Source organism: Arachis ipaensis, chromosome B6 (assembly GCF_059453495.1).
Source record: "Arachis ipaensis isolate K30076 ecotype BB chromosome B6, ASM5945349v1, whole genome shotgun sequence".
NCBI lineage: Eukaryota > Viridiplantae > Streptophyta > Magnoliopsida > Fabales > Fabaceae > Arachis > Arachis ipaensis.
In genome coordinates this window covers 250,186-531,918 of record NC_142441.1, presented here as the reverse complement: position 1 = coordinate 531,918, position 281,733 = coordinate 250,186, and the positions used below count along the sequence as shown (strand labels likewise).

The 281,733-nt window shown below is 31.2% G+C and overlaps 38 protein-coding genes, 1 non-coding gene and 1 pseudogene across 58 annotated transcripts; 25 read left to right on the top strand and 15 right to left on the bottom strand.

Moving 5' to 3' along the window:
- Positions 1 to 202: 202 nt before the first annotated feature.
- LOC107645309 (cytokinin riboside 5'-monophosphate phosphoribohydrolase LOG1) lies at positions 203 to 3,785 on the top strand. Its single transcript, XM_021103625.2, has 6 exons — positions 203 to 724; positions 1,048 to 1,145; positions 1,736 to 1,766; positions 1,843 to 1,942; positions 2,779 to 2,849; positions 3,398 to 3,785. Exons 1-6 carry the CDS (start codon positions 584 to 586, stop codon positions 3,614 to 3,616), a joined length of 660 nt encoding a protein of 219 aa, XP_020959284.2. The 5' UTR covers positions 203 to 583; the 3' UTR covers positions 3,617 to 3,785.
- A 1,549-nt stretch (positions 3,786 to 5,334) lies between these two features.
- Positions 5,335 to 7,197, bottom strand: LQY1 (DnaJ/Hsp40 cysteine-rich domain superfamily protein). Its single transcript, XM_016349305.3, has 5 exons — positions 6,918 to 7,197; positions 6,746 to 6,829; positions 6,410 to 6,461; positions 5,783 to 5,939; positions 5,335 to 5,527 (listed from the first exon to the last, which is right to left on the bottom strand). Exons 1-5 carry the CDS (start codon positions 7,074 to 7,076, stop codon positions 5,506 to 5,508), a joined length of 474 nt encoding a protein of 157 aa, XP_016204791.1. The 5' UTR covers positions 7,077 to 7,197; the 3' UTR covers positions 5,335 to 5,505.
- A 4,868-nt stretch (positions 7,198 to 12,065) lies between these two features.
- On the top strand, positions 12,066 to 15,022 carry HVA22G (HVA22-like protein G). Of its 2 annotated transcripts, none has more exons than XM_016349303.3 (7): positions 12,066 to 12,317; positions 12,975 to 13,015; positions 13,121 to 13,219; positions 13,316 to 13,372; positions 13,500 to 13,563; positions 13,646 to 13,858; positions 14,426 to 15,022. In XM_016349303.3, the coding sequence occupies exons 2-7, from the start codon at positions 12,984 to 12,986 to the stop codon at positions 14,903 to 14,905; spliced, it is 945 nt and encodes a 314-aa protein (XP_016204789.1). In that variant the 5' UTR covers positions 12,066 to 12,317; positions 12,975 to 12,983; the 3' UTR covers positions 14,906 to 15,022. The 2 variants fall into 2 exon arrangements, with proteins under 2 accessions (XP_016204789.1, XP_016204788.1); XM_016349302.3 differs by having other exon boundaries at positions 14,423 to 15,022.
- Positions 15,023 to 16,630: 1,608 nt separating this feature from the next.
- Positions 16,631 to 20,878, bottom strand: LOC107645306 (eukaryotic initiation factor 3 gamma subunit family protein). Its single transcript, XM_016349301.3, has 13 exons — positions 20,621 to 20,878; positions 20,423 to 20,538; positions 20,164 to 20,293; positions 19,714 to 19,795; positions 19,565 to 19,635; positions 19,273 to 19,314; positions 18,766 to 18,890; positions 18,574 to 18,667; positions 17,940 to 18,048; positions 17,683 to 17,861; positions 17,502 to 17,607; positions 17,113 to 17,199; positions 16,631 to 16,899 (listed from the first exon to the last, which is right to left on the bottom strand). The coding sequence occupies exons 1-13, from the start codon at positions 20,767 to 20,769 to the stop codon at positions 16,807 to 16,809; spliced, it is 1,383 nt and encodes a 460-aa protein (XP_016204787.1). The 5' UTR covers positions 20,770 to 20,878; the 3' UTR covers positions 16,631 to 16,806.
- A 4,206-nt stretch (positions 20,879 to 25,084) lies between these two features.
- LOC107645310 (C2H2-like zinc finger protein) lies at positions 25,085 to 28,875 on the top strand. Its single transcript, XM_088489252.1, has 4 exons — positions 25,085 to 25,784; positions 26,164 to 26,264; positions 27,513 to 27,840; positions 28,303 to 28,875. The coding sequence occupies exons 1-4, from the start codon at positions 25,261 to 25,263 to the stop codon at positions 28,604 to 28,606; spliced, it is 1,257 nt and encodes a 418-aa protein (XP_088345378.1). The 5' UTR covers positions 25,085 to 25,260; the 3' UTR covers positions 28,607 to 28,875.
- A 14,540-nt stretch (positions 28,876 to 43,415) lies between these two features.
- Positions 43,416 to 44,038, top strand: LOC107648133 (uncharacterized). The gene has a single exon (XM_016352124.3). It carries the CDS (start codon positions 43,446 to 43,448, stop codon positions 43,923 to 43,925), a length of 480 nt encoding a protein of 159 aa, XP_016207610.1. The 5' UTR covers positions 43,416 to 43,445; the 3' UTR covers positions 43,926 to 44,038.
- A 631-nt stretch (positions 44,039 to 44,669) lies between these two features.
- LOC107647886 (WEB family protein (DUF827)) lies at positions 44,670 to 47,149 on the bottom strand. The gene is made up of 2 exons (XM_016351934.3): positions 46,913 to 47,149; positions 44,670 to 45,321 (listed from the first exon to the last, which is right to left on the bottom strand). The coding sequence occupies exons 1-2, from the start codon at positions 47,147 to 47,149 to the stop codon at positions 44,779 to 44,781; spliced, it is 780 nt and encodes a 259-aa protein (XP_016207420.2). The 3' UTR covers positions 44,670 to 44,778.
- A 332-nt stretch (positions 47,150 to 47,481) lies between these two features.
- HXK3 (hexokinase 3) lies at positions 47,482 to 51,020 on the top strand. Of its 2 annotated transcripts, XM_088491615.1 has the most exons (10): positions 47,482 to 47,519; positions 47,682 to 47,980; positions 48,153 to 48,303; positions 48,544 to 48,726; positions 49,095 to 49,169; positions 49,264 to 49,419; positions 49,663 to 49,758; positions 49,859 to 49,989; positions 50,337 to 50,418; positions 50,637 to 51,020. In XM_088491615.1, exons 2-10 carry the CDS (start codon positions 47,709 to 47,711, stop codon positions 50,973 to 50,975), a joined length of 1,485 nt encoding a protein of 494 aa, XP_088347741.1. In that variant the 5' UTR covers positions 47,482 to 47,519; positions 47,682 to 47,708; the 3' UTR covers positions 50,976 to 51,020. The 2 variants fall into 2 exon arrangements, with proteins under 2 accessions (XP_088347741.1, XP_088347740.1); XM_088491614.1 differs by lacking the exon at positions 47,482 to 47,519 and having other exon boundaries at positions 47,573 to 47,980.
- Positions 51,021 to 52,249: 1,229 nt separating this feature from the next.
- On the top strand, positions 52,250 to 54,552 carry LOC107645313 (SNARE-like superfamily protein). 4 transcript variants are annotated; one of them, XM_021103624.2, is made up of 6 exons: positions 52,250 to 52,398; positions 52,523 to 52,587; positions 52,713 to 52,862; positions 53,126 to 53,299; positions 54,087 to 54,146; positions 54,319 to 54,552. In XM_021103624.2, exons 2-6 carry the CDS (start codon positions 52,585 to 52,587, stop codon positions 54,358 to 54,360), a joined length of 429 nt encoding a protein of 142 aa, XP_020959283.1. In that variant the 5' UTR covers positions 52,250 to 52,398; positions 52,523 to 52,584; the 3' UTR covers positions 54,361 to 54,552. The 4 variants fall into 4 exon arrangements, with proteins under 4 accessions (XP_020959283.1, XP_088345705.1, XP_016204798.1 ...); XM_088489579.1 differs by having other exon boundaries at positions 52,289 to 52,398; positions 53,131 to 53,299; XM_016349312.3 differs by lacking the exon at positions 52,250 to 52,398 and having other exon boundaries at positions 52,448 to 52,587; positions 53,131 to 53,299.
- A 29-nt stretch (positions 54,553 to 54,581) lies between these two features.
- On the bottom strand, positions 54,582 to 59,741 carry LOC107645312 (uncharacterized). 7 transcript variants are annotated; one of them, XM_088489572.1, is made up of 12 exons: positions 58,900 to 59,741; positions 58,386 to 58,612; positions 58,231 to 58,279; positions 57,717 to 57,835; positions 57,253 to 57,472; positions 56,932 to 57,169; positions 56,768 to 56,834; positions 56,640 to 56,697; positions 56,431 to 56,552; positions 55,874 to 56,245; positions 55,441 to 55,662; positions 54,582 to 55,142 (listed from the first exon to the last, which is right to left on the bottom strand). In XM_088489572.1, exons 1-12 carry the CDS (start codon positions 59,003 to 59,005, stop codon positions 54,789 to 54,791), a joined length of 2,154 nt encoding a protein of 717 aa, XP_088345698.1. In that variant the 5' UTR covers positions 59,006 to 59,741; the 3' UTR covers positions 54,582 to 54,788. The 7 variants fall into 7 exon arrangements, with proteins under 7 accessions (XP_088345698.1, XP_016204795.2, XP_088345700.1 ...); XM_016349309.2 differs by having other exon boundaries at positions 56,431 to 56,555; positions 58,900 to 59,578; XM_088489574.1 differs by having other exon boundaries at positions 57,726 to 57,835; positions 58,900 to 59,484.
- Positions 59,742 to 63,167: 3,426 nt separating this feature from the next.
- Positions 63,168 to 64,137, bottom strand: LOC107647887 (gibberellin-regulated protein 11). Its single transcript, XM_016351935.3, has 2 exons — positions 63,807 to 64,137; positions 63,168 to 63,445 (listed from the first exon to the last, which is right to left on the bottom strand). Exons 1-2 carry the CDS (start codon positions 63,883 to 63,885, stop codon positions 63,264 to 63,266), a joined length of 261 nt encoding a protein of 86 aa, XP_016207421.1. The 5' UTR covers positions 63,886 to 64,137; the 3' UTR covers positions 63,168 to 63,263.
- Positions 64,138 to 67,569: 3,432 nt separating this feature from the next.
- Positions 67,570 to 68,531, bottom strand: LOC107645314 (gibberellin-regulated protein 1). The gene is made up of 3 exons (XM_016349313.3): positions 68,377 to 68,531; positions 68,248 to 68,284; positions 67,570 to 68,159 (listed from the first exon to the last, which is right to left on the bottom strand). The coding sequence occupies exons 1-3, from the start codon at positions 68,452 to 68,454 to the stop codon at positions 67,978 to 67,980; spliced, it is 297 nt and encodes a 98-aa protein (XP_016204799.1). The 5' UTR covers positions 68,455 to 68,531; the 3' UTR covers positions 67,570 to 67,977.
- A 4,179-nt stretch (positions 68,532 to 72,710) lies between these two features.
- On the bottom strand, positions 72,711 to 74,028 carry LOC107647888 (ER lumen protein retaining receptor family protein). Of its 2 annotated transcripts, none has more exons than XM_016351936.3 (4): positions 73,753 to 74,028; positions 73,292 to 73,632; positions 72,999 to 73,204; positions 72,711 to 72,906 (listed from the first exon to the last, which is right to left on the bottom strand). In XM_016351936.3, exons 1-4 carry the CDS (start codon positions 73,973 to 73,975, stop codon positions 72,858 to 72,860), a joined length of 819 nt encoding a protein of 272 aa, XP_016207422.1. In that variant the 5' UTR covers positions 73,976 to 74,028; the 3' UTR covers positions 72,711 to 72,857. The 2 variants fall into 2 exon arrangements, with proteins under 2 accessions (XP_016207422.1, XP_088347405.1); XM_088491279.1 differs by having other exon boundaries at positions 72,999 to 73,123.
- Positions 74,029 to 84,157: 10,129 nt separating this feature from the next.
- Positions 84,158 to 84,988, top strand: LOC148554390 (uncharacterized). The gene has a single exon (XM_088489716.1). It carries the CDS (start codon positions 84,158 to 84,160, stop codon positions 84,986 to 84,988), a length of 831 nt encoding a protein of 276 aa, XP_088345842.1.
- Positions 84,989 to 86,910: 1,922 nt separating this feature from the next.
- LOC107645316 (uncharacterized) lies at positions 86,911 to 89,144 on the top strand. The gene is made up of 4 exons (XM_016349317.3): positions 86,911 to 87,493; positions 87,927 to 87,989; positions 88,121 to 88,195; positions 88,497 to 89,144. Exons 1-4 carry the CDS (start codon positions 87,125 to 87,127, stop codon positions 89,025 to 89,027), a joined length of 1,038 nt encoding a protein of 345 aa, XP_016204803.1. The 5' UTR covers positions 86,911 to 87,124; the 3' UTR covers positions 89,028 to 89,144.
- A 948-nt stretch (positions 89,145 to 90,092) lies between these two features.
- Positions 90,093 to 93,853, bottom strand: TUB1 (tubulin beta-1 chain). The gene is made up of 3 exons (XM_016349318.3): positions 93,208 to 93,853; positions 91,248 to 91,517; positions 90,093 to 91,034 (listed from the first exon to the last, which is right to left on the bottom strand). Exons 1-3 carry the CDS (start codon positions 93,623 to 93,625, stop codon positions 90,349 to 90,351), a joined length of 1,374 nt encoding a protein of 457 aa, XP_016204804.1. The 5' UTR covers positions 93,626 to 93,853; the 3' UTR covers positions 90,093 to 90,348.
- Positions 93,854 to 103,266: 9,413 nt separating this feature from the next.
- Positions 103,267 to 108,226, top strand: LOC107645315 (protein PSK SIMULATOR 2). Of its 2 annotated transcripts, none has more exons than XM_016349315.3 (12): positions 103,267 to 103,886; positions 104,250 to 104,566; positions 104,656 to 104,748; positions 104,884 to 104,974; positions 105,116 to 105,209; positions 105,369 to 105,466; positions 105,966 to 106,035; positions 106,321 to 106,424; positions 106,512 to 106,628; positions 106,731 to 106,807; positions 107,332 to 107,376; positions 107,468 to 108,226. In XM_016349315.3, exons 1-12 carry the CDS (start codon positions 103,641 to 103,643, stop codon positions 107,988 to 107,990), a joined length of 1,875 nt encoding a protein of 624 aa, XP_016204801.1. In that variant the 5' UTR covers positions 103,267 to 103,640; the 3' UTR covers positions 107,991 to 108,226. The 2 variants fall into 2 exon arrangements, with proteins under 2 accessions (XP_016204801.1, XP_016204802.1); XM_016349316.3 differs by having other exon boundaries at positions 103,404 to 103,886; positions 106,324 to 106,424.
- Positions 108,227 to 119,036: 10,810 nt separating this feature from the next.
- LOC107645318 (pathogenesis-related thaumatin-like protein 3.5) lies at positions 119,037 to 121,604 on the top strand. The gene is made up of 3 exons (XM_016349319.3): positions 119,037 to 119,232; positions 119,706 to 120,402; positions 120,923 to 121,604. Exons 1-3 carry the CDS (start codon positions 119,169 to 119,171, stop codon positions 121,107 to 121,109), a joined length of 948 nt encoding a protein of 315 aa, XP_016204805.1. The 5' UTR covers positions 119,037 to 119,168; the 3' UTR covers positions 121,110 to 121,604.
- A 4,203-nt stretch (positions 121,605 to 125,807) lies between these two features.
- Positions 125,808 to 125,891, bottom strand: TRNAL-CAA (transfer RNA leucine (anticodon CAA)). The gene has a single exon. It is a non-coding gene; the product is annotated as a tRNA-Leu (tRNA).
- Positions 125,892 to 125,948: 57 nt separating this feature from the next.
- LOC107647889 (thaumatin-like protein 1) lies at positions 125,949 to 128,393 on the top strand. Its single transcript, XM_016351937.3, has 4 exons — positions 125,949 to 126,855; positions 127,162 to 127,487; positions 127,556 to 127,914; positions 128,097 to 128,393. Exons 1-4 carry the CDS (start codon positions 126,729 to 126,731, stop codon positions 128,272 to 128,274), a joined length of 990 nt encoding a protein of 329 aa, XP_016207423.1. The 5' UTR covers positions 125,949 to 126,728; the 3' UTR covers positions 128,275 to 128,393.
- Positions 128,394 to 146,313: 17,920 nt separating this feature from the next.
- Positions 146,314 to 147,000, top strand: LOC110263368 (uncharacterized). The gene has a single exon (XM_021104544.2). The coding sequence runs from the start codon at positions 146,345 to 146,347 to the stop codon at positions 146,696 to 146,698; it is 354 nt and encodes a 117-aa protein (XP_020960203.2). The 5' UTR covers positions 146,314 to 146,344; the 3' UTR covers positions 146,699 to 147,000.
- Positions 147,001 to 151,111: 4,111 nt separating this feature from the next.
- Positions 151,112 to 151,774, top strand: LOC110263367 (uncharacterized). The gene has a single exon (XM_021104543.2). The coding sequence runs from the start codon at positions 151,164 to 151,166 to the stop codon at positions 151,512 to 151,514; it is 351 nt and encodes a 116-aa protein (XP_020960202.2). The 5' UTR covers positions 151,112 to 151,163; the 3' UTR covers positions 151,515 to 151,774.
- A 1,422-nt stretch (positions 151,775 to 153,196) lies between these two features.
- Positions 153,197 to 157,056, bottom strand: LOC107645319 (synaptotagmin-2). 4 transcript variants are annotated; one of them, XM_021103617.2, is made up of 13 exons: positions 156,690 to 157,056; positions 156,470 to 156,558; positions 155,904 to 156,002; positions 155,776 to 155,826; positions 155,562 to 155,685; positions 155,013 to 155,131; positions 154,844 to 154,945; positions 154,610 to 154,684; positions 154,448 to 154,524; positions 154,113 to 154,359; positions 153,692 to 154,042; positions 153,494 to 153,625; positions 153,197 to 153,423 (listed from the first exon to the last, which is right to left on the bottom strand). In XM_021103617.2, the coding sequence occupies exons 3-13, from the start codon at positions 155,949 to 155,951 to the stop codon at positions 153,295 to 153,297; spliced, it is 1,455 nt and encodes a 484-aa protein (XP_020959276.1). In that variant the 5' UTR covers positions 155,952 to 156,002; positions 156,470 to 156,558; positions 156,690 to 157,056; the 3' UTR covers positions 153,197 to 153,294. The 4 variants fall into 4 exon arrangements, with proteins under 4 accessions (XP_020959276.1, XP_016204808.1, XP_016204806.1 ...); XM_016349322.3 differs by having other exon boundaries at positions 156,676 to 156,942; XM_016349320.3 differs by having other exon boundaries at positions 156,470 to 156,598; positions 156,690 to 156,803.
- A 10,960-nt stretch (positions 157,057 to 168,016) lies between these two features.
- LOC107645320 (ABC transporter B family member 13-like) lies at positions 168,017 to 173,941 on the top strand. Its single transcript, XM_016349323.3, has 10 exons — positions 168,017 to 168,594; positions 169,153 to 169,207; positions 169,321 to 169,496; positions 169,600 to 169,800; positions 169,894 to 170,153; positions 170,246 to 170,559; positions 170,834 to 171,057; positions 171,190 to 171,961; positions 172,046 to 172,287; positions 172,515 to 173,941. The coding sequence occupies exons 1-10, from the start codon at positions 168,298 to 168,300 to the stop codon at positions 173,733 to 173,735; spliced, it is 3,762 nt and encodes a 1,253-aa protein (XP_016204809.1). The 5' UTR covers positions 168,017 to 168,297; the 3' UTR covers positions 173,736 to 173,941.
- Positions 173,942 to 174,184: 243 nt separating this feature from the next.
- Positions 174,185 to 179,924, bottom strand: LOC107645321 (vacuolar protein sorting-associated protein 35B). 2 transcript variants are annotated; one of them, XM_016349324.3, is made up of 22 exons: positions 179,711 to 179,924; positions 179,537 to 179,633; positions 179,311 to 179,434; positions 179,033 to 179,224; positions 178,656 to 178,743; positions 178,397 to 178,453; positions 178,206 to 178,295; positions 177,986 to 178,108; positions 177,686 to 177,760; positions 177,559 to 177,618; positions 177,330 to 177,446; positions 176,990 to 177,226; positions 176,826 to 176,891; positions 176,529 to 176,618; positions 176,346 to 176,435; positions 176,076 to 176,165; positions 175,938 to 176,006; positions 175,649 to 175,729; positions 175,458 to 175,565; positions 175,143 to 175,246; positions 174,716 to 174,829; positions 174,185 to 174,631 (listed from the first exon to the last, which is right to left on the bottom strand). In XM_016349324.3, exons 1-22 carry the CDS (start codon positions 179,804 to 179,806, stop codon positions 174,421 to 174,423), a joined length of 2,379 nt encoding a protein of 792 aa, XP_016204810.2. In that variant the 5' UTR covers positions 179,807 to 179,924; the 3' UTR covers positions 174,185 to 174,420. The 2 variants fall into 2 exon arrangements, with proteins under 2 accessions (XP_016204810.2, XP_088347397.1); XM_088491271.1 differs by having other exon boundaries at positions 178,397 to 178,532; positions 179,711 to 179,850.
- An 11-nt stretch (positions 179,925 to 179,935) lies between these two features.
- On the top strand, positions 179,936 to 185,419 carry LOC107646229 (protein FREE1). Its single transcript, XM_016350428.3, has 10 exons — positions 179,936 to 181,207; positions 182,102 to 182,188; positions 182,286 to 182,417; positions 182,639 to 182,770; positions 183,188 to 183,253; positions 183,338 to 183,448; positions 184,408 to 184,497; positions 184,660 to 184,690; positions 184,871 to 184,941; positions 185,045 to 185,419. The coding sequence occupies exons 1-10, from the start codon at positions 180,254 to 180,256 to the stop codon at positions 185,120 to 185,122; spliced, it is 1,752 nt and encodes a 583-aa protein (XP_016205914.3). The 5' UTR covers positions 179,936 to 180,253; the 3' UTR covers positions 185,123 to 185,419.
- A 4,509-nt stretch (positions 185,420 to 189,928) lies between these two features.
- Positions 189,929 to 193,969, top strand: LOC107645323 (GDSL esterase/lipase EXL3). Its single transcript, XM_016349326.3, has 4 exons — positions 189,929 to 190,553; positions 192,508 to 192,638; positions 192,717 to 193,206; positions 193,667 to 193,969. Exons 1-4 carry the CDS (start codon positions 190,268 to 190,270, stop codon positions 193,855 to 193,857), a joined length of 1,098 nt encoding a protein of 365 aa, XP_016204812.1. The 5' UTR covers positions 189,929 to 190,267; the 3' UTR covers positions 193,858 to 193,969.
- A 5,317-nt stretch (positions 193,970 to 199,286) lies between these two features.
- LOC107645322 (GDSL esterase/lipase EXL3-like) lies at positions 199,287 to 202,157 on the top strand. Its single transcript, XM_016349325.3, has 5 exons — positions 199,287 to 199,851; positions 200,538 to 200,668; positions 200,757 to 200,990; positions 201,366 to 201,621; positions 201,694 to 202,157. Exons 1-5 carry the CDS (start codon positions 199,554 to 199,556, stop codon positions 201,885 to 201,887), a joined length of 1,113 nt encoding a protein of 370 aa, XP_016204811.1. The 5' UTR covers positions 199,287 to 199,553; the 3' UTR covers positions 201,888 to 202,157.
- Positions 202,158 to 206,613: 4,456 nt separating this feature from the next.
- LOC148554389 (uncharacterized) lies at positions 206,614 to 207,366 on the top strand. The gene has a single exon (XM_088489709.1). It carries the CDS (start codon positions 206,614 to 206,616, stop codon positions 207,364 to 207,366), a length of 753 nt encoding a protein of 250 aa, XP_088345835.1.
- Positions 207,367 to 218,542: 11,176 nt separating this feature from the next.
- LOC107647890 (GDSL esterase/lipase EXL3) lies at positions 218,543 to 221,767 on the top strand. Its single transcript, XM_016351938.3, has 5 exons — positions 218,543 to 219,000; positions 219,969 to 220,099; positions 220,189 to 220,422; positions 220,936 to 221,191; positions 221,264 to 221,767. The coding sequence occupies exons 1-5, from the start codon at positions 218,718 to 218,720 to the stop codon at positions 221,455 to 221,457; spliced, it is 1,098 nt and encodes a 365-aa protein (XP_016207424.1). The 5' UTR covers positions 218,543 to 218,717; the 3' UTR covers positions 221,458 to 221,767.
- Positions 221,768 to 225,420: 3,653 nt separating this feature from the next.
- Positions 225,421 to 228,267, top strand: LOC107646230 (GDSL esterase/lipase At1g73610-like). The gene is made up of 2 exons (XM_016350430.3): positions 225,421 to 225,676; positions 227,441 to 228,267. The coding sequence occupies exons 1-2, from the start codon at positions 225,421 to 225,423 to the stop codon at positions 228,265 to 228,267; spliced, it is 1,083 nt and encodes a 360-aa protein (XP_016205916.1).
- Positions 228,268 to 230,244: 1,977 nt separating this feature from the next.
- Positions 230,245 to 231,933, top strand: LOC107646231 (GDSL esterase/lipase At1g73610-like). 2 transcript variants are annotated; one of them, XM_021103614.2, is made up of 5 exons: positions 230,245 to 230,528; positions 230,648 to 230,778; positions 230,861 to 231,088; positions 231,331 to 231,586; positions 231,662 to 231,933. In XM_021103614.2, the coding sequence occupies exons 1-5, from the start codon at positions 230,261 to 230,263 to the stop codon at positions 231,832 to 231,834; spliced, it is 1,056 nt and encodes a 351-aa protein (XP_020959273.1). In that variant the 5' UTR covers positions 230,245 to 230,260; the 3' UTR covers positions 231,835 to 231,933. The 2 variants fall into 2 exon arrangements, with proteins under 2 accessions (XP_020959273.1, XP_088348146.1); XM_088492020.1 differs by having other exon boundaries at positions 230,858 to 231,088.
- A 3,561-nt stretch (positions 231,934 to 235,494) lies between these two features.
- On the bottom strand, positions 235,495 to 239,754 carry LOC107645324 (la-related protein 1C). The gene is made up of 6 exons (XM_016349327.3): positions 238,763 to 239,754; positions 237,759 to 238,323; positions 237,515 to 237,683; positions 237,328 to 237,418; positions 236,160 to 236,231; positions 235,495 to 236,059 (listed from the first exon to the last, which is right to left on the bottom strand). Exons 1-6 carry the CDS (start codon positions 239,288 to 239,290, stop codon positions 235,829 to 235,831), a joined length of 1,656 nt encoding a protein of 551 aa, XP_016204813.1. The 5' UTR covers positions 239,291 to 239,754; the 3' UTR covers positions 235,495 to 235,828.
- A 5,313-nt stretch (positions 239,755 to 245,067) lies between these two features.
- Positions 245,068 to 246,927, top strand: LOC107645326 (putative cinnamyl alcohol dehydrogenase 6). Its single transcript, XM_016349330.3, has 4 exons — positions 245,068 to 245,305; positions 245,376 to 245,717; positions 246,018 to 246,460; positions 246,544 to 246,927. The coding sequence occupies exons 1-4, from the start codon at positions 245,211 to 245,213 to the stop codon at positions 246,744 to 246,746; spliced, it is 1,083 nt and encodes a 360-aa protein (XP_016204816.1). The 5' UTR covers positions 245,068 to 245,210; the 3' UTR covers positions 246,747 to 246,927.
- Positions 246,928 to 248,973: 2,046 nt separating this feature from the next.
- Positions 248,974 to 251,041, top strand: LOC107645325 (UPF0496 protein At1g20180). Of its 2 annotated transcripts, none has more exons than XM_016349329.3 (3): positions 248,974 to 249,219; positions 249,333 to 249,888; positions 250,151 to 251,041. In XM_016349329.3, the coding sequence occupies exons 1-3, from the start codon at positions 249,159 to 249,161 to the stop codon at positions 250,725 to 250,727; spliced, it is 1,194 nt and encodes a 397-aa protein (XP_016204815.1). In that variant the 5' UTR covers positions 248,974 to 249,158; the 3' UTR covers positions 250,728 to 251,041. The 2 variants fall into 2 exon arrangements, with proteins under 2 accessions (XP_016204815.1, XP_016204814.1); XM_016349328.3 differs by having other exon boundaries at positions 249,022 to 249,219; positions 249,330 to 249,888.
- LOC107646232 (uncharacterized) lies at positions 250,981 to 252,367 on the top strand (annotated as a pseudogene).
- A 382-nt stretch (positions 252,368 to 252,749) lies between these two features.
- Positions 252,750 to 257,700, top strand: LOC107645328 (uncharacterized). Its single transcript, XM_088491689.1, has 7 exons — positions 252,750 to 253,562; positions 254,314 to 254,407; positions 254,529 to 254,617; positions 254,716 to 254,886; positions 256,085 to 256,195; positions 256,973 to 257,039; positions 257,129 to 257,700. Exons 2-7 carry the CDS (start codon positions 254,332 to 254,334, stop codon positions 257,407 to 257,409), a joined length of 795 nt encoding a protein of 264 aa, XP_088347815.1. The 5' UTR covers positions 252,750 to 253,562; positions 254,314 to 254,331; the 3' UTR covers positions 257,410 to 257,700.
- A 284-nt stretch (positions 257,701 to 257,984) lies between these two features.
- Positions 257,985 to 259,264, bottom strand: PER64 (Peroxidase superfamily protein). Its single transcript, XM_016349331.3, has 3 exons — positions 259,002 to 259,264; positions 258,726 to 258,914; positions 257,985 to 258,646 (listed from the first exon to the last, which is right to left on the bottom strand). Exons 1-3 carry the CDS (start codon positions 259,203 to 259,205, stop codon positions 258,086 to 258,088), a joined length of 954 nt encoding a protein of 317 aa, XP_016204817.1. The 5' UTR covers positions 259,206 to 259,264; the 3' UTR covers positions 257,985 to 258,085.
- An 883-nt stretch (positions 259,265 to 260,147) lies between these two features.
- LOC107645329 (expansin-A11) lies at positions 260,148 to 261,318 on the bottom strand. Its single transcript, XM_016349334.3, has 3 exons — positions 261,123 to 261,318; positions 260,737 to 261,058; positions 260,148 to 260,655 (listed from the first exon to the last, which is right to left on the bottom strand). The coding sequence occupies exons 1-3, from the start codon at positions 261,283 to 261,285 to the stop codon at positions 260,346 to 260,348; spliced, it is 795 nt and encodes a 264-aa protein (XP_016204820.1). The 5' UTR covers positions 261,286 to 261,318; the 3' UTR covers positions 260,148 to 260,345.
- Positions 261,319 to 264,192: 2,874 nt separating this feature from the next.
- LOC107645330 (Alba DNA/RNA-binding protein) lies at positions 264,193 to 267,992 on the bottom strand. Its single transcript, XM_016349335.3, has 9 exons — positions 267,854 to 267,992; positions 267,598 to 267,720; positions 266,841 to 266,921; positions 266,605 to 266,693; positions 266,409 to 266,483; positions 265,979 to 266,040; positions 265,843 to 265,902; positions 265,193 to 265,387; positions 264,193 to 264,578 (listed from the first exon to the last, which is right to left on the bottom strand). Exons 2-9 carry the CDS (start codon positions 267,718 to 267,720, stop codon positions 264,499 to 264,501), a joined length of 765 nt encoding a protein of 254 aa, XP_016204821.1. The 5' UTR covers positions 267,854 to 267,992; the 3' UTR covers positions 264,193 to 264,498.
- Positions 267,993 to 281,733: the final 13,741 nt, after the last annotated feature.

The following is a 281,733-nucleotide window of genomic DNA, read 5'->3' as shown; positions in this document are numbered from 1 at the left end:
AATAACTGAAACACCGGTATGATGGTACACTTGAAAATTTTCCTATACTAATAACTAAAAGTACTAAAAAAATAATATATTCTCTTGTACTTAAGTTTTTCTTAAATAATGGAAATGTGAACAAGATTCTTGGGGCTAAGCTAGGAGGAAAATGTCATGAGAGGAGAGACGATAAATTGAGATGTGTGATGCATACATTGGAGACATTGATATGAGATATTATATACATGTGTGTGTTTTTTGAGGATGGAACTGATTCTCATGTTATATATATTTAAGGGAACCAACCAACATTTCCCTTAACTCACTTTTTTTTTGGGGGCATTTCAATTTATTTTTGCTTTCAAAAAAGATTGTTAATTGCATCGTCCTTATTCCTTAATTTAACTATATTTGCTTACTTATGAGTTAGCACTTAGCACAACATACACGTTTTGTTAATATTCTATTGAATCTATTCTCTTTTCTGCCCCTCTCTCAACCCTTCTTTCATTTATACCAATTCAATTCACTCTTCACTTTGCTATATAGGGAAATATACATACATACATAAAAATTATTCATTAATTTTTGCATTATTATTATGGAGATTATAGAAGATCAACAAGAAGAAGCACCAATGAAATCATCAACAAGGTTCAAGCGTATCTGTGTGTTCTGTGGCACAAGCCCTGGCAAGAACCCAAGCTACCAAATTGCTGCTATTCAACTTGGAAAACAATTGGTAATTTTTTTTTTTAATTCTTTTTGTAAAGTGGTTAATCTCAATTTCAATGATATGTTATATGTATATATAAAGTGATTCAACTCTACTTCTTTCTCAATCTTGTGTCTCACAATTATGAGAAATTATAAAGGGAGTTCATGAAGAATTTTACATAATATTTCAATCCATGCATATATATACCAAACCTATGGTAGTTTTAATTTGTTCTTGAATTGTTATATTCTTAGAGCTTGACTTATTTATTAATTAATATATTAAGCCAAACAAAGCCTAAAAGAAACCAAAGTATAAAAAAGAATGAGAATAAAATTTGAATGCAGGTGGAGAGGAATATAGACTTGGTATATGGAGGAGGAAGCATAGGGTTAATGGGTCTCATCTCACAAGTTGTCTTTGATGGTGGACGCCACGTGTTAGGGTAATAACTACATCACATTCATTAATTTCTTCTTTTTGTAATAATCTTTTGGAGAAAATACTGGGTTTGGTTCTGAAGTTACACTCGAGTCTCAATTTAGTCCATGAACTTTTTAAATTTTAATCACGTTAGTCTCTACAGTGGTTTCCGTCACAGAGTTAATTAAAAAATTTGGAGACTAAACTGAGGCAATTAAAACTTTAAGGACTAAATTGAAACTCGAGTGTAATTTTAGGGACCAAATTATCTCAATCTTTTGTTAGTGAAAACTAGTGTTACATATAAGAATTTAGTATTTTAGTTTATTATAAATTATATACTGAATATCTTATAATTCAATCTTTAAAGAGATTAGCAATATATATTTTTATAAATAATTTTTTTTTATAATATTACTTAGTAACATGAAAGTTGAGAATAATTTATTATTATTATTATTATTATTATTATTATTATTATTATTAAAGATGGATGTGTTTTTTCTCCATCGTGAATCACACAACCTTACTTATATATTTATGTCAATGAAACATTAATATATACTAAAAAATAATATTACCTAATCAAGGATTATTCCTTATTGTTTGTAGGGTCATCCCTAAGACTCTAATGCCGAGAGAGGTATTTAGGTTTATTTCTTATTGTTTTAAAATATTTATTATTGAAAAGGACAATGGTAGTGAATCATGTGTTTCAGATCACAGGAGAGACTGTGGGAGAAGTGAGGGCAGTTTCGGGAATGCACCAACGTAAGGCTGAAATGGTTCGACAAGCTGATGCATTTATTGCTTTGCCAGGTTTTATTTTTATACCATCAAGTTTTAAATATAGTTTCATAATTAGTTTAAAAATAAAACCTTATTTACTTATATCTTCTAATTTTCATTGTATGTTAGTATATATTGATGAAATTATGGTCTAAATCTGATTTTAATAAAAAAAAAATAAAATTGAGGTGGAAAAAGAAAACTCAAAGAGAGAATAAATTTATCATATGAACAAATACAAAATTTAAAATTAAAAACTAATAACTAATAACTGAGTACTGCAGAATACATATTGTTATCCATTTATTTTCTATATATATGTACAAATTTTTTTTTATCATTCTAACTAAAATTATAAAAATAAAATACTATAAAAAAATTATTCAACCAAAATTAATTACAACTTATTTTTATAACTCATTGAGCTTAATATCATCTCCAACATATATTCATTTATTTCCTATATATGTACCATATTTGTGAGACGTCAACTTCTTTCAATCAATGTTTTACTTAGGGAGTCAGGGATAATAAAATTTTAGGAAGAGTTTTAAGTGTACTAAAAATACCAGTGTTCCAGTTATTTTAACCGTTGATCTGAATTATAAAAAAATATATAATATATATTAATTAAAATTAAAGATTAAAACAATTGAAACACCAGTATTTTTGATACACTTATAATTTTTTCAAAACTTTATATGTGTAGCTATAGTTTCAATAAAGAGTATATTCCTGTGAGGTACCCAAAAAGGAAAGATTCTTGTAGTGGCTGTAAAATTCTATTAAAAAATCTATTCATATATATTATTAGGAACCAGTAATCCACTAATTGATTTGTTGATGATTTATATTTATATATATAGGTGGTTATGGAACCTTGGAAGAACTGTTGGAGGTCATCACCTGGGCTCAATTAGGAATTCATGATAAACCTGTAAGATATATATATATATATATATAATATTTTTATTGGAATTTTTTTTCTTATTGTTCAGATATTTTTTTTTTTTTTAGCAAATTGAATATTCCAAAATGAAGGTAGACAAAAAGTGACCGAATTAATTAATATATAGTGTGTTTACCCTATTCATCCTATCTAAGACACACAAATAATGCTACTTTTGTGTCAACTGTGGGCGAGAGAACATAAGATGAGAAGACACTACATCGAACTCAAAAATCTAAGGTGTCAAGTTAATGGGTCTCTCATCTTATTAACTCCTTACTCTTCCTTGCTTTCTTTGATGTGAGACTAATTTCAACACTCCTCACACTCGTAACACTAACAGCTACGAACACTAAAATGTATTTATTTGAATTGGCATATTCATTTTATTTATATGAACAATTTTTTATGAGGATAAATTTTGTTTTAAAAAAAGAAAAAGACTAGAATGTAGCATATATTAGAAAAGTTGAATGAAAAAGAGGTAATGAGGGTCCTAATCAATGAAAAGTGAATAAAAATGGTTGAAATTGCAGGTAGGGTTGTTGAACGTGGATGGATACTATAACTCATTGTTGTCATTCATGGACAAAGCTGTTGATGAAGGTTTCATAACACCAGCTGCCCGTCACATTATTGTGGCTGCCCAAACTGCCCAAGAACTTATGTGTAAGCTTGAAGAATACGTTCCAAAGCACTGTGGCGTGGCCCCAAAGCAAAGCTGGGAGATGGACCAACACTTACTAAATACTTAACATTCTAAAATTGAATCTTCAATGCTTTAATTTCTCTTTCTCAATCGATACATAATGAAGCCTTTTTCGCTCACAATGTGTATCTTGTTAATCATGAACTACATTTGTGTCTTGTAGGTCTATTATATTGTGTGTCATCAAATATGTGCCATTACTATTTCTTTCTCAATAATTCTTACCAAAAACAATTCACGTAAATCAATTCAATTGACTCAAAAAATAAACGAAATAAGTAGTAAAAACATCACTTATTTAAAAGTAGGTCAATTTAGTCACTAGGCCAAAAAAAAAGCATGTATCAATATTGCGGCGGTATCAAAAAATTGTTTATGAAAAATTATAAATAAATGATTCACAATTTGAAGTTGAGGGTGAAAAATACTTTAATTTGATCATGGATTCTTTATATTTTGGCGGTTTCTAACAGATAAAAGATAGAAAACCGCCAAAAGCATGAATAATAATGGGTGGAAACTTAGGTGCAGTCGACTTTACGTGAAGTTGATATCTGAGAGCCGTTAGATAAAAATTTAGTCAAATCAGTCAAATCATCTAACGGCTCTGAGGTATTAACTTCACGTGAAGTCGACTTCACCTGAGTTTTCACCATAATAATGTCCAAGATTTTGAGGTGATTATTTCGTACGGTCACTCAAAATTAATTTAACCCTAGTAGTTAGAAAAAAGAAGAAACATGAAACTATTTATGCAGGAAAAGGAAAACCCTTGTCTGGTGGCTTTTGATTCAACTTCAAATTGTTCAAGTATTTTTCTTTTTTTTTTTTTTCTACCTATGGACAAGTATCACCATCACCATGCATCCATTAATCTTATTATTATTGTTATTTTTTTTTTTGTGAATGAGCCTTTTCTGATCCCGGTCAAAAGATTAAAAAGATGGGCCAAAATAAAGATATTAAGAACTGATAATGCTTTTTAAGATTTGATTAACAAGACCTTAATGACGTACGTAATTGGGAATCATGATGTCCCACTTAAATGTTTGTTTGCAAATGAATCATTTAGAAGCCTTTTAATTCATGCCTTATTATCTTCACAATTGCTAAAGAACTTTGCTTCCATCTTATTAGTTTCATATACATCAATTTCCTTTTATAAAAGTTTCAAATCAATTTCTCATACTCTCTAAATATGTTTTATCATTATTATAGGATCACACGAGTCAAGCGATCTTTTCAGATGATTCAATATTATTTACATAAGCTCCAATATATTATATAATAATAGTCGAAGATGCACGAACTTGATTGCGCATCTTGTATATTTATTTAATTTCCACAGGCCCACTAACAATATTTATTTTTCTTAATCATAGGATCGCATCATCATGCAGAGCATAGCTGATAATCATTGCAAATGATAATGGAACCAATCTTGTGATTAGTTTAATTATGTGGCCAAAATATATAATGGGGTAATGAAGTACTGAATCTGAATGATTTGATTTGATATATATTGTAGTTTTGGAAGTCACTGGAGTTTATTTAGCAAAATAAATTTAAAAATTTATATTATAAACAATTAAACTTGAAGAAAGCAAGGAATGGGTGACATGTTTGCTTTCTCAATTTCATATCATGACTTTGGAATTTGGATTCAATCATCCATTAACATTATATTCCTACTTGCACCCTTTCTTTCACTCAACAGAGTCTAATTTTTAAACCTATCTAGGACAATGAATAATTGAATTAAACAATGTTCAAAAGTGGGAAAATTATAGAGAGATAGAAGAAGAGGTGTATTATTGAAAGGCAAATGAAGTGAATTGTTTAACATGATTTTGATAGTTGTATTAGTTGTGTATACAGATCAAACAAATTAAATGCGAACATTAACCTCACGAGTAAAATCCAAATTAATATGGTTCAGTCATCATCTTTGAATTCCCTGTTGGAAATGAAACATGAAAATGGCAATCAACCATACAAGAGCAAATCCTAATATATCTAACAACTATTTAAGAATTGAGGGATTCCTAACTATGTTAATCTAGGAAGTCCTCAACCTTTGATTCTCTTAATTAGCCTTTTATAGTTTTATATAGTTTGTAGCTCCTAATATGCATATGAAAATCAACTTGTTGATCAGTAAACTACCAATGCAAGGGAGGAAAAAAGATAAGCAGAGAGGCGAACAGCATACCTCCGGTCAAGGTAACGAGGTTGGATTCCGGATCCTTGACAAGTGGTGCATGTGAGTGAACCAGCACCGTCGCAATTTATGCAGCGCGAGACCTCCTTCTGATCGCCACCAAGTTCAACTGTAACATTTCCTGTTCCCAAACAAAATCTACATTTCTCTGGCAGAGGAGTAACAATTTCAAATGTCAGAATGCTAAAAGACTATAATCAAATTGAATTGGAATTCTGAAGTTTCCCCTTGTACAATCTCGCATTGTATCATCAATGATTGTAAAATGTCACAAACAAATTCACCAATAAAATCTTAAGAAACAATGATATGCCCTGAGGCCACAATTATCACCCTAGATTGCTAAGAAATAATAATCAACTTCATTTATAACCAAAAGTCATGCTCAAATTAAACAAAGTGTACTCTAACCAGAAGGTGGATTGCAACACCCTATATTACACACCTACATTGCTGCATTAGCCAAAGTAGTTATCTCTTGAAAATGCTATTAGAATTGAGAATGAATTAGCCTAATAATAAATACTGCATGAGATTAAATGATAGTACACACTACAAACTTGCATTTTAAAAGATACAACAGTTGGTTGGGAATTACAAAGTGTTGGGTATACTTACGAGCACCAGAGCCATTGCATGGGAAGCAGGCTTGCGTGTTTTCTCTCTTAGCCTGCAAGAAATGATAACGATAAGAATAGTAATAATAATAAGAGAGAAATCCAAAACAGTCCCTCATAATTATCTTGAAATACAACGAAGTTCTTGACAAAAAAAATCCAACTCGAGGGACAAAAAGGCCTCTGTGACAAAAAAAAAAGTTAATGTTATTTGACCAAAAGGAGTATTTTTTTTTAGAATCTCGTTGTGCTTTCGAGATAATTATAATTATAAGGGATGGGTATTCACTCTAATAATAATTTGATAAAGTAAATGAGAGAGGAGAAAGGTGTTGACAGCATTATCAATTTGAGACTCATAGAAGACCGGAATACCAATCCCCACTGCAACACTCACAACACCAACCGTTATAGCCACTACCTGAAGAATTTCCAATAATTATATTCATTATCAACTAATAATAATTGTAATAATAAAGGAAGGTTAATGACAAGTATGAATTATGAACCGTGTTTTGATCAAGTTCAGCTCTAATGGGTTTTGCTTGAATTCTTATTGAAGCTGCTGAGGGAGAGAAGGAGTTGAGAGGGTAAGAGAGGAAAGAAGAATGCAAATGCAAGCGGCACCCAGGGACACAAACAGAAGAAGGAGAAGGAGCTAGTGCCATTTCTTCTTCTTCTTCTTCTTCAATCAAATTCTTCAAGCTACCATCATCATCATCCAAACAACTTCAATTGACAACCACATAGTCTTTGGAGTTGGTCCCATGCTATACACGTGCCTCCATTGCCACTCAACACTTGCAACTTATCCTAAACTATACCACTCTTTTTTTTGGTCATAGTAGGGGCCAAAGGCCCAACCACTTTTCTTTTTTGGTCATATTAAGGGCCAAAGGCCCAACTACTCTTTTTACTATTCCAAGGATTATAGCATTCAACCATGCTTATCAAATGATCGGCCTAGAGCCCATACCGTTTTTTCTACAGGCCCAATGTCCATGTCAAGTTAGGCTCCTCCTTCTTTATTAGGTTTCAAGAAGATCCAAAGTATTAAGAATCTCAATGACCCAAGAACAGTATCAGTTCCAATTTTTCAATATGTAAGGAATATTTAGAAAGAGTTTAATTAATATGTATTAGCATATAAATATATTACATATTTTTATTATTATTACGTGGTTAACCTGAAATTGGTGAATTGGGCTTAGAGTACTGGCCCAAGCGTCAAGAGGAGGTGGTCTCCGACTTAGTTTGCGTTCGGAGCCGTCGTCCGACTTGTGTATGTGAAAGAATGGGGGTGGTACCTGCAAAGACACTCCGATGCCTAAGTCAGTAAAGGAATAAGCAGGTTTAGAGAGTATTGGAACTTAGAGATATCTGAGGAGTGTCAGCGTATTTATAGAGGTGATCTAATAACCACCGTTGGAGTAGTTCCACCTTTTAAGGTGGATAACCGTCCCTTTATCTTGAAATATGGTTTCAGGGAGTGAGTTGAGAGATTTTATGAACAGTTACTTATTTGAATAAGTGTTATTTGTCAGCTATTCCTTGAGTCCGACCTCTTCCAGAGAGGTCGGTAAGTAACAAAAGCCAATATTTAGATTGTGCCTTTTAGTTTATTTGAGCTTAAACCCTAGTGTTAAAACAGGGCATGAACCATTATTATTTTCGTGAATATCAAGATGTACTTACGTAGTATACTACATATTACATATAGTTCATTTTTATCATAAATTCTTGTACCTTTAATCTCATCATTGCTAGGGAGGAGAAAAGTTTTTGAATTATTATAACTAATAATGAGTATACATAAAGAAACAAATTAAGGTGGGATGCGATGAAAATGCAAGGGAACAAAAATAATTAGGTGAAATTATTTTCCTTTTCATAGATGTCATAGAAGAGAAATAATGGAGTAAATGGATAAAAGTAAGGATGGGCATATATATGTATGTGGACATGAGAGTGACAACCCAACAAACATATAATTAAATTAAGGAGGCACATACATGTGGGAAAGACCCAAAACATTGACCATGGATGCTTCAACTTTGGTAATTTGGCATCATGGTACATGATATCTTATATGTCTTGGACATTCCCATGTCCCATGGCATGTGTAATGGAATATGGATCATAGATACTTTGAGAAACGTAGAATCCAAGGCTATTCATCTTTTCTTTTTTGCCCTTAATTTTTCTCTTTTTCAACATGAAACATCAACTTCTCCAACCACATCCACATAGCTCCCTTTTTGCTGCTTTTCTTTATCTTATATTATATGCATTATACTATCAATTATCTAACTCCTAATAAGATCACTCACCTTTTGCTTTGGAAGTAAAAAAAATGTACCATGTTTGTTCCCCTCAGGTAGCTATCTTGTGTTTGACATAAGAAGCTCCCAAGAAAGCGTGACATCCACTCCAATTGCTTCTCTTTGCAACCCTTTTTCTTCTCAAGGGGCAATAATGGCAATTCATGCCCATTAAAGAACATATATATAGATGGATGACGATGTAATATATAACTAGACTAGATGCATGTCAACGCATTTGCAATTTTTGTTAATGGGATCAAAATTGTGGCTTAAAGAAAGTGGTTGATGATGATCGAGTGTGCTTGATATTATTTAGTGTCCCATTTGTGTAAATAGTGTAACACACTAACACTTGACATGCCCGAACTCAATAGAGTTTTGACTAATAACATTCATACGGTTCCTTTTCAAACGAAAATTTTCACAATGTTTATTATTCGGTCACCGATTTGGACATCATTTTTCAAATATTTTTGTGCCCCACATTTGTATTTTAACATATATTATGTGATACGTCATAATGGCTTTCGTTATTTTCATGATTTAAGATCCATCATGCAAGGTGGAGGCTCCTATATCTAGGGGTGTTCAAATCCAAACCGATTCAAATTAAACCGTTCATCCAATTCAATTTAAACTAAAACCGTACTAATTCGGATTTGATTGGATTCTATTTTTTACAAACCGCTAAATCGGATCAGATTTCGGATCTACTTTTCATAATCGATCCAATCCAATCCAAACCGTACAATGTGTTATAATATTATTATTTTATTATTATATTTACAATTATACTTATAACATGTTCAATTTATTATACATTTTTATATTATTCATGTATTATTATTATTTAATAAATATTTTATGTTCAAAATGTTATTTATTTATTTATTTTAACTAACCTAGAATTTTATTTCCATTGTTATGTTATCGTTGGTTTTTTAAAATATTGTTGAGATTTGTTATGTCATTGTTGATTATTTAAAATTTGATGTTGAGACTTGTTATATGTATTTAATTTTTTTAATTTACAAAATCGCAAATCTAATACAATCCAAATCGCTTGAAATCAGATCGGATTGGATCGAATTAAAAAAAAAAAAACATTAAATCCAAACCGCACCGTAAATAAAACTAGTATTAACATCGGATGAAATTTTGACTCAAAATCGATCCAAACCGTCTTACCTATATCCATGTAAATATTACATGAGAATCGTCTCAAATAAAACATTTAAAAAAAATAATAATTTGTGTGAAAAAGAAGAAAACAACGCACGTGGTTTTCAGGGGAGAAAAGAAAAAAAAAAAAAAAAAGATAAAACTGGACGCACACATTTGATTATTACTTATTAGTTTACGTTAGCTGACCCCAGAGAATATAATAAAGATAAGATTATTAATTAGCTAATTAATTAAGACAGGATAGCCCAATTTGCGTTCCTATCTTTCCTAGTCCTTGTTAAGATTTTGAAGTGGTTGTGGTTACTTAGTCATTTCTCATTGACTAATGCAACCACATACACACTTATGATTTAAAATCTTTATGTACTATATATTATATAATTAATTAATTGTTAACAGAAATACGAAATATGGTTATTTCAAAAGAGAACATTCCATTTCAAATTCATTTCCATCATTATCACGAAAGTTCTTTTTATTTTTGTTTTTTGTTGAGGTATCACTTCTGTCAGATCCCTGTATCTTACTTGGTTAAAACAACCATTATTCTTGATATCAAGGCAAAAAGAAACGCAGTTGATTGTTCTGCATATTTAAGGAAAATTTGTCCTTTTTTGTTTGTTTAATTTTTCGGTTTACCATGTGGAATCATCGTTGATTATTTACGGATAAAATCTCTTAAATTTAATAACAATATAATATTGATTATTGAATGAGCTACTAAGCGGGAGGGGAAAAAAAATCAAACATTTGCCTTAAATAACAATTTTTTATTCTATTTAGTATATAAACGTTTTCTTTATTGCAAATATATACATGAGTTAATAAAAATTTTAAATACCTTTACGATTTCTTTTTTCTTAAGTGATATATCTATAGGAGTTTCAAATCAAAATTTAAGTTGACCACTATATGAAATAGAGTGAAGTAATACAAAAGTACAAAACCTTTATCCAATCAAACTAATATATAATTCTTCTTTTAGTATATTTTTAAATAAATCTAAACACAGTAATTTATTAAAAAAATGATAGTAATAGGAGAGGGGAGAAAATAGAAGTAGTATATATTAATCATATAATAATGTATAATTTCTAATCTAAAACTAAAAGATTTGAATTTAATAAACTATTTTTTAACTTATTTTTAAATTTTAAAAATTTAAATTTTGTCTTAAAAATATAATAATTTATTAATTAATAATAAATCATTAAATAAAACTCAAATTTACAATGAATTAGCCATTGAATTAAGAAATATTGTAGATAAAAAAATTTTATGTTTGACCTTAAGTCAAAGAGCTATAAGAGTATCTTAGTGATAGAAACCATAAAAATATTATTCATATATTAAAATTATCTATTAAAATTAATCATTAATATATTTATATCTAAATATATCTGTAATTTAATTTATTTTAAATATATATTTATATTTTAATATATATTTTATACTAATTAATGATTTTGATGTACACGTAATATTAGGAGTGTAAGTTATCGAACCGAACTGAAAATTATCGCAAATCGAACCGAAAATTACAACAACTAATTTAAAAACCGAAAAAATCGGTTTTTTTAAACTAATCGGTTCGATTCGTTTTTCGATTGGCTCAATAAAAACTGAACCGAACCAAATCGAACCCAAGATATGCATCCATTTCAATGTTTTAACTATTTTAACTTTTAACCTAACAACAAAAATCTCCAACCCCTAACCATTTCAATGTTTTACTCTTATTATTTCAATTTATTGACTATTTTAAACCTCTAATTATTGTGATTCATATTTTGCTCATTAAAAATTAAAAATAAAAAAAACCGACCGAATCAAACCGCTATTGATTCGATTTGGTTCGATTCAGTTGTTGTAAAAATAACAAACCGAACGATTGTGTATTTATAGAAACCGATCATATCGGTTCGGTTGGTTTTTAGTCCAAAACCGAACCAAACCGAACCGATAACACCCCTACGTAGTATAGTCTAGAAGGAACTATTGGAAAGCGATGAAGGGCGATTGATCAAGAAAAGTGAAGGAACAGCGTAGGTGATGTAACACGGAAACATTACCCGTTAGAACGAGAGTGAGAGAGTCTAATGCTACAGTGTTGAGCACTTTAGTTTATGTTATAGCTGATTAGCTGATAATAATACAAGTTAGCAGTAATTTGCATAAACCAACAATTTAAGCAAACGGCTACTCCAATCTCATCTATTCCACTCTAATCTCTTCTCTCTCTTTCACTCTCTCACACACACACTCTCTCTCGCCGACAACCGTAACCGTTGACGGCGCCGTTTCTCCGCCCATCCTTATCAGCTTTGCTTCTTCCTCCGCCGTAACGGTTAACGGATTTACACTTTGCTTCTCTCTCCTCCGCGACGCAAACATCTTCAGGTCTCTCTTCATTTCTCTCCTTATTTCAAAGAAGAAATGCTAGCTTTCTATTTGATTTTGCAATTTGCGATGAGTTGAATCCAGTGGTTTTAGTATCTTACTGCATTTGAATGTTACTGATATGTGTAACTGTGTTGTTCAGTTTGATCTTGCTTTTGCTTCGCCCTAATTCACAATGCCGATAGTTACTTCCATGAGCATTACTTGATGTTGTTCATCTAGATATTAGAATCATCTTCTTCTTTTTTTTTTGTATATCAGTATATTATGTAGTTCTAAATTTTTCAAGTTCAGAGAGAAAACTGAAAATGACTCGTGGAATTTTGAAGAACAATAAGATGCGGATTCTTTTCTTTTGTGTTTTCCCTTTACGAGAATGGAATTTGAACCTTTTTTGTTATAATTTATATTTTTATCCAAGTTGACGGTGAAAACTCGTTTTTTTCAATTGAGTTTTGATTTCAATGTGTAGTGTACATTTGCCTAAGAAGCCTGGTTTTCTTCTCATTTTCTAATATTAGAGTGATCTGAGACTAAAATTCTTGAATATGCAATCGAATCGTAGATAATATGAAGTAGGGACCATATTTATCCTGCTGTTTTGGTTGCTCGGTTTCTGTTTAGCTTAATCGATTCTCTTTTCTTCTTCGATGTCAGGGAAGCGAAATGATTGGATCCTTTCTTACCAGGGGGCTTGTGTAAGTTTTACAGCATTTCAAATTCCCGATCTATCTTATCAATGGTTTGCATTGTAATATTTGAAAGAAATATAACAAATTTTCTGTGCTTTGATGCATTGGCAGGATGGTTTTTGGCTATGCTTATCCAGCATACGAATGCTATAAACAGGTTGAAAAGAATAAGCCAGAAATCGAGCAGCTTCGCTTTTGGTGCCAGTATTGGTACATATTATTTTGATTGATAAGCTATGAACATGAATTGATAATTTCTGGTGACAAACACCTATACCAACTTTTGTTTTTCCCTCTATATCACAGGATTTTGGTGGCTGTTTTGACAGTTTTTGAGAGAATCGGTGATACTTTCATATCATGGTAGTGGATTCTATCTTATCAATGTGCTCAATGCTATCTATTCTTCTTTTCTTTTTCTTTCTTCTCTCCTAGAAGAATATTGATTTTGATGTCTTGTTTATTATTTGATTTTTTTTTCTTCGTGAAGGGTCCCAATGTATAGTGAAGCTAAGCTGGCATTCTTCATATTTCTGTGGTATCCTAAAACCAGGGTATTAAATTGATTACTGAAATATGGAATTCATTATTTTCTTCTCTTCAACATGATAGTAAAATTCCTGATATTTGTGATAGGGAACAACATATGTGTATGACTCCTTCTTTAGACCGTATGTTGCAAAGCATGAGACAGAGATTGATCGCAACTTGCTGGAAATGAGGACAAGAGCAGGAGATATGGCTGTTTTGTATTGGCAAAGAGCTGCTAGTTATGGCCAGACTAGAATATTTGACATTTTGCAGTTTGTTGCTGCACAATCAACACCAACTCCTCGTCCTGCTGCTCAGGTAGTTGATTTTGATTATGTATTGTTGTTTGCTGTTATGTTTGAATGTGGCCTAACTTTGCTAGAATTTCAGTGAAATAAAATATAAAAATAACATGACATTTCCATGATGAAGTTTTTATGTTTGGAATTGTATTGTGCTTCTCATTCTTCTCTACTATGTAATTTAATGTCAAGATATATTTTTCCAATTAGGTATAGGCAAATGACATGCTTGTCATATCAATTAAACTCAAAACAACATATTAATGAGTCCATGTTAAACAGTTAAACGATTAATCTAGGAAGGACATATGTTTTCCCAAGTTATTAAGCTAGTACCATCTTCCTAAACAAATAAACCAATATCTTGATAACTCTCATTTAAAATAACTCTCATTTAAATCTACAGAAAGAGGAGAAAAAATATGGATGACAAATATTTCTCTTTTCATGATACCTTAATAAATATTTCTCTTGATGGGTATCATTCTATTCTTTGTGGCATTAGATGATATCTTTGAGGGCTTTATCTTAATTCTTCTTTATGCATATTCTAACATAATAAACAAATTGTCTGTTAAAGCAGCAGCAGAGGCCAGGAGTGAGGGTTCGTCAACCTGCAACTCCTAATCGCCAACCAAATTCTCCGGCAGAACTACAAGTTGAGGAACCTCCATCTCCTGCCTCTAGCACAACTTCAAGTCAGCTCCAGAAGGAGGTAACAGAAGAGGTGGGTTCAGCCCAGGTGCCAAAAGCAGTTGCTCCTGGCGCAGTTTTAAGTAGCCAGAAGTCTCTTCCGGCAGGTTCAAGTATTCCACCCAAGTCTCCTGTGGCAGGTTCAGGTATGCCTCCCAAGTCTGCTTTAACCCAGAGGTCTATTTCTCTTCCTGAAACCACCAACAAAGTTGCACCAGCTGAGGCAGAGCCAAAGCAGAGTGAAGCAGCAGAGTCTTCATCTTCTGGTGCAAATGAAAATGGGAACCCTCCTCCAAAGGAGACCCTAATGGAAGAAAGCATTCGTGTTACACGGGGCAGACTAAGAAAAACCCGATCAACAACTCGTTAGTGTGCTAATAATGTCAACTTTAGCTTCATATAGTGGTAGGTGAACGATGACAGCCATTTAATTGTTGTAGAACTTTATGTAAATCTATTCCAAGTTTTCATTCCATTTGTTGCTTCATTATGTGTTTGTTTGAAGTTCTGTCTGCTCTAGCATGTTTGGTTTAATTTTTAGAACCTTAAAACGGCAAAAGCTAGAAGATATCCTCCCTCCATTCCCCATATCCTGTAAGTGTCACTTCTTGAAACGTCACGAGATAGATATATCTAAATCAAATTATATTTAGATACATTGGTTCAAAGAAGTACCAAAGGGTGAGAGTGTATAAGTTGGCAGATCAATAGTCATAAACTTTACAAAACCTAAACCAAATATGCTATAGTAGCTACCAAATGCCACATGAAATGGGATTTTTGTATTAGCTTTGTGTAGTTTGTTTCTTCATGTTAGTGACATAGTGTAATGGTGTCAACTAGCTTTAACGAGCAAGACAGAAATTCATTAAGAAAGCTTCCCTTTTTGCATGCACTAGGTGACCAGGATTGTTATGCACGAGATCAACTAAGATAGTAGGTATGGCATTTTGGACTTGGATGCTACTACGTGGCTAAACTGACGGTTGTCATCAACATAGAAACAGTGTCTTCAAATAACAAAAATTCGAGAACATGTAAATCAAATAAATTTTGAAAATGGGGTAACCGCACTCGTATAGTAAAAGAAAATCCCTCAGATTCTGTGATGGGTTTTTCTTCCCACCATAAATAATTATAATATGATATAATACTTTCCAATACTTTAATAAGCTTGAAGTCGCAGGAACCAGGAAGTTAAAGTGTGCGGTGTGGGGTTCAGCATAGTAGTAACGTGGGGTTCTACCCTTTTCAAACGGGAAGATATCTAGTGTTTGGAAGTTGACATTTGAAAAATAAATAAATAAATAACTAACTCGGGTTAGTCTAGTCTTAAGCAAGTGTTTAGGGTTCAAATATCACCTGGTGTATACAAGTATACAACAATTCATTGGTTAATGACAAACTCTTAAATAAAATTCTGATTCGCGACAAATTAATCATTCGTCTGTCGGATTGAAGGATACCATAGGCAACCAAAAATAAATAAATAAAAATAAAAAATAAAATAATGGAAATTGTTTAAGTTTGACTATGGGTTTTGAAGAAATTGTACCGTTACTTCAAAGACATAGTTGGTTTTGGAATTATTAACTAGTAGTGTATTAACAGACAAGGTACCACGATATTTAATTAATTTTAAAAAATTTCTTAAGAGTGTATTTGGATTGTAAAAGAGATGGAAATTAGAGCTCAAGTTGAAATAAGATGATTTGATTTGAATCATAATAAAATATTATGCTTGAAATAAATTATAAGCTAAATTTGAATGGATTTGCCAATGAATTATGTTCACAAAATATACCCAAATAAAATTTGATTTGATTTGTTCACCAAAAAAAAATTTTTTTGATTTGATTTGATAGGGTTTTAATTGCAGTTTTAACTAAATCTTTTAAAAACATTATGAAAAGAAAGAACATTGATTTTTTTATTATTGACAAGATACGAGTGATAATACAAAGTTAAGAAAAAAAAAAAGTGATAATACATATAAAATATAAAATGCATATCTCTATTTTATAACACTCGCCTGTGCAATTTTAGTAGCAGTAACTTCGTGTTTGTTTCTTTATTTATGTATATACAAGACAACGAATAATTTCAAATTGACTATTATTGAAAATTTTATATGAAAAATAACAAGTATAAAATACAAAACCATTAAGTACATATATCATATTACAGTTCTCAATAAAAATAAAGTAATGCAAAAAAAAAAAAAAAAATCATGCACCAGTTAGAAGCTAGTAAACATGTGAGGAGATAGAATTAGTTGCTACTGCTGCAAATCCTAGTCCCTGTGAGAATGTAGCCACCAAATGCACTCATTTGCATTGATGGATGAGTTCTCGATGTAAGAACCTGCAAACATATGATTATATTGTTAACAATCAAAAAATAAAAACTTATGAAATATGTTAAGCCAGAAATTTGTACATAAAAATAGAAAAGAGATCAAAACAACACTTGACCGTCATTCCCCTTTTCACTTCTGTAACCAAAGGGCTTAACGATCGTTCTGTAATTTATAATATGGTAATAATGATGATGATGAATTGCATAAATAAATCTAACCTGGTATTCACGTAACCAAGGCTCTGATAACTGCAACCCAATGGCCATTTTTGCAAGCTGTAGATTGTGCATGCAAGTTGCAAGAGGCTGCAATTTAATAAGTGGGCAAGTAAGAGAATAATCCCACCCTCAAAACAATTTAATTTCTACATAATAGAAGAGAACATGATTTTATATTTGCAATTTGTAAATCAATGACCAAAACAATGGACTGTGCTAGTAGCGAAAGTATTTGAAATGTTCCTAAAGTTAACCAACGTAGTGGGAACAAATGATATTTAATCCCCAAAATAAAGTGAAACTAAAAGCGTTTGAGATTTAAAAAAAAAAAAAGGAACATCTTTAAAATACGCTGCAATTTATTAAGACTGAGGTGTAAAATAAGTTACCTGAAGATATTGGTGATAAATAGCAAATGGAGCAGAATTCGATAAAAGGGGCAAGACATCTCGAACCAGTGGCCAAATATCCATCTCTGGAGCAGCAATAAGTAGGCTGTAAAATAATGAAGAAAAATGATCAGCCTCCACCTTACCTAAATAGTTAGTGAAATGTTAAAACTTTAGATACCTTGAAAACCCATTTTCCTTCCATGAATCAATGGTTTCTTGTGGTGCTTTTTCTCCGGCTTTTGTAGCTTTGCAAGCTCTTATAACAGGAATGTTCTCATTCTCAGCACCAAGATCAGAAATGTCATTTCCTGATGAATGGCTGATTTCATCTGTGTTGGCCGTCACACCCATCGGATCCTGCACAAAGCGCATACCCTGATGAAGTTTTTTACTACAAGATTGAACAAATCAGGAGACCAAGGAAGTGCTACTTACATTTGACTGGGTTTCAACATTGCAGACATCATTCACATCAGCAACTTGCAGAATTTGCTCGGGTGACTCTTTTGATGATAGCAGGTCCGAAATGGGACAACGGAGGATTCTGCCACAAGAAAAAAAATGATAATGATGCCAGGAATAATAAATAAATAATTAAAAAAATTGAAGTCATTTGCTTTGGTTCTCAATAAAATTAACTATGTAATAATAAAGGAGGAGTGAGGAGTTAAGACTAAAGACACGTCAATTTCATATAGAGAACAAGCATGCAACACTATCTACATTTTTAATAATTTAACAGTTATATCACAAGAAACTTTCATGAACTCTTCCCCTTATCTTTCCTAGGATTCAAAAGTCTTTTAATTCCTGAGAGAAACAAAATAGTGTCCACGATACTTGTTTGAAGGAAAATTTTAGTTGCAATGATAATGTTAAAAGTATCCATGATATTCAACAACCACAAAAAAAAGAGACATTAAGCTAAAAAAGTAAAGTAAGAAACTACCAAAAATCATTTTCTTTTCAAGGCATATCTATGAATTGCCCTATCAAGGTGAAAATATCTGATGATTATAACTAATAATTTTTTGACAACTTGCAAACAAATTGCATCACATCACCTCACCTCTTGCAAATTTCATCACTGAAGTTAAATATCCTAACAATATCCATGGAATAAGGTGATTGCCCAAGATATGAGTTGCATACAAAGCCGGTACCTATGAAATAGACAATAACAGCAAACGGTTGTTTCTCTTATATCATCATAAAATATGCAGTATCTAAGGTGGCAACAACGTTAAAATTTATACCACACCTCCTAAACGTTCTGCCACAGCACCAGTAAGAAGGCCACTGATCATATCAACTACAAGAATGTCAGAATTTGCAGAAACATTCGCCATGGAAAGTAGAAGAGACAATGTATCCACCCGCAAGAATCTGAATCATTAACCGTTAAAATTTTAGAAATAATACCAAGGATATGAACTTCATTTCATGTAGAAAAAAGTGAATAATGACAACTAAGTTTTGTAAATAGTCAGCACACACACACACACACACATACACACACACACACTCGCGTGTATGTATGACATAAATATAGCTCGAGATACACAAGTCCATAGTGTAAGGAAGAGTTAATTCAAAATCAAACAAAAATTGATATCTTCTTTTTCCTCTTTTCTTTGGACCAAACACACACATTAAAGACTTTGCATTCAGAAGTTCCAAAACCTAATTATGCATGCTCAACGTCTCAACTCTAATAGAAAGTACATGAAAATATTATGCAATTCTGAGCAAATGATAAAAAACTCACCCAATTTTTGATGGATACTTCTTAAAATAGGCCTCACATATACTGAAAAATCAAATAGAAGCAACCATAAGGCTAAGTAGAGACTTAAAAAAATCATTGAAACTGATAAAAATATATAAACATATAGATAAAAAAGATATCGAAGATGAAACATAAATCATAAACAACTTAATGAGAAAGCTAACAAATAGTCCCAGAATAAAAATGAATATAAGCCAGTATGTATATGTTAACTAAAAATAATAATTATGATAGAAGTTTGAAATCAATAGTGAAAAACAATTTAGGTCACCTTCTAGCAACAGGACGCCTCATAAGTACTTTTGGTGCATATTTCTTCTGCTTCTTGCGTCTATATTTCTCCTGCATAGAACAAATGCATTGGTTTCAGTTTCATTCTCAAAGCAGACTGCATAATCTCTTTATGCTTCTTCAATATACCTGTGAAAATGCTGTTTTCTTCTCATATGTTGCACTATTGGCAATGAGAGCTTCAATAATCTCATTACCTCCTGCACCCTGCCTGCATAAGAAGGCAAGGATTTTTCAGAACCCGAATCTCTTAAGCTTGGTAGAGAAACAATAACCTAACAACTTTTTCACAAAACCCAGGCAGTGCACTTTTGGTAATGGTATAAGTTAGCTACTGATTAATAAACATTCTTGTAACTGAAAATAAGCTTATCCAAACACATTAAGAGGATGTTAGGCACATTACATAACAAGAAAAGTAGTAGATTACTAGTAATCCATATTAGCGCCCAAGAAAAGATTCACTACCCTTTACATTAATTCATGGATGGTAGAATTCCCAATAACTAAGAATGGTGCTACACAGAAGCGAAGCTGTCTAACAAAATACAGATGAATAAGGATTGCATAAAATGTTACCTTCGCATGGCTTCAATATCTTCACCAGTGAGGGTTTGTGCAGTGTTATTGTCAACCAATTCGCGATTATCCCTCGATTCAACATTCGGTTGACCATCATCTTTTATTTCCTCATTGTTAGTAGCATCAGCTGTAAGTTTATTTCATCCATGTGATTAATAAAACTACTTCTAGAGGTTATTATAAATTAGGAATAGTTTCTGAATAGAAACTAGAAACTAGAACTAATATGCAATGATGCATAAGCATAGATAGATACCTTGAGGGGAAGGTATAAAAGGAGAGAGGGAAGTGCCATCGAGCTGAAAGAGAGAACCGAAGGGAGTGCCGATTAACGGTTGGAGAGAGCAGTTCTTATTCCCAATCTTCAATTTCCTGCGTAACGAAAACATTAATGTTATTATTATTATTATTATTAAGTTAGTTAATTAATTAAAGAAGAAGAAGAAGAACATACGCAGCGGGGGAGAGGCGAGCGAAGACGAGACGGTCACCGTCGTTGATGTCAAGCAAGACGCTGCATCCTTCCCACGTCACTCTTCCGTTATTACTTTTATTGCCATTCGGCTCAGAACAACAACATTCTGCTGCTGCTGAACAAGACATTCTTCTTCTTCTTATTCTTACTCGCAATGAATGAATGAATCGGGACGAACAAGCAGTGGCAGTTCGGCACCTTCACGCACGTACACTCTATGCATCCCCACTCCTCTGCCGCTATCGTTCCTAAACCCTCTTAACATTATTGGGCTCCACTTTTCTCATTGGGCCCAATACTCTTATGGACCTTTACTGTTATTGGGCCCAATACTCTTATGGACCTTGAAGCTAGTATTACCCCCAACCTAATTGTTCGGTGTAGTGACCAGAAAAAAAAAACTGATTGTTGGGCCCAAAACTATTGAAACATTGAATAAAGAATAGAATAAGTTTAGTAGTTAATTTCCTAAGCGATATATTAATTTCCTGTAGGTGACCGAACTAGTACTTGGCAGTAAGATATCTTGCTTTTGTTGCAGTTGTTGAATTAATTCTTAATTAAAGAATCTTGATAACATAGCAAATAATATTCTAGTTTATTGCTTACTATTCTTTATGTTAATGCTGGTAATTGGATGGTTGGCCAAATCTGACTTTATAACTACTTTCCATATGATTTGTCCCCTTTTACTGATTATTAAAATGGATTTCTCATCCTTTTCTGTATTGTAAGATGAATCTCACAGAAACTCATGGAATATGACATATGTAATAAGACGAACATCATGCTGTTTCCACCTAAAATTTTATAATCAATGTACTTATGTCTGTATATAAGAATGAAAAGATTTGCCCCTAAAGTAAATAATCATCTTCAATTGGTTGAATTATATATGCATGTAAAAAGCAGAATTGCAACAGCATAAAATAAAAAAAAATAAAAAATGTCCTAAGATATTACATAAGCTAAAAACTCTTACGTGAAGTTGATAGATGAGAGCCGTTAAATGATTTAAATGATTTTATTAAATTTTCATCTAATAGCTCTCAACTATCAACTTCGCATGAAGTTAACTGCACTTGAGTTTTCACTATTACATAATCAGTACTAATTTCGTAGTGCAATACCTATTTCCTATTTAAACTAATTTTAGTAATATTTATTATCTTCTATCTCTAATAATCGAACCCAACCCAATTATACCTCATTAACATCAATATTTATTTCTATTTACATTATTATTTTCTACACTCCTTAATTAATGTCTTCGCTCTCTTGATAATTTCTCTTAGAAATTGATACGAAGAAGCTAGGCTTATGATTCATCTAGGTTTTTTATACACTTGGACCCAAGTGTAGTAATGCTACTGTCCATAACATTTCACCCTCATAAACACCATAGCAAAATTATTTATCATGTGTATGTTGTTTACATTTAATTCATAGTTAACATTCATATATAATAATGTAGACGATGAAAAAATAAATAAAACCATTTCACATATATTATATATACGAAGGATAAAATATGCTCTAAAAATGTGTAACAGAAGTACAAGTTTATGCATATAAAGCGGGAATATGTATTTGGAAACAACTAAGAAGGCAAAGAGAAAAAAGGGAAACGAAGATGGGAAAGATATTATTAGTAGGATTATTGGAAGGCACAAATTGGGCTCATACTTGTTTCTCCATGTTTTACATGGTGTCTTCTTCTTGGCTCATATGCTTTTTTAGCTTTTTGCTTTTAGAATCTCGCCTACTACATAATAATATCTTATAGGATGCGATCCATTTATTTGACCGTACTAAATTAAATAATTAAAGTGCTCAACTAAATCACATTATGGTTCCTCCTTCCTATACATAGATACACCCATCCTCTTCCTCTTTCTCCTATCTATTTGACCCTATCCAAGTAGGTTTTATTCTAACAGTGTCGTCTACTTTTGCCAACATTAATTTCTAAAAGGGAAAGTTTGAGGAATCAATGGAATATTTATATAATGTGTACAATGAAGGTTTATGGAGTATTAGAATATAATTATTAGTGTTATATTTTTTCATCAGCTGAAGTTTTTGAGATGAGTGGTATCATGACATGGTATTAGAGTATTAGATCCGAAAGGTCAAGAGTTCAATCTTTAGTGAATCCAAAAATCAGTTTAAGTTTTTAGGAAGATGTTTATTATCTATAGTACTTACGGATTTATAATATGAGTGGATATTACTTAAAAGTTGAAACAAATATTATGAGAAGTAGATATCAAAGATATAGTTAATTATTTGTATTTTTCTATTTAACAATTTAAATTTTTAAAATAAATAATTTTATGACTGTAATATATATTATGCTAATTTTTTGTATATTAAATTTTATAAAGTCTAATGATTTTATATTTTATAAAGCATGATACTAAAATTCATTTAGAAGTTAGTATTCACTTATTTTTAGCAGAGTGATTCAAACATGCTAAATAAGAAAACACCATGTATAATATTAAAAAAAAAATCATTTGGTGAAATATGTGTACGTAATAAAAATAATGCTAGGGAATCAAGAACAGCAAAAAATCAGCCAAATGTCTCTGGATGAATTTAAAATTTCTACGTAAATAGTGCTTATGTTAGGCATTAGGATATTTCTTTTTTTGTAAATTGGATGGTTCTAAATCTGTTATCTGATCTATTATGTTTTAGATATTTAGAGAGAGAAGGAGGGTGAAGAGACAGAAACTAATTGAATCAATTTTTGTGATTAACGTATCTCCTCCTAATTTAAATATAATAAAATATTTAATATTTAATATTTTAAATCATAAATAAATAAACCTAATTACTATATTTATAATTAATTAAATTATTCTATTCATCGCTGATTTGGAGTTGATTCCATATACTTTTTCAATAAAAATACACTGAAGTTACATGCAGTTGTTACTATGCATTGTTAGATGAGGAGGTAGAGCTTCTTAGAAGCTACGAATCCTGGTCAAGTGCCTACTTCTACGCTTTTATTCATCAAGTCTAATTAATGAGGATTCAATGATTCACCGTCAAAATGAAAAAATAAATGAGGATTCACATCTTTCAAAGGTTTATGGATATTATGCAATTCACGTTGGGATTCATAAGCTTCTCTGTCATTTTCTATAATATATACATTTCACAAATATATCTATTTTTTATTTTTTATTTTTTTGAAAGGAAGGTCAACCATCTAAACAACAACCATTCTTCATATAAAATCCATGTAACTTAACTACTTAAGTCACCAAGCAATGTTGTTTTCATCCATAATAATTTTCACACTATTACAGTGAAATAATAGAAATAATCATTTTTATATAAATATGATCTTGCTAATAAATACTTTAAAAAATACTTGATAAGGATTACTATATAAATAACAATAATTTTTAATAGAATATATAAAGTATTGGAAAAATTTTAAGTATACGAAAAAATATCATTTAATATATATTATATATATTTTTTATAATTCAAATCAACGATTAAAACAACTGAAATATCAGTATTTTTGGTACACTTGACTCTTCCGTAAATATAATTCGAATTGAAAGTTAATGTGTTTGAAGGAGTAGGCCACACTTTCCTAACTAAGAGGCCAGAAAGAAAGTGCGTTTCACTGACAAATACAGTACTAATTACTAATACTCCACATTAATTCTACTTAAAACTTATTAAAACCCAAAGCAGATGGGTAAGTGGCAATAATATAGGACTAATAATGAAGTGGTTGTACTCAGTAGCAGTACCCCATCCAAATTTAAGTTACTTACTCTATACCATTTACATTTTCAATTATGAATGTATATAATCAGATCTATAATAACATCGGAGAATTGATCATTATGATAGATTAATAGGTGTTGTACCCTTTCATTAATTATTATAGGTCCTAAGTTTTATTAGTCTTATGAATTGAACAAAATTTTAGTAAAAAAGATTTTTATTCTTTTTCTGAAAATTTTAATTATTTAAACTAAATTAGTCGAATTCTTAATAATAATATTGTAAAAAGAAAAATATTAAAAATATATACCAAAATTAGTGAGATTCATGTGATATTATAATTAAGACTCACATCAGATCTACTTAATCAAAATTCAAAGTAGATAGATAAGAGAGATCATAAAAAACATACTTCTATGATACACATTAAAATTTAGTTATTAAATTAGTTATTATATATTTAAATATAAATATATTTTATACTATAATTAATTTGGTGAGTGATTTTTGGTATTTGTATTTTCAATTATTATGCAATACATACATAATCTTATAATAATTTCACGTGTTGGTAGGTCACTATAATAGCAAGTATGCAAATAAAAGTATAATATAATAATAACACAATAAGTTGTGAATTTGTGATGCTATATATTATAAACAATAATAATGAATGAATTCATTAATTAAGGTCCCTCTCCTCTGTCCCACCATCACCACATTCCACAGAACCCTCTGCATCCTCCTCCAATTTATGACTCTCTTTCATTCTCTCTGCTCAATTCACATAAACAACATAGAATTTTGTAAACTCTGTTGTATGAAAAAGAGAGGAGTAGTTTTGCTTAACCTCCACTCTAATGGCCCTCCTAGCACTCTTGCCTGAACACTCCCTTCCCAACAACAACAATGGTAAGACTAAGATTAATAATAATAAGCAGAAGCAGAAACACAAGCAGAATCAAAAGCAGAAGCAGAAAGAAAAACAAGCTTCTTCTTCTTCTTCTTCATCTTCATGGGAGCAAATCAAGAACTTGATATCTTGCAAACAAGTTGAAGGGTCAAGAGTGCATGATCCTTCAGCGTCAAAGAGCACGATGGGTTCATCTTGCAGCTCCATATGCAGCTTCAGAGATGTTGTTCATGGAAACACTAGAGTTGTTCATAGAGCTGATAACTCTTCACCTGAGAGTAGCTCACTTGGCCAGCAAGAAACTGGTTTGTTGAGTAGAAAACCTGCCGCAAAATCATCAAGAAGGTCATCATCATCTTCATCTGGGAAATCCAATGGTGGAGCAACCTACACGCCATCATCTTCTAGAGGGATGCAGTTTAGGAAGCTGTCTGGGTGTTATGAATGTCACATGATCATTGACCCTAGCAGGTATCATATCAATCTTTTTTTTTTTTTTTTTTTTACTAAAGATAAGAGACTCGAACTCGCAACCTCTTAATTGTGTATAAGGAGACTATACCATTTGAGTTATAACTCATTCACATATCAATTTTTTCTGTTACTATACTAATGGAACATTACACCGACATCTCATCTATTATTACTATTTAAGTAAAAAATCAATTAATAATGTTTTCTTTATAAATTAAACTACATCTAAGTAATTACAGTATATATATATATATATATTAGTTAATTAATGTACATGAAAAAATTATTAGTGGCTTATTAGTTTTTTAATTACAGTAGAATTTAAGAGATTAATTAATATAGTATTAATACGATTGGAAAATTAAATACAATTCAGGCTACCAATTCCAAGGAGCAGCGTGTGTGCTTGTTCACAGTGTGGAGAGGTGTTCCCTAAGATGGAAAGCTTAGAGCTTCATCAAGCTGTTCGTCATGCTGGTACTCTTCAATTTTGTCCTTACATATCTTACTACTCTTTTTCTCTTTAATTGCTTCCCCTCTTTTCACGTTTTCTTCTTAATGACCAGAAAAGATTGATTCCTTTTTCAAGTGTATTTACTATGCGAATTGATTTCTCCCTTCAAGCACGCACCGCTACCTAGCTAGCTAAGTTGATTGACAAATTCTTAATTAATTTGCTTTCAAAGTGTGTAAAATGTAGACACATGTCTCATTCATTATTTGACCCCTTAATAATCATTTTATTAAAAATTTTTATATCACAAGTCACAACAACAACAAGGTATATTATTTGTAAGGGCAAGCAACTTTTTTAAATTTTGACCAACATGTAACCAGCAAAAAAAAGTAAGTTATTGGATAAAATCTTACACCATTAAAATCATCATTGATGACTATTTAATGACTATTTGACGACTACAAATCACAAAAATTACTGGTCTCCTCTTATTTCCATAAAGCTAAGACACACCCTTTAACTTTTCATCATGCAAATTTTCACTTTACTGAGCAAAATGAAAACTCTTATTCCAATGAACTTAACTGTAGTTGGATGATTAGATCTGGTGGCAATTGTTGAAGCACGCCAGCAAATTTTTGTATTATCTCAATAGTTTGAGTGAATAATTGCGTGTCTGTGGGGTTAATTAAAAAGTTAAAAACACAAAAGTATGCTTCGAAATTTGGAAGATGGTGCTAAATGGTTGACCATTCCATGCATGTCATCATGTTAATGAGTTGCTTTAAACAACACTTTGCCGATCATCTTGCACTCAATTTTAATTTTATATAGATTATTGCATAATGCATACTATTCATGAATCATATCTTAGAAGAAAAAAAAAAAGAAAAATAAATTATTATTATTATTATTATTGCTGTGCCTCTCACACCAATTGAGAGCATTAAAAGCGTTGAATGAGTGATTTAACGTGCACACACACACATACAGATACATACACTAATATGATACATATATCACAGCTGTCTTCTGTAACACAATTAAATGATCTGCTTCCATTCAAATGCCATATCTTCATTGCGAACCTGACAAATGTCATACATTGCTAATTCAAGTAACTATCTAGTACTACTCTGTTTATAATCATATCATTTTGTCTTCTTATCTTAACTCTATCTAACTATGTAACATTTTGAATGCAGTAAAAAATTCAAATTATTTTGGGCATGTGAATGTGATTCATAAAATTGAATTTGATTGAACAGTTTGGGAGCTGGGTCCAGAGGATTCAGGTCGGAACATAGTGGAAATAATCTTCAAATCAAGCTGGCTAAAGAAGGACAACTCGATATGCAAGATCGAACGGATACTGAAGGTTCAGAACAGTCAACGCACCATCCAACGGTTTGAGGAGTGCAGGGACAGCGTGAAGTCGCGTGCACAGAATAGTAGCAAGAAAAACCCCAGGTGCGCAGCCGATGGCAACGAACTCTTGAGGTTCCATTGCACCACATTGACCTGCCCACTTGGGGCACAGGGATCCACTGCCCTTTGCACTGCCATTCCTGGTTGTGGCGTATGCACTGTCATAAGGTATAACTCAATCTCCTTTGCTAAATAACTTTAGGCTTTATCAATCTTTGCATAGTCAAGTTTATTATAATATCATAATTAGAGAATAAAACGAGGAAAATATCAAAGAAAATTAAAAAAAAATTAATGTAATTTATTAAGATATTATTCTATAACGAGCATACTCTTAGTATATTTTTTATCTATATATTAACAAAAATTTTATAATTACAGATGAAAAATATAAATAAAAATTATACTTTTTAAAATAATTTTTATTTTTTTCTAAATGCTTTGTACTATGATAACAAATTTTACGTGAAATTAATAATTAAAAATTATTAAATAAAAATTTAATCAAATTATTTAATAATCTCTCATTTATCAATTTTATTATGAGTTTTTATTTAAATAAAAATATTAAAAAATTTTCAGTAATATCATAAATCTATAACTTTATAACTAACCAACTTTAATGATTAGGCACGGGTTTCAAGGCGGTGGAAAGGGGGTGAAGACCACGGCCAGTAGCGGTAGGGCACATGACTCGCTGGCAGGGCATTGTGGCGCCCCAAGGGCAATGTTGGTTTGCCGTGTCATTGCTGGCAGGGTCAGGCGCGTGCCAGAGGACGCGCCGCCAGAGGACGACGGAGTCTCGGCTAGTGGGGGCTATGATTCTTTTGCAGGCAGTGCCGGGATCTACTCTAACCTTGAAGAGTTGGTTGTTTTCAACCCACGCGCCATCCTACCCTGTTTTGTGGTTGTTTACAAGGTGCTTTCTTGTTGAAATTTGGAAGGAGAGAAATGCAGGATTCTCTTGCTCGTACATCACTTGATCCTGTATCTTTATTACTGTTTTAGCTTTTACATTATATTAAGATTAGATGGTGAAAAATTAACTATGTGAGAAATTTGTAGTAACAATGTGTATAAAAGAATCTTACAAGTCTTGATCAAAGTCATATTGTCTCTTATTACTATAACTATGTATGTAACATCATGTATAAACTAAAAAGTGTTTTGGCTAAGGAGATAGATAATGGTTTTTGTGAATAATGTGAATAATGGGTTTTAAAATTGGTTCAATAAAGTAAAAATATACTATATTTCTAAATTATCCACCTAAATCTTAATATTAAGATAACAATCTGCACACCTAGTGAATTGAACATCTAATATATCTATTGTTCACATTATTTAATATTTTCATTGTCTACTTATACTTTTTCTTTAACTATATATCTTTCATTGGGGTCCTAATTAGGTTATAAGTGTTATTAGATGCAAAAATATTAGTGAATCACTAATTAAATACTATGAATCTCTAGAGACAAAATCTTATACTTTAGATTTTTCTATGGTAATAGTTAATTTTTTGTGGTAATAGTTTTTCTAAAATTTTATAATTCATTATATTAAGGACTTGTTTGGGTGAGTTTTTAAAAAAGATCTTTTTTTTAGTTATCTTTTTGTAAAATATCTTACGAAGAAGTAAAAGTAATTTTATGTTTGGATATCTCATACAAAAAGATCTTTTTATCTATCAATTATGTTTGGGTATAACAATATAAAAGTACTTATTTATTTATTTATTACATGAAAAACATCTTTTTTCTAAGAAAAAAAGATCTTTTAAAAAAAGATGTAAATTACAGCTTCTCAAAAAATATGTTTTTTTTTTATTTTTCTAGTGCTTTTACTTTTACTACTAGAAATTTGCCAAACACACTAAAAAATAAAAAAAAGATCTTTTTTCATTGAAAAAATATCTTTTTTTAACAAAATAATGGCGCCCAAACAAGCACAAAAACAATAATGTTCCACATCCATATAAAATACTTATCCAAGTCATCCAAGTAGTTTTTCATTAACGCGCCTCCCCCCTCCCCCAAGTTAGGTGAAATATATGCGCGCCCCTCTCTTCCTACTATCAACGTAATAGATAAACCTCTTCTTCAACGTAAACATTCTTCTTCATCTTCTCTTCTTCAACATTAACGATTTGCATTGTAATTTTCGGATCTGCAATCCCTACTGCTCATCGTTCTTCTTTTTTCTTTTCTTCTGCTTGTTGTTTTTCTCTGCTGCTCGTTCTTCTTCTTCTTATTCTTCTTTGTTTTCCTCTTTGATTTTGTGGATTTATCTTCTTCCTTTTCAGATTTCAATATTCCATCAAAACAATGAATGATTCAACTTCAAATCAATTGAATGAGAGCGTTTTGGATTATTCTTCTGAAACGAATCAAGCGAACGAGGTTTGGATTTTTTTTTTAATCGAATTGAATGGAATGCAATTGTTAAATTGAATTGAATGTACGCATATGTTATGAATTGAATTGAATTGATAATCTCTCAATTGTAGACACATGTGTTTTGAATTTATATAATGAATAATGTTTCGTTCATTTAGTACTATACAATTGTTTCACCATAATAACGTGTTCGGTTCATTCTACAGAAAGCTGTTTGAATTTAATTTTATATAATGGATAATGTTCCGTTCATTTAGTACTATACAATTGTTTCACCATGATAACGTGTTCAGTTCATTATGCATAAAGCTGTTTGAATTTGATTTTATATAATGGATAATGTTACATTCATTTAGTACTATACATTTATTTTACCATAATGACGTGTTCAGTTTATTATGGAGAAAGCTGTTTATTGCAAATATATATCTTTTCTCCCAAGTCTCAATTCCAAGTGATCCACTAGTTTATTGCAAATAATCTCTGTTATATGCACACAAGGAGCAAGCGCGTCAAAGTAATTAGTTTCTATGAGTTGCGCTACGTTATTCTCATTGAATTTTGTTGTGTTGCTATCCTTTTCCAAGCTTCCCAATAAGTAAAGTCTTTTGTATTAGATTCATAAATTTATTTCTCTCAAATTCCATCCAAGCACTCTTTTGGATTATTTTTTGAATCGAATTGAATAGAATGCAATTGCTAAATTGAATTGAATTAAATTGAATGTACGCATGTGTTCTTAATTGAATTAAATTGATAATCTCTAAATTGTAGACGTATGTATTTTGAATTTGATTTTATATAATGGATAATGTTCTGTTCATTTAGTACTATACAGTTGATTCAACTTAATAACGTCTTCGATTCATTATGCAGAAAGCCGTTTTGAATTTGATTTTATATAATGGATAATGTTCCGTTCATTTAGTACTATACAGTTGATTCACCTTAATAACGTGTTTGGTTCATTATGCAGAAAACTGTTTTGAATTTGATTTTATATAATGTATAATGTTCCATTCATTTAGTACTATACAGTTGATTCACCTTAATAACGTGTTCGATTCATTATGCAGAAAGTTGTTTTAAAACTGAATACTGATAGAAATATTTTTTTAACAGTGATATATGCACTTTTTTTTTGTCCATCCAGTGTATTAATTTCAGTTTATTTGGATTTTTAGGGCTATTAATGTTTGATAAATACCCTAATTTCCATTCACTGTGAACCTGGAATAAAACAGCAGTCAGACAGTTCCAACAGATATATACATTAACATCTCAGACAGTTCCATCTTAAATCAGATATATACATTAACATTAGATTTTCAATAACATTTACATTAATATTCATATATATATATATTTAAAGAAGCAGTATTTATTTTTTTTAAACAAGTTAAACAAAAATAGTACTGTTAATTACAACCAGTCAAACAAAATATATTCTATTTACTATCTAAATTCCCAGGTGTGAATTTACAATAAGGGCTGGAGAGGGTAGCAAATGGATTCGGGAGTCTTATTGCTTCAAATGCCCGAATCACTTGGTCTCTCATTTTGTATATATGCTTATGTTATAGCGCGACTTCCCCTTTTTTGTCACTGTTGTCTTCTTCATTTTTGCTTAAAGGACAAAACAATTTGGTCAATAATTCACTCAATACACTGACAAGCACAAACATGCACATTTTAATCAAGTGAATTAAAATGAGCAACTCCATTGAATCGAACAACATTCATGTGCTGAATAAAATGTGATAAACATTCATTCATCAAGAAAAATGTTTCTGCAAGCACAAGAACTCAACTGAACACACTAACAATCAAGTGAATCAAAATGAGCAACTCCATTGAATCGAACAACATTCGTGTGCTGAATAAAACGTGACAAACATTCAATCATCAAGAAAAATATTTCTGCATGCACAAAAACTCAACTGAACACACTAACAATCAAGTGAATCAAAATGAGCAACTCTACTAAACCGAACAATATTCATGTGCTGAATAAAACGTGATAAACATTTAATCATCAAGAAAAATATTTCTGCATGCACAAAGACTCAACTGAACACACTAACAATCAAGTGAATCAAAATGACCAAGATCAATGAACCGATCAATATATCACAGGAAGAAAATAACAACACATTTTCTATTCGTATGCCCTAGTTACGCAATAAAAATAGATTTAGAATAAGCCGGTCTACTAAACGAAGCAACTCAATCCACTAAACCTTAAATCGAAATAGGAGAAACGCGAGTTTTGAGAGAAATTAAATGAACATAATAACGACATTTTTTCTCATACCTTGCGGAGTCTCTGTTCTTATTTTTGTTTGTTTTTTCTTCTTCCTTTCGAAAGCTTGATGCGATTCTGGAGTAGGAGCAATTTCCGCAGAGAACATAATGGAGGTTTGAGAGATTTTGAGAGAGGTTTGAACTTCTCCAGTGGCGGTTTTGAGGTTGAAAAAGAAACGTTGTTTCATAATAAAGGCGCAAATGAATGTTAAATGTTTTGGGGTTTGGGCGCGTGAATACACACTCATATAATGGAATTGAGTTTTTTTTTGTGTTGGATCAGCTTGGATAAATTTGGATGGAAAATTACACGGATGTGTAGTATGACCGATATTAAAATGTACAATAAATAAGATAATAATAAATACATTTTGATGTTTTAAGTTAATATGTTATTAATTGCTATGTTGTAGTCGATTATAAAAACTAATTAATTAGACAATAATATTAAGAAGATAAAAAATTAATAGAATTTATTTTATTTAATATTTATTAATAATGATAAAATAAATTCTATTAATTTTTTATTAATTTTTTTATTACTAAATATTTTGGTTAACTAGAGATGCATTTTGGTTGTTGCTCGGCCATGCAAAATAAATTATTTAAAAGATGTAAAAGATTAACTACTAAATTACAAAGTAAATTATTCGAGTTTGAAGGAGTTGACTATTCATGTGACGTAGACAATATCCATAAATTAAAAAAGTAGGTGTACATGCACCTAACATTGACCCTCATCCTTCCATCACACTATGACGCAACCATGCCCGGGAATTTTTTTCCATAATTTCTATAAACAATGTAAGGGGTAATTTTTTTGCAAGACATGAGAACATTATTAGTAGCATTGTGCATATATAATAGCTTAATTAACCCAATTAATAACAGTCATAGCATAAAATAAATAAGGTAAATAAATATATTAGTAGTAGAAATAGATAATAGATAAAATATGAAATGCAAAGTTATATTATATCAGCATAAAATTTTAAGGACACATTTAATTTGAACACATATATATATCATCTAATCAACTATTTATAATGCGTTTAACAATTTCCCTCAGACACATAAAAAACCTTCAAGTTTTAAGAAAAAATATATTCTAATAATTAACATAATTTATCTTAAAAGGTATTTTTAAAGAAGACCACTTCGATAAAGACACAAAAAATATCTTTTTTTTAAAGGTTTACGTATGTTATGATATTATTGGACATTTTTATTAAATCGGTTAATAATTTTATTTTTTAATAAACCAGAATAAAATTTATTTATTATAGCAACAATAATAAACCTAATTATTCGCATTATAATTATTAGACCCGATTTGATTAGATCGATTTACACAATTTAAACTGAATCATGTTTAAATTTTTTATAAAAAGACAAATATATCTCTGATTTTTATTTAAAAAAAAACAAAAAAAAATCTATGATCCAATAGGTTATGTAAATTAGTCGGTTCGACCAAATCTGATAACAATTGAGTTTATTGTTATTAAAAATCGGTTTTATTCTAATTTGTTAAGAAATTCAAAAATAATCGGTTCATTATACATCTAATAATAATGCGACACATTACAAAAAGACCTTTTACGCGTCTTATTGGGAGTATCTCAATTTTTAAAACATCGTATTAGCAAAACTCTTCTCTTTATTTGTTTCATCTATAACATTTCTACCCGATAAATAAACTTAGTTAGATTCGTTCTCATTATTGTTCAAATCAAATTCTTCCTCTTCTTCTGTTTGTTCTACATATACTATGTTAATTTAGTTTATAGCTAGGTAAACATGTTTTAGAGAGTTAGAGACATAATCATATATGGTGGTCAAAGTAAGGAGAATTTTCTGCAATAATTGGAAGGGGGGAAAAAACACGTTAGGCTGTAGGATAGCCTGATAGAGTGATAGGTATTTTGTTTGGATTGTCATTGACCAAACAACGAACACTTTTCGAAGAAAGGGGACACGATGAAGAAGCTTAGCATTGCATTATTATTATTATTATTGGAGAACACATGTATATATGAATATGATGATGATTATGTGCGTTAGCACTTAGCACATACATGGTCATATTCATTGCTTTTCTTACTGTCCCTTTGCCTTTGGAATTTAGGAAATTCCAACTTGCCACCGAATCTAACATCGCACTATGCCACTATGTTATGTAATTAGCTTAGATGCTTATATATAAGTAATTGCTAATTTAGGTTAGTTGGGCTGCTAGTTCTTCTGTTAACGTTGTATGAACAATTTGGTCTCATAATTTTGTAGTAGTCTGGTCAAATAATGCTTTGAAAAGGCTACATTTATACCTAAGAATTTAAAGATAATCACCCCTATATATATATATATATTATATGCTTATAAAATGTGCCTTGTTTTTATGCATGTTATTTGTATATTTCAATTTAATATCTATTTGAAACACTAATTTAAATCTAATAGATGGGAAATATTGAAATAAAAATGGAAGGTTTTTTTTTTTTTTTTTACCAAAGATAAGAGACTCGAACCCGCAATCTTTTAATTGAGTATGAAGAGACTATGCCATTTGAACTATAACTCATTGGCAATAAAAATGAAAGGTTGGAATATTGGAATGAAATAAATTTCATGGATCAAAGAAAATGGAATATTGGAATGGCGGAAGAAGTGGGTCTATATATTCCATATATGGCCCAATACTAATACGAATATTGAAAAAAGAGAACTGAATGTATGAAGAGACGGCCCAGAATATACATCCCAAAATTCAAGCCCAATTACCATTTTATGACCCTCCCAAAAAATACAGATAACAATTAGAAAATGGCAACCAAGCTAGGTGGATTAAGTAGTTTGTTTATTAACAAAGTTGGTGGTTGTTCAGATCCGCGATGGATTAGTCTTTAACCTGTCGGGTTAAGGGATATCGTTTAGGTAAACAAAAAAAAAAATTAACAAAGTTGGTGGTTGAAAATCCGCCTTGTGCAATTTTAGTATATACAATAATTTATTAGTCAAAAGCAAATTCTTTTAAATAAAGAAGTCCTCATCATTGATTTATTCAATAAATATATGATATTACTGATGAGTAGAATATTTAAAATTTAGAATCACATTAAAAATTATATTCTTAAAAGATATAATAAAATTTGTAATACTTCTCTTTCGTAATTAAAAATGTTCATTTATGAGGTGATCAACTAAAATCTTATATCCAATTATATTATTAGAAAATTAAAAATGTTATTTATATACTAAAATTAACTATCAATATATTTATATATAAATTTATGTGTAATTTAATTTATTTTTAATGTATATTTATATTCTAATATATATATTTTATATTGGTAGCTAATTTTAATGTACACATAGCATAATCGATAAAAAATTTATCAATTCAATTTAGTTCGGCCGAAATGAGAGCCTATATAAAGAGAATGGTCTTCCAACAAAATTCTTTTCTAGTTTGAGAGATCAAACTAATAAGATCACAAATTAAAAAACTGCGAGTAATAAGAAAAGAAAAATTATAATAATTTATAATCATCAACTTTGGTTTATGAATCATTATATACGCAGTTAATTTTGTAGTTTACTTTGTTTATGAAAAAGGACAAATGCATGTAAAATTGAAGGGATTCATCAGCAGGGTGTTCTCTTTAATCATTGAGAAACTCAGTTTATTTAAATTACATGTGTTTTCAGCTCAAGAAATGACTTCATATAAATATCTTAAAGTTGTTTAGTTTAAAGGAAACAAGCATAAGACACTATCATCATGCTTTTGGAATCAATAATGATTATCCCAAAGCTTCCTTCACTAATGATAATAAAATTCTCTAGGAATTGAAGACCGCTGATATATTATTCAAATATCTAATATATATTCTCATGAATATTACTAATTGCAACCCCCTACAATTTACCGATGCAATCACAAGTATCTTTAATAGGAGGTTTTTGGTGGCCAATATTATATAATGATTAAGAGTGGTTAAATTTTGACTGACCAATAAACACATAATATGTAGAGAGTTAGATAAAAGTTGTTAATTAAAGTGATAGGCCTTATTGTTAATGAGTAACAGAACAAAAAAAATAAATAAATTGACCAAAATGATGTGTATATTATATGGACCTTTGTTTTGAAGAAAAAAAATCTGTTAGTATTTTTTAAGTAGATAATTCTAAAATTTTAATGGTTGGGCTTTAGTGTGAAAATCTGTTATAATGCTAGATCAATAAGGCTGCGTTTGTTTACAGAGATAGGGATACTAAGTCACAAAATTATGTTTGGCAGGGGAGACATGAACAGAGATAATGTGTCCAGAGACACTGAATTAGTGTATTCTGTGTCTATCCTGACAGAAATGACATGGAGACACTAACAATGGACACAACTTATTTTTTATTTATTTTTTTATTATTCTTGTTAATTTTTTATAATTATATTTTTTATTGTTATATTTTTCATCTCAAATTTTTTGAATGAAAAAAATGAGAATAAATTGAATTTTCATAATTTGTTCTAGTTTATCACCAAACAGAATACAAGAACGCAAAATTTTGTGTCTTTGTCCATCAATGTCTTGTCCTGTTCTATTTTTAGTGGCTTGTCCTGTCCTATTCTTAGAAACAAACGCAGCCTAAAAGGTCATGAATTATTAATAATGAGAGAAATCTAAAAAAAACAAGAACTAAATCATGTAATATTTATGTGAGTTCTTACTATTAATGTATTTGTGACATGGATTATATGAGAGTATAAATTTATAAAGTGTTAAAATTTTGTAAGAAAATATTTTTATTTTGAATAAAAATAACTATTAATAATTATTTTTTGATATTATCATAGTTATTATTATTTTTGTTCTTGTTATTATTGATATTATTATTATTATTAAAAGAGAAATTTTGAAAATTAGTAATTTTTAGCAGTTTTGTTTATTTTTTGTAAATATAAATACTAAATTATTTTTAACAGATAAATTTTATTAATTTATGTATTCAAACTTTGAAAATTTTGAGTGTAAATGGTAATGATTCATGCATGTGCAAAACTTTAATAAACATAAGTGTAAACTGTATGTTTATTGTGTACAAAATTTCTATAAATATGGATACAAATTAGTACCGACTAAGTGCGGAAAAAAAAATGATAATACTTGTTAGTCATATAGCATTCTTCTTATTAAAAATCTTTATAATAGATTTATTAATAAGATTTACTTTTTTACTTTGTGAATCCACTAAAACTGGGCATCCGTAAATCTTAAATTCATAATGTCATACCTTCTATAATTTACTTAAATAAACTAATTGAAAATTAATCATAGTAGATTGTTTTTCCTCTCAATATTTATATACAACGTGGTCCTTGTATAAAATTATAAAGAAACAAATATAAAATTTGCAAAACCACCACGATTTGTAAAGTAAATTTATTAATTTTTATCAACGTTTATGCTTTCTTAAGATATTAATTTGTTAATTTTTATTTAACTAAAAATTCTTTGTTTTTTAATTTGATTATACATATTATTTGTTAATTCCATGATATAAGTTTTAAAACTAAAGAAGAAATGGATATTGACAAGTACGAAACGTAAAACTATAAAACAAAAAGAGTCACTCGTATTTTTTTAGGATATTTATATAAAATTACAGTAAAAGATATTTTAATCATAATAGAGTATAAAATATTTTTGTATTTAGATTATCAGGGACGGATCTAAAATTTTTAATATGAAGGGCTCGAATTATAGACAAATTTTTTAACTTTTTTTTTAGATTTTTTCATTATATAAAAGCACTTTAGGAATAATATATAGTTATTGAATTGGTTTTATTCAAATATAAAGAAAAAATCTTATAAATTATTTTTTGTAATATCATTTTTGATATGACAATTACATAAAAGAGACAACAATATCAATAATATATTATAAAATTATAATGGATCAAAAATTTATAGTGTATTTAGTTACAAAAATTATTAATTAAAATTACTTGAAAAAAATCATAAATTATTAATTACTTGAAAGTTATAATACGTGTTATCAAATATAAGATACAAATATCAAAATAAAATGATAGTTGGAATTAAATAAGTTAAGATAAAAAAAAGTTAGGTAAATTTTTTTTTTAAGAATGTAAAATTAAACGAAAAACTGAGTATTTTTTTACAAGAAAATAATATTTAAAATACACAATATAATCACTCGAACATAATTATGTAAGTCATTACTAATATTTTATATCATAATATTATAAAGGGCAATCTACCTAATTAAATAAATTCGGTGAATTGTTTACCTGAATACACAAAAGAGAAACCTCTTACGTACATGTGCAATTTCAATTTTATGTAAACTGTGGGAGCTAACCACGGTTTCTAATTTGTATGTAAACCGTTGGAGGCTACAAGGTTTTATGGTTGGAAAAGGTTGGACATAATCGGTAGCTACCTACCAAGGATTATGAAGGAAAAAGCTAAGGCATAAACCGTGGTTGCTTCCTACGGTTTATGAAGAGGAGGACTTGAACGAAAACTCCCATAGGATCCCACGGTTTACATGCAAAGTAAAAATTATATGATCAAATTTTTTAAAAACCAAAATTTTTTATTTTTTATTCTTAAATTATATGATCAAATTTTTTTTATTTAAATTAAAAAAATAAAATAATTAAAGTCCAGCTATATCTAGTAGAGAATAGATCTGTAAATTTATTATTTTTTTACTTTTTAAACTAAAAAAATATTTTTTTTTCTAATATTAAAAAAATAAAAAATTCTAACAATATACAAAAAATAAAAAAATTGAAAAATTTAAAATTTTTAAATTAATTTATTCTTAATTTGTGAACAAGTGCAGCTAAAAAAATCAATTGTCGGCGTGTAGATCTATTATTTACTAGATATTGATGGACTAGATTTTATATTTTTAATTTAAATAAAAAATTTAAACATATAATTAAAAATTTAAAAATAAAAAATTTAGTTTTTTAACATTTTTAATTTTTTTAATAATATTTTTTTATTTTATTATTCACCGGATAATGTTACACCCAAACAGTTGACTTTTTTTAGCTGCACCTGGTTAAAATTAAGAATAAATTGATTTAAAAAATTTAAAAATTTAAAATTTTTCAATTTTTTTATTTTTTGGATATTGTTAGAATTTTTTATTTTTTTAATATTAGAAAAAAATTTATTTTTTTAGTTTAAAAATAAAAAAAAAAAATAAATTTATAGATATGTTGTTTACTAGATATTGGTGGACTTTATTTTATTTTTTTAATTTAAATAAAAAAATTTAATCATATAATTTAAAAATTCAAAAATAAGAAATTTAGTTTTTTAAAATTTTTAATTTTTTAATAATATATTTTTTAATTTTTTTATTCACCGGATAATGCTACACCCGGACAATTGATTTTTTTAGCTGCACTTGTTCATAAATTAAGAATAAATTAATTTAAAATTTTTAAATTTTTAAATTTTTTTATTTTTTGTATATTGTTAGAATTTTTTATTTTTTTAATATTAGAAAAAAAATTACTTTTTTAGTTTAAAAATTAAAAAAATAATAAATTTACAGATCCGTTGTTTACTAGATATTGGTGGACTTTATTTTATTTTTTTAATTTAAATAAAAAAATTTATCATATAATTTAAGAATAAAAAATAAAAAATTTTGATTTTAAAAAATTTTGATCATATAATTTATATTTTGCATGTAAACCATGGGAACCTACGTGGGTTTTCGTTCAAGTCCTCCTCTTTATAAACCGTGGGAAGCAACCACGGTTTATGTCTTAACTTTTTCCTTCATAATCTGAGGTAGCCACGGATTATGTCCAACCTTTTCCAACCATAAAACATTGTAGCCTCCAACGATTTACATACAAACTAGAAACCGTGGTTAGCTTACACGGTTTACATAAAATTGAAATTGCACATGTACATAAGAGATTTTTTTTTTTGTGTATTCAGGTAAACAATTCACAAAATTTATTTAATTAGGTAGATTGCCCTAATATAAATGTTAAATATATTATTATTAAAAGAATAAACAATTTTTTTAAAAAATAGATATAGAGATAAATATATAAAAACTAATTTGATAAGTACAAAAATTTGAGTTATAATAATAAATTGGTTAAGTAAAAATATTAGAGAGCTAAATAATTAAGATATAAATCTATTACATAATAAAAAAATTAATACATATAACGCTACTAAATTACATAATATTTTTTATTTCCTTAGACATATATCCCATATGTAGATATAGTTCTTTAAAATTTTTGAATGGCCGAGGTCACTACTGTCTCTTACATATTACAATAAAAGATAAAAATAGAATAAAAATTAATAAAAACTAAAATTCACATTTTGTATTTAATTGGAACTTAAATAAAATTGCATATCTACAAACATATAAATTTAAACTATAAATTTTGTTTTTGAAAAAAGTAACCTCTATATAACCTTTTAATATGGCATTTTAGTATAAATTTTTTACATTTTAAATTTTAAAATAACAAATAATTATAATAAAAAATGTATAAAAGTCATACAGTGTGATTCTAAAAATATTAGGACATAGCATTAGTAAAATTATTATTTCTTTTTTAATAATAATAATAATAATATAAATAATAACAAGAACAAAAATAATAATAACTATGATAATATCAACAATACTGTTTAATAGTTATTTTTATTTAAAATAAAAATATTTTTTATAAAATTTTAACACTTTATAAATTTATACTCTTATATAATTCATATCACAAATACATTAATAGTAAGAACTCACATAAATATTACATAATTTAGTTTTTGTTTTTTTTTTTAATTTCTCTCATTATTAATAATTCATGACCTTTTATTGTTCTAGCATTATAATAGGTTTTCACACTAAAGCTCAATCATTAAACCTTTGGAATTATCCACTTAAAAAATACTAACATATTTTTTTCTTTAAAAAAAAAAAGCCCACATGATATACACATAATTTTAGTCAGTTTATTTACTGTTTTGTCCTACAGTAATCACTAACAATAAGAGCCTATTACTCTAATTAATAACTTTCACCCAACTCTTCACATGTTATGTGTTTATTGGTCAGTCAAAACCTAATCATTCTTAACTACTATAATCTTGACCGCCACAAAGATCTACCCATCTTTAATTTCTAGTAGTGAAGATTATATTTTAGGCACACTTCAACCAACTCAAAACCATTTGATTTTGGAGAAGATACACTGAGTTTTAAAATGCTGCTATCTATTAATGTTCGTTGATGAATTTCATTCTTAACGCTAAAACTTGTCCGTCTCACAAAAAAATTAAACTACAAATTGGCAATAATCATTGTAGCTTGGCTTTTGATCTCCAACTATAAATCATATTACTTTAACAAAAAAAAAAAAGGACAAAAAATCCCTTAAGGATAAGGGAATTGCATATAAAATGAAAACCTAGAGAAAAAGACTTGCAACAAAATCATTCGCTCTAATGTTAGGCATGTTAAAGATGGGTTCCACATAGCTCGCAAATGATTATTGTTGGAGATTCGTCAAGGTTTTATATATATATGTACAATGTAGATTCATCATCATTTTACACACTCTTATACTAATAAACTCGAAATGATTACCAATTTTTATTTTCCGTAATAAGCTCTAGTTATGTTATGTCATATGGATTTAATTAATCATATTAATAATGATACTAATTAATTATTGTACATAAGTGAGATTAATTGAATGTAATGAACAAACCATAAAAAAAAATATTTTGAGGAGGACAAGAGAAAGCCATGCCAATGATTTGGCCACATGGGACTTCCTTGGCTAACATCTCATTTGGCCTTCCAATAAGGAATATAATCCTTAAATTTGATACATTATACCTTTTTCATACAAAGAAATCTTACTTTTTACGTCACATATCATTTTTGACACATGGAGAATAATAGATTTATTATTAAATATTTCAAACCTTAAAATGTTGGTTGGTTAGAGTTCAAGTGGAGCGTAACGTCAAACCAATTTTATCGATCTATGTAATAATATAAAAAACTTTAATCCTTATATATTGCCTAATTATCTAATATTTCAACATCATTATATGGGCGATTCTTAAAAATACAAATTAGCTAGCCACGTCTTGTATTATTATCACTTTAAATGAAAATTATTTATTTATTTTTATCTACGATTCTCGTAAATCATTAAATTTATTAATAGAATGTTAAATTTATTCTATTAGAGTTAGATATAACTATTTATGTGTTTTTTCTATAAATCTAAATTAAAAAAAAAGAAGTAATTTTATGACATAATATCATAATTCTTTTTATAATTTAAAAATTTAGAATTCAACATTTATTTACTATATATATAAAAAAGAATTTAAGCATAAGAAAAAAAACTATACAAATTCATACAAATTTAAAAAAAAATTCTTACTTAAAATAATGTATTAAAATGAGATATAATTATTTATGTGACTCTTTATTTCTATTAACTTAAGTTATTTAAAAAAATAGTTTTATGATATATATAATGATAAAATTTAGAGGCCAATAATTTTGATGTTTTGTGGCTAGCACTTAACCATCAAAAGAAAAGTAAGTGATCTCTCACTATTAGATGTAATCTCACACCATTAAAAATACTATTAATGATCAATTGATGATTACAAAACACAAAAGTTACTGTCCCTAACACTTCTCATATATAGTTTCACCTAGTTAGTTACTTGTAAATAAGGGTAAAATGATGAATGCATAATATATAGTATACCCTAAAGTAGTTAAGAGAAGGCTAGCTATTTCAAATATTTTATAGTAAATTAGTAATATATTAGATATAGATATTATTATTAATTAGCTTATACAACCGTATTGCATAAAAAATAGTGTCCCTAAATCTTACACGTAGACAAGAAATTAAGAAAGAAGTATTGATTTTATATATACCTTGAAGAACCAAACGACATCCATCATAGCATTACACTTCCCGGTGGCTTCAAAGGAAGAGAAAAGCAAAAAAATGCACAACCAACAACAAAGAGGAAGACTAGGTCTACCTTCTTCAAATCAAAGCTTTGTTATACAAATATGTGGCAACACTAATACTAATTGTGTTGTTAATAACAATAATCAACGTTCCCTTATTCATCTACTTCCTCAACAAAACACAAACAATAGTAATATCTCTTCTTCTTCTTCTTCTCCTTCTATCAAGTTCAACTTCTCAGCCATGAAGCTCTTCCATCGATTCCGCAAGATTCTAATGCGGTTCGTGTTCTCCTCGGTGCCTTCTGGTCGCGGTCGAGGCGAGTCGACCGCGGAAACAAGGCACCATAGGAGCTCGGAGCGGTTCGAGCCGCCGAAGACATCATGCAGCTCATATTACTCTTCTTATTCTCATTACAATGAGGCCATTGCCGATTGCATCGAGTTCTTCAACAAGTCAGCTCAAGATGGCAACATGGATGGTCGAAAATCAGATGTTACTAATGTTGTCTAAAGTCTAAACATATACGTATACCCTTTTATGTCCTTTAATATAAGGTTGCCATATATATATATACCTATATGTTTGATTATTATTATGTCTATATTTTAATTTTTTCTTTTCCCTTCCGGCACATGATATGTTAAGTAAATAGGTATAAAGTTAAAATGAGTTTGAGTTTGAGTCTTCTTGCCCAATGCAATAATGCAAATGTGGTATATACACTAAAATTTTTTCATTTAACCCTTCATGCTCCATAAAGCCAGCGCATATGCAGATTTAATTACCAATTTAATATATAATAAGTACAAGCTAAGCTTGATTATATATGATTTGAAGTGGCATGAAAGTCACTCAAAGTAATGATATTCTGAAAGGGTGCAGTTGTATAAACAAGACCAAGTTGAAAAAGTATAGAAAAGTTATTAGGTATACCGGAAATACCGGTGTTCCAGTTGTTTTAACCGTTGATTTTAATTAATATATATTATATATATTTTTTATAATTCAGATCAACGATTAAAATAACTGAAATACCAGTATTCCTGCTATACCTGAAACTCTTCCAAAAGTATATTCATATCATATGCCATATATATTCAATTTCACTCTCACTCAATATTATTAGTTTAATTTTGCTTCTACTATATAAAATACAATACAAAGCACATGAGAGAATGAAAAAAAAAAAACTACTTAATGTAGACCGTCAATTTTTTTTTTTTTTTTACTTTTTTCCTATAATTTTGACATGAGTGATATTACATTATTATTATCTGAATTTTAATTGGCAGGTGACACAATTTGCAATACACAAATGAAAGCTATAAAATTCAAGGTGTCTATGAAAAGCATTATTTTTCTCTTAATAATTGTTTCTCTTTTTCTTTGAAAAGACACCTCCAAAACCAATGAGTGGAATAAGTGACTTGATCTTATTCTTCTTCTTCTCACTCCCAAATGAATGGTGCCTCTTCAATTTTTCAACTTCAAGTGTAAGCGGTTGTGGTGACGGTGAAATAATATGAGTTAATGAGGGTGTATTTGCAAAAGTCACATACCTTTTCTTTTGCAATTCATCATCATCAAACTTTGTTACATTATTTTTATTTTTATTATTCTCCATGTCCTTCACATCTTCAATAATAACCGCTTCTTCTTCTTCTTCTTGCATTATGGGATGATGCTTCTTATTATTGCCCATGGATTCTTGCTTCAATTGTTGAAGCTCTTGCCTTGTGAGTTCAAGCTCTTCTTGCAATGAAGAAAGACAATGCGCCATTGACATGGTTTCTTCTTTAGCTTTTTGAAGGTTTTGCTTTGTCTCTTCAAGCTCAGCTTCAATGGCTTCATGTCTCAGGCTCAAAGGCTCATCAATAATAACCCTATTTTCCATTATTGCTTCACTCTGCATCAATACGTTTTGCATACACAAAATCACAATATTTAGTGGGTAATGTTAGGTAAACAAAAAAAACAGCCATAACTTACCTTATTTAGCATTAATTAACGAAAATATTTGGTAACCAAAGAAAATCAGCCAAAAACAGTCATAACTTACCTTATTTAGCATTCATTAATTGTTACGACAATTAATAAATACTAAATAAGGCAAGTTTTGGCTGTTTTTTTTTTGTCTCCCTAGCATTATCCTTAATTAATTGTAGCAACAATTAATGAATGCTAAATAAAACAAATTATGATTGTTTTTGGCTGATTTTTTTTTTGTTACCAAACATTTCCGTTAGTGTTTTGGGAAAAAAATGATAGATATACATACCAACCAAAATTTATATAATCCATGATGAGAATCTATTTTTAGAAAATTAAGATATATTTACTAATTCTTTGCTTACACCACCATAGTGAGTCATTGGCTTTAGGCTTGTATTTGGTTATTTAATTAATGACATTCGGTGGTAACTAACTAGTTGTTTGGAGGCTAAATTCGGCTATAGTAGTTAGATTTAGTCTCAAAAATTCTTATAAATCACTAGATTGATAAATGGTTAGACTTATTATTTTTTTTAGTGTTTTTAGTATGATAGATTAAGAATTAATTTAGCATAAATTTAAATTTTATTTAAAGATTTGTCGTTGTCTAAAATTATTATATATATATAAAATGAGATTCAAATTTTAGATATTTATTTAATTACAGATGAATAAATTAATTATTAGATTATCCTAAATTAGTTAACATAATAATGATCCGAAATTTTTAGACTTACTAATTAATACTACAAGATTTCTAGCTAATTATTAATATCCAAAAATAAATTATCTTAAAACTAAATCTGATATAAATTAAGTCTCACGTAATCAAGTGTTTATATACAAAATATAATTATATAAAGAAATAGCGATAATATAATTATATAAATTAACCTGCATCTTGTTTGTTAAAATAAATATATGCGTTATTACTGTCTAATGATATATTTAAATATACATGATACATTATAAAAGTAGTAAATTAAAAGGTAAGAGAGACCTCCTATACAATTATTATTATGAGCGAGTCTGAATCATCGAAAATGCATGTGAGGCTATAACAAGAATAAAGTTAAAGTTGGAGGTGTAATTTATAAGCATGAGCATAAGAAGTTTTGTTCCCAAAAATGTTACAAAGTGAAGCCAAATTAAAGAGCGAGGTTTCATAATTTCTGCACATTATATTATTTATTAGCACACATACAAATTTTAATTATTACAAAGTGTAGTGGTTATTGTTTGTTAGTTACTTGTTGTTTACAAAGGTATAGCTGCATACGGAAATATTTGGTAACAAAAAAAAATCAGCCAAAAACAACCATAACTTGTCTTATTTAACATTCATTAATTGTTGCGACAATTAATTAATGCTAAATAAGGCAAGTTCTAGCTGTTTTTTTTGCCTACCTATCATTACCCGCTGTATATAACAAATTCTTAACTAGTGTGTAGTTCTTAATTATTAGTAGAAAATTAAGAAAGCAAATAGATGATGGTGGAATGACCTGTTTGAATTGAGATGCATAGAGAAGTTTGTCAGCGAATAAAGAGACAGCTTCTTTGACAGAGCGAAAGGGAGGCTTTGTATCTATCTCTCCCTTTCTTGTAGCCACCATCATCACACCACCATTTTCCATGCTCATTGCTGCGATGCGAAAGAAAGGGATGGCAATCAAAATATATAATGCGGTTGGTTTGTTAGTTACAAATTGGGAGAGAGAGAGGTGGGAAAATAGTGACATTATTATTTACTTAAATTCTAGAGAAATATACTTAGAGGAATTATGTTAATTTGTACTATTTTTTAGCGCATGATTAAGTATAAATGTATATGATTTGTTAAGTATTACTTTTAATATTAAAAATAAAAAATAGTCCTGCAAGATTAGGAAAAAGAAAAGAAGAGAGAAAGAATGGTTGGTTAATTACTTGACGTGAACTTGAATAGAATTCTGTTATTGTTCGAGAGTGAGGGCGGTGGGTGGATTTGTGGGCCAATATATGAATGAAGAGGACTGTTGAGCAATATAGGAATTCTTCTTGATGACTAGGCCTTCTCTATTAAGAAGCTTTCGTAAGCACAGGCCCATGTGGCCCAAAATGGACTCAAGTGTCACTCACTCATACCAAACACTTTAAACTCTCGTTGCTCCTTGCTTACTTCTCTAATTCTCTTCTTCTTTCGGAACTCTCGTTACATTAACTACCTAACATTTATTATTTATTATTTATTATTTATTATTTACTAATAATATATTATAATTTCAAAAACAGACAACATAGTCATCGTCGCCGGGAAACATGTCAGTTATTGCCGTTGGATCATTCCTCCCGCCACCGCCGCCGTACCGGAGGATCAAGCCTCGCTTCACGACCATGGTGTCTCTCCGATCCGACGCTGTATCGGTTGCAGAAACAAGCAGCATATTGAGGAAGCTGAAGGAAGAGTGCGCCACGCCTCTTCCTGTACTTCGTCAAGTGGCGGATGCCATGTCAGCTGACATGAGAGCTGGCCTCGCCGCCGCACACGGCCTTCCCATGATACCCTCCTTCGTTGAGGATCTTCCCACTGGGTAACTAATAACTATTTTCTAAGTTACCATACTTAGCTTTGCATTGGTGCATTCTATTGTAATTTTTTTAATTGAACCATAATTACTTAATTTAACAATGCACTAGTTGAGGTTATTAACTTATTTTTACTGTTTTCTTATGGTTACTTGTTTTAATTTGAGAGAATGAAAGGAATGAGAAGGGATTGTTCTATGCTTTGGACCTTGGTGGAACCAACTTCCGTGTGCTGAGGGTGCAGTTGGGCGGAAAGGATGAGCGTGTCGTCGCCACCGACTTCGACCAAGTGTCCATACCTCCTCAGCTTATGTCTGCTACATGTGAGGTATCTTTCTTTTGCTTGTTGCATAAAATCCTTCATCAAGGTTTCTAACTGCAATGCCGTCAACAAGGAAATATTGATGGTAGATCAATTAGATTAGATCAAGTGTTATTTTGATAAGTTTCTCATCATGATTATCAAGTTAGCTTTGTTCTTTTATTTTTTTTAATTCAGAGACATGTTATTTAATTTTAACATGCATTATGGTAATTGACATCTTTGGCCAACTTACATTCTCTGCAGGAGCTTTTTGATTTCATTGCTTTAGGACTAGCAAAACTCGCGGCAAAAGATGATGATAGATTGAATTTGTCGCCTGGAAAGAAGGGAGAAATCGGGTTCACTTTTTCATTTCCAGTGAGGCAGACATCTATTGACTCCGGCATACTAGTCAAGTGGACCAAAGGTTTTGCAGTCAGTGGAGCAGTATGTATTTCTCTAGCTTCTGTGTATCATAATATTGGTAATGACCATTTGAAATTTAGTGGTGCTTTGTTTACCCGATCAATTTAATGTTATCATGAAATTATACTAGTGTGGCTTAATTAAACAGTGTTAAAATGTAGGATATGTTAATTGTTCTACGTGACCTAACATAACACAGCTCCATTTAACATCCAGTAACTGATGGATTATCTCACCTGCTGCTGTGATGCTATAACTTGATCAATGCATGCTGTTTTTAATTTTTGAGTCTGAGGTTTTATCAATGCATTTAGCGTATTTGCCTTGGTATAATTAATCATTATGTTAATGTTTTACTCATGATGAGGAAAATCAAATTCTTTATGCAGGCAGGAAGAGATGTGGTTGCTTGTTTGAATGAGGCTATGGAGAGGCAAGGACTAGATATGCGAGTCTCTGCGCTGGTATGTTACTTTAATAATTCTGGTAAAACTGGTAAAGTTTGAATCAATGCAATGGTAGTATGGTTGAAGTAAATGCCTATTTCCTAATATATAGGTGAATGATGCTGTGGCAACATTAGCTGGAGCAGAATATTGGGACAATGATGTTGCGGTTGCTATCATTTTAGGTACCGGAACCAATGCCTGCTATGTTGAGCAAATTGATGCCATTCCTAAGTTACAAGGTCATGTCTCCTCTTCTGGGAAAATGGTTAGTAAGGGTACCATTCTTTCTTCATTACTTTTAAGAGAAATGATTTATCTTCTTAATAGATCCTCCTAATTACTACACATGGCAAGAATGTGTTGTCTTTTAAGATTTCGATTAGTATTTATAAGTTTGGGAAGAATGTTGAGATGCTGTATTACTACTCTATTTTATTTTCATGTCTTGCCGAAATGCTGGGAATAAATTTGCTTGTCTTAATCTGAGGAAAAACACTCTTTCATTCAGATTATTAGTACTGAGTGGGGAGCATTCTCAAAACGTCTCCCTTTAACTGAGTTTGATAGAGCGATGGATGCTGCTAGTATCAACCCTGGTGAGCAGGTATGCCTTTTTTGTACCGTTTCCATTGTAAAGTTCTTTTCCTAACAAATAAAATTAGCAATCAAAACAAAAAGGTAAATCCCTTTATATTACTCTGCAGATCTTTGAAAAGACAATCTCAGGAATGTATCTAGGGGAAATTGTGAGACTAGTGCTTTTGGAAATGGCTGCAACTGGTGAATTGTTTGGGAAATCAATCCCAGAAAATCTATATACGCCTTTCATACTTGGGTACCCTATTAACTCATTTAATATTTATAAGCTCTAATCATATTTTCCCTCCATTCTCTGTCATCATTCACTATCACTTTTCGATACATTTTTGGATCAATATATCAGATACATTGATGGAAAAAAAAATGTTTCAAAATGTGATAGTGACAGACAAAAGGGAAGAGAAGGAGTATATCAGATGGAGTGTTAAGAATTCCAAATACTACATGGGAACTGGTATATAACAAGTATTCTATACATGCAATTCTTCAACTTTAAGCATATTTCATCTTATCATTTTATCTCGAATTGAAATCTTTTGAGATTTACTCAGAATAAACTGCCTCTTCATAAATTTTTTATAGGACCCCAGATCTATGTGCCATGCAGCAGGACAATTCAGGTGATTTACAAGGCGTTGGGTCCCTCCTCTATGATAAAGCAAGGGTATGATTCTTCTCCCAAATAGTATAAACATAGATTGGAGAAAACAATTCTTCCAAATATGTTTTATTCAGAATCTTGATAAAATAATACAATGCTGTAATAGTAGCAGGAAGAATTGTAGATTGTGATTTTGAAAATGATAATGTATTATGTAATTATTGTAAATGCATATGCTACATGATTATGATACTATATAAATATTTTTTACGTTTCTTCAGGTTGAGTCCACTTTTAGTGCAAGGAAAACCGTTTTAGAGGTTTGTGACACAATTGTGAAGCGGGGTGGAAGCTTAGCAGGTGCAGGAATTGTGGGGATTCTGCAAAAAATGGAGGAGGATTCAAAAGGAGTGATCTTTGGGAAGAGAACAGTTGTGGCCATTGATGGAGGCTTATATGAAAATTACCCTCAATACAGGACATATATGCAAGATTCGGTCAAAGAGCTCATAGGATCAGAGAAGTCAAACAATTTGGTAATTGAACATTCAAAAGATGGATCTGGCATAGGTGCTGCTCTTTTGGCAGCTTCAAACTCCATGTACAAGCATGACTTCTAGAACCATTTGTCTTTTACAACAATAATCAAACCTTGTTTCACTTGATAAGTTCGACTACGTAGATTAAACGAATCCAAAATATTCTCACAAATCATATTTGTTGAATGTACACCTCAACAAATTTTATGGTAGGAGCATGTATCAGAAAAATAAAAATATGTGTAGTTCAAGTAAAATATTATTTGTTTAACTGTTGGAACTGTTTGAATAAGCATTGAGCTAAGAGTGAGAAATTGAAAAAAGAGTGCAATCAATATACAACACTTACCCATCTTTTTGGCGAGGATAAAGAGCCTAGAGTGACTGAACGAAAAAGGATGAAAGTTGAAACTAAAATTTTTTGGAGGATGCTCCCATAAAGACACCCAAAACGTCTTTTTGTAAAGATATTTAGTCGCATTATTATTAGACGTATTAATGAATTAGTTATTTTTTAATTTCTTAACAAACTAGAATAAAACCAATTTTTTTATAACAATAACAATAAATTCAATTGTTATCAGATTCGGTCGAACCGACTAATTTACATAACCTACTGGATCATGGTTTTTTTTTTTTTATTTTTTTTAAAACAAAAATCAGGGATATATTTATCTTTTTATAAAAAAATTTAAACATGATTCGGTTTAAATTGTGTAAATCGGTCGGATCAAATCGGGTCTAATAATTATAGTGCGGACAATTAGGTTTATTATTTTTGCTATAATAAACCGATTTTGTTTTGGTTTATTAAAAAATAAATTATAACCGGTTTAATAAAAATGTCCAATAATATCATGACACATGTAAAAAGGCAGTTGAATTGAAAGTGTTCATCACCTGTTGGTTGCTTGTGAGTTCTCTTGACAGGTGTGGTGTGTATGGATCACGGAATTTGGTCTCGTGTGGACAGCCCCTGACACCTTGAAAGATCACTTTCAGAGTTGGAGATCCACGCCTATGAGAAAAGAGGTACGCAAGTACTAGTTAGTTGGGTTCTTTTCAATTATATAGAATATTTGGCTACAAAGAAACGGTATAATCTTCCAGAACAAAACAGCAGGAGTTGTGGAGTGTGCGATACAATCGATGCTTTGTGCTACTGAATGGTGTAAAACTAGCTCATGTTGTTGATGGCTATGTCGGATATGACATAAAAGTGGGTAGTTGTTCATTTTTATCTTTTCTATGTATGCTCCACTTTGAGTGTTGAGCTCCTTCTTTCTTTCAAAAAAAAAATAAAAGGGGAGAATTTTCTCTTTTTATATAAACATAAGGAACAAAAAAATTGAGCCTAAAACCTGTGCTTCAATATGAAAAGTTTCTCGTGAGTTACTACTAATATTCAATTAGAGAAATCCTAAAAAAAGAGGGTAGTTTTCATTTCAAGTCAATAAACGGCAACGGCGTAGCCACGGTCCAGGGTCGTCTCCGTCATTACACGGTTCGGTAGCTGCACTCAATTAATTAATTGATTTACCAAAAAATTTAAAATTAAAAAGGAGAAAAGAAAAAAGAAAAAACGAGCTGGAAAGTAAAGTGAGTTTCATTTCATTCATCAATTGCAGTTTCTCATCGTAGATTTTGAGTTTCTACTGCTTCCTCTCTCAAATTCCTTACATCGCTCAACATGGTAATCATTCTATTCATCAATCTCATCCCATCTCTTTCACTTCATAACTTTGTGTTCTTAATTTCGATATTAATTTGCTATTCTTTTGTTCCTCATTTTCATATGTTCATGGGAAAATTGTGCAGATCCGATTCATTCTGCTGCAGAACAGGCAGGGGAAAACCCGTTTGGCGAAATACTATGTCCCTCTCGAGGATTCCGAGAAGCACAAGGTCGAATACGAGGTTCATCGCCTCGTTGTTAATCGAGACCCCAAATACACTAACTTCGTTGAGGTTCGCAGAGTTCAATTCTTTTTTGTCTTTCAATTGCATATAATTCATTAATTTCACAAGTTTATTGTTAATGTTCTCATATTTGTTGCTGTTGCAATTTGAATAGCAAACTAAACTTGTAAACTCGATTTTGGGAACTAAACTGGTAGTTGTAAGAGTTTACAAGCTAATTCGAGAGTTTGATAACCTTGCTCTTTGGTTAGTTTTTGTCAGCATTTTTTTTTTTTTTGTGGTTTTGGTTGTAACTGTTTTGTTTGATGCAGTTTAGGACTCACAAGGTAATATATAGGAGATATGCTGGCTTGTTCTTCTCTCTATGTGTTGACATTACTGATAATGAGCTTGCTTACTTGGAGTGCATCCATCTATTTGTGGAGATTTTGGATCACTTCTTTAGCAATGTGTGTGAGCTTGACTTGGTCTTCAACTTCCATAAGGTTAGTTTGTTAATGGTTTTTTTTATCACTTATCTTTCTTGTTGTACTTGGATTTCAGCTCAACTTTTCATGAATGTGTTCTATGTTGGTCTTTGATTGTCGATTTAGCTGTAAAGCATATTTCCTATACTTGAGAAAACGAAACAAAGTAAATGTATTTGTTTTGTTTCTTGTGTGTTTGGTTATGCTTTTGTAGAATTGATTTTAGGTAGAATGAATTCTAAACATGATTGATTTAGTTAGAAACTGATGTTGATTCAAGTTATGTATGTTTCGTGGTTCCTCTAAAACTGATATTGATTTTGGAAGACTAGAATTGTTTATAGCATAGCACGGGCTTGAATTTTAACCAAATAAGATATAAGCAGTCCAAACTCTATTATGAGGTGATACAATTTTACCAGGTCGACAACACAATTACATTTCGATATGGATCAGTTTCTGGTTAAAGGGCGGTTCTCCAGATTTTGGTTTCTTATGCATTGTTCTTGAGCTTATATTAGAGAATCGTCAAATCATAGCTTGCAATGATCAATGTGCTACATTAATTATTTTGCTTGAAAATTTCAGTTTTTTCCTCCCTCCTACTTTTCTACATGACCCGTTATTCATTTTCTGTGATTGAGCATGCCTCAAACGTAACTTCATCACTGTTATACATTAGTATCCACCAGTAAAAAATTTGTTATGTATTTAACATGAACTTTGCCACACTCTGATATGTTTTGTCCTTAAGATTCAGCTTTTGTTATTTCTTGACTGATGAATTTACCTATCCGTGTTTAAGGTATATCTTATACTTGATGAATTCATTCTAGCGGGTGAATTGCAAGAAACTAGTAAAAAGGTATGTTTTTTTTTAAGATGTTATGTTCTTGACATGTAGTTGCTACCATCCGATTTCCATTTCTGTAATTTTCAACTCCTTATAGTGCCATAAGATTTTAGACTTATAATTACCATATGACAATTGTGGCTATTTCTTGATTCCATCTCAAACCTATTCTTGTGCTTTGCAGGCTATCATAGAGAGAATGGGGGAACTAGAAAAACTTGAGTAAAATATTACAATACATTGGCAGTTTGGAGATTTTGATGATTTGCGCATGTATCTCAGCATAATTCTTGTAATTCAATTGTGATACAGAATTCCGAAAATATTTTTCCTTGAGTAATGTGTTTAGTAAATCAGTACCCTACCTTCAACCTAGGCTTTGTTGGCTTGTGTTTATATAAAGAAGTCATTTCACAAATATCATGTTCTTTAATAACCTTTCTATCATTGAATAATAACTAAAGAATTATAACATAAGCATCTGAAAAGTTAGTGAGATCCTTTTAGTTCTTGCTACAATTTGTGTTATCATTGATCAAAATCCGCAAGTGTGTAGTACATAAACCTGGAGGTTGTAGGCTATAATCGGATTGGTTTGATTTTTCCAAATCGCACCATAAACATCCCCTACTTGGGAGTTTCTCTCAAATTTCTTCACTTACAGAAGGGAGATGAAGAAGGTCTAGCCCATTTTTCCTGTATAGAAGCAATGAGCTGTTGTTGTTGGGCAGAGATTGAAGTAATCTTGGATCCAAGTGCTTCAAGTGATGCAGGGGAACGAGGAAGAATGGCTTGTGCACATTGACTCAATGCATATTCATGTCTTCCACTTTGCGAATTAGGATATTGAGTCCTCATAATGTTGCTATTTGCCGCCGACCCACCTTGTGCTGCTAATTGCACTGCCCAAAAGTTTTGTTGGTACTGTTGTTTATTTGATACCGTTGAAGAACCATAATGAGTTCCACATAACGGGTTACCATAATAATGAGGTTGCTGCAGCCGAACCTGCAGTCAATTGAACCATTATGGAACAATAATTAGTACGGCTAGTTGTAATTGCAATTTATTCCTTGAACTTTATATTCTAAAAATATTCAAATCAACCACTTATACGTCATTACTTTGGGAGTAGTTTATTCATGGATAGCATTAATTTTTTGCCACTATCAATTTTAGTACATGGTTGAAAAATGATCACATTAAGCTATCTTTTCAAACTAAGGCCCCCCAAGATTTTGGGGTCCATATTTATTGGATTGATTGTGTTGCTTGTTCAACAAAGGAAAAAGGTAAACAGTGATACCTGTGGTCCTGAGACAGGAAGCTGATCAAGGTAAGAAGCTGATGCATATTGACTTTGAGGTGTTGTAGGAATTGACATGAACCCATTCTGCTGTGATAGTGTCTGAAAATAAGGCACTTGTTGCAACTTTGACAATGCTTCCAACCTAGTTCCAATCTTATCATAACTATTGTCCACCTTTAACCCATTACTTCCACTTGACAAGGACAAGAAGTTGAAACTCTGCAAAATAAAGACAGTAGTTATTCGGGTTAGCCGATTCTGCTGATAGGGAGACTCAGAGAGTAGAAATATTTGCACGTTCCAACATTTGTAGCCACATCTCAGTTTTTTATAGTGGTTGTGAATGTCTTGGTTCATGGATTAAATGTACTTTAGGAGCATGCAAGTATTTCTCGGGTGGTTTTCCTGGAAATAATAATGTTACACTTACTTGTTTCTGAGGGCCATATGCCGCAAATGGCGTTGGAATGGCATGTTGTATGTCGCGGTAATGGCATTGTTGTTGAAGAAAACCATTCTTACTTTGATGGGGGTTCCTCAAATTTTCAACTTGACATGTCACAGGTGCAGAAGAAGAAGTAACTCCATTATTTCTCATCCCATTGAAGTTGGGTACTTCCATAAGAACTCCATTCTTTGACCCTTCATCATGTGATCTCATTTGATGATGAAATTCATGAAGCTTAGGTTGTTGTTCAACAATAACTCCTCTTTTCAAAACCTCCAACTTGTGGATGATATGGCTGATGTGAACATGAACTGCACACCTCTTCCATGTTTTTTGAGTTGCAACTTCTGAACTCTGCATGGAATAAGAAATTTTGACATAATAGATATGGAATTAGCAAAACTCATCATTAGTACAGAAAATTTTGGTGAAAATCTGAGGTGTTTTTTTTTTTTTTACTTTTTGTCAGAAATCACTTTAAGAGATTAATTCTACCAATCAATTTTACAAAAACAGAATCAAACACACAAGCCCCTTACCTTTCCACTAGAAGAAGTTTCCATGAAACTGTGTTTGGAGGAACATATGGCAGCTTCCAACCAATTTGGGCCCTTGTTAGCTGCTGGTACTCTTGATAAATTTGGCCAGAATGCAAGACCTTCTTCTAGAACAACCAAAAGTATCCAAATATAATGTAAAATATACTTTGGTCATTTAAACAAAAATTCATCATATATGATATATGTACCTGTTTCTTTTCTGTCCTTCAGTTTATGTTGTTCTTGCTTACAATCAACATCTTTGGCCTGAAATATAAGCCAATAAGAAGTATTATTAAACAACCATACAAAATTGTAAGAAACTTGAAATTCCTACCATCTCAAATTCCATGTCTGGCTTCCTCTCCATGTGTGCAATTTGTGATTGTTTGTACATATTTAATCTGCAACATTGTAAGAAAACATGTAAATACACCATAGGAACTTGAAATGAATGGAGATTCAACCGAAACATTGAAACAAAAAGAAAAGGCTACTCACCCCATTGCTAGACATAACTCAGGACCATGTGTTGAATTTGTGTGCCTATTTTCCATTACAGGCAAGGAATGAAAATCTATCATTGGAGAAGTGCTATGAGATGCCATCAATACCTCTTCCTTTTTAGGAAAATCAAGGTGATGCTTCTGATGAACAGTTTCATGTGAGGGACTGATTTTTGTAACTTCTCTAGCAGATATTTCAGTACAAGGACTTTCCTGCTGAGCAATTCCTGAGGCTACAATATATAACAAAACAAATAAAATAAATAAATGAATGAACAAATGAACTATTAATAGCTGAAGATGAAAATATTATAACCTTCAGAAGAAGCATTAGCATTCTCCTTCAAGTCCTCCAAAACAGAAGTGTTCTTTAACAAAGATTCTTCATGTAGCTGCTTACTATTTTCATTCATGCCATTGTCAGGGAACATTCCAGCCAAGGCATAGAGAGTTTCTGCAACCTCTTCCTCATCTTTTGTGATTATGGGGCCACATACACCTTCCCTTTGGGACCATTCTTCCCCATTTTCTTCTTTCTAAAGGCGAAAATTCGAAGCAAAAGGAGTTAGATAGAAATACTCAAAAGAGATTCGACCGAATGCCCGAGTCATGTTCATATCTTTACCATTGATCTTTTATTATCATTTTAACATTTTATCTTATTTTATTTTCTAAACCAAATAAATCAATGGTGGAGAAGTGAACATGAGAAAGGATCCGAATCCATTTAGAAGAACCAAGCAAAAAAAAGTTCCAAAATTTGAAACTTGCATAACTCACCACACTCACTTTGGATTTCTTTATTCCATCCTTTTTTGGAGATTCTAATATTCCATTGATCTTATGGTTCACCTTTTCTGAATCAAATAACATGGATTCACGGCTGCGCTTCTTCATGGCTACATACAATTTAACAAAGAGGAAAAATATAAAGTTACTTAAACTTTATTTCAACCAAAGAGAAAAAAGGAAAAAGATAATAAAAGAAAAAAAAAAACACCTTTTCCCTTCCCCTACAAGAACCAACACATGAGAAGACACAGCTTTATGATAATTCATAAAAACAAAACTACACAAACTTATTGTTTTTCAGAAAGTACATAACACTAGAGAGACTGCAAAATAGAGAGAGTAAATGAAAAAGGGGACCGAATCTAAAGTCCACCAATTAACATTTATAAAAATAATAAAAAGAAAGTTGAATTCGTGATAATAAGGTAGCAACCCAAATCCAGTTGGAGATATAAACAATTATGAAAACTTTTAAGAGAAAAAAAAATTCACAGAAACTCACCTGAACGTAGCTTCCTTGGGACTGAGGCATGTTGAACACCATTCAAAAACTGTCCAAACAAATCATTTCACCAAAGCCATGGCCATTAGTTTAAGAACTAAATAAATTCAAAAGGGTATCATAATTCATAATAATAACAACATATAGTAACTTACATTTTTAGGAACCTTAAGTCTCTTGCTAGTGGCAATAATGGTGGTGGTAGAAGAAGAAGGGTCGTCATGTGTTAGTGTTTGTGCTTGTTCTTCTTTTTCTGAAACGTGGCAACCCATTTGGCAGTTGGATAATGCTTTTCCAACAGCACTCAAGCTTCTCACTTTTCCTTTCTTCGATTTCTCAGAGAATTTCAGGTCCCCACCACCACCAATAGCAGCTTTCAAAACTGTCACTCACAAAATCATAGAAGAAGAAAAAAAGGAAGAAAAGAAGAGAGATATTTATTGAACGAAAAATATGAAGATAACAAGGGAATGAAGAAGGGAGAAAGTGAGAGAAGCATTATCTGCAAATTAAAAGTCTTAGATATATGAAGAGAGAAAAAAAAAAAAAAAAGGGAACAAAGAAACAAACACAGAAAAAGACAATTCTTTAAAAATGGGTTTTGTTTCTTTGTGAAGAAGAAATTAAGAAAAGGATGACTTTTTGGAAGCAAAATTGTAATACACTCACCGAAGAGTTTGTGTCCTTTAGATTGCTTATGATTCATGTGTGGTCTCTTGTTGTTGGGTTTTGAGAATCTGATAGCTCCACGCCTCAAGTTTCGAGCTTTGTCCATTTCTGCATTTCTAGAATTATAGATAGATCATATATTGTTGTAGCTGAAAAACCAGCACCACCACCACCCCAGATGAAAAAAAACAATTTTTTTTTTTGGGTTATTGTTATTCTTGTGTGCATTCAATGAAGATAGTTAAACAGCCAACCCTTTTAGGTGTGTGCATCATTGCATGAAAAAGCAAATATCAGATCAAAAACTTTGTGAAATAAGGAAGAAGAGTAAGTGATAAATATATAGGTGAAGGTGAATTGAATGTGATGAAACTATGAAATAAATCTCTCTGAGCTTGGTTTTGTTGTGTTGTGTTGTGTTGTGTTGATCTTCTACTGAAACAGAAAACCAGCGATTTGTGTGTGAAGAGAGAGAGAGTTTAAAGAGAGACAAAAAGCAACATGAGAATTAGAGTGTAGTGTGTATTGTGGTGGTGCTGTTGTACTATGTCTTCTGTGTTTGTTGTGAGTGTCTTTTTTTTTTTTTTTACAATAAAAAAATAATGATTCATTTATTTATTTTTGTATAGAAAAAAACTAAAAATGTTTCAAATCAAAGTGAAGTGAGACTGCGTGCCTCGTGTTCAGAGAATCAGGTTCTTTGTTGAAATAAAGTAAAGGGGATGGATGGAGCCAAAAAGAGGAAAATGAAAATGAAAATGGTTAAGAAAAATGAAAAATCTAACTCACAAGAAAGGAAAAGGAAAAGGGTAACAAGAAAAATTAAAGACACACTCTGAAATAGCCCGTGAGAATTTTTGGTATCAGCATTTATTATCATCCCAGTGAGAAACAATTTTGGGACATCCAATTTTCAAGCTTTCATGTGTCAAAAATGTTAGGTATTCATTCATATTCTATTTTAATTTTAGTTAAATTGACTTTATATTTCATCCAACAAATGAGATGAAAATTGATTAACTGATATGCTGCTTATATAGTATTTTGATATGATCATTTTTGTCTAAATATTTCTAGTTTAAAAGTTCTACTTAGAATAGCATAAATTGTAAGTTACATAACATTTAAGGGCAACTCAATAAGAGGATTGAAAATTTGAATTAAAAAGAATGTCAAGCACATCAATTAAGAGAATTTATACCTATAGACTATAGTACAACTATTAGATGCACTGAATTAATGTAAGGGAGATCATTATTCTTATTACAGTTGTTGGCCATTGGTTAAGTTTCTTACTTTCTTATGGTACTTTGATTAATTAATCTAATTGAGTGATCATGTATTTTTCAAATGTGATATGTGCTAAACATACATGCTACGTTTCCTTATTTTGAAAAGAAACAAATATCATGAATTTGATATTTCTGGATTTTATTTTGATTTGAAACAAATATCCTTAGACATGATATGTATAAATCAAATGTAAAAGGATCTTCTTCCATAGACTGAGGGCCTTATATTACAAAAAAAAAAAGGCATCTCATTCATCATTATTGAATACAAATTTTGAGTGGAGAAAAAATAATTTATGACTATTTTGTTATAAACCAAGATAATTAGCTATCATAATTTTATTCCACAAAAAAGATGGTCCTAGAGCATAATACATGGTGATATATATAAGAGAATTTTACCTTCCAAAAAAGTAAAAAAGAAAAGAAATAGAGAATGGGTTTGGAGTGAACATGAAGTAGAAGAGGTAGTGGCAGAGATCATATCTGTGTAATGGAAAGTAAGGTCTGTATTTGAATTCAGGCACTTCATTTCTTTCCAATTTGCCATATCTCTGTTCTGTTCTGTTCTGTTCTGTTCTGTGCTCTCTGTCTCCTAACCTGCAAACCTCTGAGTTTATTTCTTCCTCTTTTTGTATTCACTCCCATTCATATTCAGTTACTCACCCAATCATCATTCACCATGATGTCACTAATTCTTTTCTTTTCTTTTCTTTTTTAAAAAATAAATAAATTATCAATAGAGTCTAACTTTCTTTTTTTAGGATAGTCTACCTCAAATTATAGGAAGATTTTCAAGTGTACCGTTATATCGATATATCAGTAATTTTTAACCATTGATCTTAATTATATATATTATATATATTTTTTATAATTAAGATCAACGGTTAAAAATCACTGAAATACCGGTACGACGGCACACTTGAAAATTTTTCCAAATTATATATGTAAGATTTAAGATTTACCATTAATAATTTAATTACTTACTATATGCTAAATTTGTTTCAATAATTTTGTTGGTCAAATATAAATTTGACTCAAATATTGATTTTAATTCAATTGTTCGTATAAAGTGAAATTTTATAAATTAAACACCGTAAATTTATATGTTATAATTGTACATAATAAAGCAAACACATTATATATACTAGTCTAGTTAAGATGATAAATATTTTATGCTTAAACTAAAAAGTCATAAGTTAAAATCTTAGACATTGTAAAATATTTTTTTATAAATTATATACAATGAAGAATATCTTAGTAAAAAAAGTATACATCAAGTTTCTTTCATACCTCCATTATATATAATAGATATAGATATATAAAATCTTATTTATTTGCAAATTTAAATAAGAATTTAAGACTCTCAATGACAACTATTATTGTATATAAAATTAAATAAAAAATATTGTGAGACATAACAGAGATTGACATTGTCCCAATATATATTGGGGTAGGTGTTTGACAGGAGAAAAGATCCGTTAAAATAATAATATTAGTAAAATGTTAAAGTGATACTTTAATCACCTTTGAATTTGTAATATTTATTAGATGTGAGTCCCACTATCGTAATTCGATGGTGATTACCGGTGTACTTTTATCTTTAAAATGACAATACAATTTTAGAGGATCCAAATCCGACAGGCAGCTATTCACAGATGAATCCTACGCAAGTGTCACAATTGCATGTTTTTATGTGTGGCTATTCAATTCAACAACTACATTTTTCATCTTTTCATTCTTTCACAATTTCGTAGTGTTTAATAACACTCAAGTCCTAGTCAACTCAACTACAATCATATGTCAAAAAACGCATAAAATTTTTCTTGTTCTGGTTAATTATTAGTAGCCTTATGCTCTTTTGTTCTATGTTGTTTGAATGAATGAACATCAATTCGTTCGAATAATGATAGTTTCCTTGCTTTGGTTTGTATAAAAAGAAAATAAAAAATGGATATAGAAAACAAAATTCTTGATTGCAGCTTTTCTCTCCTTTTGTACTTGCATTTCGATCACGAGTAACACCCTCATGCTATCAATGGGGTTGTAAATTTTGTCAAGCTTTAATTTCACTTCATTTCATACTTTATTTAAGAACAGTTTCTTTGGTAGGTATAGTCAATAACCATGAACTATGAGCTTGAATTCAGCCTTTTTTCAAATATTTAGAAAAAACCAAATATATTGGGCATCTCAATTAGGCCATGCACAAGCCCAGTCCAATATAAGTTTTTGGTGCTGGCTTCAAATAGCCCAATATAAATTTCACAAAGTTTGGGCTTTGGTTTCTTTTTCACTTTGGACTACTTGCCCGTATACTTTTCTTTCAGTTCACAAATAAACATGGATATATAACTAAATTGGGTTAATCTAGTGGTTAGTTCATTAGTTTACTTAAATAATTGTCGGGGTTTTGAATTCTTGCATGCAGTAATCCATTGGGCAAAGACAAACCCTTAAATGGAGTTCGATGCCGTAACGAATTAGTCATTGATTTGCCAGATTTAAGAATACCGTGAGAAACCAAAAACAATTTAGATAAATAAATAAAATAAACGTGGATATATACCTATTGCTTTTTCATTAGTTAACTTTTTTTTAAAACTAATTTAAATGGGTCTAGCGATTAACTCGCTAAATAATTATTACTGATTACTTTGAAATTAAATGCAAGCAACACTTTAACTTTAATGTGGTACGTCATCATCTAACTAACGGAAAGACTAATTTAACTTACGTTTTATCTTTTAAGGATAAATATGACTAAAAAAATAATTTAAGGACTAATTTAAAAAATTGGTAACGATGATCTTTCAAGGACAAATTTAGCTATCAACCCAAATATCATACTATAGCATATTTCTCATATTCATGTAAGAACACTTAGAAGATAGTATTCTTAACCATAAGAGATAAGAGTTCATGATAATACAATCGGCATTTGTGTATCGAAATTTAAGGACATTGCCTACCAAATTATTGAAAGTAAGACTTTATTTGGAAGGGATTAAGCCCGAATTTTATTATACATAAAATAATATTATTGAATAATACAATTAATTTATTTATAATTTAAGGACATTTGTGTACGCCGCCATGGGTGGTTTGATTGGCATAACAAGGGCACTCCTCGTAGTGGCCGGAAGTGCCCGACGGCACACAATTGCAGCGGTTACAGCAAGTGCCGCAAGCTCTCTCACATAGGTTCGGCCTTGATGATAATGCACACCTCCTCTTGCATTCACTATCACAATCTACATTCACGAACACATAAATTTAAATTACTTTCAATTCCAAATTCTCTGAATAACCATTTTTTTTGTTTGAATTTATATGAAATAGAATTATGTGTCATGCATAATGTTAAACACTTTCTCTACTACTTTAATTTTATTTTATTAGGGAAGATTTTGGGGAGAAATCAAACGAGAGAACATAAGATGAAAAGACACCACATCCAACTCAAAACCTTAAGGTGTCAAGTTAATGGGTCTCTCATTTTATGAACTCCTCACTCTTCCTTGTTTTCTTTGATGTGCGACTAACTTCAACTATCCTCACACTTAAAACACTAACAATTTCAAATGATACATTAATTAAGATAGGAATTCTTACCGATTGTTGCTGACTCAACTATCTGAAGAATGAGGATAGAAATAAGGATTGCGGCAAGAAGAGTTCTGGAGATGGCCATGGTAGTTGGCTCAAGGTATTGTACACAAATATATGCTCTTGTATTTATAGCACAAATAAATTAGTCTCAAGCCTTTAGAAAACGCTCTAAATAGGGTGTTAATTAATGAAAAATGCAAATGTGCAACAATAAATTCAATGGGCTTAGAAATGTAAATATGCATAAAATTGCACTATGGAAATATTAAAATGATTGTGCATAAGATCAGAACTTTGATTATTCTTTCACGCACAAGAATTCTGTTGAATGGAATTGCTTGTTGGGTATGCACTCTTTTCTTTCCTTCAGAGCATTGCATTGCGTTGCCTTACGTTAATTTATTTGAGAAATGTTCAATTTTCTCAATTACGGGAAAAATACAGTCCAATTAAACTAATCCATGTTAAGTTGAGTTAAGTCAGCTAAATACTCTTGTGAATATTATTAAAGTTCATGAGAATAAATTAAAAAATTATATATATATTACGAGGGACATTTTCAGTTTTTTCAGTAATATGTAAAAATAAAGATTTAATTACTCTGTTGGTCTCTATAATTTCGTAAAATTTTCAATTAGCTCTCTATACTTTTTTTCCTTTTAATTGGGTCTCTGTACTAATTTTTTTTTTTCAATTAAGTCCTTTTTAATAGTAATTGACTTAATTGTATAGGGACCCAACTAAAAAAAATAGGTACAAGGACTCAAATAAAAGAAAAAAAAAAGTATAAGGACTCAATTAAAAAAAATGGTACATAAACCCAATTAAAAGGAAAAAAAATATAGAGACCTGATTGAAAATTTCATGAAACTATAAGAACTAACAGAATAATTAAATCAATAATAAATTATATAAATATGAAAATATACAATTTTTTAAAATATCTCATGCCCGGGAGGCGGGTATAATTTGTTATTTTTAAAAAAGATAGTATATGTATTTTTAACAAAAATATTATTCTATACTAAAATCAGTCACTAATATATTTGTGTATAAATATATATGTAATTTAATTTATTTTTAATATATATTTAAATTTTAATATATATTTTATATTAGTGACTGACATATAGTCGTATTTTTAATAAGTTATTGTTCCCAAAAAATGAGCTTAATTATAAATATCCTTAAGAAAAATACCACGAGCACGAGTGACTTAGATTATTAAACAAGTAATTAATTAAGTAGAGTATCCATTGGTCTTTTGAATTACTTATTATAAGGTGCCTGAAACTAATGAAACTTGGTGATGGATAGGGTAAAATAATGGAGAAGTTTACATTACTGTCCTTGATTTTGAAGGAAAGAAACAATGCAAGTTCGAAAACAGCTGGCATATTCTGATAGCAACATGAACATACACATATCATGTTTGAATGAGGTTAAGATTGAAGTAACCATCATGGAATTCTTGTGTATGTGGGCCTATATATGAATCAATGTTATTGATGAGAACCATAACTTGCTTAGGTTATTATAGTCTTATCTCGAAGGTAGTACTTGTTTTGAGATTTTGAAACGAAAATTGGAAATTGAGATTTAGTAGTTAGTATTATATTTGTTAGTATGAAAATTAGTACTAAAATTTTAATTTTTATTTCTGAAATTTTAATATTTTAGTATTTTTAAAAAATAAAAATACAAGAAATTACAATTTTTAAGGATAGAAATTGAAATTTTAATAACATTTTATACTTAAAATATTTATATTTTAAATAATTAATTCTAATTTTATTTTTGTACAAATTAAATTAAAGTTTTATTTTTATTTCAGTCTCTAAAAATGAGCACGGATAGCAGGTACCTGATTATCTGTCTAAATCCGAACCAAACCAATTAAATTGGTTTTAGAACCAACGGATAATCGAGTCCGACTTGAACCAAACCAATACCTCTCTCTGGTAATTGGTTCGAGTAACGGTTTTGGAAGTGCAGAACCCGAACCAACCCATAAACCCGACAATATAATAATTAAATAAAAAAATAATAATTTAAAAAATATATATGCCTTTTAATGATTTTGAGTTTCTCACCCACTAACCCTAACACTAGCATCGGTTTTTTCACTCCATGGAATAAATCCCAACAGAGTTTTCTCAAACCTCACCTTACCTGTAAGTGATACTGTTGTTGGAAGCACTTCTTCTCTAAGTGCAGCTACTCTCATATATTTAATGTGTTTAGATAATATATTTGGTGTTTAACACGTTTGAACTTTGAATTATTTCTATTAATTTTACATGTTTATTGTACTTAACAATTTTTAAAATAACAATTTTGTTTTTTTAACTTTTTTTTATGAATTTCTATTTCATCGGATACCTAATTATTTGAACCGAACTAATCCGTTTTTAATCGGTTTAGTTTGGTTCGAATACATACACAAAAAACATAAATCGAATCAAACCGAACCAATTATAATTCAATTGCTTTGGTTCTAATTTCACCCTAAACCCGAACCAATCCGACCCGTGTTCACTTCTATTAGTCTCTGTCTTATATTTTACACAAAATACAATATTAAAACTTATTTTAGTCTTTATTTCTCTGTCTAAATCTCTCGGTCTCAATCTCTCCGCCAACGCTACACTTGAGTTTCAATAAATAAATAAATAATACCAACTTTGTCTTGTTTTGACAGTTCAAATTAAAGAAATTGTTCATGTAGGTTACCTTTATATTGAATTTTTCTAGAAGAATAATGATAGGAGTTCAAATGATATGATTAACAACATATTGAATCGAACTTATTTAATTTTGTTTAATTTGTTGCTTTGTTAAAAATTTAAATTGAATTTTAATTTCAAATTGAAATTCTTATCTTACAGATGCTTTAAATATTTGTATTTGCCGAACTTATAATACACATCACTGTTGTTTTATATATTTAATGTTAAAGAAGTGAATTATATTTTAAACTAAAAAGAATATTATAGTAGTGGATTTTTATTTTTGGTATAGGAAGTGGACCACTTTAAACATGTTATTGTTATGTGCATAAAAACCAAAGCGGCATACAAATCAAAAGAGGAAGTACAAATATGGTTTGTTGGCGTGTGTTGACAGAGACATCTGTTTTGTCACCTATGCCAAGTACCTTACCTATATTATCCGAGTATAAGAGGGGGAAAAATATTATTTTCTATTTATTAGTTTAATTATTGCATTAGAAACATAGGGGAAAAAATTACTAAGTAATGAGATTTTCTCATAGTATAACATAATTTACTAATGTTCTAAAATTAATGAGATTTTAATATGTTTGTTGACCTATAAACTATAAAGCCTCTTCTAAATTTGAAGATGGTATGGAAACCAAAAAATTTGAAGATGGTATTTAAAAGAGAAATTGAAATTGGTATTGAAAAATATAAATTAAGAAATTGAAATTAAATTAAATTTTTGTAGTATATTTAGAATAAAATATATTAGACTGAATTATATTTTAATATTATATTTAATTTAAAATAAATATAAAAATTAAATAATTAAATAATTTTTTTTTAAAATATTATTAAAATTATAGTTTTTAATTTTAAAAATTTTAGTTCTATATATCTATTTCAACTATTTTTTGAAAGTATTAAAAAATTACAATTTTATATTTTAAGACTAAAACTTAGTTCTAATAATTATTGTTAACCATCAAACACAATAGATCAAGTAAATGTAGATATATATCAATAATGTCTATAAGATAATATAATTATAAAACATGAAATAGTAAACTCTTTTATTAATAACATAATTGATACAACCGTACAGCAAATTAAGGTACATATATAAACAAAATAAAAAGAAAACGAAACCACCAAATTCGCACAATAATGATTATTGATTCAACAAGGATTGAACAAAAAAAACGAGTAAATAATTATTATTCTTCCATAAGTTTATTGAGAGCGTGGTGATGGAGTAATATACACATGCATGGATTTAAGTAAGGTGAAAACTTAGATACAGTCAACTTTACGTGAAATATGTGAAATTGATAACTGAGAGTCGTTAGATAATTTGATTGATTGGACTAAATTTTCATCTAACGATTCTTAGCTATCAACTTCACGTGAAGTCAACTGCACCTGAGTTTTTACCTTTAAGTAATTGGTTGGAATTAAGGGCACTTGCGCCTGCCACCGTGAGTGGTCAAGCTAGCATAGCAAGGACACACTTCCTGGTTGCCGGCGGTGCCCGGCGGCACGCAGTTACAACGCTGGCAGCAAGTTCCACAGGCTCTGCGGCAGAGGTTTGGACGAGATGATAACCGACACCTTGCAGCACATGCTCCGCTACAGTCTGTAATTAATCCAAATCAATTACATCATATATATATATATATTTATGTGTAAAATATTATATGTTTAGTTTTAATTTGTTTGTATACCTATCTGCTGAAGAGAACCCTGCGTTTGTTGGTATGCCTGCAGTTTCAGAATAAACAAGTGCATGAATTAGTTAAACCATAAATTAAAGAAGTAGATAGAGGATGATGAATGTTGAAAGCAATTAAGACCTGGTGATCGGCATGAACAAGTTGAATGATGAGAAGAGAAGCAAGAAGGGAAGCAAGTAGAAGCTTAGAGAGAGCCATTTTTATTTGAAGAAGTATGTATGTGTTGAATGAGAAGCAGAGGATCGGAGTTGGTATTTATAGTTGATGAGGCAGGGGCTCTAGCTATGAAGTTGTTAGCATCATGATGAGTATATATTAATTAATTAATTATTGTATGGGAATATATGTATTTGTAGATGTAAACATACAACAAGTGGGGACATCAATTTTTGTGATGTGATATATACGCGCAAATAGAGACCTCAATTTTGATACAAAGTTTGGTGTCTTAGTTACCCCTCCACCAAATATAATTTCACATAATTCGAAGAAAACTTTTAAAGCAGATGAGCATTAGAAGCATCTGGAGGCAGAGGTTGCTTGGTTGGCTAAGGAGGATCCAAGTGCCTTTCATGCGCATAGATAAGCAAAGCACATAGACAAGCCTTTTTCTTTTTATTAATCTCTTAAACAAGCCTCCTTCCCAACCCCACGTGTCTTATCTCTATTTGCCTAACCCAAACTCACGTATGATTAAGTTAAAAAAGTGGTGGAAACTCAGCTTCAGATATCAACTTTACGTAAAATTGACTGCATCTGAATTTTCATCTAAAAAAATATAGGAGAATAATATTTTTTTTAAACATAAATAATAAACTAAAAAAATAAATTTTAATTTTAATATATTTTGCTCTATATAATATGTTTGTATTATGACTCACTTTATAATTAAGAATTAATTTATTTATTAAAGCACTTTTATTTAACAATAATTAATTGATTATTTTTTAACAATTATATATAGGATAGATTGAATATTAATATCACGCATTTTGTGATTAAGCTTACATGCTAGTAATCATTTTTTGTATATTTTATTTAAGAGGAAGTATGAGGAGCCAATGAAATATTTGTACAATATGTACAATAGAGGTTTAGGGGGTATTAGAGATATAATCATTAGTGTTACATTTTTCTATCAGTTGAAATTTTTGGGATAAGTGGTATCATGACATAGTATTAGAGTTAGTTATTATTCTAAATAGTATAAAAAATGTTCATTTTATAACTCAATAACCCATTGTACATATTGTACAAATAGTCCATTATCTCTCTAGCGAGACTTTTTATTTAACTATGGGGTGTGAGACGATAATTATAGTCCCTTTTTCAGTTGGAGAATAATCCTCCTTAATATATCCAGTAGAAAATAACGAGTCAATTGTGGATAACTTCGAGAATAGTAGTATTTGATTACTCAAACAACACAGAGTTGGGCGTGAAACAAAGAAACATTTATGGCAATCAAAGACTGAAGAGGTTGCTTTACGTGTATGACATTTGACCGTGTTATATGAGCAGCTATTATCTTGGCTTTTACTGGTGCGGGTCATGAGAGAGATTATCATGCATTATTATGCTCTATATATCCCATGTCTATCTAAGCCATCGCCACCTACTGCACTATAACACTATTACCATATCATTATATTACAGGGTCATATTATTATTATTAGGTCTAAGGGTGAAAAAATAACTATAGCCTTATATTCTTTTTTGTACATTTATAATAATGAAGTTAGAGTATGACTTAATTATTAAATACCGAGTTGACTATATATATGTATACATATGTGGAACCAAATAGAAATCAAATCAAATACGACAATATCTGAAGTGTTACATTTAGAGTATTATTTGATTTGAGAATCTGAGTTGCATTATTGATGAGGAGGGAAATTAAAGAGAGTGAATGCATGAATGTAAGGTTAGCAAAGTGGCTTGCCGCCAAGTTTGGCTTTGGAGAGATGGTGATATATGAAATTGGATGCAATATAAGGATGTGGAATAATAGGATGAACTATGTAACAAGTATTATTAGCCTACCTTTGACAGCTGTATGCAGTTGCCACCACCCCCCAGCTGTGATATGCTAATCACTAATAATACAAAAAACGTTCCGCCTTTGTTTTCTATCTTATATCAAACTAGCTCATAATTTTGTACTATATATTAATTGTGGTGTTTGTTATTAGTACCGGATAGTGGTAAAAGTATGAATTAGCTATAATAGTGCAATAATGTAGCATTGTTAACTGTTATTCTAAAAATAACTAATATTGAAATGGATTGAAATTATCGTATGTACACCTAGAGTTGGAAGTGAGTCAAGTCAATTTATGAGTCAATTTGAATTCGACTCGTTAATAGTTTGATAAGCTAAATTCGTGAGTTATTGATGAGCTAAGCTTGAACTTGAAATTGAGCTCATAAATTAAATGAGCCAAACTTAAGTTTAGATAAGCTCGGTTCATTAGCTCATGAGCTGGCTCGATTATATATATATATATATATTAATGATCTTAATTGTTTAAAATTTTATATTTATTTTTTATATATAATTTATTGATAGATAAATAATATATAAAATTGATCTTTTTAAAATATATAAGTTATAATTTATTGATATAAAATTATAGATTATATTCTTATTATTTGAGTCAGTTCATGAACTCGAACTAACTCGTGAGTTTTTGGTGAGTCGAGCTTGAACTTAAGAAATAGACTCGATTATTAATAAATCAAGCCGTGAGCCAAGCTTAATTTTAGTGAGTCAAACTTGAACTTGGTCCAATTCGACTCAACTCGACTCACTTCCAGTCCTATATGCACCTCGCAATATTCATCACAAATTATTTGCTATACATCTTTTATGGCTAGCAGTTTTATAATTATGAAGAATAAACAAATTAAATATCCCTGTTTGGGTATATAAAATTGTTCATTTATTTTTAACCAAAAGTTTATGGTTTATCCTCTTAAAAAATTCCAAATATAGCTTTAGGGTTTTTGTGCTAACTCAACAAGCAAGTGTCAATGCATGTTAGAGTAACAAACTCTTCTTTAGTTAGTGGAATGTTTGGTATATTATTAGATAGATTAATTATTTCTTGTTGAGAGAATTATATCTCATAAAAGAGTTTTATAACTTATATAGACATTTAACACATCATTAAAAGATATTTAATATATTCATTAATTTGTTTAAATAAGTGTTGAAATTTTGAATTTCAGTTTGTACATATAACAATCTATTATTTTTAAATTTGTAACGAATTAATTCTTGACTTCTCAAACAAATAAAAAACCAAAAAAATTATGTAAAACTATTTATACTTATAATGAATCAAAATTAAACTCATTATTTGGCTAGTCACAAAAAAAAAAAAAAAAAAAAAAAACTCAAATAAACAAATTAGAAGAGTGAACTAGATTACCATATATATGCATGTCATGTAATTATTTTTTATTTTTAAATCTGATGGTGTTAGTCATGATAAAGGAAAAGATAACATATATTTAAAATTTTATTCATTTAAATATTGAAAAGGATAATTAAGATGATGAATTAGTTCTAATAATGATTACTCTTTTGTTAATTTATCGAAAATGCACGAGGATTATATTGCGTTTCTCAATTAGAGTATATATTTCACATTAATGAGAAAGAGAATGATTGCTTGTATATATATATATATATATATATATATATATATGTATGTGTGTGTGTGTGGAAAGCCATTTGAATAAGGGAAAGGCGGCTATGGGAATTCGAAAAGCAATGAAAGCTTATTAGCTTGTGCATTGGAAAGGCAATTCCAGTTCACAATTCCTCATTCGAGGTGCGGGGCAATTTATAACAATAATAAGAGGACAAAATGTGCAAAATAATAATGCAAAAGCACATAATTAATTTAATATTCATAACCAATCATTAGTAGAACTGTTTAAGGTTAGGTAGAGTGGGATAAGCATCAAATTTATATATAATTAAAGAGAAAACCAGCTATATATACCAATAGGATTCCTCTGTATTAAAGTCATATCACCTTCTAGATTTTACCAACAACTAGTTGTAATGTGGTTAATTATCTATACGAAATGAAGTTTTAAAAAGAAACAAATTATTGCGGTTAGCTATTGAGTATTGACACGGATGAAGTACACACCACCTTTTTGTGAGAACTTGTAGTTCCTGAAAATCCTGCTGTTGTGTGTGTTGTGTTTATTTGCTCTCTATTATATCAGAAATATGAATGCATGATGTATGTTTAATGTTTGTTTTCGATGAGACATAAATTTTAGAAGTACACACTAATACACAAAATATATGTATTTAATATCTTGCTATAAAGTTAGGATGCAACAATACACTGATGTAAATGTATACTACCCTTCTATTTGTTACATATATTAGCTAGGTTGGAAGAAAAAATATATGAGGTGTCAACTAATTTGATTAACTTGCACTTTATATATATGGATTAATTAAAAGTTTGTTGAAGGTACATATACGAAATTTGTGATCTATAATGGTTAAAGTCCTAGATACATCCTGAATAGTGTTGATTGATGTTGAATCCATGAAAGATTTAATTAATTTACACGACTCCTGAAGGAAGGCGAAGAACAAGCTGTCCACCAAAAAGGCTGCATAGAAAATAGTAATATAATGAATATGGAAAAGAAGTTGCTGTGAAAGATGAGGAATAATGAAAGAATGAATGAATGAATGAATTAACCTCTTGACATAATAGTAGCAAAAATCAGCGAGGATGAAAGTCTGAATAATTTCGGATAGGAGGACCATAGAAGGCCACAATCCATATCCTAGAGCTGTTAGAAGACGGCCTCTGGTATCTATAACCTGTAGAACCCAATGTGCACAACTCAAGAACCTTGCTATTCCAAGGGCAAATACATAGTGTGCCGTGAATGGTTCAACAATCTGAAATTAATTAAACATGATGATGAATAGAATGCAATAGATGTGTGAAGGAGAGAAGCAGCATGGAATATGAATGAAAGAATGGACCTTAGTGTTCTGCATGACCCTTAACTGAGGAAGAACAGAAACAGCTTCAAGATAAACACAAAAGGCCCAAAGAATCCTATTAACAATGTGATGTGTTGTTGCAGGATGAATGAGGAAGGAAAGGGCAGCACAGGGTATTATTACATAATGAATTGCAAAGTTGTCCTTATCATCCATGTAAGTGGAATTTAGTGTGATGCGCATCATATAAATAACCCAAAGGGTTGTTCCTAATGTTGCTAAATCCAGTAATGTATGGATATCATATTCCATCACAAAACTGCAATACAGTCTAACTCCTAGAAACATTGCTGTTAGTTCCTGACATTTTAGAGAAAGTCCTGCACCCAACACAAAATCCAAAATCAAATCTAAGGATATTAATTTCTATATGCATTCTTCAATTAAAACTAATTAACATCATCAATTCAATTAAATCACAAGAAATTAATTATACGAACCGGCACAAGAATTTTCTTTGGTGAGCTTGTAAATGAGTAAGGAGATTCCTAATGCATGAACGGCTTCGGCAGCCACAAAGAGATTGTCATGATTGTGAACCACCATGCGGAGGAACATTAAGGCCATGACACCGCAAGCCACGGCCAGAAAAGCCTTCATTTGTGGCGGTTGCCGCCGAAACCATGTGGATGCGGTGTGGATCGGTCTCTTTGTCGCCTTCATGATCTTATTCTCTTGCCTTTGATTAATTTCTTCTTCTATTCTATTCTATTCTATTTCTATGTTATCTCCTTCTTTCTCTATCTCAATTAAGAAGCCTTGTATGGTAATTAACACGATTTACAAAAATTAATTAAGTGGGGGTTTCAAGTGCATGCATGGCGGGACACGTGCTCTTGGATTGGATTTCATTAGTTCCTTGCTCAACTAATTTTGCACCATTCTTCATGTTTTAGGTTACGTATAATTTGCACTTGACAGGTTTGTAATTTAATATGTTGGGTTATACAAAATGTTACTTGTACACTAAAGTCACTAAAATCAGCTACTAATACATTTATCTATAAATATATATGTACTTTAATTTATTTTCAATATGTATTTATATTTGAGCATATATTTTATATTAATGACTAATTTTAGTGGCTGATTTTAATGTACACGTAATATAACTCTAGTTATAATATACTAACAGTTCAATAAGTACAATAGCTTTTAATAAATAGTGTCTGTTCAGCTTTTTTTTTATTATTATTTTTAAGAGATTAGTTTTTATATTTTTATTTTTAAAATTATAAATTTGATAAAATAATTTAAAAATTAAAAATAAATATAAAAATTTTATAAATTATTTAAATTTTAGAACGTATAAAATTTATAAATTTAAATTAAATAAAATATTAAAAATTTTATTATAATATTATTACGTATAACAAAATCAAGATAAACATTTATAAAGTAATTATTTATAAACATTATATAAGTTTATTTATTTATTTTTTCAACCGATGAGATTGAAATTCGAATATGAGATTTTTAGGTAAAGATAAAGAGACTATGTTATTTGAGTTATGAAGCAAAGATAAAACATTATATTTAATAAATTCTTTATCTTCATGAATAATTCTAAATTTTATATTCAATTTATTAAATTATCTTCAATTTTATTATTTTTTCAAAATTATTGATTTATATTTTTATTATATTCCTTCACTGTATCGAACACTATTATTTTCTTTTACTATTATTCTCTATACACATATCTGTCATTGTACCGCAACTTTCATATTACCATGTTCTCTTTTTTCGTTTTTTTCCTCCCACCTTCTCTTCACCCAATCGTAATTAATTATCATCAAGTACTATTATTATAATTTTCAATATTGTCTATCACTTTGATCTATAACCATCCATTATGTTAATTTTTATGAGTTGTTAAAGTGTTATTAAAAGAATTCGTTTTTGTCTTTTGAATATCTAAATGTATAAAAAATAGGACTATGCTAAGTGTACACCAAAAGTAGCCACCAAAGTTGGCCACCATTATAAAATACATATTAGAATATAAATACACGTTGAAAATAAATTAAATCATATATGTATTTATACACAAATACATTAGTGGCTGATTTTAGTGGTTGATTTTAGTGTACAAATAACATTTTTTATAAGAATAATAGTTTTTTTTATGTAACTGTTAAGTAACTTTATTGTTCCATTAAGAAAAAATTTAATACATAAAACATTAAAAAATTTTGTTCAAATTATCAAAATTTAATTTTAATAATCTTAAAAAATAATATTAAAATATATTATTTTTAACTAATATAATAAAAATAGTATATTATTGTAAGTTTTTAATTAATAATTATAAACTTAAGTTACAAGTTAATATAATATCTTAGAACAGAAGATTATCATTGTTTTTTATATTGGACTGTTATTATATAAGTTTTACGTATGAACACAATAATTAAACTACACTTTATTATTTCATTTTGTATGTTTTGAAATAATGCAATCATACTATAAGGATAACATTAATTTTTATAACTAATGCGAATTTTTTTACTATTTTGTTTGTCATTTAAATACTATCCATAAAAAATAATTACTTAAAATAAAACACTATATAAAGAGAGATAGAAAACTTTTAAATTTATCATTCTGATTTGTTTCTTAATTTTCACTTGATATTACTCAAATTTAATAAGTTGATGGTAGTGATTTTTTTTATTAGTTACAAAATTTCAACTCTCTCTCTTTCTCTACCTTAATTTTATTAAATAGTTTTTTTTATGTCAGAATATTTTTAACTTTCTCTAAAATGAATATTTTTTAAATTATCTAAAACATAAAATGTGACATCTTTTCATTTTATCTTAAAAATTTCATGCCTTTTTTTTATATCAAAATATTACAATTTATTATATTATTATATATTATTTTTGTACCACAAAACAAAAGGTGAAATTTTATATTTTTTTGTTATTTATTTTTTTATTTTGACTATCTAAATTAGCATATATGATCAACATATTTTTTAATATTTATACAATATTTTTATAATATTTTTTCTAGTTTCAAACAATATTCATTTAAAAAATTATATTTGAATCTTAAACCATATAATTTAAAGGTCATTGCATCCAAATTTTTTAAAATTTCAGCAAAATAAAAACTTTTCGTATTATTATAATTAGTTGAATGAACAAACAATAACGATCATAATTTTAATTAATAAAATAAAATAATTTATCAATTTGTATTAAATTATTAATTTCAGTTACATTTAAAAGTGAATAACATTCTAAAAATAATTAAAAGAAATTCAAAAGTCTTATGTGAATTAACATGTACATAAAATATTATGTAAATAGAAGTATAAATATTAGAATAGTTAATAAAGAATTACAAAAAAATAAAAAAAGAGTAAAAAATAATTATAAATTTTAAGAGTTGAAATAGTAAAAAAAAGGAGAAAAAAATTTAAATATTTATTGGGTTATTCCTCTTGAATAGTATAGAATTTAGCAAAAATATAGAAATTGTAATTTAAAAATATATGTAAAGATATTTTTATAACATAATTTGAATACTAAATTGATAGTTTTTGAAGAGAATCTTCGAATAAATAAATAAATAATATTAAAGATAATTAAATAAAAATTAAAGAGATGAAATACAAAGTAAGTAATAAAATATCATTCTTTAAAATTGAAGCTATTTATTCATCAGGCTTGCTACACATACAAGCTTTTTTGGCGTACAAGCTATACAAGTTGCTCCAAATCTAAACATGCGCACCACGCTTTTAGAATCAAGTGTCCAACACACGCGCCTTAATCACCCTTCCACAACACGTTCACTCTTTCTCTTCTTCCTCAATCAAAACGCAAACCGTCAAGATTCAAGGGACATTCAAAACAAACTACGATTTTGCAGAAACGTTCCAACTCCTCGCGAAGAGTAGAAGAAATCAAGAAGAAAAGATACAAATCTCCATAAAAAATCACCCGAAAAACGAAGAAACATTATTCAAGGTACTGTTTTACTGTTCTTCTAGGTTTTTCTTTTAAATTGTCTCTGCCATGTGCATCCTTAACCAGCAAAACATTAAAAGATTTCAAGAAGAAATATACTGTCTCTCCCTGTTTTGGGTGTATTTCTTAAATTCTTTGGGTGTATTTCTGTAATCCTTTGGGTGTATTCTGTAATCCTTTATGTAACCGTTTGGATGTATTTCTATAATCGTTTGGGTGTATTTATTTAATCGTTTGGGTATATTTCTGAAGTTCCATTATCTTCAAAACGATTTCAAAGCTTGATTTCAGAAACCATGAAAATCGAAAAAAAAAAAAAACGAAGTAAAGAGAGAACGCACGAAGGAGATCCAACAAATTTGGCAAGAAACTCAAAAAAAGAAACGAAATCTTTTGAAAAATGGAAGTTATATATTTGCGCGTTAATTAATTTGAATTGATTTAAAAGTCTGTTAAAGAGGCACGTAACATAAGCAGCGTGTTTAGTGGGTTTCGTTCTCTTCAGACTTGTAAAGCTTGTAAACACAAAACACTTGTATGTAGAGATTTTCTCTTTATTCATAAGTACATTATCTGATCAAGAAGAAATAAATTATTATTTTCAAACATTTGCTGAATTATAGACATAATAATAAAATTATAATTTGAATACGTAAAGAACCTAAAATAAAAATAATTTTGCACATGAATAATGAAGTAATATGATTTGTTATTTTAAATTTAGAAAAATAACAAATTAAGTATTGATAGAAAAACTTTAAAATAATTTTAGTAAAACAATCAAATATTACAATGTCTTGATTTACGATCTACATAAAACCAATTAATAATAATTTTTTAAAAATAAATATAAATATATCTGTACAGTTTCACTTTATAAATGTTGTGGTTTGGTTGTATTTAAAAAAAAGTACAAAAGTAGGTTAAAAAAAATACAAGTAAAAGCAAATTCTTAGTTGAAATATTAGACTTAGTTACTCATTTAAAAGTTTAAATTAAATTTTTACCGTTTTTAACTGTTATTTATGCAAGGAAAAAAAAAGATATATTAAAAAAAACAAAACTTTGATTGTAATTACAACTTGATCTTTAATATTGGATTTTTTTACTACAACTCCTTCTCTCCTTCTCCTTGCTACAATTTTATTTTCAAACATTAGTGCGATAATTCTACCACAAAAATCAACTACATACAAGAATTTTTAAAAATATAATAACAAGACTTTAGAATAAATAAATAAATCAAATTCTATTAAAAATAAACTAAACAAAAATTACAAATTAAAACAAAATTAAGAATTGTAAACTAACAGTTAAAACAAAATTTAAAAATGATTAATTTATTTGTGGTCAAATAGTAGAATCAAGAATAATATAAAATACAATGTGATCTAATAAAATAAAAGATGTTATGAATAAAAAAATAATTCATTAAAATAAAAGCGCTATAGTATAATTAGTACTAATGTTAACCAATTAATATTGTATGGGATAATTTTAATTTATCTTTAAATATATGATATATAAAAATTAGTCGTAAAATTAATATATTAATCTAAAAAAACTACAAAACAAATGATTAATAGTATATATCAATTAAATAATATTATAAATCAAAAACTGAATTTATCATTTTATAATATCATTCTTTAAAAAATACATATATACATACAATAAATTCTCTATTTATATTTGTTAAAAATTAAAGCCAAATTATAAGTCAGAGTAAAGTGTATCACAAAGTATATAATAAGTACTAAATCATATAAATTAAAACTATTTTTTTTTGTACTCATCCCTTCTAAATCCCACAAGTAATAAAATAATTTATTTTCAGTCAAAGATTCACTAAAATATATTTTCTTCCTTAAAAATTGCTTCATTCTTAATTATTCATGTAAATCATATTATCGTAAAAAATATATATTCTTTGTTGATTGATAATAACTTTTTTAACCTTTTTTAAAATGGAAGATATATCAATTACTCTTCATTAATAAGATTAAAATAGAAAAATTAAAATTGGACACTAAATTTTTGATATCCACTTTATATATTGTTCATAAACATCACCCATAAATTATTAAACAGTTATAACCACTTTTTTTTTATAATTATCATAAAAATAAAATTTTTAATGATAACTTGTAATGGAGTTTTTGGTATGCTTAATTATGAGCCATTTTTCTTTGTATTTTTTGGAGACAAAAAAATAAAATTATTTTAATACATAATTAATTTAATAAATGAAAAAAAAAAGATATAGAGAGATAAAAAAAGAATTAATAAAAGTAGATGAAGATCTGAAACAAAAAAATAGAATAAGAAAGAGAACGATATGGATAGAAACTATGCGTGAAATAAAAAAGTTACGGCAACATAAATAAAGAAAAGTTAATTAATAATTACTTTTTTAAAATAAAATTTATATCCATTACTCTTTATTAATAGAATTAAAATGAAAAAATTAAAATTGAACACCAAACTTTTCATATCTTTTTTATATATTTGCATTTCACAAGTTTTTTTTTTTTTCATAGGATTAAAATGAAAAAATTAAAATTGGACACCAAACTTTTCATATCCTTTTTATATATTTGCATTTCACGAGGTTTTTTTTTTTTCATTTTGGGCCTCTGATGAATGCATAATACTTGCATCATTTTATTGACTTTTTTTAAGGTGAACCACTCTTTTTTTTTTTTTTTGTAATTTATGTTGGTTATACCACATACACAATTGAACATTTTTGTATCTTATGTGCTTCCTAGCATTTTCATGAAAAGGCTAACCGCGGAAGGCCCAATTATATTCTAAACGAATGGGCCGTTGGCCCCGATATTCACCGAAAAAAAAAATATTCTAAACGCATTACCTTGATCGAAGAAGAGACTTCCGCAAAATTCATTTAATAACAAAAATAGAACTACAGAAGTGAGCCCATCAAGTCTTCTGAATTTTCTCATGCCTAGAGGGTAATTTAAATGAATTTGATTCTTTCCCAAAAATATGAATTTGATTAAGACCAAAAAAACAAATAAATTTGATTATTCTATTAGTTAACCAACTTAAGTTGGACTAATGAATACTTTGTATATGCAAATACAATAATTTATTAGTAAGCGATAAATTCTTAAATAGAGTTCAAACAATAAATTAATCTTTGATTTATTAAGCTACAAGATATTATAAAAAATTTTAAAAAATTATTCTATTAATTTATGTAATTTTACCAAATTTTTAATTATATATCTATATTTTTAAAATTTATAATTGAATTTTGATATTATATAAAAATTTATAATTAGTCCTTATTAATTATTATTTTTTAGCAAAAAAACGCAAATATTTATTTTTAGAATATCTCATAATTTATTTCACATTAAATATAAAACCCTAGCATAGAAAGAGTACGTACTCCGTACTCAAAGAGAATGAGAGAAAAAGAGAACGGGAGTGAACGTTTGAGGAAGATGACCATGCCGTAGGAAGAGATAAGGAGGAGAGCGTGGGAAAGTTTGCATCAAGTGTGAAGGAGAGATCAGGTAAGCACTGTATTAATTTTAGGGTGACTTCTAAGATTTTTTTTGTGATAAGGTGATTGGTTTTTCGATAACCTCAGGAATAGACCGGGCTAAGGCTCTAGATGAGGATTCCAATGGCAGTGGTCATCAAAAAACAAAGAGATCCTATGCCTTCGAGAGTTTGCTTCTCTGAAGAGGCTACAAACATCCTTTCTAAACCATACAAGGAGGCAATTGTGATTAAGGTTCTTGAAAAAAACCTTAGTTACACAATCTTGATTCACAAACGGAAGGGTTATGGAGGATCGAGAGAAGGTTTTACTAAGAGGCCATAGATAATCTTCCGTCACTATATTGCAGTTAAGCCGTGGTCACCCGATTTTAAACCTTGTGAGAACATTTTTAGGAGACTATGGTTTGGATTTAAATTTGAGCATATGGTATTACTGGGATAAAGCCATGATGAGAATTGCTTCTGCTGTTGGGAAGACCAATTGGATCTGGCTACTAAATTGGCAGGGACAATTTGCTCGAGTTTGCGTAAAAATTAATCTTGGTTTGCCGATGGTTCAAAGTGTGATTGTCGATGAGTTTGAATATAAGGTGGAGTATGAATTTTTACATCTTATTTGTGACAAGTGCAATTGTTTCGGACATCCAAAGACTCCGATATTGTCAAGAGAGGTGGATGGAAAGGGAACCTTAGTGACCGAGACGGCAGTGCGGGTGGTGCAGCCACATGAAGATTCGAAAGAGAAAATTTTTGAATTTGGATATAATCCCGAAGATTCAGTGATAGTTGCGGATATTAGGGAGGAATTGGCTGGTACGTTGCATGGGAAGGAAGTAGGGTCCAGCATTTGGCTGGCTGGACCAAAGTCAGCGGTAAAAGGAGAGGAAAATTTGGCCAATCAAACAAAGCCCAACAAATCTCTAAAGGCAAAGTGTCGTTACACTTAAATAAAAAATTGGCCCAAAATCGTGACTTTACACCGAGTATGAGAGGAGTCAGATCAGAGGTGAAGACCGGGTCGGTTGGCGGATCTCTTTTTTTCTCTCAAGCTTGCACAGCGTCTTCCAAACAACAAGGGGTAAAGGACAAAGTTGTCTCCGTTCCGGTTCCAACTTTTACTGGCCTTATCAAAAACGGGCACAAGAGGTTGCGCCCTTCTTCTTTGCGAAATTCGCTGTTGACTGCCTTGGTGACACCAGCAAGCAGCAAATCAACGAATTGGAATGGTTGCCTGTGGAGGGATACAGACAAACCGAGCAACAACCGGGTAAGGACAAACAAGTCTTTGGGGATATGATGGTAGATTTTCATCATCTCCTTATGGCACTTCGGTTGAGGTTGGTCCTTTTAACAGTACAAGTATTTTATGAATTATTCAGATTTAAGCTTTTTTATTTTGGAATATTAGAGAAACTTCTAATGAATTGGCTCGGGTTCATAGTAAAGAATTAGTGAATAAAATTCACCATACTTTTTTTATTTTGTTTGAAACCCAAATTCTTTTCAAGAGGAGGACATCTTTTTGGAATAATCTAGGTTATCGACGTGTTAGTGTTGTTGAGGCTAATGGTCATAGTAGGGGTATTTAGGTTTTATATTCTAATTCAAATATTTCTGTGAGAGTGTTGGATGTAGTTGATCAATGTACCAGTTTTGAAATCACTATAGATAATACTTCTAGTTACTACAGTGTGGTGTATGCTAACCGCATATACATCGGTGTAAAGATATGTGGGTTGACTTGACAAGGATTGCTAATATGATCCACAGACTTTGAATCGTGTTAGGGAACTTTAATAATGTTCTGTTGCAGAGAGAAGTTAGAGGGGGCAGTTCAGTCTTGCCAGAGCTGAACAATATTCGAAAACATTAGAGGATTGTGGGTTGTTTAATATGGGTGCTATTGGGAGAAGATTACTTGGTACAGGAATGTGAGACGTAGGTTCAGGTGGCTAAGAAGCTTGACAGAGCAATCATCAACCAGAACTAGCAACTAATATTTTTGGAGGCTTATACTGAGGTGTTGGTGTGCATTCACTCTGATCATTGCCCATTGTTCACTAGGTGCAAGATGGCAGAGAGGACTACCAAGGGCCATCGTCCGTTCAGATTCAAAGTTACATGGATGACTCATCCTCTTTTTAGGAATGTTATTTATACAACTTGGAATAAAGAAGCTCTGGATGTGGTCAAATATTTGTTGGAGGTTCAGAAAGATGCAATTAGCTTCAATAAAAAGATTTTTGGCAACATTTTTGTTAAGAAAAGGGAGCTTGAGAGGCTTTTGAATGACGTTTAGATTACTCTGAAGAGTCGGAAGGATCAACGGCTTAGGATCAAAGAGCAATTTTTGCATTAGAAACTGAATTATGTTCGTATTCGAGAAGAGCTGTTATGGTACCAAGAATCTAGAGAACAGTGGGTGAGATATGGAGACAGAAATACAAATTTTTTCATCTGCAGACGGTTATCAAGTGAAAGAGGAACAAGATTCATGGGTTATTTTTGGAGGATGGGTCTTGGGTCACGGAGACTTCGACTTTAGAAACGTCGGCAAATTCTTTCTTTCAAAAACTCTTTTCTACAAGGGAGGATATTGACCTGGATGTCACGGGGCCTTTTTCCTGTCTGTCTCTTAGTATTGTGGTTTGTCAAAAGCTAGTGTAATCAATGATGTCGGAACAGGTTAAACGAGCTGTGATGACCATGAGTTTATTTAAAGTCCCAGGACCAGATGGATTTCGAACAATTTTCTACAAAAATTTTGGGACTCTCTTGGCAATGATGTGTGTGAACTGGTCAAACGAGCCTTTGAGAGTGAGCCAATGAATGAGACTATTTTTTATACTCTCATTGTTCTAATTCCTAAAGTGAAAGTTCCTTCTTTCTTACGAGAGTTTTGGCCTATTAGCTTATGTAATGTAATTTATAAAATTGTTACAAAGATTCTAGTTAGCAGGCTCAGACCTTTTCTGTCGGAGATCATTTGTCTTTAGCAAGGCGGGTTCATTCCAATGAAAGGAACCATAGAGAATATTATCATTGCTTAGGAGTTATACACTTCATGAGGAACACCAAGTCTCGAAAAGGGACCATGCCATTCAAGATTGACTTGAAAAAAGATTATGGTAAGGTAGATTGGCATTTTTTGGAGGCTATTTTGGACCGATTTAAATTTTCAAAGGCTACCATTAATCTTATATTAAATTGTGTGACTTCCTCTTCGCTGACAGTTTTGTGAAATGGGAACAGGCTCTAAAATTTCAATCCAAAGAGAAGGTTGAGGCTAGAAGATCTTATGTCTCTATATCTATTTGTACTATGTATGGAAATGCTTGCTTGCTTTATCTCTCATAGAGTTTCTCAAGGTTCGTGGAACCCAATAGCGGTTTCTAGAAATGGACCTCGACTCTTTCATTTGATGTTTGCAGATGACCTCTTACTTTTCTGTAAGATATCGAAAGCTCAAGTAATAGAGGTTATGCATTGCCTGGACTTGTTTTCTAGAGAGTTAGGTCTAAAGGTAAATCTTCATAAGTCGAAGGCCCAGTGTTCCAAGAAGGTGTCAGAGAGGAGGAAAGAGGTTTTCTCTGGGGTCTTTAACATCCGGTTCTGCAATGATTTGGGTAAATACCTAGAAATTAACATCGGCCATGCCAAAGCTTCCAGGAGGACGACTCAAGAGGTTATTGAAAAAATTTCGAGGAAGCTCTCCAGTTGGCAAAGATGCCCGCTGAATAAGGTAGGGAGGCTTTATCTTGTTAAGTCAGTTATGGCCTTTATCTCGGTTTATGACATGCAAATTTTTCTTCTCCCGAAATATGCATGTAATAAAATTGATTTCTTGATGAGACAGTTCTTGTGGAAAGGCCAAGCGATCGGGAAAGGGCTGCCTCTGGTCACATGGGAGGTTGCCATAACTCCTAGAAGGGCAGGAGGATTGGGTATTAGGGATACTTCCTGTGCTAACATGGCGTTTCTTGAAAAGCTGGTATGGAATTATCTAAATAATAGCAAAAAGTTGTGGGAGCAAGTTCTGAAGCATAAATATCTCAGAAATCAGTCTGATATGAACAAAAACAGTAGAAATTCTTCATCAGCTACCTGGAAGAACATTGTTAATGCCTATGAGCATCTCAAGGAAGGGTTTCGCTAGAATGTTGGAAATGTCCACAAATTAGTTTGGTATGATGAGTGGACTCATTTTGGTAAGCTTTGCAACCTTTTTCCTTATATGCATATTTGCGAATCAGATTTTATAGTGGCTAACTTGTGGATAGGAGTATCTTGGGGAGGTTGATAGTCTTACCATGCCTATTCTGCATGAGATTAAGCAGTTTATTCATGGTCTGAGATATCCTAGTTCGAATGAGTTGGAGCCACAGTAGGAGTGGTGACCTGCAACAACAAAAAAGTATAGTGCAAGGGAGTGTTATAGATGGTTATTAGAGAAAACCTTGAATTGGAAAGCCAATAGCAACTGAAACTGGTTTTAAAATGCTAACATTTCGGAGAAGTTCAAATTCATTATATGGCTTGGCTTACATAATGCTGTACTGACTGAGACTTTTCGATTCAAGCGGCATTTAGCTTCTTTAGATATGTGTAAGAGATGTAACAAGGGCAGAAACCAATGGAGCATTGCCTTAGAGACTGGGAACGATCAAAGACAATTTGGTTTGGCATATGTTGGATCTTAGTATCTTGGACTCGACGACTGGTACTACTCTTGAAGAGTGGTTTTGGGAGGCCTTGGCTAACAATGAGGCGTCTTTTAGTGCAGGACTTTGGTGGGTATAGAGACATAGGTGCAATGACATATTCAATGCTAACGACCCTTGGACAGACCACAAGGTTGTTGACTTGGCCAAAATTACTGTCAAGGTCTTACAGGTTTACAGGAATCGAAACAATGCCTTTAAGTCTCTCCAAAATTGCTTGTGTTGGGAACCACTGGTAAGCAGCTGTTTAAAGTTAATTGTGATGCAAGCTTGTATCCGGATTTAAATTTAGCAGGGTTCAGGTGTATTATTAGAGATTCTATGGGAGGTTTGATCTCGGGCGGCTCTAGAAGCATTCCCACTAACTTATTATCAGATGTGAATTATTTGCTGTTTGGAGGGGGTTGGTTTTAGCTTAGAATTGCGGTTTGAGAGATATTATATGTGAAACGAATTTCTTGACATTCTGCCCATCATGTATGACCTTACAAGTGGGTATTCATTTAAAGTAACAAATTTAGTTCACAATATTCAGGAGTTTTTATCTCATATTTGACTTATTCACATTGAGTGGGTGTTCTGAGAAATAAATATAGCTGCAGATTGGATGACTAAATATGGTGTTAAGAGTAACTCTAATAATGTTATTTGATTTGAGCCTTGTGTTGATCTCCAACAAATAATTCACTCGGATACAAGATAATGTTTGCTATGTTTCTTTGTATGTTTAGACATAAAAAAAATGATTAATCAATAAAAAATTAAATTAATTTGATTGGTTCACTAAATTGTTCAATTTTAACCTATTTGTCTGTAATTAATTTTGTTCGGAATCAAATTGGTGCGATAGTCAATTTCTGTTTGACCTAATTGAGCTAACCAATTCAATCTAGTTATCAAAACCATGGAAAAAACAATAGAGCTTAACAAATGTAGTCACTTGTTTGGGCAATAGTATCTCCTACATGCATGTCTAGTTAGTTGTATGGTCTATTTTGTTGTGCATTGTTGTAATGTGGTGTTTATTGGCTCTTGTACTCCAAATTATGTTTCAAATATTTGTTCGTATTTAATATATTTTATAAGTATGAAATAATATTTAAATTTCAATATGTTGTTCCTTTAAATATTTTATTAATAAAAATGAATTATTTTAGAAGAGAAAATATTAATTCGTGTTTTGTTTTCCTTTTAAAAATGTGTAAGCTAAACAATTTCAGCATGCTGAGGGTATATAAACCCTAGCAGAGAAGGTAGCCAACCCCAATCTCTGCAAAGATGACACGTGTCAGAAGCCAGAACCTAGCCACTGATTTTCCAATTCCTTTTTTTTTTTTTTAATTCTTATTATCAGAGAGAAATAAAATCGAAGCAACAACACAACAACGCAGCACACTCTCTTCTTTTCTCTTTTCTCTCTCTAATCCTCTCTATCTTCCTCCTCAATCCATTCCCATACCTCACTCCTTTGCCGCTACGCTCATAAAAAATCTTCTCTTTTCTAAAACCCCAATGCAAATTTTCACTTACGTCCCCAAACCACGAAACTGAAACAGAGAAAGAAGATAGAGATGGAACAGAGCAATGGTGAAAACGGTTCAGGTGGTCGTGTGAGGTCAACGCAGTTGACCGAAGATGAGAGAGAGGTTTTTGACATCCTTGTGAGATTGCATGACATGGTGTTGGAATTTGAATCAGAGGTACGAATACCGTTCCAATGGGGACGAAAGAAGAAGAGATCTGCAATTCAACCTAGCTTTTTCCGCCGTTTCTCTTCTTCTCCGCCGCCGGTGAGTAACGGTGGTGGTGACGGCGGTGTTGTGGCGGCGGCGGCGGTGAAAGGAGAAGCTCCAAGCCCAGCAACTCCTTTGTCCTTATCGCTAACTGAATCTGACGAAAAGCCCAATAACATATTAAGAGCCAAAGCCTCTCTCAAAAGGGTATATGTTTATCTTCTCTCTTCTCATTTTTCTTTTCTAATTTTTTTAATAGTGTTTTTTGACCCCTTTGATGAAGAGCTCTTGTTGGAGTTAAATTGAAATAATAAAAAAATAATTGTTTTAATTTAATATTAGTATTTAATTTTTCTTCATTCATCAAATTTTGTTAGTTCTTGTTTGATCCATAATGTGTTCTTCTGATCGATTCTGTTAATGTTATGTTACTGTTGTCATTTTTACTGGGTCTAAGTTATCTTCCATATTTTTTTTTGGCTAATAATGAATTATTGGTCTGGAATTTTTTTTAACAAAATTACTGTAGACAAATTTTTAAAAAATACACGTGGTTTATTCATTTATTTATTTTTCCTGGTTTATCTTCCCATCTTCTGATTTCCGGGTTTTTGCTGGGTTATTCTATCAAAACTTGTAGAAGAGAGAACATTATCTAAAACTTATAGAAGATTTGACTAAGAGCCAAGCTTCGCTGAATAAGGTAAGATTCTCTATTTACCCTTTTTTTCGCTCCTCATTAAATGGTTCGTTTTTGGGCATTTGTTGATTTTATATTTCCTTTTTTTGTTTTAAAAATCTCTCTCTTCTCACTCATTTTTGGAATTCAAACAGGAGATAGAAAATGTGAAGAATTTCCGTGACCGATTGAGGGCCTTCAATTCGAAGTTGAAAGAAAGAAAACTAGAGGTACTTTTATATTAATCTCGCTTCATCCTTTTTTTTTTTATTTTCCTCTAAAAAATATTATATCTATCTATTAAAGAGTTAGAATCCAATGAGTTATATCAGTTGGTTCATACTTCATACTACCATTATTGGGTTTTTGTTTTAATGTAGCATATAGTAATAGTACCAAAAAAATAAAAAGAGAGGATTGTAGAATAGTATTAGCATTTAGTTATGACTCTATCTCTTGTCTAATGGTGGGTCCAAAACTTTATTTAGCTTTTGATTGATGGAATTTCTATTTTTTTTTTCCAATTTACAGCTAAATAATGGCCCCAAAAGTGAATGCAAAAATAGCAGCATGGAAATTGGGTGTGAAATGCAACAAAAATTGGGCCATGATGCACCAAGGAACTCATCAAATTCCATGGGCGAATATCAAGAAAACAATAAGCCTCATGAATTGCATAATCTACAAGCGCCAAACGCACCACATCACATAAGACTGAGGGTCAATAACCATTCTGAGGCACCCCAATTGTGTAGCAGGGAGGGAATTAATCAATTACCAAAAAAATTGATGCAAATGGAAGCACCTTCTTCATCTTCACCAAATTCATCATTGGCTATTGTCAACAATAATGGTAATAGTAACATAGTGCAACCAGTGATTCCTGATCTCAACGCCTTTCCTGAAGATTTCGTTCAGGTGGACTCTTACCAGCCGTTGGATACGACTGCTGCAAACAAGGATTTGAGCAGAGTTATGGCAGCTCAAGCTAGGCAGATGAGGCTTCAGAAAAACAGGCTCAAGAATTCTACAGCCACTAAGTCACGATATTCTTGTAGATGATACTAGTATGCTTCTTTTCTCTTTTAATTTCTCTCATCTAAAATTTTATTTTCTTTCTTGAAAGTAATTTTGGTTCGAGAATTATAATAATCAGATAAGCTCATTTTTGAGTTGCAATTTCACTATAGCCCCCTTTTTTTTTTGACAGATACTATAGAATCCTAAATATGGTAATAGGGTTGTTTCCTTTTTTTGTTAGTGTAGCGTTTGCTGGAATGTATATAAGGAACCCTTTGAGTTTTTGGTCGGATTATCGTGAATGGCATAAATTTGGAAACAACATGTGATAATAACGTTGTAGATTCCTAGTTTTTTTGGAGATTTCGTATCAGATTTGGAAGCAATCGTTTATGACTTATGATCCCAACATGGTGGGATTATGATCACTTTCCACAAATAAATACGTTTCATTCTTTCTTCATTGGTCAGTTGGGAAATCTCACACTTACATCGCCCCTCCTAAAACTAGCCATTATAGAGGGGGAAAAAAAAAAGTGTCCCCGTCGAGAATAAAAGTAAAGAACTAAAGAGGAGCAAAAAAAAAGGAAACATTTCGAATTTCAAATGTCACGCCACATGCTGCACCCAATTTAAAATAAGTTTGCAAATTCCATTTAATTTTTTCAAATAACATTTCATACATTTATTTAATTTGAAATTTCGAATTAGTTTCTTTTGACATTGTTTCTGGTCAAATTTAGAAATAATTAGTTTTTTTTTTGGTAATAGAAAGAATTAGTTTTTATTGTCATCTATTTTTTATTTTTAACATGTTTTTGGTTTATCAACAGGGCTGAGGCCCAAAGAAAAGGCTACAACTCAATTATTGACTTGGGCTTTTTTACCTGAGAGATTTATTGTCAAATATTTGATTTCAGTTTTAACAGCCATGCCAATGGGTGGATTGTTAGCTGAAAAAATGGTCTCAGGCAGTGGATCCATTGCTCAAGAAGACGGCCCAATATTGAACCCTGTGATTTTTAACTTTTTGTTCATCTTCCTCATCAAGGAAAGGTCTATCTCCAGTTGACCCAAAGCCGAAATAAAATAAAATGAAAAAGAAACAACAAACAGCCTCCTTTCTCATTCGTACATTTATAATAGAACACAATATGCAGCAATCAACAAAAATGTTGTCTCAAGGGTAACAATACAAAATTACCAATATCAAGGGCATGGCATACGCTGAAAATAAAGCAGATAGCAAGAAGGAACAAGTACACATATTGGTCACAAATTACACACATGGCAAATCTGGTAAAACAAACACAAGCAAGTTGCTTACCATTACCAAAGTTGGTTTTTGGTTTTGGTTCAGCTACTACTGCTCCTCATAAACCTGTTCTTCACCCTCTTCACCATACTCCTCCTCATCCTCCTCCACAGTTGCATCCTGGTATTGCTGGTACTCTGCCACTAAATCGTTCATGTTGCTCTCTGCCTCTGTGAACTCCATCTCGTCCATTCCCTCACCTGTGTACCAGTGCAAGAAAGCTTTTCGGCGGAACATTGCAGTGAACTGCTCGCTCACTCTCCTGAACATCTCTTGAATCGATGTCGAGTTACCGATGAAAGTGCATGCCATCTTCAGATTCTTGGGTGGGATGTCACACACACTGGACTTCACGTTGTTGGGGATCCACTCAACGAAGTACGAGGAGTTCTTATTCTGCACATTGATCATTTGTTCATCCACCTCTTTTGTACTCATCTTTCCCCTGAACATGGCTGATGCGGTGAGGTACCGACCGTGGCGGGGATCAGCGGCGCACATCATATTCTTGGCGTCCCACATTTGCTGTGTGAGTTCTGGGACGGTGAGGGAGACGTACTGCTGAGAGCCGCGAGAGGTGAGAGGTGCAAACCCCACCATGAAGAAGTGGAGACGAGGGAATGGGATAAGGTTCACGGCCAGCTTCCTCAGGTCAGAATTCAGTTGTCCAGGGAACCTCAAGCAACAGGTCACACCGCTCATAGTTGCAGAAATCAGATGGTTCAGATCGCCAACTGAAATTAAACAATTAAGAGTAAATAGACAAGTTAATACTATTGGTTACATTACATGGTGTTATTCTTAGATAGCTATTCTTTTAGTACCATGCAAATTATTGGTGTTTGCCAATTCAGTGCAGCAATAATAGTGTTGAGCTATTAAATTAGCGCTTAAAAAAATAATACTTAGAGTCTAGATAAAGGGTCGGCTATGGTCTTTATACTCACAACTAGGAGTGGTGAGTTTGAGAGTCCTGAAGCAGATGTCATAAAGTGCTTCATTGTCAAGAACCATGCATTCATCTGCGTTCTCCACGAGTTGGTGAACGGATAAGGTAGCATTGTATGGCTCTACAACGGTGTCAGATACCTTTGGTGAGGGGAAAACGGAGAACGTGAGCATCATTCTGTCTGGATACTCTTCTCTGATCTTGGATATCAAGAGTGTTCCCATGCCAGAACCCGTGCCTCCTCCAAGTGAGTGACAAACTTGGAAACCTGGCAAAAGATTCACATATAAAATCAGAATAGAGGATGAGTGTAAGATAACTTTTTCATGATCAAGTATCTTTTTTGGAACTCAACAGTTGAAGCAGTTAATATAGTTAACGAGTCATCAAAATTTTGAAATCATGTATATAAATCACGGCTAAAGTTCTTCACCATTAATAATTCAATTTCTCTCATTCCAGATTCCAAAGATTCTCTCTTCCGTCCGCATCTAACACTACAGAAAGACATGTTTCCTTCAGCAACTTCAACTTAATTTCATGTAGTTATTACAATTTTGCAACTGCCTTATGGTATATCTACAAATTTGGGAGTGAATAGACACTGTAATTTATTCTTTAGTAAATTGATAAATGTAAAACCACATCGTCGGTGCCTACTTATGAGACACTGTTTCCGCAATCACAATCACAATCTCAATAAGAAACAAAGAAAGATACGATATAGACTTATAGATATTCAATTTAGCCCTGCATTAAAAAGCAAGCCCCGTGTGGGCCCTGCCTGTCTTTGCAGTACGCAACAGGAGACCTGCTACCACAACTCAGCATTTGTAATTACTCCAAAATAAGCAATCTGGTAGCCTTGGGTCACACTATAAAATACAAATAAGCAATAATAATTAACAATGATGATGATGAAGCATCAATTATTGCAATGGAAAGTTAACAGGAACGGGTTCCTGAAAACTTGGTTCCAAAATCCAGATCTACTACTGCGATTTCCTTTTCCTAATAGATCTATGAATAAAGACAATAGTAACAAAGAATAGTAAATAAAAAGAACTCCGAAAAGTAGTCAGAACTCAGAACGAAGATACAACGCAAAATAAAGTTGTTAAAAGTTCCATTAAACAATTGTCAGAAAACCAGTTCATCAGTCAACACTGTAGTAACTCAGCAATTTTCCTTATGAAAGTTTATTTGATATTTCTTTTGTCTGTATCACGATATAAAACTTTTTCAGCACTTTGTTTTCTCCGTCACAGAATTTCAACTTAGAATTTCTAATCATTAGTTGCACTGGTTTTACAATATGGTTCAATTGAACTTAAGGCACAAAATCCCTTGAATTGGAAAACATGATTTGATTCATTATTCATAACCATCTTTCCATTATCCAAAACCACTTCCTTCTACTGAATATACTCATGAACGCACAATTCATCGTCCAATTCATTCATCACTACGCTGTAACAACCACTGGAAATCAAGCAACCAAAACGATGGTATCATGGCATTCCATCCAAAACTGCTGCTCAACGAAGTTAATCAAATTGTTTTAATACAGTTAAGATCAGTTCAGTGTTACAAGTTCGCATGTTAGAACTCACGCAAACACAGAAGCACTACACTACTATCAATCTCAATGTTCTCCACCGAAACTAGATCTCACATTTTTATTCATTTCTCTGAACTTGTTAACACATTCAAATTCAAAGTCGCAATTAAACTAAATCAGAGTTAGTTAACAGCCAGTTTCAGTTCTACATTTCGCATGACGATTGTATACCAGTTAAAGAAGCACTGCGATCCCGTCAATGCTATCTACCTTAAACAGATTACAGATCTCACTTTCACTCATTTCTCAAAAGTTGTTATAGTCACATGAAAACCGCAATTCAAAGAATCGAAAGTCAAATTAGAGTAAACGCAATTCAATTGTTGTATATATATACCTTGCAAGCAGTCGCAGTTCTCGGCTTCTTTGCGAACAACATCGAGAACGGAATCGATTAACTCAGCGCCTTCAGTGTAATGACCTTTCGCCCAGTTGTTACCGGCGCCGGACTGTCCGAAAACGAAGTTATCCGGACGGAAGACCTTACCGAATGGACCGGATCTGATGCTGTCCATGGTTCCGGGCTCAAGATCCATGAGAACAGCCCTGGGGACGAACCTGCCTCCTGAAGCCTCATTGTAGTAGACGTTGATGCGCTCAAGCTGGAGGTCGGAGAGGGCGGCGTCGTTGGCGTCGGCCGGGGCCTGGTGCTTGCCGGTGGGATCGATGCCGTGCTCGTCGCAGATGACTTCCCAGAACTTGGAACCGATCTGGTTCCCGCATTGACCTCCTTGAACGTGAAGAATCTCTCTCATTCTGTTCCTCTTTCTGTTTTTCTCGATAAAGCCAAGACAAGAAGTAGAAGAAGAGTGTGATGACTGATGAGCGATGAGTGTGTGTGGGGGCGTAGTGTGATTTATGGAGTGCGGTTTCAGAGGGTAGGATGGTAAATGTGTAACGTTAATGGCGGGATTTTTCTCAACTGTATCACCCAATAACTGCCCCAAGCCCCCAACTCCCCACTACTACCATCTTTTTTTTTTTTTTTCAGTCATTTAGTAATATTATGCAATTTTATAAACTTATTAAAAATAACTTTTGTTTTATTTTATCAAATATAATTATTCTAAAATTTGATAAATTATCTTTAAAAGACTAATTTTAATAAACTGTCAAAGTTTTACCAAATCACACCTAAGCTTAACTTTGAGATAGTTGATGAAGAATTAAAGATTCTTTCATTCATGTGTTTCATGATACTAATGCTAATACTAACAATTTGTAAAATTGAGTTGATTTATTGAAACTTGGAATCCAATCTCACGTGGCCACCGATGTTTATCTTAATTTGATGGATTTGACCCCGTGAAGGTATACAGCTTGTACTGTATTTAATTAATTATATAAACGTGAAAGTATACTACGGCGTAGTAATAATAATAATAATTTTATCTATGTCCAATGAGCCGCCAATTTAACCTTTTGAATCTGATGAACATTAATAATAATATTGAAAATCTTTTGCTCCTTTAATCATTCTTCTCCCATCTCTTCACCAAACACATTGATATGATAGTTCAACACAGGAAATTGACCTCCTATCTATTGTTGTGTTAACCTTGATGCGAATAGCATAACACTAAATTAAAAAAAACCTTCAAAAGTAATTAATACTAGTGGCATAAAAAAGAGAGTACATGGATGGATGGTGCTAATAAAAACCGCGGTTGTCAATCTGTGATTGCCAGGTCTCCATCTATTTAATGTCTATATAAATCCATACCATCAGGCATCATGGCAAGCATAAAGAAGCTAAAAGTTACTACTAGTAAAGTGAAATTAAAGTTAGATTAAAAAAAAAAACTATGTCCATTAGTAAATTGATAAAATATAATAAATAATAAGCACGTTTTTGTGAAGAAATACCTTGTCAGCATCAAAAATTATTTTTTTGGGCCTTATCATATCATGGCCTTTATGGGTCAAGGATCATTGATTTTATTGAATCTTACTAAAAAAGAAAATGGGAGTAAAAAGCAAGCGTTACATGTGTAAGGCCCCATCTGTTTAGTGTATTGGGTTTAGACTAAACAAATTTATGGCCTAGCCCAATTGGTGTGTAGTTCTTGATTCTTTGACCACTACAAGTACCGAGGCCTTATTGACCAAAAAATGAGAGAGAGAAAATTCAGTAATGACTAATGAGGTTAGTCTTCATTGTTGTAGGCATAGTTAGTAGGCTAAGAGCATCTACAATGGTGCCTTTTTCACTTTTTTCTGACACATAGGAACTCTAACTATTGGAGGAGAGAAGGAATGAGTTTCTGCACGGGTCTTAAGGTGAGGGAGTCCCTCTAAACAGAGACTCAAGTTAACCAATAATAACTTGTCATTTGGCAAATTATTTTAAAAAAATAATAATATAAAATCTGAAATAATTAAATAATTATATTAAATAATAAAATAATAATTAAATTAGTAATAATTATAATAAAAATTATATTAAATAATTATATTTTTATTTAATTAATGATTTATATTAATTATTTAAAAAATAATTAATTAGATTTTATATCATAATTAATATTAAATATTATTATATTAAATTATAAATAATTAAATTTACTTACATTAAAAAATAAATTTAATTTTTACACCTTATAAAATAATTCTTAGTTGAGTTAGTTATTTTTACTTTTAAAATTTAAAATGCTAACGATATTATTAAAATTAGCAATTGTAAACACAAACTATAAATTAGTGTAATCCCGAATTATATATTGTGTATTATTATTATATATGAATTTATTTAATATTAATATCTTTTAATAGTAAATTATTTTTAAATTTATAAATTTAAATAATATTATTAAAAAAATCAATTACATTAATTTTAAGTATTTTAATTAATTAATTAAGTGGGACCACAACAGGGATTAAAGTTAGTTCCTCCTAATGGAGAAAAGAGAGATGCTTTGAGTTTCTATTTACCGTTTATGACGCAAAAGTTGATGTGGAGTTACTTTTTATGACAGGTGGGCCATAAATAGGGACTGAGATGAGTTCCTTACTGGAGATGGTCTAAGGATTCGATGGTGCCAGAAAGTTTGGATCATTAAATGACCCCAGAATAAAACATATTTTTTAAGTTTTTTTAATAACTGCTAAATAATTTTTTTAAAATTTTAATTACAAATTAATTCCATATATTTTATTTAATCATAAAAACTATTTTTTATTTTATAAATAATTATTTTATCATAAATCTATCATGTTTATTAACAATCAAGAACAAAAACAATAACAAATTAGATCTTTCATTGATCCTAATAAACTTTTTGGCTATTCCAATCGATTAAAAAATTATATTTGATCCGTTACGTTCGTGATGAATCATAAAATCGTGTTTTCTTGAAAACCAATCGATTGGATTATCAAAACAATCTATTGAATTATAACTCAATCGATTGAATTACAGTTTATCACAAAACAATCAATTAAAAATTGCAAGGCAACATGGTTTTTCATATGTTCTTTAGTTTTTACTTTGGGCGTGTTAACGATAAATGTTAAGTCAATGAAGACTAATTAATCACATTTTACAATAGGATTAATTCTTATGGACATCATTAACTGCTTTACTAGAAAATTAAGCATAGTACTAATGTTCCACTTGAGATTGGGCTTGCTGTTAAATGGTTACTGATCTTCTTGGTGGTTGTGAATTGGTGAACCTGAAATTAATTATTAAGACATGTTCATTTGATAGAAACGAAAGTTAACCGATGCTCCTATAAATTAACATATAGTATAGTTTTTCATTTATTTATTGGTTAGGTTTGGCATGACACAAATTTTTGCGTCAAACTAACCTCAAATTTAGCTTTTTCTTAATGTGGTTTTTCTTCTTTTTCTGTTGATGACGCGTATAATGTTAAATGTTTACTAGACATTCGGTATTACACTACCAGTCAAGTATAGATACCAAGGTAAAGAATTGAATTTCAATGTTCAACTCATTTTTAAGCGTCCATTCATTATTTAGGTTGCTCATCACCACAACAATGTTTCTTTACCTATTTATAAACTTTGCTGATACGACTTTATAGATATTATACTATTTCTGCTGCCATTTGTCACATGCTACGTTTTATTTATACAAGAATACTTTGTCACAGATTTTACCGAACATTTGATTGTCTCAGTAGGGATCATCTTTGTAATCTATCATGTAAACGTAATCGATGTAGGCATGTCAATGGGGCGAAGCAGGGGGCGGGAGATGCCTCCCTGTTCTCCGTCTTCGCTCCCAGAATTAATCCCCGTTTTCGTCCCATTTTCAGTTATGGGAGAATAATTATCCCCATTCCCGTTGACTGTTTTCCGCGGAGTTCATTTCCCATCTCCCTATGTTTAACGTTCATATGAAAATTATAATAAAAAATATCAAAAAAACTAAAAAACAAACTATAAAATATTATTACAAACACACAAACATATCTTATTCAATTATTCAAGATTATAAGTCAAGAAATATAACATACCAAATCATAGTTCATAAAATAAAATCTTGAACAATAGAGTTAGAATTTTCAATGAGTGAAATTACTAAAAAAATTCCTATATTAGAAATAAAGTAAAGGTTATTAAGTAAGTTAAAAAATTCGGGAAATTATCGGGGATGGGGCGGAGATCCCCGCTCGGGTCCTCGCGCCTGTCTCGAGAGAATTTCGCTCCCCATCCCCACACCCACGAGAAAAATTCCCCACCATTAGGTCCCATTCGGGGGTTCCCACGGAGATCCCCACCTACTGGAGATTTTTGACACCCCTAAATCGATATATGATTTATGAGCGATTTAAGTTGTTGCTTGATTCCATTGGCCATTATATATATACTGTAGATAAGATAGTATAATAATAAGATGGGAAAGTATGAGGAGCCAATGAAATATTTATACAATGGAGATTTAGAGAGTATTAGAGATATAATTATTAGTGTTACCTTTTTTCATCAATTGAAGCTTTTGGGATGAGTGGTATCATGCTTGGTATTAGAGTATTAGATCCGAAAGGTCAAGAGTTCGAACCTTGGTAAATCCCAAAATTAGTTTAAACTTTTGAAAAGATGTTTATTATCGCTAGTACACGGATGGTTATTCTAGATAGTATGGGAGATGTTCATTTTGTAACTTAATAGCTCATTGATGTTCATTTTGTAACTTAATAGCCCATTGTATACATTGTACAAATAATTCATTGTCTCCCTAGCGGGATCCTAATAAGATTAATTCGTTTAACATTTTAGTCAACAATTCATGCATCAACATGTTGGTATAGGATCCATTCAGAATTGTTAGAAGGTGATCCATGTGGTATTTTAAAGGAAGATGACTGTGTATTGTTCTGTGTATGTTAATTGACAATTTGCATGTGGTTAATTAGTTCAAACTTCAAACTTTTTAACATGACTTTTCATTGACCTAAGCCTTAAGGAAATTTCTTGAAAATTCTCTTTTATGTGAATTTTCATCTAGTCAGTTTTAAAAACGTACAAAATAATACTACTATTAATAAGCTTTTTCAAAACTTGGTATGCAATTTGAAACAAATGTTCATATTTCAATAAAAATTGTACATATGGGCTTTATAATATAGGAAAAGTCTAGAGGACCAGTAATTTTATTGAATTTTGGCCAACATATAACCAGTAGAGAAAGGTAAGTCATTAGATGAAATCTCACATCAATCTCACACCATTAAATCATTATTAATGGCTATTTGATGGCTATCAATCACAAAAGTTACTAGTCTCCTAGCATTGTTCTTACTCAAAATGACTTATTATAACTTGGTTTGAATGTGTATCTATTTTAAATTTGTAACCAACAATTTTAATAGTTATTATTATTGTACCGACTATCAAATATTTATATAAATTATCATCTACCTCTCAACAAATGACATATATTTTAAGATTTCTTTTGTTTTGTTTGATTTTGACACAGATGTTGATCAAATTTGATCAATAATCTCAATTTAAAAAGTAGATACGACTCTTCTCTAAATAAGGAATTCGACTCAAAACTTGTCAGCTTTAATATCAAAATAAACTTTATAAGTAATGAAAAAATACTGAAATTCTTAGATTAATGATAATAAAATATATAAACAAATATTTAACATGAACAAAGACTAGAATAAAATCAGTGACTTATAATAAATTAAGAAGCGAAAGAGAAAAAAATTGCTCAAACAAGTAAAATGAAGAACAAAGCTAAAAGTTGAATCAACATAACTAAACTAAAAAAAGAAATACTTAGACAAATGAAATAAATAAAATAATGAATTGTCTCCTCACATTCACATGCATTTACACTTCATAATTAATCTTTTGTTGTCTTAATGTGATTGAAAATTTATAGAACTTCAGTGTAATTTTGTGATGTTGAATGAAAGTCTATTTTTCATTCCTTTGATTCTCATATTTACAAGAAGAGAACTTTAAACTGAGATTTTTTTATGGTTATTTTTACCCATATTTTCTCCATTACTTATTTCTCATAAACAAGCACCTACGTTTTCGCTGCAGCTTGATGGTCAAGTAATACTCCCACATTTGGGAAGTGGATCTTTTGCAGTGGAAAAAAAACTGAATGCTGTCAAGTGTTGAATCTAACTTTTTATTGTTTTCTCTCTCTTATTTAATTTTAGTTTCACTTATAGAATTAAAGGTGAGAGATCACACTTTATTCTCTCAAGTATATTTTTTCTCATTTCCCCCACATTCGTGGTAATTAGATAAGATTGTCTATACATAGGTGTTTTTTTAGTGTTTTAATTGCCATCATCTATTACTTTATATCTCACTTAATCGAATGTCTTCAAACTTTATCAACAAAATTAATATCGAAACTCACCATTATTGAGGTCGACATTTCTGTTTTTAGTCGAGTTCAAATTCTGTGCCAACAACTTCACACTTCAAAAATTCTAGTTGCTTTTATGCTACTCCATAATTTCTAATACTACTCTCCTATTATTTCATACACATGTAACGATTCGCTCTAATCATAATGATAAATGGAAGAGTTTTCGATAAAAGACTGTCCAATAAAGTTATAGTTCGAAACTACTACTAATATTTTGGTTAAAAGCTATACTATAAAGACTTGGGACAACAACTTATATAGCGGAGAAATGATTGGTTTTCAAGTTTTGGATAAAGAATAAATTTTGTATTCAATAAAACTGATGTTGATGAATGACATAATAAATGTTATTTTCAAGAAAGAACATTCAAAGATACGTTACGCAAGAAACACATTGCATACAGGCAAGTAAAGTCAGAAGGACAGAAAGGGTGGCCTAAAACAAATGAAGAAGGACAAGAAAGGGAGGGAGTAGTGGGGACTGTGGGCGGTTCCTTCCATACGTATTAGTCCATGACTTTGACACCCCAATTAATATCAACGATGACTTAGTCCTACCTTCTTTTTTTTTTTATTCAATTTCTTTCCCCCTTCTTTAAAGCCTTATTTTATTAGGACCTCTCTTCATAATTTCAGATGTAAGCTAAGGCTTTGTTTGTTTCTTGAGATATGGACATTAATTATTAAATACGGTGATATATGCCTGTTGTTTGTTAGTTTACACATAGATTTAGATAGATACGTTGGTATATGTAGATTTACATAAAATATATTTATTTAGTATTTTTTTTTAAAACTGAGATACAAAGTATAGGACACAAAATTTAATCTTTTTATTCTTAATTATTTTTTAAATTATCAATACATAAAAAACAATACATAAGATACAGAAAATAAAATTAACATTTAGTTTATATATATATATATATATATATATATATATATATATATATTGTGTAATGTGTATTATTACCAAACACATTATAAAATTTGTGTATTTTTATATTTATATATCTTTATGTATTTATGTATGTGTTTATGTATCTCAAAAAATACTAACTAAACCAGCCTAAGTGATATTAATATGTAAACTCATTCTCATAGTTGTATTATCATTTTCTTTTACAAAAGAAATAAGAGAAAATTTTACTTCTTTCCTCTTCTATGAGATGTTAAAATGATACTTCCTTCTCTTTTATTTTATAAATGTACATTCTCCTCCCTTCTAACTTTTAAAAAACCTCTTCTTTAATCCATTTTAAATTTTTTGTGTTAACTAATGTTAACTTTATTCATTTTAAAAAAAATATTTTTTTAAAAAATATCCCTTAACAAATTTTTTTTTATCATTAAATTTTGTATACTAAAATATCCTTTAATAAATTATTCTTTTATTGATTAAATTGTATTTTTTAAAAAATTAATAATTATATTTTTTTTCTAAAATACCCTTCAATAATTTTTTAATTATTAAATTATAATTTTACCAAAATTTTTGTTAACAATTTTTTATATTTTACTATTAATTTTTCGATATATATATATTATTTTAATATTAAATAAAAATTTTTAATAAGATTATTTTTCAATATCAATATATATTAATTGTTATACATATTAACAGTGGTAAGATTTTTTTATTTAATGTTAAAATAATAAATATTAATATCAAAAAATTAATAGTAAAATATAAAAATAATTGTTAACAAAAATTTTGGTAAAATTAAAATTTAATAATTAAAAAATTATTGAAGGGTAGGTATCTTAGAAAAAAATAATTTAATTATTAATTTTTTAAAAGTATTTTGGTAAAAATACAATTTAATCAATAAAAAAATAATTTATTAAAGGGTATTTTGATAAGAAAAATTTAATGATAAAAAATAAAATTTTTGCTAATGGGTATTTTTTTTAAAAATAATTTATTTTCCTTAAAAAATGGATAAAATTAATATTAGTTAACACAAAAAATTTAAAATGGATTAAAGAGGAGATTTTTTTAAAATTAGAAGGGAGAAAAATATACATTTATAAAATAGAGGGGAGGAGAGTGTCATTTTAGTATCTCACAGAGTCACGCGGAGGGGAGCGAAATTTTTTCTTATTTATTTTGTAAAAGAAAATGATAATACAACTATGACAATGAGTTTACATATTAATATTACTTAGGTTGGTTTAGTTAGTGTCTTTAAGATACATAAACACATATATAAATACACAAAAATACATAAATATAAAAATATACAAATTTTATAATATGTTTAGTAATAATACACAAGATAATAACATGTCATCATGTGAAGATCAAGCACACATATTTTGATATAAGAAATATTAAAAAAATATTAAATTTTGTGATTTGTAGTTATTAATTAATTATTATTAATATTTTTAATAATATAAAATTATATCTAATAGTATGAAATTATTATTTTTTATTAATTAAATACTGATCAAAATTTAATAAAAGTGTGCGCACTATAAACTTTTTCTTTTAGAATCTAACATCATCCATTCATGCCTCCCTAAAATTCATACAAGATATAACAAAGTTATTTATTATTATAGTATATATAGGAGCAAATTAAAGCACATGCATGAGGTAAATAAAGGAGCTTTGTCTGTACATATCTCTCGTCAATTATATCACACTCACACTTGATGCCACGAAATTTCCTAATCCCAATTCTTGCAAGTCCACAAACGCGTCTTTCTTATAAAAAGAAAAAAGAAAAAAAAAAACTTTTTGGTATATAATTCCTTACATTAAATTCTAACATAAACATATGAATATGATTAACGTACCCATCATTCCAATTTCATATTTCAGTCAAAGGCACACACAATAGTCGTACTTTCCCAGCTACTTCATTACAAATTCTACTTCTCAGCTTCCATTTTGGAATTGCGTATTCTCTTAATCTCTTGTAGGTTATGAGGCACGTACACGTAAACAGTATACGGACACGTATATATATAAAATATAAAGTATTTTTTAGATAAATTATGATGATATTTTGATATTTTATTGATATTAAAATATAAATTAAAATTTTTAATTATTTTTAATATCTTATTTTAATTATATCAAGTATTTAAAATATTTTTTGTTTTAATAAATAATAATATATACTATATCTAAATTTATTTTAAAAATATATTTTAAGAATAAGACTGGACACGCGGACACGTGATTGTATTTAGGTGTATACAGAAGTGTCCAGAGAAAAATTTTTTATTTTTTATTAAGACACGGTTGGACACAGTAGACACGTGTGTCGAATGAGTGTCGGTGAGTGTCGTATCCGAAATGTGTCTGACACGCGGACGCTATAACTCAGCGAAGTGTCCGTGCTTCATAGCTCGGAGGTATTGGCCTTCCATTCACCACACTTTATGTATTCCACCTACCGTACGGTTTGCTGTCATTATTATTGTATACTAACTTTGTTCTAATTACTAATTACATTAACTCCTCAACATATATTACACATGCACGTTTATTATAATAATATTTTTTTCATTAAGAGGTAATGATATATATTATATATATTTGTATTATTTGATGATTTCAGAAGTCAAATTAAAAGAATAGAGAAAGTCAAAGTTTAGAGGAACAAATGGCATTTAAAATAAATCGATATAATATTGTCTAATTTCATGAATTTCTGTGTAGTTTACCCTTCTTTCTTTGTAAACATGTTACAATTAATAAAGCTATGTATAAATAAAATCTTGTCAATATGACATTGCTTAGACAAGGACAAATTTCAGTTAGATAGAGAATCTTTTTTTCTTTTATATTTGTGTTTACTTTCCTAAGTCATAGCTCAAATTTGCAGGGTCTATTACTCTCAATCAATCTTGTTGAACGTTTCTTCATATCAGAACTAACAATAATGGGGTCGGTTTGTTCATCGGGCATGGCTGAGGAGAAGAAGAAGAAGAAGAATGCAGAGGTTGTTAATGGAGAGAAGACTATAAGGTGTGCTTGGAAGCTTCGGAACAAAAACAAGATCGTTGCTAACAGGAATAATGTATATTCAAGGACTATTCATGGTGTTACAAAACAAAAGAACAAAGAGACTCGGTTTTCAACTGAGTTCAAGAAATCGAATAATCCTACTGCATCACGTGCAAAACAGGTATGTTTACTTGCACCAACAATTCGTTGCTTCTTAAGATTTTGAGACATTTAGGAACATAAGATGTTATATCAAATTCAAGTTGAAAACTCAGCAAAGTTAATGATTAGATACAATCATGTATTTTTTTCATTCTTGGTTTTGACTCAAAGTTATGTCACCCAAATTTTTCATGATTTCTTTTCTGCTTAATCATTGATGTTAATAAGTAATAATAACACCATCAATAAGTATCCTGAAGAAAGCACTTGAAAAGTTTTATACCAAACAAATATCCTCACTGCAGAGTTCTTTGGTAGAATTTGGTTGCCCAAGTGCTTATCTGAATGAAAATATGTATGAAGTTGTGTCCGATTTTGGCAGGGCTCGCAACGTGGCTCCTTGCTCGGCCGAGCCGGGGAGAGGGCGGTGGAAGTTCTGGACACACTTGGAAGCAGCATACCAAAGCTGAGCACAAGTGATGGATTTATCTCTGGCATGAATCTTAATAGAGGGCACAAAATATGTATATTGGCCTTTGAAGTAGCCAACACAATAAACAAAGGAGCAATTCTGTTTCATTCACTCTCTGAAGAAAACATTCAGTTCCTTAAAAAAGAGATCTTTCAATCAGAAGGAGTTCAAAAATTGGTTTCTACTGATACAACAGAGTTACTAAGTCTTGTTGAGGCTGACAAAAGGTTCTTGCATTTTGCTTTTAATTATTTATTGCTTTTCTCCCTCCTCCTAATGTTCTTTGTATCTGAATCCTTTTGTGGGGAATTTGTAGGGAAGAATTCAATGCCTTCTCCAAGGAAGTAGTTAGATTTGGAAATATGTGCAAAGAACATCAGTGGCATAACCTTGATAGATTTTTCTCAAGGTGAGTTTATTTTCTCACTTTTATGTGTCAAGATTATGCTAACTCAATCTTAGATGACTACAAAGAAATTCAGCTTGAACTTTCTTTTTCTTTTGTTTTTTTAGTTACTATTTTCATGTTATGAAATAACTTCAGATTAGGTGTGGATGTCTTGAGCAATAAAGACCTTAAGCTAGAGGCAGAAAAGACAATGCAGGAGTTGATCACACTAGGTCACAATACTGCTGTAAGAAAATTCTAATTTTAATTTAATTTTGTTTTGTTTCAATGAATAAAGCACATGCATGATGCATCCATTAAATTTTTTTTTTCATTTTATTGTATCTGGTTTTACTTGAAATAACAATATGTTCTTCTTTCGGTGCAGGAATTGTACCATGAGTTAAGTGCTTATGACCGTTTTAAACAAGATTATCAAGAAAAGGTTAAGGAGATGGAGTCCTTAAATCTTCCTTTAAAAGGTTAGAAACTTTTTACTGTGATTTTACCTTCAATGATTTTACTTTAGTATATATTTATCAAGTAGCAATATAAACTATTGTCTTATATATATCTCAGTTGAAATAATCAAATAGTTGTTTGTAGTTTCATAATTAACTATTTTTGGACCACAATTATAGGGGAGAGTCTCACAATTATTCAGAGTGAGCTAAAGCATCAAAGAAAGATTGTGAAGAACTTGCAAAGGAAATCTCTCTGGTCCAGAAATTTGGAGGAGGTAAATTATTATTAGGTTAAATTACACCGTTAGTCCCTATACTTTCAGTGAAATTACAAATTGGTCCCTACACTTTAAAAGTTTGTAATTGGGTCTCTAAAGAGAATTAAAATTTGTAATTTAGTCCCCGCGGGTCAAAAAGTGTTGATTTAACAGAATATTCTCAGAATATACCGAGAATATTCTGTTAAAATAGAGAATATGCTGAGAATATTCTGTTAAATCAAACACTTTTTGAACGACGGGGACTAAATTGCAAATTTTAATTCTCTTTAGGGACCCAATTATAAACTTTTAAAGTGTATGGACCAATTTGCAATTTCACTGAAAGTGTAGGGACCAACAGTGTAATTTAACCTTATTATTATTATGAATTCAATATTTAGCTTGAAATTATAAAGAATTTGAAGAATGTGTCATTGTGAAGTTCACCATCATTTCCCTTATGCAAATTCTACAACAGTGGACTTATGTTCTGTTTGGGCTTGTGCATTTTCAGGTAGTTGAAAAGCTTGTAGATATTATTACCTATATGCATCGATCAATTTCTAAGTTCCTTGGAAATGATGGTATGGGATCTTCACATGAATTTCTAAATCTTAACTCATAAAATACTTTGATACCATATTGAGAATGATGATAGTCAGAAAATAAAATAGTCTTAGAAAGAAGTATAAAATTAAAATCTTACCAAATGATAAATAAAAAACATGTAAATAAATCTTACATAGGCTTACAAAGACAACTAATATGCAATAACCTTTAAACTATCTAATAAGAGAAAAGTTTAAAAACTAAAGTTTGTGGTTCTGATTATTAATCTTGTAAAATTTTATGAAAATTTGAATTTATAGCAGGTGCAACTGTTGTCAAGTTTACCAGCAATGGTTCTCAAAGACTAGGTGAAGCTGGTCTTGCATTGCACTATGCTAACATTATCAATCAGATAAATATGATGGTAAGTTTGTATCATATGCTAATTAATATATCTTATTATTAACCACTTTGGCTTATAAAATTACATTTGTTTCTAAATTTGTGTTAGGCATCTCGGCCATCAGCATTTCCTCCAAATATGAGGGACACATTATATCATGGATTGCCCAATAGTATTAAGAGTATCCTTCAATCTAGGTTGCAAAATATGGATATCACTAAAGAGGTATGATATTCAATCTTGGTGTTTAATTAATTAATTACTCCATGAAGACTGGAATATTATTTTTTCTTAATGGAATATGCTAAGTGGAAAATTTTTGTGTAGCTTTCCATGACTCAGGTCAAAGCTGAGATGGACAAGACTCTCCAATGGCTAACCCCAATTGCTACAAATACGACCAAGTAAGACATAGAGAATGCAATGATTCAAATAACTAAGGCTACGTTTGTTTACGAGAACAGGACAGGACAAAACATTGAGACAGGATAAGATACTAATGGATAGAGACATAAAATTTTGTGTTTTTGTATTGTGTTTGGTGATAAACTAGAACAAATTATGAAAATTTAATTTATTCTCATTTTTTTTATTCAAAAAATTTGAGATGAAAATATAACAATAAAAAATATAATTATGAAAAATTAATAAGAATAATAAAAGAAAAAATAAAAAATAAGTTGTGTCTCTTGTTAGTGTCTCCGTATCCTTCCTGTCAGGATGGACACAAAATACACTAATTCAGTGTCTCTTGACACATTGTCTCTGTCCATGTCTCCTCTACCAAACACGATTTTGTGTCTCAGTGTCCCTGTCTCAATATCCTGTCTTTGTAAACAAACGTAGCCTAATATCCCTGCATCATATCTTAATTTTTTTTTTCTTTTATCTTCTTAAAATAATTATGTCATATTCATGTATCTGGCAGAGCACACCAAGGGTTTGGATGGGTTGGTGAATGGGCAAATGGAGGGTTAGTTACAAACATGATGAACCTTCCCTCTTTATATTCATTCATTCATTCATATATGATAATAAAATTATATTCTTATTTATTTATTCAGGAATAATAATGAGTTTGGTGACAGCACAGCCAAGGAGAGTAATCTAATTCGCCTCCAAACATTATATTATGCTGAGAGGCATAAGATAGATTCTTACATAATTGAATTGTTGACATGTCTCAACCATTTGGTTACATTTGTAAGATATAGACATCATAGTGGTAGTAATAATGGCATCAAGCCTAAGCAAGGCAAAAGTAACAGTCCTCAGAAGGGTCTTGACTTTCAGTCAAAGATGTTGCAATTCATAACAACCTTGGAGAGGGATAGGAACAACATAGGAACTCATCAACAACTTTCACAAGAAGATAAGAGTTTGTTGGAAGAGGTAATTGCAAGGACAAGGATCCCTGGAGTTAGCAAGAGTGAGAACCTTGCATTGACCAACAAGAAGGAATATGCAAACAGTGGTTTCTTGCATTATAGCAAGAGTGTTGGGAGTTCACCTCTTAATAAGGGCTTATTTGGATTTCACCACCAGAATTCACATGTTTTGGACCTCATAGATGGTTTAAGACATTGAATTTCTTCTTCTATATATACATAAACACAAAATACTAGCTAGGTTTATAGTGATCTTATTAATTAATTTCTTGTATGCTTTCTAAGTTATTTTTTGTAGAGAAATTGAAGCTAGTTAGGTGGAATACTTATATACGTTTGATGTTCTTGAAGGAGATTAATTCCTTGACACAAATTTGATCCACATATGTAAAGGTCCTACCAAAAATATGTAAAGTAATTTTTCATTGTGCCTAAGCCTAATTGTCTATACTGAAAATATTGATAGGGGTGTCCATGGATCGGATCGTATCCGTAGATCTGCGGTAAATATCCGCATTCGATCCGAACATTGCGGATATGATCCGCTCTTTGCGGATCGGATCGCGGATATCTGCTCTACATCCGCGTATCCGATCCGCGGATCCGCAGATCCGCACTATAATAATTAAATATATATATATATATATATATATATATATATATTGTATGTTTTAGTTAGTAATTATTATTCATATATTGTATTATTTTATTTTTGTTATTTAGAGAGAGTTTGATTAAAAATATTTTAGGAATAAATAAGTTTAAAAGTATGAAGGAAATATTTTTATTGAATTTTTTTATATAGAAATATGATTAAAAAGAGAAGGTTTAATTATGCGGATATATCCGATATCCAATCCGATCCGGCACTAAAAAATGCGAATATCATATCCGATCCGATCCGATGAAAATTGTGCGGATCGGATCGAATTTTCGGCCAAATCCAATCCGATCCGATCCGCGGACACCCCTAAATATTGATATCGTTTGGCTAGAAAATCCCATGTATGTGCAGTGTACATTTGGCATTTGTTGGGTCTTAAATCTTAATTGATGATGGCAGTGTCTCAAATCTCAAGACTACTTCCATTTCGAGTTTAGCCTGCTAGCTAACTTTGAAATTTCAGTCAAGTGCCCCTCTTTAATTAAACTGTTTAGGCCATGTTTACATTGATGGATATTTGATGATATATATATGTACCTAGCTAAGCAAGAATAAAATGATAGTCTTAGCTTGTTCATTATATATAATATATAATATATACTATTTTTATTCAGTGTAGAAAAAACGCTCCCCTTATGTTATGTGTCATTCCAAGTTTCCAACCCACTTCATAGTTCATAGTAATTAAAAATTAGTTTCTTATGTTATAATTTTTTATTCTAATTGTGGTCTAATTTGTTAATATAGAAATTAGTTTGGGTGGTGTTGTAATTATTAATTAATTATATTGGTAGTTGGTCTGTTCTTTAATGGAAAGAACATGACTGTTCATAAATTTTATAAAGTTTGAGTCTCCAATTCTGATTACTCAATAACAAACAAACACATTTTAATTTCATCTGAATTTATGATTCAAGAATTAAAAGTTTTTAAATTAAATCAAAGAATTTATTAGCAATAATTAAAAATACATAAATTACTGATTTTATAAAATATCTAATATCTTATGCTTATTCCAAATATTATTAGTGTTGTATACTTTTCCTTGATATATACGTCATGGACATGGTTGCATTTTTCATGTCATCTAATTTAGACGGTTATAATATTGCAAGGGAGGCAGGGAGCAGATAAGGTTTGCAAGATACATGTACTTGAATAGTGGATATGGATCTTAACTAAATTGGGCCTTCTATCTTTTTTATCAATAAAGTTGATGTAATCCAATATTTTAGGTTTCTCTAGTAATTAGTTTATTAGTTTAAATGTTAAAAGTTTGAAGGTGAGTTTATGAATATAATAATTTATTAGCTAATAATTTATTAGCTAATAATAAATTATTAAATATAACTCGAATCTATTATGAATTAATCATTGATCTATTTTTTTGTAGCCTATGAGATACTACCAAAAAAAATTGATGTGATCCAATAAATAAGGAATTTGGAATTCAAATTTCATTGGCAATCATTGCTTTAATTTTACTCCTTTAGCTAATTCTATCATTTTATATTTATCTATAATTTTTAAATTACTTTTTTTTAAGACTTAATTATTTTGTTAGTGTTTATAATTTTATTAAATTTTAATTAAGTTTTTATATATTTTTTTAATTAAATTTCTGTACCATATCAAATTTTGTAGTTAAATCTTTATTATAATAAAAATATTAAAATTAATGAAATATTCTGTTAAACTATACTAAATATTCAGTTAAATATTAGGTATATTCATTTTGTTTAATAAAATATTCTATTAATTCCAACATTTTTATCACATCAAAAATTTAATTATAAAATAAAATATAACATAGAGACTCAATTAAAAAAATATAAAAACATAACTAAAAATTCAATAAAATTATAATAACTAACAAAATAATTAAACCTTCCTTTAATTTGTCAGATACAAATATACAATGAATCTCGACAACTCTCTCAAATTTACAATGAGATTTTATTTGAACTTTTTAAAAAAAATATATATTCTAAATCAATGTATCTGAGTTCAAAATGAATCTAGATATAGACATATATATAGTATTGATTAATAATTAACAAATAATTTACTTTTTAGTGTTTTATTGATTAATATATTGAAAAAGCTTTTAAATATATCGATATATTAGTATTTCAATAAATTTTAATCGATGATTTTAATTATAAATATTATATATATTTTTATAATTTTAAAAATACTGAAACATCAGTGCACTTGAAAGTTTTTCATTATATTGATGGGAATGAACTAATACAATTTTTCTATATCCTTTATTCAGTTTGGGACTATGTCTGACTAAGTTACTATAGCTTCCATCTTGGCCTAACCACGAAGTACATTGTGTTATGTGTACGATGCGAAGGGAAGGGAAGTATTATTGTACTTCAAACTCATTAAGTAGATAGGTGCATGAACTGAATTAATATTCATTTCTTTTGATAGAAGGGATCGAATTATTAATCATAACAATAAAACGAGGGACTAATCTCTACATACAAGTAATTTTGCTATACAAGTCTTACAAGTTCTCTAATTGATATTACGCTCAAATGCGTTTGTTATGCACATATGTTTCACGTGCCTCTAACAGATTTTTAATTTTTGAAAGGATTCCGTTTCCTTTTTCAAATTTCTTGTCTTCTCTTTCTCCTTTTTTATTTACGTGTTTTTCTTTCTCTGTTCTCTTTTTTCGTTATTCTCGATTTTCATTGTTTTTTTACATTAAGCTCTGAAATCGTTTTTGAAGATAATGGATAATTCAACTTCAGATTGTCAGATGAACCCTTGCTTGTGAAATTTGATGTTAATTATTCTTTGTTTGAATTGAACCTAATGTACTAGTTCTGATTAGAATTAATATAATCTTATCCATTTTATATCAGACGTTCGGGTGTAGATAAGGAATATTTGGGTGTATTTTTATAAAAGTTTGGGTGTATTTATAGTTTATGACTTTTCATCTGATGGAGGGTTAACTGTCTTATTCTTTTAGTTGAATTGTTTTAGTTTCTGTTTAGTTATGATTCATGAATCTGGTTTTTGTGATTTTTTATGATGATTTTATAGTTGTATTTGCATTCTATAGTTTATGCTTGCTTTAATATGATGTATTTTGAGTGTATTTTGCAGCTCTTCTGTAGTGTATTTTGCAGCCCTTGCTTACTTTTGTGGCTGATTTTAGTGTACACGTAACATAATTCATTTCTATATCTGCAGCAAATTTGGGAGTAAAAACGAAGATATTTGGGTGAATTTTTATTCTGATGAGTTCTGTATAATTCAGAACTCTTCCTCTTCTTCCTCCTCATCTTCTGCTGCTTCTTCTTCTTCATCTTCTTATTTCATATTCTCATAATTCTTTTTGGGAGAAAAAATCAAACAAAGAAGAAAAAATACATAATGTTGCAAAATCAAAAGAAAAAGAAGGAGAAACACGACGATGAAGATGAAACACGCGAAGAAAAAGGAGGAGAAACACAAAGAAGGAGGAGGAGAAGAAGGAAGAGGAGGAGGAGGAAAAACTCGAAAAAAAAATGACAGTTGTGGTTTTCATCGAGGAGGAAGAAGAAGAGTCGTTCATAATGATAAGTAGCGCGCTTTAAAAACAGGAAGAAGTTGTTGAGTAACATGCGTGTATTTACTCTTGAATGTGAGAGTGTAATGCGCGTGTGTTTTGTTGAGCTTGTGCCAACTTATAAGACTTGTAAGGCAAAAAAAGTTTGTATATATAGTATACCTGTAAAATGAGGATGCATGCAAGAATTGTTAGAAATATGGATTAATCAATAATCGTGCTTTTAATAAAGGATATCAACTACTGTCAATTACCATATTAATTGCATCTAATTTGCCTGTGCATTAATTTCTAGGGGGAAAAAACAGAAGAATAATTTCAGAGTATAATCTTATTAAATATATAGTAGCTGAGTATTGTTTCTGAAATTTCCTCTGGTGAAACAAGTCAACTAAATCCTACGAGCCTGTGATCATAGGCTGCAATTTTGACAAACAAAATTTGAATACATACATTATATATAATTAAAGCTAAGTATAATATATAATCTTCAATTCTGGTTTGATGAAAACAAATTTAGAGAGACTAAATTATTTTGTCCAAATTATGTATGTGTGAGAAATGAAAGTTACATTTGATTTGTCAGAAAGTGTGATTTTATATGATTACAAAAAGTATAAATCAAACTTTCCGATAAATTAAATGCTACTGACAGTAATAGCCGTTTGAAATTAAATTAAAAGACAAAAGAAGAGGTCCTATTACTCGTTTGCATGCTAAATACGACATTATCATTTTCCTTATGATGTCAAATCCAGTTTCCTGTGAATGGAGAAATGAAGACAGCTGTTCATAACGTCATCACTTAGCTTGTATGAATTTTCTTTATATGATTTAGTTAAAAATCAAGAGCACTTTAATTTTGAAATTAATTATATATTTCGTCACTTTTCTTTATATATGATTCCTTTTTCATGTCGTTCATTACCAAAGGTCTAGGCTTGCTTATACATATGTAACGTATTGAAAGTTTCTCCATGACCGCTACAGAATTTGTATGGAATTTAAAATGAAACTACTAAAATAAATTAAGTAGAAACTTCAAAGCAAAGTCACTATATATTATCTCTCGTTGAGAGTTCCATGCATGTCCAAACAAATTTAAGGAAAAGATGAAGAACACTTGCACACTATTTTGTATATTGTTGTTATGTATACCTGGGAAATAACAATTCAATATACGTGACAAAATTATACTGACAATAATGTTATCGATTTTGTCACCTTTTTTTTAATAAATAAAAAAAATTATCATTTACACTAAAATACAAATATTTACTATTTTACGCAGTATTTCTCAATTTTGAACTGAATGTCCTAAAATAGAAAACTTAATTTTTTTTTTTATTTTGCAGATATTAATTGCGAAATTGTATGTCTGTGAAATTGTAAAATACTACAAAAAACGATAAATATATTTTTGTTAAGAGGAGTGCTAGGGAGAAAACTAGCAGAATTTGTGATGTTTAGCCATCAATTAGTCATCATTAATATTTTTAATAGTGTAAAATTAATGATTTTTTTTTTATGGTTAAGTGTTGGCCAGATTTCAACAAAAATAGTGCTGGCCCTAGATTTTTTCTTTTTTTAATTTATTAAAAAAAAAGCCGTTTTGTCACTTATGGAGAAGTACGTAGATATTTTCAATTGATAGATTCGCTTAGAAATTTAGAATTCCCCACGCACTTTACTTGTTACTAGTTTGTAGATCCAATAATCTAATTTGCCTATTGCTAACGTCATTGCTTCTAACATCTATAGCACCGAAAGGGAACAGAATAACAGATACAAAGCCTTCACCAGAACATTAAAGATCAGAGATGAACTTACAAAATAAAAAGCATATAACGTTCAACAAAAATACTATTTGTACATTAAAATTAATCACCAATATATTTATATATAAATATATATGTAGTTTAATTTATTTTTAATATGTATTTATATTTTAACATATATTTTATACTGATGGTTCACTTCGATAGTTAATTTTGATGTACACATAAGCCCAGTTTGAGTAAATAACTTAAATAAGTTTTTTTGGAAAAAAAAAATTAAAAGATAAGAACTTTTATTAATAACAGCTTATAAATAAGTTATTTTGTATTTTGATTTTTAGTTATAAAAGTACTTATTTTAAAGTTGTAGCGTTTGGATAAATAACTCAAAAAATAAATTTTTTTACAGAAGAGAATGAATATTAAAATAACGATAATAACAAATACTTTTCAATATTAAATGTTGATTTTACATAACCTAATCACTAATATTGTGTATGATATGGTAGGTGAAAATAAAAAATAAATATAAAATGTGTGTCAATGTATATTTTGTTGCTTTTTTTTTTATTTTTTTACTCCTATTAGAACTCTCTTCTCCTTTATTGAGGTAAAAAACTTGCTATAATTAACTATGAAAATAATAACAAGCTATAAAATCACATACGAAAAAAATAAAATTAAAACTGAAATTTCATACTACAGTTAAATATAAATTTAATAATAAAAAATAGAGTTATAAAATAATAAAAAAATACTTAGAAGGAATATATGCAGTAGGTTGTTCAGATGCAATATTGTCTGTAAATGGTAGTGGAGGATCAATACTTCTATCAGATGAATCATTAAGTGAAAATGGTAAGGTTTGAAACATTGCGTGAGAATGATGGTGGAAGGCCAGTGCTTCTAGCAGACCTTGCGTAAAAATGGTGGTGAAAGGTCAATATTTTTCACAAAGTCAAAAAGAAAAATAGATTTTTTTGTTTTGAAATGATTTTTTTTTAATTTAGTGGTAGAATGACTTATCCAAAAGTAAAAAAGTCATATATTTATACTTTTTCAAAAAAAAATTTTTAAAATAGTGCCAAACATTTAATCAATTATTAAAAAAATATTGGAAACAAAGGAGTCACTACAACAAAACAATATTTTTGCAACCATTATAAAATTGTTGCTAATAATTTAAGCGCAGTGACGATTTTAGACAACCCTCGCATAAGGGTCACAAAATATTATAATATTATTATCCAATAAAGACACTTAAAATTAAAGGTTATAAAATAAGTGGAGTCTAATTTGTGGTGATGGATTATTTAAAATTTAAAAACAGTAAAATACAGATTCTTAATATTTTTGTGAAAAATTCAAATTGTCGATCTCCATTCTTTTTTTATTGTAAAAAGTATCCAAAATGTTATAAATTTTGATGATAAAAACAGTACTACTTATCCATTTATAAATGATAACTGTACTGATTAATCTTTGACAACTGCAAAAATGGACATATTAATTTTCTTATTATATATGACGTCAGAAATGACTACTTTTGTCATTGATGTATTAAAACTTGTCTGTGTTCATAGCATGAATCTCCGTCGCTGCCTAAATACATGGGTACGTTTTTCCATTTAAAACAGGGCGAGTGACACTTGCCCAATAGAACTTTATTTGGTAGAACATGTCACAAAATATCTATTTAGTTTAGTTTCTAACTTTCTAATAATCTTAACTCTATATATCAACATGCACACTCTCTATGATGTACGGACTTCACTGACATGGACACGGGACACGTCGACACGCAAATTTTAAAATCTTATATAACACGATGACACGCATACATATAAAATATAAAGTAATTTTTAGATAAACTGAAATGATATTTTAATGTTTTATTAATATTAAAATATAAATTATTTTTTAAATTATTTTTAATGTCTTATTTTAACTATATCAAGTATTTAAAATATTTTTTATTTTAATAAATAATAATATATACTATATCTAAATTTATTTTAAGAATATATATTAAGAATAAGACCGGACACGCTGACACGTGATGGTATTTAAGTGTGTCCAAGTGTCTCCAGAGAAGAATTTTTTAATTTTTATTGTGACACGGTTTAGACACAGCAGACACGTGTGTCGGACGAGTGTCGATAAGTGTCGTGTCCAAAATATGTCTAACACACAGACACGACAACTCAGCAAAGTGTCAATGTTTCGTAGCACACTCTTATTCAATAACATGAACTTACGTCCTTAACTGCCCAAACCCAAATAATATTGTGTAGATAGCTACTTAATTAAATGTGTTAAGAACCTATGAATTTGTGATAATTCAAACGCCCTGTTATTATTTAATTTCATACTAAATTGAATTGATTTTTCAGCCCCTATATCAGTATCAAAACCCAGATATTTTAATTTAGGGTATGCTTTTTCTGACTTTTGGATATTTTTAAGAGAAGAGTAGAGAATTTAATGTGAATTAGATGTTTGAATATGTGACTTGATGAGTGGTTGTTTTCTGGTGAAACTAATATTCAGGACAATTACCTAATAATTAAGCCTAAATACATAATGATTATATAGCCAAGTACTGAAGCAGTTCAACAATGGCAAGAATTTTTACAATGATAGAAAATCTGGGAAGTTGAAGCTTAACTTCAACAAGAAGACTCAGCAACTCAACTGATTAATTTAATTGCTAATATATAATCGAAAAAAGTTTAAAAAATTAGTATTTTTATTAAAATTTGGTCAGTATTTAATAAGTAAAAATAAATAAATAATTTTATATTTAATATAATTTTACATTATTAAAAATATTAATAATGATTAATTAATTACTACAAATCATAAAATCTGACCATTAAAAATAAAATGGCTTGTGAAATTAAAAGATCAAAATAAGTTAAAAAATTAAGTATACACGTTTGAGACAAACAAAAAAATAATTTATCATTTTTTAGATGATGTAAAACGTGTCAAAATTGAAAAGGTTGCCAAATAAGACTAAATAACTTTTTTATCCATTTGGTTAGCAATTAGCAAGGGGCTACTCACAAGTTAGAATGAAGTCACACTTGACCAAAATTTCAATCCAAATTCAAAACCCTTTTCTCGTTTTTCTTGGCATATTTACATATCAATCAATGGTACGGTGGGTTCCTTTGGCTTTCCACTGTAACATCAAAGCCAATAGTTGTTTAGCTGTGCAGTCACACCTTTACGTCTCAAAATAAAATAATTATTAAATCTAAATTTGGATAATGAAACAAAATTTCGTTTATACCTGCTATTGATAGAATTCAAAGACAAAATAAACATATAGAATTAACAACATGTAAATGATATAATTAACGCGTTATTATTTTCTGAACATATTTAAAAAAATAATACATTAAATAGCTACTCTGGTATTTATAATTAGTGATACTTTAATAAAAGAATTTTAAGTTACTAATAAATTACGATTATTAAATTATTTTTTTAAGTATAGTGAGTTTAGGACCAGGTGTGCATGGGTGAGATATTGAGATAGCAGGACTAGGGGTGGCAAACGGGTCTAAATCTGTCGGGCCGCCCCGCGTAACCCGCCAAAAAAGGCGGATCGGGCTGAAAAATTGGGACCGCCAAATAACAAAAACCCGCCTAACCGGCACCGTTTAAACCGTGAGCTTTGGCGAGCTTTGGCGGGATGGGGCGGGCTTTGTGTTTTTTTAGTGAGGGGGTATTTTTACAATTTTTTTTGCCAAACCTAACTTACAAGAGTATGAAGATAAAAATTGAGTGGTTTGAATTATGTTTATGTTACTTTGGAGACAATATTTATAATTATATTTTAAATTATGTTTATTTTGTTTTGGAGAGAATATTTATACTTATGTTTTGGATGAAAACTTGGTTTATAATTATGTTTATTAGATATTTATAATTACAAAAATTTTAATGTTTATGAATATAAAAAATATAATTTTTTATACCTTTAGAAATTATAATAGTTAAAAGTAAAAAATAGAAGAGATTTTTTTATATCTTTATATATATTATTTAATAGTTAAAAGTTAAAAAAATGGATATTTGGCAGGCTTAGCCCGCCGGCCCGCCAGCCCACCATTAGGCGGGGCGGGCTGAGATTCTGGGACCGCCTCACTAGGCGGGGCGGGGCGGGCTTCCCCGCTTGCCGCCCCTAAGCAGGACTATAAGGAAAACAGCCGTTACGTTAATTTTCATGTAACGACAATAATTTTCAGCTGTAATTTCAGTTGTTGTGTCAATAATCAAATATATCTCGTTATTATTTATTGAAAATAAAACAAAAGCAATGACCCACCACGTATTATTAATATCTAGGAACATGCGTGCATGTGATCATAGTAAATCAATTGCAACATATCTTATTATGTTCAATTCAGCTAAGAGACAAGGAAAAAAAAACCCATGAAATTAACATTGAATCTGTTTGGCTACAATGGGTTTTCGTCAGGTGAGAAATTACATATCAAATGAGATACACATGTATACTCTGTTTCATTGAATGCAATGAAATTCCGTTCTTTGAAAATTTCTTTTGCACCTATATATAGGACAATAGAATGCCATATGATGCCGTACTTTAATTTTAATTGAGAAAGGGAAAAAAGTATATAGCCTATTTTGTATGTGTATATGTTAAACTATGATTATTACTTTGAAGCTAACTATAATAAAAGTATATTATATCTGGTTTGTCTTATTTATATCATTGCAACAATAGAAAAGAAAAGTCAAATGGTATTGAATAAAAGGAAGACATTTTTTCTGAGCATATCAATACAACAAGCCTCCAAAAGTGCCCCTCCGTTCCCCCTTTCTTTTTTTTTCTTCTTTTCTTTTAGGTCACAAAACAATGATAAACACTTTTATAATATTACGTTGTGTGTCTTAGAACATATTAATTCGTGTGTGAGAACGAAAAGAGAACAGAGTAATATAAAAACTATTTTATTGCTAATACGAAGTAAAAAAAAGTTTTATCTAAATTAAGCAGAGTAATTAACTAGTATGTAGCTAGTTGTTAATTATGGAGTGAGATAGAAGAATGTTTGCGTTTAATGATGAGAAATAAAAAGAAGTGAAGGAAAGAAAGAACGTTACTTTGGTCAGCTGGTGGAGGGACCCACAAAGGGAAAGGGTAAAAATAAAGTAAGATACGAATGAATTACATTGTAATCCCTTTTGAATAAACTAACTCTAACGTCTATAAATAAGTAATGTTTGGATCTCATACCATTCTTCTCTCATCTCATCAACTTGAAGAAGCAGCAACAACTTGCTTCATCACCTTCTTCTCCCGAAACCCACCCACCTTGTATTATGGATCATCGTCAAGTCTCAGTATTCATTTCCATGTTATTAACACTTCATCTCTCATTATCAGGTAATTAAATCACACCAACCATGGACATCTCACCTCCATGCTCCCACCCATCTTTGTTCTTCATCCTTTATTAATCATTTCATATATTTATTTTACGACTTTATGCACTGTACGTTGTTAGTGCAACCTAGATTTATACAATCCACCAAAAAAGATTAACATGTTAACAATAATAATGAAGTAGACGAATGACCATTAAATCCGTAAAATAATTTGACACGAGGAATGTTAGGGGACAATAATTTTAGACTTATTTTTGTTTTGATGGTTAAGTGCTAGTCAGATATCAATTTGACATTACAACTAAAGTTGATAGGCAATTTCTTTTTTTTTTTTTTTACTAATATAAGAGACTTGAACTCGCAACTTTTTAATTGAGTATGGAGAGACTATGTCATTTGAGTTATAATTCATTAGCCAATTTCATTAGGATCAAATAATCACTTTTGAATAATTGAATATTGATTATGCAGGGGTAATTGCAACCACATTCACATTGGTTAACAAATGTGACTACACAGTATGGCCGGGAATTCTATCTAACGCCGGAGTCTCCCCTCTCTCCACCACCGGCTTCGTTCTCCAACCCGGCCAGTCCACTCCAGTCACCGCCGCAGCTGGCTGGGGCGGCCGCTTCTGGGGCCGAACCCTCTGCTCCCAAGACTCCACAGGAAAATTCTCCTGCGTCACTGGCGACTGCGGCTCAGGAAAGCTTGAGTGCTCCGGCAACGGCGCCACGCCACCGGCCACGCTGGCCGAGTTCACACTTGACGGCTCTGGCGGCCTCGATTTTTTCGACGTCAGCCTCGTCGACGGCTACAACGTCCCCATGCTGGTGGCACCCAGCGGCGGATCCGACGCCGGAAACTGCACCGCCACGGGATGCGTCGGAGATTTGAACGGCGCGTGTCCTTCGGAGCTGAGGGTTATGAGTGAGGATGGAAAACAAGGAGTCGCGTGTAAAAGCGCGTGTGAAGCGTTCGGTTCGCCTCAATATTGCTGCAGCGGCGCGTATGGGACGCCGGATACTTGCAAGCCATCGAGTTACTCGCAAATATTCAAAAGCGCTTGCCCACGCGCCTATAGCTACGCGTACGATGACAAGACCAGCACGTTTACTTGCGCCAATGCCGATTACACAATTACCTTTTGCCCTGCCCCTAGTACAAGGTTAGTAATCAGCAACACTCCTTAAAGCTTTATGGTTTTAAAGGGTAGTTTAGTCCTTTTAATGTAGGTGCACTATTTGTTACTTACTGACTGGCTTTGAGATTTGTGAAGATGAACGTTGGGTTTGGACACTTGCAATTGCAAGTTGCAAGTACAGTTACCGTTCTGTTGTTTTCTATAACGTCTTTGTTTTCACTTAACTGACATACGAGTGGGGCTTTTTTGTAAAATCACGCAACTTCATATTTTTCAAGTGCACACTTAGCTGTATATAAATATTATTTTAGTGTATTATGATCACATAATAAGGTGTTAACATGCACATAATTTGATTGATTATATGAGTCAAAGTTGTCATCTATCCATTGAAAACTATAGCACACCATACTGGTACTACCGGCATTAAAGTAAGTGCCCAGTTGATAATAGTAGTAATAATTATGGAGCTCATGACAGTTACACGTTACTGCTTCCATTTGAAGAAGTGATAAAATTGTTTGTTTTGTTTTCTGATTTGCAGTCAGAAAGCGTCAAATGAAGGTGGTTCTTCTGCATCATCCTTACTGGACAATGGCACAATGGTGTACCAAGGCTTCGGTCAGAGCGAGATCTCATGGGCCACGTGCACCCATGTGTTCCAATCTCGAGCAATCGCCGCCGTTGTTGGTGTCACCATGGCAGTTTGGCGCTTCTCCCAGCTCATCTAACTACTACTACCGAGGCCCATCACCTTGTAAGATACACACATGCTTCCATGTTCTTTGGCCCAAAATGAATGGTAAGACCAGCATGGGCCATGTGAGCTGGCTAGGGCCCACATTCGTTAGGCCGTGATGACGAGGACATGACTCATTTGGAGAGAAAGGCGAAAGGCTCACCCTATCGGCCTATATCCTACCACACTTAATTATTTATTTCCCTCCAAATCCCACTCTAGAGTATTATTATTAATTACTCCATGTGTATTCATATAGCAATATAGGTAAAGTAGTTGAGAGAAGTTTTTTTTTTTTTTTTTAATTATTTTCCCTAGGTTAGATCAATTGGTAATTGGGTATACTAATATTGGATTCATTTTATTGTGGGCAATGCAATTCATTTATTGGTTGGGGAACATTAATACATTATGTAATGTGGGAGGCTATGGTATTTGAGAACAGATATAAAGAAATTAGATGGATTGGTATATTATTACTTTCTTCTATTTGTTGCCGTGTGAGACTTATTCAATATACAATACCAACCTTGTCGTGTAAAAAAAGTGCCAAAATAATAAGAATGGATAACATAAATTATGTTCAAGCTAGGTCTCACAAAGAAATGATGACACCAGCAATGAGCAATTATAAGAATGAATGACTAGCGACTGAAAAAGAAATTTTGGGTCTTTTCAATAGCTTGCTCTTTTTGGAGTTTATGCAAGAGAAAAGTTTTTAATTCATTTTTAGTTTTAGTTTTTATTAAAAAATAGTTTTATTCTTAATAATTGTTGTTAGTTTATTCCAATACATGTTGATATAGAAGGTTAAATGCTAATATATTTTGCATATCTAAATTTATGGCCTTTTTATATGAATAATCAACATCTACTAATGGGACCATTCCAATTGCAATTATTATGAACATACATAAGAGTGGTGTGCCCCTTGCCACAGATGGATTAATTTGTATTATTATAATAAGAGTGAGTGGTGTAATGCAGCAATAATCTCCAACCAAGCGTTTTTTTAGTCCTTTTATTTCCCCTTCACATTATTATATTATCATTCATGCCTTGTTGGTGGGTCGCGTCTATATCTTATTCTCCATCCACGACAACATCATGTTATAGCTAGCTTGGATTGAAATTCGCTCTTCATTATTATTACTTTCTAATTACGGTTCATTTAATTGAAATATTTTCAACAGAAAAAAGTATATGTTTTAAGTTTCTACAATAACCAATTTAACGTAACGATCTTTTATTTTTTACAAGTTCTCTATCTTTGTTTGGCTTCTTAAAAAAACCTTATAATAATTATTTAATATGATATATTACTATTAATTTCTTTTTAAAAAAGTTAGGAGCCGAGGCCTCCACTCGCCCCGTAAGTCCGTCCCTGGTGGCTGGTTATACGTGGTTTTTGAATTCAACGGAATTAGAAGCACGATTATAATCCAGATTCGGCCGCCGGCACGATTTTAAAAGTCAAACTCACCAGGTTGTTGAGTTAACATTTAATTAAGCTTATGCATGAAGAAAACTAAATGATAATTTGACTAATAATCTTTCTTAATGTTCCAATTTATCTGAGTGAGGCTAATCGTATGGCAAACTTAAGTATATATGTATGTAGCAGTCCTGGCATCGGCGAGTAGTTCAACTTTTAATTTATGGGCATCATATTTTAGATAACCTAATTTAGCAGTATTATGTGAATGAAGTGATATAAATGTCAAAATGGTAGATGCCTGGCTTTATGGATAAGATGATGATACTTTGACTTTGTAAACATGAATCACCGATGGAGTGGTTGAAGTTTAGATGAATATTGATGCTACCTAGTCTTTCATCTCATAATATAACTTAATAAAGGGACAATTACATCTTCAAGAATTTTAATTTTGGGCTAATTAATTTTTTTTAATATCAATTAGATCTTTTACGACAATAAATAATAGATAGTATATATAAAACGATGTAATTTTAGACAATAAAATATTCATTATTTTTTGAGTTTTCATATAATTTTATATAATTTTTATTAACTGCTCTTTATTATTTATCATGAATCTTATCGAATACAAATGAAGTTTCAGTTAAAAAATTATTATTTATATAACGATTTCTCAAAAATAAATAGACACATACATTACAACAGTTAATAATATATATGTCTATTATTTATTTAAAGTATTTTTCTTTCATTTTTTAATCTAATATTTTCTTGCTATGCATTACTTTCCTTTTTCCTCCACACGTTGATCAAGAGTATGAGATTAAGTATAAAAGCTACACAGATCAATAGCTAGTAATAAACATTAACATTATTGTTGGGAAATGTTTCATGTAAAAATTGTTTCTGTCTATTCATGGGTTACATACTGACTTAACAGTTAACAATGAGTCGATGAATACAAACAAATTAATTAGGCGTCACATTTCAGGCCTGATTCCTACGCAACCATACACAAAATAAAAGAAGCTATATAAGATATGTTAATGTAATGATGGGATGTGTGAATAGCGTATTCTGACCCGCTGCTTCATTCCGATCCCCTCTTGTGTTCCTACGTGAATCTCAATCTCAAATGTTTATTTGTGCTTCACGAAATCCATTTATTATATTGATTATGTTCATTTTGTCAAACCAATGAACCAAATTTGTAAGTGGTGTCACATTCAATTCCCACATATAACACAAATTAAAGCACTCATCACGTTCATAATAGTTGCACACTTGCACTAATATACATTATATTGATTGAAAATTTATAATTGAGGATTCCATATATACGTTTCTATCCACAAGGTTAAGATGAGTTGCTTTAATTACTAATTAGAAGTGAAAAAGCGTTGTAAGTGTGTACGTCCCTTTTTTTCTTTTAGAATCTGTTGAGCATTTATTCCTTAGGTGTGAGGTAACATGGCAGGTGTGGTGCAAGTGGCTGAGGCTACTAGGAAGGGAGTGGGTGATTCTCGGAACTGTTAAAGAAATGTTTGAGAGTTGGCATGGAATGCATAATAGACAACAGGGGAAAAAGATGTGGATGTCAGTGTTCTTTGCAGTGATTTGGAACATCTGGTTGGAACGGAATGCACGAATCTTCAAGAATGCAAGAGCAAGCCTGGAGGTCATACACACAAGGACGTTGATGAGCTACACGGAATGGAGTGGTGGTGATCCTGGGGGAGGATGAGAGTACTGGGGATAGTAGGGGTTGGTTTATTTGTTGGTAACTGATTATGTGTCTTCTTCTTTCTTTTATTTGCTCCACTTTAATGTGTTGAGCTTCCTTTGTTTCAAAAAAAAAATAGGAAGAGAGGAAAGAGATCCCGAGTATCATTTTCAATCGAAATTGTACCTTATAAAGCATAGACACATCAATTGACGTAGGGGTGTCCATGGATCGAATCGTATCCGCAGATTCGCGGTAAATATTCGCATCTGATCCGAAAATTGCGGATACGATCCGATCCGCAAATTGATCGGATCGAATCTGATCTGATCCGCACCCTTTATGGATCAGATCGCGGATATCTGCTCTATATTCCCGTATCCGACCCGCGGATCCGCAGATTCGCACTATAATAATTAAAAAATAAATAAATATATATATGTTTGGTATTATATTTATTTGTTTGTATGTTTTAGTTAGTAATTATTATTCATATATTGTATTATTTTATTTTTGTTATTTAGAGAGAGTTTGATTAAAAATATTGTAGAAATAAATAAGTTTAAAAGTATGGAATGAATATTTTTATCGAATTTTTTTACATAGAAATATGATTAAAAAGAGAAGATTTAATTATGCGGATATATCCGATATCCGATCCGATCCGCAAATGTGCGGATCGAATCGGATCGAATCCGGAACTAAAAAGTACGGATATCATATCCAATCCGATCCGATAAAAATTGTGCGGATCGGATCAAATTTTCGGCCATATCCAATCCGATCCGATCCGCGGACACCCCTAAATTGAGGTGCTAGCCAGTAGTGGACCACAGCTGAGAATATCATGTGTGAAAGAGGCCCTTAATCGTTGTTGGGCCTAAACAACCTTAGTAGACTTTTAAGAAAGGAAGCCCATGTTTTTTGGAACAATCTACAATTTCTATTGTAGCGGATAAAATATTATTTTAAGAAAGGCCCTATATCAATAGTGTTGAGCAAAAAACCAAAAATGTTGAGCATCTCACAAAGACAGATTAATAAGTTGCTGTAACTCTTGCAAAAGAACATCTGTTAGTGGCGATGGTGATGGTCAATGCATAGCAACAAATGTAATTTGATTCAAACTTCAAATCACTAAGCATTTATTTATGTATATGCATGTAGCATTCAATATCTGAAAAGAACTACTCAAATCTCCAATAATTTTAGGTAGGTACACGACATATAAACTAATTAAACTGGAAAGCTAGCTACTTAGCCGCATGTGTGCTTAAAAACTTAAAAGAGTCTACTAAGGTTGGCTTGAATGGTCAACCTCACTTTGCTCTATTTTGAGTATTTTGCCTTGTTGGAACCAACGTCACCAAAGAGATAACAAGTGTTAAGAAATAGACTTTAGTAACCTTCTTTAATAGCCTTTGATAAAATAATATAAGACAGCCACATATTAGTCATAGCACACTACAGATCATATAATATAGCAGTAACCGAAAACTTTTGTAATAAGAACAGAAGCGACAAAATGTCAGAAGTGGGATTTGAACCCACGCCCTCGTTAGAGGACCAGAACTTGAGTCTGGCGCCTTAGACCACTCGGCCATCCTGACTTGCTGTTTGAATAATTTCACACAGATATTTATGATTCTAATATCCGAAATTTGATTGACACTAGAAAGAATATATATATCACATATGCTGTAGAATTTTATAAGGAAGAGATTGCTAATTAGAAATGTCGTTCCGAGCATATTAGGCAAAATTGAGAGCTAAGTACAACCGCCGTAAGATGCTTTGTATTGGTTTTTGAAATTCCAAAGGTGGAAAATTTAATTGAAGATTATTTGTTTCATGTACTTTATTCTCTCATATCTCATATTCTTTTAAATTTTCCACTGAAGATAAAGAATAATGGTTTGAAACATTTCATTGCAGACAACACTGTTCGAATATATAGTATAATTTGTGATCTTTACTTGTAGCAAAATTTAATCGCTTAAACCCTCTCAATTCGTTTATTAAGAGTTTCAAAAGTGTTTTTTACATAGCACAGGTTTCAAAAGAAAACACGTGTAATACTGTAATCTGAATTTCTTGCAATAAAAACAAAGGAAGAGAGAGAAAGAATACAAAAAGTTGGGCCTCCAAAATCTGCAATCACTTTTCCAAGATGAAGAATAATGTTGGTGAATGGTGAGGAGATATGTGATTTTCCCCTAGCGTTACAGGTTTTGGTTGTTGAAGAATGTAGAATGAGGCAGCAAAGTTATAGTGGGTCTTACTCAAAGTAATATTCCAATCCATTTGTAAATATGTATCTATTCACACTTTGTAATCTTAGTTCCCAACTTTCTTCCTCTCATTTGCACTCCATTTATCACACTCTCAACAAGTTCAAATAACATCAAATCTAAAACTTTATATCCACAAGTTAGTTGTTACATTTTATGCATGGGCAGTGGAGCCCAAACAGTGTCACAACCTCCATTCTTCTCTTACCAATGGCTTCCTTATTGTTTTCCTATTACTGTTTCTCTTCACACATTGCAATCATCTTGTTTCTATTTTGCTTCGGTAGGTTCTCTCGTTCCTTTCTTTTCTACTTGATCTTATATATTCATCAAATAAAATGGTCAATATTTATTTAATGAGTGAATATCTTAATCGGCCCCTCACAATTATCTCGAAAGGATAACGAGATCTCTAAGAAAAAAAAAAATACCTAATCCAGCTGCTGATATTTTTTTTAGCACAGAAGTCTCGTTGTCCTTTCGAAATAATTGTCTGAGACCGGATTGAATTTTTTTTTTTAAAGGCCTCATTGTCTTTTGAAGTAATTTTGGCTATTTTGGATTTTTCTCTTATTTATTTGGAATATAGATAAAGGAGCATTAGGGGCCAAGTTTACAATAATTAACAAGTGTGATTACACGGTGTGGCCTGGGATTCTTGCCAATGCTGGCAGCTCCGCATTGGATACCACCGGCTTCCACCTCCCATCCGGCGGGTCGAGGAGCTTTCAAGCCCCACCCAATTGGTCAGGCAGGTTTTGGGGCCGAACCGGCTGCAATTTTGACCCCAATACCCAACAGGGCACCTGCACCACAGGGGATTGTGGCTCCAACCAACTTGAATGCAATGGTTCCGGGGCAGACCCACCCGTAACACTAGCCGAGTTCACAATCGGGTCGGGTTCCCAATCCCAGGTATGCCTGTCTTTAGAATTTCCTACTATGTAAATTGATATTCTATGACTAACCTTTTAATTGATTAGGATTATTACGACGTCAGCCTGGTTGATGGATACAATCTACCTATGATGGTGGATGCGGGTGGCGGGTCGGGTGAATGTGGGTCAACGGGTTGCGTAGCTGACCTGAACCGGCAATGCCCGAATGAGTTGAGGGTTAGTAACCGAGTGGCATGCAAGAGCGCGTGTGAAGCGTTTCAGAGGGCTGAATACTGCTGCAGCGGCACCTACGCTTCACCTGCCACATGCAAGCCTTCGGTTTACTCCACAATGTTCAAGAGCGCGTGCCCCAAATCGTATAGCTACGCATACGACGACCCTACGAGTACGTTTACGTGTACGGGAGCTGATTATACCATCACATTCTGCCCTTCAACCACAAGGTAACTAACAACAATAAAGTAGATTCTCATTATTATTTAATTTTGTTGCCACTTTGTGACTTATCCTATCTGTACTACATGCATGTTATTATTTAGTTTACCTTGATTACCACTTTCGATTATAAATGGAATTGGAATATCCACAAGTTGTAAATTAAATTTATTTATGTCTTTGTATGCAGCCAAAAATCAGCAAGAGTGTCACCACCTGAAACAGGAACAGGGGAGATGCCTATGATAGTGAACAGTTCATGGTTCTCTGATATTTTTTATGGACTCTCGCCCAAGTCCTACTCTTCCCCAACCTTACTCATTGCCACTCTCACTATCCTAACTTTCCTCAATTTGCAATCCTCATAGTGCATGCATTTTAAGGTTACTTTTTTTTTCCCCATTGAATGTATCATATTTAAGAATATCAGATAATTATTGTCTTTAGTGAGGGATTATAATTATTGAATTGGAGGGGTTTGATCTAGGAGCACTATATATAAAAAGAAGTGATTATGCGTTGCTTGGCTTAGAATTGGAGCAATATGGTTGGTAATTGTGGTGGCCACTACTGTCTCTAGCTATGTTAACTAGGCAGCCAAAGTAACACAACTTTGCGGGAATTTGAAGTTTGGTACCAACTCATTTTGGGTTATGTCTAATTTTGATCTGCGACACCGTTAATCTAGCATTGCCTATGATTTTGATAACCATAGATTATGTGAATATCTTTTGAAATAACTCAAAATAAGTTGGCATGGTAGCATACTAGTTTTATTTAATATATTTTTGCAACATGGTTAAAAAAGAACTTTGAAAAATGTTGTGTTTTCATATAGAAAAGTATAGGTAGACAATGAAAATACTAAATAATATGAACAATAGATATGTCGGATATTCAATTCATTAGATGTGCGAATAGTTATCCTAATATTAAGATTTAGGTGAATAATTTGGGAGTGTAGTGTATTTTTATTTTATTGAACAAATTTTAAGAGCGATTGTTCACAACCTTGTCTAAGTTTAAAAGATAGATAAGTTACTGTAATTGTTCCTGCCTGTGGTTGCATGGATACCATGCCTTCTATTAATGATAACCGTTTCCTCCATCAACATGGATTGTTGTCTCCCACGATCTACTGGGCCTTCGCTCCTGCTCCATAGTTGTTACACACCAATCTATTGCCTTCTTCCAATCAAGCACGTCACTTAAGATGGGCTCAACCTCTCCAATCAAACGAGCTTGAACTATCAGTAAATTATCAGACTCAATTACAATCTTTTCAAAACCCAACTTTCTCGCCATAAAGGCCTTACTTTCTACATTAAGGGGGAATATACTGTACTGGGCACATTCACCCAGGGAGAGAGTCTTCGGACTCTTCCTTCCCACCATTCTCTTCTCCTCTTCCATTTTCTTACTTGTAAATATTTTAGTTATGAATCACTAAATATTTCCATTGAGAAAGAGAGCTCTATTGTTATTTGATAGATTAAATTGTTTTTATTCTTCTTTTTCTTTTCATCTCTCTTTAATTTACTAGAAAGATTTTGTTTTTCATTCAAGCATTCAATTGTCTCAGAAGAGAAATTAAATGTACTTGGATTTTATGATTCTCTTGGAAGAGGAATCATAGAATCATGCTTAAAATCTTTCTCACATTGGATTAGGTTGGGGGTTGGAAGGATATAGTAATATGTAATCCTACCAATACTTTGATCTATGAAGGTGTGTGGTATAATCAGTGACCAAACTTCATCTCTTTCCATGAGCAATTAGATCAAAGAATTGGGTAATTGTTCAAGCTTAAAAAAGATTGAATTGCCAAGGAATTATGATTCAATCATCTAAGATTGCCAAGAGATCAATGAGTTGCATGGATTGAGGAAGAGATGAGAGCATTAGATTCGGAGAATACAATATCTCCCTATCCCAATGTTCATTTTATTTTTAGTTCTTACATTTACTTTATAGTTATTTACCTTCCTGCACTTTACATTTCGAGCACTTTACTTTCTTGTACTCTTCGTTTATGTTATTTACTTTCTTGCACTTTATTGTTTTCCTTTACTTTTACGTCATTTACAATTTCTTGTTGCTTATCATCCAATTGTGCTTGTCTAACTAGACTAATTAATCAACTATTGATTGCTTAATCCGTTAATCTCTGTGTGATTCGACCTCACTCTATTGTGAGTTATTACTTGACGACAATTCGGTATACTTGGCGAAGAGAATTTTGTAGCGATACAATATTTCACGCATCAATTGCAACAAACATAGCTACCTTCCCGGCCACCCGCGTCACCCAAGGAAACCACGATTCCTTGATCGTGCCTCTGCCTCCCTTAATGCCGTCGTGCCGACACCGCCTCCTGGCCCTCCCACGCCGCCAATTCCCTCTCATGTCCTAGTTTATGAAGAAAGGGCTCCTCATCAGAGAATACACATAGAGCAGGCTTTGGACCTCACTCCAGCCCAACACAACATTCTTTTAGCACTTTTACAAAAGGTTGAATCTCAATGTTCAGACAACAAGGATAAAAGTCTCTCACCCTCCAACCAAATTGGACTTCTTCCTAACCCAACTTTGGGTACCTATTATTTGTGCTCATTCTACACTTATTCTATTTTAAATAATTTTACTGCTCAAAATAAATTTACAGACACTTGGATCATTGGTTCTGGTGCCACGGATCATATTACTTCCAATTTATCTTGCTTCATATCTTTTTCTAGAATTAATCCAGTTACTGTTCATTTGCCTAATGATTCTAAAGTAACTTCTTTTTATAAAAGTGTTATCAAATTTTTAATTTCATTAACTCTTCATGATATTCTTTACCTACTCCACTTTAATTTTAATATTATTTCTATTTCAAAAATAACTTTAATGATCAATTATCAAGTTACTTTTTCACACTCTTCTTATTTCTTACAGGACAACAATTTAAAGATGACTGGTTTGGGTAGCATGAGAGAAGGGTTGTATGTCCTTGAAACCTCCATCACAACAAATAATCCATTTCCTACTCATACAATAAATACCAATACTCATTCAACACCCATTACACCTTTCAATTTATAGCATTTTCGTTTAGCACATCTTTCTGGAAAAAGATTAAATTTTTTACATAGACAATTTTCCTTTATTTCTATGCCCTATGATGAGCCTTGTGATGTTTGTCATTTTTTCAAACAAAAGAAACTCTCATTCTCTCTAAGTTTTAATAGAGCTAATGTAGTTTTTGAATTATTGCATTTTGATACATGGGGGCGTTTCGACAAAATTCAATTCATAATCATAAATATTTTTTAATTGTTGATGATTTTAGCCGTTTCACTCGGGTAGTTTTATTGCAATCAAAAAGCGAAGTGAAAAATCATGTCAAGAATTTTATTGCATTGGTCGAAACGCAATTTAACTCCAAAGTTAAGTATATATGTTCTGACAATGGACCGGAATTTCTCTTACATGATTTCTTTTCTTCAAAGGGTATAATTTATCAATGTAGTTGTGTTAAAACACCCGAAAAAAATGGGAGAGTAGAACGTAAGCACTAACATATTTTAAACATGCAATTTATCTAATTAATCGAGTCCATTCTTCTGTAAATAATTTAAAACTTTTTTTGCAATTTTATTTAATAAAGAAAAAACTACCAAAAGTACCCATAAACTAGGAAAATTAACGTTGTACTCATGAAAGATGGGTTCCATATGACAAAAGTATCCAAATCCTAATTTTTTGTTGATTTTTTAATAAAATTCCTAAACTACCCTACCCTAACCCCATTCTACCGTTACTCCTTCTTTTCTCTTCTTCCTCTCTCCTCACTTATCCCTCAAAAACCCTCACAGAGTCACATAAATTCTCCTCCTACCTCCTCATTGCCGTCCGCCACACACATACTCCATTACCGCCAATCTCTTTCCCTCTCACTACTTTTCCCTCTCACTATTAAGGTGACTACAACACCTTCATCGCACACCTGTGACCCAACCTGAGGAGAATGCTGTCGTGGCACGCCTGTTGCAGCCGAGGTGAACATCGTCGTGGCGCGTCTAACCCAGCCGAGGAGAACACCGTCATCGCACATCTGAGAAGAGAGAGGGGTCGTGGTACTATTGCATGCAGAAAGCGGGTTCGGTAAAGAAAAATCATAGAAGAAAGGGAGGCGGCACTGTGGATGGAGGTTCTGCCGTTGACGATGTTACACTCGGCCGGCGAAGAAAAATGTATTTTTTTAAACATTTTTATTTTATTTTTCATCTTTTCAGAAATTGATGTAGTTACTACTAAAATGATATTGTTCTATTTTTTTAAAATTTGCTTCTATTTTTTATGAAGGCTGAGATTGATTTACAGAAGATCCAGTTGATGGCTACTTCTACTTTTGATTTTTGCTGAAATAAATTTCAAATTGGATGAATAGATTTGTTGATTTTTTATGGTTGATGGCTTTTTCTATTTCTTGTTTTGCTAAAGTGAATTGAAATTGGATGAATGGATTTAAAAAATTTTATGTTTTGATTATTTTTTGGTGTTTGATTAATTTGGTTTGGGTATGGATTATAAACTTATGAGTGAATCGGTTGAGGTTCGATCCTCTACCACCACCACCACTACCATTGATTTCGGTCTGGTTTGTTGTAGGAGTAGTTTTAGACTCCATGGCAAGAGTTAGTGCAAATTGAGTTATGAAAGGTTGAAAAAGTGAGTTGAGATTGAGTATAGGGTAGTTTAGAAATTTTATTAAAAAATCAACAAAAAATTAAGATTTGGATACTTTTGTCATACAGAATCCATCTTTCATGGATACAACGTTAATTTCCTTAGTTTATGGGTACTTTTGTCAGCGTTCGTAAACTTCATGGATACTTTTAGTAGTTTTTCCTTTAATAAATCTCCTAACTACAATGATATGAAGATTTTTTATTGCTTATGCTATGTATAAACTTTTATGGTTAATTGTTCTAAACTTGATCCAAGAGCAAAGAAAGCTATTTTTCTTGGTTTTAAAAATAGAATTAAACGGTACATTGTTTATACTTTGGATAATAAAAAATTTGAAATTTCTAGGAACATTGTTTTCTATGAAATGGTAATGCCTTTTGTTACTAGTACTAGATCACTTTTAAACATACCAAACCCACACATGTCCATAACAAACAAATTTCATGAAACACCAACGGAACAACCCATTTTCCTTTCCATTAGGCCTGAACCATTACCCATTGACCCACCTATACTTCATCATCAATTTAATACACCTCAATTCATCTCTTCCGCTCCTTCACAATCCTTGCCCACGTCCCCTACTTCCCAATCAGGCATAATCTGTCCTACACTGTCCTCAACCATTCCGCCTACCATCCGTCATAGCCTCTGTCAAAGACATCCTCCAATCATCTCGCTGATTACATCTGCGGCTCTTCTCTCGCTGCTCCAACTCCACCATCTTCAACTTAGAGGTACCCTACTTCTCTCTCCCCTTCTCATAAGAAATTCATTTTATCCTTGCATTCTGAAATTGAGGTAAAGTCTTTTTAGGACGCCAACAAATATTCTCATTGGGACAGTGCTATGAAAGATAAACTTGTTACCTTGGATTTGAACCAAACTTGATCTGTTGTGGATTGTCCTCCTGGTGTAAAACCCATTGCCTGTAGATGGATGTATCGGATCAAGCGCCGTCCTGATGGTTCTATGGAACACTATAAGACTCATCTCGTAGCAAAAGGATTCACTCAAACAGAAGGGGTAGATTTCTTCGAGACTTTTTTCCGTAGTGAAACCAGCTACCATCCGACTTGTATTAGCTCTGGCTTCCATGAAGAGGTGGCCTATCCATCAACTAGATGTTAACAATTCTTTTTTGCACGAAGATTTATTTGAAGATGTATACATGACCTTGCCTCCTGGCATCAGTTCTAGTAATCCAAATCGATGTTGTAAACGGTTAAAATCATTATATGGTTTGCGACAATCAAGTCGTATGTGGTATGAAAAATTATTCAAAATTTTAATTTCTTGTGGATATCAGCACTCTCTTTTATTACAGTCTTTTTGTCAAATTTATTAGTGCTGAAGTTTCTATCTTATTGGTATATGTTGATGATATTGTTCTCATTGGCAATTCTATTTCTGAGATGACTGCCATTAAATTTATTTTAAATTAGCATTTCAAAATCAAAGACTTGGGTATTCTTAAATATTTTTTGGTATTGAAGTTTCTCATTCTGCTAAAAGAATTTATTTATCTCAAAGAAAGTATTGTGTTAATTTATTAGAAGACTCTGGTTTGTTGGGTGCTAAACCATCATATGTTCCATGGACAGTTCTACAGAGTTGCATAAGGACAGTAGCCCATTGCTTCCTGATCCCTTAATTTATCGTCGTCTTGTTGGCCGCCTCCACTACCTTATTACTATTCGGCTTGACATTATATATGCTACACAGCAGCTTAGTCAATTCATGGCTTCTCCTACTGAATTCTATTTTCGTGCAGCAAATCGAGTTTTGAGATACTTGAAGTCTTCTGTTCATATATGTGGATTCAGTAATTCTGACTGGGCGGGTTGTCCATATACTCGTCGTTCTTTAACTAGTTATTACTTCTTATTGAAAAAGTCTTTGATCTCTTCGAAAACAAAGAAGCAATCCACTGTTACCAGGTCTTCAACGGAAGCATAATACTGGGCTCTTGCAAACACCATCTGTGAGCTCCAATGGTTGATGAATATGTTGCATTTTCTTCAAATTCCAACTGATCGCACTCTTGTTCTTTTATGCGATAATCAGAGCGCTCTACACATTGCAGCAAATCCTATTTTTCATGAGTGAACTAAACACTTGGAAGTTAATTGTCATGTGGTCCATCAAAAAGCTCAAGTTGGAATGATGAAACTTCTTCCTGTTTCTTCTTTAGGATAATTAGCTGACATCTTTACTAAGCCATTGTCCCCTCATCCCTTTCATCTTAATCTCTTAAAACTAGGAGTTCTTGACATTTTTCATCCTCCAGCTTGTGGGGGCATATTAGAGTAATAATGAGTAGTTGTGTTAGAGTAATGATGAATAGTTAAGAGTAAGTAGTTGGTAGATAAATATGTATGAGGTTAGTTTGAAATATCTTTATAAATAGCATGACTATGTAAAACACAACTTCAATACATATTTTTTCATTTTCTTATCTTTGTTTTCTTGTTAATGATGGTGCAGAAGACGTTGATGAAGGAACGAGGGTGATAGGGATGACATTGTGAATGATAGTGGCACGGGTTCCGGCACAAAGGGAATAACATTAACAAAGGTACAGGGGGAGCTGTCGGAAATAAGTAGCTGGGAAGAGGGTTGTTGATGAAGGATTACCATGTATTGACAACACGCAGCGGAAGAAAAGAAGATAATCCTAAATATCTATTTTGTGCTTAAATTTTATTCCAATAATATAATATATATCAGATCTAAATACCTGTGTACGCTAGTAAAAATCACTTTCTCCTTCGATGGTACGAAGGCGTTATGCGTATCCACACCAAGACCAACCTTTACTATCAGCTCCTTGACCAATAGACATCTGATCTAAATTGAGAAACCTCTTACAACTCTTTGCATGCCATAAAATTCTTCTCCAAGAATCAAGCTCACATACATTTATGTGTGTAGAGGTAAAGGAATAAAATCCTTGTGTTTTATTCTCGTCTTTTATTCCTCTACTCTTGGCATACATATATATAGTATGAGATTTGTTATTGATTTTAAATTTGAATATCAATTCAAATTTGAAACATATCTTACTATTTCAAACTTGAATCTTTTAAATTTATGAATCATATCATAACTCAATTTGAAACAGAATCAGTTAGAATTTCATCCAAATTTAGGATTCAAATTTAGAAATAGAATAACTAATTATTCCCAAATCTCATTTAAAATTCTCAATTATCATATTATTATTATATTCTTGGTGCTAGCAAAGAATATAATAATATTCCATTTGAATTAATATAATTATTTATTTGATCAAATCAAAATAATAATTAAATAATTCTACAGCAAAGATTAGAACACTCGTTAGTGCGTGACCCCATAAGTTCAATTCTAAGTGGGTAGTAAATTAGTGATACCAAATTTACTAATCAAGGTTGGCTTCTAGCAACACTCCTTAACAACCCGATAGTATGAAGTAATATATTTTTACTAAGAACCTCAGAAGAACAAAGTATAATTCCTTCCATCTTTCCAACTCTTGGTTAACCCTTAGAGTATGGTTTAATTGTCAAATTCTAACTTGTTACCATTATTATAATGAACTGTGAATAACCTAAGAAACTGTTTTCTTCATTCATTCAATCCCTTGGCCAATGTTTTATTCATCTCAGTCATTATAATCATAGAGCTCAAACTCTTTACCGAGAGTTAATGGATTCTTTATTGACTAATCATTAATTCTACAAATATTTAAATCATACCCAATATCCTTCAACTAATACCCTAGGGTATTAGGTGTCCGTAATCAAAGTATAATAAATATATTGTTAATTACTATGATAGTCGCAGGTCAAAGCTAAGAAAACTTTATTACTATATTCATCTTGAGAATATCCTATTGACAAATATGCGCTAATTATAACCATTAGAAATTCTCAAAGTGAATCCGTTCAATGGTCATATCTCTATATGCACCATTTATATATATAGTTTAATTAATAAGATCTATTAATCTTTCCGGATTATAATGTCCTTTTTAATAATCCTATGACCAAGAACAATTTAGATTAAATTATAAAATATTTATCTCTTAATATTATGATCACTATCATAATGATATTATGGATATTCTCCAAGCACAGAATGAAAAAATTGTTCAGAAAAAAAAAGATTGACAAAATAGAGAGAGAAAGCAAGATGCTACATGTCCAAAAAAAATGTGTGTAATAATTTATTAAAATAATTTTGTTCTTAGAATGTTAGAGGTTGAGGGGTAACGAAGAATTGAGCATGGTCAAAAACCTCAAGAAAAAATTTAAATTGAATATGTTAGACTTGTTTGAGACTAAGAGGCAGCTAGTGATGAAGTTTGATGTAATAAGATTTTGGAGGAGTGATGCTGCGAGATGAGAATATGTTGAGTCGGAGAGTGCCTTAAGTGGTTTACTATTACTTTGGGATGAAATAATGTTTAGAATGAGTTTCTGTCATAAAGGAGAGTTTTGGTTGTGTGTTGAAGGAGTCTTATTAAAAATAATTTCAATTATGCTTTCTTTGGTGTATGGAATTCATACAAGAGAAGAGAAATCTACTGTGTATGAGCAATTGAGTTATATTGTAGGGTTATATCAGTTTCTATGGGAGATTTCAACGAGATTATGCAATTGGAAAGAAGAAAAGATGATGTTAGATTAACATAGTTTTAGTAAAAATTGGATACAAGAAGTTAGGGGTGTGCATGGGTCGGGTGAAACCGGGTTTGATGTGACCCAGACCCGGCTCGAAATATATACCGGGCCTATTTATTAGACCTGAACCCGACCCTAGACCCGATGAAACCTATACACTTTCCGGCCACGATTATACCGGGTAAATATCGGGTGAAAATCAGGCCGTTAACATTATATTACCTTGATACCTTCTTATAAGCTAGCATGTGAAAATATCCAAATTTCCAAGACTCCAACCATTATTTGATATGGTAAAATTCACTTAGAAAAATATAACAATAACCAACTCTTCTCTAAAATTAAAGCATAACTATAATCAATACTAATATTGTCTAATAACACCAAATATTTAATTCAATACAAATACACACAATATTATGTATTAATCTAAAATCTTATGCATTTTAAACATAAAACATTAACTTATAGTTTTATAATAACTAATAACACAATATTAAGGTTTACAATACTTAAATTTCACATAAGAATAGCCATCATCCATCACTAATAACACAAAATATTAATTGTGTATGATGACCGGGCCACCGGGCCGACTTCGGGTGACTCGAGTCATGGCCCAGACCCGACCCGAAATAATGACCGGGTTTATTTTTGAGACCCTTACCCGGCCCTAGACCCGGTGAAATCACACCAAAATAGCCTCTAAAGTGTTCGGGACCGGGCCGGGTCTTCGGACCGGGCCAGACCATGCACACCCCTACAAGAAGTCAAGAAGATATGTAACCAATGGACTTCTACTTAGTAATTGACATAGTTTTAGTAAAGATTGGAGTAGCTAGTAGAGATGTTTCCACAAGTACAAAATTAAGAGTACAAAATCAGGAGTACACTATAAAAAAAGAGCGCAAACAATAGTTGATGAATTTTTTTATAATTTTTTTATTATTGTTTTTGTTTCACTTATTGTGTTCCACTCTCTTATTAAAAAAAATAAGAGTGATATATAATGAATTTGAGAAATAACAAATTGACAATATCCTCTTTCCACTATTTAACCTACTCCATGTACTTTTTTAATTCTTTAGAAATTTCATAAATTGAGTAAAAAAGTCTTTGACTTGAAAAAAATAAATAAAAGGGAAAAGACAATAAAAGTAAGTTACGTTTTGGATTGTTTGAGGAGGACCACTAACACTAGACACTGCGTTGTAATGAATTTGATTCATGAGTGATCACAGAACGAACCAATGCATGCATGAACTGTAATCTCGAATCATAATCAAGAAACCATTCCTTTGCTACCAAATAAAATTTACAATCTCCAAATGCAAGTTTATTCTTTGACAAATTTTCTAGGAATATTAAATATCTTATTATCAGCTTAATTAATTAGGTTCACGTAAATGCTAGTCACAAATGCATATATATTGCAAGCTTGCGTTAAAAGGGACAAAACTAATTAATAATACTCAAACAGTAACAAAAAAATTAAATGTATTCTCTATTTTTTTAATTCTATATTGAATGTATTTAACTATATAAAATTAATAAATATAGTACAGAAAAATTACAATATATAAAAGTATATGGAATAGTGCAACATTTTTTTTTACGAAATAAAAAAAAATATTAAACTTAATAATTGAATTGAAAGGTAATTACTCGTGATAAAAAAAATAAATGGTAAAAGTAAAGAAAGGTGAATGGATTGGGTGAATAAATAAGAGTTTCTTTAAGGTTGGGAAACGGAAGAGCAAGATGCATGCTTTTGATGACTCGACACAATAAAGTGTGAGGTGTAGGTATGTGAGTGTCTTGTATTAGTTCATTTTCAGAGTTCATAAATAAGGCAGCCATGCATGGATCACGACGTGATATGATATGATATTTTGGAAGGTGATATATATTCTTCATCAACGAGTAAGGCGGTGCTGTGTTCTTCAAGTCATCACCAACACTCAAATTTATTAATTAATTGCCCGTATCAGTCGCTTCAGTTGTCTTCATCCCTCTCTACACGCCAAGCAAATAAAATATTAGCATCAGAAAAATTAATATCTATTTTTTCATATATTTGAGAAGACAAACGAAAAATAAGCAACATTTTGCCTACCTCAAATCATAATACAAGAGAAATGAGAGATTGATCAGACGCGTGCTTCTTGGAGTTACAAAAAATCGGCTGCTTGGTACTTGATACTTGATAGTGTTTATTATATATTCCAATAACGTAACAAACTAGGAAAAAAAATATATTTTCAGACAAACATTTGGAAGGTATTTTTTTGGATTCTTTATTTTAATAAATAAATAAATTATAATAATTATTAAAATAAATAATTTAAAAAATATTTATCGAAATAAATATTACTTTATCATTTCGTTTATATTGTAAATGAGATAATTTTGCATATATCTCATTTACAGAATAAACAAGATATGTGCAGTTTTTCAATTTTTGTGTAAACAAGATACATGTATTTATAAATAATTAAATATAATTTTTAAAAATAATAAAAAATATTAATGATTTAAATTAGATAAAACTCTTAAAAATAAAACGTTTTAAATAATAAAAAAGATGAACAATTTTAAATAATAGAAAGATAAACCGTACATTTTAAATGAAACCAAAGAAGTCGAAAATAAGCACGTTTTTACGGGAAAGCACAAGTACACCATTAAATTGCCCACTATTAATACAGCTATCTTTTTTCTAACTTGTTTCTAATTGACAAAATTTTTTAATTTTTTATGTACTCTCTTGAATATTAATTTTTAAATTCAAATTATATATATTTCAAATCTTTTTTGTTATATAGGAATACATAAAAATTTGAAATATAATTTAAATATAATTATATTTCAAATTTTATTTGTTGTATGGGAGTTTATAAAAATTTAAAATATATTTAAATTTCATTTGTTGTATGGAAATATATTTAAAGGATGTAAAACATGAAGTTGATGCACAATAAATAAAACAGAAAAAGATGATAAGAGAATTGAAACGGTTATCTCACTCTTTTTCTGTTTTATTTATTCCCATCAACCTCTCCTAACGATACAAACGATTATCTCCTACTCTTATTGATCCCCAACAACCTGGCAAATGATTATCTTCCACTCTTCTTCTGTTTTATTTATCTCCCTAACACACACTTAAAACGGTTATCTCCTCGTGCTTTTTCTATTTTATTTATCCACCAACTTCGCGCTTTTTCTCTCTCAATTTGTTGGAGTGGGCACAATTAGCGTATTTATTCTCATCATGGAACCTGAACATCGTACGAATTCTTTATTTTTAAATCAATCCAATTTGATCTATAATCCAATTGAATTACTGATATTATTAATATTTTTTATTATTCTCAAAAATATATTTTTATATTTACAAATACATTTATCTCGTTAACACTGTAAACGAGATATACGAAAATTTAAAAATTGTACATATCTCGTTTACACTATAAACGAGATTTATGAAAAATTATCTCGTTTAAGAAAGTGGTATTTATTTCGATAAATATTTTTTAAATTATTTATTTCAGTAATTATTATAATTAATTTATTTATTAAAATAAAAAATCCAATTCTTTTGTCATAATTACTTGGGCAATTTTCTTAAATAAATAAAATGGCTTTCAAAATTACCTGATTACACATTTTGGTAAAGGAAGACGCAATTCTATTTTTTTTATGAATCTATAGAAACCGCTACTGTCATCAGCGGATTAGGGTATAATGTAAACTGCTACTGACAACGCGGTTTATACGAGCACTTGGAGTTAAACATAAACCGTTATAGGCAGCAATGATTTCTGTAGACACGACATGCAGCAGCAGTTTATGCATGGGGGCATTGAACATAAGCCACTACAAGCAGTAGCGGTTTACGTGGAGTGTGCGTCAAGGCTAGTTGCCTATAAATACCCCTCCAAGGCATTATTGAGGTGAGAAGAGTATCATTTCTCACAAATGGATGAGGATGAGTGTTTTGTGGCTTTGGTGCATTATTCTGGGAAAATAAAAAAGTAAAAGGCACGGGGTTAAATTTATAGATAGGGAACCCCTTAGTGTTTTTATTCGGTTGTCAAGTACATTGGCAGAGATAAAACAGAGCATATTACAGAAGCTGGGTGTGTGCGGGACAAAGTGGGTTAAAAAATTGTTCTACAAGATTTTCATTGCCGTTGTGTCCGCCGGTGTGAAGTATAAGACGTTTGTGATAGGGTCCGATGAAGACTTGCAGGTCTTGTTTCACTGTCGACGGAGTTTTTCGGAGGTCAGAATACCCGAGTTGTTTGCGAAGTTGGAAGATGGCGTCGACAGCTCTGGGGCATCTGCGCCAAATCCTCAGTCGACGACGATGGGTGGTGCCTCCACGTCAATGCCGGTGGTCGCACCTTCCGGTCCGATCCACGATCCTCCATGTGTTGCGATTGGTACTGCTAGTGTGCCTGGTGGTGGCCCCAATTTTGACTATGAGGTTGGACTAGATCGTGTTCAAAATGCCATACCTGATAGTAATGGGGGAACCACCTATCTCCGCCTCTCCCATCCTTAGCATGCAGCCAGTCTATGTTCAAAGTCCTCTCGAGAACATGCTGAACCCATCCAAGCTGTGCCACTATCCTATCAACTTAATACCACTCGATCACAGCAAAATATATCAAGCTGGTCACCGCTCTCTATAACCGAGAATGCTCCTCCGTAAGAATCTCAGGGTGAACCACAGCAAATACGTCGAGTGAGGAGTAAGGTTCCCATACAATCTAAAAATTGGACATCCTCATAAGACATAAAACAATGCACATATAAGCAGCAACATGAACCACAACCATGATACTTACATCTCGAGCGGTCAATCGATTTAATGCAAGGCGATATTTGATAACCCTCTACTCTTTTCCATCATTAGGAGGTAAGTAGGCAGCCCACTTGAGTAATAATCAACCGTTACAAACTGAATGCGTCAAACCAGATATAATATTTTTCAAAATTCCACCAAATAAATAATACCTGGATGCTAACGGAAATGAAAAATTATCAAACCCAGAGGGCCGCAATGAGGAAAACCGCCAGAATATCCAACTCTGTAGCAGCTGAAGAGGACCCGCCAAGTTCGTAACATTTCTGTTCGCTACCTGACACATGCATTGATACAACCATGCCAACGCGGCAGATCCCCAACTATACCTTCCCATGTCATCAAGATTCGCCACAAAGGACAACCACCGAATATGAACCCGGTTTGCACTCTTGTCCCCAAATAACTGAGTGGATAACAACATCATGAGGTAGGCATGTGCATATATGCAAACAGTATTCTCGGTTGCATCTTCTGGCAACGCCCAAAATCTCTCATAAAACCATGTGAAATGGACGGTCATCTGCTTGACCTTATTCGGTGGAGGCAGCTCACCGAATAACTCCTGAAACCATTCCCAGGCTGGTCGGCCACCCTCCATGAAATTTTCAAACTCTGCAAGGCAACCACTAACAACCCTCCCATCAATAGGCAACCCAAGCTGAAACGCCACATCTTGCAGTGTCACTGTGCACTCTCCAAAAGGCATATGAAAAGTATGCGTCTCGGGATGCCACCTCTCAATGAACGCATTAACCATAGGCTCATCCAACCAGAACCAACGCTGTTTAGCCTGACCAAGTGGTACAAACCAGCCCTCTCTAAATAAGGTATGATTATGTTATGCATTGACATATTTTGTTGCCGCCTCACACTGTAGATACACCTGCTTGGTTGCACCATACACGAAAGACATCCACAACATTGTTCAAATTTACATGCAACACGGAAAAATCTTAGCTTATTCGACCGAATAAATAAATAAATATTACCACACAACGACACAACTAAACAATTAATTAATTAAATTATTATTCACTTATACATTCAAACTGTTAAATCTTTGATTTGTTACATACTTCAAAAACCGGTTATAAACTTCAAATCCCGGATACCAAGGGAACATAAAAAATAAACACGTTCTTAACCTGAATCGATTTCTGACTAAATACCAGTTTCTTAGCTATATTTTAAACCGAATAATTAAAATTAAAATTAAATTATCTTCACCTATTATTCCAATGTCGTCTAACCTAGCATATACGACACTACATTCCACATCCTAAGTAAGATCTAACACTCAAGTATAAGGTTTAGATTAATATTCTAACTCCTATACCCTACATTCCATAACCTATCTAACAAATGTTAATGCTCAGATAAATAAAATAAAGCTAACCTCATTGGCAATGGCACCGGCAATATGGACAACACCATTCAGTCGGTACAAGTTCTGTTCGTCTGCCATGATCTCTACCTAAAGGTAAGCGCTCAAAAAAATCCAAGAACCCTCCTCTAAGTGCTCCTCCTTCTCTCTACAACTTTTCTCTCTCAAGCCAACCCCACAAATGACACAAATGAAATCTGCGACTGCAAGCCACGGTTTTTATAGACGTTCTTTCCACGTAAATTGTTATTGTTTATAGCGGTTTACGTTTATTGTTTCCCATGCATAAACCGCTACTGCCTATAGCGATTTATGGTCAAATCGTGCTCTACAGAAACCGCTGCTGCCTATAGCGATTTTTGTTTAACTCCAAGTGCACATAAACCGCGGCTGCCAGCAGCAATTTACATTAGACCCTAATCCACTGCTGGCAGTAGTAATTTTTATAAATTCATGAAAAAATACAATTACATCTCAGATAATTTTAAAACCTATTTTATTTATTTAAGAAAATTGCCCTAATTACTTGCATTGTCAGGTTAGAGTTAATTACTAATTCCAATATAAAAGATTTACACATTGATAAAAAAATTTTTATTAGATGTTATTGATGAAATAATTATTAAATAATTTAAAAATATAATAAAAGAATTTATTATATTAAACAAATAATTTATTTATTTGATCCAAATTTTTACGACAATATCTGAATAAATATTTAGAAAGTACGAACAAAATTAAAATAAAATTTGATCTCTATGTATATTTTTTATTTTTTAAAAAAATTAGTCATTTACAATAAAAAAATTTAAATAAATTTATTTGACATAAAATTATTAAATTTTAAAAATAAAATAATTATTTTTTAATAATATTTACAAAAAATTATATTAAAATATCATCTCTAAAATTATTTTATTGTTTTTTATTATTTGTAAATATATTTAGTATTTCGTTATTTTTTAACTTCTTTTGTTTTCGTGATCAAAGTTCTCATAACCTTTTACAGTTTGTTAAAATTTTTCTATCTATCAATAATAATATACAGTCCCTGCCTAATTTATTTTATTTAATTAGCAAAATACATTTAATTAATAAATTAAGATAAACATGGTTATATATTTTTGTAGATATTCTTATCAAAATATCGTTACTGAAATTTTGACTTCAATAATCTCCAATTAATTCTAAAAGTATTAATATATTTCTATTTTAAAATAAATATTAACTTTTGAATGTAAACATGATAGAAAAATATTATTTATATATTAAAATTAATTATTGTATATTTTTATATAAATATATATAATTTAATTTATTTTTAATATATATTTTATATTTTATATTTTAATACGTATTTTATATTAAGGATTAATATTTTGTTGCAGATTTTGGTTAGCGTGGTTGGAAAAGTATATTCTAGAAAAGGTTATAGTATTTAACTATTTATAGACAAGAGAGGATGAATATAAAAATGAAAATATGTTATGAAAGGAAAACTCCAGAGGGTGGATCAAGATAGAATGGATATAGTATTTATAAACAAGAAGAATGAAAAAGTGGTTTTGTCTTCCATACCGAATAGAAAGCGGCTTTTAATTTATTTTTGTTCTGTTGCACTTCACTTTAATTTATAACACTCTCCAATTGAAATTGCATTGTTTTCGAAGGAAAGGAAAGGATAAATGAAGATAAGCACGATGTGGCAATCAATGTTCTCTATCTTTTCCATCATTTCAGACAACCAATATATAACTAGGGACCCAGTTTGGTAATTTAATCAGATATATAAAATAAAGGATCGACTTTTAGAATATATGTTTAAATTATTATTAGTAAGAACTTTTAAATTTAATTTTATACTTTAATAAATATTTAAAAACTTAAATTTATATACTTTTATAAAATTCTTTTCAATTGATAACGTTATAGAATGTATCAGCTAAATTCTAAAATAAAATACGAAGACTACTATATTCTTGTAGCAGTGTATGTGATTTCACTAACTTTATAATTATAAAAACTTGAAAATAACTTTAAACTGTTTATTTATGTTAAAAATAATGATATTCCATACTTTTATATAAAAAAAATTACATAACAAACATTATGTGATGATTTAAATATATGGTTAGTTTATTCTACTAAGTGACTACAATACTGATGTGATAACATTATCATTTAGCTTGTTACATCAATATTTAATCCAACAAATTAATTATATAAATTAAAATAAAAATATTTTAATTTTTATAGAGATTATAATAAAAAAATAGATATTTTATAGAAATAAAAAATTACTTAAGCCATTATTTTTACTTGATGAATAAAATTAAATCTTGATACATAAAAATTTATTTTAATAATTAATTTTAGTATATAAATAATATTTTTTATAAAAAATAAGAATGTCAAAATCATTTTCTTCAATAATAAAATGATAAACAGTGATTTGTGTGCCCTAATTTTATGTAAAAAACAATTTTGTACCAATGATAAATTAATAAATATTTTTAAATTATATTTTATATTAATTAATTATTATTAATTAATAATGACTTAAATTTTATTTTTCAAAATATAAAATTAATAATGATTAATTATAATGATTTAAAATTGATTAGTTAAATATAGTTTATCTATATCTTTTTTAAAAAAAAATTATAAAATAAAGTTAAAAGAAGAGAGCGTACAGAGACTCAACATTGTATATTGAGAAGTAAAAGTTTAAAGGGCGTGTTTGTTGTTATTCTTTCTCATAGATTTGATATCGATGATGGCAACAATTAGCGACAGAGTGGTGAGCAACCTCACAGTCATCTATGTGGCAGTGATAGCATGTATGAAGGTGTACGGCCTTGCGTGTGGCCAAAACCTGGGAGGCGCTTTTGCTCTCCTCTTCTTCTCTTCCATCTTCGTGGCTCTCATCTTGCTGTTAGCACTCGCCTGGGACCTATCACGCAAGGCCGCGTATGTATTTGCCGCCTCGGCCGCTGCAACAAACAACCATCGTTCTCACAAGACATGTAAAGGAGGCATCTGCTGGCATGGTGTTGCCGTCCAATCACCCGCTTCTCAGGTCCGTTTCAGGCTCCCACACCATCTTCCCACTTATCCCACTTTCTAATCCAAACACAACACCGCCTCACTTCGCAGTTCAGACACATCTTTTTCTTTATAATATATAGATACTTATGCCGAATCAAATCATGAGTAGTAACTGCTGAGATGTCAAATTTCGATAGGAAAATAGTAATTTTAATTTTAGTTTTCTAAGCATACATGTATACAAGTGTTTATGTTGTTTTTTTGCTATGTTTTACTGGTTTCTGCTTTTAATTTGTTTCTTTTGGTGTGTGTGATGTACTTGTAGTTTCTTAGATTTATGTTGCTTTAACCACTTTGGATATATTAATGTTATTTATATTATTTTTTATTAGTTTAATATTGATAATAATTAATTATAATAAGAGTACATAAAAAGTACATAAATTTAAATATATAATATTTTTTTAATTTTTTATTTTCATTGATTTAAAATTTTTAAAATAAAAAGAACTAATTACTGTTATATTATTTTTTTTCTTTTTTAAATTAAGAATTTCGATATGTATAGTTAAATTTGTGTATATACTTCCTCTGCAATATAACAGCTGATCAAATTGAATTTATATGAACAAATAATGATGATGAATTTATTAATTATTTTGTATAATTAAAAATATTATAGGTAGTTAAAAAGATGCTGGTTTTTTTGTTAGCATAGTATGCTAATAGTATATTCCAAGTGAAAACTGATGATTGATGAGAGATTATAGATGAAGGAGAGTGGGAACTAAATAGATAGAGTTGGTGAGTGTGGACTAATAATAATGTATGCAATTTTTTACTATTCTTGCTTTGACATATTCGGAAAAAGCAATATTTTAGGTATATATTAAAATTAATTATTAATATAAAATATATATTAAAAATAAATTTAAAATATATATTAATTAATTTTAATATATTAATAATATTAAAAAAATAAAAAACAATTATTTTTTTAAAGAGTTAGCTAATATATATTATAAGGATACAAACTAAAGTTATAAATTAAAAAAATTATATAAAATTTAAATTTTTAATGTATTTATTATTTATTTATTAAAATAAAAAGATTTATTTTAAATTTTTTTATTAATAATATTTTAACTTGTACTTTTAAAATATATATTAACTAAATCCTTTCTTAAATTGGTTCTTATTATAACAAATGAGATCAGTTATTAATTGGGGGAACTTATGCGTAATAGCTAAAAAAAATATAAAAAATTAATTTTTAATTAATTAATATTAGTATTTTTTTAAATTAAATTTTTTTGAAGAATTTAGAATTTAAACTTTACAAATTAGAATTTAGAGTTAAAAATTTATAATGTACAACCTAAAATTTAAGATAAATAAAATTATAAAAATTTAATTGATATTGATTAAAAAAATTGCTTTACTAACATTGCTCTGTCTCTAATCTACTCTGAGGGCACTGTCATTCATACAACACATATAACCCTATCATATTACAATTTATTTCATCTAACTTTATTAAAAAAATTTCTAAGAAGTTTTAATTTGGTGACTATTTTTGGAGGATATATAGTACTGTTAATGATAAACAAAAGATAATACTTGATTCTAACATCCATGTTGTATTTCTTGTACGGTATAACCAACCAAAATACAGAACCCTGTATTATATGTTCCGGTGTGTTGTCTTTTATTAATTATACGTATCTGATTAGGACCCATCAGACATAACTAAAAATCAGGGGTCCCTTGTGTTGCGTATGATAATAACTTGTTTGGCCTTGAATTAGCCATTTGGCCACAGCATATAAAATGCGGATTCCAATATGGTTTTTATAAGATTCTGAGGAAGGAAAATTTCTAAATAGCAACAGTGACTTTTGATAAATACTAAATACCAATTACCAATGGTTACGTAGTCCATGGTGGCAACTAGCAGAATCAGAGTCAGCGATGACTTACCTACTTTTGATTTTTTTTCAAATAAGAAAATTAGCCTAAAGGCCATTGGCTAACAAGTTAATGAATTTTGTAATATAAAAATATTATTTGTATATTAAAATGATGTTATATATTATATTTAGTAACTGATTTATGTACACATAATATAGTAGTTGTTTGCAATAATGTGGTTAAACAAACTTAATGTACCTTAATCAAAGGCAATGTAATTACAAAAGTAGTAATGGATTTTGCAATAATAGTCACATTGCAATACTTGAAACATGTTACTGCTCAAATCCAATGACATGAGTGAAGTGCATTGAGAAATTGAATTTGTAATAGGACCACTCATTTTATTTTATTGCTATTTAAGTTCAACTCTCTCAACCTCAGCAAATCAAATCCTGAGAGGTTGTTGTTGGAGGCTTCGAGAATTGTCAAAGAAGGCAAGTCGAACCATTCAATAAGTTAGAGAAAAACTCAAAACAATCTCTAACAATTACCTTAAAAGAAAACGAGGTCCTTAACAAAAATAAATTCAATTCGACTCCTGACAATTATTTTGAAAGGACAACAGGACTTCTGTGCCAAAAAAAAGTCAATGTTATTTTTTTTTGACACAAGAGCTAATCTGTCCAAAAAAAATATATCAGAGATCGAATTGGATATTTTTTTCTTGGGAGCCTCGTTGTCCTTTCGAGATAATTGTCAGGGGCGGATGGGTATTCACCCAATAAGTTATCAGCTATCCGAATTTTTATCAAGGACTTGCAGTTCCCAAGCTCCATGGGAATGTAACCAGAGAAGTAGTTGTTCATTAGAATCAGGGTTTTCAGTTTAACACTTGTGCATAGATTTGGAGGAATTAACCCTAACTCTCTGGAATCTCTCCACTGAGATTGTTATAAGATAAATCAAGAAGGAAACTTGCCAGTGAGATAATTCATCTGCAGATACAATTTGTTCAGGTTTTTAAAAGAGCTTAAACTGTTTGGCCATGTCAAGAACTTCAAGTGATGACATGTGTTCTGCAGATTCTTCAAGTTTCCAAAGCTTGCAGGCAACTTTCCTCTTAAATTGTTGGTGCTTGAGTCCAAGTGTTTGAAGCTTTGGATGTCACCAAAACTATCTGGAATGGTGCCAGAGAAGTAGTTTCCTGAGAGTCTTAGGTACTTTAGTTGCTTCAGCTGGCAGTGGTCCTGTGTCAAGTACAAAGCCTTAGATAATTCATTGTAGAATATGGAGTTTTATCATTTGGTCATGTTGAGAGTGATTTGTCCAGGGAAATAGCCCCTGAAGTGGTTATGGGAGATGTTCAAGTGTTTGATTGCACTGACTTATGGTGAGGTTGATGAGATTCTCCAACTTTCCAATCTCTGCTGGAATGGTGCCAAACAGAGGAACCTAGGAAACATTCAGGCCAATTACTCTCCAGTTTTTGGAAAGATAAGACTTGTCTACCAACATTCATAACTATTAACTACACATATTAAATGTGCTCTAAAAATGTCATATTATAGCTATTGTAAAATTACCCCAGAGAAGGAACAGTGTGTTGAGGGAGAATCAGAAGACGTGGTGTTGTTCCAGTCTTCATGACACTCTTGAGCTTTAACAACGCTTCCATGTCACTGTTTCCACCGCAGACCCTTATTATGCAAAGCCATAAAACTGAAGCATGCAACATAATATGGCACAAGGCTTTAGGAATGATAAGTTGGAGATGGAAGTAGCCGTTTAGGAATGTTTTAGTAATTGACAAGAATGAGCAAGATGTGTTCATGATGGATGTAATATCTTGTATTCTTCACTAGCTTAGTTTTATAATTATAAAAACTTGAAAATTACTTTAAACTGTTTATTTATGTTAAAAATAATGATATTCCATACCTTTATATAAAAAATTACATAACAAACATTATGTGATGATTTAAATATATGGTTAGTTTATTCTACTAAGTGACTATAATACTCATGTGATAACATTATCATTTAACTTGTTACATCAATATTTAATCCAACAAATTAATTATATAAATTAAAATAAAAATATTTTAATTTTTATAGAGATTATAATAAAAAATAAATATTTTATAGGAATAAAAATTTACTTAAGCCATTATTTTTAATTGATGAATAAAATTAAATCTTGATACATAAAAATTTATTTTAATATTTAATTTTAGTATATAAATAATATTTTTTTATAAAAAATAAGAATATCAAAATCATTTTCTTCAATAATAAAATGATAAACAGTGATTTGTGTGCCCTAATTTTATGTAAAAAACAATTTTATACCAATGATAAATTAATAAATATTTTTAAATTATATTTTATATTAATTAATTATTATTAATTAATAATGACTTAAATTTTATTTTTTAAAATATAAAATTAATAATAATTAATTATAATGATTTAAAATTGATTAGTTAAACATAGTTTATCTATATCTTTTTTTTAAAAAAATTATAAAACAAAGTTAAAAGAAGAGGATCGTAGAAAGACTCAACATTGTACATTGAAAAGCAAAAGTTAAAAGACGGTGTTTGTTGTTCTTTCTTAGAGATTTGATATCAATGATGACAACAATTAGCGACAGAGTGGTGAGCAACCTCACAAGCATCTATGTGGCCGTGATCGCATGTATGAAGGTGTACGACTTTGCGTGTGGCCAAAACTTGGGAGGCGCTTTTGCTCTCATCTTCTTCTCTTCCGTCTTCGTGGCTTTCATCTTGCTGTTGGCACTCGCCTGGGACCTATCACGCAAGGCCATGTATGCATTTGCCGCCTCGGCCGCTACAACAAACAACCATCGTTCTCACAAGACATGTAAAGGAGGCATCTGCTGGCATGGTGTTGCCGTCCGATCACCCGCTTCTCAGGTCCGTTTCAGCCTCCCACACCATCTTCCTACTTATCCCACTTGATCCAAACACAACACCACCTCACTTCGCACTTTAGATACATCTTTTTGCTTATAATATATACATACTTATGCCGAATCAAATTATGAATAGTGACCGCTGAGATGTCAAATTTCGATAGGGAAACGGTAATTTTAAATTTAGTCTTCTAAGCATACATATATACAAGTGTTTATGTTGTTTTTTTGCTATGTTTTACTGGCTTCTGCTTTTAATTTGTTTCTTTTGGTGGCTTGTCGGTGATGTACTTGTAGTTTCTTAGATTTATACTGCTTTAATCATTTGGATATGTTAATGTTATTTATATTATTTTTATTAGTTTAATACTGATAGTAATTAATTATAATATATAAGAGTATATAAAAATACATAAGTTTAAATATATAATATATTTTTTTATTTTTTTTGTTTTTATTAATTAAAAACTAAAAAAAATTAATTACTGTTATTTTTTTTAAATTATGAATTCCGATATGTATAGTTAAATTTGTATATATACCTACTTTGCAATATAACAGCTGATCAAATTGAATTTATATGAATAGATAATGATAATGAATTTATTAATTATTTTGTATAATTAAAAGTATTATACATTAAATACGTAGTTAGAAAGATGATGATTTTTTTTTGCTAGTATAATATATAATTGTATATGATTGATCAGAAATTTATGCAGGAAATAGATTAACGAGAGTGGGGACCAAATAGTTAGAGTTTGGTGAGTGTGGACTAATAATAATGTATGCAATTTTTTACTATTCTTACTTTGACCGGAAAAAAGTATATTAAAATTCATTATTAATATAAAATATATATTAAAAATAAATTAAAAAATATATTAATTAATTTTAATATATAAATAATATTAAAAAAATAAAAAATAATTATTTTTTTAAAAAATTAGCTAATATATATTATAAGGTTACAAACTAAAGTTATAAATTAAAAATAAATATGTAAAATTTAAATTTTTAATGTATTTATTATTTATCTATTAAAATAAAAAAATATTTTAAATTTTTATTAATAATAATTTTAACTTGTACTTTTAAAATATATATTAATTAAATCTTTTTTTAAATTGGTTCTTATTATAACAAATGAGATCAGTTATTAATTGGGGAAATTTATGCGTAATAGCTAAAAAAATATAAAAAATTAATTTTTAATTAATTAATATTAGTAGTTTTTTTAAATTAATTTTTTTTGAAGAATTTAGGATTAAAACTTTACAAATTGGAAGTTAGAGTTAAAAATTTACAATGTACAATCTAAAATTTAAGATAAATAAAATTGTAAAAGTTTAATTGATATTGATTAAAAAAAAATTGCTTTACTAACAGTCTAACATTGCTCTGTCTGAATCAGGACCAAACCACACATGCACGCTACTCTAATCTACTCTGAGGGCACTGTCATTCATACAACACATATAACCCTATTATATTACAATTTATTTCATCTAACTTTATTAAAAATTTTTCTAAGAAGTTTTAATTTGCTTAGCTTCACTTGTATATTTATATGGAGGTTTCATTAATACCTTCAAATATTTTTTGGAAACCACTTTAAATATTCTTGCACTTGCTGCAGAACATATTCGTTTTCTGCATTAAATTAAAAGGAATTTGAATGTCTCATAACCACGTGTTGCTAATTAGTAATTCACAAAACATTCTATGAAGAGTAACTCCTAAGGTACTTATTGAAGTTGTTTGTTTAATGTATTCAAGAAAATGCTCCAAATTTTCTTTACAAAATTATAAACACGGTATGATGATCAAGGAGTTCTCCACTGAAGCTCAATTTGAATCTTTCCATTTCTTGAGTCAATGAGATGATATTTCTCGTTGATTCTTTTGTTGCTAACAGCATCAGATAGATTTATATCCACATAACCCAAGGTTTCCTGCATGCAAAAAGATAATCATAAATAGAGCGGACAAATTAGTTACTCAAGATTTAAAAATGATCATTACCTTGGGATGAAGCAGGCCTAGTTTAGAGGAGGCACTAAGCACTTCAACATATAGCCTCTCATTGGTGGGAGGTTCCTCCAGTGTAAATTGAAATGTTTCATTCCATCTTGGATCTCTATTTTTCTTCACATGCTGCAAAGTTAAGACTCAAATTAAAACTTGTGTTCATTCTAAATAGAATAAGAAAATAAATAACACCTTGGTTTTCCTCTCCTCTCCTTTGAAAATGAGTCTTGCATATGGATTTGTGTGGTGTTTCCCTTCAACATCTTCAGCTTCATGGATGATAATAACAAGCAAACCACCAGTGGCAGGTGTTCCTTCAGGAGCCTTTTCTATTGCATTAGGGTCCTCTGAATTCTGAGCCAACTCATCATCTTTAAAAGGCTTATACAGAACTTGTACTGTGATCTCTCCCCTTGACTTCTCATTTTCTGGATCATTAGGCTCCATAGTCTTGTGTAAATCAAGAGTCAGCTCTTTCGCTTCGTCCGCTGTAAGCTCTTTCAATTGAATCACATTCATTCCCATCTTGTCATGCTTCCCAATCTAGGCAATTCAAAGTTTAAGAAACATGTCTTACAAAGTTTGTTACATATAATCTTTTAAACACAATTACCTGCTCCCAATCATAAACACTAAGTTCCAAGAATTGAGATTCCGGATCTTTGACAACCATATTGAATTCCTCATTCCATTCTGGATTCAATTTCTTATATTTCACAGTAGTTTTCTTTGAAGGAAGTTTGTCTTCAGAGAGTTTAAGCTTCACGTACGGGTCTGCTCCTCCGAGTAGATCTTTCTTCTTGAGATTTGTTGCTCTAAGAACCTTCACATGGAGGATTCCTACAGGTACTTTCATGGCCCTAACAAAACAAACCAAGCAAACTTATTAGCTCACTCTAACACCTAATAATGTTATGAAACTGATGAAAGGAAGAAAATAAAACATACTTTGTTGGATCCATTATCTGCACCTCAAGGGCCTTAGGCCATAAGTACATTTTTGCAACCTGTTCTTTGATGATTTCCTGAAAAATCAGTGCTAGAACTTCACAAACACAAGTTGATGACTAGCCAATATGTTGGACCAATTTGAATATGAGTATTAGATACCTGGACAAGCCTATAAACACCAGGAATAGACATGACATCAGCTCCAAGAAGTTTTAATCCAAAGTCAACATGTGGCTGCAATCAAAAGAATGTTTAACAACACAATGTGACCATTATTTTGCTCATTAGTTTCTGTAATTTATATAGAATTGGCCAAAGTATCAGATATTTTTGCTATCACTAGAAATCACAATGAAAATAGTCATTAGAGAGTTTGATATATATCATACACACCTTCTCCATGAGCGACACATAAATATTTGCAAAGCAAGGAAAACTTGGGACTAAAGGCTTCAATGTAATTCGTGGAGAGGCAAATACTTGCAGATCAACAACCTGGCATGTTAAAATCATAAGTCAAACATTTCTTTTTCTGTTCTTCAGATACTAAGAGAATACAAACCTGAACTGTGGCTCGCAAGCCGAATGCTTTGATTGCAACTATAATGTTAGGATTCCCAGCCCATTTTACTGATGGTTCCATAATTAACTCCTTTTCATCAGTATTGTAGACTTTCATTCCTGAATATATTGACAAATTTATGGGTCAAAATTGTGTCTCCATGGATCAGATGAATAAATACTTTGGAATTGTGAAAGATAACGGCACAACAATCCATCACAATGATTTCATCTTTTCAGTGCAATCAAGACCTTTGACATTACTTAAGTGACAAGGTACCAATAATTTATAATCTGTTATCTTTTAGCAGCCAACCTTAGCTTCAAAGAATCTTACATGTAAATAAAACTAACCAGTTTACTACTAGCTCAGTTCTGTACACTTGATGGTATTGACATGTCACAATAAGAACCACATAAAAATCACAAAGAGTTTGTTCTTTTCATTGTTTTCACTTTTTTCTTCCTAACATTCTAAGATTTTCACTTTTTCCTTCCTAAACATATGGAGAGAAAGAAAAGTAACATTGAAAACAAATAAGAGCTCAACCTTGAAAAGTTGGAGGTAGAGAACCCAAGGTAAGCGTTTCGAATTCTACTGAATCAATCTTGTACTTGGGAATTTGCTCAGCAATAATGGGCTTTGCTATAGTCCTTGCAGTCTTGCAAATTGCCTAAGAAGATTGAATTGTTGTTACTATTTGGAAAAATGTGATAAGAAATTATGATAAGGCCACAGTATACAATCTTGGTAGATTGCATACCTTGTCTAGATAAGGCCACAAATGCTCAACAAATCTATTGAGCCAGTCAAGCTGCAAACAAGAAAAACATGATAAACTTTTATTTAGAAACCCAAGAAATATACAAGGGGTAAAGTGTAACAACATACACGATCAAAATCTGGATTCTTTATCCACAATGGTATCTCTGGAAGCATTTGTTGCAGAGTTTTGGCATCTTGCTCGGCCAAAGGACGAATTATGGGATCCTGAAATTAAGAATGTCATAGTCTGAAAGTGTTAATTAACTAACCAAAAGATAAGGTAATGAATAGCATCTTCTAAAGTCTATAGTTAAATCATAACAAAACTTTGAAGCTACCCTCTTTCCCCACTATGGTGTTTCAGCTGAAATTCAGTAGTGATTAAAGCTGATATAGTAAAATTATATTAGATTCAACAAATAAGTCATGATTAAAGGAAGAAAAGGCAGACCAAGTACTGCATTTTCCTTGGATTAGAACCTTAATTATGACACATCTTATATGAAAACTAAGTATTGCTTTTTGGCATCTTACTTTAGACAAAAACAATCTTCATCAATAAAAATTATCATAGAAAAAATCTACTATATAGCATATACACCTAGCAAGGAGGTACCTTTTAGTTTCATGCAAAAGTCTTCTAATGGCAAATTAATAAGAAGAGTTGAATTAGTTTAGAGGAAGAAACTAACCTTGACATGTGTTGGCTGAAAGTATATAAACACATAGTATCCAATGACCACACCAATTGAAGTTCCAATTCCAAAGCCAAAACAAGTACCTATGGTACTAAAAAAACCCATCTTAGCTGAAAGTTTTGTCTGTTCAATGTGTAAAAAGGAGAGTGAAGCTAACTAAAATTTGCAAAATAACAGACTGTGAGTAGTTAAGTAGAGACCTGAACTCACTCACTTTGTGTGCCTGAAAAAGACAAGAACCTATCTTTAATTTGTATATCTTATTAGAAAAACGTTCCCTTGAAAACCAGTGGCCAGTAAGATCAACCATCATTTGATCCACACAAAACTGTTTGATAACGAAATTTGCAAAGGCGCGTGAGGTGGCAATTAATTAGTGTCGGTAAGGTCCTCTATGCTCTTTCAGATATGTATTTTTCTTCTTTGACAGAGAGGTAGGGGCCAGTGATCTTATTACACTGCATTCATTCATAAATATATGATAATCTACGGTAAACTTATGAATACCATTTTCTCTCAAAATATCAGACGATGGAGGTCCCACTCTCCCTCTAGCACATGTTTCTGTGTCCATTGTAATTGAGACAAAACTCACAAACTTTCTGATTTATTAATAATGCTTCCTTATAATTTTGTGCTTCCCACATCATTCCTTTTCAGTGTGTTGCATTTGCATGTATACATAATTCTTACTGGATAGTGGATACATAATTCCTGTAAAAGAATAAAATGAAAAAGTGCCTGGGCCACCTTCCAACACAGACAATATTATGCAATGCATTAATGCTGGGAACAGAACCACTTGCCAGATCTTTTGAACCTTTCTTCTTTTCTTTTATTTTATTTTTTATTTCATGAAGACAAGTCCATCATCATCCAAGACCAATTACAAGCGAGATAATACTTAATTTGGTCCCTGAACTTACACGCGAGTCTCAATTTAGTCCTTGAAGTTTTAATTGCCTCTGTTTAGTCCCCGAAGTTTATAAACGTGCCTCATATTAGTCCCTGACACAATTTTTAGTATAAAAACGTTAATAGAGCGCTGTTGTAGACTATCACATGTCACGTTAAAACTTGTAAAATGATGCAGTTTTGGTTTTGACATTTAAATAGCTCAAAAACGACATCGTATTACTTATTTTATTAGGTAAAATTTTAATAAACACCATTTAGGATGTTTTTAGGTTATTTGAGTGCCAAAACCAAAACGACATCATTTTATAAAGTTTAGTATGACATCCGGCTGTCACGACAGTGTTCCGTTAACGTTTGTACGTTGAAAATTGTTTCAAGGACTAACATTAGTTATGTTCATAAAGTTCGGGAACTAAATAGAGGCAATTGAAATTTCAGGGACTAAATTGAGACTCGCGTATAAGTTTAGGGACCAAATTAAGTATTATCTCGTTACAAGCTATTGCCAACATTTTCTTAACAAAAAATAAAGTAATGACACAAGAAAAAAACGCTATTGATAACATTATTGTCTCTATCAATTCCATGATCCAAGTCCCTTTTTTTTTTGTTAATGTAAAAATCAGCTTATGGATTAAAATAAAAGAATTAGAGAGGGGAAAAAAATCCGGTGCATATTGTCCTGTCATTCAAGTTTCATTTTCACAAGCTTAATCATAATGTCAAAGGGACGGTGCTATGTACTTTGATTTTTAAGTTCTTCTCTCATCCGTTAGGACCTGAAAAACAATCCAAGATTGTGAATCTGTACTTTTTCCTTCTATTAAGGTCAGCAAGGGTGAAAATCTTGCTTAGATATATCTGCCTATAATTAGTTGCAGCTTTTCTTTGTCCTTTTCCTCCAATATGGCCCAAACTTTAGTGACAACTCAAACACTACACTAGAGGATTCAACTCTAAAGACTAGGATGTATCTCATAGTCATTAGACTACTCGATCTATTTTCTTTTTCATAAAAAATGTTCTATTTCTTTATAGGAATTTTTAGATTTTTAATATTTGTGATTTCATCAACAACTATGTTAAGGTATAATATTAGAAAATAATTAAGATAATATATAGACTTCTGCTGCCTAAAATTTTATCCTCTAACCTAGCAAGATAGAAGTTAATTTTCTACGGATTTGAACTTGATGGTTATCAATGACTAAGAGAATGGGGGGTTGAATCTTAGCTTCTTTTTCTACTGAATAGTACTTTTGTTTTTTCAAAAAAACTTAGCAGATATTTAATGTAATGTAGCCTACATCCAATTTCTGTCACAACTATGATGGAATTTCACTATCTCTTTTCAAGAATACAAACACCAATGCTTCCCTAGGATCTACCCAATCCTATATGGAACAAATCCAGATTCTAACACAATCCGAATTTGACTAGAACTCACCTTACTTTTAACTGCAAAGTGCTAACCCAACTTACAAAAAAAATCCCTACAGAATCATGACACAAAACAGAAAAGATGTACAAAGCAAACTTGAGACAGCTTATGGCTTTTTCTCACTGTTTATCTCACTGTCTTTTACCTTTCGTTGATTTTTTCTTACAAACCACATCATATTTGCTTTTTTCAATGAGACTCAGACAGAATAAACTGAGAAAAAGAAAATACTACATGAACTATGTGAAGAAGAAGGATTCAAACAGTTTGGGTAGTTATGAAAGTGAACTCCGTGCTTTTCACTTACTCTCTTTGCCTTCAACCTTTGGCCGTTCACCCTTAATATAGAAGAATGAATGTTTCAAGGTTGAATCAGGTTCAACCCTAACACTGTCTTCTTCTCCAACATCAGATACTAGCAGCGACTTCATTAGAGAGGAGAGAGAAATTCGAATCTGTTGCATGCAACTCATCTATTCTCTCTCATCCTTTTTCTTCAAGCTTCTTCAATCTTGACTGTTGAGCTTGACTTTGGCTCCAAGTTTTGGTTTTGAGCATTGATGAACTTCTGAACCAAGTTGACTTCACATTTTTCATTGTTGCTTCTTCTGTACTTGAGACCTTGTGGCTTTCTTCTTGGTTCCTCGGTGTAGCACAAATGAGGGAAGATACTTTTGATGTGCTTTGACCGAGTGAGACTAATTACTTGGTTGTAAACTCTTTTTCTTGTTTTGATTTAGCAAAGCTCTTTTTGCCTTTCTTCCTCACCATTCTTCTGTGGTTTTCATTTTCTTCTTTCTTCTTCTTTGATTAACGTGACCGAAGCAAGAGTGAGAAGAGAGAAAAGTGATGGCTTTCGATGGAAATTTCAAGGAAATTAAAGTGAATTGAAACTTGGGAATTAAGTTGCTTGAACCATGGAAGTAGGTAACCGTAAGAAAAATTTCAAGTGTAAGGAAAACACCGGTGTTCCAGTTATTTTAACTATTGATTTTAATTAATTATATTATATATATCTTTTATAATTCAGATCAACAGTTAAAACAACTAGAATATAAGTATTCTCGATATACTTAAAACTCTTCCGATGACCGTATGAAGCTTAGGTTACTTTACTGATTGGGCTTGGTTTATTTCTTTGGGCCCTTTTTGTTTTCTTTCTTCAGCCATTAGTCTTGAATCAATTTGGTATAAAGCTGAATTTGTTTATTGATAAGTGAGCTTGTTTAATTGAACCAACATGAAATTTAATTTGCTTTGCTGCATAGTACTACACCAAATACATCACACAAACAATTGGTCATATTTTAATAAACACTTAATAGTTAACAATACTCTAATAATGTTTGTTCATTATTTTAATTGAATATTAGTTTTCCAAGCTCAACAAAACTCTATCTAAAGATTTATTGTTGACAAATAAATTGCTGCATAGACAAAGCGAGATTCTTAATCAAATTTTTAATTAGGCAAATTAATATTTGCCAAAAAAATAGAACGGGCTTTTTTTTTGGTATAATGGAACGGGCTCTTGACGGTGTTAAATATTGGACAGATTTAAAAGTTAAAGGCCGAAGTGAGATGATAAGGCCATCCCAAAAAGTATTTGTTGCATGTGGCGATATTGGCGAAGATTTTTGTGTGGCTTTCCTTCACCTGAAAGTGCTTGACAGCAATGTCTTAAGCAACAGTCCAAACACAACACAGCCAAAATATTGCACACAAAAATTGATTCCTCCTACACATCTCTAAACGACATATATAGAAAATGATGTGCAGCAATGATTATAATATTTTAGCAAAAGAGAAAGTATAGGAACCAATGGAATATTTGTATAATGTGTACAATGGAGGTTTAAGAAAGTATTAGAGATATAACCATTAGTGTTATCTTTTTTCATCAGCTGAAGTTTTTGGGATGAGTGGTATCATGACATGGTATCAGAGCTCTAAATTCGAAAGGTCAAAAGTTCGATTCTTGGTGAATCCCAAAATTAGTTTAAGTTTTTGGGATGAAATGTTTATTATCTCTAGTATCCGGATAGTTATTCTGGATAGTATGGGTGATGTTCATTTTTTAACTCATATAGGCCATTGTACACATTGTATAAATATTCTATTGGTCCCTATAGTTTCGCGAAATTTTCAATTAGGTCTCTATACTTTTTTTCCTTTCAATTGGGTTCCTATACGTTAATTTTTTTTCAATTTAGTCCCTATCGTCATAAAATCGTTTGAAATAACAGAATATTCCATCAAAAAATTGAATATTCTCATAATTTAGTTAAAAAACCTAATTAAAAACATCTCTATTTTTTTGAAATACCAAAAATACCCTTTATATTTTGTCCCCCAAAATCTGAGAACTCTAACTACCCCTAAGTTATTCTCCTAAGTTCTCAATTGGATTTCTCCTCCGTCGCATTCTACTGCTGTCTTTCATGGCGTCGTCGTTGTCCGTCGCTGGGTGGTCGTCGTCCCTCTGCGTCGCCCACGGGTGCTCTGTTCTGCTCCGCTCGTCCGCCTTGCCTATTGCATCCTCCTTGCCTCACCGCGCCTCGGGTGCCTTGTCTCGAATTGCCGCTCCTCGACTCCGTTTTGTTGTCTGGATTGGTTCTGCAACAATAGGTGATAATTGAATTTTGTTTTAGTTTTTCAACTGTTGGATCGGAGGAGATGAAGGGACCAGGTGGCATGTGAGAAGGAAACTAGTCAGATGGCTTTCATTTGTTTGAATTGCAAAGATCGGGAGTAGAATGAACATGTGGGTTTCTGTCAGTGTTGGGTAATAATTCTTCTCGATAATGTCTTCTTCCCACTACACTAAGAACAGGAGAAATGTTATGCTTAAAATAACTAGTAGTCAAACGGCATCCTCTCCCGATTCTAATGCTTCAGGTACAATGTTGAGAAATCTTGATTGTTAAATACCTCTAATTTTACTTATGCTTATTTTTTGTTGCTGTTCGTATGTAATTTGACTTTATTTGATTAGGTAACCAGCATCCTGAATGACAAGGAGAACCAATTGATCTAATTGTGAAGTTTAGTTTGCTAAAATTAGTTTTGATTATGTTAAAGAATTTTGATTATGAATTCTGATTATGTATTTTATCAGTAATTAATTGATTATGTTAGAAATAAGAAAAGAGGTGAGATTGGAGATAAGGTGTTTGATTAAATGCCTTTGAGAGAGTTGAATTGATTATGAGTTTTGATTATGTATTTTATCTATTATTAATTGATTATGAGTTTAATTGATCATTGTCATAGAGGCATACAGGACTCTCAGAGATCATGGTCCCTATCCTGCTGCCCAGGTCGTGAGAGATTTCCAAGACAAATTTGCAGTTTATTCCGTTTGACAGTGGTTCTAAAACCGCGTTTATTGCTGCAGTGAGTAATACTTGGTCTATCTATTTCCAAGGCAAATTTGCGGCTGCAGTGGCTTGTTCCGATTGACTTGTTGCAGTTGAAGGGAATTTTGGATTCGGATTTAGTGCCATTGAAGTTGAGATATATACTGCTGAACTCATGCTTATGTTTATCTATTTAATTGCCCTTCCATTGTGTTATGTGGATTGATGTCCTTATCTTTAGTTATATTTTCATCATCATATAATAGAATAGTTTTTATTTTAGTCTATACATTATTGTTAACTAATAACAACTAGAATTAAGATCTTATATGAGTGTCTTGCCATGCCGGAGTGTTCTTTCACTATGAGTGTCTTGCCAGGATCCTTCCAAAGGAGGTGGAACTTGTGGATTTGATATATAGACAGAGAGTTTCATGTGCCTTTGTGAGAATGGAAATTCCACTACTCATTGCAAAGGTATCTTACAACCTCAATAATATAATTCTGCCCTTTTAGTAAAGTAATAATCATGAATTGAATTTTGTATGTTATTTTACAGATTATAATGTTGCACAGCACAATACGAGGGCACATATAATTGCAGGTTGTTACTGTCAATTGAAGTGGTGTATTGATTATTGTTCATAGCAAACTTTTTCAAGTTAAAAATGAGGGTAATGTGTTGTATCTGCAGGAACAATAACTAGCATTTCGGTTGCTGGGATATTTAGAATTGGAGCAGGTATCTGGTACTTGAAGAAAGTAAGAGCTAAAGCATCAATAACATGTGGAGTCCAAAGCAATGAGAATATACTCTTCTGTGTGATATATAATTCTTTCTTTAGAAAAAGTTACGTTAATAAATTCTTTATCTTGTTGTATTGTATAAAATTTGATTTGTTATATTTTGGGGGATAATTTTGACAATTCATTTTATATATTTATTATTATTATTATTTCTGTTTCATTTTATTCAATTTTTTTTAGTATGTTCTTAAGATAAGATATTTTGAAAGTTAAAAAAAAAGAAAGTATTTTTGGTATAATTTATATATAAATAAGCAAAAGAATGATAGTGACAAAATAAAAAGGATTATAAGAATATCTTTTTTGTTGTAGAATCATTAAATATGGATTATAGGAATATCTTTCATTGAATATTTATAGTTTTATCGAATTTTCAATTAGGTTCCTATACTTTTTTTTTCAATTGGGTCCCTAAGAGTATACAAGTAATTTCACAATTCACTAACATTTTTTTGACGTTTAACGTTAATAAGGACTAAATTGAAAGGAAAAAAAAAGTATAAAGACCTAATTAAAAATTTCGCGAAATTATAGAGACAAATAGAGTAATTAAACCTAAATTCTATTAGACATGATACTTGTTTAATTATATATATTTTTTGGAAAAATTACGGGTGATTATTAAGAAAAGTAGATTTTATGGTGGTTACTATAACTATGGTGCATTATGATTTGAAAAAAGGGAAAGCCATGAAAGATAAATAAATCCACCTAGCCCTAGCTGCCGAAATATTTTCTAAGTCAGACTGGAACCGTTGGTCACGATCCTCTAAACGGCTATTACTAAAACCATAATCCAACGGTTCCCATCACTCCGGCGGTTGCCGCCCAGTCTTAGAAGTAACCGACCACCACATCTTTTTGCTAATTTACGAGTAAATCTTGACCCATCCCCCCTCTTTATTATTTTTATTTTAATTATCAATACCATCTCTGATCCATGCATATATTATATGGGAAAGTATGAGGAGCTAATGGAATATTTATATAATGTGTACAATGAAAGTTTAAGGAGTATTAGAGATATAATCATTAATGTTACTTTTTTTCATCAGCTGAAGTTTTTGGGATGAGTGGTATCATGATATGGTATTAGAACTCTAGATCCGAAGCTTTTGGGAAGATGTTTATTATCTCTAGTACTCGGATGGTCCCTAGCGGGACTTAATATTATAATCTTAATACTAATTGTAGAATATTCCAACTTGAGTTTGCCGCATTGCACCAGCTATATATATATATACCCTATGCAAGCATCTTGTTATGATAGAATGATATTTAATTTGATTTATTAGAAGGTAAATTATTGTTGAATTGCATCTTCTAACTGCATCATTCTCATTCAATGGATCAAACACTTGCTCCGAATTATTACAAGCAAAAAAGAAATAGCAACCCAAAGAAAAGCATGATAAGAAGAAGCAAATCCATCTCCAATTATTCTCTTCAACAACCACCTCTTCTTCCTCTTCCAACACACGCTCACTACCCTTTGCTACCAAAACCAGGTACCACAATGATTCACAATGTTGAATCCAACAAGAGACCAACACATTATTATTCCTCCTTCTCATCACACTCTCTCACTACTCCCCCTCTCCCTGTGGCTTCAACACCAACCACATGCAATATTATTGGACATGCCATGCTTTCAAGTAATGTTTTGTCTCCCCCACCTAGCAGCCTACCACTACCAAAGTTTTGTATCAGTTCAAAGCTAAGTTGCAAAGCCAAAACTACTGGTTGTGCTCTACGCCTCAATTGAACTTCATTTTCAGAAAGAAAGATAAGATAAGATGATATGAAGAAGGTGATTTTGTTAGAACCACAAGTAATTTGGTCGGTCTTGATGGTGATCTACGTTATTAACTAATATAATAATAATGATACATGTTTAGTATATTAAGCTGTTTTTATGATATGTTATCGTTGTTGTTTGTTCTTTTCCCAATGGGAGTGATGATGCCCTTTTTTTTTTGTAAGGTGCATTTTGTGTATACCACTTTTGTTTTTCAATTAGTGGTGCACAGCAGATGCTGATGGAGCCTTTTTTTTTTCCACCCTACTCATCCATGTAATACTCTCTCATTAATTAATTACAAGTTCAAGTTATAATTTATAAGACTTATTTTTGCTGTATGAGCATACTATCTAGAATAACCATTCGAGTAGTAGGGATAATAAACATCTTTCTAAAAACTTAAACTGATTTTTGGGTTCACCAAGGATCGGACTCTTGACCTTTTAAATTTAGAGTTCTAATACCATGTTATGATACTACTCATCCCAAAAGTTTCAGCTGATAAAAAAGGTAACACTAATGGTTATATCTCTAATACTCCCTAAATTTCTATTATACACATTGTACAAATATTTCATTGGCTTCTCATACTTTCCCTTATATTTAGTTGTAATAGCTAGACTATATTATTATTATTATTATTATTATTATTTGTTTTTGAGTTGTTTCTCTTTATTATACTATATTTATATCTTGTTACTCTAATTTTGGATTTTTAATAGGGTAAATCATACAAATAAAATAATTCCAACTTAAAATTACAAAACTACTTCATATTTTAAATTAGAATGAGTTAGAATCAATTTATGTTGTTTACATATAACTTGATTCGATTTATTATAAATGTGTTCCAAGTCAAAAATAACTTAATTTAATTTAATTTATATGTAAATAGCATATTTGATTCGATTTATATAAAAACTACCAATATATAATTTAAGATATATATTTGTGCAATTTTAAACTGAAATATTTTATTTATGTGATTTACTAATCTATTACCTACCTTAAAATAAAGTTAGTATTATTATTTTTAGTAATAAACATTATTATAAAGAAATTCAAAAAAAGACTTTAATTTAGTATCAGTGGCTAGCCAAAAGCATAAAGATATTAAAAATGTCTAACTAGATATACTTAAACTGATTTTCAGACTTATACACGAGAGAAAAGAAAATCTTAATTAGTTGTTTTTTTAATGAGATTTGGGTTTGAAAAAGTTAAGTGAAAGGGAAAGAATATTGTCATATTCAAGTGATGAATTGGGAGTGATCCGCCGAAATCAGAAATCGTGGTATGTTGGTCAATTGCAATGTATTTATTATTGTTATATCTAATTTTTTCTTCTACTGAATTCTAGCTTAATTGAATACGATTCAATCTTTCGAATTTAGAAAAAGTTTGACTTGGGATCTATAAACACTGTTGGGCAATTGATTCTTGACAGTTGTTAAGGCCTTCAAGCATCTCCAAACTACTCTCCATTTTATAGGAGCTAGAAAAAAAGACTTTTATATATATATATATATATATATATATATATATATATATATATATATATATATAATAAAGGAATGCATGGTGGAAATAAATTAATTATCTTAACTTCGGGACATTAATACATATTTTAAGAAGTAAGACAACAGATAAATATATATATAAATAAATAATAAACTAACAATAAAAGTTTACATATTTTAAGACCCTTGTTACAACTATTTATCTTTTATTTCATATTGTAGATACTCGTTATGCCTCTAAATTAAGTTAATGTACATTTCTTTATTCTTAAACAAGATGCAAAGTTCTATATATTTCATGAATCACGTGTCTTATTCAGTAGGGACAATAGATATAACATGTCAATGTGTATGAGACAAACACACACTCTTGTAGTTTGCTGTGAATAAAACTACAATTTACGTTTAGAGAGAAAAGACATGTTATTAATTCTCTTACACAATGTTTCAGAATTCCTATTATATAATTTAATTTGATGCAGAAGAATCGCCATCGTTGGTAAGGTTGTTAGCCATTGCCCATACTAATAATATAATAAGGCTCATCATCTCATAATGCAATTAATACAAAGTGACCTAAGCAATAAATCATAGGTGAATTATTATTATGAATATTGTAGTAAGGAAGGAAGTTTGTATGGGCAATTCAACTCACAAGTCACACTCTTTGAACCACAAATTCGGCATTGGGGTTGTTGGCTCTTAATGACTCGTATATATATGAGGTTTTCATTTCTTAATGCTTTCATAACCGATAACTTGCTTAGCTTCCTCCCATTTCTACTCACTATTTCTATCTTCCGAAATGTTTGGTAAACAAAGAAAATCAGCCAAAAACAGCTATAAATTGCCTTATTTAGCATTCATTAATTGTTGCGATAATTAATCAATGCTAAATAAGGTAAGTTCTAACTGTTTTTTTGTCTTCCTAGCATTACCGTGCTATCTTATTATCCCACAGAGAGAGGGATGGATTCATTAGAACATTATTATTTGTATCTTTATCAGGGTTTATAAAAATATTTAATTATTCTACTATGATATGCTAAATTATTCTTATAGTAAATTATATTATTTTACTAAAAAATATATAAAATAATACAAAAATAATATATATAAAAATATACAAATATATAATAATTAATTTTTTATATTCATAAATACTTTTGTTTATTGAATGAGTTTTGCTCATATAAAACCAAAAAATACTTGATAAAACTTCAAATTAACTACTTTTAAGCCCTTGTAGAAAATATATAATTTCTTTTTTTTTTTTGGACGGAATATAATTTCTTAATCAATTAAAGCATCAAACTATAACTATGTATATATTGTATTGTTGTTATAAATAAATCATGTAAATACTGTGTTTAGAATCATGATATATAACTAAAAAACAACTATTAGATCAAGCACTTATATATAGAATAGATATATTGTAATATAAAATAATACATGTATTTATCTACAACAAATATACTACGTAATTATTTTGGTGATTGATTTTTTTTTGCATGCTGTATTTTTCTTAAGTAAATAATCCTTAAGAAGATTTTACCTTAATAACAAAACAGCGAAACTAAATAAACCTTGTTTGTGTGCCTTTAATAAAAACAGCTACTTAACTTTGATGTATGTATATAAATAGTTAATTTAATAATTAACATAAAAGCTTCTAAACAGAGTCCTTAATGTATAAGTTTTGAATTTAATGAGACACTTTTGTACAAGCATATTGAACAAATATTTCATTAAATGGAATAATAATGCAAAAATACTTGTATGAAAATAGTTACTATCTTCCAAAATGATTGATTATATAGCCGATTTGTTAGTTGGCAATGCAGAATGGATGGTTGGTTGAGCTTTGATCTTACTTTATATTTATTGGCGGGAATGGACTAACTCAACCACACCCCACGAGTTTTCCATTTAGATCTTGGCTAACACACTTTTTTTTCCTTCAAAATCCAACAATGGAAGAACTGGAGCTTGCTTCTTCAGGTTCTCGTTTGGAAAAAGGACAAACAACATCATCTTTTAAGATGGATCAACAAAAAGATTCAAAATCAAACCAAATGGAGAGTGTTTCCTTCTTTGGCTTGTTTGCTGCAGCTGATTCAGTTGACTATGTGTTAATGTTCCTAGGAAGTGTTGGTGCTTGTGTTCATGGTGCTGCTCTGCCTCTCTTCTTTGTTTTGTTTGGTCGCATGATTGATTCTTTGGGACATCTTAATAGGGATCCTCACAAATTGTCATCACGGGTTTCTGAGGTACAATACATACACTTCTGTTTTTTTAGAGAAGAATTAAAAAGAATGAGACTAAGTGGGACTTAGAATATAGAGAGAAGATTTAAGTGAACTTCACTAACTTTTACAAATGATACCATTCAACTATATATTTATAATCCTAACTAGTATTATAACATTGCACTTAGGATTCATTTTATCGTGTGTTTAATTATATTCAAACTCAGAGAGTGAGTAACAGATGCAACTCTTTATACTATACATGGTTTTAAGGAAATAAATTAATGTTTTAAGTAGTGATAGCAACTAAACCCAAAATTTTATTATGGATTATGGATGAGCTCCTTAAATTTTCACCCTCAGTTTTAATTTTATCTCCAACCAAACGCACACTTGATAGTATCAAGAAACTTTCTGTTGAAAACAAATTTGAACTCAAAATAAGCTAATCTCAACACACACCAGTTCTTGTTATTCTGTCTGGCTATAAACTGTATATATAGATTTTGGTTGTGTAGACCTTCTAAATGCTTATATATGTAATCCTGTATATTAATGCTAATTCATTCTCCATTGCAGCATGCTTTGTACTTGGTATATCTTGGACTTCTTGTTATGGTATCAGCTTGGATGGGTACATTACATACATCTTTCCACCTGAACTTTCTTTCTTTCTTTCCAAGTAATAGACTTGTTTCCAAGATTCACAGCATATCATGATGATGACAACAAATTACTGTTCTTCAGGTGTTGCATTCTGGATGCAAACCGGTGAGAGGCAAACGGCTCGGTTGCGCTTAAATTACTTGAGGTCAGTGCTAAAGAAGGACATTAATTTCTTTGACAATGAAGCCAGAGATGCTAATATCATTTTCCACATCTCAAGTGATGCAATTTTGGTACAAGATGCAATAGGCGACAAGGTAACATGTTCATTTTGAAATGTTTAGAACTAAAATGAATAATGCTTAAAACAAGTCAAGGATTTTTATTTGATTGTTCCTATTTATGTTGAACTGAATGCAGACAGGCCATGCCATACGTTACCTATCTCAATTCATTGTTGGATTTGGCATTGGATTCACATCAGTGTGGCAGCTCACACTACTCACCTTGGCTGTTGTTCCATTGATAGCTGTAGCAGGAGGAGCTTATACAATTATTATGTCTACTCTCTCAGAAAAGGGTGAAGCAGCATATGCTGAAGCTGGCAAGGTGGCAGAAGAGGTAGTAAAAGATATGAAGCACAGATACACCAACAAAGCAACATGTTCATGTGTTACATAATCTATCTGAGATTTTCTTGTTTGCATGGAACAGGCAATATCTCAAGTGCGCACCGTTTACTCATTTGTAGGAGAAGAGAAAGCAGTTGGCACATACTCTAAGTCACTTGACAAAGCTCTTAAGATGGGGAAGAAGAGTGGTTTTGCAAAAGGAATTGGTGTTGGTTTTACGTATGGCCTATTGTTTTGTGCTTGGGCATTGCTTCTATGGTATTCTAGCATACTTGTGAGGCATCACAAGACAAATGGAGGGAAAGCATTTACAACTATCATCAATGTCATCTTTAGTGGATTGTAAGTCCTATGATTCAAAATGATAATCATAACTTATATAAGATGTATTATGGATTACAAAGTTGACTCTTTCTTTCTTTCTTTCTTTCAAGTGCGCTTGGCCAAGCTGCTCCAAGCCTTGGTTCCATTGCTAAAGGGCGTGCTGCCGCAGCGAATATCATGAACATGATTGCGTCTGCTTCGGACGTGGCAAAAAGGTTGGATGACGGCACTGTTCTGCAACAAGTGGAAGGGAAAATTGAATTCTCTGAGGTCTGCTTTGCTTACCCTTCAAGGTCCAATATGGTCTTTGAAAATTTGAGCTTCTTAGTCAGTGCTGGGAAGACTATAGCAGTTGTTGGTCCTAGTGGTTCAGGAAAGAGCACAATCATTTCCATGATTCAACGATTTTATGATCCTACTTCAGGTAATTGATACTACTATATCGGGTGAGGGTGTAAAATTATGATCAAACTGAGTAAAATCATACCTAAGACTCATCTTTGAATTTTTCACCTCTATTTTTACCAAAGTCACACCTGCGTTTAAATACTATCTCAATTCTGAGGACAAAAAATACAAAAACATTAAGATGCATAAACCTGACATATATCACACTTGATTGAAATAGTTCACAGACAGTTGTTTTATATAGAGTTGTGCATTTAGGAGGAGAGGTTAATGCATTAATTTTCACTTAGGTAAGATCCTGTTGGATGGATATGACTTAAAGAATCTTCAATTGAAATGGTTGAGAGAACAGATGGGACTGGTAAGTCAAGAACCAGCACTATTTGCCACAACAATAGCTGGCAACATTTTATTTGGAAAAGAAGGTGCTGACATGGATCAGATCATACAAGCTGCCAAGGCTGCAAATGCTCATTCCTTCATTGAAGGATTACCTGATGGTTATAATACTCAGGTGTGTTCACCGCACAATTAATTAAGACTACACTTCAGTTCCTCAAGATTAACTAAAGTGTAGATCTAAAACACTTTGATATCAGAAAATACGTATTCAAATTTGAAGCCTGATAATTTGTTTCTAACGCAGGTTGGAGAAGGTGGCACCCAACTTTCTGGAGGACAGAAGCAGAGAATTGCTATAGCTAGAGCAGTTCTCAGAAACCCAAAAATATTGCTTTTAGATGAAGCCACCAGTGCTTTAGATGCTGAATCAGAACTCATAGTGCAGCAGGCATTGGAAAAAATAATGTCAAACCGGACAACAATAATTGTTGCGCATAGATTATCTACCATACGCGATGTAGATACAATTATTGTGTTGAAGAATGGTCAAGTTGCTGAGAGTGGTACTCATTCAGAACTGATGCTGAAAAATGGGGATTATGTGAGTCTGGTGAGCATCCAGGAATCACAGAATTTCACACACTCTAGCTCAATATCACGCTCTGGAAGTTCAAGGAACTCCAGCTTTAGAGAACCTTTTGACAGTAGGAACTATCAAGATGTGAACACAGAAAGAGAGCTTCAGTCAAGTGATCAAGGCATGCCATTGAATGCGGCTTCTGTTCCGTCCATTTTGGACTTACTGAGACTGAATGCTCCAGAGTGGCCTTATGCAGCACTTGGTTCCATTGGTGCCATTCTGGCTGGAATGGAGGCTCCTCTCTTTGCCCTTGGAATCACACATATTCTGACTGTATTTTACTCTGGTTCTAAAATCAAGCAAGAAGTTGATCGGATAGCGATAGCATTTGTCGGATTGGCTGTTATAACTATACCTATTTACCTATTGCAACATTACTTTTATACTCTGATGGGAGAGCGCCTCACCGCCCGTGTGCGCTTATTAATGTTCTCAGGTACACTCCTACAGCTACAACAGAATTACTATTGTTACCTTTTTGGCCTGTTCTTGATAAATTTTCATATGATTTGAATTGTAGCTATCCTTACAAATGAGATCGCATGGTTCGACATGGATGAGAACAACACTGGTTCAATAACAGCCATGCTAGCTGCAGATGCAACATTAGTAAGAAGTGCTCTAGCTGACAGAATCTCTACCATTGTGCAAAATGTAGCTCTCACCGCAACAGCATTTGCCATTGCCTTCACACTCAGTTGGAAACTCACTTGTGTGGTTGTAGCATGCCTCCCCCTACTCATAGGGGCTTCTATCACAGAGGTTAATCTCATAAACCACTTCACTAATCTGCTTCTTCTTGCACCATGCTTAATGATTACTCATTTACTTTTTCTTTTTTTTGAAACTTGGTCTTATTTAGTAATTAACACCAGCTTGAAGCTTAAAAACTAAAACGTACTCATTTACTACTTCTATTTTAGTTTTAACTACTTTAGCTTGATTCACGTGCTAAATAGTAAATACCTTGACTTTCAACCTATATGCAGCAACTGTTTCTCAAGGGATTTGGAGGAGACTATAGTCATGCATACTCTAGAGCAATTTCTTTGGCAAGGGAAGCTATTGCCAACATACGTACCGTGGCTGCTTTTGGAGCAGAAGATCGTATCTCAATTCAGTTTTCCTGTGAGTTGAACAAGCCCAACAAGCAAGCACTTTTAAGAGGCCACATATCAGGTATCGGCTATGGTGTTACACAGCTGTTTGCTTTCTGTTCCTATGCGCTTGGACTTTGGTATGCATCCCTTTTAATCAAGCAGAAGGACTCAAATTTCGGAGATGTCATGAAATCTTTCATGATCTTGATCATCACTGCTCTGGCAATAGCAGAAACACTAGCTCTTACCCCAGACATCGTGAAGGGATCGCAAGCGTTAGGATCAGTTTTCAGCATTCTCCAAAGGAAAACAGCAATAAGCCCCGACAACCCCAACTCCAAGATGGTAACGGATATCAAAGGAGATATAGAGTTTAGAAATGTGTGCTTCAACTATCCAATGAGACCTGATATCCCCATATTTCAGAACTTAAATCTCAAAGTCTCCGCAGGAAAGAGTCTTGCAGTAGTAGGACAAAGTGGTTCGGGGAAGAGTACTGTGATTTCTCTGGTAATGAGATTTTATGACCCCATTTCTGGGTCTGTTCTAATCGATGAATCCGATATCAGAAGCCTAAACTTGAGATCCTTAAGGCTGAGAATAGGATTGGTTCAGCAAGAGCCAGCTTTGTTTTCGACTACACTTTACGAAAACATCAAGTATGGAACTGAGGAGGCATCAGAGATAGAGGTAATGAAAGCAGCAAGAGCAGCTAATGCTCATGAATTCATTAGTAGAATGCCAGATGGGTACAGAACTCAAGTTGGTGAAAGAGGGGTGCAGTTATCAGGAGGACAGAAACAAAGAGTGGCTATTGCTAGAGCTATTCTGAAGAATCCATCCATTCTTCTATTGGATGAGGCGACAAGTGCGCTTGACACGGTGTCAGAGAGGCTTGTCCAAGAGGCTCTTGATAAACTTATGGAAGGAAGAACTACAATTTTGGTAGCTCACAGGTTGTCAACTGTTAGAGATGCAAACAACATTGCAGTGCTACAAAATGGGAGGGTTGCTGAAATGGGGAGCCATCAGAGGCTGATTTCAAAACCAGGAAGCATCTACAAGCAATTGGTTAGTCTACAGCAAGAGAAGCATGGCCAAGGCCATTAATGGATTCATTTATATCTTTTACGTAAATATATATTGATATCTTCAATTCAAAGTATAGTGTGACTGCAGTATGTAACTTAAATTGAGGCATGGGATATATGTGATTGCCGAGCATGCCTAAGGAAAAAAATCAAACAATGAAACTGTTGATTGATACACACGAAGTTTAAGATAAAATTCAATGCTTATGATTGGTTTCTGCTGCAGAATAGTGTTTCAATTTCTGTATTATATTTAATCATCAAAGAACCTTAAGACATATCAGCTCACCAATAGCACGCATTCTTTACCTTTTAGGTGCACAAACGGCATGATTCCAAAGAATTGAGCATACACTGTTAAATTGATCCTTGATATCTAAACGTTCACTCTTTCATTTTAGTATATTTTATTTTGCCAATTCTTTCCACAACTGATAATATGAACTTTGAAGGAACGGAAAACCCTCATAACTGGAAACTTTTTGGATCATATGGCTTTAGCGGACATTAAACTACAAATGCCAATTTTGCTTTAGAATGGCAATGACGACACTACTGCGAACAAATTTAATGCACAAGTGATGAAACAAATGGCCATCACTACACCACTGCGAACAAATTTAATGATGAAACACTGTTAAAGCTACATGCTTGGTTTGTTGGCATTACTTACACAATATGTGCATCTTGAAAAACCAAGGGATTCAGACCTTGATAGATTCATATTTCTCACCCAGTATACCACCTTTCTGCTTTTGGAATTGTATGTACCGCAATGTGCTTGTAAAGAAGGGATCCGAAGTTGGAAGAGCAGATGTAGAATCACCTTGTATCTCGGTTGTGATTAATTCTATCAGCCCCTGAATCGTTGCACTTGTGATTTGTGGGTTTCCTTTCTCAAAATAGTATATGTACCTGGAACAAATTGATCAGTGGGTAAGTAGCCATGAAATAGAATGCTAACTAAGCTTCCTAGTTTTTATAGCACAGGTGACCAACTTGTTTAGTATTTCAACAAATAGCGTTACTGGACCACTGCTACCCCTTGCTACATTGGCCATTTGCTGCGCAGCATTTGCGATCCTCAATGCACGCTTAAGGCAAAGCAATACCCTGCAGTCAAGCAATCAAGCAACACCCGCACCCAAGCAGAAAAAAATAATGAAAGATGTCAATTTGAAGACTATTCATCATAAGTTTTCTGCCCGAGAAATAAAATTCCCAATTCTAAAAGCTTGCACAAATTATAGAGGCATAATCAGACAAGTTACTTAGAAAGACAAATACTTCTTCAACTCTGATGATATATTGAAAACAAGACATAATCACATAATTACTTCAGGAAACACACGTATGCAAAGGGAATGATACGAAGAAACAAACAAAGCTCGAGCCACTTAAACTCGGTAAGCCTTTCATAGCATACCTCTCTCCATCTTTAATACCATCTTGATCATCGACCCAGAAGAGATGTGAGCACGCATAAACTGCTCGGCACTGATCAGGTTTCTTCAAAAGCTTTGCCGAATACTGCAGAAAGAACAGCATTTCTAGTTTTAGCATAAATGCAATAATAAACTGAATAACAGTTGCGACAACCCATTTGTCAAGTGACCACACTCTGAGCACATGTTTTCTTTTTCTTTTTTTTTTTTTGTGTGTGTGTGTGTCTATATATATATATATATAACCTTGGTGGATAGAAAGAAGAAAAATGAAAAACAAGTCAAAAGGAACATACCCCTGTGGCCTTATGAGTTAACGTATCCCTGTTCTCGACTCCAAAGACGTTCATCCTCTGAAGTGTCCCAATAATAAGATGTATTGCAGTTACCTGGGCTTTAGAGTCCTGACAAGTACTTAGAAATAGATTAGTAATTTTCTTGATGAAATCAAGAAAATCGTAAAATGGATTGTCTTACTAAAACTTACCGCAATTTCTTCTTCATATAACACAAATGCTTCGGTGAAAAACTCATATGCAACAGGCTCAAGGTCACAGTCATTAGCAGCCTGATGGTCACAAAACAAATGGAAGAGGCAAAACATTTAGCCACTGAAACAGTTGGGCAAAATGAGAGACTTGTCATAATTAGCATAGAGAGTAAATATTGATGTTAGGAAAAATTTAGTAGCAAAGAGATTATAAGTCATGTCCTATACAGCCCATAAAAATCATTTCCCACACAGACTAAAGAGCTAACCCATTAATCAAGCCTACCTCAGCACATTGCAGGTACAATCTCAAGGCCAGTTCGGGAGATGATACAGAAGAAAGGGCTTCAATGATCTGCAACAAAAGATCTGTTAATTACCCCATCACATATGATTCTACACCAAGATTATACATTTAAAATACCTCATTTAAAAGCTGAAATATCTTTTTTGGTGTCGTTGGAACTTCTTCACCCACAACATCTCCATCTTGTCCTTGTAATTGCCTGACCAACTGCAGAAAAATATGATTCAAATTAGAGAAATAAGACAACTTAACGGAATTACATGGACAACTCAATTCAAAATTTCAAATACTACTCTACCTAACCCCAAAAGAATTCGACACAGAAAGTAAAATAAGTTCTAGAGATCAAACAAAGTGAAAGAACAGTGAATTGAGGAAGAAAGATACCCTAAGTGCAGAAAAAATAAGGGAAGGAACTGTGAAAGGTAAACGCCTTGGTCCTCCTCTCATAATGTGCTTCTTTACACTACATATTATCTGAAGGCCAATGCATCACAAGTTATAGGAATTAGAAAGCACGTAATATAAATACACCAACCAAATGTCATTTGAATTATATATTATTGTAACCTTAAACATTTCCTCTGGATCATTGTTATGAAGCATGTGTATGAGCCGAGCAACAGAATTTTGTTCTTCGCTGAAATCTTCTTCATCAACCTTAAAGGCAAGATGAGAAACAAAAGCACACGAATTACATTGAGCTTGAGCAAATATTATATTTATTTAGAAAAAAAAATTACACATGTAAAACCACCAAGTTTGGCATGCATTTTTTCGTATATAATTCAAATTGAAGAGTTGATTCAGCAAGTTGACAATTGAATCTTTATAGCAAAAGTCGAAAAATTATAGTCTCTCGCACACCTCATCCACAGTTGTGGCATCCAAATCTGTAATAAGCCCTTTTATTAATTCAAATAAAACTTCAACCTACAAAAGCAAAAGCAAGAGTAAAATGAATAATATGTGTTACACAGTCTTACTTAAAGATAAACTCATCATCTTGAGCAAACAGCTGAACAACATACCTTATCAGCAGTAGATATGAGAGTGTTATTCTTCATAATACTTTGGATAATAAGCATAGCCATCACTTTATTTGTTTGGTTATCAAGATGATCCATTACACGCGGATAATTAGAAAGTCTAAGGGCTGTCACAATATCATTGTATTTATCCAGTGGAGCACTTAAAAGTGCAACAACTTGCTTCGTTGCTCTATTATCAAGCTTTGGTTTTCCAGAAAGCTTCTTGACACATGATCCCTGCATAAATTCCAGAAAAGAATCCGTTTATCTAAGATGCAAATCATGACCCTTACAAAACAGGACATTTATAGGTGCTCCGGATGTTTGAAAAGTAATATACCAGCACTTGGTCCACATAATCAAGCCGATCAGGATGAACACGGAGAGTGAATGTCAGAAGAGAGACATGCAAAGATATTGCTCCAACAATAGGTATGTCAGCCTGTGCTTCTATCACCTGCATTATAATTTACAGATATAAAATAGATTGGTATCAGTTTCAACTTCAACAATCATTATGGCCAAGCTTTAATTGAAAATACTTCCAACACTGCACAATAAATACTTACCCTGCCTATTGCTGTGCTTAGTTTGGTAAAAGCTTCCACTTGCAGAAATTCGGGCAGCACCTATGTCAGAAATGATGTCAACAACATATGGAAGCTTAGTAAAATTCCAAAAATGTGTAAAACTTACTTCAGCATTTGAAGCAGCATAATTTGATAACCTGTCCATTAACTGAGATAGTATGGTCTTGATGTCTACTGTTGACTGCAAATGCAATCAAGTCAGTAAAATAGGATAGAGACAAGGTTTGAAGCATTCCAGAAATGTGATCGAAATGCCAATGGAAGACATGGAAAGGAAGAAAAAGAAAATTCCTATTACTCTACATTAGTGACCACCTGACCAGTCATCACAAAGTTCCCTTTTGAAAGAAAAAAACCTCAAGCCCATGAAGGGTCATCAATTTCCAATTTCTACCATGTTACCCACCTGCAGTTGGGGGTAAGCACCAAGAAGTGTCTCAAGAGTCTGCAAGTGGTACTCATCTGGGAAAACTTGGATTATGCACTCCATGAGGTAAAATTGGGCAAGCTCATCTTTACAATTGACAACCTGCTCAATATAATTTAGTCATTAAGCAATATTATAACCTTAAAGGCTTGCAATAAGAGGAAAAATATTTTTAGGAAGAAAAAGTACTTTATTAGACCTGCTCTAAGACACTCGGAAGGACAGTGTCTTTGTACATTTCAAGGTCCACACCCTCTATCTGACTGAGAATGTGAAGATTCTTTCCAACCTAATAATTGGGAAAAAAAAGTGAATTACTACTAAATCTATCAAAATGTATAAAATTTATAACACAATATTTCATCAGGTGATAGCAGATTTTCATATTACAAGATCGCGAAGCTCATTTCTTTCTTTCTCCCTCTTGTCTCTTATCCGACCAGGTCCCTGCAGACCAGAAAGCCCAATTGAAGGCCTAAGCTCAGGATCGCCAAAGATTAAGCATGATTCAGTAGCACCATAACACCTGCATTGCCAGAAATCATGTTCTCATGATTTATTTTTACCTCTATGGCTATGGCATGCAAGTACTGTGGTGCTATGCATCTCATAAGAGTATAATTGATAACAGTAACGAAGTTAAATAAACCTGATGTTGCAATCGAACCCAAAGCTTATTCATTTCCATGAAATTTTGTAGGATAAATTCAACAGCATCCATGACATTGCCCGAATCCCTGCAAGGAAAGAAGCTACTGAGTCGTTTAATTCTTGTTAACCCAAACATGATGCCAAAAATAAAACTTCCAATTTCATAAATTTCAAAGTTAAAACCATAGAGATTTTTACAATCCGGATGTTCAAATATCCAGCAAACTTTTGCAGTAAAAGTAAAAAGAGGCCATTCTTTCACAGAATAATTACTATTCTCGATTAAATTAGAACTACTGAAATCATTAACTGTTGTCGCAACCGAAAAAATATCAAAGAACTATGAATGCATTACCAGCCAATTAATGTGCTTACCCTTCTCCATCATATTCAGAGCCAATATCGGGTAACTTATCCTTGCTGATTTGAGCAAGGTAACTCCTCAAAAACAGGCCGCGAATTGGGTGCTGAACCGCACGACACATTTCCACCAGATCCTTAAGAACATCCTTCACAGGAGCATCCTTACACCTGAGGTACACCGACCCCACTGTGCAAAGGAGATACCTGGCAGCAAAATCAACAACCATTCAAGTTCAAAACATGACATAACATAGCACTGGCTTCATCGGAGAGATGAAGAAAGCACTTACAATCTAGGCAATACATTTCCAGCGTGCTGAACAAGCTCGTAGAGATCAAAAATGGAAACGCCATGCCTGCTCTCGTCTTTGAAGAACAATTCCAACCTCCTAAGCTCGTCGAACGCTCTCATATCTAATTCAACCACACGCACACCATAAATAAATAAAAAAGAAAGCATGATTTGAAAGACTAATTGAGTATGAATAGTTTGTAAGGGCAACAGAGGAATTGTACACAGTTCATAGTATTTGTGAGGGGAGAGCCTCGAAGTTCGAAGCTCGGAAAGCATTAGCGAGGAGTATTTTAAAGCGTCCCTGAGATTGTTGTCGTCCTGCGCGAAAACGCGAATAACAGAATTAGGAATAACGAGAAAAAGAAAAGCGAAGGATCTATGGGTGGAATACTGACGAGGGCGCGGTGCATGAAGAAAGCGTGATGTTGAACGCCGGCGATGCCCTCCGCCAGCCACTTCTCTTCATCGTCGATTCCATCTGCAACAATCATTTTCGGTTTTGGATGATCACTACTCTCAGATCTACCTCGATGATGCGGGTTTCAGACGTTGGAGTTGAATCTCGGGTGAAGCTCATTGACGCCCACCGTGGAGTTTTGTTTTTGTTTTCGTTTTCGCGGAATTACGTGTTCGTTTATTTAATGCAGGGTTATTTTGTCTAATTAAAATGTTATCGAGGTGAAAATAGTCATTTACCATAAAATAAAATCAAATTCTTAAATGATTGGATGAATATATTTTCCTTTTCCATGTTTGTTTAGCATGGAGTGAAGCTTGGCGTTGCGCGTCAACACTATTCCGATCACTCATTATTCCTTCTTCCAAGACAAGACAATAAGGACAAGAGAAGACCATAATCCCAGCCGAGAGCCTGTGAGAGAGTGATTATCATCTTCACCTGCCTCCATCGTCGAAAAGGTACGCACCTCATTTCAGCGATGCAGCAAGGAGATTACACCTCCACTCCATACTATCAATTCCCTCATCTCCCAAATTCCAATCCCAATCCCAACCCTAACCCTAATTCCGATCCACACTCAGCCCCTTACGCATCCGCACCACCCTTCTCCTCCGGTTACGCTCCCTCCGATTACACCTCTTACTACCCTACATATCCCCCAAATCCCGATCCTACCCCTGCCCCACCGCCACCCCCTGTCCCTGCCCCTGCCCCTCCCTCCCCCACTGCTCCTTCCTTCACCAATTTCCCTTCCTTCAATTCTCCATCCTTTGACTCTCACCTCTCGTACCAACAACCACCGCCACATCAGCATCAACCACCACCACAACAGCAACCTTATTATCCACCTTTCGATCAGCATCAAGCGGCTCCATCTCCGATCTACGCTCCTCCTCCACCACCACCACCCTCCGTTACGCCACCGTACTCCGCACCGTATAGCCACGCTGGATCTACGGTCCCTCCAGCTCCCTCCGCATACGATCCACCCTACGATAACAGTCCCGCCAAGTTCGATCACTCTGGCGCTTTCTTTGACGACGGCTACAACAACTTTAACCGTAGTAACCGTTCCGATTCGTATGGTAACCGACACGATGACGGTTTCAGCGGGTTTAACCGTGGTAATCATCGTTCTGATTACCGCGAGGAGGTGTACGGGGATGGCGTGTACGCTTACGAAGGAGGGAAGGTGGAACCGTACGGGTCTCGTGGAACCGCACCAAAATCGTCGACTTGGTCCGGTTTCGATGATTACGGGAGAGCGATCAGTCTTCCAACGGCCGCAAAGGAACCTTCCGGTGGAAGCAAGATTGTGAAGGCAGTGCCGAAGGTGGAGACGCGAGAGGATCCCGGAAGCGGGGTGCAGAAGTTCCGGGTGAAGCTCTTGGCGGAGAGTGGTGGCCAGAGCACCATGGATGTTCTGTGTCAGGTTTGAACTTACTCGTTAGCTGCATTACTCGGCTAATTGATTTCAATTTCTATTTCCGCATGTTTATGGGAGTAATTACAGTAATGTCTATAAAGTTAAGAAGTAGATTTTTATTATTATTATTTTTTTATGATATCTGCTATAATGTAAGAAATCTAGTAGAAATAATCAAGTGTAGATTATCGAAACGGTTGGTTACGGAGTTAATTGTGACTTGTGAGGGTTGAATCTCTGATGAGAATAGTAGGTGTTGGGTTTTTTCCTCTGATTACTGTTTGTTGTAATAATTTATTGAGCTTTATATGGAGCTGGTCTGCGTCTTTACATATAAATAGCCAACAGGTGAAATGTTTTTTGGCCTTTAACCGTTTAACCAGCGTAGGAGTTAGTTAACCGCATTTGTGTGATTAAATTAGTTCGGCACTTGTTTCCCTTTAGATTGGGTTCCCGTTTGAGTTTTCTAAAAATAAACAAATAAAAATAAACCCAACAAACAAACTTGGAAGAGATTTCAGATGACCTGACTTGAACCAGATCAGTCAAGATTTAATGATTTATAGACTTCGGATGATGTTGCTTTATACCTTAGGGTTTAGACACACCAAAGAAAGAAGGGTAATTCAGTTTAGAACATTAGACAGTTTGGTGATACACAAAAGTAATTCTTATACATTTTTCCCCCATACCTCTACATTTATTGTGCTTCTATGAAGATTTTAAGAATCTTTCGAGCTTGTGTAGGAAGTTATTGTCACTTTTTTCTTTGGGTCTTTATCTCGCAATTAGTATATTTTTGCTATTTATCCATTCATAATCATTCCATCTGTTTATGACTTTAGTTGTACTGTGGCTACTGAACTGAATTTGTGATTCTGTCTATGTTTGTTCTTTCAGATTGGTTTGGATGGAATTCGAATGCTGGAACCAAATACTAGTCGAACATTGAGAATATATCCTCTTGAGAACATAACAAGATGTGAGGTGAGCTTGTTCATTCCCTTCATGAAATTTTTACGCTGTCATCAAAATTAATATTTGTATCTGAATTTGTAATATTTTTACTAATTGGACTATGCAGAGGTTTGATTCATCTACCCTTGCATTCTGGTCAAAGAGCCCAGTGGACATTGAGCCACGACGAATCAGATTGCAATCCAATAGTTACACTACCAACACACTTTTGGATACTGTGACTGCTGCCACCATACAGGTATACAGAGAATTTCATCCTTTTGACATGTTCTCTATCGTATCTTCATTTTGTTGACACTATTCCCATTAATTCTCTAAGTTATTTTGAATCTCACATAAAAGATTTCTCCGTTGAAGAGCTTCTGCTCTTTCTTTTTCTCTGGTCCTTGTTTACTTAATCAAGATCGCTGAATTTTTTCCTGAAATTATATGTCATGATCTTTCCTCTTGTTTTTGCAGTACAAGGAAATGGGTGGAAGCAAAAGACCCACAGAATCGTTAAGAACTAATGAACAGCCTGCAGAAAAAAGGAAAGGATTTGGTGATTGGATGAATTTGATTAAACCTCCCAATGAAGAGAAGGATCATTGGGTAAGATGGATACTAGATCCAAATTTAGTTTTCTTGCTCCTTTTTCTTAACACCCTACCCCCCTTTCTCTCTCTCTCTCTCTCTCTCACACACACACACACACACAGCAGTCTCCTAAGGCTTTGTCAGATTTTTCTTCCTTTGAATTATTTTAATTAGTACTAGGATTCAGTGTGTTTTATGCTGGTAGTTGGTTGTGTTTGTTTGCATGAGCTGGTATATTGTCAATTATTGTTGTAACCCATGGTGTTTATTTCTTTCTACCCTTGGGAAAAGATCTTAAGTGTCTAAATAAAACTTAATCACGAAAAATGAATTGGTAAGCTGTGTTAATCTACAGCAGCATTAACAAGGGTCAATTTATTTATTTTCCATTTACTCAACTGGAGTTCTTATGAGGTTCAAATTATGTAATAGGTCCCAGATGAAGCAGTCTCGAAATGTACAGCATGTGGCACTGATTTTGGAGCTTTCAATCGCAGGGTTGATCTCCTCTCCCTTTTCTTTATGTATGCTTTATGTTTCTTGTGCTAGGCTGCTAATGTTGATCATATATGCTTCTAACAGCATCACTGTAGAAATTGTGGAGATATTTTCTGTGATAAATGTACACATGGTAGAATTGCTCTAACTGCTGACGAGAATGCTCAACCAGTACGTGTTTGTGACCGATGCATGGTATGCATAATCTTTGTTGACTTTTCTCTTCATCCCTTCTTCATTAACCAATGCATTGAATGTGTTTACTTTAGTAATTTCCGAATTGCTAATGCAACTAATGGGAGCTTTGTAGAATGGATATGGTTTTCCCCTAATCAGTGATCTTGCTTTACATTTTTTAACTTTTTATTTCTTCATTTGTTAGTTGATTCAGGATATTCAACAGTAGAAAATGTAGAGCCATGTAGTTTGACATTATATATATATATATATATATATCCAATTGTAATTATGGGTCACAACGTTAAACTTCTATTGCATTACCTATGACTTTAGTTTTGCCAATTCATCTTGTTGAACTTTAAAAATTTATTCACTATATTTTTTGCTCCAATTTTTCTATGCCCTAGGTTAGTATAACTTCATTTCTAAATGGTAGGAACTGTTAGGCTTGGAAGAAAGATTAAGCATAATGTTGGTCTTGGAGGAGGATTGATAAATAAAAGTAGTGAATTGCTGAATGGTTAAAGTTCTGGTGCACAGTTTGCGGTGTTGTTTTGCTACTCTTTAAGTTGAGTCAAGTTATTTGCAATTTTACCTTCTGTTTTTTCATGATATTTTAGTGTTTAGGTAGGAAAAAGGGGAAATATAGAATAAATACTCCAATTGGTAGGATATTGGAACGACATGGTGTGTGATAATGTGAATACCTCTTAGCCCACTTGTATAATAAGACCCCTATCCCTAGGCAAGGTCAGCTACATGTCAATGAAGCACCACACACACAATGTTGCTAGCACTAATTAAACTTTAAACAAGGAAATAAATTAGGGAACATGATGAAGTCAAGAATCAAATTCAATTATTGCTTGATAGATAATTGTTTCATTGAAATATTCAAAATAGATTTTGCTGACTTAAAAGCCATGCTTTGTTTGCATTCAAAAGACTTTGGTCTTATAGTCTTTGTTGTTTAGGCAGAAGTGACTCAGAGACTGAGTAATGCTAAAGAAGCAGCAAATAAACCAGTGTTGCAAAGTCATGAGGATCTTGCCAGGAAACTTCAGGTATATAGTAGTGCATGCCGTAATATGTCTTTCTGCTTCGTTTTTTAACTTTTTATTGCCCAATCAAGGTTTAAATTCACGTATCTGATTACTTTGGTTTGTGCACATGGGTTAATGAGCATGAAATACATGTTAATTTGTGTTATTGGTGAATTTTGGTAGGAGGAGCTGGAGAGGAATCGAAAGGCATCAGGTATTGTAATGAGTTCAACTCTTGGAGACTGGTCTTAAAAATTGTTCTTATGGTTTTGATTAGTTAATCAAACGAAGTAGCAGGTTTCAATGAGAATATGTTATATGGGTAGCTTAGTTGGAATTTCTTCCCAAACGGTAAGTTGATGTCTCTGGCTCATTCAAGTGCTCTGGTTCACAGGTTCCAAGTCTGAAGGATCTGGAAGACGGATGAAGGAAGTTGCATGTCCTATTTGCACTGTCCATCTGCAGGTTTGAAATATATTGATTGGTTTTCTTAGGAATCATTCCTCACTTCTCTTGAACATGAATGTTATCGTCTTCATTGGGGACTTAAGATGTGGCACTATTGCAGGTCCAGGTACCCAGCTCAGGTTCAGAGACCATAGAGTGTGGAGTTTGCCAGCACCCATTTCTTGTGAGTGCTCATTGATGAAGGTGTCCATATGTGTCAACTTGTTAACTTGTTTTAAATTCAATTTTTCTTATCAATCTCTTGCAGTCTAATAATTTTATATGGACTTTTATGTTCTGCGGTTTTTGTTTTCGGCGCTTCGAGCTTGGCATGTATATGTATACCTGTATTTTTATCCTCCTTAAAATGCTGCGATTTGCTTGTCCCTTTGTATAAAAAAGATGTAGATGGTGAACATGCATGTATAGCTGTGTCGATGTCTTGCAGCTTAACTGGTTTGAAACTCAATACCAAAAAAAACTGGTTTTGAAACAATGTGGTATCTATGTCAAGTGTTTTTGATATTCGGTATGTTGGATTAGAGTGAAAATGCATTTATCAGTTGAAATAATAATTAGGTCTCTGAAGATTTCGATCTCGCTTTGATCAGTTGGAAAAAAAAGTACCAATTTGGTTCTTTATGGTAGCAAATAGTGGATATATGATATCTTTTTGGCAATTTATCAACTAAAATTTAACAGTGATGTTTATATGTATTGTTAACTATTCTGATGTGTCTATCTATGAAAGATAGTCATGTAGATAATTTTTGGAGTGAAATTTTACCTGTTTTGATAGGATTTGTGATAAATAGAGAATAGTTAATAAAGGATATATGAAAACTCAAAAGATAATAAATGCTTTATTGTTCAAAATTGCATCTTTTTTATGTTCATGTGGTAGCAATAAGACATGCACCACGGTAGATAATGAAATATATGGACAATTTTATTTTATTTCGCACTATTTATTGACAGAAAGACATACATGTTCATCATTTGAACATTTGTTATTATAGAGGATCTATTTAATACTTATTTTTTTTCTTTTCAAGGATTAACTAATCTAAAATCAAAATATTTGAAGATCTAATTATCACTTTAAGATTAATTAACATTCAAAATTAATAGATGATAAAATTAACTATTTTTTCGAGACTTATGATAAAATTAACGGTATATTTTATGAATAAAAATAATCTAACTATATTTTCAAACAAGCGTTTTAAAAATAGTAAAATACTACACCCAAACACAACAGTGTCACCAGATTTTTCCCACAAAGAACCTGGCATTGAATTGTATGAATTTCATTACGTAATTATTCTAATATCACTATCTTCACGATAAGACCCCTTGAAAACGAGTTCTTTTCCCATTAATTTAATGCTTTTGCTCCAAGATTGTCAACGTCATTTAAATTCGGTGAACTGTGTAGTGCTTTTAATATGCTTTATAATATGTAACACTTCAAGCATTATGTTACTTTACAACTTTTTTATATAATTTTTCAAAGAGTAAATGTCTTTTTCGGTTCCTAATCATTTACCTGATGGACTTTCCACCTTCTAAGAAATCTAAAAATCCAAATCGGTCCCTATTTACTTTGATATATGTACGTTCCAGTTTCTATCTACTTTGAGTAAATGTCCTTTCCGGTCCCTAACCAGGGACTAGAACCATATATCAAAGTAGATAGAGATCGGTTTTAGTTTTTATATTTTTTAGGGGGTGAAAAATTTATCGGGCAAATGGTTAGAGATCGGAAAAGATATTTACTCTTTTTCAAGAGATACTCTAAAATAATATTTTTTATTTTATTATTCGTTTTATATTAAATGATTTATTGCTTGGTTGATTCGAAATATTTATAGTAAGTGGTACATCTTTTAAGATATAAGTTTTAGAGTATTTATAAATGTGAAATATTTTTCACTTTTTGAATTGAATTAGATCATTCAATTAAATGTGACTGTTTTCATACCTTAAGATGTGTGAGAGAATTTATATTCTATATATATAGACCAATATAATAAAGACATGTGTTATCATTAATTTTAGTCAGTTAATAATTAAATAATTTTAAAAATTAAAATTTAATATATTTTAAAAATATATTAATATTATCTGTGTACAAATACCAATACATATATACCATTAACTATACATGATTAATCATAATTAAATATTATATTTTATTAAAATTAATATAAAATAAAAAAATATTTCTTCTTTTTCTCACCCTCCCTTGACTCTAAAGTCTAAACACTAAAGATTCTCTACTCAAAAAAATTTTATCTTTAAATCTGAATTTTTGTCGAGCTCTTTCACTACTGTCGTTCACCATCGCTCACCAACACCGTTACATCCCTTCTATTTTTTACTCTTTCGTCTATCTCCATCACCGTCTATTGCGTCTTTGGCCTCAGTGACTCTGATTTCACCCCTGGGTCTGCTTCCTCCACCAGTGTCGCCACGTCTCGCCACCATTTCTCACATCCTGAGCCTCCATGACCCCTATGTGTCCGCCTCCTCCGATCCATCAGAGTCGTCGCATCTCTATCACTGTCTGTCACGTCCGCCCGTGACTCCTGTTCGCACCGCTGTCGCGTTTCGCCGTAGCCACTACGTCTGCCATCAATGGCAGCAGTCTATTTTATTTTGTATTAAGGTCTAGTTTGGGTAAACAGTTTAATTAAGCTTATTTTGAAAAAATAGCTTAAACAATAAATGTTTATATTAAAAGTATTTTATAAATAAATTATTTTGTATTTAGTTTTTTAGTTCTAAAAGTGCTTATTTTAAAAGAAATGTGATTAAAAAAAAAACTTTTTATTATGAGAGAAGTCATTTTTTTAACTTATCCATACGCACTTAAATAGCTTCTTCTTAGAAAGCTACAATTTAATTTTAAAAAGGAAAAGTATAGGTAACCAACAATATTTTTAAACAATGTGAATTAATAGGGTTAAAAGAGTAAATTTAATTAGTAGCATTAAACTAGGGTGTAGTATATTTTTATTTGATTGGTAGTTGTTCATATTGTTCAAGATAGTCATTGTTTATCTAGCACTCCCCTTTTAAAAATTACACCAGACATTAATACTACTATTTTTCATAAATCAAAAGCTCAAAAAAATAACATTTAAAACTTTCTAAACAGGCTCCTTGATTTTAATAAAATATAATATAATATTTAATCATGATTAATCATGTATGGTTAATAATATATATGTATTAATATTTGTACATAAATAATATTTAATATACTTCTAAAATATATTAAATTTTAATTTTTTAAAATTATTTAATTATTAACTAATTGGAATTAATAATATCATGTGCCTATATTATATTAATGAGTAAAGTATCGTTTTTGTCCCCAACGTTTGGGGTAAATCCTATTTGTGTCTCTAACGTTTAAATCGTCAATGTTATCCTGCCGTCAATTACACACCATGAATGCTTTAGTTTGAGTTTTAAAAACCTTTTCTTGAAGTTAGAATATAAATGTTTGGGATAGAATCGATGATCTACTCCGAAAAATAGCTCATCAAATGTTAAAACTAATTCCTATAATATTTACATAATTCACTTTTCTAAGGACATAATTGAATCTAAACACAAATAGTGGGTATAATATTAAAATCGACCACATCCAAGTGAGACCTACTAATTGAGAATGAATACATCCAAGTGAGAATAATTGAAAAATATCATATGATTTGTTAGTATAATTGATAGTAGGATAACATTGAATCACTTTTATAAACGTTAAGGATACAAATAGGACGATTTAAACGTTAGAGATACAAATAGAATTTCCCCCAAATGTTGGGACAAAAACGATACTTTACTCTTATATTAATTCACATATCCAGGATATAAATTCTCTCACAAATTTTGGGGTATGAGAGCAATCACCTAAATTAAAATAATATTGAGAATTGCGAGATTTTTACTTTTAAGTACTGTGGGTTTTTTTTTTTTTTTTTTTTATGGTGGAGGAATTTGGCTCGAACCAAATTTCACTTGGAGTTTAAAATAAACTCTTCAAATGAAAAAAAAAAAAAAGACTAATATTATTAGTGGTTAAGAGCTGAAAACTTTATTTTTCTATTTTCATATTCTACTGGCTGCTGATACTGATACACAGTTAAATTACGTCTAAATCTGTACTGCACTTATTCTTTAGAGTTTAGACGCGTTATCTTTTGCTTTATCTTTAAAAGAATTATCTAAAATACGCTATGGCTCATGATGTAAGTACTTGTCTATGCTTATACTCTGATGGGAGTTGCTATCCATTATCTTCCTCACATTATTGCTTCATACACTGTATTACCAGCTTTTTGCAGGTCTAATTAATACGATGGCGCTACGATATATCTTAGTGTTAGTTTGATGATCATATCTTTTCAGTTTTAATGTTTAAGCGTGGTTAAAGTGGTAACTTTTAAGCAGATGCATTGAATAGAATGAGTACTAATTGAGATATCTTTTCAGTTTGATGATCATATCTTTGATTTTGAAGGAACTTTAGGAAAAATTTGTGGGAAGCTTGTAAATTATTAGCAAATTTCTTTGTAGTGGATATACTTTTATTATACATTTCTTTAGTAGTAAGTTACTTTGTAAAACCTTTAGGAACAGTAGCTAGATAGCATATACTTAATTTAATTAATATATGGGGCCTAACCCTCATTTGAAAACCAAAGCTTTAATTTGATGGTACTCACAACTTACAACTAACTCTACTAGGTCCAGCTAATCCGAATTCAATGGATACAAACAATAACATTGTTTTCTCTTTGATATATCTCATTAATTATGTGTTTATTTGAACAGATTTTATTGATTAATTTATTTGTTTTGGATAAATCAACGCAACTGTATCATCTCAAGTAGGATAGCAAGATAATATACAATTCTAGGTCACCATTCTAGAAATGATAAATTTGATTCCCAATAAATGCAAAATAATTAATGTTCTTATTCCCTTTTTAGTGAAATTTGTTTTCTTTTCACCGCATGCATGTTTGTTCTCAAATATATGTGTATTATGTTTAATTTCCCCTTTTCATGTACAGAGTGTAGTTTGTGGTACGTATTTGAATTTGGAAGTCAAGCATATATATGCATTATTATTATGCTTGACACAACCCGCATAGTTAGATGCAATAATTAATAATGCTCAGTCTGCCTGTATCAATAATAATAATGAGCGCTGAAACGTTCTATGCAACATGATACACACGTATATATATAGCTGGATCCCTACTGGTCCAAACTATAACAAATAAATAAGTTTGTTGCTCATGAGTATCGAAACAATTATATAGATATGGTTGTTTCTACTATGAAGGTGTGGTTATGTGGTGGTTGTTTGTTCCTCCGTTGCATAATATTGTTAGGTGTGTTATGCAAAACAAAAGGATTGGTGAAACTGCCACCGAATGTAACGGTTCCGGCAGTGTATGTGTTTGGAGATTCGATCGTGGACACAGGAAACAACAACGGTAACAAGCTAACGCCGGCAAAATGCAACTACCCGCCGTATGGCAAAGATTTCAAGGGAAGCATACCGACTGGCCGCTTCAGCAATGGCAAGGTTCCAGCAGACCTTATTGGTACACATCTTCTCTTTCTTCCGTACGTTTTCTTTTGTTAATGTTATATGTATACTAAAATCAACTACTAAAGTTCAGTCACAAATATAAATTACATATTAGAATATAAATACACATCGAAAATAAATTAAACCACGTATATATTTATACATAAATATATTGGTGGCTGATTTTGATGTATAAATAACATTTTTAGTTTTATATATATATAGTTGGTAAATACAATTAATTTCATGTAAATTAATAGTTGAGAGTCGTTAGATAATAATTTAATAAGTTAAATAATTTAACGATTTTCAACTGGCATCACATGAATTTATACAGTTTCTTACAATACATTATTTATATTCCGTATTCAATTTGAAAGGATACTACCTTTGCCTAGCCAAAAAGTGCCGTGCCATGTAACGGTCTCATGCGCATATTTTACATGATTTTAAATTTAGGCTTCACGTAAAATAGATAGTGGATTTGTTTCTATCTTTTGTTAAATCTTTTTTATAGTTCGATAAATAATTTGATAAGCCAATAATTTTTTTTCGTGTCAGAATACGGTTAACTAACATGTTAACTAATTGATTAAGATAAATTAGATCGGATTTTACTATCTCGTCGTGACATAAGCGTGAAAGGGATAATCTGTTTTTTTTTACTTTTAAGAGATGCTCCTATAAATACGCGTAAAAATCTTTTTATAAGGACATTTATGTGTCGCATTATTATTGGACGTATTAATGAATTGATTATTTTTTAATTTCTTAACAAATTAAAATATAACCGATTTTTTATAACAATAACAATAAACTCAAATTTTTTTAAGGATTTAATTATATTTTTTAATTTTTAGGGATTTAAATGTCCGAAAAATAAAAAGTTAGAGATATAATTGTCTTTTTATAAAAAAATTTAAAGATATTCGATTTAGATGATATAATTCGATCGAATTAAATCAAGTCTAATAATTATAATGCAGACAATTGGATTTATTATTATTGTCATAATAAATCGATTTTGTTCTAGTTTATTAAAAAATAAATTATTAGCCAATTTAATAAAAATGTCCAATAATAACATGACATATGTGAATGTCTTTAAAAAAAAGTATTTTTAGTATTTTTATTAAAGTACCTCCTTTAAATTTTTAATACATTGTCGGTAAATATGCAGCTAATGTAAAAGTTAAATGTTTTTAATAAATATTAAAATCATTACAAAATAATTGTATACAAGTATTTTAGAATAATTATTTGAAAGAAGATTATCGAAACTCTTAAAAAGATTTATCATCATAACCATGCATTTCTTAACAATATGGGGCTTAATTTCGGTTGATCACCTAGAACTAAACTAATGATAAATTTAATTATCGTATCTTGTTATTTTCTTAGTTGAGTTAATCCTTAAGATCATATGTGAGTTTACTTATTTCTCTAAAAAGTTAATGTCTCGTTTAATTTCTAAAAAGTAAGATAAGTCAAATTAATAGATTAATTTTTCGAGTAGTGTTAAGGGGTTAGCAGATTTTGTAATTTGTAGCCATTAATAGTATTTTTAATAGTGTGAGATTTCATCTAATAGTAAAAAAAAAAATTTTTTGCTAACTAAGTATTGGCCAAATTTTAATAAAAGTGCTAGCTCTTTAGACTTTCTCTAATTTTTTTTGTTAATTTTTTCATATTGAAATATTGCCCTTAATTGTAAAATAAAATTTGTCATATATTAAATCCGAAAATGTTTGAATTGTCAAAAACAGATATTGCTAGAATTAATAAATATTAAATAAGACAAGTTGGAGTTTTTTTTTTGGTTTCTCTAATATTATCATATTAAATAATAATAATATATTAGCATAAAAAATTTAACAAAAGAACTTAATTGCATTAGTATCTTTTAAAAAGCAAATTAATTTACATGTGATATTTTAGTCGGTAATGGTATTTTCTGCATGTACCAGTTGAAGATTTAGGTATTAAAGAGTATCTACCAGCATACTTGGATCCAAATCTCCAATCTAGTGATTTGCTTACTGGGGTGAATTTTGCATCTGGTGGTGCTGGATATGACCCTCTCACTTCACTATCAGCGGTATGAAACATTGTTTTTATTATACTTTTGTTGATTTGTGCATTAAGTAATGGAATGAATTGAATAATGAATAAGCAGGCTGCTATATCTTTATCGGGACAAGTAGATTTGTTCAAAGAATGCATAGGGAAGTTGAAAGGAGAGGTTGGAGAGGAGAGAAGCAATTTCATCCTAAACAACAGTTTCTATATTGTGGTTTTTGGAAGCAATGACATCTCCAACACCTACTTCTTGACTCGCGTTAGGCAGTTACAATATGACATTCCTACTTACACTGACATTCTCCTCAAATCAGCTTCTAATTTCTTGAAAGAATTATACCAACTTGGTGCAAGGAGAATTGCGGTATTCGGTATTCCACCCCTTGGATGTATACCATTTCAGAGGACGGCAGCTGGTGGAATAGAAAGAAATTGTGCAGAACAAATAAATGATGCTGCAAAGTTCTTTAATTCCAAACTCTCAAACAAGATTGATTCCTTTAATCAACAATTACCAGATGCCAGGACTGTTTACATTGATGTTTACACCCCTCTTCTCGATATCATTCTAAACTACCAAAAATATGGTATGTATATATACATATAGCTAGCGTTTGTTTTGAGGTACTGAGACAAAGATTGGGAGACTGAGACTCAATATCATGTTTGTTGGTTCAGAGACTGATATTAAAATTTCTGTTTCTGTCTCCAAAATTTTAGTATTTCAGTACCTCCAAAAAGTGAGGACACAGGAGACTAAAATTTTTAGAGATGGAGACTGAAACTTTAATAACATTTTATACCTAAAATACCTTCATTTCAATTAATTAATTCTAATTTTATCCTTTGTACAAATTAAATTAGAATTTCATTATTGTTTCAATTTTTGTCTTTTACTTTGTACCAAACAGGATACTGAGATTTATTTCAATCTCTATCTCTGAGTTTCAGTCTTTCCGTCTCTGGTTTCTATGTCAAACGCTACCATATAGTTCCATTATTATTATATTGTTTAATTAACAATGATGCATGCATGGATTATGGCAGGTTATAAAGTGGCAAACAAAGGTTGCTGTGGAACAGGGATAATAGAGGTAGTGGAATTATGCAATCGATTTGTTCCAACGTGTCCCAATGATTTGGAGTATGTCTTTTGGGATAGCTTTCACCCTACCGAGATCGTTTACAAAAGCCTCATTTCTCCAATTGTTTCTAAATATCTCCCCAAATTCTTGTGACATTATTAATTCTTTTTTTCATTATTCCCAATAAACCCACGCACCAAAGGTGCATCACCCATGTATCTTCTGTTTCATTTATACCTATATCAAAATACATTATAATTAACTCTGTTGTATGTGTTCATCGTTCTTTATGTAATTACCGCTTTTAATTTTTCTGTTTTTTCACCTTTTTAAACGAGAAATTGAACTAATTTTATTAATTTAAATGCAAAACTGTTTTAGTATGTAATATTATCTAACAACTTTTAATTGTAAGTGAGTTTCAATTGTTTTATATAAATTTGTAATTGAATGATTTTGACTTATGAGAGTGGCGCAATAAATAATTGATGTGATATTATTTATAAAAGTGTTGTAGATTTATAATAGGCCAATTCTATGGTGACTATGATTTGGTGTCTAAATTTTGTCTAACTTTTTTTTTGTAGTAAGTTTTAAATTTTTAAAAATTATTTATTTTTATATCTTTTAAATTAAATATTAATTTTTAACTCTTTTTAATAAATAGACACCACATTTTAGTCACCATAACATTCACCTATATAATAATGATGACAAATAAATTATCTGTTAGTGTACTAGCTAGTTTAGTTGTGTTCCTAACTGCTATATTTATTAGTCCCGACAGATGTGTCATACTCAAATAGTGAAATTACCAAAATTGCAGATAATGCAAAATAATTTCAGTGTCCTCCACAAAATGGAGTAGATAGATCATAATTATATATTAAAAAGATTTAAAAAGAAAAAACGAAATTGCAAAAGGTTGAAGATTGCGAAACGTGCTAAGGAAACTTGACGCAACAGATATCCATGTGGCGGATGCAAAAATAAAATTGGCAAGTTTGTTTGGTTTCTAACAAAATTGAAGGATTGAACAATGACTGATGGAGAAGAATATATAGCTTTTAAGAAGGAAAAGTTTAGGGGTCAGCAATTTTATTGCATTTTGGCCAGCATGTAACCAGCAGAGAAAGGTGAGCCATTGGATGAAATCTCACACCAATCTCACACCATCAAATCATCATTGATGGCTAGTTGATGGCTACCAATCACAAATATTGCTGGCCCCTAACATTGTTCTTTTAAGAAAGGTTCTGTATTATTATCATCGTCCATCACGACAGCATCCTAATTATATATATGGATAGTACAGTTAGTTATAAGTAACACTACACTACAATCAACCAATTGAGCACGTGATTAATTAAATTAACGGATATGATTAGTTACTTGCAGTTGCTTTTATATGTTTCCTTTTTAGTCCCAACCATTTCCGGTAATTGGTTTACGGTCCTCTGTTTTTATATACTTTCTCTTCTTCTAATCATTGAATCGTATACTTTGACCCATTCTAACTCAAATACGGTTTATTAGAAAATAATAGTACTAATGATAAGAAGCTTCTAATTCCGCATTTTCATGAACGATAATGTTCCAAATATACATACGGATCACTTGTCATGTAATTAGAGAAAAGGTTTATTAAGGCCTGATTACATATAATTAAATTAGTTCACTTGATCAACTAATATTGCTGTCCAAATTAAAGTGGCTATCACTACGTGCAGTGGTGGAACTTGAAATAAAAATTTGGGATCAGATAGAAAATAATTGTTAAAATGTTTTTTATATAAACCCCATTTAAGATAAGTTTGTCTAATCTCATCTCTCTGGTTTTAGTGATATTGCCAATTTTAAAGTCATTTTTCAAGATCTCGTTTTAAAAAGTTAAGGTTAAAGTCATTAGATGTAACTTTTTGAACTTTTGAAGGTTATATCTCACTTTCCTCGTGATTTATTAAAGTAGAAGAATTATCTACAGATGTTGATATTGTAAAAGTTATATGTTCTCCTTCTTAAATATTAGCATTCCTCTTAAAAAATGTATCAATTCTTTGATTTTTTATTATTATTTTATATAAAAATTTGAATATATATCCTGTAAAATATGTAAAGAAGAAGTTAGAAGGACAAATATTAAAATTTATAATATTTATTGAATTTTTTTTATCAATTTATACAAATACAATAGTATTAATACTTATTGAATATTCTATTATTTTTATCATATAAAAAATTAAGTTAAATAAATAGTGAAATATAAAATAATATTAAATTAAATAAATAAAAAATATCTAATTTTTTATATTTGAACTTAAAGATAGAGAATGTTATTTATTAAACTTATTAGATACTTTAAGTCATAATAAAATATTTAAGTCAATTAAACTATTTTTTATTTTTTAAAAAAATACTACTAAATTTTTTATAAAAAATTTGGGGGGCATAGCTCTCCTTGTTTGAACTAAATTCCGCCATTGACTACGTATATGATTATAAATTAAGAAGAATGACATGTGCATTTATTTTTCAGTATTCATCTGTGTTGGGCATATGATTTTTAGCAGTTTAGTTGGGACAAGTAGCACGCAATACTATTTTGAGTTGAGTGTGACACAACACTAATACTATTCATCATTTTATCTTATAATAAAATTTTATACTTTAAAGTTTAAACAATACACACCTCCTCCAATTGTATAATTCTTCTAACTCTATGTCTCTGGATATTTAATTTATAGTTAATTTCTGTTTTTACAAAGATACTCATACGACCCTATTACAATCAATCAATTTAATGGTAATAATCTATCCTCTAAACGACATAGTTTCGTCAATTTTAATGCATAATGGATCTATATGCATGGGGTAGGGAAAAACCAGTTGTTTATTAATAAGAAAATAGAAAAACTTATTTACATTTCAATGATAGTGATTCACACACACCTGAAGATGGATCAAAGGCGGTGGTGATATATATATATATATATATCATTCTACTTCCAAGTAGCCAAATATCACATGAATCAATTCACACCTTTTCCTTTTCTTACTTTTCTTTTTATTTTTTGGCGAATAGTTGGCACCTTTATATATATAGATATTAAGATAATGAAATTGCCGAAATTACCAAACAATTAAAAAAAATTGTCTGTTTCAGATTTCCTAATAAAATTATATATATTCACTTTAATGCCCATACTCAGACTATAGCAGCATGATTTCAAATATATTATTGTTATAGTGTACCTGCAATAGCAAAATTACAAATATGAATAATATAACGAACATTCCCAATTATTTTCACCAAAATGTCCATGTATTATTGAGCACTAAGCTAGCTACTACAACAATATTGCTACCACAATTTAAAATCATGCTCTATAGTGTCGGCTATATGCCACTATTTCTTGAGCCACACAATAATGGCAGGGCCCGAAGAATTCGAAACTTAACTAGTAATCAAAGCAAAATTGAACAATTTTGAACCATATGAGCGAGAATAGCTTTACATTAAAGAAAGGGTTTGTATCGTAAGTAAGGTCAATAAATTTTTAGAATCGTTAGAGATCTATGAGGGTTTTAGTGGGCAAAAAATCAATTTGAATAAGTCAGCTATCTTTTTCAGTACACCTCAGAACACAAGATTAGCAGTTGCTCAGACACTAAATATTGAACATATCGAAATACAAGACAAATACCTGGGACTGCCCTCTATAGTTCAAAAATCAAAGCAAGTAACCTTTGAAGCTATCAAAGATAAAGTTCAGAAGAGGATTATGGGTTGGAAAAGAAGTCTATTGTCATCAGGTGGCAAGCACACGCTATTGAAAGCGGTGAGGGAGGCGATTCCTATTTATACACTCTCTTGTTTCAAGCTCCCGAACACGCTGTTGACTGAGATTCATAGTATGCTCTCGCAATTTTGGTGAGGTCAAAAATGCGCAGAACGAAGAATAGTTTGGATTAAATGGGACACAATGACGAGATCGAAGAAAGATGGAGGGCTGGGGATCAAGGACCTAAGGGCGCAAAATTTGGCGTTATTGGGCAAGCAATGTTGGCGTCTAATGAAATACTCTAATTCTACTCTATCAAGAATGCTCAAAACTAAATATTTCAGATATAAAGATTTCCTACATGCAGAGATAGGAAGCGTACCGTCGTGGGGCTGGAGAAGTGTTCTTGAAGGGCGCAAGGTGATCGAGAAATGCTTGTTCTGGAAAATAGGCTCTGGTACTAATGTTCACATCTTCCATGACCCCTGGCTCCCACCACCAGTGCCCCTTAATGTCCCTCAAAATGCACTCACAATCCCGCCAAATCTGCAAGTGTATTACGTTAGTGCGTTACTAAATCCTGATAGAAGTTGGAATAGAAATCTGATTGAGTCAATTTTTTCAGTTGATATATGCAATAAAAATTTTTCAATCAAACCAACAGAGGAGGAGGATGAAGTTAATTGGTACTGGACAAAATCTGGTATATATAAAGTTGTGTCAGGATACAAAATTGTTTATGGATTCTTTCATTCTCCTACTTCATTGAGGCCCAGAACAACAGAGTCTAGAATAGCATTTGGGAATTGAAATTACCTCATAAAATTAAGGTTTTTTTATGGAAAAGTCTTCATGAAAAGCTTCCGATGTTGCAACAAGTTCACAGCTGGTTCGCATCCACTCCTGCCACTTGTCCAAGATGCATGTTGAAAGCTGAATCAATTTCTCATGCTTTGTTCCAATGCCCCCTGTCTTCAATAATATGGAGCCTAAGCTTAATAACCCTGACCTATAGATGAGAGAAGAAGAGACATTTTTCAATTGGTGGCAACGAGTCTTATCCTGGGCAGCGGCTCAATTCGACGGTAGATAAAAGACCCTCCTCATAGCGGCACTGTGCTACAGCACTTGGAAAGCGAGGAATCAGTGTGTTTTTGAGAAGGTAATAAGCCCGGCACCAGAAATAGTGAAAGAAGCCAGCAATTTAGTACGTGAACTCGTGAGCCATACCTGATAAATGCTGCTAATTTTCTTTACTCTTACTTTACTCTTTTCTAAGCTCTTAGTCTTAAAAAAAAAGGTCAATAAATTTTTATAAGTTTGTGGAACATATTAAATATGTGCAGTAAAATTTTCTTTAAAGAAAAATAATAGAAACCATTAGAATTTATTATTTTTGCATATTACTTAGTTATTAACTTAATTTTTTTAATCTAGTAATCTAATAACATACTTTACCTTGTACTTTTAAACATTCTAGTTGATGCCAAAAGCAATAAATTTTGATGGTTCCTTAAAATTCTTTTTTTTTTTTTAAATACGAAGTCAACCATAGTAGAAAGGTCTAAACATACGTACTGCATAGTTGTGCATGAGCATGAATTGCTAAATGATATAAGTAAATACAAGACAGAAATTAAATCATGAAACAATATAACATATTATGAACATTTTAAAATATTTCTTTATTTGTAGATATAGAAAAGATTATTGATTGTGTGCATGATGATATTGTGACATAATAAAAAAATGTTGATGATGTTAGTGTATAAGATAACTGTGGTTTGAGGAGGGATGAGATGAGGGAAAGCTAGCTTTGCAATTACTGTAATGTCAGAAGGAACCACCTAATAACTCGGTTTGTTTGAATCAGTGGTTAGATGCAATAAATACACCAACTAGCTTGCATTCTGCAACACTAATATAAATGGCAATGGCAATTGCTGCTGCTGCTAGCTATATACACAGGTAGATTAATTTCCAACGTTAAGTACAAAAATATTGCAGCTACATACAGTTACTGCAACTTATTAGTAAGTATAGTACAAAACAGTAATAACTTACAGAATGGTTCTTTCTATAAATAAGAACAACCTGTTTCCTTCACCACCTTGTTCAGTTTGTCACTTATTGCTTCTTTTAGTTATTATTCCCTTAAGAACATTGGGTCTTGTGAGATTGCCACCAAATGTTACTATTCCTGCAGTGTTTGTGTTCGGAGATTCCATAATGGATACTGGAAACAACAACAACAACTTGAAAACGGAAGCAAGGTGCAATTTCCCACCATATGGAGAAGATCTTGAAGGTGGAGGAATGCCTACCGGAAGGTTTAGCAATGGAAAGGTTCCATCAGATTTTGTAGGTATAAAATTAATTGCTTTCTCTTTATATATATTTTGCATCTGCCAACCTGCTGTAACATATGTACACTTAGTCGTGACTAGCTATGAAGGATAATAAATGCTACAAAAAATAATATAATAAAACATTAGCTGCACCATGTTATAAAAAAAAGTATGAAAGATTGTAGAGAGTATAATTCTCATCTGTTGAGTCAGTTAGAGTTTGTTATTATTGAATTCTATTAAGCATGCTGTTGTCTCAGCTCTTAGTACCCTTGTGCATATATAATCATCAACATTGTCAGATTCTCCCTTCTCTTACTAGTAGTTTATGAGTTAGTGTATATATTAAACTCCTTCAAGTTTTTGTTTTTATTATTCATTATACGTGAGCATCCTTGTTTAATTTTTTGTATCAAATAATACATACAGTGACCGTTAAAATCCCTATGGAATAAGGGGAGTGCTAGGTAAATAATGAAAATTTTGAATAATATGAACAACCACCAATCAAATGAAAATACACTACACTCTAATTTAATGCTACGAATTAAATTTACTCTTTTGACCTTATTAATTCACATTGTTTACACATTGTTCAAAAATCTTGTTGATTAACTGTACTTTTTCTAATAAATATTCTCGTACTGTTTGTTTAATAATGATAATGACCCTCCTTTAAAGTAACGAAATAATAAATGATCAGTTGAAGAATTAGGCATAAAAGAGCTTCTACCAGCATATTTGGATCCAAATCTACAACCCACTGATCTTGTCACCGGTGTCTGCTTTGCATCCGGTGGCGCCGGCTATGATCCCTTAACGTCAAAACTTGCGGTACGCATATGATTTGATTTGATATTTTGTGTCCTATGTATGGCTATGATGTTGATTTTGTAACTTATTTTGATTGCATGATGAGAAGTCAGCGATACATTTTGACTCTCAAATAGAAATGTTCAAAGATTACATAGGAAAGTTAAGAGGGGTGGTTGGAGAAGAGAGAGCAGAGTACATAATAGAGAACAGCCTTTATCTTGTTGTCATGGGCAGTAATGACATTTCCAACACATACTTCTTGTCACATGTTAGACAGTTGGAATATGATGTCCCTGCTTACACTGATCTATTGCTCCGCTTAGCCTCTACTTACTTTAAGGTATGCTATATCTTAATTGGTGGAAACTTAGATCCAATCAACTTCACGTAAAGTTGATAATGAGAGCCGTTAAATGATTTGACTGATTTGACTCAATTTTCATCTAATGACTCTCAGGTATCAACTTCACGTGAAGTCGACTTCACATGAGTTTTTATCATCTTAATTAATTGGTGGAAACTCATGTGCAGTCGACTTCACGTGAAGTTGATACCTGAGAGCCATTAAATTATTTGACTGATTTGACTAAATTTTTATCTAACGGCTCTCAGATATCAACTTCAAGTGAAGTCAACTTCACCTGAGTTTTCACCATTAATTAATGCATAAATAGTTATAAACACAAATTTAATTTGATTTGATTTAATTATAAAGGAAATATATGAACTTGGGGCAAGGAGAATAGGAGTATTCAGCACTCCCCCAATTGGGTGCGTACCGTTTCAGAGAACAGTGGCTGGAGGAATAACAAGACAGTGTGTGGATAAGATAAATGATGCATGCAAGTTATTTAACGCCAAACTGCCAAATGCATTGGATTCCCTCAACAGGAATCTGCCAGATTCCAGATTTGTATTTATTGATGTCTACAACCCTTTACTTGACGTTATTGTCAACTACCCAAAATATGGTAAGATCCAAATCACATGAACAATATTCAATCAAGTTTTCAATCACATGAATATATATTTTGAACTTTCAGGGTATAAAGTTGAAGACAGAGGGTGCTGTGGCACAGGCAAAATAGAAGTTACGTTTTTATGCACGCAGTTGCAACCAACTTGTCCCAACGTTTTGGATCATGTTTTTTGGGACAGTTTTCACCCGACGCAATCTGTTTACAAAAAGCTCGTCGCCTCTGTTCTACAAAAATACATACAGCCTCTTTCCGTGTGACAATCCACCTTCATTCTTGATTTCATTATTAATATGGATGCTTTTTCTCCAGCTGCCATATAGATTGAAAATGTATCTACTTATTATATGCATGAGGAAACTCTTAATTACGGTCCCATAATTGAGTTATTTTTTGGGTTTTAGAAAATGATAGGAAGACGGAAACATGTTAAACTAAACACAATTTTAGAAGACTAGAATATTTTCAAGACTTGTTATATATTCTGTTTAATAGGTCACTTGACAGTTATAAATGCTTTTTCAGATGCAGAGATATGGAATAAGAGAGAATCTAAAATTACACTTCAACTACCACTTACTATTTATAATACTTGCTAACTAACTTTCCTTGTGGTTAGAAGTGCTGAGTGATACTAACAAACACTTTAGCAGCCTGACTAAGGTCCAGTTTGTGTAAACAACTTAATTAAGTTACTTTTGAAAAAATAATTTAAACAATAAATATTTATATTAAAAGTAGCTTATAAATAAGTTATTTTGTGTTTGATTTTTTAGTTCTAAAAGTATTTATTTTAAGAGAAAAGTGATAAAAAGATTTTTATTATGAGATAAGTTATTTTTTTTAACTTCTCCTTAAACACTAAAATAGTTTTTTAGAAAGTTGCAATTTTATTTTAAAAATTATACCAGACATTAATACTACATATTTTTATAAGTTAAAAGTTAGAAAAAAGTCACTTATAAACCTATCCAAACGGATCCTAAGTAGCCTTCATTACACAAAACAGAATCAGTGCCAACTTGCTTGTGTTGCTTGCATTCACTTAAGCTAGGTCCAGTACCAACATCCCCACCATCATAAATAACATTCCAATCATTGACCATGTAAATTAAGTCGATAAAAGTGACAAATTTGTTTTTTAATATACAGCGGATGCTTATAATCTGTAAAGTAAAAAAAACTGGGATAGGCATAGAAAATTTAGCCTCTCGGGAAATCGCCTTGCTAAAATTAGCACTAGAATGCAGTTTGGTTTTGAGTTCTTACATAAATCTCTGCCAAAGCTTCAGGCTCTTTTATTTCATGATGTAAATACAGGTTTTTTTTTTATCCCGACGTAATATTTACGGGTTTTCATCTATTACTTAATCTCAGCTAAATTTAAATACTTATAAGTTTTATCAAGTATTTATTATAATTAATTGGTTATCAACTTATAAATTTTATTGTTTTATTTTAATTATTTGATAAAAAAAATAAAAATTTTCAAAAGAAAAACTATGGTGGGTCAGAGTGTATGTCCTGAGAAAGTGAGATAGTCTAAAATTTTTTATTTACTTATTTTGATCGGAAGTTACTTCATCAAATTTTTTTTCCTCTTACATCATAAAAATTTGTTTTTTCTCTTACTTGGTTGTGTTTAACAAAATTTGTGATTTATAATTAATCTTTAATAATAATGCCGAAAAAGATTAACTATGAATCAAAGAAAAATTTTCTCTCCTATTTGGGTAGAGACGGGTAAAAATGATCTAAAAAAAAAATCACAAATACACGTATATAAGGAAGGAAACTGGTGCGTGGATTGACTTGCGAGAGAAAGTTTAGAGATATATCCTGATTTACATCACGAACACATTCATACTACACATTCACACGTTCAACATTAAAAAGTTTCACTACTTGATCTATGTCAAATTTTAAACCCTTAAAAAGTATAAGATTTTGCCACTTAAACTAAACCTCAACTACATCGTTGTTTTGTATTTGTAGACCAGCCCCCATGCGATCTTGGGATGATGATTAATTCAATTGATTAGGGGTGATTTGTTGCCAAGAATGGTTTCATTTTTTTTTTCGGTGAAATGCCAAGAATGGTTTCTGATAGTTATTGTTTTGCTTTGGGCTTTAAGCCCCTTTTAAAAAAAAAAAGTTAAATCACTTCCAAACGGAACAAAAAAAAGTAAGGGATAATAATACATGAACATATATTATAGTTGTGTTGTCTTTGTCTCTGTTACTAATATATTTATTAGACCGTCGTTGTAAGCGATATTTCTATTGTTTTGAATTAGGTACCGGTTGTGCGACGACGAGGACGTACGGCTTATAAGGTCGTGGCACAACAGACGGACCAATATTCATCTGTTGGAGTTATACATGTTTCTTGTTGACTTTGGTGGCCGAGGATCATCTGCAGATACTGTCGATGATAGTCCGACAGGTGGCATTGTTAGATGAACTATCAGAAGGACGATGGTGGATCTGAATATGCCACCTGAGGGTAGTTAGGAGGGGTCTAATGTTGAAGTTTGTAACGTTGACTTAATAGATGACGGTCTTGAAAGTCATGACGGTTCTGCTATCAGAGATCCGATGATGGAGCAGTATGAAGTCAACCACGATGATGGAGAGGATGCTGACGAAGAACCACCTGAAATCCCTGATGATGGTGACGAGGAAGAGGAGATGAACTACTACGGTGACACACAGATTGCTCTGACACAGCCTGCCATTTTTCAACGATATGACCGGCCGGATCATTTCACTAGGTTGAATCTCGATGCAATGACTTCGCATTGGTCGTTTACCCAAGGAGGTCCTGAAGAAGACCCAAGCAACGAGTTTGAGGTTGGATAACAATTTGGGAGCAAGGAAGAAGTCATGTTGGCAGTTAAGCAGTACAGCGTCAGGAGGGCTGTGGAGTGCAAAATAGTAGAGAGTGACCATTGGAGATACAATGCAAGATGTATCCAGTTCGGACCCGGTTGTAATTGAAGCATAGTTATATCATATCGCCGAAAGCAAGAAAGGTGGGAGGTTAGGAGATACACTGGTTCTCATACTTGTATGCAAACTTCGATGGGGCAAGATCATCGTAGGTTGAATTCAAAAGTCATTGCATAACACATTTTTACGATGGTCAAGGCCGATCCAACAATCAGCATCATGGTTCTACAAGGAGGTGTGGAGAATCACTTTGGTTACAAGGCGTCGTACAGAAATGTTTGGCTTGCAAAACAGAGAGTCATCGCTAGAATATATGGCGATTGGAAAGAGGATACCGCCTATCAACTGCATGATGTATCCTCTCGTATACCTCATCAGCCGCTCCTCTATAGCATCCTGCACTAGCTCTCCACAAACCGTGTTGTGGAACCAAGTGAGCTTGACAGTCCACTTCGTCTGTGACTGTCTGTCCTCTGGGCTAGGAACAACACCCGGTATTTGCTCACATAACTTCTCAATGGTCCGTCCCTGGTGGTGCTGCTCCCACCCACCGATGCATCCACTCACAGGATCACCATCAATCCTGAGTCCTAACTAATATGCCACGTCGTGCAGGGTGATGGTCATCTCCCCGCACAGTAAATGAAACGTATGGGACTCAAGCCTCCACCTCTCTATCAACGCCGAGGCCATGCTCAAACTCCACCATGTATGCGACGTACTCAAACCCGACTCGTCTCATATATGGCCTAATCTGCTCCAACAGCCGTGTCATCAAGTTTCGTCTGGTGCGCAAGATCTGAGGCGCCTACCAAACGGAAAAAAAAATTAATAAAGAATGGTACCTTGAATAAATACAATAGCAAGTTCACTTTTTTTCAATATAATAAAATAAAAAAGGGTTAAAAAATCATACCACTTGATCAAGCCTCCCAGCGATATGCTCAGCCTGATCCAATCCATACATCTTATGCTCATAACCCAATAACTGCTGCTCCATCGAAACACAATCTACTAAAATAAAATCACATACTAGATTATTAAAAAATAAACTAAATGAAAAATGGGTTATAAACTTACTAATTTTAAACTTACTCTACTTAACTGACGTTGTCATGTAAGTAATTAATTTATAACTAACTCAACCTTAAATTTTATTTCTCACGTAATTGACACAATGTTATACCTCTAACTAGATTATCTAATAATATACTTTTCTATATTCTTTAATATGATGATAGATAGCCACTGAATTAAAAAACGGTGACATAAAATAATATTCCTAACATAACAACACTAAAAAGTACGTCTACCTAACTAACATGTAAACAATAAATTTATTATTCTAACTAATAAACGATCTATACTTAACAACTTTATCTAATATGTAAACAGTAAATCAAGTTAACATAAAAAAAAACAGACTATTATTTACTAACCTGGAACTGAGATAGTTGTCCACATTAAATTTTATGGATGTCGAAAAGGCAGAAAAAAGTAATAAAGAAAATTTTGAGAGAATGGAAGAAGAAAGAGGCAAACCAAAATGGTCCCACAAGTATATATAGTCTGCCAAACTCATCATAGAATTCGTCGGGGTGCGGCGAACTCCATAATTTATATATGGAGTTTGCCGGGGTGCGGTTATGAAAACTTGTTTTGAAGAAAATAAAAATGAAAACTCGTTTTGAAGAAAATAATTATTTTTTTATTTTATAAATGAAAAAAATTCTTATATAATATTGAACTTAGAAATTTGAATTTAATATATTAATAGATAGATAGATTAATAGAATTATATATTAATAGAATTAATAAAATAGATAGATAGATTTGTCCTTATAAATTTGAATTTAAAATTTAAAATATTAAAATATTTTTATAAGATTATATAATATTCAACTTAAAAATTTGAATTTAATTTAAAAACAAAAAGCTATTCAATGCCAGTTAATGCGGGATCCTGCATGGTTATATAAAGGAGAGTAACACACTCAATTAACCCTACTAAAAAAAATCACATCAGATTCAGATATGGGTGGAGATGATCAATGGGCAAGCATTCATCAAGATATATTGAACCAAATTGCAAAGCAGTTCCATTCATACGATGAATACCTTCAACTTCGATTGGTTTGCAAGCAATGGAACTTCAATCTTTCACTGATCCCCAATGGCAACAAAGTTCCATGGCTGTTATTACCTATTCCTACTGTTGCTGCTGAAAGATCTTCCAAAAAACCTAAGATACATGTAGGTACCATCTCAAAATTAACTCAGAGACGGACCCGTATTCTTGAAGAGAAGGAGATTTACCATCTCACAATGCCAGAGCTGCAAAACAACCTTATTCGTGGATCTTGTCATGGATGGATAATAATGGTATTAATATATGAAGGTACCATACGAATGTTAAATCCATTTACAAAGGTTAGTTTTGATCTTCTTCCAATTTCAACTCTTCCCAATGTAATTGATATACATGGTGACAAATGTACTATTAATCTTGAGTTCACGGATGGCACTTTAGATATGGACACGATTTCAATGCAGAAATACAATGTTTATAAGGTTATTACGAATTCAGCACCTAACAATGATCGTTACAATGATTTTATGGCCGTGGTCATATATGGGGGAGATGGAAGATTGGCTTTTTACAAGGCCAATGATAGGAGATGGATCAAGTTTCCAACAAGTCATAGGAGGATTGTGGATGTCATATTTTTTCAAGAGAAGGTATATGCAGTGAACTCTGACCACCAATTATATGAATTTCATATCTAGAAAAACTTAGAGCCAGTGAGAAGACTTTACGAAGGCACACCTCTTTATCAGCATGACACCAATATTATCCAATATAGCTCGCTATTTGATTGGTTGTGATGATGGAAGTTTATTGATGGTCGTAAGACATATTCGTTTTACGAAGCATACAGAATGGTGGCAGTATTACAAGACTATCAAATTCGATATTTATAAATTGAATAAAAATGCAAAAGTATGGTCAAGAATATATAATTTAGGGAATTACGTATTAATAGTTGGACTCAATTCTTCAATTCAGATATTGGCAAGCAATTGCAAGGGAAATAAGATCTATTTTACTGATAGTATGGTTGGATTACACCCAGATGATGATGTTTGGCGTCATGATATTGACATATTTAATTTGGAAGATAATAGCTGTAGAAGAGTATTATCAGATGTTAATTTTTTTTGTCCTCCTGTTTGGATATTATCCTAACTTAATCTTTTTCTTTTATATTTGTGGACTTTTTATTTGTACTTTTGGATCAAAGCATGTTTGTCTCCTTTTTATTATTAACATACAAGTTTAATATATAATGGTGAGATATATTTACTTATTTTAGTTAAATATTATTTATTTGGTGTGTCTTATATTTTTCACTTGGATAATTATACGGTACAGAACAATAAAAAGATTCCGTGAGATATAGCTTCAGTTTGACATATAGTTTCTTTGTGTGTATTTAGATTACAGTTTGCAAACAGGAGCTTGTATAAATATAATTTTGTAAAATTAATTTTAATGAAAAGTAAGTTTGTGTGCCAATGAGTAATAACTCAAATGGTATAGTCTCCCCATATTCAATTAAGAGGTTGCGGGTTCAAGTCTCCTATTTTTGGTAAAAAAAAAAGTACTCTTTAATTTAGTATTAATTTTAACTATAAATTTTCATTATTTATGACTCTATTGTTATTTATAATTAAAAATTTCATAAAGCTAACAACATATATTATATGAAAAAAATACAATAAAAAATAAATAAATTTCATACACAACAAAAATATAATACAGTAAATGATAGAAAAAAAATGAATTTATATGAATAAAAAATAATAAAAATATCATAAAAATTAATAAAATATCTAAAAATAAGAGCACTATAAAAAAAGTCAACAACATTTGTCATGTAAATAAAAGAAATATAATAAAATAAATAAAAAATCATATGAACAAAGCCAAACAAAAATAAAAAAAGATTTCATACAAAATATACATATAAAAAATAGTACAGTAAATGATAAAAAAACTCATATAAAAACATAACATAAGAAATCAGAACACTACACAAATAATATAAAAATATTTATTCTATAATACAAAATATAATTAAAAAATATAAAAATTAAAATATGAAAGTGAGTACTAGAAATAATAAAAAAAATTAAAATATCCATTTTGCTAGTGATCGAAACAAATTGAACCATTTTGATGAAAAAAAATTGAAACTAAAAACCATGAAAAAGTAGGAAGAACTACAAAGAACTATTGTGAAGGTAAGAGTTACTGGTATCCTTCTTATAGAAGAAAATGAATGGTAGAATTGGTAAAAAAAAAATAAATTTTCCACCTAATTTTTTAAGATAATCAGCTACCATGAACGTGAAACGCAGAAGCTACAAATTTTAACTTCTTATAAACTTGTGTTCAATTCTGCCTTCAGAAGGATAAAAGTTGCCAAACATAAAAATAAAACTTTCAAGAAACTCAAACGTGCTTATTTCTTTCCCAACACATTTACCAAACATACCCTTTAAGATGGAGAGACATCATTGTTGTCAGTTGTCACTACTTGTCAAGAGCAGAAATATGGCACATAGTCAGATACAATGGGATGGCTCAACTGGTGAGCCGCACTGTCCACGAAGCTGTAGAACGGAACGCTTTAAGGTAGGATGCAAGTGTGCTTATGGATTATTGACCAAGTTTTTTATTTTTTTTGAGTAATTTCGATTCATTTCTTAGTTTATTTGAGGTTCATTTGAATCCAGAAATGAATTCGATATATTTTTGTTAATGATTGAATCATTTTTACTGCTTGTTCAAAACTAAACTAATTGAATGAAATGGAGTGGAATCTAATGCAATTGAATCAAGTGATAATGAATAATTCCATTCTTCCTTGCTAAAAAATTTAGTCAATACTTATTAGCAGCATCAAGTGGTCCGTGTTAAACACGTGGCAACATTTTGGTCAACACGTAGGAGACGTGTTGAATAATTTTCACAATACTAAAATATACTTCAAATGTCAATATTCAACTAAAATATTATTTCTATTTTCATATTAAAAATGATTTCTTGTGTTTGCTTGCTTGCTTGTGTTTAAATAAGAATGGATCGTTTCAAATTAAAGGTGACAGCATCAAATAATTGATCGGTACTTTTTCTTGTATACAATACATGACACAAAAGCAAAATATTTTATCACAGATTTGATTGCAGACAATAATAAAGAATCAAATTTTGTGTAAAAGAGTGTTATTTCTTTCTAGTAATTACTCAAGTAGAAGCTGTTCTAAGAAAACTGAAAATTGATAATCCATTGAAGTGTCAAAGAAATAGAGGCTAAATAGGCATTTTGATCTTGAAAATCAACAATTTCAACAACTTGATTATCTTTGGATCAGTGATATAATAAGCTAATGGTAAAGTTCAACTTTTAAGGGAAAAAAATCAATTTTTTAAAGAGAATGGTAAAGTTTAATGGTAAAACTAAAACACAAGTTATTTCACTTTTATATTAATTTGACAATATTTTTACTGATGGATTGCTTTCGCCTTCTCTGTTCAAAAAATCATTATTTTATCTTTGCACAACTTGCAAATCAAAGTCTAGTTATTTTCATACCCAAATTTTAAGCATCGTTGCATATGATTCAATTATTGTTAAACAACTCCATGAAAAAAGCAAAAAAACTAGTCTAAACAAGTAAAATTATATAATTAATATATTATATAATTTTACTAGTTCACTGGTTCAACCGATGATTTACTAATTAAATTTATAAAATTGTTCTCACATAAATAAAAAATAAAAAATAATAAAAAATCTAAATCTAAAATTTAAAATACATATATTCACTAATATCTTAATAACAATCAAGTCTCAATAAATTATAATCAACAAATTATAATTTGATTGTTATTAAATAATTAGATAAACTTTCAATATTTTTTTATAATACAAATTTTTTAATTTTATTTTACATTAAACAACTATTTTTTATTTTAATAACTAACTAATTAATTTAATTTTATTATATCATTATGTATTATATGTATTTAATCAAAAAATAATATTAATAAATATCGTATAGTCATAAAAATAATTACTATAGTGTAATTAATAAAAATATTTGAAATCAAGGATAGTATTCAATTAGATTGCATCAGTTAACATAAAACAATGCAATTTTATTTCAACTTTTTCCTAACAAGGACTAACCTGGCAAAGTCTACCCAGCACCATGGATCTTCCGCAAACAATGGACCAACATACAATGTACGTTGAAGTTGAATCAAATTACTTGAATTATTTTGTTGCAGTTATTTTCTGTATACAATGTTACTCCGAGAACTAGCAAAGGTATATCAACACCCTATAAGCCTTGCTCCCTCTTGTAAAGTTTTTCCTTGTATCTACATCATGCTATAAACTGATCATAATGAATGAACTGAATTCGTTCTTAGAAACTTTTTTGGTTTATGCTTCTCCACAATTGGATATTAGAATGACGAATTCAAGAAGCTGTAACAAGTAATTTAAAATTATAGAGATAAGATTGACAACAAATCATAGAAAGTAGTGATCTATATCAAGTTGGCTCGTGACCCCTTTTTTATGCATATACCAAAATGAATGAGAAAGATTCAAACTATAATAAACAAGTTTGCAACTAATACTGGCAAGTAGAAACTACTACGCTACTAGTACAATAGGAGAATGAAAATAAGAATGGTAGTTTTTAATATATGTTAGCCTGCAGTTTTTGCTAAACTGGCACTTATGAACTTGATTGAAGAGTATACAGAAGCTTAGTTTAAGCAAGCTTGCATAACTAAACAAGAATGGTAGTCATGATATATCAATCGAAAATAGTTTTAATTATTTTAATAATAATAATAATAATAATAATAATAATAATAATAATAATAATATTAATATGATATGATAATTATATGATAATGGTATCGGTTATTAATAACTAATTTATATTTCTCTAAATAAATTTATTTTAGAAAAATATTTTTATTATAATTATATTACAATATTACAATTAGTATTTAATGAATAATACATAATTATACTAATTTAAAAAAATATCTTTATTATAATTATATAAAATTAATATTTAATACATTATTAAACTAATTATCACTCGAAAATATTTTTAATCATTTTAATTATATTGATACAATTCTAATTTTTATTCATTATCCAATAATTTTATTAATGGCAAGTTGTTATTTTAACGGTGATCTATTTATGTTAATAATAATAATAATAATAATAATAATAATAATAATAATAATAATAATAATATGGTATGATAATGATATGAAGTTGGCGCAAGTTGTTATTTTAACGGTGATCTATAATAATAATAATAATAATAATAATAATAATAATAATATGGTATGATAATAATATGAAGTTGGCCCTGGTTATTCTATTTATGATAAAAAATAATGATTCTAATCATGATATGATATGATAAAATCATATAATTTTAACAAAACAAATATATAATGTATACCTAATGTAAATAATAAAAAATTATCTTAATAATAACTAATTTACATATATTTTTTTAATAAAGTCTATATATAGAGTTTTTTTTTGTGGTACATGATGAGCCTAGATCTGAGAGTCATCAACTCATTTTCTTTAAATTTATTATTCTTCTTTTACTACTTTATAGAATGTATTCTTCGTTTTTCATCGAAATTGATCCTTTTAAGGTACAATTTATAATTTTGTATAGTATTTTTTATATACTCATTTTATTATATTATTCTTCTGATAATTTAATGATTGTTCTTACTCCAACTTATTCTTTTCGTCTAATGTTCTAGTGCGATTGTCTTTTGCCGCAATCGTTTACAATGCATCACATTCATGAAATACCTCATCGAGTTGTATTCACTAATTCGGGTTCTAACTACATGGATGTAAGCGTCCAAAGAAGAGGTAGTAAACTCTATTTTACCAAAGGATGGTTACTCAGATATTATGACCAATCTAATGAAAATGTGGGTAAAATTAGTTTTCTTGAGAGGATTGAAGCTCGATTTTTTATTGAGGAATTGTTTCCACCGAGTTTTGTAGGCCAAGTTCAAGTTCTATCCCTTCCATGCTTTCTACGTCTCCCCGGAGATCTTCGAAGTGGAGCACATAATGAGATTGAATTCCCTCTATTTAAGTTCAATTTTGCTAGATTCGTGTCAAAGTCGAATATGCAATTTCAACTATTGGTAATATATTTAAATTTTTTTATTTTAAGTTGTTCGTTATTAAAATAATTTTATAACATATTGTAGTTTTTTTCAGAAATTATCAGCCTTTTTTTTTTTTGCATCAATGCAATGCTATTGAGGGGAATAAGCTAAGGGTCAGTTTAGTTTCTTGGTGTGGCAATTATAAATCTTGTCGTATTGCATGGATAGCAGATGATGAAGCTTATTTAACAAGAGGATTGTTTGAATTTGCACGAATTATAAATGTCCAAACTTATGATGTTTCAGTTTGTTGTCGTTACGAGAGTGACTCTAATTTATATGTGTCTAAGAACTATAATAGATTAAATATTATTTAAGTAATTTAGTTCTAATATTGGTATTTGATTAAATTCGTTTTACATTAATTTAAATTTAAATTGTTGCCTCAATTTATATATTACGACTATTTTTATTGGATATGTTATTTTTAAATGTTTTAATATAAGATTTCTTTTTTCTGATATTTAAGTTTATTTTTTTCCTTGGATATATGTATCACCTTTTTTTCTCTTTTTGTATTTTAGATTAGTAATACAATTCTTAATAAAAGTGTACTTAAAACAAAAAAGAAAAAAATATCACTATTTAAAGGAAAAAGAAAATGTACGTGAAAGAAAATAAAACGAAAAATTAAAAATTTTTCTATTAAAAAAATTGTATACAGTTTGCGTATGAATAGAGTTAGGATTGGAGGCTATATATGGATATCAAACATAAAAGCTTATTCCACGCATTGTGGAATAATTAATATATATATATATATATATATAAATAATTATAACAAAAAAATATTTAATATATGTGATTTAAATATTCTTATGTATAATTAATATATACGTATATATAAATAAGGAAATATTTAAAATTATTTAATAAAATTAATATATAAGTATACATAAATAAAGAAACTATTTTAATTTAGGAAGATTACACATGAATTTTTTTTCCTTTCAAATGAATTTATTCTAATTATATTACAATTAGCTCATGAATAATGTATAATTATATTATTTTAAGAAAATATCTTTATTATAATTATATTAAATTAATATTCAATGCATTATTAAACTAATTATCAATCTTCAATATTTTTATTCATTCAAATTATATTAATTGATATAGTTCTAATTCTCATTCATGTGCAATAATTTTATTAGTAGATAGTTGTATCTACAATAATTAATTCTATCCACAATTTTATTATTAGTAGATAATTGTATTTACAATAATTCATGCTATAATTATATAGTTCTTTATCTTCTGCTTTAATAATAATAATAATAATAATAATAATAATAATAATAATAATAATAATAATAATATAGATACAAGATTAATTAGTTAGCAAATTGAATTTTAATTATTATGTTTTATTTTTTACTCATATTTTTATTCATTAGTTATTTTACTTTTTATATTTACAGTAAATATGGAATATAAAAAAGAAAAAAATAATATTAATTGTTATCTATTTTATTTATTTAGAGTCATAATTAAATTTGATATAATTGTAGCAAGTATTTATAATTAATAATAACATGATACTATAATTTTAAGTTGTATAATATAATAAAAAAGAACGTAACAATTTATATCTGCTTCCTATAGAGTAACAATATTATATTATATTATATTATATTATATTATATATATATATAAGGAGTAATAGTGAATTGTAACAATTATTTATCATCTAGAAAATTTGTACTTTAGACATTGTTTTTTTTCGGTTTATTATAGGTATGGTGGCCTACGGCTACGATTCTATCAACAGTATTACCTATGATAGATTATGTAATGAAAAAGTTTGGAAAATAAAGGCAAGAGTAACGAGTAAAGATGGTCTGCGAGTGTTGTTGCAAGATCACGGACACTTGGAAGACAACTGCACGATGAATGTGGTATATCGAAAAATTTTTGAGAACTTATAATGAAAAGGTAATAACGAAATCTCTTAATTAAATTTAAAATTAAAATTTATTACTATCAATTTAAAAAATTGACAAATTCTAAGTGCTAATGGGTAATGCATTCTTATGGTACATTTATAGCTTGAGAATATTAGAATTATCATAAAAATTTGTATTATTTTATTCTCCTGATAAACAATTTTATAATTACATTAATTTTATAATTTTGTGTACTAACATTGATATAGTATTGTTTCAGGTATATATTTTGCAAGTATCAAAGGATAGTGTTGAGTTGTTATTTAGTGGGTTTAAATTATTTATTGTTTATTGGAGAACTTTCTTCATTAGCATTCTCTGCTAATAATTTGTTATTTATTTTTAGCTGATTTTGATATGTTCTTACACATATAACAATTTGTTGATGGATTTAGGTATTACTATATTATTTATAGTCACATTCAGTATATGTATATATGTCTAATTTATTGAAGAAAGTAGATTACTAAAATCGGTTAATAACTATTTTAGAGTTAATACAATTAACACTAAATTAAGAAAAAACAAACGATGCATAACTCATTATTTTTTTATTAATAAAATTATTATAATTCAAATTAATTTTAACAAAACAACTTAAAATTATAATTTCAATTTTATCACATGCATAGTACAGCTAATTACACTAGTATAGTTATTAATCCAAGTATGATTGATTAACTTTTTTTTAATTCTTTTACAAAAAGCTTTTCATTTTAGATAATCCAAATCTATTCAACTAATTATTATGGCCGTCCAAAAGCAAGTTTGCTGTTGTTATTTAAAGAAAAATAGAAAAAAATATAAAGAATTAATTTTTAACTAATAAATATTTTAGAATTTAAAATTTAAGATTTAAAATAAAAAATTATGAGTTAAGATCTAGAATTTAAAGTAAATAAAAGAATTTTTAAAAAATTGATTAATAATGTTAACTAAGAAAAACTGATTCCTACTGTTATAGATATGCATTTAATTGGTTTGGTATTTTGCTTTTTAAAATGTGAGTAAAACAATACATGCATGTGCATACTCTTCTAGTGTCATTGATGAGGAGGAGTGAGTGAGGGTTACCAATTGGTACTAACATTCTTTAAATGCCATCAAATTTCGTTCAATGGCTCAATCAATGGAAATTAAATCATGAAGTATATCAAGTTCAATGGATCACACGCTAAAATAAACTCAACATCTTATGGAGTATTAGTACATAGGCTCTTCAGAGTTAAGACTTAGGAGAATGGTTGATTGATTCAACGCTGCGCTGTGGAAGGAAGGTTTCTTCACTTCCCCAGCTGGCGAGGTCCCCGTGTCACTACTTTATTCTTCAAATAAATCATTACTAACGAATAATAATTGTCCCACCCTGCCCCCACACGCAACTGCTACATATACTATGTTAACTGTGTGTTTGGATTATAGTTTGTAAACAGGAATTTGCATAAAATTAATTTTATAAACTTAATTTTGATAAAAAATAAGTTTATATTGAAGTGATTTATATTTAATCATTTTTATATCAAAATAGATTATAGTAAAATAAATATTATTTAGATTACACTAATTAAAATTACTTTTAAATAAAAAATTACTAAAATAAGTAAAAAGAAAAATAGATATTTAGTCTAAATGACTAAAAACCTGTCAGTGAAAAATTGTTACTTCTAATAAATATGGTTTTGACTATAAAATCACTTCTACATTTGTCAAACAAAAAATTAGCTAAACAAAAAATTGAAACTTTTAATAATGTTTCAGAAGGGTTTGCCAGGCAAAATACAAGTTAGGATAATGTGATTATTGCGGTTTTTACTTTTTGGGAAAAAAAAAAACTAAAATATTTGTATAAATTTGATAGGATTTTGTTAACAAGTGAACCTTTTTTTTTTTGGAAATTAAAGAGGAAAAGATTGACACTTGTTAAAGTAGTTAATATGAAAGGCTTCCATTAAAAGAATTAGAAAGTGATTAGTAATCTTTTAATCATTCGAATCTGGATTTGACACGTGTGAAGGAGGTAGCTCACCCACTTTCATGCTGTTTCAATTAATATAATATTTTTCTTCACGAGAATATGTACATATATTACGCACCAACCTCTCAGTATTTAATTTATTCTCCCTTTTCCCTTGCTTCTAATTTCCAAGAGTGAATGAATATGGTTTGTTGAAAGCAGAACAATAATACTAATAAATGATTGCATACGTACATGCACAGAGATGCAATGATGCAAAGAAGCATATAATATATTATATATACGATTTAAAAGGGAAATAATGAAAAATGGAGTAGCTAAGGGAAGTCTTTGGATCGGAATAAATAACATTAGGTGAATGCTCGAATTGTTATGATTACTGTCTCAAAAATAACATTGAACGCCATTTGATTTCCAGCTTGAGACACCGACTAAACAATGCAGTTTTGAAATTAACATCAACAGCCATGTTTTTTTTCCCAACAGTTAAGATGCATGCGTGGCTTAATGAGATAGCTAGACTGTATCTGTAGCCTCCTTTTTTGTAAGTAGGCACAATAATAACATTTATATCACACTGAATTCATACACAGGTTGGCCCAAAGGACGTGAGAGATATAATTTAAGTAGGGGGCAGATTGTGTAAGACAAACCGTACAATCATATTCATTACCCATTTGAGATCCCCGACCTAACATCATCATACTAATTTACTCCTCCAGGCTCCAACATACCCACTATATCAATATATCCCCATTTTTTAAAGCTCCCATCCCAACCTTATCTACATCATACTTTTCCTAACATGAATTGTACTAGATGTAAATCAAAATCAGCTATTAAAATTAATTATTAGTATAAAATACATGTTAAAATATAAATACATATTAAAAATAAATTAAATTATATATATATATTTATACACAAATACATTGGTAATTAATTTTGGTGTATAAATAATATTTTTGTATTAATATAAAAAATGCTAAAGTGCTATCAAACCATCAAGATTTAAAAATATAGAATAAAATATGTTATTAGATTATTAAATTAAAGTAACTAGACTAAATAAATTGAGTTGATGACTAAGTGATAAACAAAAAAAAATTTTGATGATTTATTCACATTTTTCATTACAAAAATCTTATTTGTACAATAAATTAGTCACTAAAATCAACCACTAATTTACTTGTGTATAAATATATGTGTGATTTAATTTATTTTTAGTATATATTTATATTTTAATATGTATTTTATACTACTGACTGACTTTGATAGCTGATTTTGGTACACATAATATAGTCGTTTTCATTAATATATATTCATCTTTTAATCTAAATAAACAGTTAGAGTAGCTAGTAATTAAATAATGTTATTTCATACTTATATTACTGATATTATAAGTAATATTTAAGCTGTATATATATATATATATATACCAAATGAAAAAGCATTGTGTATCCCATTACTTTGTAAAATTTTCTGTGAATAATAATGAATTGAAGAAACAAACTTTATTACAAAATAAAAATATTTTATCTGTATATAAATCTCTTTTAGTAATTTTACATTTCTCTTATAAGATGTATAGTAAAATGTACTTGACAAACCGGCAGTACATAATATACAAGTGCCTTTGTAATTGATCGTTGGATATCCAGATAATCCTTACAGTTACAGATGCAATAAATGAATATATATATACACTCTATAATAACGTGGCTTAGGCAGATGGATCAACATCATAAATTCATAAGATAAAATTGAACCTTTCATATATTATTATATTATATGTGTTTACATTACTAGCTAGAGAAACATACACCACCTGAGACATATATTAATATAACCTTGGGAAGAAAAACTCGTTCCTGAAACATACATCATCATAATAGGAATAGAAATGGGTTTCCCTAGAAGAAATAGTAGTAAGATAACAACATTATTAACGGTTCACATGATGTTACTATTGAGCGCGTGCAACAGAACGAAAGGTGTGGTGAAGCTGCCAGGAAATGTTTCAGTTCCAGCAGTGATAGCATTCGGAGACTCAATCATGGACACTGGAAACAACAACGACATAAAAACACTCGTAAAGTGCAACTTCCCTCCTTATGGCAAAGATTTTCAGGGTGGCATCCCAACCGGTCGCTTTTGCAATGGAAAGGTTCCATCTGACCTATTAGGTCTGTATTCTCTCTACATCATTTCTGTCTTTGCTATTTTCAGCACTTTTTGTCTTTAATTCACAAAATTTTGCTTTTTAGCTCGGAAAATATAAGGTGCTAAATATGGAATCTACAGTTTTTTTTCTCTCAAAAGGAGTCGCAAAACTTACCTTAAAATGAACCTATTTATTATTCATTTTGCATTTGTTCTCTTCTAATTTTCACTTCAATCATACTATATACTAAAATCAGCCATCAAAATTAATCACTAATATAAAATAATATTAAAATATAAAATACATATTAAAATTGAGTTAAACAACACATATGTTTATATATAAATACATAATTATTGATTTTAATAGTTGATTTTAGTGTACAAATAATATTTTTGTTTTGTTTTAAAAAAGTATAAGTAGACAATAAAAATATTAAACAATGTGAATAGTAAATGTATCGGATGTTCACTTCACTAGATGTGCGGATGGTTATTCTAATATTAAGATTTAGGTAGGTAATTTAGAGATATAGTATGTTTTTATTTGATTAGTGGTTGTTCATATTATTCAAAAAAGTCATTAGTTACCTAACTAAACTTGAATTGTTAAATGTTAGTAAATCCCAATCCCTAATCTTAAAGGGGGAACAATGACACTTGATCTAGTTTTAGTGTTTTACACGTAAAGTAATTAAAATGACAAGATCAAATTAAACAAACTTCAAATTTAATTTATAATTTACGTTAAAAAGTATACTTTTTATATACAGCTAGCTATACCCTTGAGGAAATTAATTATGGTTTAAAGTTTAAAGAAATCTATACCACTGAAATTAACGAATTTAAAGAAATCTAATTGCTCGTAAAATGATTACTAGATAATGAATATCTGAGGTTTGATTACTCTGTTTAGGAAAAAGAAATGTGATTATAATATTTATTTGGAATTGGCGTGGACTATATTTGAATGAGTTTGGTTGAATTTCAGTTGAAGAATTAGGAGTGAAGAAATTTTTGCCAGCTTACAGGGATCCGAATCTGAAACCCAGTGATCTCCTGAGCGGTGTGTGTTTTGCCTCCGGTGCCTCAGGATATGATCCTTTGACACCCAAAATAGCGGTAAAGACACGCACTATTGTTGTCCAAAGTAGAAAATTAAATACATTTTGTTTCTAATTAACTTGGTTGGTTGGTTGTTGGATCATCAGTCAGTAATTCCAATGTCGGACCAACTAGACATGTTCAGGGAATACATAGGGAAAGTGAAAGGCATTGTTGGAGAGGAGAGAGCAAAGTTCATCATAAGCAACAGCCTCTACGTTGTGGTGGCTGGCAGTGATGACATTGCAAACACATACTTTGTTGCTCACGCCAGACAACTACAGTACGATATTCCTGCTTACACTGACCTTATGTTGAACTCCGCCTCAAATTTCGTCAAGGTAGACAATTAAAATGAAAATGAAATATCAAATTCATATGTATATAGTATATCACTTTTTAATTTAGACGTGGTTGGGAGAATGGTATACGACGCAGTTATAGATTGTATAAGCGCGCTTTACGCAACTGTGGTCTCAGGAACAAAAATTGGACCGTCCATTTTTGGGAGTGTTTTAAAACTTAAAAAAATTTGGGTACATAAATTGGACTTTTCAATTTGTGTATTTCAAATTTTTTTTAACGTTTTAAACACAAATCGGAGGGTCCGATTACGTTTGCCAAAATTTAAATTTTCTCTTTTACACTTATCTTATCGGACTGTTCGATTAGTAAGCTTAATTTTTTTTACAAAGAAGTTCGATTTCTTAATCCCTTGTTTCAGAAAAAGCTGTCTCACATCTACCTCAACAACGCATAACACACACATGCTTCTCGTATCAAAAAAAATGAGCTTATAGTATGTACCATACCATGCATGCATATTAATTGATTATATTTGAATAAAATGAAAGGAACTATACAAAGTCGGGGCCCGAAGAATAGCAGTGCTGAGTGCCCCACCAATTGGATGCGTTCCGTCACAGAGAACACTGGCTGGAGGGATAGTAAGAGAGTGCGCAGAAAAGTACAACGACGCAGCCAAGTTGTTCAATTCGAAATTATCGAAGGAGCTCGATTCCCTTAATCGCAATTCCCCCAATAGCCGCATTGTCTACATTGATGTTTACAACCCTCTGCTTGATATCATTCTCAACTACCAAAATTACGGTAATTAATCTCCACTCTCTCGTCTATTTACATTATTATTTATTTATTTATTCACACATTCAGCAATTGCAGGCTATAAAGTTGTGGACAGAGGTTGCTGTGGGACAGGGAATCTAGAGGTTGCAGTACTATGCAACCCTCTGGATGCAACTTGCCCTAATCCTCAAGAATATGTTTTCTGGGATAGTTATCATCCCACAGAAGGAGTATACAGAATATTAATAACTCAAGTCCTTCACAAGTATCTCAATCAATTGTTTGGATGACCCTCCGTTACATTACATTTTCTTTATTTCCTCATCATGCCAACTTATATAATTTTTAGGTAAATACTCACGTGAAGTCAACTTTACGTGAAGTTGATACCCGAGAGCCGTTAGATGAAAATTTAGTCAAATCAGTCAAATTATTTAATGGCTCTCAGGTATCAACTTCACGTGAAGTCGACTGCACCCGAGTTTTCACCTAATTTTTATCATCTAATTAAACAAGAACAATATAATGTCATTGTTACATCTTCAGCCGTTGTAGCTAGGCATAATAAATTGATGATTCATTGATTGTTGACTCCTTTAATTATTGAGTTAAGTTATCATATCAACATAAAATTGCATACTGCCATGCCTAATCACGATTACGGTAACCTTATTTATTATCAAGGTCGAAACATATAAAAGCTTAAACTTTGAATATTGTTTTGGTTTTTAATTAAATATTCACTTTAAAAATTTGTTAAGCAATGCTACACACCCAATAAACCTATTTTTATAAATAATGTTCTCATAGACCATTTCTTAACAAAATATTATGTAATTAATTATACATAAATTTATATTATGTTAAAATTTATTAATAATTTTAATATTTTATTTTATATTTTTTAATAATTATTATTATGATTTTTTTTTATATTATTCTACAATGATGAAATACATTTTAGTCCCAAGCATGATAACGTGATACATTTTAGTGTCAATTTGCATATGTTTTTCTTTTTAATCATTTTTAAGAAAAGTATTATGTAATCAATAATATATAAATTAAGAAAAATTTTAGAGGATTATTAAAATTTATTATTTTTGTCAATTAGTTAGCTATCAATGTTTAAATGTATGAGATAAAGTATATTATTGGATTACTAGACTAAAAGAACTATACTAAATGAATTGAATTGATAGCTAAGGCTATATTTGGTTGGAACTTGGAAGAAAGGAAATAGAAAGAAAAGAAATTGAGTAAATTTTTATTTTTTGTAGATGTGCTTGGATAGAGAAAAAAATAAGAAGAAAGAAATATTATCCTTGTGTTATAAAATATATTGAAAAAAGTAAAGAGGTAATATTAAAAGTATAGAGAAAAAATTAGTTTTCTCTCCCTTTTTTTTTCCAACATTTTCCAACATTGGAGAAAAAAAATTGGTGAGTCCTACTAATTTTTTTCTATTCCTTTTCATTTCTCTCTAATTTCTCTTCTCAACAAAACAATAAAAAATAATCATTTTTCTTTTCATTTTCTTTTTTTTCTTTTTTTTTTCTTCTATTTTTTCTTCAAACAATATAAGTGATAGTAAAAAATAATAAATTTTGATAGATATAAAGAATGCTAGATCATCAGAATTTATTATTTTTAACTATCAATTAATTATCAATATTTAAAAGTATGTTGTTAAATTATTAAACTAAAAAATTAAATTAATAATTAAGTGATATTCAAAAACAATAAATTTTAACGGCCGTAGCATTTTTCATTCTAATATTTCATTTTATATCTTTTTAGTTATTATTATTATTATTATGATTCTTTATTACATTTCAGTGATTTAATAATCAATAATTCAATAATTCTGATTTTATAACGGAATACATTCTATCGCCAAACATTTTAACGTAGCACATTTTGATGCAAGTTTGGATATATATCTCTTTTATCTTTTTTTTTTTTAAATATTATATAATCAATCATACAAAAATTAATGTTTAATAATTAATTATATTAAAATTTGTTAATAATTTTAATATTTATTATATATATATATTTTTTAAATTATCACGATTCTTTCCTATATTTTTATGAATTTTATATATAATCTTTCGTTTTACTATTTATGAGCATAAAGTTTAGAGGCAAGAATGCTGACATGAAATATTTTAGTGTCGATCTACATTTATTAACATGTAATTAATATATTTACACAAATAATACGTATTAAATAATTAGATTTATTAACATTTAAAAATTAATTATATATAGTAAAATTTGTCAATCTTATATTACTCTATATCCAATAAAAAAAATTATATTATTCTATAATATATAGATTGACACCAAAATACCTTACGTCAAAATACGTCAGGTCAGTATAATTATTTAATTTCCAAATAAGATATATAAAACATCTGTAATTATATCAGTCTTTTCTTTTTTTTTTTTTTTTTTTTCTTTTGGATCGGGACGTAAATCACTAAGGATTCACTTAATCTTAGTGTGGTTCTCTTTTATTAAAGATAATTTTTTACTCCTCTCCTTTAAGTAATATTTATCTTTAATTTTTTTTTCTTTTACAGCATACTCAAGAATTTTAATTAAATTTAAATATTTAAATTTATCATAATTTAATTTGTAATTTCTTGTATATACTTTATACTTATTTTTGTAATTTAGTGTAGTATAATGTAGTCTACATATTTTTTCATTATAATTTAATTTTGTACTTCGAGTACTTTAAGCTATACCTTAATTAGTAAAATTTTATTTTACATTATATCTTTATCAATAAAAATTATAGTAGAGTAAATTAAAAATAGATTATGATACATTAAAATATCCTTAATCTAAGATTGTATATATTTTTGGAATTTATTTAATCTAACATTATTTGCTTGTATCATATTCTAAGTGAAAGAATTACTAAGAAGCTGCTAGGGGTGCACATGGAGTCGGGTGAAGCCGGGTTCGCCGTGACCCCAACCTGATCCTAAATAATGACCGGGTCTATTTATGAGACTCTTATCCAACCCTAGACCCGATGAAATCGTGTTACTTTTGGACCACACTTAAGTCGGGTCTAGACCGGGTGAAGCCTGGGTTTTGATCAACTTTATCAGGACATCACAAAAAATTAGATTCTACATCTTTTGAACCTCTAAATTTTGAAAAATAAATATTCCATAACAATGCAACATTCGCATAATAATAATTTAGAATTTAATAATAATAATTTAAAGTTTCATAATAATAATTATATCAATTACACATTAAACATTCAAAGTTCAAAAGACAATTAAAACAAAGTTAACAACCAACACAAGATTAACATAGTAATAATAATTTATAGTGTCATACCAACTAATAACAACAAAATATTAAATAGCAAACAACTACACGGGTCCAACGGGCCGGGGCCGGGTGACCCGAGACTTGGTCCGAACCCAATTTAATAAATAACCGGGGCTATCTATTGAAACCTCAGGTCTAACCGGGCCATAACGAAGTCAGGTCAAATTAGCTCCGAAGTCATCGAATCCGGTCCGGATCTTCGAGTCGGACCGGATCTTGTACATCCCTAGAAGCTGCTATCTTTTTTTTTTTTTTTCGTCCTAATGAATCAAAATCAATATCTAATTTTTACAGGACTTGAGGGAAACAAAAGCGTTCTTGTCTCCTTTTTTCCTTTTTTCATTTCTCTAAAACCGATCTCACGTTGCCCATGGGTTTTACTTTACACATCCCATTCAAGGCCCAGAAGAAAAAACAGATTTTGGGTCATAGCTTATTACCAATCTTTCACAGCGCTTCTATTGATTTCTTCCAAGTTCCAAGGTTAAGAGAAACTGCCACATGTTGCTTTTTGATTCGCAGGTCAAACACTAATCATTAGTAGTTATCAGTTATCGAAAAAGGATCATTTCCAGTTTTTTTAACAATTGATAGAATACAGTGTGATCTATCACCTTTGATTTTATGAGTAGGACCAAAAATAAATAAAAAAGAGAATATAATAAATAGTTAGATTGAACACCGGATACCATTCAATTTTTTTCTAATTGGAGAGGATCTATTCCCATCAGTTATCACTCTCTTCGCCATTTTATATATATATATATATATGTAAATATATTTAGTGCTCTCTCTTATACTTCTAACGTGTGTATATATATGTAAATATATTTGGAATAATTAATATAATTAAGTTAATTGCTGAAGGAGAAAGAAGAAGGGTGAGAGTGAAAATGTATGAGATGTTGCGTGAGAGAGTGGTGAGGTTTATTGTTTTGGTATTATTGGGAAGCAAAGTTGCAATGAGAGCAGAAGGTGTCGGACAATATCCGGCATTATTTGCATTTGGAGACTCAATCCTTGATACCGGAAATAACAACCTCCTTGCAACAGTAACTAAGAGTAATTTCCCTCCGTACGGTAGGGATTTTAATGGAGGAAGACCAACCGGAAGATTCGGTAACGGCAGAGTCTTATCAGATATCATAGGTATATATAAATATAATGTTAACTATCTAATGATTCTTTCCTCCATATATACGTATATCAATTGTTTTCCGGAATATTATACTTTACTCTAAAGGATTAAATTAATCTTTGAAATATTATTCATTTTTTAAATTAATTTTTGAAATATTTTTTAATTAAATCTGTCTTTTAAAAATTTTAAATTAGTTATATTAGTTTTTTATTATTTTATTTATTTATGGTATTAAAATTTACTAATGTGATATATTGAATGACACTCCAACACATACTTAAAAATTTTAATTGACTATTAAGTATTAACATGATTAATTTCATAAAATTGAGAAATTTCAATGTCTTAAGTTCTCCTCAAAATTAAGTTTTGATTTAATCTAATTTCATAAAATTATTATGTTGATGGTCTATTAAAATTTTTATGTGTGTGTTAGAACGTTAGTTAACGTATTACATTAGTAAATTTTGGCTCTATCAACAAACAAAGTGATGGAATGACTAATATGACTAATTTAAAATTTTTAAAGGATGAATTTGATTAAAAAAATTTTTTAATGACCAATTTAAAAAATAAATAATTATTAATTTATATCTTTAAGTATTAAAATATTAATTTAATTTTATATATTTAATTTTGTTTATTTAATTATTGGTAGATTGAGTTTTATGTTAATAAATTTAATTTTTTTATTTTTAATTTAATATAACATGTATAAATATCTTTTAAATTATTGTAAATATCAAACAAAAATAAAAGAAGTGAAAATATTTTTTTTTATTTTATGATAAAATTATATAATGCGAATAAATGAGATTGAGTGAATTTCTTTCCTGTTATAGGAGAAATTGAATAGGAGAAAGGTAGGTGATTTTGTTTGATTACAAGTTAATTATCCAAACTATAATATGGATAAGATTGAACAACTCACTTCAAAAAATTAGATAATAAATTAAGTGATTTTTTATTTAATTTCAATTTATTTCTTTTAATTTTTAATTTTAATTTATTTTTTTATTCAATTTTAATATTTGCCTATTTTATTTATCTAACATGCAATATTTTATCTTTTAATTGTTTTGATAAGTGTGATCTCCTTTCATTTAATATTTATTTTACATATTTTTGTAAATTTCACTTAAAGCATGGACAACAAGAGATTATATTTGACTAAACAATTAAAAAAAATTGAGATGATCATAATTCCCTTACTTTTGTTAGGGGTGTCCGTGATCGGATCAGATATGGCCGAAAATTTGATCCGAATATGATATTCGCGTTGCTTAGTGCCAGATCCGATCCGATCCGATCCGATCCGATCCGATATCGGATAGATCCGCATAATTAAACCTTCTCTTTTTAATCATATTTCTATGTAAAAAAATTCAATAAAAATATTTCTTTTATACTTTTAAACTTATTTATTCCTAAAATATTTTTAATCAAACTCTTTCTAAATAACAAAAATAAAATAATACAATATATGAATAATAATTATTAACTAAAATATACAAACAAGTAAATATAATACAAAACATATATATTTATTTATTTTTAATTATTATTGTGCGGATCTGCAGATCCGATACGCGAATGTAGAGCAGATATCCGCGATCCGATCCGATCAATTTGCGGATCAGGTCATATCCGCAATTTTCGAATCGGATGCGGATATTTACCGCGGATCTGCGGATACGATGCGATCCATGAACATTCCTAGCTTTTCCAACCATAAAATAAAATTAACAAAATAGAACTTGTGTTGTACGAAGCTGGGGCTTTGGGAATCAAGGACATATTACCAGCATATCTTGACCCATCCTTGAGCAACGAAGACCTTGTAACCGGCGTGTGCTTTGCTTCTGCGGGAAGTGGGCTTGATGATGCGACGGCCCGAGCACAGGGAGGAGTCTTGACCATGTCGGCCCAGCTAGAAAATTTCAGAGCCTACATTGGAAGGCTGAAATCAGTTGTTGGAGAAGCAGGAGCCAATTCCATAATTTCAAATGCCCTCTTTCTTATCTCTGCCGGAAACAACGACGTTGCCTTCACTTTTAATACCTTGAAGATTGCCATGCCATTCCCTCTTTACACGAATCAATTAATTGGGTGGAACAACGCTTTTCTGCAGGGCCTATATCAACTTGGAGCAAGAAAAGTGTGGGCTCTAAGCACATTGCCATTGGGGTGTTTACCTGCTGGGAGAACCACAGCGGGAGGACCCTTAAGGGTTTGTGCTGAGGCCGCCAATGGAGAAGCACGCATCTTCAATGCCCAATTAGCATCATCTCTTCAGTCTTTGCAGTCCACCCTCCCTGGCTCTTCCCTTCGATTCATTGATGTCTTCACTCCATTTCTTAATATCATACAGAATCCTGTTGCTTCAGGGTTTGTAAACGCTGCAAATGGATGTTGTGGGACTGGAACATATGAGGTGGCAGAGACATGTAATATGCTAGTTCCTTCGTGTCCAAATCCTGCATCTTATGTTTTCTGGGATGCTGCCCATCCATCTCAAGCAGCTTACGAACGCGTCGTGGCTTCTATATTATCATCCAAACCCAAACTTAATAATTATAATGCTTCCACCTATTATTAATTACCCTTCCTTTAAGTCACCAAAAAAAAAAAAAAAAAAAAAAATTACCCTTCCTTTACAAATAATAAATTTGTTTCATTACGATATGATATTTTTTCATACAACAAGCACTGTACTACTATATATATCCATCTAATAAAATTTTATAAATTTCAGAATTTATTTGGTATGTTATATATCATAATACTTTGTTTTTTTTTTTTTTTTTGTATATTACGACTTTGGAAAATGCTATAGAGCTAACAATTCTAGGAAAAAATTGTTAGAGAATTACTTAGTGTTGATCAAATACAAAATAAAATAAATAAATAAATATCATTTTTAAAAAAATAATACTTAAATCAATTATCTTGACTTGACTAAAAGCAATAAAAGAATAGTTAATTTAATTAATGATGAGAGATGAACAATATACATATAATTTATACTTAGCGTATACCAAGGTTTTACGTAAGTATTGAGACAGGTCGTACAAGGAAAAAGATTTTAATTTTTTATTTGTTGATTCGTGTTAAATAATAATAATAATAATAATAATAATAATTCTCTGGTTGAACCGTCTTTTGATAACCACCTAAACTTTTTTGATATAATTTTTTAATAAAAATATTTTATATACATTAAAAAATAGCTACAAATTATTAGTTATATATATTACTTATATTTTTTCTAATTAAATAATCAATCAGTTAAATAATCAAAGATGTTGTAATAGAGTCACAAACAACAAAATAATGTTATAATAGAATAATCAAATAATAAATACGCTTACAATAATATTGGTAAAGTAACATAACGAAAGAAAGGAAAAACACAGAACACCTGATACTCAAAACAATTTTTTTTTTGTATTCATTCTCAAAACAATTTAATAGTAAAACATTTAATTTATAGACAGGAATATCTGAGTTGAGAAATAAAAGGAAAATAAATTAATTCTTCTTCCTTCATAAAGATCTAAGATTTATTTTTTTTCCTAAAGAAAAAAATAAAATAATATAGTGCGTGTTTAGTATAATTTATTGGAGTGGTGCTTAAGCAATATAATTAGGGGGTGCTTGGTAAATCAAAAGTATAAATATACTTTATATTTGATAAATAAAAAAATTATCTGCTTGTGGTCTTGTGCTTTTAGTTATTTATGTTTATTAAATTCATTTTAAGTTTCAAATGTACTTTATAAATATACTTTATATTTTAAGTTTCAATTTATGTTTATAGTTATTTTTGTGTTGATTTACCAAAAATTTAAAATGTTATCATTTTTTAAAAAGTTATATTCAAAAAACCAATTTTAGTAAGATATATAAAAATAAAAATTTTACCGAATCACGCAACAATACATTTAGTATTGGCAAAAGCATTTAATTAAAGAACAAACTTTTTTGATAAACAACTAGAATAAAAAAATTTAATATAATATTTTCAAATAAATATATATTTAAATTAGTTGAAAATTTTGGTCCAAACCGTTTATTTTCAAATTCTCTTTGCAAAATATATGCATTAGTCAACTCAAAATATAAATAATGCTGTAAAAAAAACTAATTAATATTAATAATATTATCGAATTCTTTATAATATATATCCCAATCTCCAGTAATTCATGATCATACTAAAAATCAAGTGTCACCAACTTGTTCACTTGAAACTTTTACTATTTATTATTAAGCCTGTAATCGGGTTAGCGTACTATTGAGTTTTGAAAAGACTTTTACTTTATATAAAAAGATTCGCAAAAACAGCTAATTAAACATACACAAACTAGCATTATATATACTCACAACACATAGCATAGACCATACATACGCATACAGGTACAATCGTATATATATATATATATATGTTTGTAGTATTAATGGAAAAAGGTGTTATGCATTAATGGTCAACACAGTTGGATATACGTGGCCGCATGATATTTATGGACACCAGTCTCTGATTCTCTGACTGACCAATAAGTTGCGAGAGAATCTTGAAGAAAAAGAAAAAGTGCATGTATAATAAGTTATTCTGTGACTGTGAGAAAATGGTGAGTGTTGTTGCTTTGGTTTTCTTGGGCACCATGTTTGCATTAGTAGCAGCAACAAATGGTGGACAGTATCCAGCATTATTTGCATTTGGAGATTCGATTCTTGATACCGGAAATAACAACCACCTTGCAACTTTAACCAAGTCTAATTTTCCTCCGTACGGAAGAGATTTTATTGGAGGAAAACCAACAGGAAGATTCTGTGATGGGAAAGTCCCATCAGATCTTATAGGTAATACATTCAACTACCTTTATTATAGGTTAATATTATTGTAGATATATACTAATCTTTATTCTTTAATTTTCTGAAAAAATAAAATAATTGGAACGTGATGCGCGTTACATATTTAGCGGGAGATCTTGGAATCAAAGGCACGTTACCTGCATATCTTGATCCAAATTTGCGGAATGAAGATCTTTCCACGGGTGTAAGCTTTGCCTCAGGTGGAACAGGAAATGATGATCTCACCGCTCAAACACAGGTAAAAGAACATACATACATTCAATGTTTGTTTAATTTTAATTTTAGCTTGTTCAATAATAAAATACAAAAATGATTAGCAGGGTGCTTTATCACTATCGACACAAATGAAAAATTTCCAAGAGTGCATAGGAAGGCTGAGAGCATTTATGGGAGAAGAAAGAGCGAAGTACATCATATCAAACAGCTTGTATCTGCTTTCATCAGGAAACAATGATATTGCACTCACTTATTCTTCACCACTCAGAAGCACCATACCTTTCCCTTTATACGCTTCTCAATTAGTTGGCTGGGCCTCGGATTTTCTCAAGGTAATAATTCGTTACTATAATTTAAGAGAAATGCTAGGGCCAGCAACTTTTGTGATTTGTAGCCATCAAATAGCCATCAATGATGGTTTTAATGGTGTGAGATTTCATCCAATGACTTACTTTTTTTTGTTGGTTACATGCTGACCAGAATTTAACAAAGTTGCTGACCCCTAAACTTTTTCATACTGTAATTAATTCGTCACCAATTCCAACATGCATGCTTACCGTTATATATGACGAAGCAACTATACGATGCCGGAGCAAGAAAAGTGTGGGTTCTGAGTACATTGCCATTGGGGTGCTTGCCGGGAGGTAGAACTGTAGCAGGAGGACCTTTAAGATTGTGTTCTGATACTGTTAACAGAGAAGCTCAATTATTCAATGATCAATTAGCATCGGCTGTTAATTCTTTGCAAGGCACACTTTCTGGTTCTGCTTTTCAATTCATTGATATCTATGCTGCTCTGCTTAATATCATACAAAATCCTTTTAGTTCAGGTTAGTGTGGCTCTCATCATGTGCTATTTAATCATCATATATATCATGTATGATTAACTTAATTAATAATTTTAGGGTTTCTAAATGTTGCAAATGGATGTTGTGGGACTGGACTGGTTGAGATTGGAGAGACATGTAAGTTAGCACTTGGTTCGTGCCCAAATCCTGCAGCATATGTTTTCTGGGACGCTGGTCATCCAACTCAAAGAGCCTATGAGGTCATAGTCTCTTCTATACTGCCAAAATAGTCATCTATATTAATCATAACTATGCTCTTAATTAACATCTCTAAATAATTAACTTTCTTTTCTATGCTCTCATTTAATAATAAAGTCTGTGTGAACGCCTCACGCCGGCATACAATATTTAATTTAAAGGCTCGATTATTCTCATTTATATAGGAAGAATTTCAGGTATTTTAATATTGGTGTTCTAGAAATTTTAGCTGTTACTCTTAAAAGTAATGGAGAAAATTGTGCTTTTCACATTTGTACGTGTAAACCAATTAAAGAAAATAAATGCAGATCATATACTGGTTTCTTTGTGTTTTTTGACACAAGAACTAATAAAAATAAATATTTATTTTATATTTTGAGCTAGTTAATTGTTATTTTTTTCAAAAATTAAAGCATAAAATAAATAATTTTTTACAATTTTTGAGAAGCAAGTAAAAATCTATTTTTATCATAAGCGAAAGTAGAAGGAGTTGAAAAGAAGAAAAATCTGTCACTAATTTTAAAAATATAAACTTACAAATTTATCTCTATATTTTTTTCAGAAAGACAGATTTCTTCTTTTAAAAAATGAAGAATGCTAGGGGCCAGTAACTTTTGGGATTTATAGCCATCAAATAGTCATCAATGAGGCTTTTAATGGTGTGAGATTAATGTGAGATTTCATCCAATGACTCACTCTTTTTTTATGGTTACATGCTGGTCAGAATTTGATAAAATTGCTGCCCCTAGACTTTTCCATAATATATACCTTTTAAATGTAATATTATACGAATATTAATGTTTTTAATGTTAAATTTTCTATTACGCTGAGTTTAAAATAGGATATAATTCGTTTCATTCCAGTGCCTTATTAATATAATGTTTTTTGGTGGCTATATGAATATAAATTAATTTCGTTTGAAATTATTGATAATATGTATATTGTACATAAATAATACTATCTATTTATTTAAAATCCTTTTTATAAAAGTTGTAATGAGTGTAAAAATAATAACTTTACTTTTTGCGATTTAAAGAATAATCTCTCATATTTTTTCCTTATGTGATTAATTTACTTATTAAACTTCATTATTGTTTGCCTACTAAAATTAAAAAATCGGTTTTTCATATATTCTTTTCAATAGTGTGTTTATTGTCCTAGATATATCTTAAATTCTTTAACGTAATCATTCGAAGAGAAAAAAATTATGCAATAAATCATATTATAAAAATAAATTATTTACATATAAATTAACTATATGATCATTACACAAAAATATCACAAATTTTTTTATTATATATACTAATCTTACATATATCTAATCTCATGTATGAACTATTTTAATAATTATGTGAATTATTATTAAAATGGTGGTCTATTTTCGACTTTTTTTTTTAGTCCCATTGGACGATGTGGAATTGAGTAATTTTGTTGGACGCTAAAACAAAATATTAATATGGCATATCAAAAATTGTTCCTATATAATATTGCAAAAAGATATTATTGTGAGACGAAGAATAATTATCATCACTCAAGTTTGCCTCAATCCAATCTATTTTAATTGATCCTTCTAGTAATAATATAATAATCTGCCTCTCATAAGATTGACATTAAGCGTGAAATGAAGAGATTCTATAAATATCAACCCAACTAACATTTTTCCTCGAGTTGATAATTATGCAGAGATCATAATTGTCAACTTGCAATGTTTTCAATTATATTCTTATAGGAGAAATAGTGATTCTTTCTCTACTTTAATTAACTACCACAAAATAATTAAAGAAGAATGAAAAAGTATATAATAAAAAATGAACGACGACCTTATCATAATTATAGAGTAAAATTTTATACTCCATAAAGAATCATAGAATTTCTTGTTAGCAAAATAAATAGTAGTATGTAATGAAACCAAATAATTTTTTGTATATTTAATTGAATCTTTAAATGAGAAGTTTTTATTTTTTTTAGTGAATTGTAAACCCAGTTATCAACCTAAGAAAATAATAGGCTCATTTATATTTTTATACTTATACACCAACTCATGTCATCAAATAAGTATAAATAAAATTTATGCTATTTTTTTGTTAGTATTTTCTATTTATTTTTTTATCCAAGATAGTAATTTCATTAATAGAAAAAATAGTAATTCCAAAATCAGCTGACAATCCTTGGCAATGCTAAAAGAAGTTACAGAGGAAAAACATGAAGATAACTTTACCAATTCATTAATCTACTTCATTGTAATAAAGTTTGATTAATTTCTTTTTGGTGGAACTTTTCCATTTCTACCCCCGGTGCATGTAGTGTTTTCTACTTTTACCAATGAGTTAGTTGAGTATAAAAAATATGAATTACCATACCATTTCTCCATGGAATTAGCACTGTATAAAAGTGAGAGTCATTAATAATATATGAACCTACATTAAATTCGTAGTTGACAATCAAGTTCATAATTACTACTATTTAAGATGAGAGAACCAAGGCACAATACCATAAGACAAGGAAAAAGGAGATGTATCACTTCTCCTTAGAGATATACATTAGCGAGATTAGTAGTTTTTGACTTTTCGTTTACTAGTTACTACTTTGCATTTGCAGACTCGATCCTTGCTACTAACTTGCAAGTTGCAACATTAACCAAGAGCAATTTTCCACCTTATGGAAGGGATTTCTCGGAAGATTTTCTTATGGAAAAATTCCCACATATATAATATAGGTATATTATTAGTAAGGGTAAAGTATACTTTTCGTCTCTGAAGTTTGGTAAAAGTTTCAAAAATACCTCTAAGTTTTATTTTATTTTAATTTTGTCCCAAAAGTTTTCAATTTGTATCAAATATATTCTCGATGGCTAAATTTTCAAAAAATTTAAGACCAATCTAACAATAATACAAGAAAATTATGTTTAATTTGTTTGTGTTAAGGGTTGTTCTTATGAAATTGTTGTTGAATTGGACTTAAATTTTTTGAAAAATTAACCATCAAGGGTATATTTAATGCAAATCGAAAACTTCTGGAATAAAATTAAAACAAAATAAAATTTAGGAGTATTTTTAAAACTTTTATCAAATTTCAGGAACAAAAAATATACTTTATCATTTTAGTAACTATTAAGACAAGATGTGTAGTCAGTAGTGTGTGAACATTGCAACAACTTCATCACATAATCTTCATTGTTTTTTATACAACAAATAAAATAATATAATAAATGTTTCACGCAATTAGCGTGGGGTTTGGGGATTTAAGAAGCATTACGAGCATATCTTGATCGATCCCACTGCTTTATGAAAATCCCAGAGGCTTTCGAGTTTGATTGTGTTAATTTAATTAGAGAATACATGTTTTTATGTAAACATATCAAAGATCAAATAAAACATAAAACCCTCTTCAATTCAAAGATCAAATCAAACATAAGACACTCTTCAGTAAATAATGGCTACTCCATCAAGATTTTATTATTGTCATCATATAAAGATACTTCATTTTAACCATTAGATGATAGGTTATAGGACTTGATTTTATTTGAAATAAAAATATTACCTTTATTTAAAGTGTTGCTAAACAAATAAGTCACACTTTTTAGACAAGAATCATCATAAGAAGATATTTTTGGTATCTTCACGGGAGTAGTTGCCTCATTAAATAACTTAAAACAAATTTACATAGTAACCATCCAATGAGATATCCACACATGCCACCATAAATCAATAACATTAAATATGCCTCAATCAAAATTCTCAATTTGTCTGTCCAATTTCATAATCTTTTAACTTTAGATCGTAACAATTGTGAACAATTTTTATTTGTTTCCACAACTCAAACTCAATTACGATCAAAATCGAACTCAGCAACCGTAGGAAGGATTAACTTCCATGCAACCTCTGTTCCCATCACCTCAAAGAAAAAAAAAAGGGAGAGAGGGGCATTGAAGAAGAAAATGCCAAAAATCAGATATTGCAATGCTGGATACTAGAAGCCAGACAAGGCTAAGAAATTTAGAGTGGGGTAGATTATGTAGGTACAGTTCTAATTCTTGTTGACAAGAGCAGCAGAATCATCACCATTTGAGATTTGAGTAACACCAGACGACTCGACTGTACCTTCAATTTTAGCTGCTTCTTCCAAGGTGATTGTTTGAAAATTAGCTGCAAGGTTATTGAAATTTGGTCCACCAGTAGATATTGAACTGGAATCTGACCGAAGATGAGCAGCTGGCAGCCATCTCATCCACTCATTATGCCTCCTTAGCTTGTCACCCTGCAAGTTATGCAAGTTATCAAAGGGACAAAAATATACTCTTACCAATATTGGTGAATAGATCCACTAATAAATTTGACATAAGATATTAGGAACTTACTTGCACTTCAACAATAGCTGAACCTCTTAATGAATCCAGTATCAATGGGATGTTACTTGTTAAATTTTTAACCTGTTAAAAACATTTCATACAATACAAAACCACAGCTAAGGTGTTTGATATTTAAGAAAAATATGTCATCGCAAAATTAGGCGCTGAAGCTGAAACTTACAATTATTGCACCATGAGAATCAGGAAAAAGGTAAGAAATTTGCTTTGTAATAACAAAATATTAGTGAATAGTATTAAAGCAGAGTATAAATGAACAAAATATTCATTCACTACAATAAAATCTATTTTTAACCTCATTGTTTATGAATCAAAATGGCAATGTTGCAATTAGGGCCTAACCAAAATTACTCTATACTCATAGGATGAATCTTTCACCCAATGGAGAATGGAATTAGTTTCCTCCAACCCCCTCCCCCTCCCAAAAAAAAAATTAAACGATTTCAAATATATGTAAAGAAAACTTAAGGGTTCCATCCATCATAACACTGTAACATCATGTATGTTCATTACAGAGATTCCAACAAAAAGATCAACCAAAAGGATAATGAGAAATCTAAAATTTGAGGTTTTGCACAAGCAACATTTGAAGAGTATTAAAAAGAATAATGCTACACATCCAACTCTTTTTGTTTAACTTGGTTCATAAAAAGACTTGGATGTGTAGCATTACTCTATTAAAAATTTACGAATGGGATTTCAGACCATCAATCATGCAGTACAAGAGAATATAGTACATCTAAATTTCAAATAAACAACTCCTATTTGCTAATACCACTCCAGCCAGATGGAGTGGTACTAGTGGTACTACTTCAATTATGACTCGATATATATTTGGCAAGAAGCCAAGAACAACAAAATCATACAAATAAAAGGAAATACATACTTACTAGGTGAAAAGACACCAAGGCATAGATCCTAGGTATATAACAAACTTACAACAGAAAATGTTAGGCCGACTAACAATTAACATAGTAAAACAGAATATTATTCCATTCACATACATGCAAACCGTTTCAGTTACTAAGATTTACTCACCAATATCTATAAATCTTACTTACCATTCAAAAACCAACTTATAAGATGTAAGCATATATTCAAATTCCCTACAAGAAAGATGCATGAAGTATTGCTTATTATTAAGCCACAATCAACTTACGCGAGGAAAGTTTGCTATCAACGTAATGGGAACCCAACCCTGTTCATCCATGTTGGACCTTAAATATTCATCTTTTACTAAATTAGCATCACTGCAAAAAAAATTAAAAAAAAAGAAGCATAAATAAAGTATTAAACTGTCAAAAGCTTCTTAACAAAATAACAGATAGACATCCAAATAAATTCACCTAAAGTAGTATTCAATTTGCTTGATAATCATATTGTTAAGAGGAGAAGAAGTTTCTGCATGGAAGAACATCGTAGGAGGAGGAGGAGGAGAAGGAGGAGTAGGAGTGGAAGGAAAGAATGGCATGCTCCTCATGGGATCTACTTGTACTGGTGAAACATATAATAAGTCTGAAGTGGAAATAAAGGAGCGTTAGTAACAAATCAGTTATCAGTAACACATCTAGAAAGGGAGATAACACTCACCTGGACCATGGAAGCCCATGTGGTTAGCATAGGGTGAGGATCCAACATGTGCAGGGTTAACAAATGAAGGAGCATTCGGTGGTGGGTGCCTCAATATTCCCCCTGGTTGGTGTACATGAGCATCTCTAGCATTCCCATAATTGGCACGATCATGATCACGCCTACTACCATAATTATTATGATAGGAGCCATCTCCCCTAGGATGGGACCCAAAATTACCCCGGCGAGATGAACCCCGATGTTCAGTCATTGGAGGCACAAAATTCCCAACAGGTGGTCTTGCATCCCAGGTATTACGACGATAATGATCTCTTGGAGAATGGTCTGGAGCTCCCGGCATGACATTACCGTAACCAATTGCAGGTGCAGGAACTGGGTATACAGGAAAGGGCGGTGGAGGTGGCGCAACATTGGGAAAGCCGCTTGAAGAAGGACCAGACCCAACGCTGCTGCCACCTCCACGCTTCATTGGTCTTTGCCTATTAGGTATGTTATAAGTTGTTGCAGAGTTGGGTTTTGCATGGCTAGTAGCTTGTCTTTGGGGAGAGTTCGAAGTTACAGGACCCTACAGAACAATAGCAAGGTCACACAAGCATATAATACTTAGTAGCTACCATTCTTAGCGTGTAAATACATATAAACCCCTTGTTTATGAGAAATATACTTATACTTACCAGAGAATGGCATAACACTTAATAAAACAAGAAACAATCTTAATTGTCTTTACATGACAAACCCTATGACCACATCATCCATACACTAAAATTTTTCCCCTTTTCAATTGTACCCATATTCTAAACTATGTAGTCACATGTAGGATTCACCATATCTGCTTTGTGTTTGCTTCTCTTATATCAGTATGATTTTATTATCAGCTGTTTCGCACACATAGTAACTAAATCTAAGTTGGCATCTAAGACGGGAAGCATGAAAAGATCAAAGGGAATCTTCTTGGTTTCAATGATCAACATTCAATAGAATCAGGGCATGGATTGGAATCAAACCTGAGATGTGGAGAGCGATGCATCTAAGGCAGTCTTGGAAGATGGTTCAGCCGCCAATTTGGGAGTCCCTTTGGTAGATTCAGACAGAGCAGGCCATGACCCTCCCATCACAAGACCGGCCTCAGATACGACGCCGTTTGAAGGCTTGTTCCAAGCGGGTTTCTTAGACCTACCCGCATTGCCCTCACCGCCATCGGAGCTATCGGGAGGAGCTGCCACAACACTCCTGTTGTCCACCGGCGGCGAGACAGCTACTGCCTTTGGGGAGGAGGAATCTGAAGAAGGCAGCTGCTCCGGGACTGACGCGACGCTGGCAGCAAGGGAGGAGGAGGAGGAGGCAGACGATGGTGGCGGTGGCGGCGGCGATTGGGGAGTCCCGGCAGTGGATTCAGGCTCGGCGCCGCGGACAACCTGAGCCCATGGAGAAGGGAGATTTTTTCGCGGGAACTTGGGGCTGTCGGATTCAGGTGGCACCGCCGTCATCGGCGGGGAGTGGTGGTTAGAGGAAGATTCCGTTGTGTTAACCATTGCCAATTAGGGTTTCTAGTTCTCCTCAAATTTCTGTATTCTTTTTATTTTATTCTTTTACAAAGTGAAACTAAGAAAGTGCGGAGATTGTGATTGTGATCAGTATAATAGAAGAACCCAACGAGAGGATCAAATAAATAATAAATCAGAAAAAAAAGTAAACCTAAGGAAAAAAGAAAAAAAATTATAAAAATAAAATAATCAAGGTTTGTGTCTAGGCGAAGAACTTTGGGGGTTATGATAGAAGGTAGAATATGAAAATAAAAACACTGCAATCTCTCTTCAGTCTTCTCAAGTCACAGCACAAAAAACCTGCGATCTCTCTCTTTCTCTCTCTGCCCCTTCTTTGTTTTGTTTTGCTCTGCTTTGCGGCTCAACAACACCACCACAAGCAACACACAACAAACAAAGTGTTAGTGTTATCAAAAACCTATTTATGTCTCACCGTACCCTCTGTTTAATTTATCACCCCCCAGTTTTAGTCATGCTTAATAAGCTAATCAAATCCGGAATCGATCCTCTCAATTTTTTTTTACAATTAAAAGAGTAAAATATAATCTTTTATCATTAATTTTATAAGTGTGATCAATAATAAATATGAAAAAAAAAAAATAATAAATAACTAAAAATCACACTTTACACTCTTAATTTTTTTTAACAATTGAAAAGATCTATTCCCAATCAAACCTACTTATTGTTTTCGTTTTTCTCCTTTTTCACGTAATTTGAGATTTAAAAATTTAATTTAATTTTAATATCTTTTTGTGTATAATAATTTTATACATACATACAATTATATAAAATATTTTATATCATAAAAATAAATATTGTTTATATTAATTATATAAAATATTTTTATGATCAATACATTAAAATTAATATTTTAACATTTATAGATTTAATTGCTTAATATAATGAGGTTCGAGAAATTAATTATTATTATTATTATTATTATCAGACAATTTATATAGCTGGAAAAAGTGCATATCAATGCTCTTAATTGTGAAAGATCACAGGTGATTTTGGGAATATGGGCAAGATTAAACAAATTATTAGATAAGAAAAATAAGAAGATAAACCATAAAACAAATATAAACTTACAAATAACAATGAGATAAAAGATAAACACATAATTATCTCCTGGAAAGGAGAACCAAAAAGAAAAAGATAAACTCTCAGATAAAAATGAGGTACAGAAAGTTGAAATATAATCCGAAATTTAGATGGATTGAATATCTTGAAAATTTTAATTTTGATTTGTTCATATTCTCTTTTAGTTTTAAGTTTATCTTTTCTCCTTTAAATAAAAAGCAAGACATAAATTATAATTCCTCTTCTCAAAAAAGGTATGCATATTTGAGATATGTATAACATAAACTCAATAACTGTATACACATTGAATATGTCACTTCTTATAAATCTTTAAATTTCATTAAATAAAAATTGAAGACGCTATAAAAGAAAAAGACTTTAATAAATATAAAATACATTAGTATATAAATAAATTAATATTTTTAATATATAATATTTTAAAGAATAAATATAATTTTTTATTTTAAAATTAACAAATATACAAAAATATAAATTATTTTTTATTTATTAAGATCAATTATTATATAATAAAATTTTTATAATATTACAAATTCATATAAAAATGATATTTTAGATTGTAACATAAAAATATAAAATAGTTAAATTTTATTTTATATTATTTGACAATTGATTAGATTGCAAATTTGCAATACAGTTAATTGAATTTGGGCTCCTCTGTAGATTGTTTATGGATCTGCCACAACACTATACAGTCTAGGGATTGTTTGTAGTTGTTACTTGTTTCACTGAGTTTGAGTGCCAAAAAATTAATTGGATTGTTTTTTTTTTTTTGGTTTAGTTTTCTTTTTTTTTGGTTTAGTTTTAATTAATTGGATTGTTATTTATGAAATAGAATAGAATTTCATTGAAAGAACTAAAGAATGGTTGGGCTCCTTGATGCAGTGTTGAAGCCCATATTTTTTATCTGCCTCATCTAATCCTCAAAACGTCAAGTCGTCAACAGCATTTTTTTCTTTTGGTCTTGACGTCAACGGCATGTTGAAATGCCTAAAACAAGATTGCCTCAAATGAAAGCCCGTCTAGGGTGAGCACGGATCGGTTGGTTCGGATTTATGATAAAATTAGAATCGAACCGATCAAAATGTTATTGGTTTAGTTTAATTTGAATTTGTATTTTTTTGTACATGTATTCGAACCAAACCAAACCGATTAAGAACGGATTAGTTCGGTTCGAGTAATTGGGTACTCAATGACTTTGAAATTCATTAAAAAAAAAACTAAATTTTTATCTTAAAAATTCAACAAGTACAATAAACATGTAACATCAATAGAAATAATCCAAACATGTTAAATACCAAATACATTAAAAACTAAACTCATTAAAATCCAAGTATATTAATAGTGATAATTTTTGTCTAATAAAAAAGTCATATATATTTTTTTATTTTTTATTTAATTAATATATGATCGGGTTTGCGAGTTGGTTCGGGTTCCGTATCTCTAGAATCGATATGTGAACCAATTACTAACAAAGATCATCGGTTTGGTTTGGATTAGAACCGATTATCCATTGGTTCCAGAACCAATTTAATTGGTTCGATTCGGATTCAAATGGGTAATCGGATATCCGCTATCCGTGCTCACCTCTAATCTTAACTAAAATACTAAAAAATAAAAATTAAAAAGGAAACGCAACCCAAATATATTAAAAATTAGAGACAAAATTAAGATTTAATTTAAATATATTAAAAATTATAATAGTATTTTACTTTTTATTTAAAAAGTTAATCTCTAATACTTACTTAAGCAAATAAATAAATTTCGCTCCATTAATTCAAATTAGTTAAATTCTTGTTTTTTTAATTTTCAATTTACATCCACTTTTTTTCTTCTACAACACTAGAATAAATATGGTGGGAACTGAAGAACTATTTTCACACGTCTTGAAATTAGAAGAGGAGAATAAATAAATAAATAAAAGTTAGATTTACAACAACTCCTGGCCCCAATAGATGGTGCAATAATGGATGTACCAAATTAAATTTAGAGAGCTGGAGTCCAGTCATGAAAATAAAGAACAACACAACATGAAGTCAGGAATTAAAGGGCCTCATTTAGTGGTTGACGCAGGTAGGACATTCACGGGGTGGGTTGGTTACTTGGTTTGAATTTGGATAATAATGAAAATTAAATTGATTAAATTTTATTGGATTTGGATTGATTTAAATTTAAGATTTTTTGTAAGTGAATCCAAATAAGTTAAATCCGAGTTAGATCGATTTGGATCATCCGTATCCAATTGAAAATGAAATTTAAAAAAATAAAATAAAAATTGAAAAAAAATGTAAATAATATATAATAATAAAAAATACTGCTGTTTAATTTTCATATTAGAGACGGAATGTTATTTTCCACTTATATTAGAATTGGGTGTGATATTTCTAGATGTAAAAGATAACGACAAACAAATGAAGAGTCAGATTTAGAGAATCACAAATTGGATCCTTAAATTTGAGTTTTTTAAATTTTTTAAATATTTTTTTTTCATAAAGCCTACCTTTAAATTTGGATTTTCTGAAATTTTTTTTAAATTTTTTCACAGGACCTATTATTAGATTTGGGTTTTTAAATTTTATTTTATTTTTTTGCAAAATTTAACCACCAATTTGTTTCCTTTTTAAAATAAACAAATTTACCATGCACAAAGCCAAGGCTTAGTTTTATTTCTCCCTGAATTTAAATTCACTTTGTCATAAATCGAACACTCGATTCTAATTTGCAATTTTAATTTTTAAAAAATCTTAATAAAAAACACACTACTAATCTATAATTGAACATAACAAATACTCATTCTCTGTTACTAAAAAAAAATAGCCAAAAAATACATCATCAAATTTTACACTTAAAATAAATATAATTAAAAGGCTAAAAATAATGTAAACCAAAACTAATCTAACCCCTTAATTTCTGTCGTAACTTTGACCCAGCAGCTGGGACCAAGTTTAACAACCGAAAAGTTATTGGCCACTTCAAGGAAATTTCTTGTATTTATAATTGTCTTCAATTGAGCATTTCATTTGGCATTATGATATGCTTGATCCTTCAAAATGTCCTTATCATAGGTATGGAAGATATGAACTACAGAAAATTAATACTTTCTTTTTTCACTTTAAATATATATAGTATTTTAAAATGATTCTTAATTATATTTCAAGTTTTTTTAATAATTGTATATTTAGTTAAAGTGAATAAGAAACGTAAAGAGAAGGTAGTATATGATATATGTTTAATGTTTATGACTTAATAATCTGAACAAAGTGCTATATATACAATTTCATCAAACAAATTACAAATCTAATGACATTATTGTATATGTTTATTTTAAGAGTTTTATTTGTAATTAACATTTGATAATAATCTGAAATTAATATTTATTTTTTCAAATGAAATATATGTATAAAGTAATATATAGTTGTGTAATAAAATTATTTGTTTAGAATTGTTTATATAATTAACATTGAGGTAATAGGAATCAGTATCTCGCCACCAACCGTAAGTTTATCGAGTAATACAGCTCCACATGCATCCATGAAAATCAGCAACACGCACTAACTAGTAACTACCGAAAATTTGTCTAACATGTTTCTTTTCTAAAAGAGGCTCATTCCAAAAAAGCACAAAAGAAAACAAAATTATATATTCACATCGTCAAGAACTGAAACCTCTACTAGATGGGTATTCTTTTTGAGAAAATCGTATCGTGTGTTTTAACTTTTAACTTTTATTTGATATATATATTACTGTTATTTTTTAGTTAATTTAGGATTTAGAGCAAATAGCATATGTATGTGTGCAATTAATAGCGGCAGAAGTGTAGAAGATTTAATTATAGAAGTCAACTCATTATCATGTATGGACTGCACTTTCCTCGTCACACTAGTCAGTAGTCACCGTTCAAAAATTTCTGGGCAGTTTCCGGTCAACTATTTAGTTCAATAGACCATTCAACTTTACATAGCCAATATGACTAAAACAATTAGTATTATGCTAACTACGAAGTTTAATGGAGACATCCTCATCAAAGGTGGTTGGTGATGGCGATTACCCTTTTGTATGTATTTTTTTTTTTATAAATTTTTTTAATAACAATGCTAGGAAATCAAGAGGATATCAGCTAAAAATTAGCCAAATGCCTCTGGATGAATTTAAAATCTCTACGTGGATAGTATTTATACTAGGCATTAAGATGTTTCTTCTATTAAGTATCAGAATGTTTTTTTTTTCATGCTAAGATATTTTATGAATTTTTTTATATACTAAGAATCGGGATTGTTGAAAGTTCCATGATTCCTATTCTTATTTCTCCAACGTATCATTCAAAATTTTAATTTGGGAGTGAGAAGTAGTTAATATCAAATATTATAAATTAAAAATAAATAAAATTAATTAAATATAATTATAAATTAGTTAAGTTGTTTACTTTTTTGGCTGATTAGCTTTTATTTTTATATACTTTTTCTTTTTTTAATTAGTAATTTTAGTAAGTGTTTTTAAAGTATATATTAATTAAATTATTTTTTATTTATTATTATATTTGTTAGGAAAAAATTAAAGATTTAGTTAGAGAATACTAGGAATAAAAGAGGAATAGTATTTTTTTATTTTTAAGATTCATTCACTTATTATTTTATTAGTATTAAATTGAAAATGAGTGGTACTTAATTGAGAAACAAAAATATCAAGGGCATTTCTGGGAAGATATGAGATCTAGTACTACAGTTTTGGTCTATAAATAAATGTGGGAGCAGTGTGGCCAACTACCACATCATCAGTAGAAACAAGTAGATCAGGAATTCATTCTTGGATCATGGCTGAGACCACACCCAATCACACACAAACAGTTTCTGGATGGGCTGCTCATGATTCTTCTGGCAACATAACCCCCTACACTTTCAAAAGAAGGTATATACATATATAATACATACTTTGAATGTATTTGGATTTGTAGCTAATTAGTTAGTTTGTTGTGCAGAGAGAACGGTGTTAATGACGTGAGCATAGAGATCTTGTACTGCGGGATTTGCCACACGGACATTCACTACGTGAAAAATGAATGGGGAATCACAAGGTACCCGGTTGTTCCGGGGCACGAGATCGTTGGGGTGGTAAGCAAGGTGGGGAGGGAAGTGAAGGGATTCAAAGAAGGAGACAGAGTAGGAGTGGGGTGTTTGGCAGCAACATGCTTGGAATGTGAGTATTGCAAGTCCGATCAGGAGAACTACTGCGACAAACTTGAGTTCACTTACAATGGAGTTTTCTGGGATGGTAGCATCACTTATGGTGGCTACTCAAAAATGCTGGTCGCTGATTACAGGTATTACTCCACATGTTCCACGCTTTCTTTCAAAAATATATTATCCTATTGCTGGTTATTATTAAGAAAGAGAAGATGACTTAATTATGGAAAATGTTAGGGGACAATGACTTTGTTGAATAATATGAACAACTACGAATCAAATAAAAATATATTACACCTCCAAATTAACCTTTTAAATTTTAATATTAAAATAATCATCCGTACATTAGTAAAATGAACATCCGATATATTTATTGTTTACATTGTTTAATATTTTCATTGTTTACCTATACTTTTTCATTAATTATTTGTGTTAAGATACGTGGTACATGTGCCGGAGAATCTGCCAATGGACGCAACGGCACCACTGCTGTGTGCTGGAGTGACGGTGTTCAGTCCCTTGAAAGACCACGGTTTGGTTGAATCGCGAGGGAAAAGCATTGGCATTGTGGGCTTGGGTGGTCTTGGACACGTGGCTGTCAAGTTTGCCAAGGCCTTTGGACACCATGTCACTGTCATAAGCACTTCTCCTTCCAAAGAGGTGGAGGCTAAGGAGCGTTTGGGAGCCGACCATTTCATAGTGAGTTCCAACCCCAAGCAAATGCAGGGTGCCAAGAGAAGCCTTGATTTCATTTTGGACACTGTTTCAGCTGAGCACTCTCTTTTGCCCCTTTTGGAATTGCTCAAAGTTAATGGCACTTTGTTTATTGTGGGTGCACCCGATAAGCCATTCCAATTGCCCGCATTTCCATTGATCTTTGGTAACATCAATCAATCTCTCTAATTGCCCTTTCCTTGCTAATAATAATCACATTAAAATTAAATTCAATTAATATGTATACAGGGAAGAGATCAATCAAAGGTGGGATCATAGGAGGAATAAAAGAAACCCAGGAAATGTTGGACGTTTGTGGGAAGCACAACATCACATGTGACATTGAATTAATCACTCCAGACAGAATCAACGAAGCTCTTCAACGTCTTGCTAACAATGATGTCCGCTACCGTTTCGTCATTGACATCGGTGCTGCCACCTCTAATAACTAATATGATACCTTAGCTTCTGCTATTTTTACTCTTCCTTAATTAGCTTGTTTCAGTATTAATTCCATAATTATTCAACAAGTCATAACAATATTGGTTTCGTACCATGAATATATTCATTTTGCTTTGCACTATTTTTATTATATATGTATGCTTTTATAAGATGGGGAAAATTTGATCAGCACACTGTATACTATACTCAGTTATATATATAGGTTCCCTGTATCATTAGATATTTTCGTTTGGAAAAATTAAATATCATTGAGCGCGTCCTAACCCGAAGGTTTGCTTGGCGTGAAGAGTGACCAAACTTAAGGTTGATGGCAAAATTAAAATTATGACTAACCCTGTTTATTTATTTATTTATTTGATATAGCTTTAATCGTTAAATAAGCAACGTCATTGATTGAAGTAGCTAAGAATAATAGAATCCCGTCAAAAATAAATAAATAAATAAATAAAAGAGGTAGCTAGTGCTAAGCTAGCATGTATTTAGATCTTTTTATTCACTACAAGAAAAATCACTTTTAGTGTTCATTTATTTTACTTTTAACGGCAATAAAAATAGCCGCTAATACATTTATCGGCAATTAGACATTAACCGTCTTATGCTTCGCCATTAAAAGGTTTTAGGCCCAGTTTGGGTAACCAACTTAATTAAGTTCTTTTTGATAAAATAACTTAAACAATAAATGACTCTGTTAAAAGTAACTTATAAATAAGTTATTTTGTGTTTGAATTTTTAACTATAAAAGTGCTTATTTTATAGAAATGTGATGAAAAGTAGAAGTATTATGAGAGAAGTCATTTTTTTTAACTTCTTTATAAATTCCTAAATAGCTTCTTAAAAAATTGTAATTTAACTTTAAAAATTGTACCAGACATTAATACTACTACTTTTTATAAGTTAAAAATTAAAAAAAAATTACTTCTAGAGTTTCTCAAAGGACCCTTAGTGACAATTAGTAGGTATTAATGTTAGAGTAAAATTAAAGAATTAGTAGCCATTGTATTATTGCCACTAAAATTTTGTGGCTAAAATACATTTTTTTTTAGTGATTTAAAATATATAATTTGCAATTCAGTATTAAAAGGATCTTTTACCGATGAAATGAAGCCAAGATCCCATTACTACCAACTACCAAGGTCCCATCTCCTTTTACATAGAAGATAGCAAGCAAGCAACCAATCAAAGTTCAATTAAAACATAATAGTATAGTCTTTCCTCAAAATATTATGATCTTCTAATAATTTCATAATACTTAATTAATATACAAAGAACCACTTGTTTGCACACAATATGCATTGCTATCAGCCTATCAATATATAATAAGCTATTTTCTCAACTCGTCAGCTACTCAGCTCGTTATTAGGGTTGGGGGGTCAACCGAGTAACAACTTCCGATCCGTGCCTAATTATGTTTTTGAACTTTCCAATCACATAATCAAGTAGAATTGAATGGTTGGGAATAAACAACAATCCCTAATTAATTGCTTTAATTTGCGTCAAGTATATAGATGGATACATCAGTATGGATTTGTAACCACAAACGTACTTCACGAATTCATGGTCCGGGCTTAATTAAGGAGAATCTTTAACATCAGCTCAAATTGGCAAATAACATTTGTAATCATTAGTAGCCCAACGTGGCTAACAGATATCGATTGAAGGGACGTCCAATTATAGGACCCCACGTTAATATCTTCCCTTAGCGACATGTGTGATCTTCATCAATCATCATCTATCTATATATATATCTATCTTACACACAAACGCGTTCGTTACTAACTAAATATCTGCTGTTAGCCTCTTACGCCTCAATGTAACGATCGCGCTAACAGACAATTTTTCTCTTATCCTATCCCTTCATTCATGGGATGTTAATTGGGGAGCTGAGCATTTTTATTTCTGTTATTAAATTTTACTAGATACAAATAAAATCATTAGACCACACATTATTATACAATTACTAAATAAAAATATATATTCTAAACAAAGACACATGCATAGATATGCATGCAATGGCCGCAAACATTGAAACTTAGGGATAATAGTGTGTAATTGTAATTGCAAAGCAATAGCCAATAGAAAGGATGGAAAAGATATATAATTGAAAAGAGCTTGTAAGAGGAGCAAGTGTAGTCTACGTGTGAGGTACGCTAGCTAACTTGAGAACCAAGTCATGGCATCAATTGCCATTACATTAACCATAAACATTTATTTTGTGGTACTCCTTACTGCCAACTGGATTCTCTTTTCCCTCTTAAACTCTCTCCCCACCTCACAAGATATCTCCCTCTATATATATTCTTTATTTTAGTCTCATGGTTCCTTCATTCATTCACTTAATTAGATAGACAAGATTTGTATATTCACTTCCAAGATTTCATTCTTCCGCTTCAGATGCGCTTGCCATGATGACACACACTTGGTCCCTTTGTTGTCCTACTCCAACGTTAACAAGAACAACGCCCGGTAATCAGAATCAATCATCAATCATCATAACATATAACATCTGCATGCAACAACTCTTCTATTGTATTCTTAAATTTAATCTTCTTTCATCTGATAATAATTGTATAAAGCAGGTAGATCAGAGAAAGAATGTGATGGGCAAGAGAGCTTGTGTGTGAAGGCAAACGTGAATGAAGAATACTTAGAAGCATTTAGAACTAAGTCATACATAGAAATATGCAACAAAGCACAAGGCCAACTTGGGAGAACAATAAGAAGATCACCACTATTGTCTTCAAATAACAATTCTCCATCAACAAATAATTCATCTTCTTCTACCCTTCCATTCTGCAAGCACCTCACAGAGTTCTTGCTTGATCCAAGGCAAGAGAACATAACAAGCATGGCTGAGACCACCAAAGTTCACCATCTCCTTGTGAACTACTTTGAATCCAGCTTAGAAGCCTGCCATTGTTGCGACCAAATCCTCCAAGGGCTCCACTCCATGAGACTCTCTTATGGAAGAATAAAGAGGGTTGTTAAGATAAGCAAAATGGTTCTTGATGAAGACTGCAACAACAATGGAGACCAACAACAACAAATCCAAAAGGATGTTATCTATAGAGAGCTTGCTTCTTTTGCATTGCAGAACAACCCTTTGTCCATTCAATTCCACGACATTCATCAAAGGTACAGTACATATACCTATAAAGTCTAACACAAATTAATTAAGTTTTGATTAAGTGAAGATACAGTCTATGTACTTGAAAACACTTGTAAAGTACTTAATTCATGTATTATGATTTAGAGCCAAGATGTGATATTTGACAAAATCAATATGTATAGTATGTATATGTGTTTTTCACTTAACTAATCCATTAATGCATATTAAATCTCTCGGATGGATTTTGCACTTTTGCTGATTGCTTTAGCATAACCAACTGCACTGCAGGTTCATGGAGCTGTTGCATAGGCTGAGATCAAAGAGAGTGAAGATTCAGAGGAAACTAACATGGAAGAGCATATGCAAGAAGGTGGCAGGGATTGGTCTTGTGACAGCACACAGTGCTATAGTTGTTGCATTATTGGTGCTTTGTTTTCACAGCATTGTGGGGTTGGTGGCTGCACCAGGAATTCTAGGGGGATTTTTTGGTTGGTTGATAAAGAGAATATTCAAAAGGAAGAATAGTAAGAATGGAAGAATTAGGAGAAGTTACTGTGAGAGGCTGTGTGAGCAACTAGATGTGGCAGCAAAAGGGATATATATAGTGATAAATGAGTTGAACACAGTGAGTAGGATGGTGATGAGGCTGCATGATGAGGTGGAGCATAGGAGGGTCATTGCACAAGTGTGTGTCAGGAACTATGGAAAGTCTGAGATACTTAGGCAGGTTCTTAGGGACTTGAATGACAATCAATCAAGCTTTTTGGATCAGTTGGAGGAGCTTGAGAACCATATTTACTTTTGCTTTCTCACCATTAACAGATCAAGGAGCCTCCTTCTCCAAGAAATTACCCAGGATTTATAAACATTCATTCAGATGTTTAGTATTGGTTCCTCTATTATATTATCTGATATCTCGTTATTCTCTATTATAATTTTTTGTAGGCCCTATATATGTGTGACTAAAGGGGAGTCTTTGGTTATGTAAGGTCCTGTTCTGTCTTTTCACAATGTATAGTTCCTCTTCCTTCTCATTGATCCAGCTGGAAGTGATATGAGCGAATTCCTGTAAAAAGTTCAAGTTTCCATCTGCTGATGCGTGAATTTTTGTTGTATACATGAATTCGTGGGCTCTGATTACTAGCTGGCTTAGAAGACCACAGTATTGCACTGATCTCATTATTACAATTGCTATTATCGTTTATCATGTATGAATAAGTTTGAAGAATAAATGAACTCACCTGATAGAACAGAATCATATATAATAAGCAAGGTTCTTTATCAAATATATTGTGTGATTCATAATTTTAAACATTTTACTAATGTACATCAACTTTTAAACTTGTACAGTTTAATCAACATTTAATTAATTAACCTTGATTGGCCGCTCAACTTGTCAATATGTGAAGATGATAATCGAGAAATGTTACAAGCCAATATATACAGGCGTATTTGGATCATGGAGAAATAACACTCCACATTCCACAACAGCCTGGTTTATCGATTTAAGAACAACAAACTAAACAAATATAATCTCAAACTTGTATTAAGCACTATGATTATTGTTTTAACAATATTCACAAGTCAGAATCAAGAACCAAACCTTCATTATGAAAAGCTATAGCAATTATTGTGTCTCCCTCGTGTCTTCAATTTCTTAAGAAAGCATAAGACATACATATTGCTTGATGGATGGGGAAGGGCTCCGAATCTTCCGAAAGCAAGAGAGTGTTTTAGAGAGATGGTTTGTATGGGATGTGATCCGGATATTGTCACATATGGAATAATGGTTGACATTCTTTGCAAAGCCGGAAGAGTTGATGAAGCTGAAGAGGTAGTAAAGGAAATGGATGCTAACAATTGCAACGCAACATCTTTTATTCATAGTGTCCTGGTCCACACATATGGGGTGGAAAATCGGATTGAAGATGCTATCAACACATTCATAGAGATGGAAAGCAGGGGACTCAAGCCAGATGTTGTGGTTTATAATGCATTAATTGGTGCTTTCTGTAAAGCAAACAAATTCAAAAATGTTCATCGAGTTTTGCAAGAGATGGAATCCAATGGTGTTGATCCTAATTCAAGGACCTGCAATGTTATCATAAGCGGTTTGATAAGCCAGGGAGAGACTGACAGAGCTTTTAGGGTCTTCCGCCGGATGGTTAAGTCTTGCGAACCGGATGCAGATACCTATACAATGTTGATAAAAATGTTCTCTGAGAGAAATGAACTAGAGATAGCTATGAAATTTGGAAGTATATGAAGTCAAAACGGTTTGTCCCAAGTTTGCACACTTATTCAGTCCTCATCAATGGGTTGTGCCAAAAGGGAAATGCTATGAAAGCTTGTGTTTTGATGGAAGAGATGATAGAGAATGGAACTCGACCATCAGGTTCAACATTTGTCAAGTTAAGACAATTGCTTATAAAGGAAGGACGAGAGGATGTGCTAAAATTTCTTCATGAGAAAGTTGATCTTGTCAAGGAGCCTTTATTTGATTAGGCTTTAGCTAATCTCACATACTTTACATTGTAGTTAGTCCTATTTCAACTATAGAAAGCAGGTTCAGCAATGTCTTCCTTATTTCAATTAATGTACCTTATAAAGTTATAACTATCATTGCCGATGAATTAGTCAGGGGCTATGCTCAAATATGGAGGCTTGAATATGGTTTGAGATGATAAATATGGCTTAAATAAAGAGGGATAAAAAGGTAAATATGCCTTCTTGATTTTTATTTCCAGCAATATCGTTACTAAGAATACAATTTCTAGGAATGTTTTTGTCATATATGAATTATTCTCAAAGTTTTGAAAATCGAATTAGCCATTAATTTTTAATCAATTTTTCAATAAAAACCAAATTGATTCGGTCAATAACTAATTATTTGATATTTTTTGTAACTGATTTTTTTTGTTCAAAGTAAAATATCAAGTATTTTTTCTGTAGACATGATTCTCATTTGATTTATCTGTTATTATTGTTATAAAATATCAAGTGAATATATATATATATATATATATATATATATATATATATAATAGTTTTAAGTTTTCTGATGATGTATTTATAATTAAGTGAATTAACCTTGAGTTAGTAACTAAAAATATTCAAAATATTTGTTATTAAATTACGTATCTCTAAAATTTAAGTTATTAGGCAAAAGTACATAAATAATTATATATTTAATAGTTTATGTAAAAAATCTTTTTATTCAGACTGAATTTGCTTCACTACTTCTGTATTTGCTCTAAGGCTTCAATGGTTTCAACAATTTAAAGAACTACTTCACTACGTCTTATTTGCTCTAAGACGGAACCCTAGCAGCCTCTCTCTTTCCCAGCCAGCCAGCAGCAGCAGCCAACGGCCAGCGCCGCCGTCGCCGACGAACTCTTCTCCTCATCCAGCGTCGAGCTCCGCCGTCGCGATCCTCTCCTCCTGGATCCCTTCACCTCGCGTCGCCAGGTCTGCTCGGAGCTGCTGTTGGCGTCGCCGCCTCTGTCTTCGTCGTCGTCGGCCACCCTGAAATCGTGTCTCTGTCTTCATCGTCGATCCCTTTCTCTCTTGTGCATCAAGCCTCTGTCTTCGATCCCCTCTGTGCCTGAGCTCACTTCCCCTCTTCCGTCGCCTCTCCTTTCCTCTCTTCAGCCTCTCCTCTCTTCTTTGCGGTGCTTCCACCTCTCGCTCTACCTATCAGGTATCCTCTTTTTCTATTCTTTTTAAAATACCTTTTTCCTTTTTTCTCAATTCAAAAATTCGAATTTTTTCCCATCTTGGATCCATCCCCTTTCGGATTGCCACCGCAGCGACGGGTTTGACCACCGCAGCCCCCACCGCGACGTTGTCATCGCCGAGCTCGCCTTCTCTTTTAAAATAATTCTGTTAATTTTTTGTGGTACTTATTAATTTTGTTGATTGTTAATTGTTGATTTAATTGTCTAATTGTATAGATTCTGACTTCTGAATTTGTTTTCTGAACTTTTGATGCCTTATGTAATTGATAATTTTCTGTTTTGAACTTTTGGTGCTGCATGTATTGTTGGCTTCTTGATGTGATTAGAAATTTTCTCTAAATCTGTTAACAATCAATATTTAGTCATTGGCTGTAACTGTATTTAATCTGTGTAAATTTGTGTTTGTCAATTGTAGTTGTTGCTAATTAGAAATTTTTATTTTTGAAGATAGAACAACTAGATAGTGATCAAGCATTACATATATTAATTTTTAATAATTTTATTTAATATTTATTAAACCGGTTGAACCCCGGTCGGACCATTGAACCAGTTGCCTTACCGGTTCATTGACCGGTCCGGTTCTTGCAACCTTGGAAAAAATAGTTGATTTGAATATTGTTCTTGTGATCCTAAACTTTGTATGACATTTGATAAATTTGCTTCGTTTTTTAATTTCCTTAAACAACCTATTCATATTGTGGTTGTACTTTACAGAAAGAGTGCATTGTAATCATGGTCCAGTGGCAAAGGCATTTCTTGCCAGTTTTTCGTCAAATTGCACACTCTGCTACCACCTCATCTCCCCAAGGTTGGTGATTTATGTTTTTAACTATTTCCTTCTTGCAAACTATGTGAAGTTGCTCATGCTTTACTCTTATTTTTTTAGGTTTTATTAAATACTTTAGAAAACCTATTTCTGTACATTGTAGGTAAGGGTCTGACGACGTTGACAGCAAGAACAATACTATTGCCCTCAATTTCAAGTCGTAGCCCTGTTTATCACTCTTTCCAATACCAGGTTTTGATTTACATTGTGACTGATCATATCACGTTATAAGCTCTCTACTTAAACTCTATTGACAGATAGTTGGAGTTTACACGGTTCTTTTGTTTTAGGGAATTTCGGGTTCTACCTGTTTGCTTTCTAAGTCATCAGATCTGGAACAAACACCAACTTCCTCCCCGTTAGCCTTAACTTCCTTTTTGGGTAGCAAAGAAGCTCAAGACCAGAAGCAGACACCTGTTAAGAAAGAAAGAGTTCAAGCAGTAATGTCAAAAATAAAGCAGGTTTGTTTTTTCCTCTTGTGTAATTCTGTTATCTTGTATTTCTTAAGTAATTGCTCAATTTACATTATGGACATGACACAAATCTTTTGATTTCATTGGTTTTCTTTAATTTATGCTAAAGAGTACTTATCATTCAAATAGTTTAATTCCATTTCATTTTAATAAAAAGCATGTCTATGATTTCTACTTCTGCCTCTGACTCTGTTTTGAAAATGGTACTTCTTCCAAAAGCAACAACAAAGGAACCCCTTTATTAAGACAACCCTATTATGAAGTAGTCTAACAGAAAATGAGAGGACTAAGAGATGCTTCTTACAAGAGAGAAAAAAAAACAATAAATATGATTGAAGCGCAGGTTTCTTGTGTCTAAAAACGTCAGAGAGAAACTCCTATTAAAACATCAATCTTTCATCCTGAAAGGTGCTTTTAACAAAATTATTATGATTTAGACAAGGAAATTGTTCCTGCTTAACAAGGTTCAGTCACTGCCATTGTGCTGACTGTATTCATTTCTACCTCGATTTATCAGTTTTTGTATGTAATATTCTTTATAATCATTATTTCCATTTTATCTTGAAGTAAGATTTTCGAAGATTCCTGAACTTTTGAAATGCCTTATAACCATTGGGCACTTCATGCTTGACGATATGATACACAAATTCAACTCAACTCAAATGCTTGCACTAACTATGAAATGCCTTTCATGCCATTCACAATTATTGTTATATTATTATGGATAATTCAGTTTTAACAGCATAACATTTGGTGCTGCAGTGATTTTGTCAATGCCAAATTGCCAATATATCGTGAATTGCTTATGGATATAATTTTTTTCCCCTGTTAATATGGGTCATTCTGAAGTAACTGCTTAAAATACAATGTTAGCTAGTTCAGACTGCAGCATAGCAATAGTTTGAAAACTGAAAAGTATAACATGATCTGTTTCATCCTGAGCTATTGGTTGAGCATCTCTGAACGTGCCCATAGAGAATACCAGGTCACCAAGTCAAATGGTGCCTCTGCCTACTTTTTGAGAAACTTTCTGTGTTTCTTCAGTCAGCATAATTTTCTGGTCAATGAAAAGCCACCCTTGGATTGAATGCTATGGAAACATGATCATAATTTCTGGGTTTCTGTTTTTCTGTGGTCCAGTTAGCATATATGACTGATTACCTTATTTTTCAACGTGCTTTCTCAGAGTCCTAAGAAGGTCAACTTGGTTGCTGCTTTGGTTCGTGGTATGCTGGTTAAAGATGCATTGCTGCAATTGCAAGTGACAGTAAAGCGAGCTTCAAGAACTGTATATCAGGTAATAAGTGGTATTACATTGTATTTTCATTTCTGTGTGTAGACAAAACTAAGAGTATTCAATTGCTTTTTCTAGAGCACCATACAGCATCAAGGCTAGGCTGTTGATTTATCTGTCCTCATTGGTTTCTAACCAAGAGTTCGTATTTACTTAGAACAAGTTCAGCTGTTGGTGTAGTTGGTCATTAAGCCTTGTATCTTAGCAATATATCTGCAACTCTCTAAAGTCACAGATTCATTCATTCACAAAATAGACCATAAAGATCAACTTCTTTCTTACCTTCAGATACTTTCAATGTTGTTGTGCTTTCTCTCTAGCTACCTTATGTCCTTCTCTATCATTTTCTACATTCTTTTGGCTTTCTGGATTGTTCAATTTTTTCTCCTCCACTTCGGTCCACAATTTCAAGGGCCTTATTGTTGTTGTTGTTGAGTTGTTTCCGTGTGGCCTCAAGGTCACAGGTTCAAGCCGTGGAATTGGCTACTTATGTAATTATCAGGTTAGGCTGCCTACATTACGCCCTTTTGGTGCGGCCTTTCTAGGATCCTGCATTAACACGAGATGCTTGTCTACAGAGCTGCCTTTATTATTATTATTATTATTATGCACTGCACTTGTAGTTTGTTTCCTACATATATTTCAGCTCCCAAAATTTCATCACTTCTTCCCCTTAATATTACCATTATCTAATTCTATGGGATTGTTCCTCCTTTTCCATGATCTGTGCTGGGAATTGCAGAATTGGAAACTTATGTTTTAAAGTTATAAGCACTGCAGGGTATTACTCAAGCCCAAGGAAATGCCGTAAATAATCATGGATTGGATGCAGAGCGCCTCATTGTTGGTAACGCTTCAAATTTTGCAATTGTGTAACTTAATTTGTTTAGCCACTTTGTTTAAATCCGTGCTGATGCTGTTTCATATTTCTTGCAGCCGAAGCGTTTGTTGGAAAAGGATTATTCCGGAAGAAAGTTTCTTACCATTCCAAAGGAAGAGCCGGCATCAAAGTCAAACCGGAATGCAGGCTAACAGTTGTAGTAAGAGAAATAACCGCTGAAGAAGAGGCGAAGATTGCGAGGTTGAAGGTTCACAATTTCCGCAAGCTCACGAAGCGTGAGAAACGGCTTGTGCCGCATCAGCTTATTGTGTCCAATCCTGTTTGGGGCCGCAAAAACAAATCTAGCGATCGAAACTCGAGTGCCACTGCTGCATGAGCTTCTTAAATATTTCAGAGTTTCAAAATAGTTGTTTAATGGTTGTGGCATATTCTTGTTATCCATCTTCATGTGATAGAAATAGTTGTTAAGAAATATCCTGGCTAGTTTCACATCGAGAGTAACTCCAAATGTTAGGATATGTATGGAGAAATTTGTGTACCCCTTAATTCTAAGGTGGTTACTCCAATGAAGACATTGTGAACTGTTAGATAGTTTAAAGAATAGGTGTCTTCAAATGAACTCGCCTGATAGAACAGAATCATATAATAAGCAAGGTTCTTTATCAAATATATTGTGTGATTCATAATTTTGAACATTTTACTAATGTACATTAACTTTTAAACTTCAACATTTAATTAACCTTGATTGGCCGCTCAACTTCTCAATATGTGAAGATGATAATGGAGAAATGTTACAAGCCAATATATACAGGCGTATTTGGATCATGGAGAAATAACACTCCACATTCCACAACAGCCCGGTTTATCGATTTAAGAACAACAAAACTAAACAAATATAATCTCGAACAGCTTAAGCACTATGATTATTGTTTTAACAATATTCACAAGTCAGAATCAAGAACCAAACCTTCATTATGAAAAGCTATAGCAATTATTGTGTCTCCCTCGTGTCTTCAATTTCTTAAGAAACCATAAGACATACAAATACAGGATCATCTAACGTGTTTACAATGGAGCCTGATTTCTTGTCCAGCACCGGTGATGCTGCTCATTTTGATCATGGACTTGACGAATGCGTGTTCAAAGTCCTTTTTGGCATTAGCAAACTTTGAAACCAAGGATTTGGTTTTGGGGTGAGTGAGAAGTGCTTGATCGGAAGAGAAAACAGTCTTGCCTTGGAGGATGAGCTTGTAATAAGCATTGTCAAAGACGGTGTTGGTTGAGTCCAATGGGGAACCTGCATTGTTTGCCTTGTTGTGAAAGGGACATATGGTTCTGAGGTTGGTGGCAAATGATGGGTTCAAGGAAGGGTCAATGTCTTTGTTGGGGCTGAAGTTGTGAATCCTGTTTTGGAAAGAGGAGCAGTGAGCAAAACCCAGAGTGTGGCCACCTGAGAGGGCTACAAGATCTTCCAAGGAAAGGCCTCTCTGAGAGAAGCTTTGTTGTAATTGGGATATATTGAAGGTTGGAGCTGGCAACTGTCTTGTTTCAATGGCCTTTGATATCCTTCCATCTTTTCTTCCTTTAGGCACTTCCCAATAGGGTCCTCCAGACTAAAAAATACAAAGTCAATTCAAGTCAACAATTGTGAATATAATTATATTGTTACTTGTTAGAGAGTGGAAATCAGACCAGATGAACAGCATCCCTTGCGGCCAGAGCCAAAATATCAGCACAAGATACGACTCCGGGACATACGGCTTCAATTGCTTTCTTGGCGTTATCAATGACATAGAATGCATGCAATGAGATGTTGGGTGGTCCATCCTTTTCTGCTTTATTATTTCCTTTTGATTCCAGTAGAACAGACCCATCACACCCCTTTAACAAGGAAAAGCAACATTGTAACAATGTTGGAACTTAGAAGAACAAGGCCTATTATATGCACAAGGAATAAAAGTTGCATACCCTTATGAAGCAATCATGAAAATGCATCCGAAGTAGAGCAGCCGGGACAGTTATATCATTCATGGCTGCTTTATACACAGCACCCGAAACAATGGACTCTACCTGAGGACATGTGTGTTCATAGTAATCCACACTTAGTGCACTTGCTACAAAAGTGAAGGACACCATTATGGTCATCACCACTAAGGCAATTACTGTTGCCATATTTGATATTCCTAATCAGAGAATTCAACCTTAGTTTTGAGGAACAATGGGGGGAATGCTTATTCATTTATAGGGAAGGCAATGAAGATGGAGTTGTTAAGGGAATATGAAGCAGTTAGTGGAGCAGTGTTATCAAAGCATCTTCTGTTGTTGAATAAAACAATAGATGCATTTGGTACGTGCGTAGTGCGTACTTTAATTTAGTTTTTGAACCCACGCAGGTTAGTTAGTTTGTACAAAAGATATATATATGCTTCTTGACTTCTTCTTATACAGTAGTTGTCTAATTGCTTTCATTTGTTTTCTTTATTAATCATTTATTTGTGGTGAAAAATTAATTACATATTCTTGACATTACTTGTTTGTCATCGATTCCCCTACAAGTAAAGATATTACTAAAAGAGGTCATTGGTTGGAATTGGATGTGGGATGGTTTAATATTGACTTCAATCAATAGCATTCTAAAATTAATTAGTTAAGGAATGTTATTCATTTTTCACATCTAAATCTAATGATGAAGCATATGCATATGAAATATCTCAGCGTTATCAAGAGTTAAATTTGATGTGTAAATTACATTATTATGAGTTTTGAGATTTATGTATAGGCAATTGGGACAACTTATCAAGAGTTTCAAATAGGTTATACCATGAAATGAAAATCTCATATTTATATGAATGTGTGAGTGTGAGAGTGATTGTGACAGGCCAGCACATCATGTCGTGACTCTCAATCATAATCATTTTCATATGTAAATGACATAGATTCTTTACAGCATCGATCTGCATCATTGGAATTTTCATCGATGCACCATTGGTGGAAACTCTTCTAATCATCATTATTCTTAACTTCATTTATTGAAATACTAGAAAGATGTTCAAAGGAAAAAAAACCATTTAAATAATGATAGACAAGAGTGAAAAATGAACATGCCCCAACAGAGGTACAAAGAAAGAGTATTGATTCATATTAGAACAATTTATGGTATAAATTTAAACAAGTTGAAATTACATCAATATGCATGCTTATTGGAAACAATAATCCACCAAATTAAGAAGAAGAAGATGGCGGGCTGCTCCAATAAAATAATTAAGCACGCCTCAGCCGCTCTGGTTATGGTAAAAATAAATGTGAAGATTCTTATGAGAACTGAACAGGGCTAGAGAAAGTTTGGCCAAATCCCCAGTTAGATGGAACAATGTCATTGAAAAGCTTAGTTTCTCCATCAGTAGTAGTGACCCTGAATGACAAAGATTGGCCATTCAAATATGCATTGGATTGCCAGTTAGCACCCCAGTTTCTTGACATAGCCATCCACCCACTTTTTGATCCCTTTATGGACACTGATTGGATGGATCCAGCACCTCCCACATTGCTTATCAACACTAACTCAAAGTAGTCTCTCCCATTTATGCTGAATCTAACCCCTCCATGCTTCTTGCATGGCACCCTGCACCATCATATCTTAATTAGGATCATACATCATGCATCCATATATATCCTCATTAATCAAATTACAAAGTGTGGATACCTTTGGAACAGGACGGGGACGATGCCTCCTCTGTAGATGCCAATCTTTTCCCATGCTGGTTGAGCCATATCAAAGTGCTTCAGAGGTGGGTTGCACCACCCTCCATTGTTATTGGGAAGATCAAAGTTAGGAGGGCAAAAGTTTGTGGCGGTTATGGTGACTGATCTTCCTTTGATGCACCATCTTGAGTCTGCTTTGTAATCACAGATGATCTTGTAGCATTCTCCGCATGAGGCTCCATCATTGAACAAGGCTGTGCTCAAAGCCGCAGTTCTCGTCCCATACCCAGTTGCATACAGATTCCCATACCCACATGCTCCTCCTGCATTCATGCATCATTAATATCACCCTCTTATTAGAAAAAGCTATGTATATACGTTGCTTACCCATAGTTCCTGAGGCATCACTACCCCCATAGAAGGTGGCATGGGCATTGGTCCAACTTGAAGCTGAGAAAGCATATGTGAAACTGCATAATCCAATGAAGGTGGCCAAAACAAGAATAAATTTTGCCATTGTTATCCTTCTCCCACCACCCCTTAGTGCCATTTCCAAGCAGAAAAGAATTGTCCTTAAATAAGGGACCAAACTCACCAAGGATTACCCTTGCACATGTGAGCCCTGCAGTAGTAGAGAACTCATGGAACATTTTTTAATCTAATTTAATAATCTGTAAAAGCCTCAGAGGTTCTGAACATCATTCAATAATTCTCACGTTCTCTTCCCTTGGCACCTCACATGCACATCCCAACATTAGAGCCGTGAATGGATCAAAACCCCACACCCCCATTTGCTTCTTCTAATATATTTATTTGTTTAACAGTGTAAATATATTTTTCAATCGTTCACATATTGTGTGCTATTTGTGGATAAAATGACAGAACAAATGGTCTTAGATCATAAACATAATGTGTCACATGCAAATGCTTGCTAGTGTCGTTTTAATTCAGTTACATGCACATGTCACATTTTTTGGCTATATAGATTGTCAATTGTCTTTTAGCAAAAGCAAAATATATAATAATCACCGTTGATTCATTCTGAAAACACATGGAGGATATATATTTGACATTCATTTAGTTTATCACCGTTTATTAAATAATAATATACTCAAGCCTATGCATGCTACGAGCCCTATTGGCAGCACCGTCAAGCGTCCTCAAAGCTCATAGCAAGCTCATCATGGGACCTACAACAAACATGAAATGACTGCTAACAAGATTCTATATCACAGATTTTTTTTTTTTAATTTTTACACTTATGGTAGGTATGTGTTAGAAATACTATTTACAGATTAAATAAAAACGGACCTTAGTTATGTACATGCAAGTTGTAATACTAATAACTAAAACGCGTCTATACTTCTCGTGAAGTCAGAACTCAATTTTATATATTTATTAAATTAAAACTTACGCTTGTTGAAACTTGAAACTAGAAAAATCTTCTATGTGTCATTCCGCATAATTTACTTTCTTTCTCCGTAGTTCGTATGCTCCTTCTCAGGATTCTTAACAGTTTTAATTATGCAGCTGAGGCTTGGCACAGATGGAGAATTTGTATGCCTCTCATCAAGTTGTACCCAGGATCGGTATAGTGTGGGTGAGTGTGTATGTCCAAAAAAATAAAATAAAATTATACATTACTATCGTTCTAAGGACTTATATGATTCATCACTGCATAAAGCTTTTGTTTCAACAATATCTCAAATACTTCATTTCCAAAGTAAGCCTAATTTTTAAAAAAAAAAAAAAAGCAATGGTTATATAATAAACGTCATCATATTCATTTCGTTTGAGGGAAGAGAAAAAAGGAAAGGGGGGGGGGGGGGGGGGACCTTTCACCTTATATTCAAAGTATTTGTTATTCAAATAACCGACAGCTGAAAAATGACTAGTCAAGTAAAACAGAAATATTCACGGTACAGAAGTAATAGAGACGCGTCGTATTGTTTCTCAATTAGTAAACTTCTGATCTTTACTTAGGGGTAATTTTAATTTAATTTTATTACATGATTATTGTTAGAGTCTAATTAGCATCAATTAGATTAATTTAGCATTATTTAACATATCTAGATATTTATTATAGGATATTACGTCTTTATTATAGCATTATTCTCTTAGCACCTATAAATATTCTTCTATATTGTATTATTCTATACAACTTGAATACTCACAAACATTTTTTCTATTGTTCCCTCTCTCCTTTCTAACATGGTATCAAAGTCATGTAATCCTCTTTGATGAGAGTAAGTTGATTTTCTTCTAGTAAAATTACCATACTTTTCTGCCGTGTCATTTTTTTTCCTTTTCTTTTGTTAATGCTTTGATGTTTTTCTGATCTCACCGATTAGCCATTTTTTTCCTTTTCTTTTGTTAATGCTTTGATGCTTTTCTGACCTCACCGATTAGCTCATCCACTACTTACTTATTGTCACTTTTCAGCAGTTTGCCAATTTTGTCTGCGCTTCTTTCCAATAATTCTATTTGCGCATTCTTCAGACAGTTCCATCCGCATCCGTTCTATCAGTTTATGCATTTTTTTATTTAGTTGTTTCAAGTAAGTTTCAAACCCAAATTGTCACTTGAGTTTGAAAAGAAATGTTAGAGTATAATTAGCATCAATTAGATTAATTTAGCATTATTTAACATATCTGAATAGTTATTATACGATATTACGTCTTTATTATTTCAATTCTCTTAACACTTATAAATACCCTTCTATAATCTATATTGTATCATTTTACACAACTTGAATATTCACAAACATTAAATTTTTTTATCCATTTTGTAGGTGTAGATATCACTTCAAGAGAAAAGGGTCGATATTGTCGGGAGCAAATATTCATAATTATATCAATAAAAGGGTGCCTAAAACGGTGAGAAAAATAATGTGATTCTGAAAGAAAAACATTATACGGAGGCTCAACAACCATGTTCTATATAAGTAGCTGACATTACATGATATAAAAAATATAAGGCATCACATTAAAATGTGGTAAAATGATGGGAGTTCAATAAAAATATAAATACACGCAGAAGTACAAATTCGAGTGATAAAGAACGAAATTATGAAGAGAAAAGAAAACAAATGTTGACGTTCCTCCAACATGTGCGTTACTGATTTTGCTCAAATTGCACTGGCTGTTGCCTCTCCACTCTTTCACCGCACTTTCATTTCCCTGGTGTCAGCTGGAAAACAGAGTGCTCCAATCCTATAATTCAAAGCCACCCAAGGCCTCATCTGTAGAGCAAGTTTCTAAGGAAATATCTAGTCATGTAATATCACCTATAGCATATTAATAAACAGTAGACACAATATACAATTGCATATCACTATGAGTCTATGACATACATATCTAGCTGCCACGTTAACCACCTCTGCAAAGGGAAAACTTTATCATTACAGATAAGACTAAATCATGCACTCTACTGCAGCGTAAGATAAACAAAAATAGAGTTTAGTTTAAACACATCTCTAGCAAATATAAATTAAAGAATGAGATTCAGGGCCTTAACAGAGGTACAACTTTTCAAGCATCTAAACCTAGGTCTAAAACATGAAGGCTGCTTCATAAAGCAACAGCCTCCAACTAAGTCTACTGAAACTGTAAGAAAATGCCCTAAAGTACGTTGGGCCCCAAAGAAAAAGAAAGGGGAAATGGGGAAAATTGAAGAAATAAGTTAAAATCAAAACATAACATTGGACAAGGTATTCTTCCAATCAAATCATGAACGGTGCACTGAAGGTGGCCAATCGGCTGCCTCAAGCAGCTGCCTGGATTGGCCCATTGGATCTAAAGCCACGACCCCTTCCACGATAACCACCCCTGCCACGGCCACGACCTACAATAAAATTTAATCAGATAATCATAAAGAAGTTTCAAGCAGCTTATTGTCTGTTATCTCATATTCATATTTCATTTTATCCATCATAGCTTGTTAAATCATAAAACATGAATTCGTCAAACAAGTTACAACAAAGAAATTTCCATAACTAAACTTCGCATGGTTAGGTAAGTACTCTTTTCTTAATAGTATTTAGATTTTCATCCTGGAATCAATAATAAGTACACAACTTCAGTTCATACAGCGATGAACATAGTCCACATACCACCACATCCTGATGAATGATAACCACAAGTTTGACAAATGCAGCATGTAGCAAGATTTAAATGTAATATACTAATATATCATATCAAGTATTTCATGAAACTCTTATAAATCAAAATAACCACCATTGCAGGATAATATAATGCTATATCTCCTCATGTCTATACAAAAAAGGCACTGTATAAGAGGGTATCTTGCAGTGTACCCTTGGATAAAAAAGTTAAATGATGAATGTGAAAGAAGATTATAGATGATATCTTATACATAGAACAATGAACTTGATAATTTTAGAATATAAAGGGAAAAAAATAAAAATAAAAATAAAAGAAACAATAGGGATTAAGTACCACGTCCTTGGGGAGGTACATCTTGGTTGTATCCACCATCTTGCTGCATATCAAGCTGAGGTCCATTGTATCCTCCCCTTCCACGACCACGGAAACCACGTCCTCTTCCTCTTCCTCTGCCCCTTCCCCCCCTGGGATTTCCCATGTTGCGATCCCAGCCTCCATCCTCATAATCAGCTGAAATAAAACCATTACCTGAAAAGAACACAACAGCCATATCAAATATGTCCATAGAATCAACATTCTGTTAACCTGGTCGGTTCACATAACTTGCAAACAAAATATTTTTTAAAAGAAAAATTCAGACAAGTTTCCCTAACGTTTAATGTGATTAACTGGTTGTGGACAAGTTACATGAAAGGTTATTGAAACACATAAAACTCGATTATCAAGTTGCACTCATGTGTACTTGAAAACTCTATACCCTATGCCATATTGTCACCACTTTCTCAAATGTTTACATAACATCCAAGGCATTAACTTTAGATTGAAAATGCAAAACTGAGATGAGGAAAATATAATGGACTAAGTTAAAGGGCTCGGTCATTACAATTTACAATTGATTTATCCAAGAGATATCAAAACCTATAAACCTCTAATTATAAACATGACATTGAATATAAAAATGAATGCAAGAACAGGATACATACCTCTGGCCCTTCCTCTTCCTCGGCCCCCACGACCTCGAATTCGGCCATTTGGTGAACTCTCTGCATAACACAAAGGTTATATGGATGGAGAAAGAGACATTCATTTTCCAAAACACCAATTGTTATATGAACCTACCTCCTTCATAATCAAAATCAGCAGATGCCTTCACCTGGTCAGCTGGTAATGGAGGCTGATACCTAAAATGGCAAAACAAATTAAAGATCATATCAAATACTCACAGTTTATAACAATAAAACTCTTTCAATACATGAAATCTTGGAAACAGCTAAGGAAGTGCAGATAATCAGTACACATTCTCTAACTTATTAACAACCAAGAGAAAAAGCATAAAGCAACTTATTTTTAGGGCAATTAAAATAGTAATATAATAAGTTGTGTTAAGTGCCAAAAGCCCTCTGCATGCTGATGAAACCCAAGTACATGACCAGCCATAGTCAAAGCAAGGAACTTCCAAGATGTTGTCTTGTACACATCCACCACAACCACCTCTTGCACGTAAAAATTTTTTGCTTAATGACAATGCAAGTGGGAAAAGGCAACTTACCCCACAGATGATGTATTGATTTCCTTCTTAGAAAGGGTTATTGTTATCATTGATACATGTCTTGTTGTCTCCAAACTGCATGATGGACAACATCAAATAATCAAATAAAATATGTGGAAAAAAAAGTACAACCTGAATGAAATGCTGAACACTTTAATCATTCAGGTTTAAAATACTATCCAGAAACTGCACTTACGGAAGGAGGCCTTCCTCTAGGGGCTCCCAAGTATCAGTAATGTCAGTGGATCCAATTTGTGTATTCTGGTGGAGACCCACAATTCTCCTCTGCATTATTTGATCACCCCCAACCACAGAAGCAAACCCAAAATAAATAAATAAAAGAAAACATAGAGGACGACTCATCAGAACAAAACAAAATATCATGTATGAAGATTACATAGCCCAGCTCAGCCAATTACAAAAGGAACAAACCTTGATCAACTCCACAATTGTCACAGTTTTGTTGATAGCTCTACCCATTGCTTTGAAGACAATTTCATTGGAACCCTTTTCCTGTGAAGAAGCAAACAATATAATCTGAGAAAAAAAACTGATCAAAATGGTCCTCACAACAGCACTGGATACATAACATGTCAAATTCATCCAGATAAATTTCCCAAGTTTTTACTTTCATTTTGTTTTGACACTTCTATTTTTGTTTTTTCTATACCAATATAAATGGGGAGTTCCATAATATTCAAACACATAAGTGTTTTTTTAATGTTAATAATAACTCATGGTAACATTTGAATCATTGTCTCTGATTTTTTTGTTCAACAATTATGTTTTTTTAATATGTTATACTATTCACATGTATAGTTTGTAAAATATATTGTACCCCTTTCATGTATTTCATCTATATCCCGTGCAGTATGGTATAAATATCCTGAATTGCACACGTAATTAATAGGTGTGCATAAATTTAATTTAGGTTAAAAAATGCTTACAATATAATGTGTTCCCAAAACAGGTTCTGAAAATTAAAAAAGAAGTATGTCACAAAACAAAGCTATTGCCAAAGAGGACTTAGTTAAGCGTTGTAGCAGCGAAGCAGGATTCTTTTGTTGTGTCAATTCAGCAGTTCATATGAAGAAAATTCTAATTTTATACAAGGAATAGAACAAAGCAAGCACGTAAAATTGAGAAGGCAGGGTAAGTTGTGGTAATGAAAGAATAAATAGAAAGGTGCCTGAAGCAAGGTCATGGCATAAGTAATGTAGTTGCGCATCCTGCCCTGACTTGTGATACGGATCTCGTTTTCATCGATTGGCGTTTCTGCCCTTGGCTTCTCCACCTTCTGATACCGATCCATCTATTCGTTACAATGCCACACACCAACACCAAAAATAAAAATATAATGAAAATCACATGCTGAGTTAAAAGAAGGTTCTAGAACATGAGTGGAAAAAGGAATCGATCTGAGAGATAGAAAGAGTTAGGGTTACCGGGAATCCTTGGTCGTAAAGGATGGATAGAGTGTTTGCTTCTCCCCCACACCGCACCAACACGAAGCGCCAGCGAGAGCCCTCTTCTACGGCTTGTATTTTCTATTACGCCCTAACCTCTTTACTGTGTCTTCTCCCCCTTATATATCTCCCACCTTCTCCAAACTGCCCTAACCAACACTCACTACCTCAACCTCCCCTTCCCACGGCCCAATTCCCTTTATGGGCCTTACCCATCTCCACTTTTTTTATTTGGGGTCAATGCGCAATTAGAGTAGAAATTTTTATTTTACTGGCCACAGAAGAATTTCTCAGACTTGAGGAGGTAGTTGTACATAATCGAATCTGGTAGCAGTGGATCTGCTAGAAGATCTTTGGCAAATATGGTACGGGACTTGAAGACTCGATCCTACTTGGTGCAATAGATGATTAGTATTTTAATTAGAGTCCTTTTTAAATTAGAATATCGAGTATGGGTATTGATAACGGTTTTTTTTTTTTGGGGTAAAAGGTATTTTTGTGTGTGAGTTTTTTGTCATTGATATTAACTTGTGTTAAGGTTATTCTTTTTTTTTTTGGTTTCCCACGGTATCCCCTAACCCGGCAGGTCAAGGACTAATCCGTCGCGGTACTGAGCTCCATTTAAGGGTTTGCCGCTGGCCAATGGGTTGCTGCATGCACAAGGCGGGATTCGAACCCCCGACACTTGCTTAAGCGGACTAGTGAGCTAACCACTAGACCAACCCAACTTGGTTAAGGTTATTCTTTTAGACATGACCCAACTATATTTGGTCTCTTTTTGTGTTATGTGTATACTACTAGTTGGATTTCTTTTCTTTTGGGCTCCATTATCGAACTCACACATACCCACAAACATACAAAAAAAAAAAGGAGAGGGTGGGGTGGGATTGTAGGAATTGGGATGGCAGGAATCAAAGCCTTCTGACTCCCACATTTTGGCAGTTGCCACACAAAATTTTCTATATATATTCCAAGAACCTAAAAGATAAAACACAAGAAAAGTTTTCTCTCTATTTTGGAAACAACCTCATGAGAGTCAAATAATGTCATCTATGTGATAAACACAAGTGGGTATTATTAAATCCAATAATTATGTCTTTTGGCAACTAATAATAATAATAATAAGACAGAGAGAGAGAGTAGGTGAGAGAGCGTGAGCGGAAACACTGGGAGGGGTAGACATAGGAAACAAGACAAAAATCCAAGAGTTTGGAATTGAGAAGAGTATCAAATACTTGAGAATGAGTCTTTCTCAATCTTTATGGATAACTTTTCTAAAGATATATTGAAGAGAGAGTTGTTTCAATTGTTCAACTGGACGGGACGTATAAATGATATATCTTTATCACAAAAACAAAAAAGTGATAATATACATTTTTGCGTTCATATGTTACACCACAAAAGGAGGGGTTTTGAAGGCTATAAGGGATATGAATAAGATGAGGCTAAGAGGTAAAGTGATTTTCGTGGAGGAAGCGAAATACAGGAGAATGTCGAGTACGAATGAATTGAAGATAACTCAGAGAAAGTCAGACGATCAAAACACTACTATTGGTCCGTTGAAACGTTTAAAACCATAGGAGGTCAATGGGGTGAAGTAGTTGGATGTGATACGATGACGGAATCGTGCAATTACTTCAGTGTTGGACGAGTGCAAACTGATACCTGTGTTATGGACGTGATCAACGAATGGATTCATATTACAATAAGCATTAGCGAGTTTGATGTTTTGGTGAAAGAGGTGGGGTGCGAAACATATGGAATAGATTGTAAGTTGGATAAAAAGGCTAATGAGGACACAAGCTGTGAACAGCAATGGACAAGTACCGCAGGGAAGTGTTTAAAGGTGGCTGTCATATCGGTGGGGCGAACAAATCTACCGGATTGTGTAGACTAGGCGGCAAAACTGATGATGATAGTGACTCGAGGTGGTGAAGAAGATAAGGACAAAATGGTAATTTCAGAAGATATTTTGAACGAGTGAGTTAATGAAAATTTAAAACAGAATCCTCTTAATTTGGTAACCTACAAATCAAATAATGATGTTAATGAAGAAAGTGCTAATTTTGTGGGAGAAGCCATTATAAGAAATAGAGAAGATTCTGATGAAACTGTGTCATGGGCTTTTGGCAAATTGAAATGTGGGATTAGGGGATGCCACAAGGGGGTGAAAAATGAACATTAGCATTAAGAAAAGAGGGCTCATGAATGCTAGTCATCCTAATATGGGCCACACATTGCAAATGGGCCTATTTCTACCATCAGGATCAACCTTGAGGGGCGTTGGAGCGGGCGAATTAGGTGCCGGTACGGGTCTTGTGAAACCAGACCTCGTGGTGCTCAATACCCTAACGCTGAGCCATAGTACATCAATGGGACGAAGGTTTGTTGGGGAAGGGGGCGCTAATTGGTCCCAGGACACACGAGCATGGCCATCTGGGGCTGAACCGTGGGAGTCATGGTTTCAATAACTGTGTGGTAGTGGCTAATGGTGGTGCTGCGTTGGAGCCGATGATGAATGCTGGGTAGGGGGACGGGATGGTGGTTGGGAATGTCAACGGAGCGGCGATTCTGGTGGAGTTGGAGGATGAAAGTTTCAAAGGGTTTGTAGGGACTAAAAACATCGGACTTGGGATGGATAAAGGTGATGGTGATGTTGGTGGTGAAAATGGTGGAAGTGGGGATCTTAGTGATGAAGGAAACTTTGGGGATGTCGACGGGGATAACGATTCAAATGGAAAGAACAATACCATAAGCGAAGCTGAAGATCGAAACTGGGCAATTAATGAATTAAAGGTCTTTGATGCTGTATGGACGTGCTGAATCGAAGGTATGTTGGACAATGATGGTGCAAGGAGGGATGGAGTTGGAGATACTCAAAAAGGAAAAGCCGGAGATGAAAATGATGGGGCTTTCTGTGACAATCAGAGTGCAACATTGGAAGAGCAAATGCTAGAAAATAAGAGGGCATGGGAAATAGCAGTGGAGTCCTGTGCAGTGTTGAAGAAGATGATATCATGGGTATCCTCTAAGCTCAAAATGAAGAGATTGCTCAAAAAAGAAGACTAGCAAAACAAAAGGCGAAAGCAAGGCGCTGCAGACCTAAAAATAAAAATAAGGTGTCTAACAATCACTACAAGAAAAACACCCATTCAGGTACACTTGAAAAGTGTAGCCAAAAGTGAAAAAAAATGATGCCTTAGGCTACGGCTACGCTTTTGGGGGTGATTCCTATTCGGCTGTTGCCTATTCTCAAAGGCTACGCTTTTTTGCACCAAGGGCTACGCTTTTGGCATTTGGGAATAGGGTGCGCTTTTCAAGTGATGCTGTCCAGGACCAAATTAAAGGCTACGCTTTTCAGCTTCCATTTTTACCAGAATAGGCTACGCTTTTCAACGCTACTGCATCACCTGTAAAGCATAGCCACATTGTAACCATTGTTACTTTTTATAAGTGTAGCCTTAGGTCCTTTGTTTTTTTTTTCTATATATATATATATATATATATATATATTAATAATTTTTTTCTAAAACCTAATATTTAATAATATAATTATATATAATCCTATATTTTTAATTAAATTAGTAAAATATTATAAAATAAAAATAAATACATAATAATACTATATAATTATTCTTTAAATAATAAAAATAATCCTTAAACAAGATTTAGGTTGCCATAATAAATTAGTAGCCATAAAATCCTATACGTTGAGGAGTAATATTTTTTCCTTATATTTATCATGCATATTTAGGTTAATATTTTTGTTTTCGCTAAAAATATTAGTATCTTGGTATTTTCCAATGTTTATTCCCCGTTTAAGCAATGCCGTAAGGTAAAAGGATTCTAGCTAGTTTAAAATTTGCAAGTTGCTATCCAAATTATTGTTTGTTTGTTGTTTGCATTGTCAAATCGATTAAGAGTCAAACATGTATAAGCAACGACAAGAACACAGAGTTCTTTATACTTATTCAAAATCCGCGGCACTCTGCTTGCAGCAATCGATGGATTACAATGTTCCTTGATCCATTGAGTGGCACAAAGTGGATTATAGCTTCTTCTTCTTTTTGGCTGAAAGGAATCCACTAGCATTGAAAGGAAAGAAAATGTGAATTCCCTTTGTAAAAGCAACGTCGTACTACACTTCAAGTCATGTGAAGTTTGATTGGTTCAAATGGCTGCAAAGGTTTATCCGCACGAGCACAAATTAAAGCAAGTAAACGAGTTGGATGCATGCATATATGGCTGCAACTTGCTTGCTTGCAAGTGATCGTACACTCATGTTTCTTCAACAAAAAGAAACTTAGTACATGTGGAACAAAGAAAATATCTGCCTATATATATATATACAAAAATGCTATTCGTATATTAAAATTAGTCACTAAAATTAGTCACCAATATATTTGTGTATAAATACATAGGTGGTTTAGTTTATTTTAAATGTATATTTATATTTTAATATATATTTTATACTAATAGTTAATTTTGATAGCTAATTTTAATATTTTAATATATATTTTATAATATTTATTTTATATTTTAATATTTATTTAAAAACAAAATAATTATATAAAATTTATTTTTTTATTATAAGTACTTTTATTTTATTTTTATAAAAATAATTATCATTTTTAAATTTTAATACTTTATTAATTAGTTTATATTTATTGTATTATTATATTATTATAGGTGAAAACTTACATTCAGTTGTTTTCATGTGAAGTTGATATTTAAGAACTGTTAGATGATTTGACAAGTTTGACTAAATATCATCTAAAATTTTTTAACTATTAACTTCATATGAAAACAGATATATGTGAGTCTTTATCTATTATTATATATTACAAGTATTTATTGAAAAAATAATATTAATAGATATCATATAATCATAAAAAGAAAAAATAAATTGTGATTAATAAATTTTTTTGTTTATCTTTTAAATTTGTATATATTCAATAAAATTTATGGTTAAATAAAATATAATTAATTTTAAAATAAGTGAGTTTAAAATTAAAATAAATTAAATATAAATAAAATAAAACATTGTTATATATTATAATTTGTATATATAATATTAAGAAGCATTTCAGCCTAGTGGGATGATCATCTGTGAACTTCCCTATATATATATATATATATATATTTGAAGATTATTGTTGTCTGTTGATGCTGATGATGTGAGCTTTATGCTAAACACCATAAATTTCGGCACTTGTCTTTTAATATATTTGACTACTACTGCATGCAATTGGTACGAAAATTAAAGAAAAACAAACGGAATCTCTATATATATATAATAAAAAGTAAAGGGAGTTCCCAAGTAACGGAATAAACCTTTTTTTTTTTTTTTTTTTTGCAACAACAACTGACTGAATAAAGCTTATAGTTTATTTTAACGTATATAAGCATATATGAAGACAGAGTCATAGAAAAGAATTATATTATTAGAAGCATAAATTTAAGCATGCATATAGATGTGTATTCAATCATGTGTCATCAGCCTGTAGCTACAGAGAAGAATCAAAGCACCAATATCTAACAAGCAAGAAGGCAACGAAATAAAGTTGATAGATCGATAAAAGTTAATGAAAGACATTTTGCGGCAGGCATGGAGATAGAAGAATAATATGTCATAAAGGCATAAACATATTTGGAATAATGGCATCTCAATGCTTTGGGCTAATTAAGCTACGAATTGCTATGCATTTCTGTATCCACGATCGATCGATGTGCTTATTAGAGTGGATTTGAAGTTACGTTCAAAAACAAAGTCTTTGCTTGTTTGTTATTAGTCACGCACGCACCCAATATATTCTGAGGATGTATATAGTATACCATAATATATAATAAGCGTCAATCTATATGTTGATATTAAGGTGATTACAGGGATTGTGATATTTTAAAAAATATTATTAAAATTAAAATAATATTTTTTATTATTTAATAATATTTTTTAATAAAAATATGTTATTAAAATTTTAAAAAATATTACTTTAATTTTAATAACACTTGCATAGTTACTATAAATATAAGTATATTAGAGTCCACCAATATATAATGATACGCGAACGTCATATATTTTTATATAAAAAATAAAAAAATAAATTTATTCTTTTTTGAGTTAGTTAAATTGGGAAAAAAAATCAGCCCAAGCAAAAAATATCATTTATTGATAAAACATAAAGTGTCTTCCATGAAAAATTGGTCCAATGTATATATCGGCGGTTAGAGAAATGCTAATATTTGATAAGAAAAAGTGATAATTTTTTTAATTATAATTGTAAGTTGTTGTACTCTTTTTCTAGTTGTTAAATTAGCATTTTTATTTATGAATTTGACATCCTCGTGTATTTTTTAACGAAATAAATAAATATAAAATTAAATTTTAATTAACTAATATTAATTAATTTTTTATTTTAAATATTTTTAATCATAATGTTTTGAAAGGTTAAAATTTCAAATTTCAAATTTAGAGTTTAACATTTATAATAGAAAGTAATTTCAAATAATTAATTAATAATTTAATATTGATTAAAAAGGTTCGCTTAAAATAAACTTTTAGAATTAATTAAATTAAAAAATAATAAAATACAAAGTACATACACATCTTCCTTCCTAATCACAACATCAAACTAAAACTCCTAATAATTTGTATCATATACATCCAATCACATACATACATCACATCACATACGTACTAATTTAAAACCTTAACAAATCATTGTTAATAAAATTTGCTAATTTTTCTTATTCAGCACATGTTAATGGGATGTCACCTAAAAATATACTATGTTTAAAAAAAAGGTGGAAATTCAGGTGCAGTCGACTTTACGTGAAGTTGATATATAGTTGAGAATCGTTAGATGGTTTGACTAATTTGACTAAATTTTCATCTAACGGTTCTCAGCTATCAACTTCACGTAAAGTCGACTGCACCTGAGTTTCTATCTTAAAAAAATATGTTAAAAGTGATACTTAATTTAACCTATAAAAAAATATGTTAAAAGTGAGTGGCGATTCAAAAACTTTTTATTTATATAAAAAATCTTTAATTACTTAAATTATGATCTTTAATTAAAAATTTAATATTTTTATTTATATAAAAATTAAATCTATTTAGTAATATATAAATATTAAATTATAATTTCAAAATCTCATTAAATTGTTAAATATTATATTTTTTTATAACCCGAAAATATAATTAAGGTTGGCATATTATAAATATGTGGGTCAGATAGAATTGAATTTTAATAAAAAATTGAACTCATAAATAAAATTAAAATTAAATCTAAATCCTATTTTACCATACTTATTCCTAACCACGTCTTATTTTATAGTTTTGTAAATTTTTAATTAAGTTTCTATATATATTTTTTTAATTGAGTCTTTGTATCAAAATTTTTTTTAATTGGATCTCTACATTTTTTTTTCTTTTTATTTAGGTCCCTGTATCAATTCTTTTATTTTTAATTGGGTTCCTATAAAATTAAGTCAATTACTACTAAGAGGGACTTAATTGAAAAAAAAATTTTGGTGCAGAAACCCAAATAAAAAAAAAGTATAAAGACTTAATTAAAAATTTTACGAAATTATAAAAACTAATAGAATAATTAAACCGAATGGATATCATAAATTATTATAGAATGGAGGAATAATGCTAAAGCTTTTATTATCCCGACGCAACAAAAATAAAAATCAAAACGCCAAAGCCTAATAATTACCAATACAGAAAGCATTGGTGAAAGAGAAACGTCACTGGAACCTGGCCATCCTCCATTCACACAATTTGGCATAATCCTCGTTTATAAGAATGGAGATTGGAGAATGAAAGCACGATACTATATAATATTACCAGGATGGGGAAGAAAAAAAAAAGGAAAAGAAAGGTGGGGCTTGAATGTCAAAAACTGACACGGCTCTGACTCATCCCGCATAACTCAAGGTTCAGAAAATAAAAAATGTAACATGATATATAGGGTTTTAAAAGTGTATCTTAATACTACAGTGGAAAACAGGTTGATATCTATGCCTACAATATATGGCCAGCTCTTTTTCCCTTTGGATGTGGAAACATATGTTTAGTCCATACATCACATTACGCATCTATAACCTCTCGGTCTCCCATTCAATTACGAGATGATATTTTTATAACATATGTTGAAAGGTGTTTATGATGACAACAATTTTGCCAGTTTTATAAAGGCACAGTTAGCTTTTTACCTACTTGAACTCTAATCATTGTTAAATATAAAAATAAAAGTATCTTGAATGAGAAAGAAAATACAATAGACTAATTCTAAAAAATCAACGCTATAATAACTAGTGTCCTACGAAGCACGGACACTTTGTTGAGTTATCGTATCTGCGTGTCGGACACATTTTGGACACGACACTCACCGACACTCGTCCGACACGCGTGTCTGTTGTGTTCAACTGTATTTTAATAAAAAATAAAAAATTATTCTCCGGACACGCCTGAACACACCTAAATACCATCACATGTCTGTGTGTCCAGTTTTATTCTTAACATATATTCTTAAAATAAATTTAGATATAGTATAGATTATTATTTATTAAAATAAAAAATATTTTAAATACTTGATATAATTAAAATAAGACATTAAAAATAATTAAAAATTTTAATTTATATTTTAATATCAATAAAATATCAAAATATCATTATAATTTATCTAAAAAATACTTTATATTTTATATATATGCGTGTTCCCGTGTCATGTAAAATTTTAAAATTTGCGTGTCGGCGTGTCCCGTGTCGTGTTGTGTTCTGTGTCTGTGTCAGTGTCCGTGCATTATAGCTAGTGTCGGTCAATATTATAATAGATTATCAAACAAACTCAATATGAAACTATTAAGATTAAGCTTTTATTAATTTTAGATTTTAAATATTTTTTCTAGTTGAGTTTTATAAGAGGTTGTTTTTTCTAATGTTAAATGTTAGCTTTAATATTAGTTGTGCATTATTAGCTATGTACAGTAATTTGTTTTTTGTTAAATGTATTTTCAATTTGACTATTACCTGAACTTCATTTAAAAATTAAAGTGACAAGCTAAGTGAACTAACAAGTAACATGTGTATGAGCCAAGATTGGTGGTTCTCCGTACAATAATATTATTAAGTTGGTAAAGTTGAAAGAGGTCCGCCGCGACGAAAGAGAAAATTGAAGGGTAGATGATAATGATCCGTAGCACGGCCGCGGAAGGCGAGAAAAGGAAATACAAACAAAAGGGGCCTTCGGCCTTCTTCAGGTTTATATGGGGACCACCATAATCTTGTTTCCCATTGCTGTCTGAATAAACGCCCTTACCCCCAATCACTCTTTCTTCCTGTGGGGTTCTTTACAGTTTTACACTTTTACTTTCCACTTTACACCACTACTCAACAAAATTCGAAGATCATACCAAATTCAATGTTAAATATTTGCTATAAATTATTTAAATCATCTACGTAATATTATGTTCCTTCATTATTGCATAGAGGTTGAAGCTTCTGAAAATGGACTAGATATTCAATTAAATAAATCAATTCAGTTAATTATTATTAACCTTTATTTCTCTAATTGTTTCAACTACAATTGGATTGTTACCTTTAGTAATAATTCAAAGTTTAAGCAAACAAACATGAGAAAAAGAGGGAGGGGTGGGGGGAAGACAAATTGACCGATTATTGATTATTGAACTGGCACTATACAGTAACAAGCTGAGTTTTGGTAGTTTCACTGATTTTGACCAATTTTTAAAATTTGTATTTTCGTCCAGTTGTCAGCTTCATTCTAACTTTTCAGAAAAATGCATGAATAAATAATCCCTACTATTTCTCCATATAAAAAGTTATGGATAGTATTTTGAAATGAAGTAGTTTGTATAAATTAATTTCTCACTTAATTTATATACTAAACTCTTATACTTTTAAAAAATAATAGAACAACTTTTCATTAATTAAAAATAAAGGGTGGGTTGATACAAATTATTTATTATAATAATTTTTTTAATTTTAATGAAATTAATTCATAGAATATATATTTCTTATCTTTTTGAATAAAAGATTATTTAATTTCCAATTTAGGTAAAAAACAAAAGTTTTGTGTTTTTATGGAATATCTATTCATTGCGCAATGTTAAAGATATAATTATTTATATTATTTTTCTTATTAGCTTAAGTTTTTTAAATGAGTAATTTGATTGATTTCATAACATGATATCAGAGTTCTATAACCGAAAAATCTTTACAAAAAATAGTATAAGGCAATAACAAAAGAAAATGTCTATGTAAAAATCAAGCAAACCCAAAGATATTATTGCTTAAGAAGTATTTATATCTCTAACATGCATAAAGCAATATTTAACAAAAAAAAAATTGCAAAATTTTGGAATAATAGCCTGAAAAAATGTAGCAATATTAATTGAGAATATATGAATATATATTTTTTTTTGCTAGTGAAGATTACAAAAACAGTTTAATAATAATAATAATAATAATAATATTATTATTATTATTATTATTATTATTATTATTATTATTATTATTATTATTATTATTATTATCAATGGGACAAGAAACAAAAAAAAAAGCAATTACAAAGAAACACTACGAGAAAATATAACCTCTTAAAATTCGTAGAGAACAGGAAAAAAATTATAGTAGAAAGAGAATCATAAACAACTAAAAGAAAGTGAGTGTGATCAAATTTTGTTAATGTATATGTAACTTTTTTTTTTGGAACACATGACTAAATGACGCCTTTCAATCTTTCTAAAACAACAACTGGATGCAACAAGAGCAAAGGCTGCATGAGAGCTATTCAAATCTTTTTGGCCGAAGTTCAAAGCTGTCCTAGAGTATAATTCAACCTGCACATTGTCATATTCTTTTATCGGATGCAATTGAAAGACCAAGAAAGATGCCCAAAATTCAGACAGAGTGATGGAACAAGTTCCCAAACTTACACTAAATGTTTCAATAAAATTTCCATAGCAGTCTCAAAGGATATCACCACAAGTTGTCGAATCAAATTCCCTAACCCAGCCATTTGTGTTGATCTTGATCTAAAATTTTGGTGGGGTCACCAAACAACTTAACGTGGGTAATAGATTATGCCGCAAGGAATTTATTATATGTAACGCATTCTAATGACTGATATTTTTAAGTTTTAACTAGGCTCAAGTTTATTATAAGTAACGCATTCTAATGACTGATATTCACAATCAACCTCATTAGTTATATCTTACATGTTTTCTAATTCATTTTTAATTTGTCATCAAGAGGACATTATTACTCACTATTGACTAATCACATAAAAAACCTTGCATTTGAAGACATTGAAATAATCTTTACCACTAAGTGGTAAAAAAATAATAATTACCGTTAGCACAATAAATAATTTATAAACACGCTTATTTTTAATTAAAATTTAAATAAAAAGTGACGCCAATTGAAAAATAATGAACATTTTTTCAATTTTTGAAATTTATTGTTTTAATTTACTAGGCTCGAAGTGCCATTTAGTTTATAGTAATAATAATAGAATTTATTAACTAAAGAGTGTTTTCAAAAGCATTGAATATGATTTAACTATACTGTCTTTCATTTGTCACCAAAAAAAAATTATTGTCTTTCATTTAAAATTGTTATGCGCATATAAAAAATCAGTTATAAGTTAGTCATAATAAATTTGTATATAAATATATATTATTTAATTTATTTTTAATATATATTTTATATAAATAAATAATTTGATAATTGATATTTAGGTACAGTATAATTTTTGTCTTGAACATTTTTAAAATATTTTTAAATTATTTCTAATATTTGATTTTATTCAATTTTATCCTCAATATTTCAAATGAGTTTTAATTTTATCCATACCGTTAATTTTTTGACAAACAATAATTGATCAATTGTTTTCTTTCAATTTTATCTTTAATAAAAAATTTTAATTTATTTGTCTCTCTTCTTCTCTCTCCTCCTAGACTTGTTGGCAGTTCAGTGGCAGTAACGACTTTTCTTCGATAATGTCTCCTTCTTCTTCTTCCTTCTTCTTCTTCCTTTTCTCCCTTTCTTATTCTTCCTCTGAGTTTCTTTTTTCTTCTTTTCACGCTCATTTTTTTCGTTTGTGTATTAACGTATGAAGTTGATGATGATAATTTTGAATTTTGAAGATGAGTTGATTGAGTTGTGTAAATAATGACGCCGTGACACTAGTGGTGAGAATGCATGAATAATTGTGATTGTTAATGAGAGTGATGATGATGGTAACTAAAGAGAAAGATGAGATAATGGAAGGTGAATTGATAGAATTGGGGTTAGATTAGATATTTTTTTTTTTTGGTAAATTGTGGTTTAATTTAAAATTTTAATTAAGAGTAAGATTGAAAAAAAAAAAAGTAATTGTTGACTATAAAAAAAGTAATATAGAGATACAATTAAAACTTATTTAAAACGTTAAGTATAAAATTGTATTAAATTAAAGGTTTGAGATCATTTTTAAAAATTTTAAAAATATTAGAGACAAATAACACACTTTATCTTTAATATTTCATGTATACGTTTTCATTCAAACTTTCTACTTACTAAAGTTAAAAACACTTATTAACAAGACCAATAATAATAACAATAATAAATATTATTATTATTATTATTATTATTATTATTATTATTATTATTATTATTATTTTTTGCTAACAAGTGCTTTCAGATTACTTGTTAAGGTGGTTATGAATTTGTTGATTTATAAATCTATAAAAAAATACTAATATATGTAAAAAGAAATAAAGTAGTATACTTTGTGAAATTATTTGAAATTTGAATTAAATATTATTTTATTATTTTTTAGTAAAAATTCACATATAATTATTTTTATGTAAAATTAAATATTTAAAAAATTTTAAATAACAAATTAATTAAACATATTAAATTATTTAATAATTATCAACTAATAAAATTGATATTTGTTAATTGTTTATATTCCTCTCATTATTGGAATAAAATAATTGTTTTTAGTAAAAAAAATATTAAATAATTATTAAAATTTATTATTTTTTATCATTATTTTTACTCATCAACTTAGTTTTATAATTTAATAATATATTTTAATCAATATTTTTAAAATATTAATAGATGAAAAATAATAAATTAGGGTATTCCTCAAACATTTCAGATTTTTTATTTAAATAAATAAAAAAATTTAATAATTATCAAAATAAATAATTTAAAAAATAATTACTGATTTAAATTCTTTAGTCTTATCTCGTTTACACTGTAAACGAGGTGGCATTGCATGTATCTCGTTTAGAGTGTAAACGAGATAAGAGGTAATAGTGTAAACGAGATAAGACACGTCAGCTGCAGGGTGATAGTGCCCTCACCCCACGGGAGATGAAACGTGTGCGTCTTCGGACGCCATCGCTCCATGAGTGCCGAAATCAGGGAATTATCAAATGTGAAGTCTCTAGAGGCACCGTGTTGCCGAATTCGGCCTCAGCCAGATACGGGACGATGGCGTCCGATGGAGGAAGGGTATGGCTAACTCGTCGGGGCAATAGAAAGTGAGGCCTCTGCAGAATGAAAAAAAAAAAATTAAACCTATAAAGAGGTAATAATAAATTTTTGTACACTACTTAAAAAACAAAGTACTACTACTACTTAGGAACATACTACCATGTGTCTACTCTACCGATGTCTATAAATTACTTATGTCGGTAAGCAAATCTTTAATTAAGTCATATCAATCTTACAGAAGCAAATATTGTTCCAAATTCATCATACAGTCCAATCCCTAAAGCATCTTACTCAGTGCATGTCACTACCAGACTACCTTAACAATATCTACATACTTAGATTA

What these genes read in the sequence shown, in the direction of transcription:
- LOC107645323 (XM_016349326.3), top strand. Translation starts at nt 190,268, where the DNA reads ATGGTTGTTTCTACTATGAAGGTGTGGTTATGTGGTGGTTGTTTGTTC. An exon ending in GGTTCCAGCAGACCTTATTG is followed by an intron (nt 190,554 to 192,507) that starts GTACACATCTTC and finishes TGCATGTACCAG; the next exon opens with TTGAAGATTTAGGTATTAAA. An exon ending in CTCTCACTTCACTATCAGCG is followed by an intron (nt 192,639 to 192,716) that starts GTATGAAACATT and finishes ATGAATAAGCAG; the next exon opens with GCTGCTATATCTTTATCGGG.
- LOC107646229 (XM_016350428.3), top strand. Translation starts at nt 180,254, where the DNA reads ATGCAGCAAGGAGATTACACCTCCACTCCATACTATCAATTCCCTCAT. An exon ending in ATGAAGAGAAGGATCATTGG is followed by an intron (nt 182,771 to 183,187) that starts GTAAGATGGATA and finishes ATTATGTAATAG; the next exon opens with GTCCCAGATGAAGCAGTCTC. An exon ending in TTGGAGCTTTCAATCGCAGG is followed by an intron (nt 183,254 to 183,337) that starts GTTGATCTCCTC and finishes TGCTTCTAACAG; the next exon opens with CATCACTGTAGAAATTGTGG.
- LOC107645309 (XM_021103625.2), top strand. Translation starts at nt 584, where the DNA reads ATGGAGATTATAGAAGATCAACAAGAAGAAGCACCAATGAAATCATCA. An exon ending in TTCAACTTGGAAAACAATTG is followed by an intron (nt 725 to 1,047) that starts GTAATTTTTTTT and finishes ATTTGAATGCAG; the next exon opens with GTGGAGAGGAATATAGACTT. An exon ending in AGACTCTAATGCCGAGAGAG is followed by an intron (nt 1,767 to 1,842) that starts GTATTTAGGTTT and finishes CATGTGTTTCAG; the next exon opens with ATCACAGGAGAGACTGTGGG.
- LOC107645322 (XM_016349325.3), top strand. Translation starts at nt 199,554, where the DNA reads ATGGTTCTTTCTATAAATAAGAACAACCTGTTTCCTTCACCACCTTGT. An exon ending in GGTTCCATCAGATTTTGTAG is followed by an intron (nt 199,852 to 200,537) that starts GTATAAAATTAA and finishes ATAAATGATCAG; the next exon opens with TTGAAGAATTAGGCATAAAA. An exon ending in TAGCCTCTACTTACTTTAAG is followed by an intron (nt 200,991 to 201,365) that starts GTATGCTATATC and finishes TTAATTATAAAG; the next exon opens with GAAATATATGAACTTGGGGC.
- LOC107645310 (XM_088489252.1), top strand. Translation starts at nt 25,261, where the DNA reads ATGGCCCTCCTAGCACTCTTGCCTGAACACTCCCTTCCCAACAACAAC. An exon ending in TCAAGCTGTTCGTCATGCTG is followed by an intron (nt 26,265 to 27,512) that starts GTACTCTTCAAT and finishes TTGATTGAACAG; the next exon opens with TTTGGGAGCTGGGTCCAGAG. An exon ending in GGCGTATGCACTGTCATAAG is followed by an intron (nt 27,841 to 28,302) that starts GTATAACTCAAT and finishes TTTAATGATTAG; the next exon opens with GCACGGGTTTCAAGGCGGTG.
- HVA22G (XM_016349302.3), top strand. Translation starts at nt 12,984, where the DNA reads ATGATTGGATCCTTTCTTACCAGGGGGCTTGT. An exon ending in GGTGATACTTTCATATCATG is followed by an intron (nt 13,373 to 13,499) that starts GTAGTGGATTCT and finishes TTCTTCGTGAAG; the next exon opens with GGTCCCAATGTATAGTGAAG. An exon ending in CTCCTCGTCCTGCTGCTCAG is followed by an intron (nt 13,859 to 14,422) that starts GTAGTTGATTTT and finishes TGTCTGTTAAAG; the next exon opens with CAGCAGCAGAGGCCAGGAGT.
- LOC107645321 (XM_016349324.3), bottom strand. Translation starts at nt 179,806, where the DNA reads ATGATTGTTGCAGATGGAATCGACGATGAAGAGAAGTGGCTGGCGGAG. An exon ending in TCACAAATACTATGAACTGT is followed by an intron (nt 179,435 to 179,536) that starts GTACAATTCCTC and finishes TGGTTGAATTAG; the next exon opens with ATATGAGAGCGTTCGACGAG. An exon ending in GGTATTAAAGATGGAGAGAG is followed by an intron (nt 174,830 to 175,142) that starts GTATGCTATGAA and finishes GCTTGACTGCAG; the next exon opens with GGTATTGCTTTGCCTTAAGC.
- PER64 (XM_016349331.3), bottom strand. Translation starts at nt 259,205, where the DNA reads ATGGCAACAGTAATTGCCTTAGTGGTGATGACCATAATGGTGTCCTTC. An exon ending in TTCATGATTGCTTCATAAGG is followed by an intron (nt 258,915 to 259,001) that starts GTATGCAACTTT and finishes TCCTTGTTAAAG; the next exon opens with GGGTGTGATGGGTCTGTTCT. An exon ending in CAAGGGATGCTGTTCATCTG is followed by an intron (nt 258,647 to 258,725) that starts GTCTGATTTCCA and finishes TGTATTTTTTAG; the next exon opens with TCTGGAGGACCCTATTGGGA.
- LOC107646230 (XM_016350430.3), top strand. Translation starts at nt 225,421, where the DNA reads ATGTATGAGATGTTGCGTGAGAGAGTGGTGAGGTTTATTGTTTTGGTA. An exon ending in AGTCTTATCAGATATCATAG is followed by an intron (nt 225,677 to 227,440) that starts GTATATATAAAT and finishes TGTTGTACGAAG; the next exon opens with CTGGGGCTTTGGGAATCAAG.
- LOC148554389 (XM_088489709.1), top strand. Translation starts at nt 206,614, where the DNA reads ATGGGTGGAGATGATCAATGGGCAAGCATTCATCAAGATATATTGAAC.
- LOC107645324 (XM_016349327.3), bottom strand. Translation starts at nt 239,290, where the DNA reads ATGGTTAACACAACGGAATCTTCCTCTAACCACCACTCCCCGCCGATG. An exon ending in CATGGGCTTCCATGGTCCAG is followed by an intron (nt 237,684 to 237,758) that starts GTGAGTGTTATC and finishes TTTCCACTTCAG; the next exon opens with ACTTATTATATGTTTCACCA. An exon ending in CAAATTGAATACTACTTTAG is followed by an intron (nt 237,419 to 237,514) that starts GTGAATTTATTT and finishes TTTTTTTTGCAG; the next exon opens with TGATGCTAATTTAGTAAAAG.
- LOC107645319 (XM_016349320.3), bottom strand. Translation starts at nt 156,788, where the DNA reads ATGATGGTTGATCTTACTGGCCACTGGTTTTCAAGGGAACGTTTTTCT. An exon ending in CAGATAATGGATCCAACAAA is followed by an intron (nt 154,360 to 154,447) that starts GTATGTTTTATT and finishes TTGTTTTGTTAG; the next exon opens with GGCCATGAAAGTACCTGTAG. An exon ending in GTGTTTATGATTGGGAGCAG is followed by an intron (nt 154,043 to 154,112) that starts GTAATTGTGTTT and finishes TGAATTGCCTAG; the next exon opens with ATTGGGAAGCATGACAAGAT.
- LOC107647890 (XM_016351938.3), top strand. Translation starts at nt 218,718, where the DNA reads ATGGGTTTCCCTAGAAGAAATAGTAGTAAGATAACAACATTATTAACG. An exon ending in GGTTCCATCTGACCTATTAG is followed by an intron (nt 219,001 to 219,968) that starts GTCTGTATTCTC and finishes GTTGAATTTCAG; the next exon opens with TTGAAGAATTAGGAGTGAAG. An exon ending in CTTTGACACCCAAAATAGCG is followed by an intron (nt 220,100 to 220,188) that starts GTAAAGACACGC and finishes TTGGATCATCAG; the next exon opens with TCAGTAATTCCAATGTCGGA.
- LOC107645312 (XM_016349309.2), bottom strand. Translation starts at nt 59,005, where the DNA reads ATGGACAAAGCTCGAAACTTGAGGCGTGGAGCTATCAGATTCTCAAAA. An exon ending in GAAGGACAGAAAAGAAACAG is followed by an intron (nt 56,556 to 56,639) that starts GTACATATATCA and finishes TGGTTGTTCTAG; the next exon opens with AAGAAGGTCTTGCATTCTGG. An exon ending in TTCCTGTCTCAGGACCACAG is followed by an intron (nt 55,143 to 55,440) that starts GTATCACTGTTT and finishes AATTGACTGCAG; the next exon opens with GTTCGGCTGCAGCAACCTCA.
- TUB1 (XM_016349318.3), bottom strand. Translation starts at nt 93,625, where the DNA reads ATGAGAGAGATTCTTCACGTTCAAGGAGGTCAATGCGGGAACCAGATC. An exon ending in GAACTGCGACTGCTTGCAAG is followed by an intron (nt 91,518 to 93,207) that starts GTATATATATAC and finishes ATCTTTTGCCAG; the next exon opens with GTTTCCAAGTTTGTCACTCA. An exon ending in CAAACTCACCACTCCTAGTT is followed by an intron (nt 91,035 to 91,247) that starts GTGAGTATAAAG and finishes GTTTAATTTCAG; the next exon opens with TTGGCGATCTGAACCATCTG.
- LOC107647889 (XM_016351937.3), top strand. Translation starts at nt 126,729, where the DNA reads ATGCATGGGCAGTGGAGCCCAAACAGTGTCACAACCTCCATTCTTCTC. An exon ending in CTTGTTTCTATTTTGCTTCG is followed by an intron (nt 126,856 to 127,161) that starts GTAGGTTCTCTC and finishes TTTGGAATATAG; the next exon opens with ATAAAGGAGCATTAGGGGCC. An exon ending in GGTCGGGTTCCCAATCCCAG is followed by an intron (nt 127,488 to 127,555) that starts GTATGCCTGTCT and finishes TTAATTGATTAG; the next exon opens with GATTATTACGACGTCAGCCT.
- LOC107647887 (XM_016351935.3), bottom strand. Translation starts at nt 63,885, where the DNA reads ATGGCCATCTCCAGAACTCTTCTTGCCGCAATCCTTATTTCTATCCTC. An exon ending in AGTTGAGTCAGCAACAATCG is followed by an intron (nt 63,446 to 63,806) that starts GTAAGAATTCCT and finishes TCGTGAATGTAG; the next exon opens with ATTGTGATAGTGAATGCAAG.
- HXK3 (XM_088491615.1), top strand. Translation starts at nt 47,709, where the DNA reads ATGTCAGTTATTGCCGTTGGATCATTCCTCCCGCCACCGCCGCCGTAC. An exon ending in TTATGTCTGCTACATGTGAG is followed by an intron (nt 48,304 to 48,543) that starts GTATCTTTCTTT and finishes CATTCTCTGCAG; the next exon opens with GAGCTTTTTGATTTCATTGC. An exon ending in TATACGCCTTTCATACTTGG is followed by an intron (nt 49,990 to 50,336) that starts GTACCCTATTAA and finishes AATTTTTTATAG; the next exon opens with GACCCCAGATCTATGTGCCA.
- LOC110263368 (XM_021104544.2), top strand. Translation starts at nt 146,345, where the DNA reads ATGATGGCAACAATTAGCGACAGAGTGGTGAGCAACCTCACAGTCATC.
- LOC110263367 (XM_021104543.2), top strand. Translation starts at nt 151,164, where the DNA reads ATGATGACAACAATTAGCGACAGAGTGGTGAGCAACCTCACAAGCATC.
- LOC107645326 (XM_016349330.3), top strand. Translation starts at nt 245,211, where the DNA reads ATGGCTGAGACCACACCCAATCACACACAAACAGTTTCTGGATGGGCT. An exon ending in CCCTACACTTTCAAAAGAAG is followed by an intron (nt 245,306 to 245,375) that starts GTATATACATAT and finishes TTTGTTGTGCAG; the next exon opens with AGAGAACGGTGTTAATGACG. An exon ending in CGCATTTCCATTGATCTTTG is followed by an intron (nt 246,461 to 246,543) that starts GTAACATCAATC and finishes ATATGTATACAG; the next exon opens with GGAAGAGATCAATCAAAGGT.
- LOC107645320 (XM_016349323.3), top strand. Translation starts at nt 168,298, where the DNA reads ATGGAAGAACTGGAGCTTGCTTCTTCAGGTTCTCGTTTGGAAAAAGGA. An exon ending in TATGGTATCAGCTTGGATGG is followed by an intron (nt 169,208 to 169,320) that starts GTACATTACATA and finishes ACTGTTCTTCAG; the next exon opens with GTGTTGCATTCTGGATGCAA. An exon ending in CTGATGGTTATAATACTCAG is followed by an intron (nt 171,058 to 171,189) that starts GTGTGTTCACCG and finishes TTTCTAACGCAG; the next exon opens with GTTGGAGAAGGTGGCACCCA.
- LOC107645306 (XM_016349301.3), bottom strand. Translation starts at nt 20,769, where the DNA reads ATGTCTTGTTCAGCAGCAGCAGAATGTTGTTGTTCTGAGCCGAATGGC. An exon ending in GCTCGCCTCTCCCCCGCTGC is followed by an intron (nt 20,539 to 20,620) that starts GTATGTTCTTCT and finishes TTCGTTACGCAG; the next exon opens with GAAATTGAAGATTGGGAATA. An exon ending in TTTATCACCAATATCTTCAG is followed by an intron (nt 17,200 to 17,501) that starts GTAACTTATTTT and finishes ATTAAATTGCAG; the next exon opens with CCTCTTGCAACTTGCATGCA.
- LQY1 (XM_016349305.3), bottom strand. Translation starts at nt 7,076, where the DNA reads ATGGCACTAGCTCCTTCTCCTTCTTCTGTTTGTGTCCCTGGGTGCCGC. An exon ending in AGTCTCAAATTGATAATGCT is followed by an intron (nt 6,462 to 6,745) that starts GTCAACACCTTT and finishes CATTTCTTGCAG; the next exon opens with GCTAAGAGAGAAAACACGCA. An exon ending in CCTCGTTACCTTGACCGGAG is followed by an intron (nt 5,528 to 5,782) that starts GTATGCTGTTCG and finishes CATTTCCAACAG; the next exon opens with GGAATTCAAAGATGATGACT.
- LOC107646231 (XM_088492020.1), top strand. Translation starts at nt 230,261, where the DNA reads ATGTATAATAAGTTATTCTGTGACTGTGAGAAAATGGTGAGTGTTGTT. An exon ending in AGTCCCATCAGATCTTATAG is followed by an intron (nt 230,529 to 230,647) that starts GTAATACATTCA and finishes TTACATATTTAG; the next exon opens with CGGGAGATCTTGGAATCAAA. An exon ending in GGGCCTCGGATTTTCTCAAG is followed by an intron (nt 231,089 to 231,330) that starts GTAATAATTCGT and finishes TATATGACGAAG; the next exon opens with CAACTATACGATGCCGGAGC.
- LOC107645330 (XM_016349335.3), bottom strand. Translation starts at nt 267,720, where the DNA reads ATGGATCGGTATCAGAAGGTGGAGAAGCCAAGGGCAGAAACGCCAATC. An exon ending in CAATTGTGGAGTTGATCAAG is followed by an intron (nt 266,694 to 266,840) that starts GTTTGTTCCTTT and finishes CAAATAATGCAG; the next exon opens with AGGAGAATTGTGGGTCTCCA. An exon ending in TGTACCTCCCCAAGGACGTG is followed by an intron (nt 264,579 to 265,192) that starts GTACTTAATCCC and finishes ATTTTATTGTAG; the next exon opens with GTCGTGGCCGTGGCAGGGGT.
- LOC107647888 (XM_016351936.3), bottom strand. Translation starts at nt 73,975, where the DNA reads ATGAAGGCGACAAAGAGACCGATCCACACCGCATCCACATGGTTTCGG. An exon ending in GGGTCATGCAGAACACTAAG is followed by an intron (nt 73,205 to 73,291) that starts GTCCATTCTTTC and finishes AATTAATTTCAG; the next exon opens with ATTGTTGAACCATTCACGGC. An exon ending in TGCTACTATTATGTCAAGAG is followed by an intron (nt 72,907 to 72,998) that starts GTTAATTCATTC and finishes TTTTCTATGCAG; the next exon opens with CCTTTTTGGTGGACAGCTTG.
- LOC107645314 (XM_016349313.3), bottom strand. Translation starts at nt 68,454, where the DNA reads ATGGCTCTCTCTAAGCTTCTACTTGCTTCCCTTCTTGCTTCTCTTCTC. An exon ending in TTGTTCATGCCGATCACCAG is followed by an intron (nt 68,285 to 68,376) that starts GTCTTAATTGCT and finishes CTGAAACTGCAG; the next exon opens with GCATACCAACAAACGCAGGG. An exon ending in GGGTTCTCTTCAGCAGATAG is followed by an intron (nt 68,160 to 68,247) that starts GTATACAAACAA and finishes GATTAATTACAG; the next exon opens with ACTGTAGCGGAGCATGTGCT.
- LOC107645328 (XM_088491689.1), top strand. Translation starts at nt 254,332, where the DNA reads ATGGTCCAGTGGCAAAGGCATTTCTTGCCAGTTTTTCGTCAAATTGCA. An exon ending in TACCACCTCATCTCCCCAAG is followed by an intron (nt 254,408 to 254,528) that starts GTTGGTGATTTA and finishes TGTACATTGTAG; the next exon opens with GTAAGGGTCTGACGACGTTG. An exon ending in TAATGTCAAAAATAAAGCAG is followed by an intron (nt 254,887 to 256,084) that starts GTTTGTTTTTTC and finishes GTGCTTTCTCAG; the next exon opens with AGTCCTAAGAAGGTCAACTT.
- LOC107645325 (XM_016349328.3), top strand. Translation starts at nt 249,159, where the DNA reads ATGATGACACACACTTGGTCCCTTTGTTGTCCTACTCCAACGTTAACA. An exon ending in GTTAACAAGAACAACGCCCG is followed by an intron (nt 249,220 to 249,329) that starts GTAATCAGAATC and finishes AATTGTATAAAG; the next exon opens with CAGGTAGATCAGAGAAAGAA. An exon ending in TTCCACGACATTCATCAAAG is followed by an intron (nt 249,889 to 250,150) that starts GTACAGTACATA and finishes ACTGCACTGCAG; the next exon opens with GTTCATGGAGCTGTTGCATA.
- LOC107645315 (XM_016349315.3), top strand. Translation starts at nt 103,641, where the DNA reads ATGGGGTCGGTTTGTTCATCGGGCATGGCTGAGGAGAAGAAGAAGAAG. An exon ending in CTTAAATCTTCCTTTAAAAG is followed by an intron (nt 105,210 to 105,368) that starts GTTAGAAACTTT and finishes CCACAATTATAG; the next exon opens with GGGAGAGTCTCACAATTATT. An exon ending in ATTGCTACAAATACGACCAA is followed by an intron (nt 106,808 to 107,331) that starts GTAAGACATAGA and finishes TGTATCTGGCAG; the next exon opens with AGCACACCAAGGGTTTGGAT.
- LOC107647886 (XM_016351934.3), bottom strand. Translation starts at nt 47,149, where the DNA reads ATGTCACTATTTTCCCACCTCTCTCTCTCCCAATTTGTAACTAACAAA. An exon ending in ATGCATCTCAATTCAAACAG is followed by an intron (nt 45,322 to 46,912) that starts GTCATTCCACCA and finishes GTATTGATGCAG; the next exon opens with AGTGAAGCAATAATGGAAAA.
- LOC107645329 (XM_016349334.3), bottom strand. Translation starts at nt 261,285, where the DNA reads ATGGCACTAAGGGGTGGTGGGAGAAGGATAACAATGGCAAAATTTATT. An exon ending in TGATGCCTCAGGAACTATGG is followed by an intron (nt 261,059 to 261,122) that starts GTAAGCAACGTA and finishes GCATGAATGCAG; the next exon opens with GAGGAGCATGTGGGTATGGG. An exon ending in GTCCCCGTCCTGTTCCAAAG is followed by an intron (nt 260,656 to 260,736) that starts GTATCCACACTT and finishes ATGATGGTGCAG; the next exon opens with GGTGCCATGCAAGAAGCATG.
- LOC107645316 (XM_016349317.3), top strand. Translation starts at nt 87,125, where the DNA reads ATGGAACAGAGCAATGGTGAAAACGGTTCAGGTGGTCGTGTGAGGTCA. An exon ending in GCCAAGCTTCGCTGAATAAG is followed by an intron (nt 87,990 to 88,120) that starts GTAAGATTCTCT and finishes GAATTCAAACAG; the next exon opens with GAGATAGAAAATGTGAAGAA. An exon ending in TGAAAGAAAGAAAACTAGAG is followed by an intron (nt 88,196 to 88,496) that starts GTACTTTTATAT and finishes TCCAATTTACAG; the next exon opens with CTAAATAATGGCCCCAAAAG.
- LOC107645313 (XM_021103624.2), top strand. An exon ending in AATACACTAACTTCGTTGAG is followed by an intron (nt 52,863 to 53,125) that starts GTTCGCAGAGTT and finishes TGTTTGATGCAG; the next exon opens with TTTAGGACTCACAAGGTAAT. An exon ending in TGCAAGAAACTAGTAAAAAG is followed by an intron (nt 54,147 to 54,318) that starts GTATGTTTTTTT and finishes TGTGCTTTGCAG; the next exon opens with GCTATCATAGAGAGAATGGG.
- LOC107648133 (XM_016352124.3), top strand. Translation starts at nt 43,446, where the DNA reads ATGCACAACCAACAACAAAGAGGAAGACTAGGTCTACCTTCTTCAAAT.
- LOC148554390 (XM_088489716.1), top strand. Translation starts at nt 84,158, where the DNA reads ATGGAAATGCTTGCTTGCTTTATCTCTCATAGAGTTTCTCAAGGTTCG.
- LOC107645318 (XM_016349319.3), top strand. Translation starts at nt 119,169, where the DNA reads ATGGATCATCGTCAAGTCTCAGTATTCATTTCCATGTTATTAACACTT. An exon ending in ACTTCATCTCTCATTATCAG is followed by an intron (nt 119,233 to 119,705) that starts GTAATTAAATCA and finishes TTGATTATGCAG; the next exon opens with GGGTAATTGCAACCACATTC. An exon ending in TGCCCTGCCCCTAGTACAAG is followed by an intron (nt 120,403 to 120,922) that starts GTTAGTAATCAG and finishes TCTGATTTGCAG; the next exon opens with TCAGAAAGCGTCAAATGAAG.